At 39.2% G+C, this 288,358-nt stretch overlaps 2 protein-coding genes and 2 long non-coding RNA genes across 7 annotated transcripts; 2 read left to right on the top strand and 2 right to left on the bottom strand.

Moving 5' to 3' along the window:
- The first annotated feature begins 95,207 nt into the window (after positions 1-95,207).
- On the top strand, positions 95,208-255,359 carry Spats2l (spermatogenesis associated serine rich 2 like). Of its 3 annotated transcripts, none has more exons than XM_048345014.1 (13): positions 95,208-95,349; positions 115,531-115,580; positions 174,509-174,569; positions 195,931-196,039; positions 199,061-199,110; positions 201,487-201,733; positions 219,259-219,459; positions 220,765-220,900; positions 240,560-240,618; positions 246,994-247,103; positions 249,604-249,706; positions 252,449-252,672; positions 254,474-255,359. In XM_048345014.1, the coding sequence occupies exons 3-13, from the start codon at positions 174,531-174,533 to the stop codon at positions 254,867-254,869; spliced, it is 1,674 nt and encodes a 557-aa protein (XP_048200971.1). In that variant the 5' UTR covers positions 95,208-95,349; positions 115,531-115,580; positions 174,509-174,530; the 3' UTR covers positions 254,870-255,359. The 3 variants fall into 3 exon arrangements, with proteins under 3 accessions (XP_048200971.1, XP_048200970.1, XP_048200972.1); XM_048345013.1 differs by lacking the exon at positions 95,208-95,349 and adding an exon at positions 95,559-95,687; XM_048345015.1 differs by lacking the exons at positions 95,208-95,349; positions 115,531-115,580 and adding an exon at positions 161,952-161,974.
- On the top strand, positions 233,767-234,904 carry LOC125350423. Its single transcript, XR_007210741.1, has 2 exons — positions 233,767-234,311; positions 234,524-234,904. It is a non-coding gene; the product is annotated as an uncharacterized LOC125350423 (long non-coding RNA).
- Positions 248,004-264,535, bottom strand: LOC125350424. Its single transcript, XR_007210742.1, has 3 exons — positions 264,254-264,535; positions 261,453-261,462; positions 248,004-248,034 (listed from the first exon to the last, which is right to left on the bottom strand). It is a non-coding gene; the product is annotated as an uncharacterized LOC125350424 (long non-coding RNA).
- Positions 264,536-267,200: 2,665 nt separating this feature from the next.
- Kctd18 (potassium channel tetramerization domain containing 18) lies at positions 267,201-285,904 on the bottom strand. Of its 2 annotated transcripts, none has more exons than XM_048345012.1 (7): positions 285,625-285,904; positions 282,968-283,182; positions 281,089-281,300; positions 277,524-277,717; positions 276,498-276,592; positions 271,736-271,838; positions 267,201-268,914 (listed from the first exon to the last, which is right to left on the bottom strand). In XM_048345012.1, exons 2-7 carry the CDS (start codon positions 283,125-283,127, stop codon positions 268,449-268,451), a joined length of 1,230 nt encoding a protein of 409 aa, XP_048200969.1. In that variant the 5' UTR covers positions 283,128-283,182; positions 285,625-285,904; the 3' UTR covers positions 267,201-268,448. The 2 variants fall into 2 exon arrangements, with proteins under 2 accessions (XP_048200969.1, XP_048200968.1); XM_048345011.1 differs by having other exon boundaries at positions 285,666-285,903.
- Positions 285,905-288,358: the final 2,454 nt, after the last annotated feature.

Below are 288,358 nucleotides of genomic sequence, written 5' to 3'. Positions count from 1 at the left end.
ACCACATTTTCCTGATCCATTCGTCTACTAAGGGGCATCTGGGTTGGTTCCATATTTTAGCTATGACAAATTGTCCTGCGATGAACATTGTTGTGTGGTGGCTTTAGCGTATTCTTGTTTGTGGTCTTTTGGGTAGATGCCCAAAAGTGGGGCTGCTGGGTCATAGGGGAGCTCTATGTTTAGACTTCTGAGGAACCTCCATATAGCTTTCCAGAGTGGCTGAACCAGTTTACTTTCCCACCAACAATGAAGTAGGGTTCCCTTTTGGCCACATCCCCTCCAACATTTATTATTGTTAGTTTTCTTGATAAAGGACATTCTTACTGGGGTGAGATGGAATCTCAATGTTGTTTTGATTCACATTTCTTTTATGGCTAGTGATGTAGAGCACTTTTTCATATGTCTCTTGGCCATTCTCATTTCCTCATCAGAGAAGTCTCTTTTTAAGTCTTTAGCCCACTTGTTGAGGTGGCTGTTGGTTCTTTGCGGTTTTGTTCTGGAGGAATTTATTTTTTTTAGTTCTCCATATATTTTAGATATGAGGCCTTTGTCCATTGTACGGCCGGTAAAGATCTTTTCCCAATCTGTGGGCTTTCTGTTTATCTTGCGAGCTATGTCCTTTGCCCTGCAGAAGCTCTGCAGTTTGATGCAGTCCCATTTGTACATCCTTTCCTTGATTTGTAGCATTTCTGGGTCTTTGTTAAAGGAAGTTTCATCCTGTGCCAAGGAGCCCAAGTGTTTCTCCTACTCCTTCTTTTAGTGTTTTCAGGGTGTCTGTTTTGATTTCGAGGTTTTGATCCGTTTGGAATTGATTTTGGTGTAGGGTGATATATAAGGATCTAGTTTTAGTTTGTTGCAGGTGTTGAACCAGTTTTGCCATTTGTTAAAGAGGCTATCTTTCTTCCATCCTATATTTTTAGCTCCTTTAGCAAAGATTAAGTAGGCATAGTTCTGTGGGTTCATTTCTGGGTCTTCAATTCCGTTCCATTCATTGGTCTTCAGGCCTGTTCCGGTGCCAATACCAAGCTGTTTTTATTACTATAACTTTATAATACAGCTTAAAGTTTGGTATTGTAATTCCTCCAGCACTGTTCTTTCTGCTTAGGATTGTTTTTGCTATTCTAGGTCTTCTATTGTTCTATATGAATTTCTGGATTGCTTCCTCTATTTCATTAAAAAATGGTGTTGGGATCTTAATGGGTATTGCATTGAATTTGTAGATAGCCTTTGGCAAGATTGCCATTTTGACAATGTTAATCCTCTCAATCCAGGAGGACTTGGAAAAAATTATACTAAGTGAAGTGAGCCAGACCCAAAGAAACATGGACTCTATGGTCTCCCTCATAGGGAATAATGAGCGCAGGTTCAGGCTAGTCACAGCAGAGGATCACAAGAGCCTAATAGCTATGCCCTGATGAATGCATAAGATGATGCTAAGTGAAATGAACTACATGTTATGGAAATGACTGTTATATCACTGTTGTAATTACTTTCAACATGCCATGTAAACTGTAGCTTCTATTGTTGATGATCCTCTTGTATCCTCTTCCTGTGGTTGTACCCACACTATCACTGTATCTCATCTGAGTACACTGGATACTGTACATACTTGAATTAGATCTAGGGAAGTGAAAGGGAATATCAAATTTGAGAGACAAAAGATAAAAAGACAAACAACTCCAAAAGCAATACTTGCAAAACCATTTGGTGTAAACCAACTGGGGGGAAAGGGAGAGGGAGAATGAGGGAGGAGGTAGCAAACAGTACAAGAAATGTACCCAAGGCCTAACATATGAAACTGTAACTTCTCCATACAACACTTTGACAATAAAAAAGTAAAAAGAAGAAGAAGAAGAACAAGAACAAGAAGAAGAAGGAGGAGGAGGTGGTGGAGGAGGAGGAGGAGGAGGAGGAGGAGGAGGAGGAGGAGGAGGAGGAGGAGGAGGAGGAGGAGGAGGAGGAGGAGGAGGAGGAGGAAGAACTGAAGGCTAAATAGAGCTGAGATCTGATGGCTGGCACTCTGGCTTTAAAGCTCATGTTTGTAATCACATGATGAGGATGATCTATCATCATCCTTTGTTCCTTATCTTTCTTTTCTATTCTTGACTTCTCAATGGGAAAAAACAAGAGAGCCAGACTTGCTGTGTTATGAGATGTACACAAGCAGGTACCGCCAAGAGATAGGAAGCAGAATTGGGGAGTTTTCAACTTCATCTTTCTTTGTTGTGAAATATTTAGGTCAAACAAGACTTGGTGTTCTAACCCAGAAGGGCTGGGAAATACTAGCATATATCCCACTCTCAACTGCACCCAGCACTACCACTAGCACCCTAGGGAGACTCCAGGAGAGTGAGCAAGGATCTCTGCTCACCCAGCTTTCTCCTGTGCCCTGGACATCCTGGGTCCCTGCTAAAGCCTGACTCCTCCACTTCCAGTGTAAAATTCCCTGGGCTCATGTGGAAACAAGAGGTTTTTTTATTGTTGTTTTTAATCTTTTTTCCTGTTTTTGTTTTCTTTTCCTTTTGTTCTGTGTTTTTTTTTAAAATGTCTTTGCAAGTATAAGGGGAGGCACAGAAGTGGAGGGACAAAGGGTGAGCAAAAGCAGCAGTGGTAACTCACTGGACACATGATGAAAATGAACTATACAACTTGTGGATGGGGATGGGAGGGAAAATGGAGAAAGCAAGGGAAGGGGGGACATTGTTCAAAATGAAATCTACTCTTTACCTGACTTAGGTAACTGCAACATCTCTGCACATCACCTTTATAAATAAAAAATTTTAAATAAATTAAATTTTTTTAAATAAAATGCCCAAGCTCCATAGGAACTCTCAGCTATTCAACCAGCCATCTACCCTCTCAGTGGACAGAATTTTCCTCAAGTCACACAAAGTTATGAAGAGTGAAGTCATAAAGGTGAAAAAGAGTGGAGAATTTAAATTTCCAGCTGATGATGACCATAGGATTTGGTTGTATTTACAGAAGAATGAGATTCAACTGTGGCAGAGCAATTTCTGGGACAATCTAGACTATAATTCACTCCCAAATTAAAAGAGTTTTGGAATGGGTGTGTTTTCATTCAGTGTCTTTAAGATAAGTGGAACCTTGGAGGGCTTTTTAAACACATACATTTCACATAAATGTAGCATTCTCCATGAAGTGTGGTCTTTTTGAAATCCTTCTTCGAAAGGCTCCAGCTGTATAGAAATATCGCATTAGTGACAAAAACAAAGCAGGGTTTTTTTTTTCCCTGCTTTCCCTGCTTTGTTTGATCTAACAACGGAGGACTCATCCCATGCTGGTGTTGGCTGCCTGTGTTCACAATGGATTGTGTGAATTGGGCATTTTCCTACCATTCTTTAAACATCTTCCCACCCCACTCTCAGCAGGCATCCAGGTGTTGTGATTTCTTTCCAAAGTCACAAAATATAGTATAAGTTGAACATCTGGCTCATAAAAGCCCTTTTGAAGAAAGCAAAGCATAATGTCCCTCTGGTCAGGGAAAGATCATAGGAGAAAGCTATGTGGGAGTATCCCTACCAGATATTGCTCAGGGCTCATGGTTCATTTCCAACTAGAAAGTTATCATCCTTCCCACACAATTAACTAAGTGGCATTGTAATTACAGAGCATTCATAAACCAAGACTCCACCTCGAAAAAATGAGGAGTAGAGGGAGAGGGGCAAACATCCCGGGGCCCAACCTGCAGTCCTGAGTGATGTAACGAATATTTCCTGCCAACTGCAAAGCTGATTTTCTGGGAAGCTGGGTCAAAGAAAAAAAAAAAGCAGTAACCATCTAAAAGATGAAAGTACTTATGGTAAAAATATAAAGCTCAGAAATGAAGTCACCTACATGGAAGAACAATGATACAAATCTGCATTTGATAAGCTGTATAGGAATCATTGAACGTGAGTTTCTGCTAGTTATTTCCCACTTCAATGAATTTTTCAGTCCTCCATGTGTCAGCCACGTGCAAGGCCCTCTGAGAGTAGGAGTCTTGTCTATCTTTATCAACAGTGGATCAAGTGCTTGATACAAGACTCCACACCAATTGGACCTTAAATAATTTGCTGCATACTTTAAAAACCTAGCTATTCAGCACAAACCGTTCTACAAAATTGTTGCCCAAACCACTTACATGAAATATATATTACTAAAATTTGATCCTTAAATAGATAGTTTGTTAAATGTATTTTTCCCCTGGGCTTTTGTCCCATGTTTTAATAGATAAAGCCAATTTACCTCCTGGATCTTCTGTTACAGCAGGGAAAAAAAAATAAAGATCTTTTCTCTTAGGCAAGGCCTCTAGAAGGACATATCACCTCGCGAATTATTAAATAAGCCTCTGCCCTCTTGAGTTCAAATCCTGAACACCCACTTTCGCTAGAAAAGAAAAACTATTGTTTCAAGAATTAAAAGGTCAAAATACAAACCTGGGCAACTATTGCCTAATAAACCTCTAGGATGGGTAACAAACATGGAACAAGGACAGAGCCTGTGTGAAATTCAATAGTCTCTGCCACCAGAACAAGTTAGTCTCAGAGGACAATTATCAAGCAACCAATGCTTGCCTCTCTGTTACTTAGCCCAATCAAGAACAAAGGCACCTCTAGCCTGCCATCCATCCAGCCTCTGCAGTGGCTTAGCACGACCTTGGACTTTGCCGTGTGGAACTGGCAGAGAGACTAAATCAGCAGGTGCCTCTTAATCTCCTTCAGCAACTTTACTAGTCACAATGAAGCACAGATTTCCAGGTTCTTGCTTTCCAGTTTTCTTCCTTCCTTCCTTTCTTCAGTCCTTCCTTCCATTTTCCTTCCTTCCCCTGTCTTTCTTCCTTCCTGTCCTATCTCCCTCCTTTCCTCTCTCCCCCTCCCTTCCTGTTTAATAGTTCAAGCGCTAAAATAACACATTTAAACAATAACTTTATTTTTTAAAATAGGAAAAAAGTTAACTTGAGAAGCATTTAACAAAGGTACTATGAACAATAGTAGGAAGAGCACAAAAGATAGCATTGTTCTAGTACCAGAGGATAGAATCCCAGTCAGGCAGAGGCAAGGATAGTAGGATAGGGTAGGCTGAGTGGGAAGGCTGCCCCACAGGAGCTAAGGCCAGCCATTAGCTTTCAGGGAGCCAGTAGAATAAATGAATAATTATTTCCTTCCTCTAATCTCCTTCGCTGCCCTAATTGAGCTGGATGTCAGAGAGCAAAGGAACCTGGCAAAATGTTCAGCTTAGGTCTAACTCCTGAGGCACAGAACAGAGCAGAAACTTTAGAGAGGATATTTGCAGGGAAGAATGGAACACACACGTCAAACATGGTACTGCCTGCTGGGTCCTTGAATCTGATTTCTAGTCTTAATGACATGATTAAAATTGTATTCCTCATTCAATTGGATTTAAGGATTTTTTTCTTTTGTCTTCAGACTGTAGGGTCTATTTTAGTTTCATAGACCTTGATTGCCTGGTTTCCAAAGTTATAAACCAAAATAACCATTGAGGAAACCAGCCTGATACTTACTTGTGGGGATGCTGGCTGTATACGTAGAGGGTCGGTCCCCGATTGACCCTCCCCTCCTCCCGCCCTGGGACCGTGTGGCCCGAAGCCACTCCTTCCCCTTCCGGGTCAGGAACTAGAAGAAGTAGTTCTGGCTCGGCCGCCTCCTGTCTCGATCTCAGGTCCACGTGGATGCCTTCAAGATGGCGCCCCCTGTGCCCAGGGGCGGTCCTATTGGGATGTGACATCAGCCTGTGGGGGGAGTCCCAGGATGCCACTCTAGTCGAGACAGCCCGGCTCAGCCAATTAGCAAAGTCCTTCCCTTCCCACCTTCCCGCCTTCCCGCCTTCGTCACCTTAATAAAATCCTTCCCTCCGCCCCCTGGGCGTTGAGTTCAGTTCCAACCTCAGACTGTCTCCCTGGAGTTTCTTCTTTCTGCGCCTGTGGCCGACACCACACGTGAGAAGGGGCAGTGGGGGAGATTTGGGTAGCTCACTCTCCTTGGCTAATGCGGTCCCCGAGAGTATGCCTTTGCCTTCTGCTGGCGGAATACAGGGCCGAGTGCTCTCTCATAGTTTTTGGGGTTCAGGCATTTTCCCCGGGAGATAGGGGAGAAGGGGGCCCAGAGCCCCCACCCCCCCCCAACACTTACTATCAGGCAGTTAGTGATGGGTATTCAAAAGTTCACTGTTAGGAATTTCAATATCTAGGATTTATTTTAATACACAGACACACATATGCATACTTTCTTGGAGCTTATACTAACAGAATAAGACTAAAATCTGTCAGTTGGGAGCCAGACTAAAATGCTACTTCAATGAAAGTTAACCACATAATCAATTCTGTGCTCAAATTCATCTGGAGTGGTTTATACTTTTTTATGTAACAGAGCTTGAAGTTGGAGTGATACCTGGAATTCTCTTGGAAACCATAAAGAACATTTTGTTTACATTGGCCTCCTCTCTTTCTTGCCCTGATAATATAGCTTGTGTAGAAAAATCTATTCTCTGCCCCCTGCCGCATGAGCTGTCACATCATATGACCATAATAAAATTCCTCCTTGGGTTGGGTTTCCTGTGAGAATCATCAGCTAATGGTATCCAGGCAAAGAAGCCTAAGGACTTCGGAGTTTTGTTTTGGTTTTGATTTGGGTTTGGTTTGGTTTGGTTCTGGGCTTTTTGTTTTGTTTCCTTTTGCCTTTGGTACCTGTCCAGGGTCTTGCACTCTAGACCCAGGAGCTGTCCCTGAGCTTTGTTGCTAGCATTCTACCACTGGAGCTACAGCTCCACTTTGGCGTGTGTGTGTGTGTGTGTGTGTGTGTGTGTGTGTGTGTGTGTGTGTATTGGAGATAAGAGTCTCATGGACTTTTCTGCCCACAGTGGTTTTTTTTTTTTTTGTTTTGTTTTTTTTTGCCAGTCCTGGGCCTTGGACTCAGGGCCTGAGCACTGTCCCTGGCTTCTTCCCGCTCAAGGCTAGCACTCTGCCACCTGAGCCACAGCGCCACTTCTGGCCGTTTTCTGTATATGTGGTGCTGGGGAATCGAACCTAGGGCCTCGTGTATCCGAGGCAGGCGCTCTTGCCACTAGGCTATATCCCCAGCCCTGCCCACAGTGGTTTTGAACAACAATCCTCAGATCTCAGGCTCCTGAGTAGCTGGGATTACATCAAATCTCAAATAATTTATTCTTTAAATACACTATTTATTTGAGTAAGTCCTCAAACATCATGTTTCTCCAGCTAGGTCTTTTGGATCTTGATGCCATATTTTCTAAATGGAAAGACAATCACAGTAGATCAAGCTGCCTCATGTGACATGTCCAGCATGCCACACTGGAGCAGCCAACACAACCACTGAAGGAGGCCAGCGGAAGCCTTCAGATGAGTGATAGAAAGGCGTGAACACACTTGAAGAGCTGACATTTGACACTATCTCTTAGTTTGTTCCACATATCTCTATGTTCAAGCCAGAGTAGCTAGAAGGTAATTTGAAAATTATCTAGCCCACAATAATACAATCAACAGTGAATTGAGGGCTCTTTAACAGATAATGTATTGTCTACTGCAGACTCAAGTTACATTGTACTTTAAATTAAAGCTATTTTAGACATCTCTATGTTTCATCAGGTATACCTCTGTGACAATTATTCTAAATTTGTCCTATGATTGCAACTTGTTCTTACTGCAACTTGTTCATCTTCTTTGATATCTATTCCTGTTCCACAAGTCATCCAATCAAATTGGTCTAAAGCAATAAAATACTGACTGCCTTAATTCTCAAGCTTTTTCTCCCCTTTTGCCTACTTATTTTCTCTCTGTTAAGTAGTCAGATATTAAGACTTTTTTGTTGCTGTTCTTTAGATTCTACAAGTGCAATGAAATTTTTTAAAACTGTAACTCTGGCACTTAGGAAAGGAAATCAAGGCAGGAAGATCTTGGGTTCAGACCACCTGGGCTACATAGTGATATCATCTCAAAAAGTAAAGCAAAATATGAGAATGTGTGTGAGAGAGAGGGAAAGGGAGAAGAGATAAGAGCTAAGAAGAAGGAAAGAAATAGAGAGGAGGAAAAGCTAATTGCTAAAAAGAAGAGGAGGAGAGGGAAGGAAGGTAGAGGAAATAAACCTTTTGGAGGGCATCTAACAGAAATCCTTTGGTCTAGATTAAATAACCAGCCTTAGAGATTCCACACAGAGGGTATTAGCCTCATCTTCCTCTCTCCCTCTACTTGCCTTAAATTTCATTTTATGTGATTATCAGGTTTGTGTTCTTGAGCAAATTTATTAGCCTCTCTTAACCTCGAATTCTTTTCTTTTTCTTTTCAATTTGGGAAGATGATAAAAGCTCTATTTCATTGTGCAGCTATAATGATAAATAAAAATGTAAATCCCTCTGGATGTCACCTACAATACTTATTAAATAAACATTAGCTCTCTGGCATCCTCCTCCCTCCCTTCCCCACTTCATTGAGCTTCTCCACGCAGGTGAAAGCGGCTCCTACAAACAGATAGGGAAGCATGGAATTTTGCCCTTCACAAGGAACATGAAGGTGACACACACTCCTGTCTGCCAAACTGGAGCACTGGTTTTATCAGCTTGTCTGTTCTTCACAGATACAGAACTCGTTTTTAAAATAAGGTTATGAATTCTCTTATATAACTAATTATTAGAAAACTTATTTCTCATTTTGAATGAAATCTAAATTCAGAAAAGTTCTGTCCATCGGCTGTGTATCCAATGTCAAACTCTGCTATATTATGGAAATCCATCTTGGTTTAGAATAAGATATCAGGCTTAGGAAAAATTGCCTAGCTAGAAAATGAGTGCAAAAATATTTGCCCAACCTCCTTTGAAAGGCTCTCTGACCCTCTCTAGCTACTCTGGGCTCCTTCCACACTTGCACACATGCCAGTACCTTGAGGTCTTTTAGCATGTTTCATTTGAAAGTCCCCAAGGAGAAGGAAATCTTTTATAATAAGAACTATTGAAGATAAATACCTTAAGATAAAAACCAGTAACATTGCAAGGCAAGGGGTATGCCGACAATGGTTGGTGTGGAAAGGGATAAAGAGGAAAGGGCACCAATATTTTTAAGAATTATGTCCAACTGAGAGTGTGGTTGATTCAGGAAAAGTTTGTTGTTCAGCTATGGAGTTTAAATGAGATGCACTAAACAGCATGAAGGTTTTGAAGATTTTGAAGCCAGGAAGAAGGCATACTAAAAGTGGGATTTAAGAAGAAGAATCCTACAATCTATGTTCCTTTGTATCTGGCTCACTTCACTTAGTATAATTTTCTTCAAGGCTTTCCATTTCCTTATGAATGGGGCAATGGCATTCTTTCTGATAGAATCATAGAACTCCAGACCCAAAGAAACATAAACTCTTATAGTTTCCCTCATTGGTAATAATTAGTATATGTCTAGGATAGTCCTAGCAGATGATGACAATAGCTCAATAGCTATGTACATATAAACACATAAGGTGATGCTAAACAAAATGAACTCCAAGTTATGGAAATAAGTGGTTTATAATTGTTGTTATTTGCAACATAGTATGCAAACTTACGCCTTTTTCTTTTGTTTTTCTTCCCTGTGGTTTTACCCTTGTTGTCACTGTATTTGATTTTGGTACCCTGGGTATGTATGGTATATAGGTTTATCTGAACTAGGGAAGGGGAACATCAAAATGGCGAGACACAAGGGTAAAAGGCAAACCAATGCAACAGCAATACTTACAAGACAATATGCTGTAAACTAATTGCACAACTCGGGGGGGGGGGTTGGGGAGGAGGGAAGGTAGGAGAAAAATGAGGGAGGAGGTAACAAGTTTGACAAGAAATGCACTCACTGCCTTATATATTTAACTGTAACCCCTCTATACATCACCTTGACAATATTAATTAATTAATTAATCGATTAATTAAAATGGGGGAAAAAGAACAATCAACCTAATGATTGAGAAAGCTAGAGTTAGAAATGCCAAAAGTATATGGTGTGATGATGCCTGTGTGAGCTGATAAAGGCCAGTGCTAGGATGGTGAGCAAGGGTTAAATAGGTAAATATGTACAAGACACAGTTTCAGGGAGCTCTTACAGGAACTTCCTAGAGATGGAAAAAGACCAAGAGGAAGCAGAAAAGACAAATCTGAGGTTTCACATTCAAATGTCTTTGAGTAGAGCTTGAACTTGGGAGGGTAAGAGATTCCTGAGGAGTCCAGACCAGAGAGAGTCACATTAGAGTTCCCTGGGTGGGAAAGGTTGGAGCAGCCATGCAAAGCAGCACAGACACACCAAGGCAGCAGATCCAGCTTTGTTCTTGGGCTACCACTGATTTGGTTTACCTTCCTATATTTGTATTCTTTAAGTCATAGTAATTTTTCTGTCTCTCGATTACTAAAGACTTATACCATTTATGACTCTATATGATATCACAGTTTACCTATGTCCACTTCATCTTATAAGTTATTAGAAAGTGCAGAGCCTGTCTAACTGTTCTTTATATACTTTAAAGAGCTTGCATATAGTATTAAAATCTTAAATGGGCTAAAATAGTTGGCTAGACATAGGAGCCTACATTAGCCACATGTATGATGAGATCTTATGCTAAAAATGCAAGCAGGATGGCATTGTAAAATTAGTATTAGATCTGCCTTTCTACTCTAGGCATACATTGCTGAGAAATAACATATGCAAAGGATATTTAAATGACCTAGCCCATAAACAAAACAAAGTACTTTCCTGTATGAAAGTAAAGCACTCAGGCTGGGTGCCAGTGGCTCATGCCTGTAATCCTAGCTACTCAGAAGGCTGAAATCTGAGGATCATGGTTCAAAGCTAGTCTGAGCAGGAAAGTCAGTGAGACTCTTATCTCCAATTAACCATCAAAAAGTTGGAAGTGGAGCTATGGCATGATAGAGTACTAGCTTTGAGAAAAGAACTCAGCAACAGTGCCCAAGCCCTGAGTTCAAACTCCACGACTGGCACAAAATAAAATACTACTAGTGATAATAAAGAAGCATTCACTCAAAGCAGTGGGGAAGAAGCTGTAGGCCCATGGAGTTCCAGGCACACAAGCAGGCAGAGGGAATTAGAGGTCCATTCCTGAACTCCATTGGAGTTACAAGTACCCCACACTGAAAAAGGAGAATGAGCTAGGGCTCCTTTACATATTACCTAACAAAACACCCCAAAACTTAGTGATATAGAGCAACAATAACTATTATGCTCTCAGATTCTATGGGTTAAGAATTTATAAAAAGAAAGAGGTGGCTCTGATCTGTTCTACAAGGCCTAGGATCTGGGATGACTGCAGTGGCCAGAAATGACTTGGAAGGCTGCTGAGCAGAACAACTGAAACTAGAGGATCTATCTCCCAGGTGGCTGCTTCACTCACAGGTCTGAAGCCCAGGCTGGAATGGCTGAAGCCAGTCTCAACTGTAACTGTAAAAATCCTTGCCAGAAACAAAGGACAATGGAAGAAAATGAGAAATGTGTGTAGAGGTCTTGCCCTTCTTATCTGCAGAGAATATATTCTAAGGCCTGAGCTGGATGACTGAACCCATAGATGATACTGACCTAGTTCCCTATTTGAATGTGAAATTGCAAAATTATTTCTTAGGTGACTGGGCTATTTGGTTAGGAAAGAGTTACAGAAAGCCAAACACATAATATTTGGCCTGAAACAGAAAAGATTGTCTGCTGCAAACACAAGGATATTCTGACTATTCTGTCTTCATAATTCATCCTTATGCCCATTTTGAAACTGATCTAGATATGTGTGCAAAGAAAAGTAGACAAGAGGAGATTACTAGGAAAGAAATGGAGAGAGAAAAAAAAACCTCTGTTCACTCTTATTTGTGGGCTTTGGGTTTAAATCTTAACCACATAAACGAATGCTTGTTTGGGAGACAAGCCTGACTGTTTCCTGAGTCAGCAAATGAAGTGACTAGGATACAGATCAAGGTGACTTTGTGGAGAGGACTAGGCCTAAAAGGAGTATCTCACTGGCTTGCTCCTCCCTCCCTCCCTCCCTTTCTCTCTCTCTCTCTCTCTCTCTCTCTCTCTCTCTCTCTCTCTCTCTCTCTATTAAAAAAATTAAACTTTTATCAGAACATTCCAGAGGTTCTTTTTTGTTTCTTTGTCCTAAGGGAAATAAAATGGACTATCATAGAAAGAAAATATTATCCAAATTTTGCTAGCAAATATTAGGAAAGCGTTCAGTCATGGCAAGGAAAAGCTGCCAGATGGCCTGGAAGTAAATGATGGTGAGGGTGGGGGTTGGGAAGCAAGACAAACACACTCTTCTTCACTTTCACCATGTGAGTGAAACCAAGGCCAGAAAGAACATTGCCTTTTAACCAAGAAAAGGTTTGATACTTTAAGTGAATTTCACACTCTTATTTTCACTGTGTCTTACTCTAAAAAGAATACTGGTTTGGAATTGCAAGGTGCATGCCTATGACAAAGCATATAGAAATCATCCAATTATCATTTTTTTCTAGATGGATTTTTTGTTGATGCATGGATGGCTGTATTAATATGCATTAACAGTAAACAGATGAGATGTTTTGAAATAGCTGCTTAATTAAGGAAAATAGGATTTCTGGATGCAAGGCCATGGGCCATGAAGGGGCTGGACAGGATATTTTCCAAAGGCACTCAGCCTGAAATGAGTATCTTGCCGGTATGCTGCACTGCATTCAACATTCATCTGCATGGTTTTTCTATGGAATCAATTTAGAATCATTACCTGTGATTTTGAAATACTGTATAGAGGTTATTAGTAAAGAAGAAAACTCTCTCTTTCTCTTATATTCCTTGTGGTTACTTACTAAATGTTTTGCTTCCCACGTATATTCTGAATTTTTCTGCTTCTCTGCATCATCCATCCACCTCTTTGATGTTCTCATCCAAGTCCTCACCCACTGCCTCTCTCATGACACTGAAAATAGTGGCTCCCCAAATGGTTTCTCTTTCTTTTCCTCTGCCCTCCCCCTCCTTCTGTCTGTCCTCTATACCACAGCAAGAGTACTAGCTCTAAAAGAAGTCTTGTCCTATGATTCCCTTCTTTCACTCACTGTTTGTTTGGAAGGTTTATTAAAGTAGGTAGCCAATAAAGGAGAAGACCGTGGGGTATTCGGGTAGTAAGAGAAGTTTATTCCCAAACTGCTAGTCTGTGGCCAAGATGATGCCTGGCTGGAGAGAAGGGCTGTGAACCACGGAAGGGACATGGCTTATCTAGGGAAGGGACAAGAGGTATGGCCAGGTGGATTGGATTTGACCTCAGAGAAGAGGGAGGTAGCTGCCTCCAGGTGTGCTAGTTACCTAGGGAATGCAGGTTACCTAGACTGGGCGGTGCATCTGCATGAAGCCCTCCTGGGGGTGGACCTTACAGTGTTGCCCTTATAATCCTTTCTCCAGCCAAGATCCCAACTCCCTGCCATGAACTATAGACTCCATTCTTCCCATGTCCCATTCTCCCACTACTCCTGCCATGGCAGGTCTCTAGCTTCAATCCAGTTTATGATATGCCCCTATGCAAAAGTCAAGGAAATATCTGAGGAAATGTCACCCCCTTTCTTCTATTTTCTCCTCCCCCCACAAAAAAATAGCATTTGTAACTACTTCCTCTAATTCTTCTGGATTTTGTCCATGCATTTCTAAATATTGTATTCTCTGTGTGTGGCATGCAGGTCCTGAGGCTTGAATTTGAGGCCGTGGCACTGTCCTTGGGCTATTTTACTCAAGGCTAGCACTCTTTCACTTGAGGCATGGCTCTACTTCTAACAGATTTTTTGGCAGTTAACTGGAGAGAAGAGTTCATAGACCTTCCTACCTGGCTTAGCTTTAAACCACAATTTTCAGATCTCAGTCTCTTGAGTAGCTCAGATTACAGGCATGAGGTACTGGTGCCCAGAAAATACTATTTATATTTTGTTTTGTGATGTTCAGTTAAATGCCTACTGTGGAAATTAGGACTTTGTTCTCTTACATCTATTGTGTGCCATCCCATATAGTGATCATTATGATTAGATCAATACACTGTGTCTACATTATTTTGACTATGTCAACACTTCACAGTGAGTCCTATATTACCAATGTTATTCTTTCTTTCCTGAATAACTATTATTTTCTCTAGAGTTAATCATTTATGTGTTTTTTCCCTCATTGAGTTGAGTTTTAATGGGAAATCACTAAGTCAACCCTAAACACTCCCTCAGGTATATAAACATCTTTTCTGTTTCAAATAATTAAATGCCAATTCTTTTGGAAATCTCACTTGACTAGACCCCGCCATACGATGACAGTTGTTGTCTTCTATCATCATTGTAGCAGAATTTTAGAAGAAAGTCAAGTAGGTCAACATGGCCCATAGCCATCTTCCTCCTGACTTCCACCTTTGTTCCAGATTCTTCTTGTGATGCCTTAGTGTCTTCACACAGGCTCTCACTCCCATTTTGCCTATTTTTGTCTCATTTTTTAGATCTGAGCTGAAAGGTTAGGTTTCCCTAGCACCCTGCACATTGTCCTATTTTTCCATAATGTCCTCTATTCTTCCTTGGAAACATGTACCCCTAGTGTTATTTAGTGTACTAATAATTCAAAACACCTATTTTGGGGTGTTTTACCCTTCAATAGCTTTCCTCTAATCAAACACATCCATTTACTCAGGAATAAGCAGTACTAAGTGAAATAAGCCAGACCCAAAGAAATATAGGTTGCATGGTTTCCCTCATTTGTAATAATTAGAATGTGCCTACAAATCTACAAATAAATCCAATGAAGAGTAAAAGACAAATAATTAACCCTGTACATGATTAATTAAATAGCAGTCTAAACATTCAAACAGTAGAACAAAGGAGGATATTCTTAGGAGAGGATTGCAAGGGTTCAATAGCTATGTAAATACGATCACATAAAATGATGCTTAGCAAAATGAACGTCAATAAATGGAAGCAAGAGGTTTTTATTGTACTGTTTTCAGTTCTTCTATTTTTCCTCTTCTTTCCTTTTTTCTCTGGTTTATTTCCTTTTTCTTCTGTATTTGCTTTCTGTACCCTTTGTTTTGTATATAAGTCTATCTGATTTGGAGAGGAGAAGGGGAAGCACAGGAACAGTAGAACAAAGGGTGAACCAGCTCAGCAGTGAAACCCACTAGACACTATGTTGAAAATTAACTATACAACTTGGGGGAGAGGGAAGTCAGGACGGAAGACCAGGGAGGAAATGAGGGAGGGGATGACACTGTTCAAAAGGAAATGTACTCATTATGTGATGTATGTAACTGTAACCCCTCTGTATATCACCTTTACAATAAAAAATCTGTAACAAAAGGAATAGGCAGGATTTTTATAGCAATTACAACAAGAGGAAAAAACAGTGAACTCTTTTGACTTCAAGTAGAAGATTGTGAGAATATAAAGATGAAAAGCAGAGATGATGCTCTTAACTGAAAGGCTGTCCTGAGGACCAGGTTAAGAAGAAAATTGTACTCAGCATCAGCAAACTGTCCAGTACCATGCTCAACCAGCTCCAAGGAGCCCTTAAAGACACCAGAAACACCACAAGTGTAGCAATGAAAATATTCAATAATCTAATGCTAATAATCACTCGTATATAAAATTTAAAACTTCAAACATATTCCATTTGTTGTATAAATTGTCTATTAAGTATGGAGTAAACTAGAATTTTAGGAATAAGCTTATAAACAAACTGGAGTTTGAACTTAGGGCCTTGTTAAGCAGGCACTCTTCCACTTGAGCCACAGCCCTGCAATAACAACCTTTTCTCTTTTTCTTTCCTTTGCACTGGTCCTGGGGTTTCAACTTGGGGCCTGAGTGCTGTTCCTGAGCTTCTTATTGCTCAAGGCTAGTGCTCTACAACTTGAGCCACAGCTCCACTTCTGGCTTTTTTTAAGTAGCTTTGTTGGAGATAAGAGTCTCACAAACTCTCCTGCCTTGGCTGGCTTCAAACTGCAATCCTCGGGTATTAGCCTCCTGAGTATCTAGGATGACAAGCATGAGCCATCGACGCCTGACCACAATGACAATTAAAGATTTTTTTTTAATGCTGATGAGTAAATTTCCCATATTCTTTTCACTGATTTTTTAAAATGCTGGTTTTAAAAAGCACCTGGCTTGGGAAGGCCATTTTTTAGGTGTATTTCACAAAGGGCCACAAGCAGGACTGAACACCTGTTGCCCACAGTGAAAACCAGCACAGTGACATCTCATTTGTTGACTTGTATTTTCTCCTTGATCATTCTTCCTAGTCACTCACTCCTGTTTTTTAGGCAAGTACTCTGCCACTCGAGCCATGCTCTTGGCCTTTTACTCCTTTCCTCTCAGGTCACCTTCTACATATACTAACTTCACTCAAAGTCCTCATGTCAGACTCTTCTTGATGAGAAGAACCAAAATAATTTGCTCTCTAAATTATGGTCTCCATCTGAGTCGTGTTTTGATATTAGAAACTGCATGCAACACTTTCCCCCAGCAATGGCAGTTGTTAGGTGACTGGGAATCCTGTGATATGACTGTGATTGTTCATTCAGCTGCCACCACCTTGGTTTAGTTTTGGCTACTGCTGTTCAGACCTCTACATGACTCCTGTCATCCTCTCTCATGTTTTCTAAGACAGACAAGCCAGAGGCAGAAGGAAGTACAAGTACCAAAGAAAGAGAGAATGTTAGGTATGAAAAGGCCAGTTAGGATAGATGGCCAGAGAGGGAGAACAAGAAGAGAGAGAAGAAGACACAAATAACAACATTGACAACTAGGGCAAAGCTCATCTCCTCACATGGCCGGAGCCAGGTGGAGCCTATGCTGATACCAGTTCTCCATAGTCAGCTCAGGTGGCTGGGAGAAAGACTAGACACAGAGTAAAGAAGGAGTGTCTCCACTCAGAGGTCAGGTACAGAGAACTCAAGGTGACAGAAAGGACTTGGATTGCCACTTGCTGGGGTACATGGTTTCCCAATCATTTAAAAGGTTCAAGGCAAACCTGATCAGGAATGGCTGCCCCCATCCAAAGGAAAAAGAACCAAAACCCGAGTTACAGAACACACAGAGAAGATGACTCACAACGCCTAGTCTGTGCCACAATCATCTGGAGCCTCTCCAACTTCCCCCTTGGTCTGGATATGGGTTTTTCCCATGGGAAAAGGTTAGCTAAGTCTTGGAGACATGCAGAATCAGTCCTCCTCATTTCTTTCGTTTGAAACTAATGTTAATTATCTGGTCACCTGGTTCCATTTTCACACTTGTAATTTGAGGCTTATGACTGTATTTTTTAGAGTTCCCACCATCTACTGACTTTAGAAACTGGAGGAATTTCCAATGCCTGAAGTGCATAACCTAACGTCCACAGAAACTTTCACAGATCTGTAATCCAAATTCCCAAACCAGAAAAATCTGTGTCCCAATGCCTGATATTTCTGCTTTAAAACCACAATGTGCTGGAATTTCACTCAATTTTAATTTGATCATATACTGAAATTGATCTTCATGTTATTTCCCAACTGGTCTAAAAGTATTTCCATAGTTAAAAAAGGAGTACAACTATATCAACACACCTGTGGAATATCAATCTTGCCTACAGACTTTTATTGCCATTCAGGATAGGCTTACCAACCACAACTGCCTGTACAGGCCTAGGCATAATCCAGCGGATTGCCTGTTTGTTCCTAAGATTTTGTCAAGCTCCATCCCAGCTCAACACTCTACTTCCTTTCTCACATCCCTCCAGAAATAGAGACCTAGGCCTCCTTTCAGGTTGCTACTTCTGAGCAACAAGTTATTCTCAAATTCTGAGCTTACAACAAACATTTGTTTTTATTTCTATACTTCATAGTTGACTTCTCATCTGGGTGGTTCTCATTCATGGGATAGTATGGAGAAATACAGTATGGTGAAAATCAGATAGGTAACTGATTTATCTCAGAGGGCTTCCAAGAGGCCAGGTGTAAACTTTCTCCTGACCTGTGTAGAAGCCACCCAGAGTAACCCTTGCCACAACTCTTGGTTACAGGCAAGTTATATGTTAGCCAGACTTAAAGTGCAGGATTGGTTACAACTGCCTGAATCCTGGCAAGTGCAATTTAAAGGAGGTCATCTCTGGAGAGTACTGACCTCAGACCTCGCAATTCAAAAACAGGTATTAAGGAGAAACATAATTTGAGTAAGGCTCCCATATAGTACACCTTTTTATTTACTTATGTGACTGAGACTTGAGTTCGGCAAACTGTTTTGTAAGGGGCTAGACAATAAGTGTTTAAGACTCTGTACACAGCCAGGGCCAGAACATTTACTCTACCCAGTCATTGCAATGTTAAGTCACCAGAAAATATATGCAAATGAATGGAACTGACTAAACAAAATAAAACTTTTTCTTTTTCTTTTTTTTTTTTTTTTTTGGCCAGTCCTGGGGCTTGGACTCAGGGCCTGAGCACTGTCCCTGGCTTCTTTCTGCTCAAGGCTAGCACTCTGCCACTTGAGCCACAGCGCCCCTTCTGGCCATTTTCTGTATATGTGGTGCTGGGAAATTGAACCCAGGGCCTCATGTATACTAGGCAAGCACTCTTGCCACTAGGCCATATCCCCAGTCCAAAATAAAACTTTTTATGAACGCTGACATTTGAATTTTTTACAACTTTAATGTTTCACAAAGGGTAATTCTCCTTTTGAATATATATACATATATGCATATATAAATGTATATATATACATATATACATACACATATGTGTGTATAAACACATACACACACATTTTTTCCAACTGTTTCTAAATGTAGAAACCATTCTTAATTCTTAGGCAGAACAAAATCAGGCCATAGGCCAAATCTGACCCATTGGCTATAGTCTGCCAAACCCTCATCTGGATTAACTTCCCTAAAGACAGGAACTGTGTCTGCCTTAACCCACTCTATGTATTCAGTACATCACATCAGTGCTCAATAAATATTTGTTGAATGAATGGTTGGTTTATAAACAAATTATAAAACCCTGAAGTAAGAATTTCTCTGAAAACCCTTTAGCATTCAGTTCAACATCTATCCCTTCTACTTAAAACCTAGGTCCAAAATTACACTTGCAGTTTTATTGACATTTTTCTGGAAATATAGCAGTATCAGTACAACCAAGTCTCACTTACCCATGCTAAATGTGCCCAGAGTACCTTGAATAATCTGAAACTTCAATACAAAAAAAATGATGGAGGTTTATTGCTTTCTCAGCTTCTCAGAAAGATGCAAGCACAGGTCATGAATCAGTAATATCATAACTCCTCAGCTACATATTACTATTAAACTGTTAGCAATGTAATACCATGGAATTGCAGAAATGCCAAAAAAAAAAAAAATGTCCTGGAGACTCTTGGTCCAACCTCCTCATTTCCCAGCCATTCTACTGGAAATCCCTGCTTTGAGGCCCAAACCACAAGACATAATGCCAAACCAGTGGTCTTTCATTTTTGTGTTCCAGCCAGCTCCTCCCCCTGACTTCCTTGTTTCTATTAATGACACCAGCAATACCTAATCTTTGAGACTCAAGACTGGAATTTCCTTTTCCCTCTACTCCCTCCTTGCCCTACCTCCTCATGGCTAAAGGAACAATTTATATTCCATTAATTCTTGTCTAGACTCTAGACTAACAGTCTTCAACCATCTGCCCTCAGATTCTCCTGTCTCCAACAAACCCAGCCTATGGCTCCAATGCCAGAAGTAAACTTTGAAGTGGCAATTATTAGAGCCATGAGGCTGTTGCATAGCAATCTTCCTAAAGTATTATTCTGATCATGTCACTTGCCTGCTTCAAGACCTCTTTGGTTTGCAGCTGCCAACTCAATTACACAACCCCCTTGGTCTTGTATTCAAAGGATTCTTATTTCTGAGCCTCATTTCTTCTGCAGGGCCTGCATTTTTGCCAAAGTGAATGTAGAAGAGACTACTTGCTTCCCAATATTTATTGTTCCCTTCTTCCTTAGAAATAGCACTTTGGGCTTTTATATGGGCACACAGCTACTGTATTCCCAAGCTTGCCTTGCTGCTACTCACAGCCATTTGGTGAGCATATCTGCAATGTAAAATGTAAAAGATGGATAAGGTTCTGATTACTTTCCAGCATCTTTCTAAACAATTGTGGAAGCTTGGCTGTGTTCCTGTTCCTCAGCTCTATGAGATACCTTTGATTTTTACTACAAAAGTCTCCTCTTCTCTCCTCTCCTCTTTGCCTCTCCTCCCCTCTCTTCACCTTTCCTTTCCTTTCCTCCTCCTCTTTTTTTTTCTTATTTCTGCTCTCTCTGCTTTCTTTTTTCTTTTGTGAGATAGTCTTGCTATGTATCCCAGGTTGACTATAATCCTCCCACTTCAGCATGCTGAGATTACAAGTATGCATCACCATACCAACACGAAACTGGTAATGTCCTTTTGTTCTTTCTTTCCAACAGTAGGATTTGAACTCATAGCCTTGGCCTCTCTAGGCTGGACACTTGAGCCATGTCCTCAGACCTTTTTGCTTTAGTGATTTTTCAAACAAGATCTCACATCTATGTGAACCTAGACCACAACTTCGAGGCATGTGACACCAATCTTGCAAACTTCTGTTCAGACTGGCCTCAAACTGTGATCCTCCCAATGTCCACCTCCTGAGTAGCTAGGATTGCAGGCATAAGCCACTGTACCTAACAAGTGTCCACTTTAACTTATGGCAGTTCTATGTGACCTTTGTTCCTTGAAACTACAAGATTGTGTGTGTGTGTGTGTGTGTGTGTGTGTGTGTGAGAGAGAGAGAGAGAGAGAGAGAGAGAGAGAGAGAGAGAGAGATCAATAAATAAGCACAACTCTCTTGCTGGAGGTTCATAGCTTATTTAGTGGCAGAGGAAAGAAGCCCCTCCATTACATCTATTTTGTGGGAAAATTCTGTGGGCTCAGTTTCTCATGTTCTTTCACTTTTTCCTTTTCCACAAAGTGTCCTCTGTTTTGGTCTCCTGTGACATTTGGTATCTGTGGCACTCATATGCCATTCACCATTTATTGTCTTATTTGGTAACAGTTTTCATGAATGCCTGGCATACACACTTTTATGGAGTATGGTCCTATCTTACTCATCTGGAGATCAAAGCACGATGAATTCACCCACAGGTGTGAGTCTCACTATTGGCACTGCAGCATATTATAGATGTTTTTCTTATCCTAATCAGCTTAATTTCATTTAATCTTTATCATGATGGAAGTTATTTATAGCCTGAAGTCCAGAGATGGAAACAAAGTGTCACATTCTCTTTAGCATTGAAAAATCCTGATCTCTAGAATAATGGAAATAACCTTTGTCTCTTTTTATTGATAGTTCAATGGCAATGTGCATATGATCACATACGATGATCCTAAGCAAAATGAACTACAAGACTTGGAAATAAGTGGTTTGTCTTTGCTGTTACTCTCCATGTACCATACGAAATTAAGCCATTTCCTTTTGTCTTTCTTCCCCATGGTTTTACCCCTAATATCACTGTAACTGACTTTGGTACCCTGGGTATTGTATGTACACTTATTGGAACTAGGGGAGGGGAAGGGGTGTGGGGCACACCTGGAAGTCAACTAGCTGGCCCCGCCTGTTTCTCAGTCTTGGGGCCACGTGAGGCTAAGATGGCGGCACCTAACAACAACAGGCATCTGCTACAAGTGTCTTTGGTTATAACCCGGAGGCAGTTCTGTGGGCTGTGATGGCCTGGCTCTTCCACCCTTGATGGACAGCTCATGCCACCCCTTCCTGCTGATCTTAGACCTGATTGGCTCCTGTACCTTATATTAGTGGCACGTACTTCCCCAATAAACAAGATCTTGCACTGACTTGACTCCCAGGCTGTCTGATTGTCCTCCGGTGAGGGAGGGCTGGGTGCGGGTGGCCTGCCTACCCCTTTTCTTTCTTGGTGGCTCGTCTGGGTCAGGGCAAGCCTTCCCTGTCTCTCCTGCGGGTTGGGGGAGCATGGGAGTGGGGGTGGGGGGCTAAAAACCCCAACAAATAGCGCCCAAACAGGGACAACGAGGAAGATGTTCACCAAAGTGAAATTCGTCGAGCCAAGCCAATCGGATTCTGAGACAAGGGTATCCTCGAAAAGATGGGGCAATCTCACACTAAGCTTTAGACGACAGGGAAATGAACAAAGAAGACTGTTTAAAGAAGAAGAGGAGAGAGGAGGGTGTGAAGCAGAGTGGGGTGGAACCAGACAGACTGGAGGAGCCCAGCTGCCTGGAGGAGTGGTGCACCGGAGCCAGTGGGAAAACAAGCAGATGCGGGAGGAGGACCAGGAGGAGGCCGCCAAGAGGAGAAGCAGCAGCCAGAAGGGCAAGAGGAAAGGGGGCCAGCCAGGCCAGGGAGCAAGCACAAGGGAGTTTGCGCACCTCAAGGGCATCCGCCCCTGGAACAAGAGCAGCCTGGTGTGGGATGTGGCCTCCCACGCGCTGGCATCAGGTGAGCGGTGAGTGGCGGCGCCACTGGGGACCAGCGCGTCCACAAGGGAGTGCATGGTGCAGAACGGCGCTGCAGGCACTGGCACGGGACAACTGTGGGGCCCCGGTGGGAGCCCATGGCAAGGAAATGGCGGCCCCGAGAACGCCAAGGACACGACCTGCTGCTGGGCACTGAGGAGCTCCATCAAGGACAGCTGCCCCGCGCAGTAATAGGACTCCCTCTTGAGTGTCAATCTCCCCCCACCCCCTTTGGCTCCTGTGCCTTACTTATATTAGTGGCACGTACTTCCCCAATAAACGAGATCTTGCACTGACTTGACTCCCAGGCCGTCTGATTGTCCTCCGGTGAGGGAGGGCTGGGTGCAGGTGGCCTGCCTACCCTTTTCCTTTCTTGGCTCGTCTGGGTTGGGGTGTGCCTTCCCTGTCTCTCCTGCAGGTCGGGGGAATGCGGGCGGCTAAAAACCCCAACAAATGGGAACATCAGAATGGAGAGACAAAGGGTAAAAGACGAACCAATGCAATAATACTTACAAGACAATATGCTGTAAACCAACTGTACATCTCAGGGGAGGGTGGCAAGGGAACTGGGGAAGGAGGAAGGTGGGAGAAAAACAAAGGAGGAGGTAACAAGTTTGATAAGAAATATACTCACTGCCTTGCATATGTGACTATAGCCCCTCTGTACATTACTTTGACAATAAAAAGTTTAAAAATAAAAAAAAAATTTAAAGAAGGGAAAACCAGAAGTGAGAATGTTGAAAAAAATCACAAGTGTATAACATTGGGCTTTAATAAGAAATCCTCTCTCTTCATTCAGTTGTGCTATGGAACACATAGTCATTCTTATGTTTCTGGGTTCAGCAGACAGTTGGAAACCCACACAGGATGCCAAAACTACCTGACCTACATTTGCAGCTAGACAGCGTTTGCTCAAATGAAATCCAGGATTCTACTTGAAACTTCTTAGGGAGTATTATGTATTCTGGATAATGGGATAGTGGGTGCTCCCAGGTATCTAAAACCATATTTTTCTGCCTTTCCTCTCTAAAACGAAAAGCAAACAAGCAGAAAGCCTTACGCACCAGCTTTCTTCAGGTATAACGTATTATCTGAGGAAAATATTCTTGAAAACGTTTTTTTGAAAGTTTAACATACTATATTGCTTCATCTTTCAAACTAAGGTAAAATCTGAAATTAACATAAGCTTCCTGCATTTTGGTTTACATTTTCTTCTTGTTCGCACGAATGTGAACAAAACAAAGCTACATCATTGACATTGCAGTCAGATTCCTTTTCTCCTCATGAAAATGGCCTGTGTGTATCTTTTCAGGAGTAAAAACAAATGTTTAAAGGGAAATTCCACAGTCCTGTGGGATGCTCTAAGCCTTTTCACAGCTAGCAACTAACTCTTAAAGTGGATATCAAGTTCTTTCTGATGATGTGAGACCCAAGCAAGTAGGTTTCATTTACTGAGGCTGGATTGGGGAGGGATTTCACTTAGAAGGGTCAGATTATGTAGCTCCTTCATTAACAGACAGAATGAATGCAATCAAAGTCTAAAGTAGTCACTTGTCCTTGAAGCCTTTGTTGTTGATTCTCAACTCACTGAAAACTTTTATTACCCCTAAATCTCCAGGAGAAATTAACAAGCTGTTTCCACATTTCCAAGAGCATCATTTCTGCCCAACTATCTTCTTTATTATCCCTTTGCCCCTCCCTCATCCAACTAATCTGCTCATCTCTTTAAGGAAGTCTTCACCAACCAACCAAAATTAAGTATTCTTCTCCCAGAACCACTCATAGCCCTGCTGTTATCAACAGCACTTGCACATCACCTTACTGAATGATCCGTTCCCTTTCCTAGTGGGTCCTTCTTCCCCAGCACTCTCTCCATCTGAGGTTCAGCCCTTCCCACCTGCTTAGTCATCTTTGCATCCTCAGCACCTGGCCTAGTTAAAGTCTGATGGGTTTGCAGAATAAAAGTGAGTTCATTACTTCAGTACATCAACCATGTGCTTTCTCGCCTATGTCTCCCTGGTTCTTTGTGCTATAAACATGTGAAAGTAGCTAAAAACAAAACAAACAAAAAAAAACTACCCATACTAAAGGATTTCAGCAGTTTGAATAAATAAGAACCCATTGGTTTCCAGTGGTATGAATAAATAAATAATTAGACAAATGGAAGAAAATGAGAGGCCTTTCCTTACACTATGAAGTCAATAAATGTAGGAGATAGGATGAATTTTTAAACTTAATAGTTCGTAGCCAACACCATAGTAATTGATTTAAACAAGAATCATGCATAGATTCTCTAACTATGGGCTGAAAATTTGAGAAGAAACAGGGCAGTTACAGCTCAAAAATACCTCCCCATAAAGTTATTAATTTCAAGATAAAATGTTGGATGAATCTAGCAAGAGCCATCTTGCCCAACTGACCACAATGTGCCTCCTGATTTGGTGTAATAAGAAAGACACAACATCAATCCTATAGTTTTATTGCTATTAACACATTACCAGAATCTAATAATGGCAAAACATCAAATTAACCAAATCTAGGGACTTCTGCAAAATAATGACCTATTCTCTTTAAACTACTAGTATTTCATAAAGCATGAAGAAAGATGGGCTGTAGTATAAAGAAGCCCAAAGAGTCATGGCCACCAAATGCAATGTGTGGCCTGAAATATTCTTATGCAATATAGAACATTATTTGGTACAATTCATGAAATCTCAATATTACCAGTGCTAACTTCCTGGTATGGGTTATTGTGCTATAGTTATGTGAAAGCATATCTGGTATTTCAGGAAATCTACTGGAGTATGAGGCAAAAAGCAGAAGTATGTCAGTGACTTGCATACTCCCAAACCATTCAGAAAAAAAAATGTGTGTTGAGAAAAAAACAGAAATAAAGCAGATGTAGAAAGAGTGATAAAATATAGGTATAAAGGAGTCTTTAACTTTTCCTATCTGGGTGGGAAGCAGGAAATATTTCTCCCTACTTTAAACTTGTTATACCAAAATAAATCCTTGCTAAAACATTTTTTAAGAACACACAGATATAGAAATTGTTAGCACTGGGCTGGGGATATGGCCTAGTGGCAAGAGTGCCTGCCTCGGATACACGAGGCCCTAGGTTCGATTCCCCAGCACCACATATACAGAAAACCGCCAGAAGCGGTGCTGTGGCTCAAGCGGCAGAGTGCTAGCTTTGAGCGAGAAGAAGCCAGGGACAGTGCTCAGGCCCTGAGTCCAAGGCCCAGGACTGGCAAAAAAAAAAAAAAAAAAAAAAAAAAAAAAAAAAAAAAAAAAAAAAAAAGAAATTGTTAGCACTATTGGACATTTTCTGAACTTTAAAATTCTGCCAAAAAATAAAAAAAATAAAGGAAAAGGAAAAAAATCCCAACAAACCATTCAAACCTGCATTGCTTCCTAATCTGCTAGCCAAGGCTCTTAAGCAGCTGTCTGGCAACCTCTCTACACTCATTTACTCTCACCCACTGTGATTCATTACCTTATCTATCCATTACCCAACTATAATCTGGATTTAATCTCCAATAATCTCAGTGCTGCCAAACCAAAAATATTTCTCCATCCTCTTCTACTTTTTCCAGAATTTGACCCTCTTATTTTGATTTCTGAACCTCAGCTCCTGAAACTCACACAAAATTATTGACCCTTTCCTTCTCCTAACTTTTCAGTTGCCCTCCCATTATTCTCTACAGTTTCTCCTTTACTATTAAGTGTGATCGTTGTGCATAGCTGTTTCCATGCCCTTTTTTCTAAGACTGCTCTTGTCTCCAGTGAACAAACTTCAACCTGTCCATCAAATGTCATCTTACATATCACCTCCTTTGAAAAGTCTTCTTAGAATATCCTGTCTAATTTTGACAATACTTACACCCTGTGATTCTTCTCCAAAGCACTCAGGATCACATAACAGCATTGTCAATTTACTTATCTGGCTTCCTATTGGAAAAAAAAAAGCCTAATGGGCAGAGTGGGTGACTTACTTGTCTTAGCATTCCCCATACTTAGCATAGTCCTGGCACAAACTTGAGATCAATGTATACTTGATGCATAATTGGTTGAGAAAAATAACATGTTAAAACTGAAAAGAGAATCAGATTTCTTATTCTGAGATCTTAAAGAACAAAATTTTACTCTAAAGCAGGATGCTATAGCTAAGAGAAGGCATTCATTTTGTTTTTGTTTAGTGTCAAGTAGGCATATTTCGTTGTTATAGCTATTTAGTCCACTTGGACTACAATACCATTTGTGGAACTGCTGTCTGGCTTCTGCTATAACAGACCTAAATGAAAGTAAAAGCCTTCCATGCAGACTTCCCTGATTCTCAGGTTTTCTCATGCCTAATGCACATTATACTGCTCTTTATACTCTAGTTTCCTACTGGTTTCCATTTGGTGAAGAAAATGAAGTTTGGCTTAGGACATCAAATTTCTTCATTTACCTTACAGCAGCTTCAAAACGATGCTAAAGTAATGGATTTGTTCTCTGAAAAGAAATGTCATCAAATTGTTGGCACAAAATGAAACTCCAGAAGAGTCTCACATGAGAGAAATGCTTTTTGTCCCCATAAACATTCATTGCAGAGGTTATTGATGCTACCATCTCTCAACTATGTACATGTATGTTTAAAATATGTGGCTTAAATCTAAAACATGAAGTTGAAGTAAAAAATGATTCTTTTAGCCTCTGACACAATTCATATCAATGTAATCTTTTAGATTACTGAATTCAGTGTTGCTAACTTTCTTTAACACCAAAAAAAAAAAGATTACATTTTCTTTCTGAATTATTATAAGAAAAGGCATGTGCATGGTAAAATTTTACTGGGCTGGAATTAGTATCTTTCTTGGCTCTTGCTTCCTGTGACCTTTAGGAAAACATGTGTTCAACTGAATGTGGTTTTATGGGATTTGGACTCAGACAATAAACTATGGCCCTACATAAGAATTTCAGCAAACTGGGAGGAAAGAGAATTGCTAAGAATTTGGGGATTTTTCTCAAAGACACCTTTTTGTACACAACCAAAAGTTAAACTCAAGTATTGCTTTTATATAATCCTCTGCACACTCAGATTCAATAATTAGGATGATGGTGGTTGAAAGTACTCACATATATCCAGATGTAGAAGTGTAGGAGAACAACCTTTCTTGTGTCAGAGTATAAAAAGGAGAAAAGGTGACCAATGTGAGAGACTAAGCATTGGAAAACAAACTTTCCAAATGGGAGTACAAAAGAGACAGAGACACGGAGAGAGACTGAGACAGAAAAACAGCAAGGGTAGGCCCTCAGTTTAAATTCCAGTACCACTAAATAAATAAGAACAACAGAAACAGAAACTATCTTTGTGTCTTCAATATGGCAAAGTTTCTTCAATGGGACACAAAAACAGTTCTCACCATATTTTAATGCATAATTTAGTTTTTTCTTATTTATTGTCAAAGAGAGGTACAGAGGGGTTACAGTTTCATAAGTAAGGCAAGTATACTTCTTATCCAACTTGTTACCTCCTCCCTCATTTTTCCCATCTCCTCATTTTCCTCCCGCCCCCACCCCTCATGAGTTGTATGGTTAGTTTACACCAAATGGTTTTGTAAGTATTGCTGTCGCAATGGTTTGTCTTTTGATCCTTTGTCTCTCAATTTTGGTATTTCCTTTCCCTTCCCTAGTTCCAGTACACATATATACAATATCCAGGGTACTAAGATCAGATATAATGATAGTAGGGGTAAGATTGCAGGAAGGGAATACAAGAGAAAATTTTAAAAAATTTAAAAAAAATTAAAAAGGGTATGGTTTCACATGACATATTGACAATAACTACAATAATGATATAGCACTTGTTTCCATAACTTTATTTTGCTTAGCATCGTATTATGTGTTCATGTGGGAATAGCTATTGAGCTATTGTGATCTTCTGCTAGGACTATCCCAGACATGTACTAATTATTCCCTATTAGGGAAACCATAGAGTCCATGTTTCTTTGGGTCTGGCTCACTTCACTTAATATGATTTTTTCCAAGTCCTTCCATTTCCTTGTGAGTGGGCAGTGTCATTCTTTCTGATAGGGGCATAGAATTCCATTGTGTATATGTACCACATTTTCCTGATCCATTCATCTACTGAGGGGAACTGGGTTGGTTCCGTATTTTAACAATGACAAATTGTATTGCCATGAGCATAGTTGTGTTGGTGGCTTTAGTGTGGTCTTGCTTGTAATCTTTTGGGTAGATGCCCAAAAGTGGGGCTGCTGGGTCGTAAGGGAGCTATGTCTAAGGAAATTAATGCATAATTTAGACTACTTCAAAATTTAGAACTTTTGCTTATAGGAAGATACTATTCATAAAAATATACTCTCACAAAGTTGAAGACGATATTAACACAAAAAATTTGACTATAGGTCATACATTTTTACCTTTTTTATTTTACTATTATTGTAGAGTTGATAAACAGAAGGGTTACAGTTACATGAATCAGATAATGACTACAGTTCTATTTGAACCATGTCTCCCCTTCCCTTGCTCTTTCCCTCCTGTCCCCACCCACATGATGTACAGTTCATTTTCTATATACTTTCCAGTAACTACTACTATGTATTTGTTCACCCTTGTTCCACCTTTTCTGTGCCCCCTTACCCTCTCAAAGACAAATGAACAAGAGAAAAGGTAAACAAAAGCAGGTTGTTGTTTTTTATTATTATTATTGTCACACTGAATTACAGGGAGGTTACAGTTTCATACCTTAGGCATTAGATACATTTCTTGTACTGTTTTTTACCTCATCCCTCATTCTCCTGCCCCCCTCCCTCTTTCCCTTCCCCCCCACCCCATGAGTAGTTCAGTTCATTTACACCAAACAGTTTTGCAGGTATTGCTTTTGTAGTTGTTTGTCTTTTTTTTTAAACCCTGTGTCTCTCGAATTGTGAAATGAACTCCATGTTATGGAAACGATTGTTATATCACAGTTGTAACTACTTTCAACATGCCATGTGTAACTGTAGCTTCAATTAATGATGATCTTCTTGTATCACCCTCCTGTAGTTGTACCTACACTATCTCTGTATCTTATCTGAGTATATTGGAAACCGTGTATACTGGTGTTAGAACTAGGAAATTGAAAGGGAATACAAAAGCAGTTTTTAAAAGTCTCATTTCATTTTCTTAGAGTTCATTTCATAAAATATTATTTCATATGATCATATGCACATAGTTATTGAGCCTTTGTGATCTGCTCCTATGTGTGTCCTCATTTGGCCTCAATGTGTGAATGTCTCGAGACCCATATAATTTATCATGTCCCAGTGTGAGTGTGTGTGTGTGTGTGTGTGTGTGTGTGTGTGTTCAGTGTGTTTACTTGTAGACTTTATAGGCACATTTAATTTATAGGCACATTCTAGGTACCATAAATGAGGGAAACCATGAAACCTATGTTTCTTTAGATCTAACTTACTTCACTTAATATAATTTTTCCAGGTCTTTCCATTTCCTTATGAATGGTACAATATCATTCTTTCTGATGGATGAGTAGAATTCATGTATATATCACATTTCTTGGTCCAATCATCTACTGAGGGGCATCTGGGTTAATATCTTGGTTATGGTAAACAATGTTGCAATGACTATGACTGTGCTGGTGGTTTTAGTGCAGACTGGTTTGTGGTCAATTGGATAAATGCTCAGGAGTGGGATTGCTGGGTCATGGGGAAGCTGGATAGTACAACAATACAGTAGACTTCCCCTTAGTCATAGCACTGCCAGCATCTGTTATTGTTGGTTTTCTTGATCATGGCCATTCTAATTGAGGTGAGATGGAATCTCTATGTTGTTTTGATTTGTATTTCTTTTTTGCCAAAGGTGTTAAACATTTCTTCATGTGTCAATTGGCCACTTTTACTTCTTCCTCTGGGAAGCCTCTCTAAGTCATAAGCCCATTTATTGATTGAGTTGTTGAGTTTTGAGGGTTTATTTGGGGTGCATAACCAAATCTTGAAAGATCTCAAGTAATTCTTCATCCTCAATTTCCTAGAGCAGAATATAACGATGCCAAGATACTAAGCCTCTCTCCCAAAAATCCTATTTTAGTCATCCATTAGACATCTGTAGATGCAAGTGAAGAGTCAGTATTTTCAGAAGACGTGCTCTCAAGTTTTTGTAACTTGAGCAACTGTTACAGTAGCCCACATATCAAAGATGTTAGCATACAGCAAAGCCAGTGGGAATTTGATCATGTATACCCAATTGTGTGACCTCCAGAATTGCTGATTTTATGTCAACTGTAAGAAAGTGGTGTGATTTTACTCTGACAGATTGTCTGACATCTGTATTGATTCTGGGGGTTCACTGAAGGCCTTGTGTAAGTGGACTTTTTATTCTGGAATAATTTCTCCTTGCCTTTTTTCACTCCTTAATCTTGAAAGACTTGGAATCTATTAAAGGTCATTTATGTGGCTATCTCAAACCCCACTCTTCTTAGCTGGTCAAATCACAAGGACTTAGTCCTTGGGTAAATATTCTGGCCTTATGGCCTAATCTGAGTGTCTATGACAAAACTGTTGAAAAAAATATCAAGATGGGGACAGAAGAAAATATACACGGTGCTTTTAATGGAAAACAAGTTAAAAGCTCAGAGTTTATGTATCTGTGGTAGTTCTTGTAGCCATTGGGAAATTGTGGACAACTTTTCCTTGTCCTATACTCACAGATCCCAAACTTTCCAAAAGTTCCAGTGTGCCATTTTGAGAATCTAACCAAGAAGTACATGAATACTTTCTCCGGGAAATGTCAGCATTCAGTTCTCTAGCTTTCCTCTAGTTCACAGTTTTGTACCCTGTGAATGGCATGGAGAAATACATTCTAGTATAATAGGAGAGGAATAATTGGGCACTGGTCACTCATGCTTGTAATCCTAGTTATTCTGAGAGCTGCAGATTGTGGTTCATAGCCAGGCAGAGTCTGTGAGATCCTTATTTCCAATCAACCACACAAAGCTGGGAGAGAGCTTGGCTCAAGTGGTAGAGAACTAGCCTTGAGCACAAAAGCTCAGGGACAGCACTTAAGCTCAGAGCTGAAGCCCCAGGAATAACCAAAATAAAGAGAGAGAGAGAGAGAGAGAGAGAGAGAGAGAGAGAGAGAGAGAGAGAGAGAGAGAGAGGAAGAGGACTACCTTTTCTCTGCATCTCACCTTTATCTTATTTTTATTTAAAATCCAAAACGTTGACATTTTACCACCCTAGGCATGGTTGGTTGACTAAAAAAGGATCAAGGTCCAAAAGAAAAAAAATGCAATGAAGCCCAGAATGGGAGAGGAACACTTTGATTATTAAATTAAGATACTATCCCAGTGATATGTGCTCAGAAAACTTGCAACCTGTAAGATGAGGCCCACATTTCACTGATAAATGTAAGAAAATCTTTCAGATCTGTCTTGTATACATGTATGTAAGGAATTTGCTGCAGTCCAAACAGAAAGGATGGTAATTCTCCATGAGGAAAGATGCCGAATAAAAAATGGAGGGAAGGAGGGGGTATCTGTATATACATGTACATGCACATATATATAATACATATATACATATATATATAATCTGAAGGCTTTGTCCTAGATGAGCTTAGCTTTGAAAGACACATACTGAAATCCTCAATTATAATTATTGTCTTTGAATTTCTAGTGGGTTTTGCTTTATTCATTTTCTGCATTGTTTGGTGCTTATGGGCTTATAAAATATTACAGCTTCTTCATGCATTATATATCTTTTATACATTCCCTTGTTTGCTTCATTGTCTTGATTATCACTTTTAAACTTACTTTTCATCTTGTCTAAATTTAGTACTGTCCTTCTGTTTTCTTTCTTTTCCTTCTTTCCTTCCTTCCTTTCTTCCTTCCTTCCTTCCTTCCTTTGTTTCCCTTCTCCCCCTCACTGTAATACTCTCTCTCTCTCTCTCTCTCTCTCTCTCTCTCTCTCTCAATCAGCATATAACTAGGGTTTGATTTGGTCCCAACAGAATAGTTTCTGTCTTCAAATGGGAGAATTCCATTTGCTTCTTACTGCAATCACTGATAGATTTTTTTACTCCTTTAATCTTATTTTTATATCATGATTTTCACAATTTGACCAAATTCTTTTTCATTTCATTCCATTTTCTCCTTGAGAGTTCACAGTAGTTTTGTTTTCTGCTAAATTGTTGCCTATTTTTCCTACTTCCCAGCATTACTCTCCTTGTTGAGAAGAAACTGTTCACCAATGTGATACACTATTTCTCCATGAATAGATCTTCTGTTTTTTTGCTACTTCAGTACAATGTGACCTTTACAATACCTTAACCACTTTATTATGACCACTCATCCCTAGATCATAGGCTTTAATTACAAGTTTGTTACTTTAAATCTTGGACCATTATTTTATTCATCCGAGGTGTGTCACTAAAAAGTTTTAAACTTGAGATTTAAATGGTCAACGTTTTATTGAATAAAACACTGTAAGCTTCAGCAGAAAAATATAGATGGGAGTGAGTTATATCTCATAAATTCATATTTGCAGATCATCATATGCTGAGTAGGTACTTATAATAAATGAGTTGATACAAGCATGGATGAGTTATATGCAAACATACATATATCATTTCTAGTGACAAGCACATTATAATATAAAATATTATTGTGTTAGACACTTTCCATCACTGTGACAAAACACCTGAGAAAATAAACTCAAAGGAGAAAATATCTATTTTGGCTCATAGTTCCAGAGTTTCAGCATGGTCAATTGGCTGTCTAGTTTCTAGGCCATGGTGAGACAGAATAGCATGTCTGAGAGAACATAGTGAAGCAAAGGTACTTACTTTGGGACAGTCAGGAAGCCAAGAGACAGGCAGAGAGAAGGAGTAACCCTGAAAGGGCCTTTAGGTAACACCCTTGGTCACCTATTCTAAGTTCTACCTCTGAATAAATTCATTAAGCCATGAGTTCAATGGATTAATCCCTTGGTGAGGTCAGAATCCTCATTATCCAATCACCTCTCCACAATGATAACCTTGGATGCTGCTGCCTTGAGGACCAAATATTCAACACACAAACCTCAGAAAGACTTTTCAGATCAGAACCGTAGCAGTTATATATTATACTATGGTAAAAATAATTCAAATGACTAACACATTTATATATTTTGTTCCTTGCAAATGTTTCTTCATAAACCTCAAAGAAGTAGCAGACCAACTTAGAAACAACTGGTAGAAGTTCAAGTGATGCTGAGTCCCTGAGCTGGTGACAAGGGAAGAGTCATTGATTTTCTGATCCTTATCTCTTGCTTTTAGACTGCAATCAGTTTAACTGTAGCAAAGAGAAATTAGAGTAGCCAGAGTTTAAAAGAAATACTTCTTCTAGAAGTCTGGGAAAACCAAGGGGACTTAAAATGAAATATCTAATTCTACTTCTACTTTCTGTGGGTTTTGCCTTGTTTTTATGGGAAAATATATTTAAGGAAAACATGTCATGTATTTTCTTCATAAAAGTGCTGCATTCCTTAGCATATTATAACCCTTAAATTTAATGTCACAGCATCTAGAGATAATTCTATCATGACAACTCTTAACAATAGTAATAATATCTAAAGTGCATTGGGTGGCTATCATGCCCAACATCTAAGTGATTTATGTAGATAATGTGAAATTATATAAAAATTCTCAAAACAAAAGTATCACAATTCAAGCAAATTGAAAATACGCTGTGCCTAATCTTTTGTTATTGGAATCCAGCCTAATACAATAATTCAGAATATAGAAAATGCTACCTACATGTTTATGACATTTACTGCAAATATTAAACCATAGGGAGTTACTTAAGCAAAACATAGTAGAGTCACTTGATGAACAACTAGTTGTAAATGTAATGATCTCATGACTCATGCTTTCTGCTATTATTTTTTCAGTGCCTAACTGCCCTTTTACAATGTAATATATTGTCTGTTTTATTCACTACTATACATATGTCTATACATAATTGGTATTCAATTTACGATTGTTAAATTATTAAGTAAGCCCTACAGAAATAGGAGCACTGCTTGAAACCAAGTATTAAATGACAGAAAGATGGTCATAGTGGTGAGCTTGCAGCTATATAACATATGTCTATGAAAAAGAATAAAGTAGGATATTTAGAATGATAAAGTCCCTGTGCTGATGTGGTTGTGAAGTTTACTCCTTGCTATTTTTACAATAAGAAAATTTTAACCAAAGTTTGAATTAAGACTTTTCCAATCTATAGTTTAGGGTTCAAAACAGTAAGTGTTCACAAGGACACTCTCATGAAGGTTTTAAACTATCCGTATATATCTTCTAAGCCTTTTTTTCTACCTCCAGTCTGTCTATACGTAAGAAAAGGTAAGGGGTGAGAAATGCAGCAGAGATATGTTGGCCTGCTCTGCTTATCCCCGGCACCTCCCCAGCAAGAGCTACCTCAGGAAGACCTGTCAGAGGACTTGACATAGTTCTATGAAGTTTAATGGACACAGACAAGACTCTCAAACAAATTCAAGCAAAACTATGAGCAGAGAAAGCACCAGTGCAAGTTGTTTACACTTACAACATTTTTTTTTTTTGAGAAAGGAGCCTGGCCCAGCGCCTCGTCATTTATTCCCCCTGTGCCTCAGTTTCCCCCACCCTGAAAGTAAAGTCATGCAATGCACAGAGAGAGAAAGCACCAAAGAAGACAACATGTTATTCTGGACTTCTGTCTCCTCACAATTGAAAAGAGTAACGACCGTCACCACGTGCCAGGGAGTTTTTTCTGTTGTTGTTGCTGTTTTTTTGGTACTGGTCCTGGAACTTGAACTTAGGGCCTGGGTGCCGTCCTTGAGCTTTTCCACTCAAGGCTGGCACTCTACCACTTGAGCCACGGCTCCACTTGTGGCTTTTTGCTGGTTAAATGGAGGTGAGAGTCTCGCGGACTTTCCCGGCTTTCAAACGCCATCCTCAGACCTCAGCCTCCTGAGTAGCTGGGCTTACAGGCGTGAGCACTGGCGCCCGGCGGTGCCGGGATGCTTCAGTGCTCACTGAAAACAGCTCTCCGTGCATTGTAGGATGGTCTTAAAGCCCGAGAGGGGGCGGCTCTGTATCTCCATTCCTCTGGTAGGGAAACCGAGGCACGGAGAGGTGAAGGAATGTGCTCAGGATCATAGCAAAGGCTATGAAGAGCACAAAACCCAGAGTTCAAATCCCAGTACCTGACCTCCAAGATCCCACCCTCCCCCGCACCGGGCCCCGCAGCCCCTCCCTCGGCGATTCCCTCTCTGTAAAATGGGTACAATGAGAACCTGCCTGGACTTCAGCCATGAACTGAGCAGCGCCGGGGCCCGGTGGGCGTAGTCGCTCCCTCACCTCCCTCCTCCCCCGGGGTCACGACCCGAAAAACCGGGCCCAGTGTGGCCCCGGGGGCGGGGGCCTAGGGCAATGACTCAGGTAATAAATCGTCCCAGGGCCCAAAGGCGGCCTCAGTTTCCCCTTGTGTGGGACAGTCCGGCGACGCCGGCGAGGCCCCCCCACCCGGCCCCGCACACAGTAGGAACTCGGGCACACAGTGGGAACTCGGGCGCTGGAGTGCCGACCCCTCTCCCCCGCCGCTGTCCCTCTGGACCCCAAGGTGAGCGTCCGCGGCACTGTCCTTCCCCGGTGGCCGCTGAGGCCCGGACCGCAGTCCCCCGGCTCCACCGCCCCAGGCCGAGCCCTGCCGGCCGCCCCAACCCCCACCCCCGGCGCGCACTCACCGGCTACCCGGGCCGTCCTGAGGCTACTTACAACATTTTTTTCAAGGCAAATATTCCTACACTTCACATGTGGACATCATAATAGTCAGCCAGGTACAATGTACTCTAGTGGGTTGGGTATGAGTGTCTACCAGAATTCGAACTTCCCTGCCATTGTGATGCACAGCTCCATGTGAGCTAGCTGGCACAGAGCTAAAACATGAGTGACCACAGAAGAAGAATGGAAGAATAGAAGAGAGTTAGGTCACCAAACAACATAAGAACCCACAGGAATGCCCCCTAGAAGACCATGACTGAGGCCACAGGGCAGGAAACAAACAAAAAGAGGGAAATGGACCCTTTGTCTCCTTTTCCCTTGCAAGTATTCAAGCACAAGTCATGTGAAACAATTGAGACCAGGGACAAATTGTGAGAGATGAAAACTTTAGGACTTTTTTTTGTGGTCTTTTTGTTGTGACTTGAGTTCCAGACAGGCTCTGACTATATATTCCAATAAGGACACTAGTTCACAATGTAGTGAAGGCTGGCCTGAAATTCACAATGCACTTGCCTCTGTCTTCCTAGTGTTTAAATCACAGGTGTAATATAAAATAAACACACCTAGTTTGATACTGGAAATTTTTATTTAGATTAAGCTGGACTTTTTAATATCTGAAAATCATAATGTTTGTTAATACATGAAAGTAGCTGAAGAAAAATGATGAGACTTGCCTCTTCTATTTTGTCTTTTTTTGTCAGTCATAGGGCTTGAACTCAGGATCTGGGCACTGTCCCTGAGCTTTTTTTTTCAATCAAGGCTAGCACTCTCTCACTTTGAGCCACAATGCCACTTCCTGTTGCCTGGTGGTTAATTGGAGATTAGTCTCTTGAAGTTTCCTTCCCTATCTGGCTTTGAATCTTGATCCTCAGATCTCGGCTTCCTGAGTAGTTAGGATTACAGGAGTTAACCAATGGCACCCAGCTTGAGATTTGCCTTTGATAATATTGTCCAGTGATAGATGAAAGACAGAGCAGTTTTGAAATATTGTAATGTGAGAAAGCACAATTATTTCTCAACACCCCTCAACAGACCCTACCTCATTCATTAAACTGGTTCTCCTGAGAAAATTTTACATGTATGTGCATGTGTGTCTACATATATACACACAAGTACATATATACTTCATGTGAAATTATATTTCTTAAAGACAAATACAAAAAACAGGCAACTCTATCATAAAGAATGTAAGGAAAATGTCTATGACGATTACTGATGTAAAATGTTGGTAAGGAAATGGAAGGAATAAAGGAAGAACTCCAGTTATCAAGTATTTATTAGTCCCCTTTGTTAATACTGCTTACCTCCCCAGAACAATTCCACCATCTCATATGAAGTCTAAGTCCTGGGACTGCCTCACTCTCAGTTTTTGCTTGGGTTTAGCCAATCAGAAGCATTAGTAATAGATCAATAGGAAGGAGAAGAGAGATGGTGGAATATTTACACCCTGTTCCTCCTGTCCCATGCTAGGCCAAGTGTTGAGCATTCCTTTAGGTTCCTCTAAGTTCCTTTATATACTCAGATTTTCTCACATGTTTCCTCTTTAATGGATGTAGTTTACAGTGGACTAGATTCTTCTTTAGGATTAAGAGTAACAGCAGCTTCCTGCTTACTGCTGAATGCTCACCGGGGCCTATTGGTTCTCTTTCTCTGTTCATACCTCTCTGAAGAGAACCTTTGTTAAGCTCTTTCCTCTTGAATGGAGCTTCTGGTTATTTCTCAGAGTATAAATAAAATAGTAGCATTCTCAAGAGCATTTGCTATTATTCAAGGGGAAGAGGCAAGAATGCAAAGAATTTACTTGGGATCAATGATAAACAAGTTTACAGATGTGCCCAGCATATTAGGTATTATGGAGGGACAGCAAAGGTATGAAATTCCAGTTAATAAAATGGTGGGCTTGTAATCCAATGTTTACTAAGTGATCCTCATAGCAGAATAACACCTACTCTATTCATTCCAGTTGTTCCATAGTATTGCTATGGGAAGTAAGGAAGATAATGTGCATGAGAGTACTGGGTATTGGCTTTAACTGTTCCAAGCAAAAATAAAGGTTAATATTAGAGGACAACATTCAAATATGGTTGACACATTATCCACAGGAAAATACCCCCCTGGTGAACTTCTGTCTGGGAGAGTACAGACGAAGAAAAAAGGATAGGTGTAGGAAATATTACCAAGAGGCTCTACAATCCCTGCCTTGACAGACACCCACCTGTTCAGATCCTCTCTCCTAATTTCTATAACCAACCAGGCTCTGCCATTGCTTTGCCTTTGCCATCTTCTTTCCAACAGATTCCTTTCCTCCATTGCCTACCACTTCTAGACACCAAACAAGCCAGAATATAGAAATCTAGCTGATGTAGCCACCACATGTCTGCATTTGGCAGAACATAGGAAATCACTTCATCACTTTACAGACTGGTTCAGATGCAGAGAGCTTCACAAGGCCTCCTCCTTGCCAAGGCTGTCTAACTGCCATATACTGTGCTGTTCTCAAATTGAAACTCCATGGCCCCATTCCATGATCAGGAATGCAGAGAAAGGATTAGCAAACAGCCTCTAAGCATTCACTTCCTCGTATTGCATGCTTATTAATGACACTGTTAAAACTACTTGGAAAGTTTTAAATGCTGTAGTTTCAAGGGTGGTTGGGCATATTAATTTTCCATTGCAATAAACTTGATTGGTTCTATTATATTCTTCAATATTTGGGAATCAATACACATCAGCAAGGAGTTTGCTAACTTTTGCTCTGCCCTTTAATTTTCAATCCATGTGGATTTTAAGGGAGAAATTTAATATATTGATTTGGGATTTGTTTCCAAGAAAAAACCAGCTTCCCTTGAGCAGCAGCTTTTAATAAATGAGCCACTACTAAGGGTATAAATCTCTGCTACATAGGTGGTGGCATGACCTTAAGCAATCATTTTCTGCAAAGTGTGAAGAAGGTGCTGATGTGTGAGGAGAAAGCAAAATGCTTCCAGAATGACTGTACTAAGTATGTACACTTACATAATAAGGAAAAGAATAGAAAAAGTGACAAGCAAGGAAAGCTGTTCAGCCCTAACCATCACTATCCAATTGTTTGTTTGTTTGTTTTTGTGATAGTCCTTTCTCTTCTAATAACTCACCAAGATCTCCAATTTTTATGAAACAAGCAGGAACGGGTAAAACCTTTAGTAAGTTATTTGGGAAAGATGTCCTTATTGTGTGCCAATTCTTTAAAAGAAAATGACTTAATTATTCTATAAATACATATCTAGCACCACCAAAATAATATTCAAAAGCATAAACAAAGTACATATAGCAAATTAATAAAGTGCAATAAATGTTAGTTTTTTATGAAAGTGGTCAGTCTGTTGATAATTTCCCAACCAAAGTCCCACAGCAAAGACAAACATTCATGAACAAGAAAGATATGATCTGTACTCTTAAGTTCATTCTTGTCTAGTTGGGAAATTAAAAACATACACACAAGAGAAAAACCAAGCAAGATAGTACCACTGTGGAAAGTCTATGAATGATGGTTTTGACTTTTTTAAAAAACTGGGAGTATAATTTTTATAGGATTGAGTGGCATGTAAGTTGGCATTTGCTTTCTCTCTTCAAAATATCCTGCCTTTTCAAGGAAAAGAGAAAGGAAAGGAAATAAAAGGTAGAGGAGGACCCAGAAATGGAAATGAAGTCAATAGACTAGGATAGGATAGGATAGGATAGGATAAGATAGGATAGGATAGGATAGGATAGCATAGGATAGCATAGGATAGCATAGGACAGCATAGAATAGCATAGCATAAGATGGCATAGGATGGCATAGGATGGAATAGAGTAGAATAGAAATAAACTCTCAAATTTTTTGCTCGTTTTTTTAACAGTACTGAAGTTTGGACTCAGGCCTTGTGCTTGCTTGGCTTGCTTGCTAAGCTGATGCTTTAGCACTTGAGCCACACCGTCATCTTGGGTTTTTGCTGATTATTTTGGAGATGGTTGTCTCAGACTTTTCTGAATTTCTTGCTTTGAGCCATGATCTTATAGATCTCAGCCACCTGAACTGCTAGGATTATATGAGCCAATAGTAATGGTCTTAGTTTAAGATATTTGAACCTCTTAAGAAAGCTGCACCTTGGGCTGCACCTCTAGTTACTATTCAGAGTAGGATGCAATCTATTGGACTATGGGAGGGACAGAAGAACAAGATGATCGTTCCTAGTGAAGAAACTGAATGACAGTTCTGAGATAACAGAATGACAAATTTTTCTTAAAAATGATCTTACCAATTCCTTCCTAGAATTAGCCACTGGATTTATTTATTCCTTATGAAGGAAGAGTACTGGTTAAGGGGAAAGAAAATTAGACTTCGAAGTACAACCCCAAAGCCTGATTGCTTTTTCTGTTTCTTTGCAAGCATGATGTTTTTGCGTAATTTAATTGGCTCATTTCTCATTTTTTGTCATCTCTTTCTTGTTTCCTAGCCGAGGGGCAAACCACCATACTTTATGCCATTATTTTAACCTCTATCAAAGGCCTTATTATGCATACTTTGTCACAAGTAATATCAAAATCCATAATCCTCACCTTCAACTGAGTTAAATATAATTGAACTTAAAACAACCAATTACATCCTCAATTCAGCTGGTTCTCGAGGTGAAGAATGCAATTTCCCTGAAGAAAAGGGGAATATCTTCACTCCATAAAATATTTTAAGGGAATTTTATAATTGTTCATACTCCTGTTAAGGAAAACCTCAGTGTCTCTCCAAGCTCAGGAGAACCTTAGGTCCAAAAACACACCCTAGCAGTGCTAGGAAGCCCTCCTCCCTCCGAATCCCCTTAGGAAAACCTCCCACCCAAGTTTTGATGCTACCTTTACTTCTTTACCACTTTCGTATGAAGATTTTCATTGACATAGTCATAGCATGGGGGTGGGAGGCCATTGTAACATTTCATACATGAATGTAACATAGCTCCTTCTTCCAGTCTCCATCAACCTCAGAATGGTTTACTCCATGGTTTTGTTCCTTTAACATCTTGCATCTCCTTCTTAGCTTCTTTCTGGTTGTAAATGGATTTTTGGTCCCCGTTGTTGCATTTTCTACCTTGCAAATTCATTAAGGTAGGAATTTTGAAGTTTCTTTTTATATTTATGTTATTGCTCACATGGTTTTTAGCCTGTATAGCAGTATATAATTATTTATAATCATCCAGTCCACTTATTACATCCCTTAGGGTTCTTTTAGGTTCATAATCTTTGAGAGGGTCAAATATATTTTGTTTTCCTTTGCCCAAAAGTTAACAAATAGACTGTGTTTTCTGTTCACATTGACAAGAAAATATGAAGCCTTTTAACAGGAAAACGCTAATGTTGGCCTTTTTTTCCCCTGTCACAATCCAGCATCTATAAAACTATTTTCCTGTTATCATTACAATGGATTTGTGATGTGTCCTGCTACAAACTTGCATATGATATAAACCTTTTCCTAGCCAGGAATTTCCCTGTGCTGGAAGAGTTACATTATGTACATGCATGACAAGGAGTTTCTTATCTGCACACAGTGGATGGTTTCAGAGTTGTTGGATTTTCCATCATTTAATTACTTATTCTTTAAGATAATTTTAACATATATTTGTTTTGGAAGTAGTTATTTCTTTTGAATTAACTCCAGAAGAAGTCTTTTAATGAATGCCCAGCCCTTGTGAACCCACTGTCTCCAAATGGGAACCGTGCAGATATGGGAGTCATTAAATGAAAGAAGGAGTTTCTATCTCCTTAACATTTGGAAGAAACTTTCACACACACACACACACACACACACACACACACACACACACACACGGCAAGTGACTTTTTCTTTTCTTTTTTCAGGATACTTCATCAGTTGGGCTAATCTAAAAACAGAGCAGAACATTTTGTTTTTACACGTGTTGGGCTGATCACCAAACTAGATTAGCTCTGCAATAAAAGGTGTTTTTTTCTTTAAGAACCAATTTAAGAGAAATGTCCCAGTTATATTTTTTAATTGTAAAAAGAGCTTTTTTTTTTTGCACACACACACAAAAGCCATCCTTTTCAGCCTTCAGATCTGTGGCAGTTGACTGAGTTAGTTTCAATTCCAGGTATTAACTTTTCAGGTATGCCCTGGATTGTGCAACCAAGAATGGGTCCTCAGGCTATTTTGGTTCCTCAAGCTGGGCCCTGAGATGAAGTAGGATTGTGCCAGGCTCTATGCTCTCCTCTCTCTGCTGTACTAAGGCAGCCTCTCAATGTAGCAATTCGTTGCAGACAGCTTTTCTCTTTGCTTGAGACACCACTGTGTCCAAAAATAACCAGACATGCAGGTTTGGATCTAGGAAACATTTTAGCTCATAGATTTATTTAATCATGGAAACACTGCTCCAAATTTTTCTACAGAGACCTCTGCTTTGGAAATGGTTTTATTTATACATAGCTACAAAAATACCATTTTGAAATAATTACATGAGGCCCCATATTTTATCTTTGGTTGTGACTTCTGGAAAAGTTCTTTCAACGGATAATACAGAAAACTTTTCTGTTTTCTTTAGCAATCACGTCTAGAAGAGTAAACAAGACTACAAAAATGTTAAAAAACAAAAAGGTAAAACCAAGCCTGTTCATCTGTTTATAATTTGATGCTGCCTCGATAAAAACATTTTTCCCCTGAGAAAAGAATCTGGGCTCTTTTATAATTATCCTATTTTTAATCAGAAAAAATAATTTTAGGTATTTTTATTACATTTAATACTCAGCAGTGTTGTGTCTATTGTCATTATGCTGCTGGAAATAATCCTTACAATTCCAAGGGAGCTCTGGCTTCCCTGGAAAACCTCACAAAATGTTTAACTCTCATTAAACATTTTTAAAAATTAAAATCAGGCACCCGTGGATCTTGCCTACCATCCTACCTATTCAGGAAGCTGATATCTGATAATCACAGTTCAAAGTCAGCCCAGCAAGAAAAGTCCCTCCAATTATGCAACACAAAGATGAACATGTGGCTCAAGTGGTAGATTGCTACCTATGAGCAAAATAGCTAAAGGAAAACACCTAAGCCCCGCATTCAAGCACACACACATACACATACACTACTTTCCTTAAATCAGAAGAACATGAAATACTCCCTTGTTCATTTTCTAATACCACCTTAACTGATGCAAACATCAAGTCTTCTGCAGCTCCCTACATGAATTGGCGTAGACAGTAGAGCTTTGGGAACAAAGCCAGAAGTGGAAATGCTCATTTACTACTGTTTTGTGATGTTCTAGGCTAGTGCTAGAAATATGGCCACAAACAAGACCCAAGCCCTTCCCAAGAGGACAAGTAGATCTGGACTTGAAAGTCATGGGATTGAAGCAGTCGCTTGTCTGTTCCTGGTATAAACTTCAAGTTACTTCATTTTACCAAGTCTTATTTTCTTGTCTATAAGAGAAGGCAATTAATTATTACATTTACCCCACCAAGATTGTTGGTAGAATCAAAGTTATGCATATTATATTTAAAAGCACTTTGTAAACTATGAATGACCAGAGAAACATATATATATATATAATTTAATAAAAGGAAATAATGGAAGTTATTTTTACAATTAAACCTACTATGATTTCCTCTAGCTGTGGATATTTTCCTGATTGCTATTAAGGTTTTCCTTTCCATCCTGCTGGAAGTTTTGGTCTAGATTCTCATCAAAAAGTAGAGCTACTAAGCAGACACTGTAATCCTAGATATGCATGACATTGAGATCTGAGGATTACAGTTTAAAACCACTCTGGGAAGGAAAGCTGTGGAACTCTTATGTCCAATTAACCACCAAAAAGAGACAGAAGTAGAGATGTAGTTCAAGTAATAGAGGACCAGCCTTGGAAACAAAAGCTAAGAGACAGCACATAGCCCCTGCATTCAAGCCCCAGTACACACACACACACACACACACACACACACACACACACACGGATACTGAACCCATGTTCCATTACTTCTTTAACATTCAAGGCAGGCATACAGGAGCCCTAAAGGTAATGCAACATCTCCTGGTTGCTGGCCACACACTGTTCTTCCTGTCCTGCCCTCTTTCAGGCTGTTATGTCTCTGGATTAGTAACACCAAGACAAGCAGACCCTCCACCATGTGTAATGACTCAAATACAAAAGAAGTGTACTCTTTTCTCATGAGCTAGACAAAATAGATGTTCCTGGAGAACAGAGGCTTTTAAAGCATTGAAGCATTTGAAGCATTGGGTTCATCCCTTTTCTTGCTCCACCATCTTCAATACAGAGCCTGTAAGTTCATAATCAAAGAGCCACCAGGAAGGAAAAGAGTGGGGGAAAAAACCACTCTTTTTAAAAAATTTTTCAATTTTATTGTCAAGGTGACATACAGAGGTGTTACAGTTACATACTTAAGGTAGTGAGTAGATTTCTTGTCAAACATGTTACCCCCGCCCTCATTTTCTCCTGCTTTCCCTCCCCCTCAACCCTCTCCAAGTTATACAGTTAATTTCCAACATATTGTCTTATGAGTATCACTGTTGCAATGGTTCTCCCTTTGCCCTTTGTCTCACTATTTTGATGTTCCACTTCCCTTCCCTAATTCAGATAAACATATATACAATATCCAGGGTACCAAAATCAAACCCCCTCACTTAGAAATGATAAGGGCTGTGTTTTCTCTCATGTGTAGAAGTTAGATCTAAATTATAAACATCCATGAAGACACATGGGTCATCTGCATATTTGCGTGAGCATAATGTCTGAAGTATGGTATTTACAAGGGAGGGTTACAATGGTGTAACTTCTTTAAACAACTTATAGTTTAATAAAATGAATATCAGGAAGCTGAAGCATATATTGTCAGGAAGGGAGAGGTTAAAAGAGGGGGTGGTACACTAATGGAGAGAGGAAGGGTGGATAAATGAATCATGAATCATAATATCCTATGTACATATGTGGAAATAAAACCAGGTAACTTGAGGGGATGTGTGGGGTTGAGGGAGATGGGAGAGAAGGGGTGTCATTGGCCAAGATGCATTATACTCATAAGTTGAGTTGAAACCCTTTTATACAACTTCTTGAAGATAATTTTTTAACTGTAAGCGATATATAGCATTCCTGATTATACTACATTGGCAAGAGTTCATCACCTTGGCCTGTCTTACCTGTAAGAGAAGCTAGGAATTATAGTCCCTGGGTGCACAGTCCGGAACCAGAATTGGTTTACAGTCTCTGACATAGGATCACTTACACAAAAGCCTAAAGGATGTCCAAGCTGGAGGGTGGCCAGGAAAACTCCAACCTCAGCATTGCTCCAGCTGTTTGCACTGTGACCTACAGAAAGAAAGACATTTTACACAATAAGCTAATAAAGCGCACATGTAGGTGTCTGAAACAAAGAATACATGAAGTGGTCATTTTTTTTCTGAGATGTATGCATGAGGCACTGCTTTCTGGTTATTAATCCTGTGCCCTTTAAAAAAAAAAACAAAACAGCACTAAGTGAATGAATGAATGAAATCTTGCCCTTTCAAAACCCTTTTAAATATACAGGTTTACCAAACTTTAAAATGGTATCTGTGTGTCTTTCTTTTCTTGAAATGGTACTTTCAAGGGATAGTCCTTTGGAGCTTATTAGTCAAGAGCAGTACTTGCACACTGAGGGTCTCATCCTTGTCATCTTGATTTTGAACACAGAATAATCATTAAGAAGAAAAACCATTTCTGAGATGAATGTACCTTATTTAAATTCAGTTTTATTTTTATTTTTCTTACATTCCCAGCAAGGCTTATGATCTCTTGCCAAAGTTTTTGATGAACAAGATTGTGTGGAAAAAATATGCTTTTCTTGAGCACAAATTATGCATTTTCCTAAAAGAATTGTACTGCACAAGGTAATTAATATTATAAATAGTGTCGGTTTATACGAGGAAGCTTCTAGGTATGTCTTCCAGCTGGCAAAGTGAGGGCTCACTTGGCTAAGAAATCCACCCATTAGCCACAGAGAGTTATTATGGGATAAGGCAACATTGTAACAGGAGGTTGGGGGAATTGTTCTAGAAGGAGCAAGTCCCACTGTCTCCCGAGGTTGCTAAGGATTGGCTCATGATCCTGGAATTTTACTTCATTTCTGCTAGCATCTATGAGATATCAAGGAGAAAATGGGTGAATAAAGTTGGAAACATCTGAGGCTTCCGACTCCAAGAGGATCTGATTCCAAATCATAACTCTTCCCCTTTACTAGCTACATGACTCTGGACAATAAATACTTAGCCCTTCAAATCTCCAACAAATTCATCCCTACAGCTCAAGTGGCCACATTATTGGGGTTTATGAGAATTAAATTAGCTAATGTATGTAAAGTACCTGAGAAAATGTCTGTCTTCTCTATTGGACATCTACAACAACTATTGTGATTTTAATATAATTTTAGAGCTCCAAAAGAAAAATCAGAAATAACTAATGGAGGTTATTATGAGACTACTTTGTAAACCACATGAGCAGGTATCTTTGGGCTAGAGAAGCATTATTATATTTATAAAAGTTATGCATATTTAGAAGGGACTTTGTGCGTTGAATTTGGTCTGCTATTACAAGTTTTGTTAAGTATAACTGTGCTTTTTTATTAAATTTTTTTCTTTATTGTCAAAGTGAGGTACAGAAGGGTTACAGATTCATATGTAAGGCAGTGAGTACATTTCTTGTTCAATTTGTTACCTCTTCCCTCATTTCCCCCCTCCCCCTCCCCCTTTCCTCTCCTCCCAAGAGTTGTGCAGTTGGTTTACACCAAATGGTTTTGTAAGTATTGCTTTTGTAATGGTTTGTCTTTTTGTCCTTTGTCTCTCGATTTTGATATTCCCTTTCCCTTCCCCAGTTCTAATACCCATATAAACAGTACCCAGGGTTCTCAGATGAGATACCGTGGTAGTGGGAGTACAACCACAGGAAGGGAATACAAGAGAAACAAAAGTAAACAAAACAATCAAACAAACAGATAAGAAAAAAATTAAAAGGTACGGTTTCACATGGCATATTGAAAATAATTACAATAGTGGTATAACTCTTGTTTCCGTAACATGGAACTTGGCATCATCTTATGTGAGCATATCTTGGAAGGAGTCTCCTGTGGCAAGATATCAAAGCAGAGCCACATTTATTTAGGGAAACATCTGTCTAATCGGGCTGATGGGGCAGGTACATCCCCATTCAGGGGAGCTGGCTTCTCCAGGCTGCACTTTAGTGACTGTTTGTTGATCTGAAATCCTGACAAGAAACCTCCTCTGGGCTTTTCTGGATATTATCACCTTAGACCTCAACAGGTTCACAGTTCCTGGTTTAGTGATTTGGTACAGTAGGAAGGAAAATCTCTACATTGTAGAAGGATCCGTAGAACTAGACAGTGCTAAGTAGTTTTGTACTATTCTAGTTTATCTTCTAGATGATCTTGAAAGGCAGAGAATGAAGATAATCATCTAGATCATTTCACAACCTACTTTCTGTAGGTTTCTGATTCTTTTTCTAGGTTCTTTTTCTTGACTCTGAGGTCCATTAAATCTTACCAAATCAAGAACTTGTGAACTTCAAAAATTGTTTTTTATTGAAATGCATTACTTCTTTTGAGAGAAGATTTAATCTATTATGTACCTGAATTAAAACATGATCTTTCCTGCCTTTAGGAGCACTTTCTGTATTACTCTAAGGAGAAAAATAATAGCAACTCAAGATTGGTTAGTAAATTTCAATTTCTACATCATATCACACTAGATTTCCCCCATGAAAATACTTAATTTCAAAAGCAATTTCACAGGAGATGCTAGCCTGCTCAACAATACATTACGAGACAGCTTTGTTATGCTGACTATTTGTATCCCAGTACCAAAAACTTAGGCCTGGTACCCTCTTGGTTCTGAATATAAGAACAATTTATTAAATTGATCTTAGAGGATTGTATTAAACCAATAATATTTAAATCGCATTTCTTATTATTTGTATTTCTATGGAATCAAAATAAATACTATTTCTCTTTAGTATAAAACTGTTAGAAGGATTTTATTGGTTATCACAGATTTTTCAAGAGTCGATAGCATAAAATTGAGCAGAATAATCAGACATATTCCTTTATGCAAATTAATCTTCTTAAAAGTTCCAAGTAAAAAAACTAAAAACTATTTTGATCAACAGAAACTATTCATTCCTCTGCTCCAGGAGCTGCTCCAACGAGCAGAATTTTCCTGTTTGCAATTTCAGCTGGCAGATGAGAAACGCATGAAGCTTTATCCAAATGGAAAACCCAGTCATTCTTGGTAAAGTGAAGGGAAAAAAAAATACTGTCAGCTCTAAGAATTTGTCACTAGGGAGAATATTAAGCTGATGTAACTTCCTTCCTTCAATAAGAACAAGACACAAGGCATAACTAACTTCTAATTTTCACATTTAACTGGATTTTATCCTTATTAAGCTTTCTCATCATTTTTCAGTTGTCCTGCAAGATAGTTCTCTCTTCCTCTCTGTCTCCCTGTCTGGCTCTGGCTCTGGCTCTCTCTCTCTGTGTCTCTCTGTCTGTCTCTGTCTGTCTCTCTGTCTCTGTCTCTGTCTCTGTCTCTCTCTCTCATATGGGAGTTTCTGGATACATTAGGAAGTACAGGAGCTAAGGAGGTTTTTTTTTTTTTTTTCCCTCCTAGGACCAGCCTGTCCAGTCGGCCCTGATGGTAGAAAATTAAGGCAAGAATGGCTCTGGGACATTCCTTCTGGGTCAGCTATTGCCCCTCACCCCCTGCCTTGAATTGCATGGGAAAATGCACATTGTTGATGACTGGGGAGGCCCTCCTGGGAGGAAAACTAGTGTTTACACAATTAGAGCTAGATTCCAAACTCCTCATTGTTTTGGTTGTCTGTTTTGTTTTAAGTCTCAGAGAGAATGGTTAGGAAGTACATTGGAACCCTAACAAAGATAAAAAGGGCATTGGTTAATATGTGGTTATCAGACTTTAGGGTTTCATGGGCCAGAATATATTTAATTTTTTTATTTACTTTAAAACATTGGAGAACAGTTCTCAAAAGACAGTTCTCAACATTTGTGTTACTAGGTATGGCACTAAAAAATACAAAGTCTTATTATTTGTTATCATCATGTCTTATAAAGGAACAATGCATGAATACCAAAAATGGAGAAAAAATCCTATTCTTAGGATAGGGAACTATTCTTCCAAGAAATTATGGGGTGGGGGAAACTGGAAGATGCTATCAGGAACTTCCCAGATCTCAGATTTCTCTCCTTCGTTCCCAGTGACTGTTCCTCAGCTTGTTTGCTACACTTCTAGGTTTCCATCAGCATCTTTCTTCAGGGGACAGACTTGAAGCTTCAAGAATTACTTTTTATGTTTAACTGGCACACAGCTTTCTCCATAGGGTGCCAGCCTCTGAGGAGAAACAAAACACATTGGTCAGGTAAGACTGAGATTTCCCCTGAATTCAGATCCTTGTTTAGTTTCCCACCCTTCCTATCCCAGTCCCCTATTTCTGGAACACATTCTTTAATAACACACTTGCTTATAAATCATTCTCTCAGGGTCCATTTCTGGGGCTCTCCATAGAAAATATCTATTTGTCTCCCCAAATAAGTATCAGCCTGTTCATGGGCTATGAGAGGCATCAAGATTCCAGGACAGGCTTCACTACCAACCAGATGTTTAACACTGGCTGAGTCACAGAACCCTCAGCCATGGCACATGACAGTGTGGCTGGCCAAGAGGATATGGGTTAGGGTCCTTCAGGACAATTCCACAAATAAAGCTAACAAACAAACAACAACAAAAAAAAAACAGTTTCTTTTCATCTCCTAGCGTGTTATTCCAAGCCACTTCCATTGCATTCAGAGGCTAACATGAAATTCCAACCTATTTAATGTAATTGCATCCACTAATTTAAATACTACCTTTGAATAAATCACTGTTTTTCAGGCAAATACTGTTCTGCGGGTTTTCTTAACTCCTTTCCAATAGGATATCCTGCAGAATTGAGAAAGGGGGTTGTTAACCTCTAATGAAGAGAAAGAAGAGCCTTAGAGCTGCTTGAGGCCTCAGACCTGTCTCCTTGCTCCCTCCTGCCTGATCCCTGCTCAGGCTGCCTGGCCTCTGCTGGCACTGAATGCTGAATCTTGGGCTTCCGAGCGGGCAGGTGGATTCTTGATTTGATCAAAAGAGATCTCATTCCCCTGTTGTTTGGACACCCCAAGACTCTCCCTGCATGTTTAGTTGTGACTTCCTTTGGATGCTCACCCTGGATTGCGCTCTTTACTCCTTTCCCTATATCACCATTCCTCTCCTCTCATGACTCCTTTCAGCAAGTTTCTCCTGCCCAGTCCTTGTAATACCACACCAAAGCAGAGACAAGGGCACAACCTGTCTGTGTCATCACCTGGGCCATCCTTCTGAAGTTCCAAGGGTAAATGTCCAGGACAACTTATCCAAACTGTGTCACCTCTCCTGAATTTACTCTGACCAAAGGTCAAAATTTAGAGTTCATGCTTCTCTGACCTCCATCAATTTATTCTCTCCACAATCCACTAATGACCAACAGGATAAACTTTCTCTTTCTTTAATCAGAGCTCACTAACCCTTGCTACACCTGGAGCTCCTGTAGACAGCTGTACAGACTATGGTCTACACCAGAATATCCAAATATTATGGTCTGTAGGATTTGAAATCCAGCCTATCCTCTGATCACCTTACCATGAGCTCTGGCACCAACAATGTCTAAGAGCAAGAAGAATATTTTGCTAATTCTCACAGAGGTACTGTAAAAAACTAGCAACAGCCCTGGCCATATCCACTTTCTTCTGAGTACATTCACCTCCCCTTCCCCCTAGAGCTACAATGGCTGGAAAAAGACACAATTTAAAAGGGAAAGGAATCATACACACATTGCCTAATATTTTCAACAGATGATCCACATCCCAACCACTGAACCCTCAGAGACCTATGAGCTTTGGATGGTCAGCGAATCCACAAGTGAAACAACAAGTTCCCATTGTGCTTTTGTCAGTAATTTAGCACTGATTAAAATAGGAGGAGGGAGGCTAAGAGACAGAAGGCTTAGAGAAGGAAAACCAAAATAGCATCTAGGAATCCATGCTACAAAACTGTAGCTCATGCTACAGCTGTGTACCCAGCGCTTTGCTGTGTGGCCCCTGCTCTGTGAGGCCTTCTTACACCTGGGGAAGACTATCACTTTAATTCTACTTCTCAGTGGAACACAGACCTGCCATTTAGTCTGTCCTTTAGTCCCCACATCTCAGAAGAGAGAAATTTTATTTATTCATTGTTTATGAGATGAGCATCTGAGCCATTATGACTGGACCTCTTCTCTATTTCACCTCAGACCTATTCTTTATGTTTCCAGATCATGCATTTGAATGCCACCCTCATTCAACCTGTTGATTGCCCAATGGTAATTTGTGCCATTTGGAGCAATCAGTTCACTAGGAGATGACTCTGTAATCAGTATAATGGTTCAAAAATCTTACAGACCAAGTGAAGGTCATGACTTGCTTTTGAAAAAGGTGCAGGTCTAGAGACAAAGGAATTGACAGATGACTTGTGTTTGGTAGATCTGGCTCAATATCTATTTCTTCCTATAATTACATCTACAATTCTATGTTAAACCCATAAATATTACAGATTGTTTCTGATGAGTTAAGGGAGAGAGAGAATAAAGAATAAAACATTTTGCTATTAAAGATGATAAAAAATTATATTTATGGCCCTTCTCAGGGTATGTTTGTGGATTTTTTTTCTTTTTCTTTATCAGAATAGATGCACTATGGGAAAATAATGCAGTACATAAATTTTAGTTACATTAGCATAAAAATGAAAAGTAATCACAGGAAATGATTACAGTATAAGTATGCTTATAAATTCAATGTTTTTCTGTGTAAAAGATGCAATGCATGATTTCTAGAAGAAAAGTGGGAAGACTTTTCATATTTAAAATGGACTCTCTTTCAATATAAAAAAGGACAAAAGTAGCCAAGATGCTTAATGTGAGTTAACACAATGATAATTAGTCTGAGCAATTCTTTCTAATGCTCTGGAGCACTCACTATCGTTTAACAGACATGTCAATTACCATGGGTTATAAAATGAGAATGGTAATATTCGTACTTGCCCTGCTCATCCCACATTATAGGTCTGATAGATTTTTTTTTTAAGTGCCTACAGTATGAACACAAGGAATGTTCTCTCAACATCATCTACATGTAGGATGAAGGGTTAGAATGTCTTGGATTAGCACCCACCCAAGGGAGTGTGGAAGGAGCCAGACACAGCCTCAGGACATGCCAGATAACTTCCAAGGGGCAATCTAAGACCCCTATACTGAACAAGGTGAGAGAAATATACCCAGAAGTATCAGGACAACAGCTCACACACACGTCCTACCTATCCTATCTAACCTGCAAGGCTCCCTTTGCATAAGACAAGGAAAGAAAATAAGATTTCATCTTGAGGAATGGTTCTATTTTTGTTCTGTAACTTCTTCTCACCCTTACTTTACAAATAACCTTCTATTAGCCGAGGCTCCCTCCAGATTCTTCAAGGGAGACCTGGGTAAATGGAAAGGAGAAAAACAAGACCAGATTGGTGATAGGAAGTGGGGAAGAGGACTGAAGAGCAGGAGTATAGGGGCTTACAGGAAAGATCTGATAGGAAGGTGAAGAGCATAAAATGGAAGGGGAAGATGTGGATCCCAAGGTAGAGAAGTCGAAGTAGTCATGAAAACCAGAAGGCAGATAAGCTCCTCGAGGTTTCCATAGGCTCTGAACTGGATTGTAAAGTTAAACTGTTCAATAACCGGTCTTTCAAAAGCAGAAAGTTACAAATGGCTCTGGGATACCTTTGGATGCTACACTGTGTTTCTCGGGATGATGTTACCTAGCAACACTGGCCTTGTGGTGCTGTGGTGTTTATCCATGTCTCTAGCCATCTTTATTTTTACGGTACTGGATTTGAACTCAGAACTTCCTCTGTACTAAGCAAGTATACTACCACTTGAGCCATACCGCCAACCTTTTCTGCTTTTAGTTCTTTTAAAGGTAGAGTCTCGTGTTTCTGCCAGACTACAATCCTCTTCTACCTCCCACATAACAGATGTGTGACAACATGTCTGGTTTATTTTTGAGATAGGATCTTTCTTTTCTCCTTCCTTCCTTCCTTCCTTCCTTCCTTCTCCCTCTCTTTCTTCCTTTTCTTCCTTCTTCCTCTTTCTTTCTATTCTTTGTTTCCTCAACCAGTCTCTAACCAAACCTCCTATCTTTGCCTCTCAAGTAGGTAGGATTATAAATGTGAACCACAATCCTCACTGTCTAGCCAGACTCTTGATAATGTCCACATTGAATTACAACATCTCACCAACAAAACATGAATGATTAATCTGGTGAGATTTCAGTAATTAGTTCTATCAAAAGTGCCTCAAAATGCCTGCAATAGTAACTAAACTCTCTTTAGATTGCCATATTGATGTAGAAGGTAAAATACTGTCTTTTACTTGAATGTGCTTCCAGAATACACTACATAATCCAGTCTGGTAGAAATTAATGTGTGAGTCATGAGTCTTACTATTTATTTCCAGGTACAACCACCACAGATATGTGTGTTTTTTTTAACTTTAGCTAAGTCATCCTTTATAACTCTCCCAAGAATGTAGTAAGGGAATAAATCAGCTTATCCTTTGTATCAATTGTGCCATATCAAACATTTCAACAAAATGAGCAATATTATCACAAGACTGGAGTATTAGTCAGGGTTCTGAGCACCCTATACATCTGTCAAGTTGACATTAAAAAAGTAACACCGTAATAGCCATATTTACAAAACCATAAACAAAAAACTATTTTTATCCTATGTAACATAGTAGGAGATGTATCTCAGCCTGTTAGCCTGAGATTCCGTAAGGAATTGATCTTTTGTGTCACAGCATGCCTTATTTGGTGGCATTCTCCTCACAGACCTTCTACTTCTCGTGATGTCTACCTTTCAAGGCCAGTCTGCCCAAAAGTTGAACAGACCTGATGGCAAGTGTGGAGATGTGGGAGCAGGAATGATGCTGAGCAGAAGCTTGGTGGGGGCAGGGAGGCTGTGAGAGAATACCTCCTGTCCATCTGAACTCCCCAGTCTTCCTGGCTCCACATCAAGCATTTAAGAACAGGGTGACTTTGGAGAGTATACAGCTAAAGGCACTGCCAGGCATCTCACAGAAGAAACAGAGAGGACTCTTGGCTGGCTGTCAAGCATCAGCTTCAGTTTCTCAGCATTTTGTTTTTCAACCCAAATATATTTCAGTTTAAAACTATACCTGAGCTGTGCACCAGTGGCTCAAGTCTGGAATTCTAGCTATTCAAAAGGCTAACAGCAGGAAGACTGCAGTTTCAAGCCTGCCAGGGCAGAAAAATCTCTAAGTAGCCAGCAAAGAGCAGGGCTGAAGGAGTGATTCAAGTGGTAGAGCACCAGCCTAGCAAATAAGCCAAGTGAGTGTGAGGTCCTGAGTGTAAGTCTGGATTCCACCAGAACAAACAAGTCAAATGCCACCCCCCCCACACACACACCAGGGAGCACACCCCATTACTCTTACCCATTACAGCTTAGCAATGTGCTGGCAGAGGAATAATTAGTATCATTCTGCAATAATAGCTTCTTGTACTGACTTATGAATAACTTGCTACTCCCTCCCTATCCCAAATATTCGCTTCTCCAGGGCCTATCTACATGACAGTAAGTAAATATGAGAGGAAAGAATTAACTGCTTTACATAGGAATATGCATTAATTTCTTTTTATGGAAACCAGTTTGACAAACTGATAGTTCTGCCTCTGTTCTTTGGTGGCTAAGGGTTCTTAGTTGATTAATTCTCATAACAAACAAGACTTTGGCATGCTAATTTGTTGCCTAGACTTCACACTAAAACTAATTTATCTTTCTTCTCCCCCTACCCTGTTCCTACCTCCCCACTTAGCATATACCTGTATATCTGGCACAATTGTCTAGGTTCTCATCTTTTTTTTTGCTATGTTGTACACTCCTTGATCTTTGCATGATTCATCTTTATACCTGGCACAGTATCTAGTACAGAGCTTTGCCTTTGGTAAGCACTATGAAACTATAAATAACATAATGAGGATGTCTACTTGATTGGCAAATAGCTCCTGAGTATTCTATAAAGACCCTAGCACTGTGCTGTCTCCATGAAGAGACATGGTTCCACCAATGAGTGGCATTTGCACCACATGGATGAACCTGAGATCACTGTGCTAAGTAAAATAAGCCAGACACAAGAAGAAAAGGGCTGCACAATCTCATGTATAATCAGAATCTTTCTTTTTTCCATTTATTTTAACTAATTGTATAAAGAGGTAGAGTTGTTATTATAAAAGACAAATGGATAGAAATGGTGTTACTGTGAGTGGGGAAGGAAAAAATGAGAACAGGTCAAAGTGTACCAATGTGCAGTGAGATAGTATGAATAGGTATAAATCAATCTACAGCTGTAGTGTACAACATGAAGGCTACAGTTAATAACAGTGTATCCTGCATTAAAATTTGTCTGAGTGATTTTAAGTGACTATGGAAGGTGAAGGATATAAAAATTATATGCTGTCTTGAACTTGCTTCAAAATAATCAAGAGGCAAGAGAATAAAGTGCAAAAGGAAATAAAGTGGACATGCATTGGAAATTGTTGAAGGGTAATTAGTACTAAGAGGATAATTATACCATTCTTCCCTTTTGAACATACTTGAAATTTTTCATATTTAAAGGTAAGATATACATATATAAATAGATGTCACAATTAGCCTTCAATAAATCTCAGTTACTATTATTAAAATGATGCTCAATTTATGTGTGTGAACATCAGTGGAAGACAAGTATAATCTCACATATTTGGCTTAATACATCCTTCTCTCTTGTCTTTTACTTCAAAATTAAAGGTTATCACCTCTATGATTATGGCTGAAGTCTGTGGAACTCTCTTGCTACAGAACTAAATCTTACTAAAGACATACTCTGAGACATGACTAGTTGCACAAGAGAGAAAGGGTAGTTTGGGAAACCTTTCCATCCAAAAGCTCACCTGAAGCCAGACAAGAGCTGAGGCTGCTAGAAAGGGCACCGTTTTCTGGAGCTGGACAGTGGTGTGGCCCACTGTGACAAGAGCAAAGGTAACCTCAGGTTTCTTGTGTTGAGATCTTCAGGGAGACTGATCTTAGGCAGAGGGAAATCCCTTGGTCACCAGCAGAAGCAAATCACATCTAAGAAATCTCAAATTTTCAATGTGGCTATCATTAAGTAAGTTCAAACAGCTCAACACTAGAAATCAACAAACTCACAGGAATACAAGCTCTGAGAGACAGCAAAATCTACATGAGCCAAAATCAAACAATAAAATAAAGCAAAAACAGAAATGTTGACCCTTTGAACCTAGATATTGGAACTGTCAGAGAAAGAATGTAGAACAGTCATGTAGAAAACAAATGAAATTACAACGGATTCAATCACAAATACAACCAAATCAGCGTAAGACTATGGAGAAATAAATAGCTTCAATTTTTTAACTGAAATCTTTGAAAATGAAAACTAAAATTTTGAAATGCAAACCTTAAGATGCACAGCATCAAGTGGATCCTCTGAAGAAAGAACAGTGAACTAGAAAAGATCTATAAAATGAAATGAGGAAAATGGTAACGTGAACTAACAAGGAAAAGATAAAAGAGATAATTAGGATAGGAAGAGAAGAAGTACTATCAATCTTATCCATATCCCAGGAAAATGAGCCCCAAATGAAAGGCAAAGATAATATTTTAAAAGATAATGGGATGTCAAATTTTCCAGAGTTAATGGAAATTACATAGCCCCAGATTACCAAGAAACTCATGCCACCAGAGTGACATGCATGTCACAGGTTGGGCTGTCTGGAAGGTAAATGTGAAGTGGAAAATTCATTAGACATCAGCATCCATGGGAGCACAAAGGAGAGATTCAACAGTGATGCATGCATAGAGCCAATGTCCATGCCATAGGGCACTGGAACATCTACAGCCTGGCAGAGTTGTCCTGTGGTGGACCTAGTCTTTAGACCTAATAAAGATTACTCTTCAGGGGTTGGTGGCGTGGCACAGTTAGTCAAGTGCTAGCCAATGAGCAAAAGGGGCAGGTACCATGTTTGAGTTCCAGTCATGAACCACTCCCCCCCCCAAAAATGGTGTATCCCCCCAGGATTGGCTTCCTCTTGGACCAAATGGTTCTCTGCTATTATGACTACCAGAACCTGAGACCATCTGCTGATACCACTCCTGCTACAAAGAGCCATACCTTGAAGTGGAATCTCAACAGAAGCCTCCCTCTGTACTCTCTACACTCTACCCTTTGCAATTTCTTCGTATGTGCTTTCAGCACTTCAAGGATTACACATGCCTGTTTTTCTGAGGAAATGTGGGAGAGTTGGTAAGACAAACTACTCTGCCACTGCTGCTGGAAGTAGGCAAACAACTAATACCATTGTCTCCAGCTTCCACTATCGATTTTTTAACTATCAGTTCTGCTGGCTAACATTCATGAGGGGCCTGAGCCCCTAATCACTATGCTCTTCCCCAGGCTGGGATTCTTGAAGTTATGTTTTGCCCATGGAAATCATCAGAGCAGTATCAAAAAGAGCCCTAAGTGGATCACTTGTGTAATACAAGTCTCTATGATCTCAATGAATAACAGAAGTCCTTTCTCTGCTGTAGTTTTGGAAGACATCCCCAGAAATAGTCTTGACTACAGGAATCCAAATGTTTGAGTCATGTGTCAGGCCCCTAGATCTTCACAGAGTTTATCTCCCACTTTTGGAACACATGTTTCTTAATTCAAGTTTTCAGTCACATCTTGCTCATCCAATCTGAATCATCTCTTCCAATAAGTACCATAACACTGATGTAGTGAGTCAGTGAGATGTTCTGTGGGACATCCAGATGGTCCAGGTCTCTGCAGACTATGCCAGAGGGTATGAAAGGACATAGCCCAGGGCCAAAATGTCACCATCCATTCCATATGAAGGTCAACTGCTTCTGATGCTCATCTTTTATCGAAATGAAAAGAACACCCTCCCCCCCCCCACCCCCCCACATCAGTAGCTGCACATGCTGAATGTGTGGCCATGCTAATCTGTTGCAGTAAAGTTGCCTGAGCAGTGCAGGAGCTGCAATCATAGCTACTGTTGTCTGGGTTAGTAGGAGCCTGCAGTCAGCCTTGACAGAGAGCCCAAACTGGTACTTCAGTTAAGATGTGATAAGGAGCTCCCTACCAGACCCCTACCCCTGGTCCTGGGTTGAAAAACTATGAACCAACTTGTTTTTGAAAATAAAGTTTTATCAGAAGCCAGCCATGGCCTGTGATTGATTTTTGCTGCAAATGTAGTTATAACAGAAACCACTTAAACCTACAAAGCCTAAACTGTTCACCACCTGGTCTTTTACAGAAAATGTTTGCATTAGCTCCTTAAAGGTGACATGAATCTCCACTATCAACCCCCATACACACCTCCAGAATAAATATTGTTCTTCATGTCCTATCTTAACTGGGGAAGGAGGAGCAAAAGAATCACCATGAGCATTGTTCTAACTTGCAACCACTGTACATTCTGGGACTAAAAAAAAAAAAAAAAATAGAGTGGCCATGGATCAAGAGAATTCACAGGCCCAGGGAGCTGCAGTAAGGTGACTTTGTTCAACACTTTACATTATTCCCTGGCCCTAGTGTGTTCCATGCTCATAGGCCATGATGATACCCTCCATCCAACAATTGTCCATGTATTTTGGCATTGCCCTTTTCCCATGGGTACAGTTACCTGAGTAAATGGCCACAGGTCCCTCTGGGGAAGCTCTGGGGAGATAATTACCACACACCTGCATTGTGGTGTTGCTGGCTTTTTGCTCCTGGGAATTTGCCCTCCTCTTCAATTTCTGGAATATAGGTTTGAAAGCTGGCAGAGATTTAGGACCCCCAAAAAAGCAGGGAACATTTCATTAAGACAACTGTTAGTCATTATCTCTGAATTTTTCTTCTATGGTGGGAGCTGACTTGTCAGCTGAGCATTTATTTTGCATATAGAATGCCATGTTCTATTAGCCACCTCTATAAGTCTCTGTGGGACAGGATCCCTAGGCTGTCACTCCAACTCAGCCACTCTACAATAACTGTGTCTACCTGGCTCCGTTGTGTCAGGTGCTAACATCTCCATGTCTCCGGGAAAAAAAACCTTTGGCTGCACTGGTCTCCCCTTTTCTGCCAGAACCTTAGAGGAGACCATCACTGACATGCCATTGATATATCACAGCAGTTACTAATAGCATGAGTTCTCATAAGTCATCAAGCAAACTTTACCATACATTTTAATTGCCACCTTTACTGTCTGCTAAGGCAATTTGGACATTTCAACTTCATGTGGACCATCACATTTCTACTTTTCTAGGACCCATTCCAATAGCAAGTTCATAGTATCTTCTGAGGACTCTACCATGGTATTATATCTTCTATCTTGGGAGAGTAATCTCAGATCAATAAATTCTCCTTCCTTGATTCAGTGTTCCCAGGATGGAGCTTCCTCAGAACTCTATGCCCCTCAAAGTGGCAGTTTCTTTAGAGTTTAGTGCCTCTCTTCTCCATCAGTTCTCTAAGTTTTTTCCCAGTGGGTTAATGCCAGGACTTAACCCTAATTATAGGTTTGGTAGTCAAAAGGGAAAATAACAGTAGGTGTTGTGGTGGCACCTATTGCTGCATTAGGAAGAGATCTCTAAACTGCCTTAAGCATGGAAAATGTGCTAATTCTTTTTTCTGTTTGTCGTGTGTGTGTGTGTGTGTGTGTGTGTGTGTGTGTGTGTGTGTGTGTTTGTTTTTGTACTGGGATGGAACCCAAGACGTTGCACTTGCTAGGCAAGCGCTTTGCCACTGAGCTACATCCCAGCCCAATGTGCTAATTCTTTTTTTTTTTTTTTTTTTTTTTTTTTTGGCCAGTCGTGGGCCTTGGACTCAGGGCCTGAGCACTGTCCCTGGCTTCTTCCCGCTCAAGGCTAGCACTCTGCCACTTGAGCCACAGCGCCGCTTCTGGCCGTTTTCTGTATATGTAGTGCTGGGGAATCGAACTTAGGGCCTCGTGTATCCGAGGCAGGCACTCTTGCCACTAGGCTATATCCCCAGCCCAATGTGCTAATTCTTAATTCTGCAATTACAAAGAGTTCAGGAATAGTCTGGGCATTCAAATGTTTAGCGTGATCTTCCCAGGTGTCCTATTCCAAAAGCATGGCTCCCAGTTTTTTCTCCCAAATAGTTATAGTAGAATTGTCTTGGTTATATTTTAACTTTCTCTGGTGTTTGGTTCCTTGGTTACATCCTGGGGCTGGGCCTGACCTCCAGCTTTCAGAGTTACTAGGGAAAACCCCTGGGTTTCATACCTAGTTTCTCAGTTATTTATGAATCACTTCCAGCTTTTTATTGGCTTCTTCTAGGTCATCAGCAGTGCTTAGCAGTAAACCTGCAGTCTGTTGCCCGTAGAGGATCAAACCAGCTAGTGTCCAACTCCCCATCATTCACCATCCCAATGCAGCTCTAGGAGGTCAAGCACTGGACTGACTGCCACTTGTGCTAGGTGCTGAACATACCTCTCCCTCCACCATGATGGGCACTCTATTGCCAGCAGGGAGGTAGGAGCCAGATTTAAACTCCATTTTGTCATTCATTTGCTCAGATTATTCCCAGAACCAACTGAGTCAGATTGAGTTGCTTACCCCTTTGGGGAAAACGGAGTTATATAAGATCACAATTAGGTTTATGGAAAAATCATGGATAATTTTCCAGTTCTTTCATGGATGCTTATTATGTTACCTGATAATTTACATATTTTAAATATACCCTTTTAGAAGTAAAAGCTCAAGGTATTTTTAGTTTGCTAATTCTTTAAATGACATAATAACTTATGCTACTATAATTAGAAAATTGCCAAAAATAAAAGCATTGATCACAACTAAAATTTTCATTTTAAATGAAAATTCCAAATGCCTTAAACAAATCTGGTGCTTCCTGTTGTTGTGGGTGAGGATATATGTTAGTATGTGGAATTAATTCAGATTAGTAGTATAATGTTATCTTCCTCACTTTTTATTGTACTCTTCTTGTTTATTGATTTTGAGTGGAAATTGCCTCAATTCTCTTTTAATAAGTATAGTCTGATTTAGCTTTCAACTAATTAATGTTTTAAATTTCAATTTTTGAGATATAAATAGAGATTGACAAGTCTCTAGAATAAATCCCAACCTTTTAGTATCCCAAGATTGCATTTTCAAGGTAATAAGGTAGCTCTTCCTACATTCCTACATCAAGCTCTGATAAACTGTTGGTTTGGGTCTTGCTTCATTAGGTTTCAACTTGCTATAAATTTTGCTGCAAATTAATGTAATGATTCTCAATTCTTTGTTTGATTGAATCCTTAATATTGATTTGAGATTACATGGACCAATGTTATTAACTAAGATCTTGGAAAAAATATTTTGTTTTGTAAGCAAAAGAATAAATGATCACACTTTGTAATATATATATATGTGTGTGTGTGTATTACATATTCTTATTTTATATCCTGGATATAATATTATTATCTAATAAGATGAATGGTAGAGGATAATATAGAAAGAACAGAGAAGCCAAGCCACTGAGAAACCACAATCCAGATAAGAAACAATATGCGTTAGAATCAGACCATGATAATGATATTGGTGAGAAAGGACTGAACTAAGAATCTTTTTAATATACCCTAGAGAAGGCCTTGTTACTAATTAGATATATAGGTAAAGGACAAGAGCTAATTAAAAGTAATTCCAGTTCCTAGCCAGGTTGACTGAGTAGAAATAATGACAGCAGCAGTTTCATAGTCAAGGATACATGGATAAAGATCAAGTTTTAACAAGCTGGACATCGAATTTCAAGGATTATCAAACACGAGCAATTGCCAAATAAACATTACAATTTATAATAAATGTTGTAATTTTTCATTGTTGTTCTATTAAAATCAAGGCCTCCTGCTCTCACTTAGCTTTTTCAGAAACAAATCAAAGCTGGTATTCTATCACTTGAGCCACACCTCTACTTCTAGCTTTTTGCTGGTTAATTGGAGTTAAGAGTCTCCTGGATTTTTATGCCTGGGCCAACTTTGAACTGTCAGATTTCAGTCTCACACATGAGTAGTTACGATTATAGACATGAGTCATCAGTGCTTGACTTGTAATTTTTAAAAGATATTCTATTAAACTTCTTGCCTACTGTTATCTCATTCATTCATTTCTTCTTTCTACAGAGGTAACCAGAGAGGAGAATTGTCTTTCAGACCTGTGGGAAGGAAAAAAAGAGAGTCTGAGCTAGATGATGCTTCACACATCCTATAACCATGCGAAAATCCATGGAGTCCTAACATGGAATGGAACCCCCCCCCCCCTGTTCTTTCAGATTCCACTCTTTATAAAACCCTAGCACACACACACACAAAAAAAAATTTCAAACTATAGCAGTTCCACTGTTTGTTGGATTGGTTGGTGATATTGGCAGTTTAACCAGAGCCTTTCATGTGGTAGGCAAGCATTGTACCACTGAGCTATACCCCTGCTCCACAAGTCCAATTCTTTGTACGTTTGTAACATATAGTTCATAAAGAATTATATACTGACAGCCACACAAGGCATAATTTCCAGTTGACAAACCCAGAAATAATCAATGTAACAAGAGGCCTAGTGAATATCAATATACTGCAATAAGCCAAGTGGTTCTTTTATAAAGGGGATATATAAGGCATTAATAACAGGCCCACCTTGGACTTTAAGTTTTAGTTGAGCTTAGCTGACATTGAAATAGATTTGCACTGGGGTAAATGTAAAACCTCCTCAAATAGAATGCTACTTAATTCAATATACACCCTTGGAAGTGGGGTGTGGGATAATTGTCTCTTCTACATGCTATCACTTCTACATGCTATCAAATATAAAAGTATGGACTTTTACTAAGTTATCTCTGAAATTTTCACCTTCTAGTGAAGTTTGTAAATGTTTCTTTGATCTTAACTCAAATGTCACCAACTGGTGAGACCCCTAAAAAGTATTCTCTCCTGCAGGAGAGACGGAGCCTCAGGCCGAAGCACCGTGGTTTCCTGGAGTTCATTTATGACAAAAATGAAGCCCGGAAATACTTCTGCAAGTGAGCAGAGCATGGCAGTGTTGGGGCTTCAGCTTCAGGGCATCGAGCCAGGGGACTGGCAAGTTGCCCAAATGATGTGAAGCCCTGGAAGGTGTGTGGAATTTTGGGGGAGGTGGGGGGAAGGAAAGAAAATTGGCTGTAAGAGAAAATGACAAACTGTTGTTAAAACAATAACTTCTGCTTTCCTTTTAAAGATGATAACCAAATACTAGCATACATTGAAGATCTATTAATTGTGCCTATATTAATTGTGTACCATTTTAATATCATCAATATGATAACCATTCCGTTTTCAGCATGTATATTGTGAAACTTACAGAACATAAATGAAAGCATCCCATGAATTTTTTTTTTTTTAAAAAGTATTCTCTCCTCTGGGGTTTGTTTCTGGGGCTCTAACTTTAGAGTGATTGGGTCTCACTTTGGAAGCCACCCTTCAGGTTTGTTGTTGTTTTCTTATGATGCCATCAGATGGCAATTTTTACAAAGACATAATTGTCAAACCTGTGAGATTGTGTCCTGGGTATGAAAATTTACCAGAACATCTTCTTCACTTTTGTAATGAACAAAACACAGCTACATTCTTGTGGGCACATTGTAAGTAAATGATCTTTGTCTTCTGAGCTCTTGACTTTGCCATTCAACTCCTTACTACTTTAGGTACTTCTTTCATTTCCTGGTATACCTATCAAAATTTATCTCTGCCAGGCTGGAAATATGGCCTAGTGGTAAAGTGCTCACCTCGTATACATGAAGCCCTGGGTTTGATTCCTCAGCACCACATATACAGAAGAAGCCAGAAGTGGCACTGTGGCTCAAGTGGCAGAGTGCTAGCCTTGAGCCAAAAGAAGCCAGGACCAGTGCTCAGGCCCTGAGTTCAAGCCCCAGGATTGGCATCAAAAACAAAAACAAACAAACAAAAAATCTACCTCTGCTCCTTTAACAATAACAACAATCAATTCTGTACCAACTTTCCCAAGTGTTAGCTTGGTTATTATAAATAACTCAATGATATTAGTAAGCTAATTATTCATATTACTCTCTCACTGCAGATAATAATACTGCCAGATGAAACTGAGGATCTAAGAGAGTAAATGATTTGCCTGAATGTATTAGTTAAGGACCTCCACAAAAAAAATCATTAGAGAGAGAGAGAAAGAGAGAGATGAAAGAAGTGAGAAGAATAAAGACACAGGAGAAAAGAAGGAAGACAAGAGAAAGGTAGATGGAAAGGAAGGAAGGAAAGAAGGAAAGAGGGAAGGAAGGAAGGGAGGGAAGGAGGGAGGGAGGGAAGAAGGAAGGAAGGAAGGAAGGGAGGGAAGGAGGGAGGGAGGGAGGGAGGAAGGAAGGAAGGAAGGAAGGAAGGAAGGAAGGAAGGAAGGAAGGAAGGAAGGAAGGAAGGAAGGAAAGAAGGGAAGGAAGGAAATCAAGGCTTGAGAAATACAGGAGCCGATGTAAATACTAGTCCAAAGACAAGAGAAGACCAATTCTAGCTCAAAGGAGAAGTCATGAAGCATCTTTTATTTTAAGACCTCGGCAGATTTGAGTGTGCCCATTCACTCTGCAGAAAACAACTTACTTTACTTACTACATTAATTCAAATACTAATCTTATCTACAATGCCTTTAGTAGACATATCTAGAAATAACATTTTATCTGAGCAGCCTACAGCTAATCAAATGGGCATATAAAATTTACCATCATACTAAAGTAATCCACTGATGATATTTCAACCAGGCATAACTTTAAAACCTCAGTGGTTATACTATACAGTCATCTATTCCCTAGATTCTTTCAAAGTCTTCAGCTAAAGAGAATCCTTTTTGAAATGATGAAATTTCTAGTGTGGAATATTATGGAAATACTAGACTTTTTTAGAGGATGTAGATTCCTTAGTTACTGGAGCTACCAATCCCCCAAGAGGACATGTTGGCCTACTTGACTCAATTCAATAGACAATACGTTTAGCTCTGTATGTGCTAGTGCCTGCATTGGCTCTGTATTACAGCAGAAATAAATGTAAATGAAAGCAAATCCTGACGCACAGAAAACTCAATTAGTCTTCCAAACATAACTGAATAGCATCATTTGGTTTAACGATGGCAGTAACAATCTGAGATTTCTTAAGTGTAAGTTAGTATATGATGGCCTAATATATGTAACTATAACCCCTCTGTACTTCACCTTGACAAGAAAGAAAGGAAGGGAGGGAAGGAGGGAGGGAGGGAAGGAGGGAGGGAGAGACAGAAAGAAAGAAAGAAAGAAAGAAAGAAAGAAAGAAAGAAAGAAAGAAAGAAAGAAAGAAAGAAAGAAAGAAAGAAAGAAAGAAAGAAAGAGAAAAGAGAAGAAAAGAAAGAAAGAGAAAGAAATCCATTGAAAATACAAGTTAGGTTGAGTTTCTGTTGCTCTGGAATCAAGAGTCCTGACATGAAAAATCTGTTAGCCTTAAACTTTGCTGGGCATCAGTTAGTGGAGGTGAATTATTAAATCTCTGAGGGCAACAAGCACAAATTAGAGGGCTTGGCTCAGATCCCCTACCCTTGCTTTGCTGTGCCCCATTAAAACAGCACTCTTGGCTATGAGTTCCTTGTTTCCCAGGACTCTTCCGGAAGGATTTGGAGCAATCTCTGCCACTCACTGTAAGAATCAAGAAAGTCGCTGAGAGTAGCATCTGTGGAATCCTAAGTATCCCAGCCTGGCTTCACCTCCCTATTAGCAATTTAAGCAGTTTTGCCATCCGATCTTGGGACTTGACCCTTTTTCTTTGCTCTGTCTCTCGGCAAATGCTGAGCAATGAACTGAGATCACTGATCTAAGGTTCCACCTCCTAGGTTTTAAAGCAGTATTTTAGCTCATTCTTCTTGGTGGCACAGACTTCCAATTCGAAATAATCTGGAAATAAGTGTTTTTGTGGGCTCTCACTATTGTTAAATCAGTAAGTCATTAATCAACTTCAATTACTTGGCACAATGTCTGGGAGCTATCGTCATGGCTGATAGGTGTTTGTTTTATGGTCTTCAGATCTGAAATTTGGCTACTTGCATGCATAAAGTGGATAGGTTTGGGTTTTGCAAGCTCTGATGACTTACCACTAAAAATAAACATGTGCTCAGGAGACAACTACTATGTAAACATGCTCAGGAAGATTTTTCAGCATCTGCATAGAGAAATTGCCATCCTATACCCAGGGAAGCTGAGGGCACAGCACACAAAGAATGCTTTATCTTTCGGGGAAGCCAGCATCTGCTGAGCATGAAGGAAAGGCAGGACAAAGAGTTGGTTCTCTGGTTCAGGCAGAGAAAGGAAATGTGATTCCTTGCTCTGTTTTAAGCAGTTGCACATTTACTGCTCCCGAAGTGTGTGACATAGTGGAGCTAGTCTTTCATTAGAAACTTAACTCTACTCCTCAGCATTGACCTTGGGTTACAAAATACGTATTGACACTCAGAAACATTCAATATGTCTTGTGCTCACAGTCATGTCTAGCTGTCTAGCTTAGTGCTCAGGAGGTGCTTAAAATATAGCATTTCTCATCTATCTTCCATTAGTCAGAACCACATGGCAGGTAAATCAGAACCCAAATATCAGAGTCTCTCCTTAAGATGATTTTAAATTGAAAGCCCTCTCACTTAAGAATGCATTTAAAAACATACCAACTTACAACTCAAATCCCCCTTGAAACTTTTATTATGCAGGAAAAAAAAAAAACGCAGGACACCATTTTGCTCCTCTGGAATCTGCAAAGCAAGGGCTAGAAGAGTTGTTTCATGAGGCAGGAAGTTGAATCCATTTAACTTAGAATTGGGTTGGGGGATTATCTGTAGTTCTCAAATATTCAACAAATTGTATTCATTATTACCGTGGGTACATAGGAGAGAAGAGACTGCTGTGTTGTAAATTTGCTATCAATCACGGTAACAGGAAAGCTTCCAGAATCATCTGTTGGTGGGTTTAGAGGTGTTAAAGGTGGATTTTTGCATTGGATCAACACACCCATCATGATGGTTGCCCTGAGTGAGCTGAGAGAGGTGTGAAAATGCCTTTGAGGAAGCAGAGGGCTGAGGAATGAGTCCAGCCAGGCAGAAATGCCTGCTACTTGAGACCTGCATCCAGGCTTGGTTGCAAGGCTGAAAGCCTAAGCCCTCCCTCCAAAATAGATACATATTACTATATAGACCAGCCCACACCCACATTGAGCCTCCTTCCTCCCCAGCCTACCTGCTCTTTATGTTATTTTACTTCTCCAGTGGAAGAACTAGTGAAATGACAGTGTTCTAGCACCAAACTTGGTATCTCCACAGGCACCTTTTCAAATGTAGGCAGATGCTTTAGTTCCATTTCTTTTTTTTCTGCATTTGTTTATGGCTTGTGATTTTATATAATTACACATAACATTATCAAAAGAGGAGTGAGTTTTTCACAGTTCCTAATTATCTAGGATAGGATTCTTGCTTTCAGCATTAACTGCATGATAGTCAACAATTCTGGCTGCCAGCTAATAATTTCTTTCCAGTCTTATCCCCTCAAATCTGAATTTATGAAGACCATTATTCTAGCACTCAGTAAGCCTCCTATGGGCAACTAAATGTCAGATGCTAAGAATTTTAGAAACAGCTCTGTGACTGATTAACTCCATAGACTTGAGCAAGTCCTAGGCTCCAGGATCCTTATGATGGTCAGTATGGTGTGTTAAGTTGCCCAGGCCCTAATGCTCAGATATGTGACCAAACATTATTCTAGATGATATTGTGAGAGTGATTTTTAGATTAATGGGCTTTAAGTAGATTTCCTTCCATAATGTAGGTGTCCTCATCTAATCAGTTGATAGCTTGAAAAGACCAAAAAGACTGATTTTTTTTTCCAATGAAGAATTAATTCTGCAGCAGACCATGGGCCTTCAAACTGGAACAACATCAGCGCACTAATCTATCTCCACTGTCACACACTGTGGGTTTTAGACATGCCAGATTCCATAATTCTGAAAATGAATTCATTAAACCCAACATATTCTCTCTCTCTCTCTCTGGCTCTCTCTCTCTCTCTCTCTCTCTCTCTCTCTCTCTCTCTCTCTCTCTCTCTCTCTCTCTCTCTCTCCCCCCCTCCTCTTTTTCTCTTAATGTCAGATTCCCTGTGTCATTTACCCAGGTCAGGTCTTGGTAGGTCCTGATTCATCTCTCACAAGTCCCTATTCTCCCAACAGTATACTCAGTTTTCCCAGATGACCTCTCTGGTATTCGTGCACATTTTGCCTCCTAAGACCAGCTACAACATAGTGACTTTCTTATTCACCCAATTTTTGTTTTGTTCACTCTTCCAACAAGGCTTTACAGGAAATTTATCAGGTGCCAGGTGAAGAAGATACCACTCCTCTATCTAAAAATGTACACTAATGACTCTTAAAGTTCCAAAAGAAATAACATGTAAATAGTCTCCCATCCTTAAAATCAGGAATCCAGAATTATATTTTAGTCTTCTAGCTTTTCTTTTGAATCATATTTTTGCTCAGTCATATATACCCTATGAATATTTTCACACCACAAGTTAACCACCTTTCAACTTCACTCAAGTATAATTTCTTACAAAGAAGTCATTTTTTCCTTATGCATATAAATAACAGCTTTGTTTATTCTATCTAAGCCCCTTTAGCTAGAGAGAGATTATCAGCAATGGGTAGAAGGCTAGTAGAATTGATGGGTCAGTGGCTCATCTATTTACCTGAACCTCTGACCCCCATGGATGGGAAATTCAGCCTCATCATTCAAACAATTCAGCTAATGGACCAACTTTACATATTGGCATTTTTCTCCCTTCCAAGGTATGTAATAAATGCTGAATGCCAAACATTGAATGCAAAATACATCTTCTTGCTATCTTATTCGGTTCTTTTGTTGCTACTTCCGTTGTGTCCACTGGGACTCCACACTGTACCTCATCTCTCTCCTCACCCCCATTCCCCTCACACTCCTGCCTCCAGTGTAGAAGCTGCCAGATTCTATCAGTCAGATCTGAGCTCTTGGTCCACATTGTTCCATTTTAGCTTACTCCTGAACTCTGACAAGAAACTAGGCCAACTTTTTAAAAAATTTGTATATTGAAAGTAAATTATTTGAATTTCTGGAAAATTTTTTGATATTTTGTACCATATGAAAGTCTTTAAGGCTAGGGTGTGAGTATAGCTCAAGTGGCAGAGTACTTGCTTAACAAGTACAAGGTCCCTGGTCTAACCCCCAATACCACAAAAAAAATGTCAGTCTCCAACGTTATTAGTCTGTAATATTATTATTCTTCAGACAATGGTGAACAATCTATGATTGTACATGCACTCTCCCAATTGCCACTGCTTGAGCTTCAGGCAAAACCTCAGTGAAGATCTAACACAATCTGAATTTCGTAGCTGATAAAAACTTGCCCAGAACCAACTACAAACTATCACATAGGAAATATGTTATGCTAATGCCCTACTGAGAGAGGTAATCCTTGGCATGCCAACATAATTCCAAATTCAGCATCTTGGTGCTGAAAGACATAATGTGGTTCCAGTTTTCTTCACCAGGAGAACCTACCTTTACCTTGTACCTAACCTTAAACATGGATGCTCCTCCTCCTCCTCCTTCCTCCTGTTTCTCCTCCTCCCTCCTCCTCCTCCTCCTTTTCTTCTTCCTTCTTCCTGCCTCCTCCTCCTCCTTCTTTGATTTGAACAAGTCACTTAATCCAGCTGAGTCTTACTTAGACGATATAGAGATCAAACTGGATTGATCTAAATTCTTATGGCCTCATTGAAGATCCCAGCCTAAATGATTAAATGGTAAAGAAAAGACAGCATTGGTGCCTTTGGCTGCATAATGAACCATAGAATGCTCTTAATGGTCCAGTGACTTTCATTTAGTCATTTAGTAGGATATAATCTTTTGAGTTTCTTGTCCTGAATAGTGGGTAACTATACTGTCCATCTGGTACCTCTTCCTGTGGGTTTGGGTACCTCATTTTTTGCACTGGAGTATGGAATTGTTGAGACTTCTAATTTCAAGTTGTGGGTACAGGAATAAAATAGGCCTTGCATTTTTCACCTTAGAAATGATATTGATAATTCTACAGTTCTTTTGGGTCAAAAATGTATTCACAACACCTAAAATCCCAACAATGTCACTAATATGTAACAGCTGCTCTGTGTATGAATAACTTTGATTTTAACTTTAGGCATATACAGTTGCATCACTGTTGCCTTTGACATAAGAATCTTAAATTTTTAAGTGTAGAAATTTTTAACTGTAAGAAAGAATATTCAGAATTCTAGGACTCCAGAATTAGTCAATTAAGCATATACTTTTAAATCCCTATTAATTATCTAAAAATAGTTAAAGTGCTTTCATTTTAAATATGAATTCCATTTGACTTGATCATCTGTCATCTTAGCTCCTACTTTTCTTCTGAATTGAATACTCTGCCTGAATTTTTAATGCCTAAAAATAGATGTTATAGTAACATGCACACAGCTATGATGCTTACTGTTAATGTGTGGCATTTTGTAATACTTTAGACATTTAAAAACGTTTTGTCTTCACATAGGTCTAATTGTCCCTGGAGCCTGGAATTTCAATTTTATTTTTGTAGAATATATACTTGGTAGTTTAAGAGAAGTCCCAGATAAATATGTGACAAGAAATTTAATAAGACTTAAATTTATTACAGGACAGGGCAAAGGAAAGAAACTAACATGTTGTGTGTGTGTGTGTGTGTGTGTGTGTGTGTGTTGTGTGCTGTGACAGTTGTGTGGCTAATACTACTTTCATACATATTCTGTTATTGATAAAAAGTATATAACAAACAATGGAAAATATAAATAATCTTTGAGTATTTTAGAATAGTGTAATGATTTTACTGAACTCTTGTAGCACTTTTCCTGTGCCTACTTTAGGTTCAGATTAATAATCAGTGTTTATTTGAATACCCAGCAGATATCACCTCTAGAGTGTAATTAAAATGAACCCTCCTGGGCTTACCTTAATAACTAAAAATGTTTTCAGCATTTTGACCCTTCCATTTCTTCTGTTCTGTCATGTTGATATAGCAAAAACACTCCACCTTATACAGTCTTTTCTTTTTCAACTTATTTTTCTAGGAAATCTGAGAAAAGATTTGCATTAGGTGTGATATGTTTTTCATTGGGTGTTGCAAAAATTGATTTCACTTGTATTTAATAGACTTCATTGACAATTGACATAAAGTAAGACATTTTTAGTTACTTCTAATTCAAGTTTTGAATTGTTAATGAATTTGTAGAAGAAATAGCAATTTAAAAAATAATAGCACTTTAAGAAGACTCACTTATGCCTTTAATGTGTACTGAAATTGGCCAAGCATGTTAAAATAGAAACCACTGCAGAGGCAAAAGATCCTTTATCCTACTAGGCGAGTCACTAAAATTTTCTTCCCATCTATCCTGTGTCAAAAGAGAACAAAGAATAGGAGTAGGGGGAGATCTATTTGCAGAAGAGATAGGATAAAAGATTTTCTCCAATTATGCATAAATAGAAAAACATGGGTGAAAACATTTTGGATAGTTGCCACATACTGTCTCAATTTGCTAAGTTGAAATTTCATATGACTTATAAGTCATATTATTAATAATATTTATTACCATTTAGGAACAAAGAACCATTGCATCAGTGTCTCATTTGATAGACACAAGAGCCCAGTAAGTTCTGTGTTAGTTATTGTACCTCTTCATAGGTTATGTTGCTGGTAGAAATGGGCCAAGTAAGAATGTTCTTTATAAATGGTGTTGAAACCTCTGCCACCCCCTTTTCCAATAAACCTCATTGGAAGTACCAGAGGTATGTGATTGTTATTTTTTTACTTAAAAATTAATTGTAAAGGGGATGCACAGAGGGGTTATAGTTACATAAGCCAGGTAATAAGTGCATTTACTTTTGAACAGTGTCACTCCATCCCTCATTCTTTTCCAATTTTTCCCCTCTAGACTTACCTCACAACCCCCCAAGTTATATAGTTCATTTCCAACATAGTGTCTACTGAGCATACCTGCTAAATTGGTTCATCCTTTATCCTACAAAACAAGACAAACAAATGGTACAGAAATCAAATATAGTCACAAGAAGAAATAAAAAAAAACAGGAAAGAAAAAATGCAAAAAAGAATCTCTTGCTTTTATTTCTTGGAGTTCATTTTAATAAGCATCATTTTATATGGTCATATTCACATAGCTATTGAGCCCTTGTGATGATCCTCTACTAAGAATATCCTCCTTTGTTCTCACTGTGTAAATGTTTAGATTTCTGTGTAATTAACCATGTCCAGGTATAATTATTTGTCTTTTCCTACTCATTGGGCTTACATGTAGATTTATAGGCACAGATTGCATCAAACTGGAGAGTTTCTGCATAGCAAAAGACATAACTAGCAAGAAAGCCCACAGAATGGGAGAAGATCTTTACTAGCTATGCATCAGACAAGGGCTTAATATCTAAAATATACTCAGAACTCTAAAAATTAAACCTCCCCAAAACAAATCCTCAAAGAAACAACAACCCAATTAATAAGTGGGCTAAAGACTTAAAGAGAGTCTTCTCCAAAGAAGAAATGATAATGGCCTCACATGGCATGTTGAAAATAGTTACAACAATGATATATCACTTGTTTCCATAACATGGAGTTCATTTTGCTTAACATCATCTTATGTGTTCATATGGGCATAGCTATGGGGCTACTGTGGTCTTCTGCTATGACTCACCTAAACGTGTACTAATTATTCCCTATGAAGGAAACCATACAGTCCATGTTTCTTTGTATCTGGATCGCTTCACTTAGGATGATTTTTTTTCAAGCTCTTCCATTCCCTTACAAATAGGTCAGTGTCATTCTTTCTGATAGAGACATAGAATTCCATTGCATATATGTACCATATTTTCCTGATCTACTTACTCATCTACTGAGGGGCATCTGAGTTGGTTCCATATTTTAGCAATGATAAGTTATGCTGCGATGAACATAGCTGTGCTAGTGGATTACCAAAATTGAGAGACAAAGGAAACAAAAACCAAATGATTCCAAAAGCAATACTTACAAAACCATTTGGTGTAAACCAACTGTGCAAGTCATGAGAGGAAGAGGGAAATGAGGAGGGGGAAGCGGTAGAAAATGAGGGAGGAGGTAAAAAGTTGAATAAGAAATGTACTCAGTGCCTTACATATGAATCTGTAACCACTCTGTACTACACTTTGACAATAAAGAAAATAGTTTTTAAAAAAAAAGAAATTTACTCACTGCCTTACATATGAAACTGTAACCCCTCTGTACTTCACATTGACAATAAAGAAAATAGAGGTTTTTAAAGAATGCCCAATAGATACATGAAGAGATGTTCAACATCTCTGGCCATAAATGAAATGCAACTCAAAACAACATAGATATTCCACCTCACCCCAGTTAGACTGTCCATTATCAAGAAAACTAACAACAAATGCTGGCAAGGATATGGCCAAAAGGAAAGCTACTACACTACTGGTGAGTATGTAGACTGTTCAACCACTCTGGAAAGCAATATGGAGGTTCCTCAAAAAAGACTTAAACATTGAACTTAACTGTGAACCAGCATCCCACTTCTGGGCATCTATCCACAACCAGGCCACACTAAAGCCACCAGTACAACCATGTTCATTGCAGCATTGTTTAACCATAGCTAAAATATGGAATCAACCCAGATGCCTCTCAGTGGATGAATGGATCAAGAAAATGTGTTATATATACACAATAGAATTGTATGCTTCCATCAGAAAGAATGGCATTGCCCCATTAGTAAGGAAATGGAAAGACTTGTTAAAAGTATTCTAAGTGAAGTAAGCCAGACCCTAAGAAACATAGGCTGCATGGTTTTCCTCATTTGTAATAACTAGAATGTACATGATTGTTTACTATTGTTAGAATCCCACCTACATTCAGATTCTATTAGTTTAGCCAAACTCAAGAAAACATCCGAATTATAGACATAGACACTTTAAACTTGAACTTTATAAGAATTACCCCCCAGAACTTACTAAAATACAGATTTTCAAGCCCAAACTCCAAAGACACTGGCTTGGTAGATCTGGTGGGACCCAAAATTTACTTACCAAGTTTTCAGATAATGTTTCTGCTGTTGATCTATGATCTACTCTTTGAACAATACAATTATTGGCTTCTAGTTTTATGTGATATCTAATAAAGCCATAGACTTGTAGAGCCAAAGGGAGCTAGCCAGCATGTCAGTAATGATGGCTTTACTGCTAGCAAAGCCACTGGGATGATTATGAGCTGTGTAACTTCAGAGGGCTCAATTTATGTAGTCTATAACAACCTGTACAACTGCCCACTGCATCCTTGGGTGTTCTAAGAGTAAGAGTGAGAGGAAGAACAGACAAAGATGAAAAAAAATCAGTATTGTTTGGATCATTGGGTTCTGGTGGTTTCCCAGATGGAGGAAGATTCTTGCCTTTCTGGTCAGGCTGATTTGAAGTAAGAATGTTTTCCTAAATCTGAGATCAACTAGGATTTAAGGAGGCTTGATACTCACACAGAACTATTTAGGTTCCAGGGGCAAAGTTGAGGAAGAGAGCATCTGTCTTATCTCTGTACAAACTCTCATTGATTTTTGTTTTTGTTTTTGTTTTACCATTTTCAACTTTTATTGTACATCTCATTGATTTTTGATGGCATAGACTCCTGACAATGTTAAGTGGTTCCAAGATACAATCAAGTCAAAATATTAGCAACAGATACTATGCAATGAATCCTCTAAGTGGCTGGCAAATAATAAGTTCTTTTACAAAGGTGGTGTCAGAAGAACTGAGCCATTGTGAGTTGCCACCTGGGGACATTCAGAGGGGGAGACAGGGGTTTCAGGGAGACTTTGAAGGGGATGGAGCTGAGATCTGGGCACCGTGCTATTCTTATGTTTAAGGGCTGAAGACTTCTGAAGATATCCAAATGAAAGAAATATAAAATGCCATAACAGGGCTGAGAATATGGCCTAGTGGCAAGAGTGCTTGCCTCATATACATGAAGCCCTGGGTTCGATTCCTCAGCACCACATATATGGAAAAGGCCAGAGGTGGCGCTGTGGCTCAAGTGGCAGAGTGCTAGCCTGGAGCAAAAAAAAAAGCCAGGGACAGTGCACAGGCTCTGAGTCCAAACCCCAGGACTGGACAAAAAAATAAATAAAATAAAATAAAATGCCAGAACACACTTTTGTGATAGTAATAAGTTTTCTATTTTTACTGTTAGTCACACACTATGAGTTATTCCCTTTTTTCTGATTGATCTCTGCTGTTCATAAACTGACACTTCCATCCATTCACACTATAGCCCTTCATTGGGCCAGGACATCTGATCCAAACACGTAACTGTAATTATGAAAACATTATGTGAGTGGGTTTTTCTAAGCTTTCAACCACTGAGTTGTAGACAACATTGCCATCATATGTCAGCATTCTTTCCATGGATCACAGGATGGGAAACGCACCTCACTGAAAACAGTGGGAAGAAAAGGTCTGTCCTTACCCACCTTAGATCCTTCCCCAAGGAAGGAGTGGCATGTCTAGGTGCCCAATATGAGGAAAGCAACAGAATTGTTCTTAGCTTAGTTCTTAGGGATTCACCTCTGCTAAGACAGGGCTTGTTTCTCTTGGAAGAGAATCTCATAGTGATCACTGGGGGATAATCTGGTTTGTAGACATTTGTATGCTATTTCAAGCCACAATTTTCCCTCGTTATCCCAAGAGTAAACAGATAGCACAAAAATTAGGCTACTTTGAGGAGGATTTACAAAAGGACTTTTTACAAAGAATGGATAATAGTGCAAGAAAAGCCAAGAGAATAGTACCAGGACAGAATTTACAATAGTGGATGACAGGGAGAGATGACTAGAATCCAGGAGGAGAATATCATATAAGAAAGGTCATCTGGGCAGGGGTTAGAAGCTTTAGATGTAAAGCAGTGTCCTTTGGTTAAGGAACTCAGCCAATGTGAGGCAACACCCTAGGAAGAAAGTGAGGAGGTAAATATCCAGATGGTCACTCATGTCTATTCCTTTATCTTCCACCAGAGCTCCCTACTATCTGAAGGCCAAGGTCAAGAGCCTGTTGCCATAGCTCTGCAATATACCAGGTGGACCTCCATACTGTTCTGTGCATTGTCTTGTGAGCCTACTCAATGGCTTCTGAGAGTGCCTGCAACTCTATCTTGATAGATTTCTCAAGACAGTAGAATCTATTTGATCTCCACACAAAGCAGCTGAAAGTTCCAGGTAAGTAATGAGTTCTGAGAACCCCACTCAACCGGTGACTGATAGGAGTTAAGAGATAAACACTCCAGCCACTTGCCCTTTGGACATAATTTCAAGGGGCATTCATTCTACACTGTCTTCTCGAATTCAGTGGTAGAGTCAAGCACCCATATGATTGCCCACAGTGGCAGCACTTGATATCACATTCTTTATTGGGCTTCCTTTTCATCCCTGTCCTACTTCCTTATTTCCCTACCTGCATGACTGTTATATACTAAAAAGATTATTTTGCTTGGGTCCTTGACTCAAAGTATGTTCTAGAGACACTTAAATGATGATAGTTGGACCTATAGGACAAAATAATCAACTGTCTATAACAGTTTAAGGGTATTGTTTAGAAATGTAGGCCAGAATAGCCAAAACACAGTGATTCTGTCTGGAGATACAGGAGATTTGAAACAGGGCAAAGGAAACAGGTGGAAACAGAATGGGTAGTGTTTCTTAAAACTTTGTAATATAATTTGAAAAATTTAATGTCAATAAAAGATAAATTAAAGTAAGTTTTTAATTTATTTGACAAATAGGAAAAGAAAGGGAGTAAAGGCAAAGTAGAAACACACAGTCTGATCAAGCTGGAGGAAGAAAGAAATTTTGTTGGGAGAAATGTCATCGTTGTGGCAGACTGGAAAGATATGAAAAGAAAAATGAGACACCAGAAAGCAAATTTAATTTACCCAGTATGGAAAGAGGCATGAAACTGTGTCTAGGTACTTATAAATATGGGAATATAATCACAGGGCTCAAAATGCAAAATGGAATGACTCAAGAGCTCAGAAAGCAAACAGAAAAGGCATCACTTGAGACAGTTCAGACTCAGGAAGTAGTGAATAGCATTGTAATAAAGCAGTAAATTAGATGCCCAGAAAGTTACAAAAATAAAGTTCACCTTGAAGAATGAATGAAAGAAAACTTGGGAGGTTTTGAATGGAAATGATAGAAATAATCAACATGGAATATGCAGACACTCTTAGGTAACCTTTATTTTTATTTTTTTTATTTTTTTAGTTTTTTGCCAGTCCTGGGCCTTGGACTCAGGGCCTGAGTGCTGTCCCTGGCTTCCTTTTGCTCAAGGCTAGCACTCTGCCACTTGACCCACAGCGCCACTTCTGGTCGTTTTCTATATATGTGGTACTGGGAATCGAACCCAGGGCTTCATGTATATGAGGCAAGCACTCTTGCCACTAGGCCATATTCCCAGCTTAGGTAACCTTTATGATGAACTTGTGCAAGAACACAGGTATTGCTGGTCCTATGAGAGAACATTCTCTATAAATCCATAGAATCCAAAGGATCTGCATCTGGGAATAGTGGTATTTACTCCTACTAGACCATAGAGAACAACTAGCAACTCTAGGAAAAATATACTAACACAAAAAAATCAAGACATAGACAGTGAATAAAAACAGCCCAACTTAGGAAGGAAAGATGACAAGCGGTTCATTTTCCACTTTTTATGGCTTTAGCCCATAGCTGACCCTAGCACCAGTCAGAGCAGTTAGAACTCTGATATAAAACCCAAAGTTATTCTTCCCTAAAGAACCAGAAAATACAATATGGGGAAATCTAGCTGTAAGAATATGGGAAAAAGTATTACCCTAAAAATCATTTAGAGGAATGGAGTTCCAAATAACTCTACAAGTCTCTCCCTGACTCTGGAGAAGTAAAAGGACTGAACTGAAATTTGAAATGTCACCCAAGAAGTTTCAAGTTTTGAGTCTAACCAGGCTAATTACTTGACCAACACGCCCCTGCCCTTCCTTCCCCCTCAAAAAAGAGAAAGAGAGAAAAGATTTTATACTCTTCAGGGGAATGTAATGCATCCAGTCTCTACAATACAGTCCATGTCTATGACACAATTTTAAATAGCCAACATATAAAACAGCATATAAAACTGATATTATAATTCATTCTGAAGAGAAACCTCAATATAGTACAAACCTAAAATGATTCAGATATTAAAATTAGTAGACAAGAATTTTAAGGCAATGATTAAATGATTAAACCAATGAAGTAGAAAAATAAATCTTGTTTGAAAAACCCAGAAACACAGAAAGAATCAGATACAAACTCTAAAACCCAAAAGGGAAATAAAAACATCCACTTGGTGGAGCATAGTAAACAAAGGAAATTTTGAAAATAGATCAACAGAAATTATTGAATCCAAACAATAGACAATCAAAGACATGAAAAAAGCATGGAAATTCAGACATGACAAATAATATTATCAAAATGTCTTATATAACTCAAGTTTCAGAAGAATAGTAAAGAGAATAAGAATGAAAAAAATATATATGAAGAAGTCATGGGCAAAACGTCTCCAAATTTGGTGAAACATTGTAGTCAATAGAGTAAAGAAGCTCATCAAAACTCAAGCATCAGTAGAGGGAAAATCATGCCTGGCAAGTTGTTAGAGTTCTAAAAGTAAAAATACTTTAAAAATCTTAACAGCAAGTTCCTTCAATTGAAACCAGAAGACAAGAAAAGAATGTGTTTAAAGTGCTGAGAAAGTTGTATGTGCAGAGAAAATACCCTACAAGAATGAAAATGAAATAAAGGCATTTGAAAATTTAAATACATACTTAATATATAATGTATAATTATATATAAATGATATAATTATGTATCATGATTATATAGTACAAATTACATATGTTAATTATAATATATATATGAAAGACTAAATGTAGTGGCACATGTGGCACATACCTATATTCCTAGCTACTTGGAAGGTATAGGTAAGAGGATTTTGTCCAAGGCCAATCTCAAGCAAAAATGCAAAACCCTATGCCAAAAATAAGCCTTAAAAGGACTGGGGCTTGGCTCAACTGGTAGAACACCTGCCTACAACCATGAGACTTTAAAAATCAAATCCCAATACTGTGAAATAAATAAATCAAACAAGAAGATTCACCATCAGAAGACTTATACAAAATATAAAGAACATTCTTCAGACTAGGAAGAGAATAATGTTAGATAAAATCTTTGACCCTCAAGAAGAAATAAAAAGCATTAGAAATAGCAGTGTTGGATAATTACAAAAATTTCTTTTTTCTTCCACCTTTAGAAATGTATAACATTTAAACCTACAGAGAAATGGAGTGAATACAGCAACTGTAGTATAAAGGGAAGATAGTATAAATAAACCCCTACTGCACAGTTTCTACATTTACATAACAGGTAAGTAATAACTCCAAGGGGTCATTAAATGTTAAGGGAAGAAACTGTAATTCCTAGAGCAATTAGAAAAATCTATGATGCAAGGTATAGTTGAACAGCCAAATAACAGATTGAAATGGAATTTTAAAACATATTGGTTGGATTAGTCTCAAAGAAAGCACAAAATGTGGAAATAGAGGAACAAATCAACAGAATAGTTCAACAGAAATAGATACTAAAATGGTAGGCACAAATCCAACAAAGTCAATTAAAGAAATACAAAAGAGGAAGGAGCCCCTTTAACAAAAGATTTTGGAATACCTCGGTATCTCCTTTACTTCTAGTTCATATACCATATAACGATTCACAATGGACAATTTTAAACATAAAAATTTAAAATAATATTTTTAGAAGCAAATACAATAGTTTCAAAGCTTGGCATAGACAATATTTTGTTAAACAGTACATAAAAACAAATAACTGATTGGGGGAAGACAATAAATTAGATTCTACCAAAAAGAAAGGGCCCCTTTAAGACTATAATCAAGATATAGGGGAACTGTAAAAAAATACCAACGCAGAACTGGTTAACAGCAGAGGGCAAGGATAGGTTAGCAGAACTTATGAGTCAAGAGTAGAAGCTATGGAGCAGTGAATCACCTCTGTCAAGGAACACAAGTCTAAGGCAATTCTGTGGAAAAGGAGCCAGGACAGCAAGTAGCCACCATCTCTCACTAGGAATGCATCTTGGCTGAATCCAACAAAAAGTCAAGGGCAAGGCCTTGTTGATTTGGGAACCTCACACATCACCATCACATGCATGCTTCAATACACGTCGTATTTGTTAAAATCATCTTTTAGGGCTGGGAAGGTGGCTTAGAAATAGAATGCTTGTCTAGCATGCATGAAGTCCTGGGTTCTATTCCTCAGTACCACATCAACAGAAAAAAAAAAAAAGCTAGTAGTCCTGTAGCTCAAGCAAAAGAGAAGCTCAGGGACAGTGTCCAAGCTCTGAGTTCAAGCCCCAGTACTGACAAAAAACAAAAGCAATCATCTTTTACTATTTGTAGTGTGTAACTCCTAAGAATGGCCAATTGGAATATAGAGATTCAAAATTCCTTATAGACATACAGTCACGTACTGCCAACTCTCTGCTTCCCTTCATTATCTCACACAACCCCATCCTGGTGTAGGGACTCCAGAAAGTGGACACCTTATGTGTTGTGTAGATCAGACTCCTTCCGAGAAGGCTCTTGGGTGGCTTCTGTAGCTACAACCAACTACTAAAGACTTCTTCGTTCCTCATCAACAGGCAATTTAACAACTGAGCTTCTTAGTCTAGCCAGTGACTACTAAATCAGAGAGAGATGATTTTGTGTTTGCCAATGATGCTTGAGGGAGATTGTCTGGAGCAAATGTTTTGCCCTGGAATTGTTGCCCACACCAAAGTTTGAATTTGGAATAGAGTTGAAGACAGGTAACTGGTGTCATTGGAAAAGAGATGCTAAATTACCCACATAGTAGAGCATTAAAATTAGATATTAGTTTCTGAGGAGATTTGAAAAACAGATTTACTAAAGCTGAATTGATTTTTTATTTTTTTTTGCCAGTCCTGGAGCTTGGACTCTGGGCCTGAGCACTGTCCCTGGCTTCTTTTTGCTCAAGGCTAGCACTGTACCTCTTGAGCCACAGCACTACTTCTGGCTTTTTCTATATATGTGGTGCTGAGGAAGGCAAACACTCTACCACTAGGCCATATCCACAGCCCCCCTGAATTGATTCTTAAATCAATTCTTTCTATGTCTCTGTCTCTGCCTCTGTCTCTTTCTGTCTGTCTGTCTGTCCTGTCTCTTTGGTGAAACCTGCTGAGTCTTCCTGATCTATTCAAATCAACTCAAGAAGACCAGAACAGAGCTCAGTGCCTGATCATACCTCTCTTTCAGTTAATTGACAAGCACAAAATAAAAAGTTAACTCATGGCCTTCCACAATTGAATGGTCTTGAAGTGTTCAGGAAGTTTAATCCAACAATTTAATAATACGATACATGGCTTACCTCATTGTCTAGCCCTTTACATATGCAGATTCAGGAGCCAGGAGTATAGTAGTTTGTTATTGTTACATAACTAAAGATGCTGGGTGCTCTTTCATGAAACTACATCGATTCTAAAAAATAAAAATAAGACAGAAAAAGGAGATAACAATGAATGGTTAGCAGCAATGCAAAGATCTATACATTTCTAGCCTAAATAGCTATCCAAAGATATACTACTTCAAGCATTGATTTATCCAGGCCTGACATTCTACTACTAGAAAGTTCTTTGGTTACACTTTGATCATCTACTAATATGCCAATTCCCTGTTAAGAAGATACATTCAACCTGACACTAATGACACAATAATCCTAGCTACTTGAGAGGCATAGATTTGAGGATTGAGATTTGCAGACAGCCCAGGAAGACAAATCCACAAAACTCTTATCCCCAAATAGCAATGTATACCATACTCAAAACTGTACTCAAAATGGATCATAACCTAAATTTAAAATCTAAAATTATAAAGTATCTGGAAAAAAGCATGAATGAAAATAGTTGTGACCTTTAGTCAGTGAAAGATTTCTTAAATATAATATCAAAAGCACAGTCCTCAAGAAAAACACCGAAGATGAAGAGTGAAAGCTATGTGTGGTGGCATACGCATGTAATCTCAGCACTTGGGTGGCAGACACAAAAGAGTCAAGAGTTCAAGGCCAACCTGGGCTATCTGATCAGATCTCATCGAAGAAAAGGGGGGCGAGGAGGGGAGCAGGAAGAGGCACACCACTTCAGAGAAGAAGCCAGACACTAAGACAGTAATATTCTTATCTTGTAGAAGAGGCAGAGAGAACACAGAAGGATATTTGAACCATTCCTTCTCAAAGAAAACATCACAGCATATAGGAACAATGAAAACAATGCTGCTGTGTGTCTAGATTTCTGTCACTCAAAGGAGCACAATTACAGTCACCAGATTTTGATCAGTCTTTGTGGCAGTCATCATGCCCTTATTCTTTGTCTCCTCATTTGTGCCACCACAGTGTGGTCCACTTCTATCAACCACCTCCACTTGCTCTCTTTCTTTTCTACATTACCTTGAAGCATCCAGTAAAGCTTATCTTGTTACAGTGATGAGTTAGAGGGCCAGATCAGGGATAGCCTATTAACATCTGAACGCAGGTTGGTTTCCAAGATAGAACGACTCTGAGAGGTCTCCGGACTCAACTTCTCCATGTTCCCTGGGCTTCTGATTCACTCTAGCACAATGGCCTACTTTATTTTCTACCCTGGGTTGGACCTTTTCTACTCACAGCTGCGCATTGCCTCCCTGCAGTGAGAAACCTTGGGATTTGGACTTAAGTAGCTTTCTTCTAGACAACTAGATTTTGAGGAGGTGGCTACTCTTTTGTCTGATATTTTAGTCCTACTAATGCAACATCTTCCTCTTTCCCCACCTTGAACTAAAGTTCTGAGAACAAATTCCTTGTCTCTGCTTAGTATTTCTTAGTGTCCGATTTCTTAGCTGGTCATCTCAGACAGGAATTTAAATTGACTGTTTATAATTGAAGTAGAGAATATCTGACTTTTTATCTTATCTGTAAAAATTTTCTCTCATGTAAAAGCATGTCCACAGTTAGTTTAGAACTGCTATGGTAGCTCTTAGTGGTCAGAGACTAAATATCCTTATTTCTGGAACACAGTCCTTCCCACTGTTTCCTATTCTCAAGTTGGTCTCATGGCCCAAATTGTCTGTTGAAGCCCAAGCCATTTTAGTCTTCTGAGGAAAAAGCAGGACAAATAGGAAAGGAAGTAGAAAGGAAAACACAAAGCAGCTGTTTTTTCTTCACAAAACTTTCTCAAAAGATTTTTCCTTTTTCTTGTCTATGAATGAGTCACATGGCCAAACCTTGCTACAAATACCAAATGAAATCAAGGCTCTCAGTAAGAGGGAAAGAGTAGGGTTTGCAACCAGCAGTCTCTGACATAATCACTCAGCTTGGAAATTTGTCTCTGTTTATATCCTCTCTCTTTTCCTTTACTAGCATCGTCCTATTGATATCTGTGACCTTAATGTGGGCTGCTGGGTTTCTCTACGGCTGACAATGGCTGACTATGCCTCCAGTCCCAAAACATGTCTGTTTCTAGAGTTTCTACAGCTCAGCTGCATCACTATGTATATGCAAATGACCTGCTTACTTCTTAATGGCTGTCTATGCAGTTGGAAGGAGGCTTGGAGTGCTGAATTCCTGGTAACCTGTCTTCTTCAGTATTGCCGGAGATGTGTGTCATTCCTGTGCGGAGGCAAGGATGAGCAAATTGCACAAGATGTAAATGTAGGAAAGGAGCAATGACAATCATTGGATTAGACAAAAGCACATCTGATCTGGGGCAAGCAGATCTTTAATCAACTGGAATTATGGCATGTTCTTTCTTCCACATCCTTTGTCTAGTAAGCCATTGATTCTAGAATGTGCCCCTGAATTGAAGACTTGCATTCCTTGCTTAGCAACTGCATTGCTGCCTTCAAAAACTTCTCCTTGCCATCTTAGGAATTATATTTTCCTGACTTTCTCCCTCACCTGGCTTTATCAGACAGCACTATCCGAACATCTTCTGAGACTGTGGACAAACAAGTTTGTTTCCTGGGATTTGCTGGGGCAAGCTTATGTTGGTTCAGGCAAGACAACTGTTAAATTTTTTTAAATTAATATAAAAATGCAGTTTGTCAAACTGTTGGTAGCTTGAAAATGGTCAAAGTACAAGTATGTACACCACGAGAATAGACAACCACAGGGCTTCCTTTTTTTTCTGAACACTGTGGTTTGCCAGGACACCATTTTTCTCTCTACAAATACCTCCTCTACACACACACACACACACACACACACACACACACACACACACACACACGAGAATTCTCACCCAGACCCTCATCTCTTCCATCTACCTAACCCTCCAGCTGCAGATAACCCTTCCATGCTCTGCTATATCCAGTGATTTAACATTTTGCCTTCTACATTCAAATGTCTACTTGTAATATTTGATCATAGAATGCATATTTTGAAAATGCATTCTGTACATTAGAAATACTTTCCCAACATTGTCCCATTTGTAAGGAAATGGAAGGACTTGGAAAAAGTTATACTAAGTGAAGTGAGCCAGACCCAAAGAAACATGGACTCTATGGTCTCCCTTATTGGGAAGAATTAGTACAGGTTTAGGAAAGTCATAACAGAGCATCACAAGGACCAATAGCTATACCCTTATGAACACATAAGATGATGCTAAGTGAAATGAACTCCATGTTATGGAAACAATTGTTATATCACAGTTGTAACTACTTTCAACATCCCATATGTATATGTAGTTTCTATTATTGATGATGTTCTTGTATCACCTTCCTGTGGTTGTACCTACACTATCTCTGTAATCTTATCTGAGTATATTGGAAACCGTGCATACTGGTATTGGATGCAGGAAATTGAAAGGGAATACCAAATTTGAGAGACACAGGGTAAAAAAAGACAAACAACTGCAAAAGCAATACTTGCAAAACTGTTTGGTGTAAGTGAACTGAACACCTCCGGGTCGGGGGGGGGGGGAAGGGAAGGGGGGAGGAGGGAGAGGGGTATGAGGGACAAGGTAACAAACAGTACAAGAAATGTATCCAATGCCTAACGTATGAAACTGTAACCTCTCTGTACATCAGTTTGATAATAAAAATTTGAAAAAAAAAAAGAAATACTTTCCCTAAACTATTGACAACACTACCTGAGAACTGTTAAAGTAGTCTGTCTTTCTGCCTGTCAATATTTATCTTCAAAACACACACACAAAAATCATATGGCATAATCATTCAGGGGTGGGGGGAGCCTAACTATGTAAAATGGTTTCATTATAGGGAACTCATCTGTCAGCATCAGAGCTGACTCATCACAGAATATTAACTTCTGTGATGTTAATATTGGAGGAAAGGGACCAATTAATTATCACAGGTATTTCAGAAAGCCTGGTACAAACTGTGCAAAGAGAAAACTGCATGAGCCAACCAAACTACCCAATTGCTTTACTCTCAGCAGGAAGTATATCAGTTCAAAGCACACCATTACCTCACATTGATTGGAAGTTGTGTTGTATATCTCTCTGATTAATGACAATGAAAAATGAAGAACTTATTACTTATCATGGAAGCCATTTTAGTAAATAAAACCTGGAATTTAGTAAATAAGACACATGGAAGGAAAAATAGTTTAAAATTTTTTTAAGGATGAAGAAAGTGCGAGATATACCAGGCTTGCCGAATTTTTTTTTATTATTGGCTAGACACAGAGAGAAGCTGCTAATATAATACCGATTGGAAACATACATTGTGGAAACAGACTGAGTTTATGCAGAACATTGTCACTTATTGGTTCCAGAATTTGGGACAGGATACTTAATCCCTACATGTCTTAATTTTCTCATCTGTAAAATGGAAATCAAAGCACTTCCCTCTCATGATTACTTGGGAAGCTAAGTGAAACTGCAGTGGCACATCCACTGTTTAGGATGGTGGCTGACATGTAACATATCATTAATAAACATTTGCTCTCATTTCCATTATTGATGATAGACACCCATTCTCATTAATGGTACCTCCAGGATCTATACCTCTGAGTCTATAGATCAATGTTTGTTTCCAGGGATTTTGCTGAAGCAGGCTCCTATTGACTTGAGAGAGACAATTGGTTTTAAAAAATAATATAAAATACAATGATGGTTGGTAGCTTGAAATTGAGCATGGGACTATTTATATTGTAGAATTTTACACACATGGTGGCTACTGCTCATCCCAGACCCCTAGCATACCTCCAATGAGACAGAAACCACGCCACGTACTTCCCCAACATGAAACCTTTCAATTGATTTCAGGAGATTTCATTTCAATGAAAGATGTAAAACCACAGCTGCTATTAAAATATAAGCAGACTTGATATTTCATATTCTATTGGGAAATCCTTCCTTCATGGTCAACTGAAGCCTTGCATGCTGTAGCATAAACTGTCTTTGTTCTGTCTTCAGCAGAGTCTGAAAAGCTCTCAGCTTTCCTGTTGCTTCCCCTAGAAGAGTTTTAGTAAGCTGCCTTTCTAACTTAGCTTTAGCATTTAAAAACATACAGCTCCTGTGGGCCTTCCTCATGAATCCCATTTATTAGCTATTGGATAATCTTCACAGAAGTTCCACTTTCTCCAGTAATTTTTAAATTGGACCTTAAATCTAAAGTTCATTATTAATGTAAGTAGGACACCGTATCCTTTGGCTGAACTTGTTTCATTTATGAAAAAGCTGAATAAAAGGATCCTTTCCCCCTGTGTTGGATTTTCTTATCCCACCTTCTTATATAAAACCTGTTGTCAATAATGTATTGCACTATGCAGGGTAAGAGTTTTTCAGTTCTCAATTTTGTGTATCATTCTATTTCACAGAAGTGAACTAGACTCAGCTGTGACACAGTCAGAGAAATCAATGGCAGTATGAACTGGTGTTCTTTAAAAAAAAAAATAAGGTTGTGTCTCTGTTAGTCATTCACTCACTCATTTATTCACCTTTGTGTGGACCAGGCACTGTGCTAAATACCAGGAACAAATGACACAGTCCTGCTCATATGAGTGCACACATCTCATAATGGAGGAACAAGTACAATTATGTAAGCTAGAACAATACACAGGAGTCAATGGGACTATGGGTGAGATGCAGCAATAATACTCTGGAATGTGTGAATAGTGAGGTCTGACAAAAAGTCCTAGATAAATAACCAGGTGCAGCGTTTCATGCCTGGTATCTTAGATACTCAAGAGCCTAGATCAGGAGGATCACAGCTGAGGTCAGCAAAAGTTCATAAGAGCCCATCTCATGAGAGGTGGCATATGCCTGTCAACCTAGATACACAGAAAGTATAGAGAGGAGGACAGCAGTCCAACACAGGTAAACAATGTGAACCCCTCTGAGAAAAATGATGAAAGCAATAAGGGCAGGGGAAATGACTTAAGCAGTAGAGTGTCTGCTTAGCAAGCACAAAGCCCCAGTACCAGGGGTGAGAGGGAGGGGCAGGAGGAGAGGAGTCCTAGGTAATCAGTCAGATGCTCTGGATTGAACTCCATTTTAACTTAATTATTATGCCATCTGTTGTGGGTTAAACTGTCCTTCCAAAAATGGTCTTTTAGAATCCCGATGTCCAGTGCTTTAGCATATGACCTTATTTGGAGATAAGGGCTTTACAATGAGGTCATTACACAGGGGCTGTAATGCACTATGACTAGTGTCTGTAGGAGAAGAACTTTGGACTCAGAGAGACATGCCTTGAGGGAAGACAATATCAAGTGGCCATCTCTGGCCAAGGGAAGCAATGGGAACAGATCCTTCCACCACAGGCACAGTGGGAAGCAGCTGCCAACACCAGGAAATAGCACATCTCAGTTGTTTAGGCCACCACCCTCCCCCACCAGCCACCTCCCTCCCCCACCCGCCACCTCCCTCAGTCTAGGCAAGGCCCCGTCCCACTTTGGGGAAGATTTGATCAAAAGCACACAGAGCACAAGCAACTAGAAATGTGCTTTGTTTTCAGGCTGCGACCCAATGGATCTAAAGAATTCTTTTCTTTAAATAGAGAGCGTGTATCTACAACACAGCTCCTCCATCCTCCCTACTGCGGCATCTAAGAATCACACTAGTAGTTCTCTGTATAAGGTAAATTATGTGCAATAATGAGAATTTAGTCGATAGTTGCCATTAATAGATAAAACACTGCATTAAGTAATAAACGAACATGGTATTGCTTAGCCCCAATGCCCAATGAACATAGGATAAAGTGTTCTATCTCACTAGTAATCCCATTTGCCATAAAAGCTGCCTAGGTAAACAAAAGAGGGTAAATGCACATCACAGAGGAACACATGCCTCTTGAATGAATGATAGTTTATTAGCTTATAATTTCCACCAGGCTTCCATTTGTCTTCCTGTGGACACAGCCAAGGTAGACTGAGCCTAGAATTATCTGCATGGAATGTATAGTGACCTATAACCTTTAAAAACCAAACCCCATCTTCAGGGGCTGGGGATATGGCCTAGTGGCAAGAGTGCCTGCCTCATATACATGAGGCCCTGGGTTCGATTCCCCAGCACCACATATACAGAAAATGGCCAGTAGTGGCGCTGTGGCTCAAGTGGCAGAGTGCTAGCCTTGAGCAAAAAGAAGCCAGGGACAGTGCTCAGGCCCTGAGTCCAAGCCCCAGGACTGGCAAAAAAACAAAAAAAAACAAAAACCCCATCTTCAATTAGTTATGTGTCCATTTCAGGAAGGGCTTCTGAGGAGAAAGCATCCTTAACCTAACACAAGTCTGGAGCAGGGAAAAGATAATCTAACAAGTTCAGCCAAAGTACATTGTTTGGGTTTTGTTTTGTTTTGTTTCCAGAATGTTTTTCCCCTGAGGCCAGCAAGGTTATGCTTTCTTCTTCTTATCCCATTTATTCATTTTTTTCCCCCCTGGAAGATTTCCAAGCAGAACTTTGGTTCCAGGTCATAACTCGGTCTGCTGTACTGGAACACCAGAGGAATGACTCATTGCTTCGGATTTGCCTCAGCAAGTCTTCAACCGTCTTTGTTCCTGTGCCCCACTGGCCCTCAAAATCCCCACCCCTATTCCAGTCTTGGCCCCTGTCCATCATGGACTTTCCTTTCATTCTGCCTCACTTTCCGTCTTTTCACTTCAAAGTAAATGTATAGAGTATCATGCAAAAATGATATATGAGAAGGGGTAAAGAAGTGTACATGGTTAAAAGTGGAAGTTCCTCACTTTTCAGCCTCACCCTAAGGGACAGCAGTGTCACAGTGTAGGTGTCTTTCTTCAAGGTAGATTTCCGCCCTTCCTCCCTGCTGTATGGAATGTTCTGACTTGCGCTTGTCACTCAAAAATATACCACAGAGACTCCTCTATGCCAGTACATAAACAGCTCCCTTGATTTTTAAACAGTTGTTCATTATTCCACAGTGTGTATGTAATCAATGTAGTTAACCATTCTATGCCTACATGTTGAGGCGTGATCCAAACTTCTTGCTTTTTACAAATAATGCTAGAACACACATCCATGTTGATGTGTTTTTGTACACTTACTATTCCTGTAGGAGAGAGAACTTGTAGTAGAAGCTGTAGTTAAAGGTTATGCACATTTTTAATATTTATAAGTACTGAAAATTGCTTTCCAAAATTGTTTATTAATTCATACTCCAGTCAATTAAAATATGAAAGTCCTTACTTCCCATACACACAAACATTTTATATTAAAACTATTTTTTCAAACTGACACATAAAGACAAGTATAGTGGTACATGCCTGTAATCCCAGCACTCAGGAGGCTAAGATAAAAGAATTGTGAATTTGAGATCAGACTGGTCTACATAACTAGACTCTGTTTCAAACCAAACAAAGAAACAATCCTTTCTGTCTTCCTTCCTCCCTTGCATTTTTTCTTTTCTTTATTTCATGCTGATGTTTGCACTCAAAACCTCACTCTACTACTCAAGCATGCCCACAATCTTTTTGTTTTTAGCATATAGGATCTCAAGCTTTTGTACAGTTGGCCTCAGATCCTGTTGTTTCTACCTTCACTTCCTGCGTATCAGGGATGACAGTACCACCATGTCTCTTTCTCTTTATTCATTTTCTTATTCTACTATCTCTCTTTGTCATGTGGATTTCTAGGAGCTATTTGTTAGTATGCACGTCAACCCTTTCCTTCTGTATATGTATGTTACATATGTCTTCTACTAGATAACATTAGTTCGAACAGCTCTCATTGTGCACGATGTTAAATTTTCGACATCACATCTGTCTTATCTTTTCTGTTATAGTTTCTGAGATTTTTCCAATTAGTGTTATAAAGATAACCTATATTATGAAATCATCTCTTACTATTTCTTTAAGTATTTTACAGTTTAGATTATTAATCCACTTAGAATGTCTTGTGAAATATGGAGTGAGATAGTATATTTGTTATGCACCTTTCATCAGACAGCAATTTATTGTGGATGTTTAGCAAGTAGACATCTTGGAGTACCTCAGAGACACAGGTTCCTTCCACCCTCCAGGTAAGGGGTAAGTAAATATTATCATGGCCTCCATCAACCTTCGGCTTGCTTCTTGTAAGTTAGTATTGTGGAAACAGCTAGGCCTTTTTGTTTACTGTGTCTGTGGCTAATTTCCCGTAAGACAGCAGAGTTAAGTACTTGTGACAGAGATCATATGATGCACAAAGTCTAAAATATTTACTACTATCTAGTCCTTTATAAAGAGAAAGTTTGCTGACACCTGCTCTGAAGTCTCAGGTTCCTCAGTTTCTGCATAGGGGAGATAGACTGTGTAGGAGGTTATCTCTGGGTGGGTGAGACCTGGAAACAGAATATAAAACCTCCATGTATGTTCCATTGGTCACAATGCAGTCCCCATGGGTTCCTTCACCCAACAACATGAGAAGCTAGAGGGCATGGGAATTGGTTACATGTCCAGAAGGGTAGGGAGTGATTAGTCACTTTGTGCCATCCTCCAGTTATTAATTTATTTCTCTCTCCCTATTTTTAATCATAATAGCTTTCATTATAGTGCAGAAAAGAACAAACAATCCTCAAATTACAGTGGTATAGAAGAAATATTGTTTGTTGTTCATACTACATGCTCACTAAGGACAGCAGGAGTGATGCTACTCAGTGTTCTTATCCAGTCTAATGTAATTTGTCTTTGTAGAAAGAAAAGAAATGTAGTGATCTGAGCCTCAGCTCCCAGCTTTTGCCCAGGAGTGATATTTATTACTTCTATCCATTCTTCATTGGCTGAAGGAAGTTGTAGAGCTATATTCCAGGTGGGTGGAGAAATGTAATCCCCCTCTTACACTTGGAGAAATGTAATCATCCTCTTACACTTGGAAGGAGCCAAAGCTAGGATATCTGTGTACAACCCTAAGGAACACACACACACACACACACACACACACACACACACAATACACCCATCCCCTCCCTAGGAGATAAGCTAGATTCTATCCAGTGACTGCACCCAGCCAAAGTCCAAAATCCCTAGACAGTCCTTGCTCTCTTTCAGGTCTGAATGTTGCACAATGAGGTGGAGCTTAGCAACTAAATCACTTTTTTCATACTACTTACTCAGTTATCAAAATTCAAATAGATACTGCACAACTGATTGTGGCCTAAAGCTGGTTTCTAGGCACTGAGTTACTTCTATGACCCTGCTCTGAAAAGGCCATTCCTAAAGAATAAGGAATCCAGCACAACTGAGGGTTAGGAGTAGGGAATATGGGATTTTGCTACAATCAATACTGTAGAAGTCAGCTTTATTGACTTTCTTGCTTATAATGAAGCACATTAGGTGAAAGGTGTCAATGACAGTATGGAAGAAAGAAATAGGTATAGATTTAAAATATCCACATGGCAATATTAGGAAAGAAAAGCTAATATTCTGTTCTCACTCCCCTCTATGGTTCTTGCTCTTATGATTCTTGATTGTTTGCTTCACTAGGCCTTCCCTTTTTAAAATTTGGTTTAGAAAATAGTAAAATGAGATTCATGGATTATAACCATAGAGAATAATTTTAAACAATAGTCATATTAGGGTTCATTAGTTTTTTCAATAAGTAACATCTAGATCATACTTTCCATGTAATTTTAAACCATTTTAATATATCTTTTTCATATGCAATTTCCTTGGGTCTTTGTATCTCCATATAATAATAGGAATGTATTTCATATGTTTTCCAAAAGCTTTATGCTCCACTCATCAAAATACTGCTTCATTAGTCATGCTCAGTATAGGCTTTTAATTATACTTCAGTGAGCATTTTAAAATCATCTCTTCCAGAATGGTGTGGTTTTTTTCAGAGAAATTTAATTTGAACAGTGAAACATCTAGACTTAAATCAGAACTGTCCATAAAAGTTTTAAAAATCTGATTTTTTTGCTAAGCTCTTAGCTAACTCCTAAGAGATACTATGATTGTCTTCAGTTACTTAATGCTTGTCTTTTCGTGGGCTTGCAAGAGACTTAGTTTTAGTCTAGTTCCTGGTATAGTGAGTGCTACTCCATGTCTATTCTCAACTTTTCATCAGGTTAGTCCTTTAACATCTTTGCTTTCAATACACATAGCAGCGGTTATTATAGCTACTTATAGCTACAGCCCACAGTTAGCAAATGGCAGGTATACACTTTGGAATGCCCTTTCATTCCCTCCGGTCATATTTAGTTCATGAAAGTATTTTCCTGTCAGACTTCACTAAGCAAGTTAGATATGCAGTTCTGGGAAGACCATGAAGTGTAGAAGGGAGAAATGAAGACTGCAGTATTATTTCAAAGCCATTCCTAGTAATTTAGTATTTATTTTGAAATAACCATCTACTTACATTTCAGTTACATCTTAATGATCACTGAGATTAAGTATGATTTATCTGTATTAATAAAATCAATAAAACTGTTTTTGTCTAGTGTGAAATTCAAATTACGGAGGAATGACCACCCCACCAACTTAAATGAAGACCTTAAATGTGCATCAAATCCTAAATCATATTGTTCCAAGTTGCTTATTTCATGTAAGCCTAGTGAAGGATGGTATGGTGTCTGTCATTTAAAGGTAGCAGGATTTCTAGAAGCAAGCTGTTGTCATTTTCAGCAAGGGTGGGCCTGGCTGTCTGAGTTCAGGTTCTTCTTCCATCACCCATTAACTAAAATATTAATATGGTTGTTTAACTTCCTGAGTCTCTATTTTTTTTATTTGTGAAAAAGGACAAGCTGGTACTGGTGGCTTGTGCCTGTAATCCTGTGCTGAGGAGGCTGAGATCTGAGGATCTCAGGTCAAAGCCAGCCCACGCAGAAAAGTCTGTGAGACTCTTATCTCCATTTAACTAGCAAAAAGCCAGAAATGGAAGTATGACTCGTGGCAGATCTTTAGTCTTGGGAAAAAAGTGAACAAACACACACACACATCACATCACATTGCCTCCCTGATGGAGCTGTTTGAGTAAATCAGCTCACGCTTACAGAACGCATGCAAATCCTTGTCAAACAAATTTGTGATCCACAATCCAGTAGACTCTATAACAACCCAGCGTGACTATAATGTATGGAGAACAACCACTACGGGGCAGTTAACAAAATAAGTGCTTTGTCAACAAGGAATGATATGTGAGCAGATCTGAACTGGACCTGAAAGGCAACACTTTATTTCAAATTATGAATTCCTGAAGTGAGATGATGGATGGTCCTGGTTGTACATGCGATGGCCCATTACAGTCCGGGAGCTTGAGAGGCACGAACCGACTCCGGGTTTGGTATTTGTAAGGAGCTTTGGCACCGGGGAAGCTGCTGAGACACACAGCTCCTGGTCCTGAGAAAAAGCCAGGCTTGGAAGTCACCCTTTCAGAAACAAACTGGGGAGCTGCGTGCAATTCACCCCGCTGCCTCTGGAAGAGGTGTGTTATCTAAAGTGCTTCCCTCATGAATAATGATTGAGAAACTGCCTTTTACTCTCCCAGCTACCACGCTCCCAAGGCAGAAAACCCCGGGCCGATGCCCGCAGTGTGCAACTGGAACTCGATTCACGCCCGGCTTCCCGCGCGCGGCCCCGCGACCCTCTGCGAAGGCAAAGCGGTCAGAACACGCTGGGACACCCGGAGCTCCCAGGTCGGGTCGAACCCACACCCTGGTCCCCCCAGGGCCTGATTTCTTGGAGGGGTGGGGGAGCATTTCAAAAGAAGCGATCCTTGTTTACATTTTTGAGCTTGGCTCCTTCCCCCAACGCGTTACTACCCTTCTAGGACCAGCAACATCTTGTATCTGCAGACGGTGCTGGAGGAAAGCAAAGTTCTTTTTTCCTGGGTAGGAAAAGAGGATTCTCTTCGCTACTCCGCGCGGTTTGGATCAAAATCTTGGGGTGGGGTGGGGAGGGGTTGGGGGGACCCACACGAAACAAGAGGAGTTTTCAGTGGGGTGGAGGTTTGGGGCGGGGGGGGGGGGCGGGAGGAGGAGGTTGGTGTGGGGCAAGCCAGCAAAGTGCGGAAGCTGCCAGGGGATCCTTCTAGAAAGTAGGGTGGGAAAGGAGCTAGGGAGGGCGTGTGGAGGGGGACGGGATCTGTGTCAGAACGTGCGTGTGAGCGGATACAAAACCCGGGAGAGGCGCGAGCAGCGCTGTGTGTGCGAGCGGGAGCGAGGGGCGCGGGCTGGCTCGGGTGTGTACGCCTGGTGAGTGACACCGCGGGGCGGGCGGGCCGGCGGGCGGGTGGGGGCGGCCTGCGCGGGGCCGGAGAGCCGCGGCGGGGAGCGCGCCGAGCCGGACTCGGGGCACTGAAGGTATCCAGCCCGAGGTGGGGGTGGGGGGGGGTGCCGAGCCGGCTGTGGCCTCCGCCGCGAGCGCCCGCAGCGCGGGGCGAGCTCGGGACGGGCGCGCGGCCCAGCAGCGGCTCCCTCCCGGCCCGCCCTCCGCGCCGCAGGGGCCGCCACCGCCGCTCCGCCTTCCCCGCGACCGCGCCCCCGGCCCCCAACCCCGGCCCGGGACCAGAGCGGCCGCGCTCGACACCGAGGTAAGCTAAGGTCCCCTCGGCCGCTGTCCCGGACCCACTCCACGCCCGCCGGGCCGGGGCGGGACGCGGGGTACGGCGGGGCCTGTGCGGCCGGGATGGAGGCTCGGCCCGGCCCCGCCGCCCGTTCCCTAGCCCCGACGCCCAGCCCCCCACGCCGCTGGCTTCCCGGGGCTCTGGGTGTGGCCCGCGCTCCGCGCCGACCGGACGCGGCGGTCGCCGTCCTTCCTTTCTCCCGGCCCCGCGCGGCTGAGCGGGAGGAGGCGCGGGCTTGGCGTCCATCCGCGCGCCCCGGGGCCAGCGTGCGGCCACCGCGCTCGACGTGTGGACCCGCCCGCCCGGGATCGGGATGGCCCGCGGCTGCGGTGTCCGCTCTGCCCTGCTCCGCGCGGGCGCCCCCTGGCTCTGCAGAGCGGCACTGGACCCTCCCCTCCCGCCGCACGCCACCCTCCGGCCGAACTGCGGAGCCGCCCGCCGCAGTCCTCGGGTTGTGGCCGGGCCGGGGGGTGGGGAGGGGGGCTGTGCGGGCTGGCCGCGGGTTCCACTTTGGAAGCTGATGCCGGCCCCGCGGTCCTCCGTGCCGGGTCCCCGGTGCGGGGTCCTCGGGCGTTCGCGTCGGCGCGTTGAGGACCGGCCCGGGGACGGCTGTGGACATTGGACGCCCTGGGGGCGCGGGACGAAGCGGGCCTGGGGGTTGGGGGGGTGGGGGACCCCGGGTTCGGAGAGCCGGAGACCCCGGGCGTGTTTCCAGATGCAGCCACAACTTGACTTTTGCGCTCTGCTCTCTCTCTCTCTCTCTCTGGTTCTCTGCCGCGGGCAGTGCGTTCTGCAGACATGGGGGTGAAGAACTCAGACTTCCCCTCGGACTGGGGTGCGATGGGAGCCTCCCATCCTATGGAGGCTCCGGCATTCCTTGTGAATGCTCGTGAACCGGACGAGCCCGTGGGCCCCCAGCAGTCCTGGCTTTAGCTGATGCCAAGATTTTTGGAGACCTGACACTTTCATTAAAGATTCTTTCTGCACAGTGTAGTGCTTTTGAGTGTGCTACAGCCTCTGCAGCCTGAGAACTAGTGAAAACCCTTGAACTTCAAACACAGTTTCTTTCCTTAACATAAAATGTTGGGGCTGTAATAAAAATTTTCTAGTCAGCCTCCTCGCAAGCACATAGACTTAAAAAAAAAAAAGACTGGAATTTTAGAGCCTATGCATGCGGAGAAAGGGGTTTATGTTGCATATGCGTGGGTCCTGTGACCTGACTTTATAACATGGTTTTGTCTTAAAGGAACAGTTCATCGCTGCTCTGATTTTGTTTTCTAGAGATTAAGCAGATGTGTAGTATGGCAGGGAAAAAGGAAAGGAATGGAAGCCAGAAATAGGAAAGATTATTCCAGTAGTAAAACCAATTATTTGGAAAGATACCCTTCAAATAAAGTTGCCTTCTGATAAAATGTTCTATAGGCCTTATGAAATTGCTGCTTAATAAGAAGGCAGTGTGTTGTGTAGAGGGAAGCCGTCTTATCAAGAAACTACTGCTTGAAAATGTCAATATCTAATGTTTGTTGGGTCCTTAATAGGGAAAAATCAACTTTGGGAATGATTTTCTATTTGGATGAGGCAAGTAATGCTGAAGTCCTTGATTAAAGCTTTGGAATAAGCTCAAGCTAGCTTAAAACCTTTTATGTGGAGCAGCAGAATAGAAAATAATGTCAAATTCCATATCTGTGTCATTTTAAACACAGCACACACATGCACGCATGCAAGCACACACACACACACACACCCCACATTTGATACTAGCTCCAGTAGATAATTTGCATGAAAACTTCAGTCACTTCAATGCATAGAACATTTAAGAGGTTAGTAAAAATCTGCATATCTGGGAAAGCAGTGTAATCACTGGCAAAAAAATATTAAAGGATTTCCTAAGAATCAATATAGTTAATGTGCTCATTTGGGCAGGCAAGGTGATCCAATCAATACTTACTTTGTATTCATTTTGTTTGGGGGGGAACCCCCTGAAGAAAGTATTCAATTAAGTTTCTGGGCTTCCACTAATTTTCAGCCTACCATTGTGGAGAGGTGTGTCTGCCTGCCTGTGAAGCTGCCGCACCACATCAACAATGGCCAGGGAAACTAAGTACTTAGACCACATCTTGGCAGCCTTTGAAGCACTGCCAGTCTGAAGCCCCTTCTAGGTCACACATAGCCATTCGCACAGCATGGAAATGGTAATACTTTCCACTGGAAGTTAAGGTTTAGAAATGTCTCATTTCTAGTTCTTTTTACCAGTTTCTCAGTCTACAACCAGTAAAATTGTGCTATTATTAAAATTAAGTATTCATTCATGGATCTATGATAAAGGGGCATAGATAGGTGTTCTTGGTTTGATTACCTTTCCCAATTTCAATTAGAAAGCTTACGAAGTGAGTCAAGGACAAGAACTTTTGGTTACAGTTTTGATGAGGCTGCTACCACCTGTCTCACCATATGACAAGAGTAGAGTGTGTTTTGTGTGCCTCGAACAGGTGCTGCTTAGTTACTGTTACGTGCATGCTGTTTTGTGCTGCTTCCTCTCTTCTGTGGTGCTTTCACTGTTACTTGACTGTAATCATAGAATGTAATAGCTAATGTAATTTCTGTACATAGGGAAGTAGTCTTTATAAACATGACCTAGGACATGAAGGCAGATATATCATATGGACAGTTTCAAGTTATTGGTTCCATGTATTGATCTCTGAATAGTTGTGCACAATTCACCTAATCAGTTCATTCTATGGCTGTTTACCTTAAAGTGTAACCACACAATTAAAATAGGATTGTCATTATACAAGCAGTTAAAAACCCAGTAAACATAATCATAGGAGGAAAAACCTTTTTTCTTCTTCCCTTTTTTGAAATAGTCGGCTACAAAGGTGTTATTTCCTTGACACATCAAAATGGCTAATTTAGAGTTGTGATGCTTGTTATGTAATAGGCCATATGTTGAATTTCTACAGAAGTTTATTTTTTCCTTGATGGCTGTTGTAATAGATAGGATCCCCTAAGTATTATAGCTGAGGAAAAAAATAACCTGTGAAGATAAATCTTTGCTATGTCTATACAATTCCCATTGTTTTTGTTTAGTAACTGGCACTTTCGTTTTTTAATGAAAAACTTCTTAAATGTTACCTGTTCTTGCCTCATATAGACCTTTAGCTATAGTACTGTTATAGTCTCCTTTCCCATGCATCCAGTTGCTTGATAGATTTTGCATGTTCTCAGGCCAAAGGCTACTGATCTGATAACATACTTTGCATGTTCTCTGCTAAACTTCATCCTTTGATGATGGAAAGACTTTTCCATTTCTAAATGTTTTAAATTTTCTCTGGATCAACCAGACTAGAGGTATAGGAACTGCTTGACTTACTTTCCCTCTGGGGACTATATCAAGTCCTCTAAAGTCTTCCTTTGGTAGGGTTTTCCATCTCCTCCCCACTTGCCCACGTTTCCTTTTCCATCTTCCCTCTCCCTTGGAGCCCAGGCATAGCCATCCGTTTGCTGATGATCATTATAGTCCTCTACATCCTGGTCTCTCTGTAATTGAGTTTCTCCTCTGTGTGCATTTCCACCACACCAGTCTCCCTAAAACACTTCTGCTCCAATCTCCAGAGATGTCTCACCAAAATGGCTAATCTGGTTCTAAAGCTAGTTCTGTTTCCTATACAGATAATCCCTGACAAAGGATGGTCTGACTTAGAATTTTTCAACTTTATAATGTTACCAAAGTGATACACATTCAGTAGAAACTATGCTTTGGGTTTTCCTCTTTTTCTTGCTAGTGGTTTGTGATGTGATTGTAGTCTTATTGTGATGTTGGACAATCCAGCTCCCAGTCAGCCATGAGTCCCAGAGAGGAAACAATGGAAATTCTACAGTGTTTTTAGGATGGAGTCAACATGACCTGAGAGATTACACACTCCTTATGAAACAGGCTTTGCGTTTGATTATTTTGCCCAGCTTCAGGCTGATGTATGTGTTTTGAAAACAGTTAAGGAAGTCAGGCTAAGCTATGAAGTTTGGGTTAGCCTGAAATATACTTTTGATTTAACAATATTTTCATCTTACAGTGTATTTATTGAAGCCCCACAATACATTGGAGAGTACCTGTAGTTAAATACTTTTCATGGTTCTGCCCAGCCTTCTTGCTGTTGGCAAGAAGTCCAGCCTCTTAACCTGGTTTTAATGTACTTAATAATGCTCAAATTTAACTTAGAAATTTTATTTTCTACTTTCTAACATCAACCTTTTGTTCCTAGTAGTTGGATGTCAGTCACTGCCCTTCTAAGATGACATACCCATATTCCCCTCTGCCCTTTTGTTTATACTCTTTCTAGTAGAATGTCTTATCCTTTGTTTTCTCTGACCTAATGACATTGTTCAAAGTCAGGCCCTGATCATGTTACTCTCCCTAGTTTACTTCAGCCCAGTTTGTCTGCATCCTCATTTACACTGTTGAGTTCTTCCTTTTTGCTCTCCTAACTGGATTGCAAGCTCCTTGAAGCCCCTGATGTACCTTCTCTTCTCTCTTTGAACCATCTTCTGGGGCCCTTGGCTATAACATGCTTGATGAGTATAGTGACAGAATAAATAAACTAGAATGTGATTTGTTTGTAAATGATGGGCTTTGATACTCTTCCCATGCTGTTCACCAGTGCATTTTGAGAGCCTAGCTCACAGCCTGACACTGGATCATGACCTCAATAAATATTTGTTAACATCAGAATTAATGTTGACATTGGAAAAAGGGGGCCTGCATTTGAAGGAGGCATTTGTCACAGGGATTTTCTCCCTTTTCCTTCTGTGGTTCTAATCAACCTCTCCATTCATTAGCCGCAAGGATTCTGAGGACTAGGCATTTCTGAGTTGGGATAATGATGAAGTCTGGCAGTTGTGAGTTAGAGTTAAGAAGGCTGTAGTTATTTTAAGATGAAGTGATGGGTCCCTGTAGTGAGCAAAAAAGAGAAGGCTCTGGCTTTATATATAAAACAATTAGTCTCAAGTTATCAGTTACATACAGGTTTGGTTCATCAGCATTAAAATTCCAGAATATATTAGTGCTGCCTAACCTTTTCACTTAAAAACCTTAAATTGAAAAGCAAAATCACCCATCTGAGGGTAAAAGGTGATGATATAGGGAAGTTTGCCACTTCTCTTATGTTGTATACAGGGCAAAATTTAATTCTTCAGACCCAGTAGTAAGACTTTTTGGTACAAGGTACAGTCTCTGCTGAAGATAATCTAGTGGGAGAAATAACATAAGCATTTCTGAAACAAAAGTCTACAAGAGTTCATAAGGGAAATCCTCCTTCTGTTTATGGAGGTGAGATATGGAAACCTTCCTGAAATGACAGTTAACTTGAGATGGATTTGGGTAAAATTTCAATAGCTATTTTTGGACTATCAAAATGGGGGAAGAATACCTGGGTGATGTGGGATTCAAAGACCTGAAATTTTGGATTTTTGTTTTTTACATCAGTTGTCTATTGCACTACTGCTATTTCTAGGCTGAAACCCAGCAAGAGTTTTCTTGGCTTTGGTGGTCTGCAGTGTTCAGTAATGGGACTTAGTGGATATAAAGATACCCATAACAATTATGTGTGATGCCAAGTGCTGAGCTGACCATGACAAAAAGCACAAAATAAATCTTGTAAGCACTATAACCAGTGTTTTCCTAGATAGCACTCAGCTTGCTTAGAATACTAAAAAAGGCCTCCTCTACTGTGGAATGCCACTGAAGACGGACACTGTCACAGTAGCTTAAGAAATGACAAGCCCACACCAGATTGTGGTCATAAGCAGTCAGTCCTCTGTGGGCACTAAATATCTGCCTCAGTAAATGAGTAAACACATCATTAGTTCCCACCCTGTTAGAATCCTTGATGGATTCTCTGGAAGTACTTCCATGGACATTTTATTTTATTTTATAATTTTTTAAATTCTTTTTTTGTCTTTATTGTCAAAGTGAAGTCCATGGACATTTTAGTAAGACAGATTTTCAGTGTAAGAGAAGTTGACTGTTCATAGATCAAGGTACAAACATCTAATGGCCATTTGGATTTTTAAGGTCCCTTGCTGTCAGCAGGCCTCATTTAATTATTCTTAAGAATCAAGATGCTAAATTGTGGCAACCAACCAACTTGATGTTAGTGTCAGACCTAGAGATTTGAGGCAAATTGGAAACATATCATCATCATCATCATCATCATCATCATCATCATCATCTACTGATGACCTCATTTAAACCTCACAGTGAGTGACCTGGCAATAAAGATGATATATGTCCCTTACTGAAGCTCAAGGGAGATACAGAACTTGATTACTGAGTCTGAGAAGTTGATAAGTGGCAGATGACTATCTTGCCTCCAAGCATCTGTTTTTTTCTAATACCACTCTGTGAGCAAAAGCACAGTAACAGTGAAAATATATACGTATTGTGCATAGACACTGACCAAAAAGGCTACTAGCTATCAACAACCATTGTGACTCTACAGGAGCTTAGCATTGCCTGACGTGAAATTTGTGTGCGAGAGGCTTATTATGTAGCAAGCCCACAGATGCAGAGCTCTGGAAAGCTAGTGAAAACAATGATCTACAATACTGAGGGACAGTTATATTACCTTAACAACTCTAATTAAGGAAAAATAGTTTTGCTATGGCAATGGTCTATCTTCCTTACAAATGTTGAGATCTTTCCCCATTCCCTTTCTTTTCCTCAGTGTCATGTGAGACTTCCCTTTCTGGATGCCAATCCTTGGCCTTTTCAAAGATCTTGCTTTATTATCTCTCTTCTTCAAGGACTCAACCAACCTTTCCATCTAGTGCATAAACATATATGTCTTTCTCAACATTTATAAAATTAGAAAACTAGACAAAATCTATTGGCTCCTCTCTTGGTCTGATATGCTTAATCCTATTCCTCGTCTCAGAAGGCAGCTCCTTGAAGGACAGGTCCTCATGCATTTCCTGTACCTCTTCTTTTCCTACAAGTCTCTATCTTCCTGCCAACTTTTTTAAGCCACCAAATCTGTTGTCCAAGATTCGCTTCTATTTTTTTCCCCTGGCTTTGCAGGTATCAATCACTCTCCTGTGTTTTCTAAGTCATCTTTGTCTCCTGAATTTTTGTCTTTTACTTAACTACTCTGCCTCAGATCACTTTTGTAGGTTCCTTTCCTCCTCTCAAAACTCAGCCTCCCCAAAGGCCACCCTTCTGCTCACTCTTTACGAGACAGCACATCTGTGGTTTGCTTCTGTTGTCACACGTTTCCCACTGGTTCTTACATCTACATGTCTTATGAGGAATGCTTCTCTGGTATCTGTCTCAGATACCTTCAACTTGGTGGTTCAAACTCTACTTTTCCAACTTTAGCATACAGGATTCCTTTAGGTTTTCTATCTCAGTTAATGTAAAATCTAAAGTTTGCTCTAGATTTTCTCTCTTCTTCGCTTGTATATTTTCTTGACCACTGAGCCCTTAAGAGCTTTTCTTTTTGAACTCTGGAGTTCTTTCTTTTCTTGTACTTTGGTTCAGGCCCTCATTCCTTCTCTTGTTGGGTTTTTATGGCAGCTTGTAACTGGTCTCTCTCCCCTCTGTCTGGCCTGCCTCCAATCCTTTACCCACACTGCTGCCTTTCTAAAAGACAAATCCTGATCATGACTGTGCTTCTTAAAGTTCTTCAGCATAGCCACTGTCTCTGAAGGATGAAGATTAAGCCCCCTTGACCTGGTACAACAGCTCCTTTGTGATCTGGGCCCTCCCTTCAGGTGTGTATCAAAGTAGCCTGTCACAATCTGGGGCCCTACTGCCTAGCCAAGATCACAGCATATTCACTGTAAATTAGAAGAGAGATTATGGAACTGTGCTCTCTGTACTGTAGCCACTGATACACACAGTTGTTGACCTATGGCTAGGTCAAATCAGAGTTGTTATTGTAAGTTAGAAGACTGTGGGGAAAAGAAAATGTTAAACATCTCATCAGTATATTTTAATTTTGATTACATGTTGAAATAATAATGCTTTAGATATAATAGGTCAAATAAAATACACTATTAAAATTAATTTCATGGTGTTTCAAATGGCTACAGGAAAATTTAAAATCACCTGTGTGGCTCACATTAGAATTCTGCTGGGCAGCATTGTTACAGGACATCTTTGCATGGCCAGGCATTGTGTACTATACACAGCAAGCCCATGAGTCTCTGGAATGATGAAGTCAGCCCTAGACTAAGGAGAAGCAGCAGTTGTTCAGTCTCTCAAATACAAAGGTACATAGTGCTTTGAGTAAGATTTAGAATCAGAGAGACAAATTCTGAACACTACAGCCAGGAGCCATCCATAAGATGTGCACAGTGTGGAAAGCACCATTAAAGGACATCTGTCTCTGCAGTCACCCTTAGGAGTAGGGAGCCCGAGTTCTTATAGTGTGGCAGAGGGAAGATTTGAGATGTAAAGGAAGTGGAAGGGAAGGGAAAGTAGAATCACATTCCTTATTTCTGGAAGACTTCTGCTTGAGGTCATAGGTGAGATGCTGAAGTTCAGGTCTCTGAGAGCCCCATCCTACCATTGATGCTGCCAAGTAGGTTAAGTCCCAGCCCCTCACTGTTGAGCTCTAGGATCCTGAGCAAGTTAATGAGTCAGTTTTGAGTCAATAATAGTACAGCATACAGTCATTGTGCATCAAACAAAAACTCTATGACAAAAATACTGGTGGTAAGGACTCTATAGAAGTTAGTTAAACCTTAAGACACTGAAAGTAGCCATCTATAGTGAAAGAGTATGTGAGATATCAGAAAGACTATTGTGCTAAATGCTGGTATATCCCCATTTCCAAGAAATGTCAACAAAGGAAATCTATAGAGATGGAAAGCAGATTAGTGATGCCTGGGGTTGGGAGTGAAGACAGAGACCCACTCAAAAGAGATATGGGGGGGGGGGTGAAGGGGATGGAAATGGTCTGTAATTGGATTGCAGTAATGGCTATACTGTGTTATGAGTGTACTAAGTCTCTGAATTATAAACTTCAAACAAATGAATTTCATGGTACGCAAGTGATACCTCAATAAAGCTGTTATCCCCTTCCTACCCCCACTGTTCCTTCTGTGGGGGCTGGGTCTCTAGTACAAATTCTCTCTTCTCTTCCCCTTCACTAGAAAAAATATTAAGAAGATTAGATTCCAGGGAAATCTGAAACTGGTAAACAGTGACTCAGCCCCAGCCTGCAGTGTGACTGTTTAGCACAAAGAGGAGCTTCCTCCCTCCTTGATTTCAGCTTGAGCAGTGGTTCTAGTTTGATTTACATAGTAAGCATTGTATAAGACTTTGTTAAAAGAAAATATTCATACTCCTTTGTTTTTCTCATACTCCTTTTTAAAATTTAATTTTATTGTCAAGGTTGTAATCCTTTTAAAACTCAGGGCTTCATATTCTTGCTTGGAGCTCTGTCACATCCACCTGTGTGACTCATAGGCATAACAGCCTTGTTCTTGGGTATCTAAGTTTTCATTTTATATGCTGGCTTCTGCTTTGTCTCCCATATTTATTCATTTCTGGATTTAAATTCTTTGTGTGGGAACCCCAGATCATCTTGTGTAAAAGCTCAATTTCTTCAAGCCTACTTGGGACAGCAGTGTTGGCTCTGAGCTGCAGACTATAGGGCTGAATCACTGTCACTCTCCTGCGATTCCGTCAGTACTAATATCTACTACCATGTTAATAGATTTTTTTAAAAAATGGAATAGAATGATTTGCCTGCATACTGGTCCCAATAGTCTCTTTTGGTTACTATAGCAAAAGTACCTCTGACAAGTTAAAAGTTTACCTAGCTCACGATTTAGGAGTTTAGAATAGCACTGGCTCCAGTGAAGGCTCCTTGACAGATGGCAGAAGTACATGTGTGAAGAAGAGGTCAGATCTCAAAACATGAAGCTAGAGAAAGAAGTTGGATGACAGAACTCCTTCCCAGGGTACGCCCGCCCCACAGTGTCCAAAGGACTTCTCAGGAGGCCTCATACCCTACCATTGCCACAGTAAGGAACATGAACCTTTGGGGACAGTACCTAAGCTATACTGCTTTTCCAGGCTATTTTCTGGATGTCATGTGTACTGTATGTGCAGCTTAGAAGGAGAAAGAAGAGGATATAGTGCTTATTTTCATTATTAAAAAAATTCTTTGTCTCCATAAGGAGGCTGGTCTTAGTGAATGAGAAAGGTAACTGCCTTTATGGTTTGATTTCAGAATCTATCCTATTGAAAAGGGTGCTTCAAATATCAATAGTTTCTTTCTTGCTTGTTCTCTAATAGGCAGAAAGCTCTCCTTTCAAAAACTGTTCTCTTTCCTCAGAAAATATGATTTGAAGAAAAAAGATGAGCTTTGTCACTTGAAAGACCTGCTTTTGACTCCAGTAATTGGCTGGCTGTATGAACTTAAGTTGTTCAGTCTTCTTGAACCTTAGGTTTTTTTGTCCTATGCTGAGGTGAAATTAATGAAACTTGCTGGGTTCTTTATTGTTGTTGTTGTTATGATTTTGTTACAACGAAATAAGGTAAAATATAAAGTGCTAGCACCAGGGCCTTAAATGCAAGTGTTATGGAAGGGGTACCTTAAACTTACTAAGTGATTCTCCTTAGGTTGAATAGTTTTGTAGATCCTCTTCTGAGACTAATAAAGAAGAGAATAAGAAATCCAGACTGGGAGCCCAGAGCCTAACCTTTCCATGGTAGAAAGGACCAAGAAGATGAGCCTTCACCTTTTGCTTAAGTACAGCCCTGCCTAATTGTTTGCATTTGTGAAAATACTCATCTGGGATTTAGGTACAGCATAAAGCCATGAGGTGAAAGGTCTGTTTACATCCTGGAACAGGATAATATAACAATAAGCAAAGTAGGTTTTTTGAATTTCTGAATACTCAGGTGCACTGCTGCCAAAATAAACTTTTGTTTCTATTCTTTGCTGATAAATTGCAAGTAAAAGAATTCACTAAAATACTCTGAAAAGGAAGATTCATATACAAATGAGACACCAGGGACAGATTTTTTTTTTTAACATTCACTTTGTTGGAGCCAATCTTTCCTCAACTGTGGGTGTTTGGGAAATTCTTTTGTTGAAGCCTTTGTTGCTACAAGAAGGGAAAAGCTTTAGTACACTAAATAAAGATGATTTTGATTAGAGGCAATATTGTTCTCAGTGTGGGCTGACTTTTCATGCATTACAGTGATTGCCTGCCAGCATCTAAAGAGGAAATCCTTACTGAAGTGCTGTAAGGAGCAGTGAAATCGTCTAATCTGACATGCTGCCACTTCTGATGGACAAGTCTTTATTACAGGAATGTGGGCAGACCTGTACTCATTAAAGGAAAAAGTAGAAGATGTTATCGGCTAAGATTGCTAATGACCTGTCCTAGCAGGTCTTAGTCCTTTCTTCTTTATATTCCCTGTGAAATCTGAGTGGCAGACTGTATTCAGTACACACACCCTGCTTCTGCCTTTCTCAGCTCTTGACACAATTGATCAGCTCTGTGTACCATGGCCCCCATAAAGTGCCATCTCAAACTTGGGAGCACTCAAGGAGAAAATATAAATCTGCTGCCTCAAAGACTAAAAATAAAAGTCTTTTAAAATGTTATTTAGTACTGGCTTGTGGCATTAAATATGTAAACTCATTTATTGTTCTGATAGTTCCTGAGCAAGAACTGTTTTGGTTGCTGTGGATATCAACTAAGGTTTCCGTGGCAACGCTAATTTATACTTTCCAAACTTTTGTAGAATATCATCTTCTGGATTGCATTTAAATGTACAGTTCTTTTTTTTTCATTTATTAAGGTGAGACATGCTCAGCTATTACTTATATAAATGTACTAGGAAAGAACTTCATGAAAGTTACTAAGAAGGACTTACAAACACAGACTGTGTGCATAGCAGAGGGATAGTGGACACTGTGGTCTAATGTCCCACCAAATGCAGGAACTCTTTCCACAGTATCTTAGTTGCCATTTGAACTCAGCCAGGTCAAAGGAGTTTGCAGTTTAATGATGTCGAGTTAGCCTAATGACAGTTATCTGCAGTGCTCTTAAGCCTCTTTAGATTTGATCTACACACAGAACAAAATTTCTAAACCTTCTTCATTCTCATGCACTGAAATCCGACTCTTCCCCCCTCCCCCCAGCTTCCCTATTGACTTCCACTCGCCCTTTACCATACCAGGGAGCAAATGGGTGCATTCACATAAAATATTTGATTACAGCTGTCTCTTAGTGGAAGTAAGTTTTCTTTCAGGGTTATGTGGTCTCATTATTTTTCACTCTGCTAATACTCCTCCGGGATATAACACACTGTCTACTCCCTCTTAAAATACAGCATTTTGAACTTGAAGACCCTGGGCCCAAGACCACCCTGAACAGTAGAAAACACAAGGAAGGCTTTTCTTGGCTCCTTTGATATCTGCTTTGATTCATTAGTCAAATATCATAATGTCCCCCATTATAAATCAAAGGCACCACATTAGTTATATTCTAATTTTATATACAAAGTCAAATAAAACTTTCTTTCTTTCTTTTTTTTTTTTTTTGGCCAGTCCTGGGCCTTGGACTCAGGGCCTGAGCACCGTCCCTGGCTTCTTCCTGCTCAAGGCTATCATTCTGCCACCTGAGCCACAGCGCCCCTTCTGGCCGTTTTCCATATATGTGGTGCTGGGGAATCAAACCTTCCTGTGTAGGAGGCAAGCACTCTTGCCACTAGGCCATATTCCCAGCCCCAAAACTTTCTTTCTTAATACCTTCTAGAGAGCTAGGTCTCCCTCATTTTTTGCCTTAGCTAGAGGACTTCACATTTACTCGTTAACTTATTTTTCACTATTATCAAGACACTTTTGAGATCTAACTTTTTAAATTCAGTGTGGTTGTGATAAGTGTTTTGTGTGGTTGTAAGAGTGCATGTATATGTGTTTATGCGTGTGTGCATGGGTGTGTATGTTAAGCTAGCCTCACAGTAGACACAGGGAGTTCTTTCTGAAGAATTAGTATGGCATAGTCATGAATAGCTTTTCTTTTTGCTCTTGGAGTGACAGGGGAAAAATCTCTAGAGGTTTTGGGTTTTTGTTTTTTTTTTTTAACATTTACTAATGTACTAGGTTATATACTAGGTTTTTTTTGGGGGGGGGGAACTGCATTGAGATTTGAACACACTTGCTAAGCAGAGTAGGCAGAAGTACTTTGTTATTTAAAACCCCATTACCCCAGGCCTTTTTTTGCTTTATTTATTTACTTTTTCAGATGTGGTCTTATGACCAGCTATAGACTCTGATTCTCTAACTTAGGGCCTTCCTTGTTGCTGGTATCACAGGCACATGGCTTGTTGGTTATGGTAGGATCTCACTAATTTTTAGCTTGAGATGGCATTGAACCACCATTACAGCTGTGAGCCAGTGTCCAACATTATATACTAAATTCTTCATAATAATTTTCTCATGTAAACCCCTTTGAGCTAACTCTGTTGCCCCATTTTTCTGATGAAAAGTCTCTGAGGGCAGATAAATACTTTGCCCAAGGTCACAGAGATAATAGTGGTTAGGGATGGTATTCAGTCAGCTGTGTGATTTCAAAGCTTAAGCCTTTCCATTCTGGCATGCATTCATGCTTATCTTTTCGAGGTTGGCAGAATGAATAGTTATCATTGTGCTTTCTACAAAATGTCACTTGGTGCCACGTAAAAGATAGGACACTTGGCTAGAACTCCTGGCTTACTCAATATAGTTTCTCTTGTGTGCGTATGTCCTTATATGCTTTGGAACCAAGTCTCATTAAAAGAAGGCCTTAACTGAAGGAAATGAAGCATTGATATGATTACTTGCTGAAAGGAAACCTCAGGCAAAACAAAACATCTCTTTTAGTCAGTAATACAAAAACTCTTCTTTGTTCTCATTGTATGGGTTAGGCTTTTGCTGTGTGGACTTAGCTCCCTAGAAATCATAGTATTTCATATCAATCAGTTTAGGAATTAAGCCTTGAGAACACTCAAATTGGTACTATCAAAAGAAACTGTACACTTCTGTACTTGTGTGTTAGGTATTGAAAAGGAAAAGAACCCAAATCTTTTGGCTTTAGCCATAAAATGATATACTAGGATAGACTATAATCATTGCTATAGGATTAAGTACAGATAGAAGGGAGAAATAATGTGTGCTGGGACAAACCCCAAAAGAACTATTTGGTGAACTGACAAGTTGTCTTCAAAAACTCAGTCTTTCGGAACATTTATCTAGGCAGCTCTTAAATCTGACTTTACGGCATAGAGTGTGGCAGCCAATTTTGTAGGAAAACTGCATAATTAATATGAAGAAGTACAGGTATTGCCAGTCAGTACCTCACACAGCTTCATAGAACAAAGGGACAATTGAAGTCATCTTTTAATCCTGACTTGTCATTTTGTAAGTTTCAGTCCCTAGTAAAAATGATTTTTAAAACCTTAGCAGTAATATTTCATATGGAAGAGGTGCTTTGTTACAGAGTTTATATCCAATTAATGTTTAGTCAGGAAAGCTATCTTTGATTTTTGAGTTCTTAAATTAGTGTAGCCCTTGAATTTGAACATTTTTATCTTAGAAATGGTCTGTTTTCCTTAAGTCACTTCATTCTTGCAAAAGAGGAACAGTATCTTCAAAGCCTAATAGAAAGGTGTTCAGTCTTGAGAGAATATCACCACCAATGTGGACTGTTGCTAATATTCTCTCTCATGGGGGTACAGGTGGGAAGGTCCCAACAAGTCACAGTTTGTTTCTTTCTACAACCTGTGTGTAGGTAGAACTGGACCCAGTTAGCTAATGGAATCTGCAGATTAGATCGAGGACATTGACCTGTCACTCTCTAGGTGTCTAACTAGGAAGCCTGAGGCTTCCTCAGCCTCCACTGACAATGATACTACCCTAGTGTGAGATCACTTAGAGAATCAAATATACTGAGAAAATCATTTCATTAAATCAAAAGTTCTTTAATGATTTGTTTCTTGGTTATTAATGAATTACTCTAGGTCAACTATCTTGAGGAAGGGCCTATTTATCATTTCAAGTATTTTTAAATGAAAAATGGGTATGTTAGGCAATTAAAAAAAAAAAACACTATATCACTCCTGTAGTTAACCTCATCAGACTTCACTGTCTCTTTGCTTATACTTTCAATAATAATGGGACAGGCTCTTTCTCTGCCCTGTATAACCCTTTGTACTTCACTTGCAGTCTCTCTAGACTTGAATGCTTAGGTCTATGGCATAGTCCTCTGAGAGTGGAAGCAGGATGGGCTTCAGAAGGTCGTCCCTTTGAACACAATAAACACTTCTGTAAAAGTAGGCATTTGGATCTATTTTAGCTTTCAATAAAAAAATTCAAAGAAAATGATAGATATCCTTGTGAAGTTATAGAAAATTGTAGTAGACTGCTTAAGTCTAGATTAGAGAATGAGAAGTTAATAACTTTGACATTGAGTGATGTTTATTCAGGTTTTTCTGATACCTTTCATGGGTTCTACCTTTGGCCTTGGTTAGGGAGGTAAGGGCCCAAAAACTATACTTTTTCCCCCTTTCTCAGCAACTGTGGGGTAACCTCCCTGGTTTTTATGCCTAACAGACTTCTGTGGTGCTTAGATCTATTTTGAAGTCCTTTAGGAGGATAGGATTTGTTCATCGGCTACTCGTAGTTCATTGGACTATACCAGAGGATACTTGGGAAGGTGTTTAAGGCAATTAATGATGATATGTCTCTATGGAGTTCCCCAGGGGTGGGAGAGAGTGAGTCAAGTGCAACATGTTTCAGATGAGAGCCTCTGTGACCACTTAGCAGTAAGAAGCTGACTCAAGGCTCCCTGAGCAGGCTACAGTAATGTCTAGATCTGCTTGTTATTCTCATTTTTAAATCAGTTTCTTAATGTTATTTCTCCTTCTACACAGAAAACTGTTGTGAATTTCCTTCCTTTGCTCTAGCACGAAGTAGTTACTGCACTCGTTCTTTTTCAGCTAATTTCTGAATGTCTGTTCTCTAGTAGGCACAGCAAAAGTAACAAGGGGAATTCAGATGTTGAAAAGGAGGAAGTAAGAACTAGGCATATCTTAGGTAGAAAGCAAGATGTGCCTCTGGAGCTGAAAAAAGGGAGAGGTTAAGTTTGTAATGATTTCCTTTTTCTGCTGTACTTTCTACAATAAATGTACTACATAAAAATCTATACCAATATTCATTTATGTGGCAAATCCCATTATAATGAAAATCCTTTTTTTTATCTGCAATGCAGGCACATAGTCATAGTACACTATTGCATTGCAGCAGAGGATTTTGGACATTCCCTTGGAATGAGCTGAAAGGGAATTTGACCTATATATCAAGCTTTTCATGGTTTTGATATTTTTCATTTTCACATGTCAACAAATACCTGACTTGATAATAAAGCCAGTTAAATCAATATTTCTTGCTGTAGTCAAGGTAGAACAACACATATCCAAGGGCACATATCCCCAACAGCTATATTTTGTTGAATACATATAGTTTATCATGCGCCTAACTGACTAGACTACTTTCTGATACATAGGATAAAGACATTAACTTTCTACCATTAAAAAGAAGCTAGGGGATCTCTCATCTTGTTCCTTATTCTTCATTTAAGCAATCTCACAATTTATATTGCTCACCTGCATGCTAAGGAATGACATTGTGCAGAAAGTCTTGATTATGGTTGCTGTGGTTTCTTTATCTTTCATGGATCTGTCTTAATCTTCTTCCCAACTAGACAATTTCTGGTCAGGTGTAGGTGGCCCCAAAGGTCCTGGATGATAGAAATATGGTACTTGTAATGGAAAGGAGAATGGAGTACTGAAAAGATTGTTCCTAAGTTCTCTTTTTCTCAATATTTTAAATCATTGAATTATTTCTGAAAGTTACCTGTTACAGACTCACAGTATTTCTACAAACAAAAGTCCTGAAGAAACCATTTCTAAATATCAGCAAGTTGATATACTGTTAGTTATGAGAAGGCCTAATTTATTTTCCATGAGCTTAAGGTCTGCATGTTATTCTCATTTTCCAGATACAGAAATGCGAGACTTTAAGCTGCTGAGTAACTTTTTTTTTTTTTTTTGGCCAGTCCTGGGCCTTGGACTCAGGGCCTGAGCACTGTCCCTGGCTTCTTCCCGCTCAAGGCTAGCACTCCGCCACTTGAGCCACAGCGCTGCTTCTGGCCGTTTTTCTGTATATGTGGTGCTGGGGAATCGAACCTAGGGCCTCGTGTATCCGAGGCAGGCACTCTTGCCACTAGGCTATCTCCCCAGCCCCCTGAGTAACTTTTTAAAGAGCATCAAAATAGAGAAAGGTGACAGACCAGGATTTAAATCTAAATTTGTTAGTTCTAAAGTTTTCACTTTCTGCTATGCTATTTTTTCTATGCTATATCAAGATATTGAAGAAAAAAATCTAATCGTTAAATAATTCATATTCATTAAATATACAATTTAGAAAGCAAACTATACAGTAGGGAAAATACCTATAATTTTTCACATCAGAGATAATTACTACTAAATTATCTTTTTTTTGTCTAGGCTGAAGAAAGTTGTAATTTATGTTATGTGTGTATATCATATGTGTATATTGCATATGTCCCAAATGAGTACCATAGCTCATACAGTTATCTCTGAAGTTTATTCATGTACCCCAGCAGTGTTATCATTACATATTACCTTTTTGCAGTCCTTTTCAGAGACAGTTTGGCATCAAATTCTCTATAGACTTTCATGTTCAGGCTACTTTAGTAGAAGTAAACCAAAGATAGTGTATCCATTATCTGCATATCTGTCAAAATAGTACACTGCTATATGCATGACCATTTTGCACCTCAGATCATATACTGCATTTCTTGTATTATCCTGTAAAGAACACTACTCTTCTCTCTAATAATCCTAAACATACTGTGCTGCCTTCAAATCTAATAGAGAATGGAATTTACCAAAACACTGTCTTCCTATGTCAAATATTGATGGATATTTTGGAGTATGTTTAAAAGCCTTTATTAAAAATGAAATCTATAAATGTTTAATATCTTATTTGACAACTCATTTATTACATTGTCAACACAACAAGGTTTGCCTTTTGTGGTGCATGAGGAAAATCAGAAAATTGCTTTTGTCAAAAGTTGGAAAAGCATATTTTGAAATCAATTCCTTTTTAATGGAAATATTACACTCCCTGAATTATTTCCCTCCAAGGAATTTTTATGGAAGCAAATGTGTATAAGTGTGATGAACTGGTCTTTAAAGTCGGTAGTGTCTTATATAGCAGTAAATGTTTCCCAAAGAAGGAAGCTTGCATCACACACACACACACACACACACACACACACACACACACACACACAGAAAGACTTATCAAAATGGTCAACAAAGCCAAATTCTTTTCTCTTCAGTTTGCAACATGCAGCACTATCATTTTTAGAAAGATAACCTGACTTCTAATCCAGTCATCTAACTGGTTGACCAGTTTCTACCTTATTTTCACAGATATTCTTATCCAACCAGTCAGTATACCCTGGTGTACTCCCATACCCCATGGGGTCTTGCCTGGAGCTCTACTAGGATTCTGCAGGGCCATTCCCAGGTATAAGATGGAGCCATGGGAATTTGTCCACCTGTCCTCTGAGCTACATGTCCCCCTTGTTTTTCGATTGCCAGGATTTCTTATGATAAAAATTCATCATGCTTACAGAGCTAATTATGAAATGTAGGATGTATCTCGTGTTTGGCACTATCCAGACACTGTTCATGTTTGTTAGGTAAATAAAGGGTGGGAGAAATTGAATTGTTGAGAGGAAAAGTTAATCGAACTGAAAGAAAATCAAAGTTGTAGAACAAATCTTGGGGTTTCTAAGCCAGTAGGTCAATTCTCATTTAAATATGAAACTTAGAGATGAAATGGAGAAGCTTATTTCCTGAGGCTATTGTATTCTTTTGAGGACCTTCCTCATTGCTGGTCCATGAAGGTCAACTCAGACTGTAACATTTTTGACCAGAACCCTTGGCCAGAAGAACACAGAGCACTCAACAGAGCTTTAAAGACTTAGAGATTCAGTGTAGGTGATGGCTGAGTGCATGTGTGAGTGAGTGGTTGTTCTGATTTATGACCTTGGCACATGGCTAAGCCTAAGTGGTTACTGGCTAAGTGGTGAGTTCTATAAGATTGTAAGTTTCTTGTAGACTTTCTCTGGGAGAGGAGAAAATGTGGTGGTAGTGGTGGTGATGATGATGATAGAGGCCAGCAGTTAGGCAGATAGGTAGATATTAGTCCAGGCTGAAGGTACTGGTTTTCACCACTGGAATTTCAGTCCCACTAGATCCCTGTAGTTTCATCAATTAATCAGATTATTTGACCTCTCTGTGTCATGTTTACTGATCCCTGCCAAATGCCAGTAATGCCAGTGTGGCCCTGGGAACCTTGAAGGAATTAGCCTCAGAAAGACAGTGCCCTAGAGCAATGTCAGACACTGTGAACTAGCAATGGACATTAGTTTTTGTGTTGTTATTAAAATAACACTGTTTTTATGAGGTGTGTTGGAAGCCTTGCACACATATCAACAACTTTGTGAGGCACTTTTGCTATCCCCTATCATTGAATAAATGGAGTCACGGGATGTTACTCTACCTCCCCAGGGTCAGATAGCTATTAAGTGAGTAAGGATCAGCTCCCTTCCACCTAGGCTCTAGAGCCTATGCTTAGGTGTGGGTATGATAGGAAATGGATGATGTGGTTGCCGAAGAGATCTTCCTGACTTTCCAAATTTCTATTCTTCCTAGGACATCTCATAACCGAAGCTGCTTTTAGGAACATCTCCGTGGATTTCTAGGTAAGTTGAGATTGTCCTTCCCTTCTCCATGATCTGCCTCCTACCATGGTTTGTCTTCTCCTGCAGCTTGCATGGAGTTTCCTCTCACCTCCCTTAGCCTTGGGTGGTCTCAGCTGCCTTTCAGGGTCTCAGCAAGAAAGTTCTTCTAGTGTGTGATCTTAGGGACTCATGAGGGAACCTTGAAGGGCAGTGGGTCTGAGCCACTCCTACCCCACCAACATCCTCTTTCCCACCTATATCCACATTTTTGTGGCTATCGGTTTGTAGCTATGTGCATGTAAAATACTTTTGAGTACCGCAAAAAGCAAATAAAACAAAAAGAATCTTAAAAGCAAGCCTTTTTAAAGATAATCCTGAGATTTCAAGAAGCCTGGCCAAGAGTAGCAGGCTCTGGAGCCCAGTTACCTGGTTTTCCTTTCTTACAGTGATAGCCGTTTTGCCCTTGTCCCTGTTGTGGGAGAGTGTGCCACAATGATACTGGAAGTCTGACTTAACTGTTTCACAGCATGGAGCAAGAACAGGAGGACACAGGCCTCAGAGCCAGCCTGGCTTTGCCTTCAGCTTCTTCTGCTTAATAATTATGTGGTCTTCACACTCCACTTCATTTCCTCGAGGCTCAGTTTCCTCCTCTCTGATATGTTTGAATAATTGATAGTAGAATTGTTAGGGTATCTCAAAGGAAACTTACAAGATTATATCCAATAAAATTGTCACAATTACTGTTACCAATTATTGTCATTCAGGCAGGTTTGTCAAAAGTCTTTATTTCAGGTTCATGTAATCTTTGAAATATATTTCCCCTTGTAGTCTATTATATTAATTTGTGAAAAGATCATCTTTGGTCTAGATCCTGTCAAATAATCATAAATTCCAAATTGAAGTAGTAGAAATTAATGAGACCTTCGTGCCTCCTGGATATTTCCATTAATGTTTAAACTTGATTCTTTTTCCATAAACCTGAAACTTTAGTAGTAAGATGGCTGTAACATTTTTAGATGAACCATTAACATTGGTGGGTGCTGGTTGTATTCCATGTGGTAGAAGAGAATATTTAACTTTCTTCTATCTGAGTCACCATAAAAACACTTTTGAGTTGTTGAGACTAATTATGGAAACAACTGGTCAATTTTTCTATCTCTGTGTCTCTATACACATCCATATGTGCGTGCGTGTGCATGTGTGTGTGTATGTGTGTGTGCAGAGTTGAAATGTTCTTTTGGCTAGGTAACTGAAGAATAACTATGTAAATTCTGGCAGTCTTCTCCCCTTTACCAAAAGCAAGGACATAGTCAATTCCTTGGAACATACACCAAATAATCAGAAACTCTGATTATTCTGCTGGAAGGCAACTGCTTAATGGAAGGATGTACCAATTGCAAACAATTCTGATCATATTTTTGTCAGGAGACCGAGATGCCTCCAGCTATCTGTCACTAATCATGTTAGAGGTAGAAAGTGAAAATGCTTTGGCCTGCAAAAGATTACTCTAATCACATGTTGGAACACAACTTTTACTGGCTGCTTACTTCAGAATGGTGACATTAGAAGTCCCTTCTGTGACTGGTCTCACCAGTTGGTAGTAGTTGAAAACATATGCCACATGAGCACACTTAAGGAATTTTCTAATTACAGCTCAAAGGCTTTGCTTTTATCTTTTTATGCTTGTACTGATTGAAATGATTTCTCCCTTTGCATACTCCTATTGCCAGCAGTTACACACACACACACACACACACACACACACACACACACACACACAAAGGAAGATGGTAAATGAAATTCACAATAACTGAAGAGATGTCCGAATTCAATTAGGAAGAGGCCTGTCCCATGTGGACACACAGCTATATAAATCCATTTTAATTGTGAGCTGTGATACTTATCTAGTCATGTTTATTTTGGAAGCAAGTGCCAAAGCTGGATTTAGACCAGAACTTCACATCTTTGAGCCCTAATGACTAATTTGGGTACTCACCGAATCCCTTAATTCATTTCTTAATTAGTTTTCCCAGAATTAGAGAGTTGCTTGGTTACACTCGTTTTCACAAATTTCTCATAAATCAAAGCAAATGTACATAGTTTTTTCCCCATATGGTTCGGATATTTTGCCCTCATCTTAAGGAACTATTCTTCTAATCAAAATAACAATCACAATGTCAATAACAACACAAATACCACTTAATATTTTCCGAGAGTATGGTAAACAAACAGTCTGAAGTTCCAGGGGGACATGGTTTTGAATTATGGTTCAACTCCTCATAGCTGTGAGACTTACTAAGTTACTTTCCCTCTCTGTGCCTTGGATTCATTTTGTAAAATCAGAAGAATGATAGTAGGGTTCTGACCAAGTTGGATTGAGGGTTAAACAGGTTGGTATATATAGCATGTAGTATATGTGAGTCAGTATCAGTAATGTGAGTCACTTATCAGTAATGGATGTTAGTTATTGTCCATTAGCAGTGAGACAGTGGTAGACGGATAGGTTCTAGTGGCACAAGAGTGCTATCTAAGTGTGTCCCATTCCTGCATTCCATGTGGAGAACAGTCTTGAAAGTGATGAGAACATTTGAGACTCCAAATTTGGAATGAACTCTTACTATTTGTACTTGTTGTGCTCTTCAGCATTTTTTGTTGCAGTCTTGACAAGTGTTAACTTGAGACTTTTTAATGAAAAATTGCTTCATAATTTAAAAGAACGTTTTATTCTTTCAGTATTCATAATATTGGCCCTTACTAAAGGAAAAATATGATTGTAGTATATAAAAATGTGTGTATGCATGTGAAGGAGTGGGGGAGAGACTTAGATAATCAGCTTCGAAGAATGTATTGGAAATTTTCAAAAGAAAATTTTGGAAGAGTAGGATGCATTGATGTCCTCGTGCAGTGAATGTATAGGAGTTAGTTTACAAAAAGGTAAATCTATAACGTAATGACATTTTTTTCATGGCTGCCTAAGAATTAGTTAATATTAAAATTGATTCCCAAGAAATACGTTAGAATTACTTTCCCTTAGGCTTTTAAAAATGACTTTTAACTATTCGTGCATAGGGACCAGGTTATGTGTGTGGATATATACATTCATATGTATGTATGTATGCATGCGTGCATGCATTCATGTATATCTACCCATTTTAGACAGATGTGCATTCAGAGATAGGTATAAAGTATGATCATAATACTATACATCAATGGAAAAATTATCTATAGCTGTGCACACAAAACGGATATACGGATACAATACTGAAAAGAGATAAAGAAAATAATACATAGAGATCTTATTATATCTACATACATAAATATAAATGTGGGCAAAACTAACTTTTATTGCTAAGGTATGCATACATTAAGTGACCAAGCATAAAAAATATCAAAAAGTACTACATGAAGAATGAGATATTAGCATATTGTTTTCCTCTAAGAGAGAGAAGGGAAAAGATCTGATGTATTATTTTGGTGCCAGTACTGGGACTTGATCTCTAGGTCTTGGGCTGTTGCTTTCCTTTTTCTCCTCAAGGCTGGTACAACTACTTGAGCCACACCTTCAGTTCTGGCTTTTTGCTGTTAGGTTAGGAGTTTCTGGGATTTATCATCCACTGGTTAGTTTCTAAGTATGATCCTTAGAACTCAGTATCCTGACTTGCTAGGTTGGAGGCCTGAGTGTCTTGAACTAGCTAAAAATTCAAGAAACCTTCACAAATTAGCAGAATCTTCAAAAGATTATATGAAAAAATCTCATCAATTGAAGATAATTTTAGTACTGTAAGGACAAGAGTAGGAAAGCTTTCTACAAACTCTTTGTCAGGCACATACGTGACAGTGATCATCTGATTCAGTCACATCTGGTCACTGACATCTAAACTATATGGATGATGATGGACATATGGATTTCTATCTGCAGTGATTACTTGTGAAACTCATCCTGTGTGTATTCATCTTGAGATATAGTGACTAGCAAGTATTATGTTGATTCTGTCATTCCCTTTTCCTGGTTTTGTTATATTCTATTATGTGTTGAAACACAAACCTATGTATAGAGATTATAAACAAGATATGAAGCATATATTAGGGGTGCATGTTCAAAACATAGTAAAAATATCTTGGAACCATGCAGTTCAAAGATTATCATACTAATAATTAATGTGTGTACAAAGATGGTATCCATTTCAAAAGGAGGGAGATCTCAATCTTAATTTCTTTTTATTGGTAAATATCAATACTAAGGCATTAGTTTATGTTTTACTGTTTAAAATGTCTTCCTTAAAATGTCCTTCTTAAAATGGCTTGAGGTAGAAGGGATACACACACACACACACACACACACACACACACACACACACAATATTTTTCTGTTTTATTTATATTCCATAAAAATCACTTTAACTAGGGATTCTGTATGGAAAGAAAAAAGAAAAAGAAATCTCTGAATATCATCAAGCAGCTTTTCCCAAGGCAAGAGTAATCAAGAAGGTCAGGGTGATACATGTATTGTGGTTTATAATGGAAGAGACTCTTGACCAGCAATCAGTGGGACTGCGTGTTCCAAGCTGGTTCTGCCACTTGATTCAATGGCACATAGACAAAACCTTATCTGAGCTTCCCTCCCTCCCTCCCTCCATTCTTCCCTCTCTCCCTTGCTCCCTCCCTCCCCTGCTTTCTTTTCTTCTTTCTTTCTTTTTCTCTTCTCCTCCTTTCTTTCTTTAGCTTACATTAGTTATACAGGGGGAAAGACTTCATTTTTACATTTCCATACACGTTTTCCATGTATTCCAGGCAATCTTATACCTTCTATCCCATTGTCTTATTTCTTTCCTGGAGATGATATAAACATTTCTCTAGGCTTTACAGGAGTCAGTGATATGCCAGCATCTTTAAAGTGCTGAGTTCCATATGAATATAAGGAATTACGATGATCCTATTTTTCACATTTCTCTTTTCTTTTCTTCCCCCCCATTCCTGGGCCTTGGACTCGGGGCCTGAGCACTGTCCCTGGCTTCTTTTTGCTCAAGGCTAGCTAGCACCCTGCCACTTGAGCCACGGCGCCACTTCTGGCCGTTTTCTGTATATGTGGTGCTGAGGAATTGAATCCAGGGCTTCATGTATACAAGGCAAGCACTCTTGCCACTAGGCCATATCCCCAGCCCACATTTCTCTTTTCTTGATGTAACTTTTTATGATGTCCTTAATGCATAAGGTTCTTTTCATTGGAAACGGTAGAAAATGATCATCTAATTTGAACTAAAAGGCAGTTATTTGTAGATTTTCTTTAATTGGAAGGATCCTGGGATATCTTAGAATTGAAGGACAGCGACATGTAAGCTCAATGGATTTCAACATAGGATTTTACAGCTCTTTTCTTTAATAAGATATTGCTTAATGTGAGAAGTAATGAATTACTTCCTCTGAGGTTCAAGGTCTTCAAGTTTGAAGCTCCTGGAGAGAATTTAATTGGTCCTACATAGGTTGATTGGCAGTGTTTTGGCAGCCTTGGTTGATAGGATATGCTCAGATAAGGAGGACATGATTCTTGGAAGCATCTCTCTCTCTCTCTCTCTCTCTCTCTCTCTCTCTCTCTCTCTCTCTCTCTCTATATATATATATATATATATATATATATATATATATATGCTTATGCGCTTCTACCTGCAACTGGTATTGATGTTCCAGTAGTTGTGAAGGACTCAGTTTTCTTTAAGAAGATAATGAATAGCAAAGAAATATAAACATACAGAAGTATGCTACAAATAAATGTGGACATCACCTGTTTGAGCCTAAGTTTCTCATAGTTTTTTGGAATGTGGAAACTTGACTTGAACCTACTCTTCCCTAGTTTCTAGAAAGTTCTTTGTTAGCTCCCTCTGGGCTTCTTAGGCTGCTTCCATAAAATTTGGCTTTACTTCTACATTTAAACTACTGATTTGCCTCTTTTGAGAGAGAACGCATTAACCCAATTTAAGTATTCTTAATGCTGACATTCTCTTTACCAATAGCCTGCCTTGCCCTAGAATTTATTCCAAAGGAAAGAAAGAGGTACACAGTCTGCATATATCAAGTGAGGGCTCATATCATTAAAATGTCTTAAGTTTTTCATTGTCCTGTGAACTTATTAAAGCCTAGTTGAGTAATTCACTTATTCCTCACCAGCCATTTCTAACCCTTCCTTATACTGCATGGGTATCCAATACATAGCATATGTTCTACCAGGCCTCAAGAAAGTAATCACTTGTAAGAGGTAACAAACAGTACAAGAAATGTATCCAATGCCTAATGTATGAAACTGTAACCTCTCTGTGATTCAGTTTGATAATAAAAATATATATATTAAAAAATGAAACTGTAACCTCTGTGTATGTCAGTTTGACAATAAAAATTTTTTTAAAAAGAAAGTAATCACTTGTAATGTTTCAAGAATAGAAATGATGAAAGCATTTATATGTCTAAAAAAATCCATGAATAGTCTCCAAAATAAGTTAAATGTTGCTTTCTAATATTGTCCTAAACAGTAAGTGTCTTAATTGCCTCCTTAGAGTATTCATAAGCTACAAGGAATGCTAAAATTCTTTATGAAGGATTTGCATGCATGCACATGCACATGTATACACACACACACACACACACACACACACACACACATACACTGACCAAACTTTCTTTTTTCTTTTTAAAAATTTATTGTCAGAGTGATGTACAGTTACATATGTAAGGTAGTGAGTACATTTCTTGTCAAATTTGTTACCTCCTCCCTCATTTTTCTCCCACCTTTCCTCCTCCCCAATCCCCCCCACAAGTTGTACAATTAGTTTATAACATATTGTCTTGGAAGTATTGCTGTTGCATTGGTTAGCCTTTTAGCCTTTGTCACTCTTTGCAAAAGGTTTGCCATAGCTTCCTGAGAAAGGAAAGACAGTGATGTTTTGTCTTTGGTGCAAAATCTTCATGGAAATAGGAATTTAGGAGCTAATACATTCCAAGTGCTGTACTATCATCTTGATACCCTAATTCTATCCTTCTGGGTTTTTTTTTCTTTTGTTTTGTTTTTTTGTTGGTTGTGGGGCTTGAACTATGGGCCTAGGAGCTGTCCCTGAGCTCTTCAGCTCTAGGCTAGCACTCTACCACTTGAGCCATAGCACCACTTCCCTATCCTTCTAATTCTTTTTTTTTTCTACTTTTTTTTGTCTGTCCTTTGCACAGAATTGGCTTTTCCCTTGTCTTCCAATTGTCATCCTGGAAGTCTTATCTTCCAGCTCTCCTCAGGTTTGATCTATTTCTTTTTTTTTCTTTTTTAATGTCAAAGTGATGTACAGAGAGGTTACAGTTTCATACATGATCAAACTTTCTTTCACATTTCCTTTCTGTAAAAAGAAATTTCTTTTCTTAGAGAAAGCATACCACTGAGGAAACAAATATAGTAATAACAATCATTATTTTACACAGCTTCCATTTTCCAAAGTGCAGAGTTGTAATCTGTAGTTCATTCTTTTTAGCCATCTCTCAATACATTATCTACCCAGTGCCTCACACTAGTTACAAGAATGATTAATTATTTGTCAAATTTTAAGTGCTAACCCATGAAATGTTAAACTTCTATTGGCAGCTATTATACACAGGTTTGCAGGTGGTCTGGCTAATACTATGAAAGACCAGCATTTGCAATAAATTGTAACTTTTCAGAAATGTAATGGAAAGAATTTTGCATCCTGGGTCTTCTAAGCATTGGTATTTGGAATGCACTTACATGGGAAATTAAAATAAAGGGATAAAACATCTCAGGCTTTAAGTCTTGAACTTTGGGCCAGCCCTTGTGAAGAGCAAAAGCATCTTGGTAGCTTTATTCTCCTAACACTGAGATTTCTTGGCTATGAGCACTGACAGATTGCCAACTAAAGGCCTAATTACATTCCTTGTTACTGAGGAGAAAAAAAAAATCTCAAAGGACTTTTCCTCTTGTTTTCATAGGGGTACCTGAGCATTGACGTTTTGGGGAATAACAACATTGTTTTTAAGACTTGAGAAACTTTCTGAAAATAGAGCTTTGGAAGGCAATTAAGAGGAATGTGTGGCTAACCTGAACTGGTAAAGATTTGGGGGATGGTGAAGAGAAGAGATGTAGCTTTGTCTTCTCCTTGCCATCTGAGGTCTCTTTTCTCCTTCTTTCACTGTGGTTTGCCCAAAGATTAAGCAGGATAGAACATGACATTCAGTTAGCTCAACTGTATTATCAACTCCCAGTTCTGTGCCCACTTTCTGGTATAGCAGAGACATGCCATTAGTATTTGTTGAGTGAGTGAATGAATAATGAATGAATGAGTATATTCAAATTTATCATCTGTGATCCATGTCCTAGATATTAGCTCTGGGCCAGATCTACCTTGAATAAGATTAATTTTGGAATTAGTAGCCAACTACAGTGGATTGAATTCTTCCAATACATGGATTTTATATCCTAGTGATGGAGCCACCCAGAGAATCAATACAGTATTTACATGTAGTGATGAGAGCCAGAAAAAAAAAAACTTAAGCAAAGTGAATGCTATGACAGAGAAACTTAGAACAGTCTGAAAACCTAATGGTAGAGAAAGAATGTATGCAGCATTTCAGGAGGCTTAATTTATTCTGGAAGTTAACATATCTAATGAAAAGATTCATTTTGGTAGGCCTTTCCTTTTTCTTTTTCTTTGCAAATATTAGTTGTAGAAGGGGGATTTCATTGTGACATATCTATGCATTGTCACACTTTTTTCTTAATGCAGATAGGTTTGCACAATTCTTACCCTTCCAACAGTATCAGTATTTACTTTGTAGAATTGCTCTCAGCCTCTCAGTTGGTTAGTGCCCAGTGCCAAGGCCAAGGCCAAGGGGTAGTTCTTAGCTTTATTTCTGTTCTTCTCTAAGCCACAGCCTGTTTTTCAAAGCCAGACAACTGTCCTCTACAATGTATACCGCAAGTCATATAGAAAACCAGGTGACTAAATGTGGGTAGCACAGCACAAATTTATCATCCAGGCTGAAAGAAAGAACCTCAAAGTGAACACCCTGCTGACTGTGGGTCAGAGTATCTCAAGGACAGAACATCTAATAAAACTTGAGTACAAAGTACACTTTACCCTCCAAGCATACTAAACCAGAAAACTATTCCTTAGGGTTTACAATTTTCTTTTTCCTAAATTAAAAAATACTAATATGAACCATTGACTTTCCACAATACATGTTATTATCATATATACGGCAAAGAGTAAATAAAACACTTGCCTAATGAAATAACAGTTCATTTTAACTTAACAAGCTGGAAGTAATTTTAGCTTTATGTTTTTCTTTTTTTCCCCCATGCTTCTTTATGGAAATAGGCCACAATCATTTTTATTCTACCATTCTTCATAACCTTATAAGCAAGCTTCCTGCTTATGCTTTTAGGAGCCATTTTTAAAGATCCTTAAGGGATATCTTTTTAGTACTTTCCTTTTAAAAGTAATTATTCATCTATACTACCCCCTTAGAATGTTTGAGGGTTTGGAAACACAGAAACTTCTTAATGAGATATGGTTAATGGTATGTGCAGGGTACCACAATGTTTACATCTGATTTAGTTAACATAAATTATATTTAATTAGTCATTCCAGAAAAGTCATTTTAGAATAGATTTAGTATAAAGCCTTTTCTGTAGAGTAGTCATAGATAAGAGCCTATGGGTAATATTTATAGAATTAAAAAAAAATGTTTGTAGTAACAAAGCCAGTACTTAAGAGATGTTAAGAAATAATCTGGTGCTAGGGATATCGTTCAGAAGTAGAATGTTTGTTGAGCATGAACAAGGCACTGGATTCCATCTTTAGCACTAAAAAAAGTAATATGAAGCACATGTCTTATCAGTTCATGCAAAACATCCACGCAGGATAGATACTCTCTTTTACAAGTATTCTTTTTAAACTTTAAAATCTTGTACCAATGCAGAGTAATCATATTGTTATCTTTTACATTTGTGGCCTGTAGAATTTTGGGCTAAATGACAGCTTTTTGTTTTGAGGAGGGAATGTGTTCATGTTTAGAGTGAATACTTCTTTTGTCACCTCAGTCAGAGGGTATTCGGAGTTCACACTGCATTTGACTTTTGAACTGTGCAGACCACCCTGGGGACTCCACATGGTGCTTCCCAGGGTGCTTCAGCGGGAGGTTTTGTTTCTAGGAAGTACAGTCAACCATGTCGCATCTGAGGCCCACAGATGCTGACGAGCCTCACTGAGGCCTTCTCTCCAAAAGGTCATGTGCATTCCCAAAGGTCTGCACAATCACCAGTGGCTAACCTTATGTGGCTCTCTGCTCTGGTTCCCTGACAGTCAGTGTTTCAGCACTTTGGTTTTCCTTGGGGTCTGGTACTTGTTTTATAAATCACCTGTACTTTTTCCTCAGCCAGTCTTATTTCTTGATGGATCTGTCTCTGCTTCTTTGTCCTCCAACACCAAGTTCTCAACACTTTGCTTTTTAAAAAAATCCCTTCTGCTACAAAACAAACAAAGTATGTCCTGGTGATGTTCCCCTGTGGATTTCCTTCTTGTATCCTTTCTTCCTGGGTGAAATTACTCTTTCCTGCAGTACTGCAGAGGTCAGCTGCATTCTTGCTGTGTGCTCATCTCAGAAGGCTCACATGGAGTGGGGGCGGCAGGAGGCACAGCCCTTCCTCCTTGGAGTGCTCCTCCAGAGAAGTGTGCCATTGTCCCTGCCCTGGACCCTACCATAGGAAACACACTCCCTCACAATCACCATAGGTTGCACAAATACTACTTCCATTTAGCCTGACCTTTCATTGTGCTTAAAAATGACGGAAAGTTACTTACGTCCTATACAGTGTTTTTCTGGAAACAAACATAAATGTGGTTCTTTTAAGAAACCACACTTGTACTTTTGCCCTTGCTTTTCCCTTTTGAGTTGTCCTATACAATTCAGGTTTTATCGTGTACTTTCCTTTTGTGAGAAACAAATGATTTACTGATAAAATTGTGGATTATAGAAGCAATGTGATCATTACAGGTAAAGGCTTTGGGAATGGAGTCTTGCTAACTGCTTTGATGCATTCATCCAATTAATGCTCAGAAAGACCTATGAGGTGGTAATATTAACATTTGTTCACGTTTCATAGATGTAGACACAAAAGCTTGATAAAGTTGCATGACTTTCCCAGACTTATCTAACTTGAACAGAACTCTATAAAGGACTCAGGTCCTTGCCATAACCTGTAGAAGCCTCTGTTTCCTCATTTCTGAAATGGGAGATGTAGTTCCACTCTTACTAAATTATGAGGATCAAAACAAATAATAGTTTGAGAGAGCTCAATGATATAAATAAATGTTGATAAGGGTATTTTCTATTCGGTAAATCTTGCTATTACATTTTCTTTTTTGCTGCTTGGATGTGCTACTAATTCAGATGAGGAAATTTTGAAAAACTCAGGTTCCACAATGATAATGATCCTTCCTTCTGAAGCAGTGGCATTTGGAAGCATGTAAAGCATAAGAAAATCCTAGTATAACATTTCAAACATCAAATAAGTTCAGCATCATCGTTCCCCTTTAACTCTAGACCCCATTTGTCCAGCTCTTAATGCCCCCTTTTTCCCCTAAGTCAAGAAGAATAGATTTTCTTGCAAGTACCTGTTCACTACATATGAACTTGTCACAAACTGAAAGACTTCTATCTGTTATATAGCATCTGGGACCATGTCCCTACTGCCAGCCTAGGACCTCAAAAATAGCAAACAGACAATGGCTAGGCCAATGGAAAATAATCCCAAAGGTGGGAACTTTTAAAGCACATAGACTTAAAGAAGGGGGGGGGGGGAGGAAGGGAAGGAGGGAGGGGAAAGGAAGGAAGGAAGGAAGGAAGGAACTTGCTGCAAAATGTGAGGCAGCAGACTAGAGCAAGCACTGACTGCAGAAAGATGGGATAGATGGTGGTAGAAGAATTGTAGAGAGGTCACTGAGGGCCACAAACCTCACAGGAGACTGCTTGTTTCTTGGTTCACAGGAGAGCAAGCAGCTTTCCTCCTCTCTGGTTCTGGGCCTGCCTTTTCTGCATGGGCCGCTCATGTCTAGCTTCAGTTCTCGTCATGCTCTCACAGTCATGATGTCTGTCTGAGCTCTCTTATCATCCTTTGGGGAGACTAAATAGCCTAGAGGCCTGGCTCTGTGTGGCTCTTTAGGACTACTAGAAATTGAACTCTCTCTCTCTCTCTTTTTTTTTTTTTTTTTTTTTGCCAGTCCTGGGGCTTGGACTTAGGGCCTGAGCACTGTCCCTGGCTTCTTCTTGCTCAAGGCTAGCACTCTGCCACTTGAGCCACAGCGCCACTTCTGGCCATTTTCTGTATATGTGGTGCTGGGGAATCGAACCCAGGGCCTCATGTATATGAAGCAGGCACTCTTGCCACTAGGCCATATCCCCAGCCCCTCTTTTTTTTTTTTTTTTTTTTTTTAATGAGACTGCTATGATCTGTTCAGGGCTACCCTGTTTGGTGGGTCTTTAGGTGGGATTTGTGATCATAATGGATTTTTTTTCCTCTTTTCCTTTCTGGATTAAAAACAATATCCCTGCCATTTCGTCTCTAAATATAGCAAGCATTTATCATAGAAGAATGTCCTTATGTTAGGAAAGAAATTGGCAGTCTCAGTGATGTGAAAATGTCCAATTTAGAAAACATGTTTTAAAAGAAAAGCTGCTATAAGTCCTTCTTGGAATGAGGTGGAATATAAATGAACAAATAAAAAATTTAAAGTAAATGTGTTGTCTGATAACACATTTCACTGTTATCTTTCTAGTCTTACAGGTACTTATTGATGTTGCCTAAATTGCAGATGTTGTTTCTATTCATTTGTTGAAATGTCAGGCTACAAATTGATGCTGGCATCTAATAGGAAGCATAACTTAGATGAAGATTTTTCAGTTGATGAATGTAATCCAGGCACTCCAACAATGTTGCTAGGATGTCTTTAAGAATATTGGTGAGTGTATAAGAAAAGTACTTAGTACAGAATAAGGAAATTGCATCAAGCCCCAAAGATAGGGCCAAACTTCAGTGTATCAGTACTGCCCCTTATCTGTTGGGGCTACACCGCAAGCTCCTAAAAACCTTGGATAATACAAAACCCTATACATACTACTTATTTAGTTCTTCTTTCCTCTTCTTTTCTTTTTGTTTTATGGTACATCTGTTTCTTTGATGACTGGTGACTAATGTTCAGGTAGCATTTACAGTATTCGTACACTGGACAAAGGGGTGATTAGTATCTTGGACCAGTGGAGCAAGATGGCACAATCTTTGACTGCACTGTTCAGAACCACAGTGACATGGAATTTAAAACATAGGCATTATTGGAATTTTTCAATTTAATACTATTGGAATGTAATTAACTGTAGGTAACAAAAACTGGAGGTAATGAGAGACTACTGAGTCCGTTGTAATGATTGCCTGGGAACATATAAATAGAGTATCTGGTATGACATCACCTAATTGATTAAGGTGGCTGTAGTTAAACTCATCAGAATTATAAATAGAAGCACATCTATCACATTTGACCACCCCAAGTCTGCCTTGTATAATTTCTCTGCATTCAGAGCTGAACTGCTCAGCACTTGACTTGAATGCAACTCAAGTAAATTAAGTCATATGACTCACTTTCTAGAGGACAGTTTGGCAATATGTTTTTATCCATTCCTTTAAAGTAAGTTTATTACTTTGTCACAAGTATTATTTCTATGAATTCATACCAGGGAAGCAATTTAGGAATATGTAAAAAGGTTTTAGCCACGATGATGTTCACTGCATCAGTTTATAATATGGCAAATAGGAAATTGTTTAAACTACAAAAACACAGTTAAATATTTTACACATATTAAGTGACTAAAAGTGCAAAAACAAATATGCACAGTACAGTCACATTTTTTAATATATTCTTGTTAATATGTTGTTAGGAATGACCTAGAATTTCAATTAAAGAGTTTAAAGTGGTTCTCTGGGTGATAAGGTTGTGGAAATTTATAGTGTTCTTTTGCTGTGTCCTTTAATCTTCCTGTTCTGAGCATGGATTGCTTTCTTAATAAGGAAGACAGAAACAACAAGACTACTTTTAATTGAAAGGGAAAGTATGTGAGCCAAACCATATGAAAGCACCTAAGTCTGGGAAACTTGACATGATCATTTTTAGCTGAATTCATTCGTAGTATATTTTAGCTGACATATGACTTTAGAAACTGTAATAGTTCTTTAGTACACTTCGATTAGCCGAGTTTTTGAAGTTTCTTCTAAATCTTCCCTAGGGTTCCTTCTCACTCCCAAATACCAGGTCTACATTTCTGAGATCTACCCAGAGAAACTGCTGATTGGGAGACTGCATTCCTCATATTTGCAAGCTGCCAAGCGATGAAATATATTCCTAAGAAGAACTCACTGTATTATTTGTAGTACACTCTAATACCCTTGATCTTCTGCTCCTTTGAAAAGAGACATTCAAAAGACCTAGCCTTCCATCATCTGTTGATTATCCTAGCTTTTTACCTTTTTTTTTTTTTTTTTTGAGAGTTTACAGTCAAGGTTACAGAGCCAAAACTACTCATTGTTTCAGGGGAACTTCCACTGTTGTCGAGAAGTTGGTTGAAACAGACCATGACAAAGAAGTCACTCCCATCAGAAAATAAAATCCCTACCAGCTGTAAACCCTGGCAATTTGTCAGCCTCTTCCTTCTGTACCAAGGAAATCTCTGCCTGCTTACCCTTGGACCTGATTTAGTTCAGACAGTCAAGATACTGTGTATTTTTCCTCATTAATCACACTGGGCAGATGGCATAGTACGATGGCAACCTGTTTCTCCTACCTCTAAACATAGGATTTTTTAGAATGACTTCACAATAAATGTAGAAACAAATAAATTACACATGGTTAGTCTGATGCCTGCATTCTCTAATGCCTGAATGGACATTAGTGGAAGGAGACATGCTCAACAGGTTAGGGAGTCATTATTATAATCCATTCCTGTGGAATACAGGAGGGGTATCCCAGCTTTTTATAGGCTCAGATTTTCCTCCCCCATCAGGGAGAGGGTTGACTTTGGAAGTTGATGTTTATAAACTTTGTTACATCTGTAACTCAAAGCTGAGGTCAGCACATCTATTAACAACTCATTCCTGTAACCCTCATCCACTTCCACTTACCTCTCTGTTGGCCCAATAAACCATTATTTTCATGTTGTCTTTCTTTTCTCATGCCACACTATGTAATTTCAGAGAGAATCTCATTTTCTCATTCTTTGTACTCTCCCATGTATGATATATTTTTGCGACTACTTACAAAAAATTCCTAAAAGCAGCTACTTCCATTATTCTCCAATTTTAAAAGCTATCTCCTGGGCATTGAATGTCAATTTTGAGATTTCTACATTTGTTATCATTTCTAACCTAACCGGTAGAAATCTAAGGTATAATTTGAAACAGAAAGATTCTTGCCTGGAGCCAATGGGCCCATAAATAGGTAGTATGATTTATTTCTATGATTTGAGAGAAAACGAGGGTTTAAAACATTTTAGCAACAGTTTATTCAGTGTTTAAATTGAATATGCAGAATTGGGCTGCATAAGTGCTTGCAGATCCTATATTTTTAATTGTAAGTATAATATTTTAATTGAGTAATAACTTCAGATGAAGCTACTGTAAAGTAATACAGGGTAGTGAGGGATCAAAGATTTTTACAAATCAAATGCTTATGTGTTTTAGCTTGCTTTCTTTTTTTTTTTTTTTTTTTTTTTTGCCAGTCCTGGGCCTTGGACTCAGGGCCTGAGCACTGTCCCTGGCTTCTTCCCGCTCAAGGCTAGCACTCTGCCGCTTGAGCCACAGCACCGCTTCTGGCGGTTTTCTGTATATGTGGTGCTGGGGAATCGAACCTAGGGCCTCGTGTATCCGAGGCAGGCACTCTTGCCACTAGGCCATATCCCCAGCCCTTAGCTTGCTTTCTTAATGTATGGACTGGAAAAATATGCCATGCCTCCTTTTCACATGCTGAATATCTGCACAGAAACCCATTTCATACAAGTAACTGATTGCCTAACCAGTTGCTCTTCTTTCCTTATTGTTAGTAGAATGTACTTGATTTTAGTCAATGGAGTAATGCACCCTACCAAAACACTGCATTTCCTTGGTGGCCAATATGGAAGTCATTGTGTGAGGTTTTCAGCTTTTAATAGGACTTGATTGGGCTTTGTTCCTCTTGACTTTTTGTTGACTTCTTTCTGAGTTCCACATGGTCACAAGACGACCAGGGCAACTTGAATCTTATGTACTTCAAACCCAACAGGGGAGAAAAAGTCTAGTTTCCCTAGGAAGTTCAAACCCTAGAGGTGCTTATGAGGCTTATTGTCCATTTGAGGCTGTGTTGAGCTCAAAACAGACACATGGAATAATGTACTGATAGATCAGATAAACCACCCCAGGGCCCAAATTGGAGGTAGCTGCACTGGAACTCTCATAAAAGTAGAGTATCTGTGGCTAGCAAAAATGGGATGGATGGGTACTGTCAAGCCACAAATATCCACCCCATCATGTTTTCCAATTTGTTCTCTGAGTCATTATAGTATCTAGCAACATAGTAAACTGATCACTTGGTTTGCAAAGTTACATAAAGAGTGGTTTTGTTATTGGATTCATTTATAGTCAATGAAACTGATCACTCAAAGCCACCCATTAATCCAGATTAGACATTAAAATGTATTTCTTTTAGTTTTCTAGAATGCCTTATGGCAAGCTATATATTGTCTCTTCTCCATTATCCTAGATAGGGCCCCTCTCAAAGGACTGAATCAAAAGTTAACAGAAATAAAACCAAACTTTTTAAGCCTACTTCAATTCTATTTTCCAATATATAGCTTGCTGATATAGCAGAGGACATTGTTTCTTAGCATAAAGTTGCATAACAAGTTAGAGCTAAATAAAGTTTAAAACAAGTTGTAATAAACTCTGAAAAAGGACTGCTGTATAGTGGTAATGTCAGCAGGCTGCCTATTATATAACCATAATACCAAAGTTCTGAGCTTAGATGGAGAAGTTGCAAGGCAATGACAAAAAAATGTTGTCTTCTTTTGGTATGAGTGAACATGTAAAAGTGATATTGGAGAGATTGGCTACAGATGCATATTGGGACCTGGTAAACAACAAGAAAGATGATTATAGCCATGGTTCTGAAAATGTTCAGATGGTTTTCAATTAGCTTTGGGCAAGGCATTTGCTTGCAAAAGCCAGTATTGATTTTGCAGAATGCCTCTTAGCTTTTCAGCTGAGGGGCCAATTATGTTGGTTCTTTGAAGAAGCCACAAGGAACATCCTTGGAGAACAAACTGGGAAAAATATTCCTTCATTGACCAAAGCCTAGCTATCTGGGCCAAGGACAGTAAGGGCTGGGTAGAGACAGACCATTGCCTCTACAGTGAGCATAGCCTCAGTCAGACACTGGTACTGCCATGTGTAAATTCTTGGAGGCTCAATCATCCTCATTGGTAAAATGGGGGCATGTACTTCCTGTCAAATAGATCAGTGCTTCTGATCTATCCTGAATGTTCAATGTATGTCAGCCAGTGTCATTTCAGAGCTGACCGCTGAAAAAGAAGAGTGTTGGTGTTTTTTCCTTTGATCTTTCCTGCTGAGTTTTGAGTTTTGTTAAGAAGGAGAAAAAAAGAAATAACTGAGTGGGACATTGAGTTTTAATTAGCCTCAGTTCTAACAATGTTTTTACTTTGTTGTGTGGAAAAATGGCGAGTCAGCACTGGCATGTCATCTGTGCATTTAGCTACACTGGGATCTTATCCTAATCTTTGGGTGCATTTTGGTTTATAGTGGCTTCTTTAGAAGACTGGTGTCATTGCATCATATCCAAGAATGGTATTCACTTACTCCGTGATAAGAACTTGAAGAAATCATCAAAGGCTCAGGCTTACATGTAGTACCACATGAGGGGCTGCTGATATTCTGTCAGCCATTTTATACCTACCTGGAGGAGGATCACATCTCAAAGTATCAGGACCCTACGACAGTAACCGTTTAGTTTGAAAGTGAGGAAATCAAGCCCTGTAAAGGGAAAGTGACTCTGTTCCAAAAGAAACGTACTCAATACTTGACTTATATAATTGCAACTCCTCTGTACATCTCACCTTTACAATAAAAACTTAAAAGGAGGGCTGGGGAGATGGCCTAGTGGCAAGAGTGCTTGCCTCGTATACATGAGGCCCTGGGTTCGATTCCCCAGCACCACATGTACACAAAATGGCCAGAAGGGCGCTGTGGCTCAAGTGGCAGAATGCTAGCCTTGAGCAAGAAGAAGCCAGGGACAGTGCTCAGGCCCTGAGTCCAAGCCCCAGGACTGGCCAAAAAAAAAAAAAAAAAAAAAAAAAAACCTTAAAAGGAAAAAAAGAATCATTGACCTATAGACAGGAGCGCTAAGCCCTATTTTCCCATGCACAGGTAATGCAAATCGTGACTATAACCACTAGCTTGTGACTTGTTCTCAGAAGCTCTCCTTCTGGATTCTGTCAGTCCTGTGTCTAGAAGAAGCCGCTTTCCACTCTCCAAAATGTCAACCTCTCTCCGTCTTCCAACAGTGGCCATTCGGCATGGCAGTAATGAAGTCTACATCTCCTTAAAAGTAGCTACTCCCTGCTCTAAACTGTGAATGGGAGCACGGGAGGCCCTGCTGTTCATGTCCAGACTTCCTTTTAAAGCTCCTTGTTTTCAAGGCGCCTCACAGGGTGTGTGAGTCCTCCAGTCTCTTGGGTTTAGGTTTTCTGGAGAAAGTCTCTCAAGTAGGGAGTGATGGACAAGTTGTGTGGCTGGCTGCTCTGAGTGGGGGAAAATCTTACACTGAGCTTTCCTGGGGTTGTGGAGGGAATCTGTGGTGATGTTCTCCTTTGCATACTAATCTGCAGACCCTTGAATTTCAGCTGCCTCTGCTGAATCAAGCTATAATTCCTTTGTGCTTCTCATCTTTTAGAATGTTTGGATCAGCTATTTTTGTCCCTTGGCTTATACCTTTATTATTCCTTTTTTACCATCCCCTTTATTATTTTGTTCTTACCATACTTTTGGAAGGAAGCAGAGATCATCAATGTGACCTCACCATGATCATAACCATTTTTAGAGTAGATTGTCTAAAATTTCACTTTTCTTAATACAGGCCTCTCATGTAACTGACCATGGTTTGTGGTTCTCTTTTGTTTTTTGGCCAGTCCTGGAGCTTGAACTCAGGGCCTGAGCACTGTCCCTGGCTTCTTTTTGCTCAAGGCTAGCACTCTACCACATGAGCCACAGCTCCACTTCTGGCTTTTTCTATACATGTGGTGCTGAGGAATTGAACCCAGGGCTTCATTTATACCAGGCAAGCACTCTGCCACTAGGCCACAGTCCTAGCCCTGTGGCTCTCTTTTGATTGCTTGTTTCTTTGTTTTGAATATTGAGGATCCTGACCTTCAGTAATACAGAGCCGGTAAAGGAAATCTCAATTCTCATGTGTGAGGAGTTACCATGCATGAAGATCACACCATATGTTCAGTCACTGCCAGGAAGCTTCTGAAAACAAATCTTCTCAGGTTTAGTGTTATCACCAAAAATTAACCTCACAGCATGGTTCACAATCATGTTTATGAAAGTGTTTTGAAAACGATGTGCACCGCTATGCAATCCATGGGTGGGAATCAGTGTGAAGGCTGAGGGAGAGGCAGATTGGTATATTTCCCACTGTAGCTTTGGCTTGTGGGAAGGACGAGCCAAACATCTCTGTCAGTGTTTGTGTCGTGAGGTGCTCTAACCAGCAACAGAAGGCTGTCCTCCAAGTGTTTTCTTACCGGAAGTGCAGCAGAATAAATGCTTGTTAGATGAATAAACTGAATGTATTGAAAGAACATTCTGTGACTATAGCAACATGTTTGTAGTAAAACCATCAGAAGTCAAGACATTTGTCCAAATCTAGGAAAGTAAAATTCAATGAATGGCACTTCTTTTATTTTGCTAAGGATTAAAGTCTTCCATGGAAAATACAAACATATAACCTTGTCAGTGACTTTTCTCCCACACCTGATATATTTTTGTTAATACTACATTATTCTTGGAGTTCTGACATGCATAATTTTACCAAAGGGATTCATCTAATACAGTACTCAGAACTGATGGCTGATTTACAGAGCCTTAAACTATGAAGGATGAGGCAGTAAAATTTTTTATTCCTTCCTCTGCCCCCCCCCAAGTAGTGAGGTATTATTATGGATTGAGTTTTTATTTCAATACAACTACAGTTGTAAAGCATAGCTAACAATAATGTATATAGCGATAATGTAGACTAGCATAGGTGGTTCTATGTGGGCTCTTTATTGAGAAGTATGGGTTCTAGAAATGTCTAAGGGGTTTGATTTCCTGCCCCTTGTCATAGTTCTCTGAGATGGTAGAAAAACCATTTACTATTTCAGCTCTATCATATTGATGTAGTATAGCATTGTTCAATTAATTGTTCCTTTTAATGGATCCTGAACATGTCACTGTATATCTTTTCCAGTGTACTTGGCTATCTTTTTGGCTTCAGTAGTTTCCCATTTCAACATTCATCTGTTTTGGGCTTAGGTGTTTGAAGAAAGAACCAGAGGATGATGGGATTTTGTGTCCCATCTCTTGCTTTTCTTAAGTGTCTAATGACATGACAGCACTTCTTTGGTTTAGGAGAAGAGTGCTTGCTGTTTTTGTATTTTGAGTTTGTGTGTGTGTGTGTGTGTGTGTGTGTGTGTGTGTGTGTGTGTGTGTATCACAGAAAAAACCTTACCTTTAAAGACCTAAAGTGAGCTCTATAAAATATAAGATGTTTTAGTTCTGAGGCGACTATATAACCAGAAGAAATTAACAACAACACCAAAAAAGTCACTGTTTTTTTGTCTTTTAAACATTATCCCAGATAACTGGTTTAACTGGTTTTTCCCACTCTATTGATTAGTTGCTCTGGCTTTGTGCAGAGGCTGCTCAGAGTCCACAGAGTCCATTTTTTTCTAAACCCTTGGCTTTAAAATAGCTGGATTTAATGGCAGGGGGCCTTAGCCTCTGTTTCTGAAGGCTTTTTTCCTTCCATTTTCTCGGAGAGGAAAGTATTCTTAATTTCTCCCTTTCCTTTTGATTATAGGAAAAATCAGGTACAGAGTAACTCAGTGCCCTTACACCTGAATTCAGAGTTTGGCTTCTCAAACAATTGCTCTCTTGTTCCTTAGCCTCTTGGGCCTGAGAAGCAGAGAAGGTGAAAGGGTAATGAATTCCTCTAGGTGGTGATAAGACCTACATTCTAAAAGGATTAACAGCACAAAACCCTGCATGTATGAGGGGGAAAAAAATGAGAAAGTAGGGAGGGGGAACACCCACATTGACTCACAAGCACAGCCACCTTGGCAACTTTTTCAGGTGTTCTCAAAGCCACATCCAATTTCAGCTACCAACAGACTAAGCTGCTCTGACAAGACCATCTGCATGCTGTGAATGACATGAGCATTCTTAGCCTGGGAGCATTGTTACTGTGCTGAGGTAGGTGCCCTTGGAGTGTCCTCCTTGCTGCCACAGAATCACAGCTGGCCTTTGTCAACTACCTCCTTTGATCAATGAGCAAAAAAAAAAAAATGCCCAATACCTGGATTTCAGACTTTGCTACCTAGGGGAGCAAAGAAGAGATGGAAGAGCCCTTGTACTCTGTTAACCACATCTGGGAACAGTTCTGGAAATGGAAACTTGGCTTCATTTAAGCGTTCCTAAACCAGCATGTTCACTGCACTGAAATTTGGAGTCTTCATTGTGCAACTCAAGAGAAGGTCGCTTGTCTGTGTTTTGACTGATTTATTTGGTGAAATTTAAAGGCAGTTTCATTACTGTCTGCAAATCAAGGGCCAGAATAAAACCACACGTATCTGCCTAGCCATCCTGCTGCCTGCTATGAAAAGGAACCCTGATTTTCAATTTTTTTTTTTTAAATGAAGTCACCAGCACCAACAGAAAACTAGAAGAGCAAATGGGTATGGTCCTGGAGAATTTTACCCCTGCTGACCCTTTTCCATCTGACCACAATAGGTGTCATATCCCACATTTTCAAACACTAAATCTAATTGTCCTTATCTTGTCTTGCCATAGCCCTCTTTCTAAAAGAAATCTGGCTTGCTTTACCTTATCCCTCAAAAGAGGAGGGGGCAGAAGAAATCTGAAGGTATTTGCCATTCAGACCCATTGTCCTTGAGAAACACATAATCATAATTAACTCATATTGAACAGTAACTTTTTACAAGTACTGTACTATAGTACAACATAGAAAAATGTATTAAATCCTAGCTTCTTGGGAAGTAGAAGTGAAAGGGTATGTCCCTGCCATCCCAGGGGACCATGCAGGGATAATCACAGACAGAAGAAGGTTCATAAGGAGGTTTACTAGTGGGGCCATAGTTCCCACGGGAGAGGGAGCTACATGGCATCTGCACCTTATCCAGGTGGCAGCCTCTCTCTCCCCCCCTCTCTCTGTAAAGGGGAAGTAGGTAGGTAGTGAGTAGGAGTAGCTCATTAGGTATGGGTGGATCTGGGGGCTAGTGGGAGCTGCTGAGGACCTGAGGCTAAGGAAATGCTAAAAAGAAGGATCACAGCCAAAGGTCAAATAAGGCAGGAAGACCCAAGAAGACATGGCATACTTATGCCACATAATAAACTTCCTTTCTCTGTCCTTCATCACATCTCTTCATTTGGTATACAGGTAGGAGTCAGTGGCCAGGCCCAACATTGTAGAACTCCTGGGAGATTTAGACTTTCAGTCTAAAACTGGTTTCACCATTATGTGAAACTACAGCTTTCACACAGAAAACAACCAAATAAATATAAAAATAGGCCTTCAGTAAAAATACCCACACCATGTTTGGTGTCTTATATCTATTGGAAATATATGTTCTTGATGTCAGTGAAGGTTTAATGAGGTTAAACGTGTGCTGAGGTGAGTTTGTATTGAGAAGAAGCACTTCAGGGAGGCACTTTGGAGCAAACATAAGCTTAGTTAACTATGTGTAATTATTTACCAGTGTTTGTAATTTCAGCACTCTGAACCATTCCTTCAGACCCTATCCTTTAACTCAAAGAGAGAAGATGTATTCACTAAGAGAAAGAATTTTGGTTCTTAGTAGAAGCACATGAAGTAACTTTTGGATGTGAACTAACTTTGCCTTTAGCCTATTTTCCTGAATGTAGAACCATAGATCTTGTGCTATATGCCCTACTACAGGAGAAGAGAATCAAAGTGTTTTACATACATGTAATATATGAAAATAGCATAATGAAACCCACCAAATACTGTTTGAAAAAGGGAAAGGATGTAGAGGAATTAAGGGAATATAATAGAGGGGTAAACATTCAGAGTACACTGTGCATCTTTGGAATGAAACTCCCTTGTATTATTAATGTTTGCTAATAAGATAGGGGGAACAGTACTGTTGAAGAGCATTAAAAAAAAATGAAAGAGTGAATAAATGAAAGAAGGCACTTACCCACTCCCTTGCTTGATTCTGAAGCCTTGACCAGTATGTGAGGGTGATAATAATCACCAAAAATTCTTGCTATTGTCCTTACTACACATTTGGGGGACAATTTATAGAAAATGCACATAGTTTCTAACTGTCTGTAGAGGTAGTGTAAAGTGCTGAGATACACAAGAAAATATTTTTCAATTCAAGAGAAAATAGCTGTGAGTGTGTTAGTCGTTTTCTGTGACTTGAACAAACCAGATTTTAGCAACAAAGGCAGTACCTTTGCCGTCTTACTGGGGTTTGTTTCATGGCTAAACATGACATTTAGGAAATGTCAACTGTGAATAGCTTTTTTAAAAAAATGTGGTAAAGTATGGTTGGCTATACTTACAATCCCTGACTTACAAGAACTGGACAAACAAGTTTCCAGTGGACATAAAAGGGGCCCTTCCTCCACCTCTGCCTTTTCAGGCATCCCTTTCATTCTTGCCCTTTGCCCTTCTACTCTCCGCTCTGGCAGCCCCTCACTTCACCGCCCAAGCCCCTTCAGCCCCGCAGTGGAAACTTCCTGTGGAAAATGTGGCCCTTTGGAAACATTGCCTTGTAGAGTAAAGAAGCAGCTTTCTGAAGTATGCAAAGAAGATAAAGCCGGTGGTTCTACCCCAGAATTAGCACCTAGGCAGACCAAATGAGGCCCCAACTGTTGTTTCTAATTTGAGATGATTCAGCTTCATTTACTTTGATTCATTTGTACTTATGTGTATTCTTAAAATCCCAGTGTCTGAGAGAGATAAGGAAAACATCTCCCGTCATTGAAATGTTCACTTGAGAATGTTGAAAGGGGGTGACACCGATCAAGATATGTTGTATTAATAAACTGTTTTGCAGCTCTTTTGTACAACTATTTCAAGATAATTTTTAAAATAAAAAAATTAAATGCTCACTTGAATGGAGTTGAGCTACACACACACACACACACACACACACACACACACACACACACCACACATACCCCTCCCACATGTTCAGTGATTTCTGCTTCACTGTTTACAAAAGGTTTCCACACATACATTTGGTCTTCACAAATGGCTAAGTATTTTAACTGCTGAAATCAGGGTTAAAAATTACGAATTTAAATTCTGACTTTGGAGTTTCTCCTTCATTCTGTGTTTGGTTATATGTTCCATTGTAGCTTTTTAAATAGGAGTACAAACACATTTGTGGTTATTTGCAAACAGAATATAATTTAGAGGCTTTCAGACCATCTCCAACTTCAGTATCCTACTATTTTATAAGATCCTTATACCTAGAAGGTGAAAATGAGATGATTGAGTTTCATCAGAAAATGGGCAAGTTGTTTCCTTACATCCAATTCTCTACATATTAGGCCTAATGTATATACTTATAGAGTATACTGAAAACATGAATGTTAACACTTTTACAACTTGACTAAGAAATACCTACTTACTAGTTGATTAAAGAATTAATAAAGTTAAAGAACTACATTCTTATTTATAGACCTAAGCTCAATAACTTTTAGTCTATGCATGTATATGTTTGTGTGTATTTGTGTATGTGTGTACCTGTGGTTTTGAATGACTTAGGCCACTTTTGGTAATGTTTGTAAATATGAGGCTTATTGGAATTCATTCCAGAAAAGCAAGCATATTAAATATTTTCATGGATAACCTCTCTAATGAAGGCCTAAACAACACAATTCTGAAGCGTATGGACATTCATAAAAGCATATTACGAGGTCTATTTTTGTTGGTAGTAACAATGGCTGTCCACAGATTGTCTCACTGGCAATGAGCATGCAACAAGAACATCACAGGAGATAAGGAAGTGCTATTTTCTCAGATAGAAACTCTCGCATTTTACAGAAAGCCAGAAGTAAAAATGGTTCCAAGAGGAAAAGTGTGTGTTAAGAATTATGTGTTTATCTTAAGAGGGGGAAAAATGAGTTACCACAAACATTGCTTTCTTTCCTTCAAAAGTATAGAAACTGTTTCCTTTCTCTAACTCCATGATGTCATGCTTCAAATAAGACATAGTGAAGGAAATGGAATTATGCAAATGAGTGATAAATTTGTTGTCAGCTGATTTAATCGGAAGTGAAACTAAAGATGGCTTGGTAAATTGTTTATAAAGCCTCAAGAATCAAGGAATTCTTGTTTTCTTAGGGTATTGGTAAATTTTAGAATTGAGACTATAGAATCATCTTCCAGACTTCACAGATACTGTATACTGTTCATTTCAGCTTTATTTTGAGTACAGGCTTTTGTTTTTCGATATGTGTTTCCCCTTCTAACCTGCCCTTCTGGAGAGGTTAAATATATTCTTAATGGTCTTTTCATTGGCAAAGCTAGGAGGATTATGCTCTGGGTTCTTCTGCAGTCTTTAGCATAGTTGGCTAAGTCGGCTACTGAGAAAGAAATAAAGCCCAAACCACAGTATCATTAAATGGCTCCTCCCTCCAACACCTATCTGAACATTGGCAGAAGTTTAGATGCTTAGACTCTCATTCTGCCTGTCATTTTCTTTGGAGATAAGTATATAATTACAAAGAACCCTGATTTCTGCCTTTTGGAAAACCTGGAATGGAGAGGAAGCAAGTGTAGAACTAACAGGGCTTTAAAAAACATTATTATTATTTTTAAATACCTCTTTTCTTAGTTTAAACAAGGTTTGAAAAGTCAACCAAGATCAAGTTACTCTTTCTGTACTCTAATACACCTTGGCTAAATACTATCGCACAGATTGCACTTTACATAATGAGAACAGAGACACTATATTCTCATTCCATATGAAGTGACAAGTACAGTGACTTGGTTTAGATAATTCACATCCAGGTAGATGATAAGAATGTTACCCATGAGCTAGCAGTGGGTTGTGAAGTCTCTGTAGTTAATTTTAGAGCATTGGCATATGTATAGGAGCAGTACCTGTCTCACAGTGCACTGGAGACATTATCTTTGAGAGATGACAAGGATAATCAGTTTGACTTCGTAGCTGAAGGCATCCAAGCACACACAGTTGCTTAACCACTGAGACAAGGAAACTGCCCTGATGTCAAGCAGCTAATGTTCTGTCACTTGCCAAACATTCTTTCTGCAGTCATGTTCTGGAATTTTCATGAACCAACTAGATGAATAAACGGTGTGGTCTGGGTTCAATAATATCTTCCTGAAGGGAAAGAAGTGAAGATAGCCAGAATGCCAGATGGCAGCTATATTTTCTGCAGAACACTATTGGAAAAGTGAGTTTGTGTAATTTTTGGTCATTCCTCATGGTTTTGGAGAACATTTTTAAAATAAATCGAGTAATCTAGCACACTGTCTTCAAAAATAAGCTAAGCCATGATGGTGCTGAGACAGGTGGATCATGAGTTCCAGGTTAGCCTGGACCCTATCTCAAAAAACAAAAACAGAATAGAGGGGGAAGAAAAGAAAAAGGGTAGTGGGGCAGGAAGGGAGGGAGGGAAAAGAGAAAGAGAAGGAAAACACTCTGTGTAGATTAATTCACATCACATAACCTGTGTATGGAATTGTAGCTCCCTAATGGAAATGCTTGGATTTCTTCCACCTTTGTTGTGACCTACACTTCAAATCTCATCTTTTTATTGTTGTTGTTTACTTGACTGAATTATCAAAGAGCTCTCCTAACTAAAACCACTATGGATTTTACAGATCGTAAAAATCTGGCTTAAAAGGTACATAAAACATTTTTCTGGTTTTTATCTTGTGGCTTATTAGGTCGTTTGCTTGCAACTGGTAAATGTCTGTTGTGTATGTACAAAGGCAGAGTACAATTTCTCCTTTTTTAAAAAAAATCAGTATATGCTAAATTACAAGGGGATCATCACAAATCTTCATCCATACATATAAAGTATTTAATTGTCCTCATCCCCTCTATTTTTCTTCCTTCTCTCCCATCCTTCTCTTTTCTTTTTTCCTTCCACCTCCCACATGGTCTATCTTTTACGTTAATTGCCTTGGTTGCTTGTTTTATCTCCATCTGCCTTCTACAAATGAAAAAATATATGATAGATACTTGTTTTGGTGTGATTGGCTTATTACACTTATATGATGATCTCCAGTTCCATTCATTTTCCAACACATAACCTAGTTTCATTCTTACTGAGTAAAGCACCATTATTTATATGTAATCACATTTTCTTTAATCATCTGTTGATGTGCACCCAGGCAGATTTCCTAATTTGTCTGTTGCAAATAGTGCTGACTTTGATTCTTTTGAGTATATGTATACCCAGAAGTGGCAAGGCTGGATAGTATTAGAGTTCTATTTTTAATTTTTTAAAGAACCTCTGTACTGCTTTCCATGATGTGGAAATGTAAATTATAATCTTCCTATCAGCAGTTCCCTGCATCCTCACCATCATTTGTTATTAATTATTTTCTTGGTGAAAGCATTCTAACTGGCTTATCCCCTTAGCCTCTAATGGATGACAATGGTGAGCATTTTTTCATGTACATTGACAATTTTCACTTCATTTTAAAAGTGTGTGTTCAGCTAATTTGCCCATTTATAATGGATTGTTGTTTTCATGTTTAATTTTTTGAGTTCTTATATATTCTGGATACCAATCCCTGGCAGATAAATATCAGCAAAGGTTCGGGGGCCTACTCCTTTTTGTAGGGTGTCTCTTTACTCTGTTCATTGTTTCTTTTGTTGCAGACACCATTTCTAATTCACATCTTTCAGTAAACCTAGCAGTACTTTAGGCTTTAAAGATTTAGTCTGTCTTCCACCTTTAAGATTTTTTTTTCTTTGAGGCTATAAAGCTAACCCCAAACTTTTAAATAGAAGCAAAAAAAAATTTAATGCGTACTTGGGTTATTTACCAGAGTAAATTAGGAAATCTAAGAAATCCAATAAAGTAATCCTTTATCCAGACACTGTGTCATCTCTGTGAATATTCAGTTCCATCTCTTTTTTCATATTTTTCTGTTTATGAATATCTCCACCATTACTTTATCATTCTGGTCAGACTCTACTAGTCTCCTTGTAGGTTCCTGAGCCATTCCATTCTAGCAAAATACTTTTCCATCCAGTACCCATTTTACTTCAGTCTAAGCTCCATCACACATGACATCATGATTTTGTTTACATCTTAAAAATTCCCAGTGCTTCTATATATGATTCTACAGTAGATCAAACCCAGACTTCTGTGCTTCAATTTTGTAGTGCAAAGTATTCTCCTACTTTCTCTTTTTACTCTCTCCTCCAATAACTGGTTATGTTTTTTTTCCTATTCTGCAATATGTTCATTCTCAAGTCAATGTGATGAAAGCAAACCTCTCAAATTTCTGTGATAAGTCCATTCTTGGAATAAGGTGCTCCAAGATATGTCTGGCTTGGAACAACACCCTTCCCTTTTTCATTCTAGCTCTGTAAATCCTACCCATTCAGCAGCTCTTGGCTCACTCACTCCCTTCTCCTTGCATTTCAATTCAACTCACACTGAGCATCTGTCATGAAATTGAAATTCACTTTACAGACCATAGCCAGGAGCTCAGGGCCATGAACAGGCTCCTACTACACTGAACCCGCCTGGAGTAATCCAGACTTTCCTTTTGACTATGTGCAGACTAGAAGCCTCTGGCACAGTGTGCCCAAAAGATGACACTTTTCCTATCTTCTCAAATCCATGAGTATTTCTATAAAGAACATGGTATATTAATATAGAAGTACATACTTGACATTTACAAATAAATAACCTGTGTTCAGTGGCCTGTTGTTTCTGTGGGTTCTGAATCTGGATTTACCTGCTTAGAAAAACCATCACAAACATACATCAGCCTTACTCTCTGGTCATCATTCCTCAATAGCATAACAGTTATTTGCACTGTTTTAAGTAAAACAAGTGATCTAGAGAGGATTTAATGCATATAGATTATATGCAAATACTGCAACATTTTATATGGATTTTGGTCTAAGGAGAAGGTTCTCGAACCAGTACCCCACTGATTCTGAAGAACAACTCTGTATGTGTGTCTCTGTGTTTATGTGTATTTGTGTGTGCCTACCTGCCTATGTATATTTAATTTTTTAAAAATGACATAGCTCAGTGGCTCATGCCTGTGATACTAGCTACTCAGGAGGCTGAGATCTGAGGATCACAGTTCAAACCCAGCCAGGCAGGAAAGTCCATGAGACTCTTATCTCCAATTAACCACCAGAAAACCAGAAGTAGCGCTGTGGCTCAAGTGGTAGAGCACTAGCCTTGAGCTGAAGCACTCATGGAAAGTGCCCAGGCCCAGAGTTCAAGCCCTCTGACAGACAAAAAAAAAAAAAAAAAAAAAAAAAGATATGGCTGTTAACCATACTGAAGGATATGCAACCCCTTTCCTAGATCTGCCCTCTGATACACACACCTAACCACATATACACTGTTCCTACCATTAAACTTTGCAGACTGGCACACTGTAGAATGCAAGATATATGGTTGTATGAAGGAAAAAAGCAAAGAGAAACAAAAGCTTGTTTCTAGTTGCTTGTAAGCACAAACTTCAGTGTGTCTTTGAGAGTGAGAACAAGAGGCAGACCAGAGGAGAAGGGCAGGCAAAGGGGAGGGAAGGTGAAGACATTGAAGCATATTTAGGCCAAGAAGCCCAAGTCCCTGGGTCAAGGACTTCCTTGAAGTTTTCTGCCTTCTTGCTTGCCCTCAGAAGGCAGAACTCTAACATTTTAGAAATTTTAAATATTGCCTATTTTAAATTATCCACAGAGAAAGACTCAGTAACTGAATCGAGTAGCCATAAGCTTGGGGAACTATTTTCTCCAAGATAGGAAGACTTATTTTTGCTTTCATTTTAAGTGATTTCCTTTCCATTATGGGCCTGATAGTGATCTGAAATTGACTGCTAGATGTGTGACTGAACAAGCCAGTCCCAGCACACATCTGTTTCTATGCATTTAGCTCTGCATTGCCTCTGATTTTCCACATCTCACTTCAATTGTAGAAACTAAAAAACAGAAGTACTTGATGCTTCATATTGTATCTATCCCAAACACTTAGCTTCTGAACAGTATAATGTTAATTTACAGTCAGTTCTTTACCTGCCATCCTAATTTCATCAAGGTGATAGGACATTTCTACACATATTTTGAGGGAATTGAAAACTTAATCCTGCTGGAAATTCACTGAAGTAGGTGTGGGAAGATAGAAATATTAGGATATTCATTTGGCAGCTTGAAAATATAAAAGTCAACTGGGCACCCGTGGCTCACACCTGTAATCTTAGCCACTCAGGAGGCTAAGATCTGATGACTGAGATTCATTGCCAACTCCCACAGGAAAGTCTATTGAAGCTCTTATCTCCAGTTAACCACCACAAAGTCAGAAGTGGAACAGTGGCTCAAGGGTAGAGCACCAGCCTTGAATGAAAAGCTAAGGGACAGTACCCAGGCCCTGAGTTCAAGGCCCCATACTGGCACAACAAAACAGTCTCTTTCTCTATTACATTAAGAATCTAAGCATGCAGAGCAATGAGGGAAGCTCCCCAGCAGTAGAGATCAGACTTCTTGTCCTATCATTGTGCTGACCTCACTTTATGAGTTCCATTCAAAGTTGTGTTCCTATCACTGGCAAGAAGAAAAGAAAAAGAAGTAGATGCACCCCTTCCTTTTAGAGGTACAGCCATCCTACTATTCACTTCCATTCATGATCCAACAGCCAGAACTTAGCTATATGGATATTCCCAATTGCATTTGTCAACGGGAAACTGTGACTTTGAGCTAAGTGACTATGATCCTGGGTAGAGAGGAAGAATGGATATTGGGGACATCCGTTTACTGTGCCTCCAGCTTTAGAGAGCCAGGCTAAGGTGCATGTTTTGACCCTAAGTTCAGCAATGGGACTAATAATAAGCACAGTAGAAAATGCCTCAGGATGTGAACTAGTAGAAGAAAATCTTGCTCTGTTGGAGAAGTGTGACATTACAACCACATGCATCTCAGGACTCCAGTCCTACAATAAGATAAAGCTCCCTCGCTTTAAAAAAAAAAGAAAAAAGAGTACATTTCCTAGGGATACCTTTTGCTAATATTGTTTATAATAAATCTTCCAAGTGCAGTTTTCAGACTTGGTAGATTTAATATAAAACCATGGTCATCCTGTTGCATCGTCACTGTGACTTTAGGCCACAGAAACCTTGTTGTTCCTCAACACAGATCCTTCTGTTAGTTTAACTTATTGCTACATTTCTAAGAAAGGGGAAATAGTGTAGGTCTAAGTCCTGTGACAATAAAATGAAACCCAGGTGCTGATGGCTCAGGCCTGTAATCTTAGCTACTCAAGAGGCTGAAGTCTGAGGATCGCGGTTCAAAGCCAGCCTGGGCAAGAAAATCCGTGAGACTGTTACCTACAATAAACTACTCAAAAAACCTGGAAATGGAACTGTGGCTCAAGTGGGAGTGTGCTACCCTTCAGCACAAAGAAGCTCAGGGACAGTGCCCAGGCCCAGAGTTCAAGCCCCATTACCACCTTCCCCCCAAAAAGTGAAACTGTTTCATGCTAATGAATGAAAATTGTTCTTGTATTAGAACTAGGGAAGGGAAAGGGAATATCAAAAAGGAGAGACAACAGGTAAAAAGACAAACGACTCCAAAAGCAATACTTACAAAACCATTTGGTGTAAACCAACTGAACAACCCATGGGGGGAGAGGGAAAGAGGGAGGGGGAAATGAGAGAGGAGGTAACAAATTGTATGAAACTGTAACCCCTCTGTACATCACTTTGACAATAAATAATTATTCAGGAAAAAATAAAATAAAAAATTGAACTACTATTTTCCCCTCCCCATTGTAAAATCTCCAGCCCTTTAAGAAGGTCTGCTCTAGAAAAATAGCCATAAAAAGACACTGCTGATTACAGTGCTATACATACTCCACCTGGGACTTGAATTTGTTTACACGATTAGGCAAGCACTTTTTCCTGTTAGTGTCTACATTCATCTTTTTCATTTACAACCCTGGTTTTCATCTCAACCTGACAAGACCAAGCTGGTTTTTGACAGTCACACTGATTTTTATCTATTTAAACTGCTAGAAGCAAAATCTGATTTTGCTTTTTGCTTTCCTTACTGGGAAAAGTAATAAAAACCAAGATGGAATTAGATCAAGGACATCCATTATGTTAGCCAGAAACAAAAAGCAAATATATAGTTCTACCTGAGTATTGGATTTATTTAAGTGTACAGGGGATGTAAAAAAATTACATTTAAAATATGTCTCTCAGATGGCATTTATTTGATACAAATACTAACATTTCAACAATCATAGAAATAATGTAATAGCATCAACTTGCACTGGTTCGGTGGTTATGCACCAGTGTCTGCACTTCAAGCTTAAAGTCCTAGTCAGTCCACTGGAATTCCATGACTGACATCCAACAGAGAAAAGGAATCAGGAAGATTTAGTGGAGGGAAACAGTAATACTTACTTCAATATCATTATTCATGTCCAGACATACCATACATTCTGAACAAGAGTGATATTTTTGATAATTGGTTCATAGAATCTGAAAAAAGATCAGTTATTTTGGCTGCATCAGAGAGGGGTATGACTTCAAGAGAATGGTTAGAGAGGGGGGATATTGTGGGCTTTGAAGATGGAGGAGAGAGAAGGACATGAGCTAAGAATCATGTTTGCACAGCTTTGCTTCAGGAAAGCAAGTGAGCAGATCCTCTTCTAGAGCTTTCAGGAACAATGTATGTTGAGCTGTCATCCTGAGAACTCAAAGGTAATAAATTTGTGTTGTTTTCCACTAAACCTGTGCTTATTTGTTGGTGCAGTGCTAGGAAATAATTTTCTTCTTGCTTAATGAGAATTTTCTCTCCTGTTTAATGAGAACCTCAGATTGGTGCATGTCACCATGAACACTGAGTAGAATAACTTAGAGAAATCTTAGCATGGAAACAACGGTGATGTGCTGCGGCTTCTCAGTATTCAGACAGGCAAAATCTGCATCTTGCCTGTGCTTATCCTATGTGTAAGGCTGCAGATAGACTGCTCTCTTTGATTATATTTGAGACCACAGTCATGTTTCACGCTGGCTTTTGTCCCTTTAAGAGGCTTTGCAGACCTTCCCTCAGATGCATCATGATTTTATATTTCAATTCTCAGAAGAAATTGTTATTTTCTTTGTTGCCAAGTCATTGCAAGTTCCTTCTAGTGTCCTCTATGTACTACCAACTTATGTGTCCTTCCCCAAATCAGTTTTCCTTTCATTCTCTTCTACCCCAGCTGGGATACTTCCTGGAGACTTGTTGACATGTGTGGCAAGGTTAGGAAGGGAAATTTCCATTAGAGAAGAAAGGACCAACTGCCAAGCACCCAAGAAAGGAAGTGCAAGTCCCACGTAAGACTCCCCTTGCAGACTGGTGCTTTTCTAGTCAGCACCTGACTAGCTGGGAAGAATAAACCTTGGTGAATTGTTTGCTTTTTTTAAACTTTTTCTTTTTTCAACCTTTTAACTGTTGAAAAAATTTCCTGTCTTGTTTAATGACTAAGAAAATCTCTCTGAAAAGGAAAATCTTCATAATTGAACTTCCATTGTTGTCTTGCTTCTGGTCCATTAAGTTATTTGGGCAGAGCCTGGTGTCAATGAAGTGAAAGTCACAGGATTCTTTGTTGAGTCAGCTGAAAGTCATACAGCTTTCTTATGTCCCAGAAAGAAAAGAATCACAGAATTGTGTTCTATTACTCAACTGCTGTTACCATAATGAGTTGATACATTGCCTTTTAATCCTCACAACATCACTATGAAATAGAAAAACAGACATTATTATCACCATGTACAGCCAAGGAAGCAGAGGCTTATTATGGAGGATGTAGCTGAACAGATCTGCCTGGAACACAGTATAATTGCCGCCTAGGGCTGGAGCTCTCTGATCACCCATGTGGTCCTCTCATTTGAGTCCATTTTTCAAAGCCTGTCTTTGGGTCTTCTGCATTTATAGTTTGGAATCATTATGAACTTAGATTATCATCTTCGAATTGTCTTTGTTTCTAAAGGTTATATCCTTCCCCTTTTCATGTATCCCCATTACACCCTCATCTACCTCAGGACCCAATTTAGATCTAACAGCCACCTGAAAGCTTTTCTTGACTTATTACTCTTGGTTATTTACCCTTCTTCATTCAGAGTGCCCAGTAAAGCATTGAACTTCCCCCATGATGGTTTATAGTGGATTTTGTTCGATATACTTGTTTGGTAACTCTTAACAGAATCAAAATTTCTGAAGGCCAGTATCCATAGTCATCTTGTCTGCCTGCGTGCCTTCTTCCTTCTTCATTCCTCCCTCTTTCCCTCTCTTCTTCCTTCCCTTCTTCCCTTCTCCTTCCACTTCTCCCTTTCTTCCTTGGCTTTTACTCCAGGTTGGCCTGGAACTCATGACTCTTGCCTCAGCCTTAAAAAGCACTTGGGATTACAGACGTGTTCCACCATACCTAGCCAAGAGTTCATATTTCATTCACCATTCTTCACTTTCCTTTTGACACAAGTTTATCTGCGTAGAAGATACTCAATAGCACTTTTCTTGGATAAATAAATAAAGATGACCTATGCTAAAGTCCTAGCCCTGTTACTTTCTCATTTTGTAAATTTTAACATATTTCTTACACCCTCACAGCCTCAGTTTTCTTGTTTCTAAAAAGAAACGGTGTTGTTTTTTTTTTCTTTCAGTGACAGGAAATTCTTTTCAAATGTGTCAAATATGAACATACTGGGATTCTAATGCAACTTATGAGCCATCCAGGAATTATAATTAGCAATGGTGAATTGGAGACACCACCATGAGCTTCATTTCTTAAACATGAATTAATCCTCTCATTACATCAACTTACATACATTAATGGTCAAAATATTTATTCCTATTTTTGTGTTGATGATTCTGTTCTCAATTCTGGAGTTTATTTCCTACAGGATACTCTTCATTTGGATTTATTGGCCTATCTAAACGAAGACTTTAGAGACTGAACAAATAATAAATTTTACTCCTGTTCTCTCCTTTATTCTTATGTGCATCTGTTTTTACCATATAGTTAATGAGACCATTTGCTGTACTAAGAATTTTAAGGGAAGATAATTAAATGAACTATTACATGAGAACAAAGTACCAAATAAAAAGAAATCTGAAAATATCACTTATTGCTCATGAACTTGAGTTGGTAACAGACACAACACTTGTATTAACTGGATGGAATATTTGATAAGGTAATAAAAGGAAGCAAGCTTACTACTAGCAATCCAGCAATAAAGGAATAAATTTAATTTCTAAGTTATTGTAATATCTCACACATGATATCCAAGTTAACTGTAAGGATAAACAATCCATGTCAAACTACAAGATTGGATTTGAGACTTAGACATTTTGAAAGTTACCACCTTCTATATTTCTAAAATGTATGACCATTGGGTGCTGGTGGCTCACACCTGTAATCCTAGCTACTCAGGATGCTGAGATCTGAGGATCATGGCTCAAAGCCAGCCAGAGCAGAAAAGTTCATGAGACTCTTATCTTCAATAAACTACTGGAATTGGTGCTATGGATCAAGTGGTAGAATACTAGCCTGGAACAAAAGAAGCTCAGGGACAGTGCCCAGGCCCTGGGTTCAAGCCCTAGAACTGGCAAAAATAAATAAAATAAAATAAACTTATCACTCTAGGGATCAAAATCCTACTATGTCTTAGGTATTCCTTTCTAGTAAGTACATCTAGATACATATAGTTTATACTAAATCCAAGTGGTAATTTTACTAAAAATTAACTTTTATAGTGACTATGACTAAAGACTCAAAAAAGTCATTTTTTAACTTTTTAAAATCTTATTGCAAGGTTGTTTTTGTTATTGTTATTATTTGAGGGATTGTTTTGTTTTGCTTTTTGAGATACTAACTCAACTAGACTGGATTCCTGGGCTCAAGTGATCCTCATGAATAACTGAGACTTGAAGTGTGAGCCACCTTCCAGCTACTTTACCTCAGTCTTAATATTTTGAAATGGTACTCCCTGACAGAATAAAACATAAGTATTCCAAGTAAACTCACTATGAATAAATTTCTGTCTATATTTAGTCGAATTTTTTGGTGTGTGTGTGTGTGTGTGTTGTTGTTGTTGTTGTTGTTGTTTTGCCCAGTGCAGAATTTCTTTTATCCTTGGATAAAAATTGAGTTCAGGCTAGTTAATAGTCTACATTGGTAGCCTACCAATACATTGGTATTTCTTCCCTCTCTCTTTCCATTACTTCCATGACTTGTTGCTTATTTGGCATTTGATGATGATCTCTGACCTTCTGAGTCAGCAAAGCCCACTTCCAGGTCAGGTGCCCATGACCTTGTGTGGCCAGAGTTCAGTGTGTTAGCAGCACACCAGGAAAACAGCAGAGACAAATGGATTTGTTGTTTCTCTGTAGACAGGTTATAGTCTGAGCTCCTGCAACAGCCAATAAAAATGATTTGATGACTCAAGCACTTGGTACAGACACCTGAATGAAAATCTATACTTTTCAAGGGTATAAAAATATCTTTACTTCATGCTGAAGATAAGTTGTAGTGGTTCATTTTGGGGAGCAGCTTTTGGATGTGATTAAAGATTACTGAAATTACTCTTTTAAAAGTAACTTAAAGAAATGAAGAAAGTAACGCTCATGTTTACATGTTCCTCATATTGAGAGTGAATTCTAATTTTAATATAATGTTGGGATTTGGGTATGTAAATTAAAATTTAAATCATTAAAATTTACTAACCACATTGGTGATCAATTGAATAGCATAATAAATCTGGGATGTAATTTATAAATAACATAGTAATATATCTGTTAGTTCTAATTTTTAAATTAGTTGGATATTTTTTAATAGAATTGTTTAAGAAAACCAAAATTTATAATGGAAAGATTGAGAAATCTGGCTTGAATTCATCTATCCTAAAGACAAGTTGGTGAGTGGCAGGTGTGTAAGACTGGAAGCAGAAAGGAGTTTTTCCATTGGCATTGTGTGGCGTGTGTTCATTTGAAGCGGGAATCCAGCCCTAGCTTCTATGGAGGCTGAGATGTGAGGATCTTAAAACACACTGAAGTGGAAAGGAAAAATAAGAAAACACCAGGTCCACAATAGTTCTTTGCACTGAGCAGAAGCATTTGCAACTTCATCCACTGAGTCACATCTACCACTGGTATAATTGACTTGTAAGGTAGCATCCAGCACTAACAGGGGCATCACATGGGCAATAAGTCAGAGTGATGAGAGCTTAAGTTATGTGGACATCTGCTAGAAGTTGTGTTCATGTTTAAATGAAAACAGGGACTCAGATACCAATTTGCCTGACTGGCATTTTCATCCCTAGGAAAGTCAAGGAAATGAAGGATCTAATTGTAACCAAGAAGATTTTGGTTGGTGAAACAGAAGTAGAAAGAAACTTTATCCATTGATTCAATAAATATGTATTGAAAAAGAAGTTAGTGGTCATTTTAGCTTTAATTTTCTGTGTGTGATAGCTGAAAGGTTATGTCCCAGCCATCCCAGGGGACCATGCGGAGATAGTCACGGACAGGAGAAGAAGGTTCATAAGGAGGTTTATTAGTGTTTATTAGTGGGGCCATATCTCCCACGGGAGAGGGAGCAACATGGTGTTTGCACCTTATCCAGGTGGCAGCTTCTCTCTCTGGGGCTAAAGGGGAAGTAGGTAGGTCTTAATAGTGAGTAGGCATGGCCCATTAGGTATGGGTGGGTCTGGGGGGCTAATGGGAGGAGCTGAGGACCTGAGGCAGGGGAAATGCTAACAGTAACCAAGGAGCAGACATAGAGGTGGGTATACTACATTCGGCTTCTGGGGGGATATTCCAAGTAGTTCAGAGAAATAAGAGAAGCTGACTAAAGGAATGAGAAACCTAATCCCTAAATTCAGATTAGGGCCCTTCCTGCATCCCTCCCAAAGCTCCTGGAGCTCATATATCAGGTATTGTGCCTGACTGTAATTGCTGGTGCTCTCATCTCTGTTTACCAGGAAACTCTGAGCTTCAACGGAGTATTGCACCTATCCTGTGTGTCTTGAGTCACAGTGCATCTGACAACATCAGCCACATAGCTGATTCCCAGGAAGATACATACATTTATAATAATGAATCTCCTCAGTAAGCAGTAATAAAACTTCAATAACAATGAGAATTTTTTTCAACTTGCCAGGAGTGCACACATTTTCATGCACATGCACACACACATACACACATGGACTCTCAGGCTAGTATTCCAGAGTCCTTTGAATGATTGGATTTAGTGGCATGAACATTCTTATAAATGAGGAAAAGAGGTGTCTGTGGCTGCAAAGGGCACTCTCAAATTAACTCCAAATGTAAAAGTTCATTTAAAGAAGAATACAAGGGAGGCACATAAGCAAAAACAAATACCAGAGAGAGAAAATACCATTAGAATAATGCTAGAAAGCCTAGAGCCTAGGGTAAGCTTTAGTATGTAAAACAACAAAAGAGATTTAAAAAGATGGCAAGAAACAGTCATACCAAAAATAAAAGGGGGCTGGGAATATGGCCTAGTGGTAGAGTGCTAGTCTGGTATAAATGAAGCCCTGGGTTCAATTCCTTTGCACCACATATATAGAAAAAGCCGGAAGTGGTGCTGTGGCTCAAGTGGTAGAGTACTAGCCTTGAGCAAAAAATAAAAATAAAGAGGCCAAGGACAGTGCTCCGGCCCTGAGTTCAAGTCCCAGGACTGGCCAAAAACCAGAAAATAAAGTTGGCAAAATAGGCCAGATATACAAAACTAGAATATGGGTGATGTTGAGTCTGTCCTAGACACCTTAATAATGAAATCATTATACTATCAAGACCAGAAAACTTTCTATCATGTTTTTATTATAGGATTTTGTTTTACCCTTATGGAAAAATGAATATGAGAGAGACAAGACCTCTGATAAGGAAAATAGAGTATTTACCTCTTCTTAATCTTGCCTTTTAACCAAGGATACCAATTTCCTACCTAGGAAGGGCAGAGCAAAGTAAGAAGTGACTAGGGTCCCGACAGCATCATATGAGGTTGGTCCTTAATCTCCCATCATGTACCAGGTCTCCTGGTCCAGATGGTTTTCTCAGACATCACATACCTGCAACTTTTCCACTGCAGTCATCTTGGGGGTAGATTTCAAAGTGCTCAAAGCCTGGGACATGATGAAAAGGGAGAGCACAAAATCCCAGTGGAATTCTTGAATATATCATGAGGAAACAGAACACTAAGTACAAGAAGTGCCAATCATTAGAAACCAAGAAGTTGAGGTTCAGACCTGAAGATGCTTTCTGTGGAAGCTGGATTGACCTACAAGCCAATCAGGCATGACAGTCTATTTGACAAAAGGGTTTGTACCTCTTGGTGACAGTTTCTTTAGATTTTGCTTCAAACAGTAGGCTATAAAACTATGTCTAGTCCTTGAGATGTGTCTGGCCCTGTCTGCAGGCTGCCTCTTTTTCATAACCATCTTAGGTTACTTGGCCACAGACAGCTCAAAGGAAATCACTGCTTTTTGAGAGTGTACTTGCAATATGCGTGCTGAGCCTGACTTGATTTCAGTTTTCACTTGAAGCTTTCACACAACACATATCTTACGAGTAAGTTCTAGTGCTTCCCATGCCTCGTGGGAAGCTCAGGGTGAAGACTGAGGAAAGATGTCTAAAGATCTTGCTTTCCCTTCTGTAGTTCTGGGGTCACAGAGCCCTCACTCAGAGGTCCCTGTCATCCTGCGTGGGCCAGTCAGTCCCCTCTTCATCATCTTCATTGTGTGGCCAATCTGCATATATCCAAATATATTTTGTGGCAAGAGATTACTGCCCAGGATACTGTTCTTGCTCTTTGAAGACACCAGATGTAGATGGAGATAGAAAGTTAAGGAAACAGTGAGAAAGAATTTAAAATGATTTGGGAAAGAGTATTTCCCAGTGATTTTGTCCTCATTGAGAAGCAGGGGAAGCAAAATACAAAACTGAGAAGATATTGCTCTTCCCATTGATACTTTTCCTTGCCTCTTGGCTTTTTCTTTTTAATCAAGTCCTCTTTGCATTTATGATCTTAGTTCTTGTGAATACTAAGACACTTCAATTGTAATGACCCTTCTAGATGATTTTTAAATCAGTCCCTTTTTATGCACATTGAGTCAAAACGGTAGTACTTGACTTTCATCAGAATGAATGCCAGTTTCAGAGTAACTAGACTTGCATTTAACCTGATCTGGAACTCTTGCCTTCGCATAGAAACCTTCATTTGCTGTCTAGAAGACAGAGACAATGATCCTGTCTTGCAGGTCTATTGTGAGGACTTCATGAAATAGATATAGATACTCAGTGTAGTCCTCGCAGGTGACTTCATTTGGTTTGTTTACTGCTGTATCCCCAGCACCGAGGACAGTGTTCAGAAGAGAGCCAGGTGCTCAGTTGAATAGTGCATAAGTGATTGTCATCCGTAGATCAGAGCTATTGTAAAGGCATGACACAGCTGTCAGACATGCAAAGTTTCTGCAAAGCAAGGAGCTGATTATTCCAAGTTCTGAAGAAGAATCATTTGCCATAGCTAACTTCATCTATTCCCACTATGCAGTGTGGCTTCAGGATCTTAACAGACACCAGTAAACCTGTGACCGTTATGTGTCTTTATAGTATTTCCTTAGTTTCGTCCCCATATTCTCCCGGAGATGCCTGAGAATGGTCTCATCCTATCTAGCCATGTGTTGTTTGAAATGAAAAATGAACCCAAGTTAAGTCTTGCTGGTAGTCATTCAGAAATAAATACCTAAATGTATTTTCAAAGACATTGTTTGAGAGAAGTATTTAGTGAAATCTAAACCTCTTCTCAGTATCTGATCATCTCTTTGTTGAGACTGAGTTTTGTAAATTATATACTATTATTAGCTGTTTCGTCATCTTCTAGAAGAAAGTAAAGCCAAATGAAAATTTTTATTTATTTCTTTGTTTGTGACAGTGTCTCACTATGTATCCCAGGATGACCTTGAACTCACTAAGTCTGCCTTTAGACTTGAGATCCTGTTGCCGCTCATCCTTCCAAGTGCTGGGATTTTCAGGGCATGCCACCACACACATCCTAAATAAAATCTTAAGTATAACCTATAGGTTACTTTCCTGGGGTTAAGTAATGCTCATCCATATAGTTTTTATTTGTCTTAGACCCTTTTGAAATCATTTAAAGTGTGTGTGTGTGTTGCCAAACTAAGAACAAAAAGGCAAGTTGGATCAAATTGAAATAATTTTTAAAATGTCATTTCCAATTCAGCATTCCATGAGGTTCTGGATTTACAACCAACCTGATAGGGATAGGAGAGAGAATAAGTGGGGTGGTAATGAGAAGGAGGTTCTCCTGTTTGCTAAAAGAAAAAACAAAGTAAGGGAGTTACCTCTTTCTTCCAGGACAAGTGTGTAATTGAAGCCACACCACCTAACACCTCCTGCTAGCTGCCTTTTGATGTCATCTAATTGCTTACTACCTGCTAATCTCTTCTCCCTGCAAGAGCCAATCTTAAAACTACACTGCATTACAAATTAACTAAACACATCCCATCTAATAGAAACATAATAAATATCTGATAAATATTTGCTAGCTGACTTCTAGGCCCAAAGTAGTTAGGCTTCCCTGTTGCTTCACAAGCAACTCTTTATTATTTTTTTTCTAGAGAGGTTTCACTTCTAAACTTCCTTTCACCTAAAATGTCATTTCCATTATTGCCAATACTGTAAGCAGAAAGAGAACCTTTTCTTCCAAACCCTCTCTGACTGAACCCACTGAAACGAAACCATCTCAACCCTTCCAGAAGTTGTAGTTATGTTAAAATGATTCAGTGACTGTTCTGCTGCATTCCTGTTTCTCCTGGTCTGATACTGCCACAATATATACTCTCCCCTCAAGAGTAGCTTCAATAGTGTCAAGATTTTGAGAAGCAAAGAACATGTTTCACAACCAAGCAATAAAATGGTTAGCATTAGTTACAAATACAAAAACCCAAACCCAGACAAACTTGATTGCTTGTCTCCGTAAAGTGACCCAAAATGGTTACAAATAGAATCAGGGCTCTGAGAGATAGATCTACTTCATCAAACAGGTGGTCAAAATCTAATATATTTACACCTCAAAATTGCTTTAAGGTAGATTGAATGACTAGCAGCAAAATCTTCCAATGGGAAATAATACATGGTATCATATTTAGTTGAGAGGCCTGTGCAATATTTGAGCTACTATACAAAAACAGTTTTGATTCATTCAATCTTTAGAAAAATGATTTGAAAGAGACTAAACTACATATTGCTAAGGCTTGTAGACATATCATAAGCATCTGGTACTTCCTGAATTTCCCCCAATGTGAGTTGAGCCACAGGGCAGTCTAGAGCCCAGTAAAATTAGAGAATCTGGTATATGCTTTTAGGTCTTTTGTGCAGTAAATTAAAGGCATAAGAAAGGCCTTCAAAAAAGGTTTTCAAAGAGTTTACAAAGTACAACAGATTTCAACTTCCACAAAATTACCTATCTGTACTGGAGTTATCTGGTTGTGTAGTGGTGAGATTGGTGGTCCAATTTTTTTTCCCATTGGGCAAAATAAACCTTTTCCCCTTAGGTATCTATAAAATAGGTACATTTCATCTTTTTTATTTGGACAGAAGTGTAGGCTTTGGTGGCTGGGTTACCCTGGGTACAAGTCTTGGTATTAAGAAGAAAGAAAATCAGTGGAGGATGTTAGAAAATCTCAGGGCTCAGTGTCTTAGGGAGGGCAGGAGAAGGGGCTACACCTTGTCCATCCCTGAGCATTGCAGAGGCAAGGCTAGAGCAGCATTTCACAGTACCCCTTCTAATGTGGCATGTAACAAGATAACCTAGGACAGAGTATTAAAAACTGGGAAATAAATTACTGAAGCTCCATTGCTCACAGGAAAGGAATAAAATGAGAGAATGTGTATTCTCTTTCCACAGGTCTTTATTGAACACTTAGCTTGCTACAGACATTGTACTTACTCAGTACTTTGAAAGCAGAAAGAAGAATGGAATTTTTCATCAGAAAGCCTTTTTAAGAGGAAGAGATTGTTTTTGTCATTCAGTTATATCTGTCGTATATTTGGAGCATTTTCAAAAGTACCTATTACCCCATTACAGCATATCAGGTGATAGGTGTCTGCTTATGTGCTGATGCTCGGGCTAGAACTCAGACCTCTGTTGGGGTTCTGGACACCCCCTTTCTCCCCCCACGGGGAGAATGGTAACCACAAACTCTATGAAAGAGCACTCAGCCTGGCCCTCCGCCAGCGGAAGGCCAAAGGCGTGCTCACATGGGCAAACGCTAAGTTGAGGACGGGTTGCTGAAGCTTCCCCTCCCCCCAGCCCCCCCACATGTTACCGAGGGCGGAGGCGAAATGGAAGGCATCAGGGACACGCTGCGGTGGTGGAATGCGTCTCAAAGACTTTAATATGGAAGGGCACTTATATAGAGGTAATGGCGGGAAAGAAAGGGGGCTGGCCAAAGGGTCAGTCATAGGCTAGGGGTCACGTTCATTAAGTGACATCACGAAACTTCCCTTTGTGGGCGGGACAACCCCATCATGGTGGCACGCACGTGTTCACCTCCCAAGGGGTGGAGGCCAGAAGGTGGGAGGGACTTCTATTGTCCCAAGGCTGGTGGAAGGGCAGTCTTTCCCAGGCCATAATGATCCCCAACAGACCTCAAGCTCTCACTTAGCTTTTCTAATGATGGCTGGTACTCAGCCACTCGAGCCATACCTCTAGTTTGCATTTTGTTAGTTAATTGGAGATGAGGGTTTTACGGACTATCTGTCCAGCCTGGTTTCAAACCTCAGACCTGAGATTTCAGCCTCCTGAATAGCTAGGATTACAGGCATGAGCCACTGACTCCTGGCTCTATTTTTATAATTAGAAATAGAAAGAAAGTTTGTTTAGATAGTTTATATGACATCTGAAATTCAGAGCATATCAAAAATTTTCAAGATGAACTACTGTATTCAAATGAATTTCATTGATACTAAATCATATTAATTTTTATATCTACCATAACACATTTACCTAAAATTAGAATGTATGGAAAGTTTAGTAATTTTTAATTTTTTCCTGCTTAGCTCTAAGATGGTACTTGAACATTGCTCTCCCTGTATGATCACTGTTTATTGTCTTTGAAAAATAAATACCTTAGCCATGAACTTGGATACAGAAGCCCTGACCACATCTTGGTTTCCTCAAGGCAGGCCCACAGCCCAGCATAGTCCATAGTGAAGAGGGATTGCAGTAATAGCTTTGTTCCTGCTTGCACTGGAGTTTGAAGGACATGGAGAACAAATGAGCCTGTGGTCATAGAAAGAGCCCATGCTTTCATATCCCCTTTACCATGCCTAAGGGGCCTCCCACATCATTTATAGCCTCAGTGAAGGATAGGGAGTGGAACCACATGAAAGTAATTTGTGATCAGGTCAGCCAGGTTTCAATGGCCAGTTCCATCACTGGCGCACTATACAATCGTGACCTTATAAGCCTCAGAGTCTCACCTGTAAAATAAGGGCAGGGGAAAACTTCTGCATAGGGTATGGAGAATCCATTCTATCCTTTTATAGCACTTTTATAGTGCTTACTTTATGCTGGGCACTCTTACAATCACTTCACAAATACAATTCAATTGCACCACCACCCTACAAGGTAGCTACTGTTACTATCCACAAGTTACTGTTGAGGAAGTGAAGACATAGGGAAGTAACGTGCTCAGATTCTCAAACTCATAAGAACAGAAGTCTTGTAAAGTATCTTTATTATTTTTAGCATAAGAATCTGCATATCAGAAATGGGGATTTCTCTCTCTCTCTGATGGTGATAGAGATCTTTCCATACAGACTTTTCTGAAAGGTACTGCTTTGGGACCAAGTAAGGCCAGATCCAAAAGATAAAGAGTCCAAGAACCTGTAGGACATAATAGTTTTCCAAAAAAAAAGTCAGCAAGCTGGCAACATATATAGAAGTAACTCATCTGGAGGTAGATCAGATCTCACAGGCAAGAAGTCCTCTCAACTCAGACTCAACACCACTCCAGGATCCTCTTGTAAGCTTTTCACTGAAGACTGAAAGAACCTCACTGAGGCAGCTTTTCTCCTCTGGGTGGGAGAGTGACCCCCTAATAGACCGATATACCCCTTATGGTCTATATGTCTTTGTTGAGTACAGAATTAGCTAACAGATGCTTTCAGTTGGGTCTAGAATCAGGAACAGGCTTTAGAGCTGAATCACTTCAGGAAGCAGTGCCAGAAATGTTTGCTAATTGATTATTATGTCAGTACTAGTGTCACTGGAAGATGAGAAGCCCTTAGCAGACAACCATACCCAGAAATTGACCTTTGGAATGATGGCTGCAGTCCCAGCCTAGACTGTCTTGCAGCCTCTACAGCAGTCAGTGTAAAGGTTACAAGTTCAGTTTTAACAGCTTTGCCTTCCCCGGGGTAAGAAGATCGAAGAACTGGACATTCACTAATGAAAGCCTGAAGGCAAAAACACTGAGAAGTTCAAAAATAAAAACAAAACAGAAAACCATCAGGAAATGAGGTACTCTGAGTCTCAGGTGGGTGCTGCCACCAGTGCCTTGCTGATTACTCAGCCACACCTAAGATCCTGCCACAACCCAGCTTCTGGCCCCACCTGCGTCACTAATGCAAAGTACTTGTTGGTCACTGGAAGAGCAAGGTGATAAAGGTGGCTAGTTGGAGAAACAGAGTGCATCCGGCTGTGGAGAAAGCCAGTAGCCGGGGACCATGCACTGGGGTCCCTGATCTGGACTACCAGGAAACCTTACAAAGTGAGTGAGGGGTTGTGATGCTGGGGAGTTTCGGAAAAGTAGAGATGGGTGGGGGGCAGAGACATGGCGGTGGGCATCACTGGTGAGTTAGCTCCTGTTGGATACCCAGGCTATGCCTTAGCCCCCTGGTATTTCCCTCCTGTATGTCCTGAGTAGTATTCATATACTGCTTTATTCAGATTTATTCAGTGACATTTCAAGGAAGTAGGAAGAACCTGACTTTCTGAGCTACTTTGAGAAAAATCATTAAATGTTTATTAAGAGAATTCTGACTTCATGAATAAGTACTGTTGTGACTTCGTTGGACTAGAGAGGTTTTGAAACTGGAACATGCTCTGAATAGATAATGGGTGTTTATTCAGTGACAACCAAGCCTGCCTCCCAGAGTTAACCATAAACATATAAGTTTTGTTTGCAAGGCCTATTTGGGAATTTCTTTACCAATGTAGAGTTATCAGGATGATCCCCAATCATATTTTCCTTGGTGATGACTATAAAAAGGATACTGTAAAAAAAGGTTTTAAAAAAGCATCCAGCCCCATACCCTTTAAGAGCCAGCCTGCCTTTAACCTTTCATGTGCTCAGTCTCAGAGATATACTCTCCACCTGTGCAGACCACATCCCAGTGCTGTTCTGCCAAGAACCTTGAACCAGGTCAGTTCCAACTCTCATTTTCTCCTCACCTCGTCATCTGATTTCCTTCCTTCCTCCCTTTTTTGAGACCATACTGCCGCCATCATGTATCTGTATGCTTCTTAGGAACAAGAGCTCTGAAGCCAGGAGATCCAAGTTCAGATCTTTGCTCAGTCACTTAATAGCTGTGGAACTTGAATTGCTTACCTCTCCATACTTTTTTGTTATAAAAGGACAATGATGAGAATAAAAGTGCATACTCTATAGGGCTATTGAGAGAATAAAGTGAGTTAATACAGAGAAACACAGAGTAGTACTTTATGGGGGAGGGAAAAGTGGGAGGAAACAAAGGAGGAGGTAACACTGAGAAGAAATGTACTCATTACTTTACTTATGTACATCACTCTTACAACAAAATAAAATACTAGTAAAAAAAAGAAAAGCACTTTAAAAAGTATGAGTTTAGTTAAGGATTAGCTTTAACTGCTAGCAGCATTCTCTACCATGCATGGTACATTGTCAGTAATAAATGAATGCTGGTCAAATAATATGGAGAAATGTTGCCCATTTGTAGGAATTTACCCATAGCCAGTTGAAAAGATGGGAAAGATGGGGCTGGGAATATGGCCTAGTGGCAAGAGTGCTTGCCTCGTATACATGAAGCCCTGGATTCAATTCCTCAGCACCACATATATAGTAAAAGCCAGAAGTGGTGCTTTGGCTCAAGTAGTAGTAGAGTGCTAGCCTTGAGCAGAAAGAAGCCAGGGACAGTGCTCAGCCTCTGAGTCCAAGCCCCAGGACTGGCAAAAAAAAAAAAAAAAAGAAAGAAAAAAGATGAGAAATAAAAGATGGGAAAGAAAGAAAGGAAGGCAAGAAAGAAAAGAAAGAAAGAAAGGAAGGAAGGAAGGAAGGAAGGAAGGAAGGAAGGAAGGAAGGAAGGAAGGGAGAGAGAGAGGAAGGAGGGAAGGAAGGAAGGAAGGAAGGAAGGAAGGAAGGAAGGAAGGAAGGAAGGAAGGAAGGAAGGAAAAAAGAAAAGAGAGCATGGAATTTTTTCTCCAGCATTTGGGGAATGGTGGTCATGGGTTTTGGTGCTCTGGGGTATAAGGAACTATGTAAAAATCGATTGTCTAAATCTCCCTGCAGCTTGGTATTTTCTCCGCAGGCAGTGGGGTTAGTGGAAGCAAGCCAGTATGATCTTCAAGGAGACAGCCTATTATTGCATGCTTGGAGAGGGCGGAATTTATTCTTCTGAGCCTCTTTTCTGCTTCTCAGCTTCACTGGCCACTTCACCTTTCTGAGGCATCTCTGAGCATGGGCATATTTTAAAGACTTGAGCTTACATCATCGTGTCTTAAAAGAACTGAGTATAATTGAATTGCTGATACAAGTGGGTACTTGTACCAGGCCCAGGTCACCCGCATCTCTATGGAAACACATGTTTGCTTTAAAACCTAGCAATCAAAAGTGGATCTTTATAGGAGCCACTGTCAGGTCACTTTTAGAAAAAGGCATTTATTTATATTCTCCAGTCGTCAGAGACCTATGAAATCAAATAATTTCAAATTAAATAGAAAATCCATGCCATAGATGAATGCTAATGGAGCTCGCCATGCGTGCCCCCTCCCACTTCCCCATGCTTGCACTGTCTGAGATCTGCTGCGTTTTATTTTCGCTGTCCTTTGCTCTTTTGCTCCCATTTGCATTCTGCTGCAGTGGGGAAGTGGTTTGGCACTTTATGCAAAAATGGTTAATCTTCATGCATAAGCATTTGTCAGTACTAAAATGGAAAATTCAAAGCTGGACCTGCCATGGAGTGTGCTTTGTCCTGCCTGCCATCTCTGTATGTACAGCATTCACAATGCAAGGGCCCTGCCGCCCACATAACACCCAGCCCTTGAGTGAAGATGTTCTCCCTTAAAGGTCTAAACTTTGTATCAGCACATCTTGCCCCAGATCCACTCAAATGATATTCTAAGTGATTGGAAGCTTTTATCTGTCCCTGAAAGCAGGCCTTTTCAAATAAGTATTGACTGTTAATGACCTGTTTAAATAAAACATTCAATTTTCTTCCCCCCCCCACCAAAGAACTTAGTAGGCAGTGACATTTCTGAACCAAAGGCTAACCCCTGCTTTTCAAAAGAGCCTGAGCCAAAGCTTTTAAATGTGAACATTTTCTTCCGACATTTGCCCTTAAAATGCTGTTCAGTGCTTACGGAGGGTTGAGTACATTGGAGAATCTTTGAATAAAAATGCAACCTTGAGATTTATTTTCTCCAATTTAAAAACGGCTAAGTGTCTCCATAAGAAATTCAAAGTTCAGATACTATTCTCATTCATTGCTTTTGTGTCCTTATACCTAATTTATTAAAACACCTTTTCTCTAAGGAACAAGATGCCACACAAGAGCTTTTATTAAACTTAAATTTTTATTAAAATTAAAATATAGCTACACTGTAAAAAGTCTTAGCTTTTATGAAAAACAATGTCGAAAGAAATTTTTCCTATGGGAATTAAACCACAGGGGAAAAAGCAAAAGATCTAAAGTATTTGGAATATTAGGGACCTCAGTAATTACAAGGCCATGGTTGAGGAAAAAGGAAGAGGGCACCTAAACACGAGAAAAGATTCAGCAACTGAAAAATTCAGCAACAGAAAACCTCTTCACCACTAAATTTAGACAATTGTAAGATTTTTTTTTTGGTAGGGAGTAGTGGAATTTGAACTCAGGGCCTTATACTTGTTCAGCTGGCATTCTACCACTCAAGCTATGTCTCCAGCTCGACCTTTTTTTGCTGGCTGTTTTGGAGATAAAGTCTACAAGACTTTTCTGCCTCAGCTAGGATTTCAGGCGTGCACCAACTGCACCCAGCACAATCTCAGTCTTTTAGAAAGATAACTATTTTCCTCTTCAGCTGGCATGCAAGTACCCCAAAAGTGCCCAGGGCACTAGAAGATTGTCTGTTAACTAGCTTAAACGTCATCTATATAGAGAAATACCCTAGTACCTCAGAAACAGCATCCATACTTTCAAAAAAAATTTACTTTAAGGTGAATGTTTAGCTTCCTGTACTGTGGGACAGCTAAGTGTTCCCATCAACTCCCAGTCTTTTACAGACTTTAATACCCAAGACCTATGGAGGACATCAGGTCATTCACTCCTACCTCTTACTCCCACAGCGAGAGACTTAGAGTCCATAGTTCAGACAGTAGCCCATCAGGATAAAAGCTGCCAGTACAGAGAGGTGTCAGCTTCTCAACTTTCCCTGTCAAACCCTATGCCCATTCTCCTTCCCTATTTTCTCAGAGCACTGGGTCTTTGAGGGGCTAATAACTGGTGGCAGTAGGAGTCTGCAGTAAATCAGTCTGTGATCTTGCACCTTGACCTATGCCCTAAACTAAATAAGGATGCAGATGTCTCTTAAGTCCATGCTCTAGGAGACAGTTGGACGCCATTTCGGCTGAGAGGCTTCTTGCTGCTTTTCAAATCATGTCACCTTATTGGCTTCCTATATACACTTCCCCTGGGAGGCAGCCATGAGAAAATATCTCAGAGTCTATGTGATCAGTGCCACTGTCAAGTTACACCAAAGCCAGGTACAAACACATTTCAATTAATTTGTAATGAAAAAACGTTTTTAGGACACACTCCCCACCCCACCCCCCGCACCAAAGCAGCATCACAGCACCTAGCAAACACCCAACTAAACACATCCCTTCACATTCTCACCCCAAAGCAGGCAACAAAAGTGCAACAACCATCTCTTTGTAATAAGTGCCTGCCTGTCCATTCCTGAGAAAGGCTAAACCTGAGAAAGATTTGCTGTGTAGTTCATATGCCCCACCCATGCACATCACATGCTGGCCTAGTGGGCTAAAAGGGCAGGTAGGACCCTCAGAGGAGACATATTTCTTTGTTGAGTGAGTTCTTCCTTCAGTTCATAGGCCATTAGCCTCATGATGTATTTATGATGTCTTGAGGAATTATTAGCACAATGACCATGGGCTTCAGTCACTCTTCATGGGTTTGGGTCCTGGCTCTGCTACTTCCTGTGGGACCTAACATGACAAAATGTTTTTGTGCCTCACTTGTAACCAGCATAGAAAGAGGATTATCATAATTTCTACTTCATAATGTTGTGAGGGTTGAATGCAAAATGTGTAGAGACCAGAGTATCTGTCACATTGTATGTTCTCCATAAACATGCTAATGATAATTAATAATATATCAGTAAAAGTATAGTTAATGATATCATTTATAGGTAAATGACCTCCCACTTATCCACCCAGGCTTCTGTAAGAATGTGTTTGTTGTGTGTAGGAGGTAGAATCATAGAGAATACTTCTATATGATTTAGCCAGTGGGCATTCAGCTACACTGCACCCACCTCTAGAGCTCCTGATTCTCTTTTCCTAGTGAGAGGCAAGTTGTTTGCATTTTTAACAAGTTCCCAGGCAATGCTGAGGCTGTTTTTCTAGGAACCTACTTCAAGAATCACTACTCCAAGGCAGCCCTTTCCAACAGAAATGTAGTATGATCCACACATGCAAATTGTTAATTTTCTAGCACTTGCATTTTAGAAAGTAAAAAGAATCACATGAAATTAATATCTCATTTGTTTCACCTAATCTATCAACTACCATGGTTTCAACACATAATCAGTGTAAAAAGATTAATGACACAGTTTGATTTCTTTTTGTTTTATGTATGTACTCTACAAAATCTAGAGGATATTTTACCATCCAGCACAGCCCACTCCATGCTGGTTTTATAGGAAAAGTGACCTGGAGAGTTGCTGGTGCCAATCACAACCTTTTTCTCTCCCCAATTGACATTGGGGTCCAGAAAGCTCTTCTTTTCAAAGTTCCTCAGTTGGTTCTGATGGTAGCCAGAAAGTCAAATGGACCCCCATCTTGTACCAACCAGGTCATTTCCCTACTCTTAAGTCATAAATTCTGACAGTCTTCATTTTTCTTCCCCTTTGAGCGTACATTACAGTAAAGTATTTAATACAAGCCAAATATACAGTAGGGTTTTTAAAAATATTTTTATATATCATGGGGCATACTGCCTCAAAAAATGATTTAAAAAATTCATTATTTTGAAATTCCTCTTCCATCTTCCCTATGGCTTCCTAAATCCAAATTAAACAGTGATGTAATAACTGAGAACAAGAAAGTGAACCTGAGCTATTGTGGTTTCCAGAAGCAAAAGTGAAACCTTATTAGCTCCCGCTTCCACAGGAGGGAAAACTGAGAGGAAAAATCACAAAGTGCATTGTTCTAACTTTCCAAGTTTAGTAGGATTTAAGGAGAAAGGTAAATATGTCTTTTTGTACTTGGGAGTTTGATAATTGATCAAATTGTCATACATGTAAATTTCATTAATTGTACCAATTAGAAGTGCTGAAAAAAATTTACATGTTAGAATCTCATAGTCATGTTTATCTTTATTTATAAGCTAATAAATTGGGGCTGGGGATATGGCCTAGTGGCAAGAGTGCCTGCCTCGTATACAAGAGGCCCTGGGTTCGATTCCCCAGCACCACATATACAGAAAATGGCCAGAAGTGGCGCTGTGGCTCAAGTGGCAGTGCTAGCCTTGAGCAAAAAAGAAGCCAGGGACAATGCTCAGGCCCTGAGTCCAAGCCCCAAGACTGGCCAAAAAAAAAAAAAAAAAAGCTAATAAATCTTGCCACTGGCATTAATGCATAGTAAAAAACTTCTTTGTTCAGTGAGTAGTTTACTTTGATGTAACCTGGTACCTGAGATGATTGGTGGTAGCTGTGTTGTGTTTTATTAATTTTACCTGGGAGAAGTGTAGAAATGATATATTAAAATGATGACTTTTTTCTTGATGATTGATATAGTTGCCTAGCAAGTTTTAACAATTCTCTTGATCTTTGTTTTTCTCTAGGATATATGTAAAATATGATATTTGCATATATTTGTATGCTACTTCTGAAATCTGAATTATAATCTTAAAGAAACAAATCATAGTACATAAGTTTTTTTAAAATGTTGTGCTTATTTGGGGGATATCTTGTTTTCAGACTGATTAGTAGATTGACATGGAACATATATCCATAGATTTGAATATAGTGGTGTCACTTAACAATGTGGACACATCCTAAGAAATATGACATTGGGTAAATTCATACTTGTGTATACATCATAATGTATATGTACACACACCCCATGTCTGCAGCCTGTCATTGACCAAAATTTGTATGCAATTCATGACTATAATTAGGTCTTAGTAATTGATTTGTTCCAATAATAGACTCAAGTGATAATAAGGATTAGAAACTAGGCTCTTTCTCAAAATGTCAGAGATCCCTGTACCTTTCTTGTATACTGAAAACTCTTGTCATCAGTTTAGTTAAGGAATGAGCACTGAGCCAGTCATGGTAGCTCATGCCTGAAATACCAGCTGTGCAGGAGGCAGACATAGGAAGATTGAAATTAAAGGCCAGTCCAAGCAAAAATGTTAGGGAGAACCTTTTCCCAAAACCAAGTGGTCTATACTTGTAATTCTAACTAAGGAGGGTATACTTGCAATCCAGTGCCAGCCCTGTGCAAAGCAAGAACCTATCAAAAAATAAGCAAAGTAAAAATGGTTTGAGGGGATGGCTCAAATGGTAGAGCACTTGCCTAACAAGCACAAGTTCATGAGCCTTAGCACAGAACAACTCCCCCCCCCCCAAAAAAAAGAAATGCCTACTGAATCATGTCTGGCATCAACACATATTAACAGACTTGATGAGTAATCTGAGGGAAATATGAAACTGTTGTCCCCAAACATCTGTCACTCACTGTGGGACCTAAAGATGACATCACTAAAGGTTCCTCAGGCTAAGCTCCATGTCTACAGCTTGGAGGGCTGGGGTTTCATGTTGCTGAATCCAGGACTTGACATGTAGAATCTGGTGTAGCTGTGCTTCCTGGAGGAGAAGTTCTTTAACTGTCTAAACAGTCGATAGAAATGGAGTTTACTGGCCAGACCCAGTTCATAGTAGAGCCCAGATTCCCCAATACATAGTGGCATGGCACTGCATTTTCATAGGGGCCAGGAAGGAGTCTGCTCTGAAACGTAATAAGCAGCTGAGGCCATGTGGGTATGAGGTGGGCTGAGGGGCCCGTGCCAGTCAGAAGATGCACACGCTGAACAAGTGCAGGCACACTGCTTCATGCACCCCCTCTGGTGCACTCTCCCTGGCATTTGTCTTATCAGCAGAACCCAACTTCACACCTAACCACTTACATTCCTAATTCTTTAGAAGAAAGCAAGTTTCTCAGCTGTTTAGATAATAGCTCTTCAACTAGTTTCCTTAACTGGAGCCACAGCCAGTTTCCCAACACTCTGTTGTACTCTGGCCAGGATTTGGAAAAGGTGTCAGAATCCACGTGGAGAGAAGAGCCCTGCAGGCAGCCTTCCATGCGGAAAAGAATGGAACATAAAATGGACAAAGAAAAGTTCCCTACAATTATTTTTATCTTTGCTTCTGAGAAACTCATATTAACTTGTCTATCCTTGTATCTGACACCACACACACACACACACACACACACACACACACACACACACACACACACACACACTGTGGTTAATCTTATTGGCATTGGTACTAAAAAAGAGTCTTCCTTTGAGTTAAGGCTTTCAGGTCAAAGAGAAAGAGAATTGTCAAGAGGTGTTTGCATGCACGCGTGCACACGCATTTTATCTTATGAATAAATAAATGTAGCTTACCACCCTGTGCTGCCACTTCCCCAGACCTCAGAAATGTCTGCACAGTAGACTGCCTCTCTGATTCCTCTGTGGATTGTAACACTTCAGCTTTGAAAGTGCTGCATTCCCAAATTCTAGACATCAAAGCCCAAATGCAAACGTGGAGAAAAACTTTTTCTACCAGTTTTCACACATCTGTAATGGCCAAATTGGATGTGTTGATAAAATTCAGCTGGTACAGTACAGCTGGTGGGCTTTTGTGGCCCACAGGCCCATCCTAACAAATAGTGCGAAAACCATTTGCCACTGTGTAATTCTTTTCTCTTCTTTTTTTTGAGGGGGGAGGAAGTGTGATTTTTAAAATTTTTATTTTATTTTCAAGATGATGTATAGAAGGGTTACAGTTATATACGTAAGGCAGTGAGTACTTTGTTTTTTTTGTTTTTTGTTTTTTTTTGGTCCTGGGGCTTGAACTTAGTGCTTGGGCGCTGTCCCTGAGCCTCTTTGTGCTCAAGGTTAATGCTCTACCATTTGAGTCGTAGCACACTTCTGCCTTTTTCTGAGTAATTTACTGGAGATAAGCGTCTCACAGACTTTCCTGCTCTGGTAGGTCTCAACTATGATTCTCAAATCTCAGCCTCCTAAGTAGCTAGGATTTACAGCGCCTGGCTTGGTTTTGATTTTTTTTTTTTTTTTTTTTTTTTTTTTTTGCCAGTCCTGGGCCTTGGACTCAGGGCCTGAGCACTGTCCCTGGCTTCTTTTTGCTCAAGGCTAGCACTCTGCCACTTGAGCCACAGCACCACTTCTGGCCGTTTTCTATATATGTGGTGCTGGGGAATCGAACCGAGAGCTTCATGTGTAGGAGGCAAGCACTCTTGCCACTAGGCCATATTCCCAGCCCCTGGTTTTGATTTTTGAGACAGGGTCTTACTATGTGGTCCAGGTTGCCCTTGAACTCACAATCCTCCTATGTCAACCTCTCAAGTGTTGAGATTATAGGTCACACCTAACTCTGTCACTGCTCAATTCTTATAGCTCCATAGGGAGCCCTCCCTTCCCCTATCCATATATTAGTCATACTAAAAAATCAATGTATATATGATATACGTTCATATAATGCTGGAACTTTCATTTGGATAAGGAAATCTACCCTCCAGATGTCTGCAGATATGATTCTAGGCATCTTGAAGGCATTGTGATAAGGTTTTACTTCTTACCCATAGATTTTGAGCAGAAATTCCCAATCATTTGTTCCTATGTCGACATTTCTGTCCATTATTAGAGATAATCAGAAAATAAATGTATCTTTTACTAGTTACTTTTAGGGGCCCAGAGTAAATGAGAATAAAATTCAGATATTATTTGCTAGCTAGTATATTTACTTTCTTCTATATGCCAAATCTTCTAAGTGGCAGAAAAGTGAAGTGTTTTCAATGGGCTGGCACTGTTTGGTTGTGTGCCCAAACCTGTGTCCGTGGCAGTACTATTTAGAAACTTCTGAGAATAAAATCTTGTTGTCTATGTGGTTTCCGATTTAAGGATAGTGGGAGCAATAGTACAGTTTGATGTTATCAAGGTTTTATCCTAAAATCAGCAAAAAAATCAGCTTATGAATCTAAATCTATCTTTAAGGCCTAGGTTTAACAGAAAAGAATTGGAAAGTCAGGTGTGGTGGTGATGTATATCTGTAATATCAGCACTCACAGGCAAAAGTAGGAAGTTTCAAGTTTGAGGCCAGACAGCTTGGGCTACATAGTTCAAGCCCATACTGGATGGTATAGAAATATGCCTCAAAACGTTGTGATTATGGGCTGGGGATATGGCCTAGTGGCAAGAGAGCTTGCCTCGTATACATGAGGCCCTGGGTTTGATTCCCCAGCACCACATATACAGAAAAAAAACCGGCCAGAAGTGGTGCTGTGGCTCAAGCGGCAGAGTGCTACCCTTGAGCAAAAAGGAAGCCAGGGACAGTGCTCAGGCCCCGAATCCAAGGCCCAGGACTGGCCAAAAACAAAACAAAACAAAACAAACAAACAAAAAAAAAAACGTTGTGATTCTATCCTGGCTTGTCTCAAAACAAAACAAAATAGTGGGAAGAAATAGAGAATTTATTTAAATGGTTCCTAACCTGTATCATCTTTAGAGAAAAAGAAACTGTATTATAGTAGTAGTAGAAAGAATGCAAGAATGTATTTCAGTAGTATTTGATTGACAAAAAGCATTTAACATGCAAATGGAGAATATATTGATGATATCTTGGCCAGACTGGCTGTCAATTTCTGAACTAATTTGTTCACACATATATGTCATGCATTTAATTTTCATCTCAAGAAGACTGGAACTGTTGGGTGAAGATGTGGCTCGCCTCTATAATCCTAGCTACTAATCTGAGATCTGGAGGATCATGGTTCAGTGCTAGCCCAGACAGAAATATTCATGCATTTCCATCTCTAATTAACCAGCAGAAAGCCAGGCTGGAGATGTGGCTCAAGTAGTAGAGCAGTAGCTGTGAACAAGCAAGCTGAACAAACAAACATAAGTCTCTGAGTTCAAGTGACAGTATCATTGAAAATAAAAGACTAAACTATTAAAGACATAAGATATGTTTTCTATAATAATGGTGAAGGAATTTGACCAGATGAGAGAAAGAAAAAGAAAACTACTATGGCTTGATGTTAGGTCTATATATCTCAGAATAAGGCCATCTCATAATACTTGACCTTTGGCAGATTACCGAAGAATTATTGGCAGTAATAAGTGTTAATTGAAATTGGAGATCATGAATTTATGCTTTTTAAAATTACAGGGTGACTGGTGCAGCTGGCTCACACCTATAATTCTAGCTTTATAGGGGGCTGAGACTTGAGGATCATGGTTTAAAGCCAGCCTGGGCAAGAAAGTCTGTGAGATTCTTACCTCCAATTACACACCAAAAAAGCCAGAAGTAGAGTTGTGGCTCAAGTGGTAGAGTGTTAGCCTTGAGCAAAAAAGCTCAGCAGCAGTTCCCAGGCCCCGAGTTCAAGCTCCAAGACCATTACACACACAAAAAAGTACAGGATGGCACCTACGTGTTGGTCCAGAGAGTTGTTCAAAACATGCTGGCTAGTGCAAAATCTGGGAGTGAGGATACATGCCTGTGGACCCAGCTAATTGGAAAAGAGAGGCAGGAGAATCACAGTCCAAGGGTGGCCCTAGCAAAGTTAGTTCAAGACTAACCACAAAACAAAAAAACAAAAGGATAAGGGGCCTGGGGATGTGGCTTAAGTAGTCAAGAATTTGAGTTGCAAGCATGGTCCCTGAGTTCAGTCCCAGTCTCAAGTCCTAGAAGCATCCACTGCTAATGGTTCATGCCCATTGATCCTAGCTAAGATCTGAGAATCACAGTTCAAAGCCAGCTCAAGCAGAAAAATCCAAAACTCTTATCTCCAATTAACTAGCAAAAAGCCTGAAGTGGGACTGTGGCTCAAATGGCAGAGTACCAGGCTTGAACAAAAAAGCTAAGGGACAGTGCCCTGCCCCCTGACTTTAAGCCCCAATACAAGCACAAGAAAGAATTACTGAGATAGAGGAGAATGGAAAGTAAGACAAGCAAGTGGCAGTGTTAGCTAGAAGAGTCAGAAAGTAAATGAGCTGAGATGAAAAGAATGGGAGCTGAAGTGACAGAATTCTAAAAGTAAAATAAGAGAACAGTGTTTCTCATGCTTACACCCAAACCATTTGTGCTGTTTTCCCCTGAGGTGCTTGATATAGTTAAATCCATTCGGGAAATAACATAGTGTGGTTACCTGGGGGCTGGTAGACGTTGGGATGATGAAGATTGCCATGAAAATGCTTAGTTAAAACAAGCAGTTTTCCTCCTCCCACTGTGTTTGACCGCCTTCCTCTTTTACGTGATAAGAAGAAATCCTTTGGGTATATTCCCATTTGTCTTTGTCAATTTTCCATGTGAATACAGTAGGAATACAAGATATTTTTAATTTTTTTCCCAGGGATCTCATAACATGCTTTGCATATAACTAAGTCAAATGCTTCACTTGAAAATACTTTTTGTATTATAAAGTAGTATTCATGATTATAACTGAATGAAATTATTTACCGTGTTGGAAAGAGAACACAATAATAATACACTGAGCAATGAATTTTGAAACCTAAATCATTTTGTCCTCTTTTTCCAGGGTTTGTTCTACTAGAAGCAAGATGGCTGAACTCAATACTCATGTGAATGTCAAGGAAAAGGTAAGATCAAGTTATATATGCTAGCCACAAAACAACTCCAACCTGGGTAACACACACTCTAGCTGGTGCTGGTTAAAAACTCAGTTACAGTGGACAAAGGAAAAATGGTTTAGTCAGATACACAGTAAGTTTGTCTCACTGGTAATCTACTGAACATAATCCTAAATTGCATTTACCATCTGTATGTGAATTATTACATTTGTTTTCTCATATACTCTTGATCACAACCTCATGAGGTCAATACTATTTTTGTTCCATTGTATAGAGATGGAAATTAAGAAACAAAGAAGTGAAGTGATTTTGCTGAGCCTGTATAACAAATAGAGAACAGAAATGGGATATCAACTCAGACAGTGGCCCTTATAAGCCATCTCACCGGGTTGCATGTGACAGCTGGGGATTATATTTACCTCTCCAGAAATGGTCTCATCTAGAGAGTCAGTGCTTCACCTACTGGGCCACTTTTCCTTGAGAGTTCTCAACACAGAAAATCTTCCCTCCTACCACGTGGCCCTTCATGTTTTAGAATAAAGGCCTGAAGGTTAAAAAGAAAGAAAGAAAGAAAATCTTCCCTTCTCATTTGTTGGAGACTGATCAGGTCCCTTTTTGGTTCGGGAAGCTTCTTCTACTTAGGGTCAGCACCCCTCTCTTGCTGATAGGCTACTTTATTCTGTTTTATCTTAGCCATGACCTTGGAGATGGTCTGTCTAACTCAGCATTCTCCTGGCATCATAGAAATCAAGACCCTAGAAATGCTTTACCCGTGGTCACTCAGCTGAACATTAGAGCCTGGCCAGGAGCCTAGGTTAGCCCATATTCATGCCACCTCCCTGAGGACCACCCATGGCCTCCACTGACTGCCAACCACTTAATGGTGAGAGTTTGTCTCTCATCTCTTTGTATCTACACTGTACCAAAAATACAGAGCCAAAGATGAGAGAAGTAATACTTACAGAGTACTTGTTACATTTTCTTTCACCGCTGCACAGATATGTGCAACTCAGATCTCTTCTGGATGCCAGCAGTTTGGCAGTGAACATATAGCTGAGGTTCCTGTTCCTACAAAGCTCACGTTTAGGGCAAAGAAGCAGAAAATAAAACCCCCAAACACATATATGAGCACAGTCATTTCCAACAGTGATGACTGGGAGAAAAACATGGTTGGTGACTGTGATGGGAAGAGGGGTGGCTACTTGATTTTATAGAGAAGCAGTCTCATAGCAGGTGATATTCAAGATGAGATCACAGGTGATGAGAAAAGAAAAAAAAAAACCATGAAAATATCTGAGGGCAGGGAACTCCAGAAAGAGAGAAAAGCAAACATGATACTTAAGATGGACAAGGCTGTCTGTATTTGAGGAACAAGTGGCCAGTGTCATGGGGGTGGGGGTGGGGGCAGAGGGCAGTTGATGAGAGCTGAGGTTGGAGAGTACTACTTCACCCAGGCCCACTGCTCTTCAAGGGACCATGGGGAGGATCAACAGCTTTGTATTAGAATGGGAACAAATACATTCTTATCTTACAAATGTACATTTTTAAACAGTCATGACTGACATCTAATGGAACTCTAGCATTTCCTTCAGTCATGAATGTGAGCAAAGAAGAAAAATAAACCCACTAGTATTAGTAGTAGTAGTAGTGAGCTCTGTGACTTTGACAAACTAGAACCCATGAGTGTTTTCATCTCCAGTTACATTTGATATGGGCATTCTGATGTATTACTGGTTTACTTCTTCAAAATTACTGTAATTCTAAAACCTGATGCTGTATTGTGTGATGGGATGTGTTAATAGAGAAGCACGTATCTTATGTAGCATAAATTTGTTTTCCATTAATATCAAATTATATTTCAGTAGGTGGTTTTCTTTATAATTATATGCATTTTATGTCATGAATTTTAACACATTATTCTAAGAAGGTCCCCAAGACTTTCACCAGACCACTGAAGGAGTCTGTGTATCAATAGGTTTAAACCATGAAGGGGCTACAAAGAGCTCTATTTCCAGGGCAAAAGCAAGCTGTTGTAAGCAGAATAACATAGACCAAGGTATTTTTAAGATATTTATCCTAGCTTTATCTATCAGTGATTCTACTATATGTAAATCTTCAGTTACTTTGTTTCATGAGCACACTGAGGCTTGAGGTTTAACTTAACTTGTTCCAAAATCAGACTGGACAATGTGCAGAACCAGGGATTTGGACTCAGTGGTACCCAATACCAAAGTCTATGCCCTTCCCACTCACTGTACACCTGCTTCTCAGAGTTTGCCCCACAGATGCTCCTGGACATGATACAGACTTCTTATCTCAAGGCTTTGAGGACATCATCCAAACCCACTTCCAGTTTGGGGGGAGGCGTATGTGTGGTCTTAAAAACGGATGCAAATACTTTCACTGTGTTCCATAATGCATTTCATGTATTCATTTTAGTGTAAACTACTTTTTAGCTTATTGATCATTGAGTAAAACAACAACTGACAGATGTACCCCTTTGCTATCATGGCTCCGTCTCCCTGATTCATAGTCATACATCCAAGTGAGAAGCTAGGTTGAGTACCACGGGGCAGACCAGAGCCTGGGCCCTTTCCACTTACTGTCTGTTGATGGATAGATTGAACAGCTTCTCGTGGTGGGCTGTGAGAAGGAAAGCACTTAATAAAAAATTAGACTTTTAGCAATTGTTCCTTGAGAAGTACAGCTAGTGGACAGACATATATGGTAAGCTGAATAGTCAACATTAGAATATCTTATTGAATACAGAGGTGGCATGGAACTAGTAAGAGGAGATAAGTGGATCTTTCAGCACACAGATGACAGTGAATTGGTGTGAAGGTTCTATGCCTTGCCTTAGCTACCAGTGCTCACCATGAGCACTGCCAGTTATCTAGGTGAAGATCAACAGTAGAGGTGGGTATGGTGTCACACAGGAAGCTGAATTAGGAGGATATTGAATTCAACTTCACCTTGGGCTACATAGTGAGACCTTATCTTAAAAAAAAAAATAATAGAGTAACAGTAGATGTTTTAGTCTTGAACTTTAGTAACTTACCAAAATGTTGTCAGTATTTTTGGTATTTTGAGGAAGGATGATGGGGTTTCTTTTGGTAAATATTGTGAATCTGGTTGACAATGAAAGTAGAACTCCCTAACTCAATTAATGAGTTCTATCTTCCCATGTCAAATAGTTAATAGGTTTCTGAACTCAATAAAGAGAACCATAATAGGCAGCTGAAAATTCTGATCATTTATAATTCTGAATTGATTTATTTTTACTATACTTTCTTTAGTTATTAGCTTTTATGGCCTTTTTATGATTAGTTTGTCTCTCAATCTGTCACGCAAAGCAGTGACATTTCAGTTCTGAAAATTAAGAATAATAACAACTGTTATGTCTTAAATTAAAAGCTCTTGGAGATTAGAAAACAGATCTATATAGTCTTTTGGATTTGGTAACTAATTGAGTGCCATGGGAACTTAAATAATACAAATCTTATGGATGAAAACTAGGAATGATGATATGTGCCTATGATCCCAATATTTGGGATTTTGAGACAGGAAGACTGAATTCAAAGCCTGTCTAGGCTCTGTAGAGAATTTGAGGCCAGTCTGGGCTACAGAGAGAGGCCCTGTCTTCAAACAAATAAACACTGAAGATAAATGAGTCCTTCATTTATCTCTAGTAGATCCTTGATCAGGTGGATTGAATAGGAGTGGGTGCTATCGTGTGGAAGCAATTTTTGTCCACGATGAAACCTTTAGCCTAAAGGGAGAGCTAATGAAGTTTAATGCTCAAGACAAATGAAACTTACAATAGATACTGTGAGTTTTAGTTGAAAAGACCTGTATATTGCTGGATCACAAGTATAAGGATGTAAACTGGATTGGAATTAATGCTCCTTCTCTTAGGTCACACACACACACACACACACACACACACACACACACACACACATCTCCATTACTGGACCTTTATCTTCTTTTACACTGTCAACTGCTGCCAGCTCTCCACACATCTTCAGTCCCATTATCCTGACCATGAGCATGTTTCCCTTGGTGCCATTGCAACAGTGCTTTCTGTGTAAGATGTCCTCTTCAGAGATCTGATTCCACCCAATGTTCCTTTCAGGAACCTGCTCAGACCCCTTTTTCCTTCTGCCCTGCCCAAATTACTTTCCCTTCCTCTGCTCTTTCTTAACATTCCCTGTGGCTTTCTGCATGTTACAGAACAGCTGTTATTCCCTGTCATATAAAATTGTTAGTTGTCTATCTCCCAGTGTAAGACTGGGTGTTTCTTGAGGGTAGAGACTGGGTCTTATTTTATCCTTGGGTTTAACTCATAGTTGACTTCACAGTTAAGAATGAGAGAAAAGAATAGATCGTGGATGAACTAACACTCCTACTTAAATATTTAAGTTCTTTAGAGACTGAATTTCCCATTCATGATATTCTGTACAATCTCATCTTCTTGAAAAGGGAAATGCAGGTTAATGGAAATTTCACCTCATTTTACTACTCTCTTTTCTATTAAAGCATGTTTTAAATTGCTTCTAAAAACAGGAACTTAGGTTGGTGACCTAAGTTCTGCAGAAAAGTAGCATCTTTGTGAGAAAATTATCAAACATAAGTGGTCTCAGGTCAGTTTCACAATAACAAATGAAATTGTTAGGTGAGTAACCCAGTCAGATTTTGCTGCACCAGAATATTATTTTATTAATAAATCCCCAAATGTTACTTTATTAAGGGAGTTATCATAACAAAAATTTAGGGCTAGAATTATTAAGTTTAGGAAATAATTCACTTTTTACTGCTTTTTCTCTAAATGAGGTAGCTTTTTAAAAAAAAAGAAATTAAACAGAAACTCATAAATGAATTAGTCAATAGCAACTATGAGATTATTTTTCACTTGAAACACTTGGGTACCAAGCTAAATAGATTTACAGATTTTTAAATGTGATTGTCAACAAAATAGGAAAGGGTTATTAGAAATAGTATAGACAAAATAGAATGTTTAACAGATGTTTTTCATGCATTATTGTGAATCAGTTTAAATTGGATTCAATGCAGCAATGAAGTTTGGTGTTGGAAAATAAAAGGCATCCTTTAAAAAATTAAGACAAATAAAACTTATTAGCTGTCCATCTGTGGGGGGAATCTCATAACAGTGATGATTGAACCCTAAGCCACAGTAGGGTACCCCATTCCCTGGGAGAATGGTTCCCTTGAGGTAAGGTTATAGAAAGCACATGTTCTTTGGACACAGAAACGGGCTATTAGGTCCCAATTACTAGTTGAGCAACTTGAGCACTTAACTTTTCTGGTCCTCAGTTTCCTTGTCAGTAGATTGGACATGATTACAAAACCAACCTCACAGAATCATTAAATCCCATACTAAGTTTGGAAATGCTATTTGAGCTCTTAACAGTATCAGCTATAAAGGATCTGGGAGAGCCCATCTGGTTATTTTATCATTACAGAGTGGGAAAAGGAGCTCTAGCTAACATTTTGTTTGGAGCCAAGATTGGGGAAGAGAAGGAAAGCTCAAATGATAGAACATGAAAGTGGACTTAACTTTTTCAAGCTTATATAGCTATTGCTGAACCTCACAAAAAATAATTGCTCCTATATAATATGATGATATGGAAATTAGGAGTAGCTCCATCTATACTACCCTTGCTGAGCTGTGCTGCTTATTGTAAGTGGCCTTTAGAGTTACAGAGGTAAATTGCATTCTAAACAGTAGTTGTTTAGAATCATTAAAATGAAGCATGGTTGGAAGAACCACCCTTGACTATGCTGGTTGTTATCTGCATTTCTGTACTTCACAAGAATGAGGATGTTCATGTTTGTGGCCAGGAGCCTGTCTACAATGGGGGGTGGGAGGAGGCAGCAGATGCTTGGTTATTTTATAATACACATATCCTATTTTATTATTTTTCGTGTCACTGTGATTTGTGGTTTACAAAGTATTAAAATATCATTCAGATCTTTATATGGAGTAGAATACAGTCAGAAAAACCCAAGTGTTTGATTATAGAAATTTTAGTAGGATCAGAGAGAGTGCAAAATAAACTTGTTAGTGTGTGCCTTTGAAATATTAACTTCATTTAGTAGAGAACTCTTGTCATGAGATTTAGGGTGAATTTTGCTGATATACAGTTGTTATAAAAGACCAAACCATGGCAAGCTTGGGGGAAAAAAGATACCTTCATAATTTTTCAGGAGTAGTTCAGCTCATTTAGTCCAACCTTGGATTCAAATTGCAAAAACACCAGCTACTCAGCCTTCAGATTTCACTGTGGACCAGTTCTTGTCATTTTCTCACAGGAAAGGGTCATTACATTACCCTTTCAAAGAAAGGAGAAACATTGACAATAGTTATTGCTTAAAAATGCTTATGTACAGAACTGCTATTATTGTTGCTTGGCAACTAGAAGAGATTTGACAAGGAGTCTAAAGGAACTGAATGAATAAATGGAAATGTCAGCTTCAGTTACAGGGGATAAGAAGAAATTTACAAGTGCAGGATTAGCATTACATTGCGTTTCCAAACCATATGATTGGAATGCACAGTTTTTCTGTCCTGCTTTTTCTCCCCCTAGACTTTCCTCTCCCCATTTGTCATCATATATAGTCCCTCTTGCACCATGGCTGAGACATATACAGAAGATAGATGGTTAATGCTAAAGAATACAAGAACATGTCACAAATGAAATCCTTTTGAGGTAGGAAAAAGTAACCTCTAGTGGCAGTCCCTTGGAATTAATAGATACTTTACAAACATTCTAGTTATTTCTCACAATGATCTTTTATATTAAATTATCCAGTTTTACAGATAAATAACAGTGCTTCAGCAATGGTTTGTTTTCTCCTGACCTTGTACGCTGAGAATCTGTCACACAGAGTATGTAGGCAGACAGATAGGCAGATCGACTCAGTGCTTAAATATGCTTGTATTATTCGTGCACGTGCATGCTGGTCCTAGGGCTTGAACTCAGGGCCTAAAAGCTGTCTCTGAGCTTTTTTGCTCAAGGCCTATGTTCCACCATTGATCCACAGCTCTGCATTTGTATTTTTAAGTTGGAGATAAGAGGCTCATGGACTTTCCTGCCCAGCCTGGTTTTGAACTGTGACCCTCAGATCTCAGCCTCCTGAGTAGGATTATAGGTGTGAGCCACCAAACTCTAGATGCCTATATTATTATTAAAAACTACTTTGCCTGTATGTGCCATTTCCTCACAACTGACCAGTCATTCGTTTTCCAATTGTTAGAGGAATAACAAAAGTACAGAGAAAACAAGATGTGCTCAATCAGTTGACAAGAGATATAAACCAGTTTACCTTTTGTTTAAAATTTCCCAAGCCTACAAAATTAAACGTGGTATGTGTGTGAACACATAAATTCCTCTCAAAGAAGGGGGTTCCTGCTTTCCATGCACAGCACAGTGAAAATATCCAACGTTAATAGCATTTAGAGATTAGGTTAACTTCCTTATTTTGGTATTAACTAGAAGGTAATTAACTTTCCAATTCTAGTATTGATTAAAGGGGAATAATGTCTTATATATCTTTATAGTACTCTTTATCTAAAAGGTTCTGTGAATGAACAACATATACACAAAGAATAGATATCAATAATTACCATTTTCCCCCAAATGGAGACTTTAAATTCCAAATAAAGAAAGATTTACTGAATATCTTGTTAGAAACAGAAGATAATAAAAAGTGTCTTGCTTTTTTACTGTAATTAAAATACCAAAAATGAAATATATTGTGAAAATAACATTCCTTTTTTTTTAAATCTTCAGCACTGAGGCTATTCAACAGAGATAGTAAGCAGACAGAATATTTATCCAAGTCCTAATAGACCTGGGGGGGGGGTTGCTTCTCCTAAAACTATGTACAAGTGTAACTGGTAACAGAAAATAGGAAGAAGAATCAAAAACAACTATAGAGAAATGCAGACATCTACTGCATATATGCTAGGTAGCAAAACATGGCATCAATTATCTCAATGTAGATTAGATAGACAGCTACCAATAGGAGTGTGTGTGTGTGTGTGTGTGTGTGTATCTTAAATCCTACAAGTTTCAAATAGAAGATGGAAAGTCTGATATGGAAAACTGATAATTGATTGTGGACTTAATTAAAAGACTGAAGATACTTTAATTTTATCATTACTCTAGAAAGACAGAAAGTCCATTTGAGTATCTCTTGCTGTACAAATCAACCTATCCAGTTTATTTCTAAGAATTAAAAAGTTATAGTTAAAATAAACTATCAGTTTTCATTTAGTGTTTCAACAATTGATAATTAGTTTGCTTTTTGTCTTGACAAAGTATAGACACAGAATATATGAAAGTGGCTTATTACTTTTGTTATCTTTAAACAGTTAAGGCTGCAAAGATGTAGTCCCAAAAATGAGTATAATAATCTCCCCTGAGGAAATGGAGTCTGTGACCCTCCCCTTTTAACTAGGAAGCTCTCATAGCTGGCTGGCAATGATAGTAGTGAGCAAGTAGCTTCCCCAAACTGATTATTCTGTGTTTTCCTCATTAATTGGGATATTGCTTAGAGCTCTTAGCGCATGGAAACAGCCTGACCATGCTATGAGGAAGGCCAGACTCTCCCATCAAGAGATCATGTGGAACAATGAGAGTCCATGAAGAGGGAGAACTGCCCAGCCAGCCTCCAACTGTCCTAGCACTTCTCCCCACCATCTACCTTGTTAAAATAAGTGCAGACTTAGCCAAAACCTCTTGATTTCCTGGCCCACAAAATGGTGAAAACAACTTCACTGTTGTTCTAGGCCACAAAGATGGGGGCTGTTTTATACAAAAGAAGATAACTGGAATACTATCCACAAGAGAGGGAATACCCTCTCGAATGGTTTTGCTATTTAAAATGTTATAGTGTTCTAAACTACAGAGATAACTTTAAAATTAGGATATTGTATAAATAATGGACAGCTATGGAAGACCAGTGGTAACCAATAGATTAGTTGAGAGGGGAGCAGTTATACCTAAGAACTGTCTTGTACCATCTTTTCTTTTTCTTGCCCAGTCGCTCTTAGCAGTCTGTGGTTGCCATTTTATCTCTTACATATGGCTGTCAGATTGGATTGTCCAGGAAGCCCTTGTGTGGAAATATTTTTAAAGTCCATCAGTTGACAGCCTGGTTTAAAGCTCACTGTTAGATCCTGACAGTGTCTGAATCTCTGGCTCAGTTCTTTCTTAGGGCTCTGGATTTACAGATTCAACTACTTTCTAGATGTATGGATATGGGTGTCTCCCAGGCCTTGCGAAGAGTAAGGCTAGGTTCCCCCTCAAGCACAGTGCTCTGTTTCCATTGTAAATCCTTTCTCAGGAAACTACCCCACTAGCCACATAGAACCTCAAACCAAAAATCTGGCAGCCATCCATTCACAATATTTCATCTGCCTCATTCCTTTCATCTAGTTAACCACAAATCAATTGCTTCCTCTCAAATAATTATGAGTGTTTCTCTCGCTGCCCCATCTTGGTCCATTTTCTCTCTGACTGGCACCCATCAGATCTCCAACTCATTCATAACAAAGCCAGAATGACCTTCTTAAATGCACAAATATATCCCTTCCCTGAGTTAAAAAAAAAAAAAAGCATGGCTTGCAGGGCATTAACTACTTTGATTGCTTCTTCTGAAATCTCCTTCCTTTTAACACATGATGCTCCAACCACCCTGGACCAGCTTTCCCATGTTATTCAGTCCTCTCCATTTATACTTGTATCATGCACTCTGTCTAGAATACTTAATGCTGCTCAGCTTTGATCCTCAGTTTAGATTACTTTTAGTCCTCAGGACTCCCAGGATTTTAGATTCAGTAGGATTAGTCCCCCTTACAAATGGCAAAGCATCATTACTTCTTTTATCACAGCCTACAAACATCTATCTTCCTGCACTATTCCAAAGAAGATCAGGAAGAGGACTTGTCACTTATAATGGTCCTGCTTCAGAGACTGTTCATCATGATGGACTCAAGTGACAAAACAAAGGAACATGAATGGAAAGATCAATATCAATTCTAGGGGAAGTTCTTGTGGTGATTCTCCATCCTCTGTACTTGGCTGTGGCCTATTAAATTTCAAATCAACTACTTAGCTCCGTCCTATATAAAACTGAAGCAGCACATGTTCTTCAGTATAGAAGATACCAGCAAATTTTGAAAAATACAAAATTGGAAAAAAGAGCTAATGCATTCCCCCATTTCTAGATGCAAGTTTTCGAATGATGACCATCAACTGGATTGATAAATCAGAACTTAAATACTGAAATTTTACCAAAGTGAATGTAGAAATACTAACTTTGTGTTAGTCATTGCCCAAGTACAGAACAGGGTTCACTTGTCATGGAAACAATCTAAGGAGAGTTAATAAGCAAGTCATTAACGTGGCTCCTTAAAGTACTAGTGGTATTTTGAACAACTCTAATGGACAAAAGGGGCCCCACCAAAACAAGCCTTGGTCCAATAGTCTAATCCAGAGCAGTATGCTTCATTTACCGAACTGCATTTTAACAGAAACACTTGACCTGAAAAACTTGACCTGATGTAAACTTTTGAAATCATGGCTTATGAAAAATTGCTGAAGGCATGTTTACACCATAAAGATGAAAGTCTAGGGTGTTGCAAATCGTCACAAGCACCTTGTCGTGCTGCAGCCAGGAGCAAGGCCTGGAGCAAAGCAAAGATGGAGACCAGACCATGGAACTGGTTTCGGGGTACCAGGGGACCTGCTGCCTCACTCCAGCAACAGATGAAGAGGGTCTCATGAACAAAGCATTTATTCATTATCAAACAGAGTACCTGCAGAAAACAAGGTAGCCATCTTTTTTCTTTTTATTTTTTGCCAGTCCTGGGGCTTGAAATCAGGGCCTAAGAACTGTTCCTGGCTTCTTTTTGCTCAAGGCTAGCACTCTGCCACTTGAGCCACAGAGCCACTTCTGGCCTTTTGTATATATGTGGTGCTGGGGAATCGAACCCAGGGCTTCATGTTTATGAGGCAAGCACTCTTGTGACTAGGCCATATTCCCAGCCCCCAACGTAGCCATCTTTAAGAGATAAGGGCACCACAGTGGGGGGAACAATCCTAGAATCTGTGACTTCCTGAAAACAGGATGTGAAGATTAGCAGTAAACAGACAATTTGAATAAGCTACCTGCAAGCTCCAAGGTCAAGTGAAGATCAGGATTATCCGAGGGCTGAAACTGCGGCCTTTGTAATGCTACACGCAATAGGTATTGTCAGGGCTGCCCTCAGCCTTCCAAGGGAGGGACAGAGAATGGCGTTCCATTTCCTAAGGCTGACCAAATGGCTCTGCATTTATGGGTTCCCAAACTAGGAACTGCTTTAGTTCGTTAATAAGCTAAAGACTGGTGTATAGAAAAGAGATCATGTTCTTATACACCAGAAAGCAACTTGAGGATTGGCAGGGTCTACCATCCCTTCTCTGGTCTAGCCATGTCCTTCTTACCATGAGACTCTCTCATTCTTTTTAACCATCTCTTTTTGTTCTTAGTAGCCTCTTTCATCTCTGCTTCTTCCTAGCTTCCCACCCAACCCCTTTCTAGATGTCAGATATATTTATCAGTTACCTTAGTAAACAAACACTGACCTTACCTCTGAGCCCTAAGACCTACCAGTGTGTTTTTTACAGTTTGTAACCTTGGGGCATTCCTTTTCTCTGCTCCTGCTTGTTAAGAATTGCAGGGATAAGCCATGCATACCAACTGGCTCCATGACAAATCTGTGCTGCTCAGCATTAGTGGACCTTCAGGCCTATTCAACGTTTGTTCACTCATCGCAGCCAATTTCTATCTCAGTCCCATCAGAGAAGCTCTAAAGCTTCCTACATTTTTTAAGCCCCAAAGCAAACTTTAACACACTCACTCATAGGAATGGTTTCCATAAATTTTCCTTTTCACAATCTCAAAATTGTATTATGTCTTTCCATTCTCCTATCTTCTTTTTCTTGCTGAGAGAGAGGAAGGAGAATCACTCCTCCCTCCTAAACTTTGCTTTGCCACATGGATTGGATACCATTTTCCCTTTTTTCCTCAGGGAGCCTTGTTTCATAATTTATCTCCTTTCTCTCTCCTCTCTCCAAATTCTTTTCTCACTGCTGGTGACTTCCCTCCATCACCGAACATGCTCAAGCACTTTGGAGAGATAAATTGTCTAGTGATTGTTTTAAGATGGATCAGAGAGCAAGGAAACCAAGCCAGAAAATCCAATTAGGAGGCTGTTCCCAGCTTCTGGGTGAAAGATAAAGGAAACTGTCTAGAGTAGTGAAAGAAAGAATAGAGAACAGGTGTGCTACAGAGAGGATTTTTTTTTTTATTATCAGACCGACTCCAGTTAGTTGTTATTTGACTTTGCGTTATTTTCCTTACTATTTGGAGCAAAGAGTGTGTCAGACTCACTTCACTTTCCCTCATAAAGTCTAGCTTGAATGAGTGAATAGCTACAATTCTCTCCCAAAATATCTGGTGGGGAATTTTTTCATGTGGAAAGTAGGCTAATTTTTAAAGAGTGTGGGGCAAGCATGATGGGACATAACCCATAATCCCAGGTACTTATAAGGCAGGAACCAAAAGGATCAGGATTTGAGGTCAACCTAGGCAAAAAGCTAGCAATAGACCATCTCAAGCAACAAGTTGGGCTTAGTGGTGCATAACTGAAATCTTAACTATGCAGAAGGGCTAGGAAGATTGCAGTTCAGAGCTAGCCTAGCCCAGATGCCCCTCAGTAGATGAATGGATCAAGAAAATGTGGTATATATACACAATGGAATTCTATGCTTCCATAAGAAAGAATGGCATTGCCCCATTTGTAAGGAAATAAAAAAAAAAAACTTAGAAAAAAGCATACTAAGTGAAGTGAGCCAGACCCAAATAAATATAGACTCTATGGTTCTCCTCATTGGTAAGAATTAGCATATGTCTAGGATAGTCCTAGCAGAAAATCACAATAGTTCAATAGCTATATGTATATGATCACATGATATGATGCTAAGTGAAATGAACTCCAAGATAGGGAAACAAGAGGTTTTTCATTATTGTTGTTATTTTTAATGTACTATGTGAATTTTTTTCTTTTGATATTCTTTTCTATGGTTTATCCCCTGTTGTTACTGTATTTTATTTTGGTACCCTTGTTATGGTATATATGTTTATCTGAATTAGGAAAGGGAAGGGGGACATTAAAATGGTTAGACAAAGGACAGAGGGTGAACCAATGAAACAGTGATACTCACAAGACAATATGTTGGAAATTAATTGTACAACTTAATGGGGGGGAATGCAGAATCTCGGTGATTTCATTGTAATCCCTGAGTCTGAATCTCCATGTTAGTTAGGTCCCCAAGTGATGCTCATGAACAAGCTGGGGAAGCCACAACTAGACTATCTCTAAGACATACCTTTACTTTAAGCTTCCTGTGATTCTATGAAATCTGCAGAGTTTGTTTCTCCCCATCTTCAGATTATGTTCTTTGAAATACTGGTGTTGTGCCCCCACCTGAAGTTAATTTTGATTCTTACCCCTGATGACAAAGTAGACTATAACAGTAACTCATGTATACTTTAGGCTGGAAGGAAGTAGATGTTTGAAAAGGCACATACATTGTGGAATTGACCAGTGTGCAAAGGTAATGCCTGAAGAGCATTTTCTTCCCAAAGAAGATTCCTAGGAGAACTACCTTCATCAATGTATAGATAATGTTAATGCCCAGCAAGTAAAGCACAAGCATATGCAGATGGGCTGTTTCTAAGGCATCTCTGAATGGTTCAACATTTGAAAAATGTGACCAAAGCTGATTATAAAACTCCTTTCAAAGATGCAAGAATGAAAAATCCATAAATAACTGTGGTTCTTGTTAGTGGGAAAAGGTTGTTGATTGCTGTCCTTATTTTGGGTAGGAAGAGGCTCAAGCTTACCTCCAAGATTGCAAGCTAAGGCTGGAACCAGCCATATGCTATGCCCAGAATGTAGGAGGCTTTCCATATATTTTGGACACTTAACTCTTCTAAGCTTTTTAAATACTGTTCAATTATAGAGATTTTTATGCTAAATTATGCTGAAAATTATGCTAGATTCATTGAAAATGGATTAAAAACCTGAAACATTTCAATAACCAATTTACTAGATTTCTTGCTTCTTTTCACCCATGCAGTCATTCAGCCATTTGGCAGACATATATAAATCTGTCTACTGAATGGTAGCCATTGTTTGACACCCCGCAGTTTTAAAGACTTGTCCCTTGTCACTCAGGAGTGAGTGGGGATGCTCACATAAATAAATAATAATTATGAGAACATGAATTCTTTAAGAGATGTTTGAGCAAGACTCATGGCTTCCCTTTTCCTGATCTCTCATTCACACTGTGACTGGATTTAATCTTTAAAATCTTCCCTTATTCCTCATTGCCAGCTGGATGTCAATGTTATCCATATTTCTAGCCCTATCTGCTAATAGTTCCTTCAAGCACTTTTTATTTGCTTTAGAAAATACAACTCTCTCAACTTAGTAGAAATTTTAAAAAGAGGCAGTTAGACAGATATGGCAAGGTATCAAGTGACTTTAAGAAGTTAAGGAAGAAGCAAGCAAAGCAGCTGTAAGCCCCTGTTCATTCTCACTCTGGCTTCTTTGTGTAGAATAGTTGAGATTCCTGAGGCACAGAGTATGTTTGGTCTACTTTTGCCTTCCTGACCATTGTGGCTCAGTGTTAGTATACTCGGATTGCTTCCTGTATAATGTGAAGTACAATTATAGACCATTTCTGGCTTATCAATTTTTCAACTTTAAAATGCTATGAAAACAGTATCGCTGTAACTATTTTGATTGTTTTTTCATTTTCAGCACAGTATTCAAAAATTACTTGCTTTGTTGATATAAAATAGGCTTTGTATTGATTTAATTTCTCCAACTATAGATTAATATAAATGGTCTGAACACATTTAAAATAATAGGCTAGCTGGCATTATGATGTTTTGTAAATTAAGTGTATTAAATACACTTTTGACTTATAATATTTTTAACTTTGTATAGATTTGTTGGGATGTAAAACTATTGTAAGTCAAGGTGCATCTGTGTGCTTTTTTTTTGCCCGTCCTGGGGCTTGGGCCTGAGCACTGTCGCTGGCTTCTTTTTGCTCAAGACTAGCACTCTACCACTTGAGCCACAGCACCAATTCTGGCCTTTTCTGTTTATGTGGAACTGAGGAGTTGTACCCAGGGATTCATGCATGCTAGGCAACCACTCTACCACTAAGCCACATTCCCAGCCCCTGTGTACTAATTCTTAGTATATGTTTTTACATCTGTTTCCCTCTCTAGGTTTGGTAGTGATTATGTCTCTTATTACTGCTATACCCAGCTAAAAATTCAATGCCTGAACATTTAGTAAATATTTAAAGAATAAGAGAGAGAAAAAGTATATATGTGTAAAATGGACTTCCTTATGGTACCAATAGCTTATAGGGGAGGAGAGCTTAGGGAATGTCTTGGGTCTGTTGTCCTTCAGGTGACACTGTGAAGGAAGGACATTCTCCAAGAAGGAGCCAGAGCAACGTTCTTAGCTATATATTCTTACAATTTTAGAGCATACCTTCTTCAATTAATAGCTCGCTTTAAATGTTGCCACTTTTTTCTGTTTAAAATTTATTGAGTAGCTAATATATGTCAAATTCTATGTCAACCACTTTGCATGCATCATCTCTCCCCATTTTCTACAGACTCTCTGGCAAGTACTGTCCTTATTTTACAGCTGGGAAACCAAGTTTCAAAGATCTAAGTAGTTCACCCAAGGTCACAGAGCTAGCATGTATCAGAGCCAAGATTAGAACATGGGCTTGTTTAATTCTAATGCTCTTTTCATGACATTTGGCTCTCCCCTCTAGAAAATATTCTCCACTCCTTGGGCAAACTTAATTGCTCCCTTCTCTGTAGTAGCGCAGTACCTTGTTCATAAAGACAGTGCAGCACTTATTACATCCTTTTATTACAGACATTTCTGACTCTACTGCGAGGCTGTGACTCCTTAGGGCAGAACTATACCTGGCTCTTTTCTGTGTCCTCAGTGCCAGTCACTTACTGAGGACTCAGCCAGTCAGTATCTGTCTTCTAAGCTGACCTTTGACATGATCGATAGCCAGTTACTGTGCTTTTATTTCCCCCTAAAATACCCTAATTTCCTGATTACACAGAAGCAAAATAATAAGAATTTTTAAATCTCATAATCTTTCAATCTCTTACTGAAATATAAATAACCTATTTGTGTTTTCTATACCTGTATGATGCTTACATCATAGTCAGCTGACACCCCCATCCCTGTGACTATGAATGAGAGATGCAGCCTGATGGGGTGGTTCCCCCATGTTGATGGAGTGTCTCTTTGACATCAAGTAGCCTGCTGTAGCTACAGTCAGCATTTTCTCACTGTTACTCAATGTCTACTGAGTGCATCAGACTAGTCATGCTGGGATGGGCCTGCTGACTATATACAGAGAGGATATAGGATTCTGTCTTCATGTTGCCTGACACCTAGGCAATGTATGTACACAAATCCTTAGGATATAAAGGACAGACATCTACTGATAAAGGGCTGTATATGTAGAGGCAGAGACATTCTGGCAGGAAAGACCTGGGAAGGACTTCAGGGAGTACACAGTGCCTCAGCTGGAATGGAAAACCTGGGCAGGGGTCAAAGGAAAAGCCTAGATAGAGGTGGGGCTAAGAAGTTGAAAACACTTGTAGGGGATGGGGTAGGTTAAGAAGGACATTTAGTAAAGCAGGTCAGAGCCCAACTGTTAATGGAGAGATGTTACCACATAATTAAATTCTTAAGAAAGAGGTAAAATGATCATGATCGAGTCCTCTGTATTCACATTGTCCACATGCATGGGTTTAGTAAACTGTGGTTCAAAAGTATTCAGGAGGGCTGTGAATATGGCCTAGTGGCAAGAGTGCTTGCCTCGTATACATGAAGCCCTGTGTTCAATTCCTCAGCACCACTTATATAGAAAAAGCCGGAAGTGGCCTTGTGGCTCAAGCGGCAGAGTGCTAGCCTTGAGCAAAAAGAAGCCAGGCACAGTGTTCATGCCCTGAGTTCAAGCCCCAGAACTGGCAACAAAGACAAAAACAAACAACAAAAGTATTCAGGAAAAAGATTGCACCTATATTGAACATGTGCATAACTTATTTCTTAGATAACAGGTTATAACAACTGTTTATACTTTTCTTGATATTGTAAGTAATCTAGAAATGATTTGGGATATATAGGGGATGTGCATAGGTTTTTGGCAAATACTGTGCCATTTTCTGTATGATTCTTGAGCATTGATAGATGAGTCTATTTGAGGGCCTTAGAACCAGTCTTCCACAGTACAAAGGCAATTTTGTACTTTATAGTTGAAGTAGGGAATTTTTATCAAAAAGCCCCTTGTTTTGTGTCCGTCTGAAAATGATGGGTCTTTTCTGGCCTCACAACTGAGTAGGTGGCTTGAAACCTTTGGTGAGAATCACTTTTGAAATTCAGACACAGTTTAAGTGACTCATCAGTAAGCAAGGAAAAATATCTATAAACAGTCATCACAAAAGGCCCAGGAAATGCACAGAAGGAATGAAGGAGGAAACCTGTTAACAGTTGTTAAGCTAGGCAGCTCGGGTACAGGGGAACTGAAACCAGACAGTGTCCATGAAAGTTTCACCAAAGGCTGCTCAGTTAGAATAGATAGGAGCAATGCCCGGTGGGGGAAGCTGAGGCAGAATGGACCAGAGCCAGATTAAAAACTCCAGAATGAAAATGCTCAGAAGATAGCCGCAAAACAACCTGCTATTTTTAAAGAGCAAATTCAATGTACCAAACCTGACTCAAAAATTAGTAGAAACAAAACGAAGGAACGTAATCTTGGGAAAGTAAAGAGTTGGTAAATTGACCCAGTAATCGACGATTCTGATTGTCCTTCAGCAGTCTGAGTGGCTGCCTGTGGGCACCTGTGGACCACTCTAGTTTTGATATGAAGAGCCAATAGACTGCAGCAGCTTTCAGCAGGGGACTTAGATGTGAAGTTGCAGCAGCCACTATACCAGCCTGGGCTCAGGCCAGGATGGTTTGGCTGTGTGAATCAGCATTAGAAACAGCCTCTGGAAAACAGCCACTGTGGGCATGAGTTTTATGAGTTGTCTGTATGCAGACTACAATTAGTCACACATTAATTGATCTATTCCTCCTAGATCTCTGGTTCTCAGGAACTGCATTTTCCAATGCAGAAACAGCTGTGAGCACAAACTCACCGTATTACTGGTTTGGCCATCCACACCCTGTATTTAGTACTACTTCATAATGCAGTCTCTCTCAGCTTTAAATGTTTAAACCCTTATGGTCCTGCTCAATTCTAGGTTGACACAAAGAGCTTCCGGCATGCTTATTTGCACTTATCAGCCCATGCAATCACTCCAACCTTCTCAAAGTAACTTTCCATCGGAAAAGAAATGGAGTGAATTTATAAATAACAAGGTTGGAAGACAGTAGTGTTGTCTCCACAGTAGCAAAGCTCGTGGTCAAAGCAGAAATATAGTTTAGCCCCCCAAATTTGCTAATATATAATGTTATTGTAGAGTATCCAAGAATTGACAGAAGCTAATTTGTTTTTCCTTCTCTTTCCTAATTTCTGTAAAATTTGACATACCTGTCTTAATTATCATCCTCTGGGAATTGTGTCCAAGTTTGATATTAGATTGTGTATCAGAACTTGGTTATTGACCATTTCCAGAGTAAGGACACAAAAGATGACAAAGATAGAACACATTTTCAGCACCTGGGCGCCAAGGGTTGTGTGGTTTTTGTTTCTGTTTAAAGAATAGGAAGAGTAGTGTAAGCATCTTAAAAAGGAAGTTTCTCTCCAAGCAGTTTTTATTTTGTTTCTGCCTTACGGTAGTAAAATATTATTTGTTTTACAGGAGAGGGACAAGAAGCAGGGAGAACAATTATTTTTATGATTATTCCATTTTACTGATTTTTACTGTTGACACAGCTGTATATGTGGGTTGAAAACATTGCCCTAATGTAACAATAATACCATCAATGTAATTAATAACTAAGTTGTATTTATAAGTGCATGCTTGATATTATAATAATGATAGTAATTATTAGAAAATTACATATGAGTCAAACTACAGTGCCTGGAATTGCTAGGACTTTATTTAGAAGTTATTAGGAGGGTAACATATAATTTATATATATATATGTATATATCAAATACACTAGTAACTGTGAGGAAAATTATTATTCAACTGTTAATGACCTTTCTAGGCTAGATGCAAGATTTTTAGTTTTGCATTAATTTTTCCCCCATTTTGGTTTCTCTTAAATTATTTGAAAAAGGAGAATGAAAAAGCAAACCTTTCTTTCTAACTAATATAAAGAATGAAGGAGAAAGGGCCAGGCAGCAAAGGGATAGTTGAAGGTTGCTCACAAAGGCCTGTACTATTTGCACAGCCTTGTAGCATCTGATCTGATTCCTGCCTTTGTCCTTCTTCCTCTGTACTTTAAAAACCTTATCCTGTACCTCCCTCCGTCTTCACCTCCAGCTACTCCTTTCTTACTATGCCTCTTCTCACCAGATTCCTTCTTCTCAAAATGCTTCCCCCTACCTATCTCTTCTCACTTATCCTCCACATCAGAGAATAGCTATAAAGTCATTTCAGTTAATAAAGATATAGTAATTGTGTCAATCAATCAATGTATATATTTCTCTCAAGTTTCTGTGTTCTGACAAGTTCCATGCCTTATAATACAACAGATGTTTAAAAAGTACTCACTGGCTAGACCTGGTCATACATACAGGTAATCCTAGCACTTAGAAAGTTGAGACAGGATTATATGTTCAAGGACATGCTGAACTCCACAAACAAACCCTGTCTGAATGAATAAGTAATATTCACTGACTTGGGTTGTGTTAAGAGGGAATAGTGAACAAGCAAGAAAAAAACCTAGGTTTTTAAAGAGTTACTTTTTTTTAATGGACACTAAAAAATAAAATCCCAATAGCCATAAAATGGGAAAATATCAAGGGATTTTTGAGTCACATATATACAAATTACTGTTGCATTGGAGTCCTCAGTAAAACTTCAACATTTAGCATTTAGAAATGTCAGGATTTGGAACCAACTTTCTAATCAATAATTGTGTCAGCACCTCCGTAAGTCATGTGCTCATAGCTTGTGCTGTTTTCTTATTATAACCTAAATATTCTTAGATACAGGTCTATATGGAATAGACTGCCTATTTCATAACATAATTAAGAAATGGGCTGTACTGTTCAGTTAAATGTTATGGCTAATAGTGTCACATTATATATACCATGTGGCTTTAATCCAAATTGCATGACTGTGATTATAACAAACTGCATTTACCCTAAAACTTACTGGTCACAATGAAACCATAGAAAGATTGCACAGTGTTTTAATAGTCACTTAACCTCTGCACCAGGCAGTACTCTAATGGTTGTTAATATAGAAATCCTTTTGGTAGAAAATGGAATGATCTTGTTTCTTCTACAATAGAGCATTCTGTAATAATCATAAGAAAAAGACCAATTAATTCAGATAAGCAACAAGAAAGAACTACATGCTGTTGATTAAAATGCATATAAGGTCCTTAAAGATTGAGTATAATAAGCTTGCATCTACCGAAATCCTTAACTCCTACACAATCCTCAGCTCCTTGCTTTTTACTATTCTTGAAGGTTGATTTTTGGAAAAGTGAGAACATTTTTTTTGTATTTCAGAAAAAAAAACTGTAACCCCTCTGTACATCACCCTTACAATAAAATTTAAACAAAATAAAAAAACACTACTTCAAAAAAACAGCAATCCATATTGTCCTATCTTGATAAACATTAATGGAGTGTGACTGTTACCACTGTGTGACTGAAGCATGAAGCTATTTCTGTAAGTTTTCTAAAGATACCCCCTGAGCCAGTAGAAAGGAGGCTGGAGACAGAAAAAGATCCTGTGTCCTCACTAAAAGCATATCTTGTATGCATTTCACCCTGGGGGGAGGGCAGATTCCACACTGGAGTTGGCTTTTCACCCATGTTCCTACGTGCCTAACAAGGTGCTCTCTGTACAAGCGTGTCCACAAATACAGTGAGTATCATGGTGATTACTAAGATGAATGTTCACTGGTCTGAAATGCCTGGAGTATGCTTGCTGGTAAGAAGATAGATTAGTTGGCTTTTCTAGACCTTTCTAGCCAGCGGGGTGATTCCTAGTTGTAAAATTATTTGAAGTGTTGATTTTTCTTTTACCTTTTTTTTTCTTTTCATAGATCTATGCAGTTAGATCCGTTGTTCCCAACAAAAGCAATAATGAAATTGTCCTGGTGCTACAACAGTTTGATTTTAATGTGGATAGAGCTGTGCAAGCCTTCGTGGATGGTGAGTATACATAACTCCTGAAGATGAAAATATTGGAACTAAATATACCATATGTTCTACATTATTGTCCTTAATGCACTGAATATTAGTTTCTACATTTTACTTCCCCTAAAAATGTACTCGGAGCCAGGTGCCGGTGGCTCATGCCTGTAATCCTAGCTACTCATGAGGCTGAGATCTAAGGATCTCGGTTCAAAGCCAGCCTGGGCAGGAAAATCTGTGAGACTCTTATCTCCGATTAACCACCAGAAAACCAAAAGAGGTGGTGTGACTCAGCAGTAGAGCTCTATCCTTGAGCTGAAAAGCTCAGGGACAGCACACAGGCCCAGAGTTCAAGCCCCACAACCAACAGAAACAAAAAAAAGAGTACTGTTTTAAAAATACATAGACATACTCAATAAGAATAGAATTTAGAAATTATAATTCCTTCATTAATGAAGTAAGTCCAGTTTTCTGTTAGATGTATCTTATACATGGAGGACAATTAAGTTGGTTGCTACACTGGAATACCTTCTCACCTCTTCCACCAGCATAATTCTGCTTAGCATTGTGACTAAAATTGTTGAACTGAATGTTTAGTCTAAATAGACTAGTTTATTCTTCAATGTCCTTAGTTTAGGATTTTTAGACTACTTAAGTAATCAGATATCAAGTCATCTTAACTGCCTGTAAAGCATTTTACTTTGTAAAATTTTGTTTGTTGTTTCCAACAGTCCATCACCAGGGATATTATAGACTCTAAAGTCACAGGAATATGTTTATCCTATATGCTTGCAGTGTTAAGCTTACTTTTTGTTTTGTAAATTATGGAGAAATATTCTTCCCATAAACAAACAAAACACATTTTGGTTTTAAACAAAGATTTCTTGCCTCTCCTTAGAAATGTCTTCTTTTTCTGCTATTTGTTTCTGTTTTGTAAATAGTGGACTGTTAGACATTATCTGACAAATAAGATAAGAGAAGATCCACCCTCCACCCGTCAGCACATTTTTCAGTTGTACCCTATTCATATTTATTTGACGTTGTGATTTTGTTACAAATAGAATAACTTCCTTGAGTTTCTACAAGTATAATTACATTTCAGGGCAAGATCCTGGAACCAAGCAACATATTCACATTCTGATATTGGCATTCTAGGTATAGGGTCCTAATTAGATGAAATGATTATCACTCAAAAAAGACCTGCAGGCAAATCTCCCACATGTAACTTTTCTCACTGTGTTCTCCTGTGAGAGTAAAAAAATATTTACTAGGACTCATTTATGAGGTATATTGAAGACACTTCATTCTGAATTGCTTAAAAAGCTTGAGTGTAACTCAAATGTAATAATGTTTTACAATCCTCCATAAATATGAAAGTTTCTTCTTCAGAAATACTATATAAATATACTGTCCAGGTTGCAGATAGAATGTATGCCAAATTACAAAAATTAGAAGACTAAGTGAATATAGCCATTGCAGAAGCAATAAGCAATTCATGCTCTCCTAATGAAAATGAATGGTATTTAACTAAAACTAAGAATGGCTCTAATGGTCAACTCTGGAGTGACTTAGTAAGAAATCTCATGAAAGTGATTCCCTTTAGTTCTTCCACAGGAAAATGCTAGGAAACATTAGTTCTCTGGGAAAATTAAGAGAAGGACCAACCCAGTCATTAGGAGTCTGAATTACAGCTTATTCTTAGGTACAGTCTTATTATTTCAACTGTATGCAACTCAAACAAGTCTAACAGGGGGCACTGAATTGGAAACTTTGAAGAGATAGGAATAAATTAGCCTGTCTAAACATTAGCAATGTAGCTCTCTGCTTATCTGTCGGTGACAGCAGACTCAATAATCGGGACCCTACTAATTTGGAGTTTGTTGAAAAAACTAACCTGAAGTTTATGTTTGTTTAGCCAGCACTTTGTAGAGTGTTATTACTCTAATGGGATCTTTTAAGAATGCTTCTGATTGCTACAAGAATACATTTTAAGAGCCACTGTCTTTAATAAGTATCTGTTTATATAAAAACAACTGATACCTCTAACTTTCTATGGAAATTACCCCAGCACTGTTGGAATAGATGAAGTCTGTTGGACTATGTGAGAACATTGATTGTGGCTGACCAATGATGAAACATGTCTTTTAAAATGTTTCCTAGAAAAATGAGGAAGGAGATAACAAGTTTGACAAGAAATGTACTCACTAGCTTACATATGTAACTAACTCCTCTGTATATCACCCTAACAATAAAATTTTTAAAAATGTTTTCTAAGTGGTGCTATGGCTCAAGTGGTAGAGCCTTACACTGAAGAGCTCAGGGATAGCTCCCAGGCCCAGAGTTCAAGCCACATGACCAACAAAAAGTAAAAATAAAAAAAATTCTAATTTCATTGGATCAGATTTCTCCTTCAGGTCCATGCATAACCTGGGACCCAGTGGACATTTAATGAGTCCTATTGGTTCATTTTGGATGCCTTGTAAAGACCACAGAGCATCCATCTCCATGGTCAAGAGAGAGAAACCAACATCACAGGCTCTGGTGTCCTTACTCTCTTGCAAGCCTAGGAACATGAAGAGCAAGAGCAGGAAAAAAAAAAAAAAGAGAGAAGCAATGACCACACAGAAAGCTATGAGTCCCATGGTTAATAATGTTAAGAATCACATATTTGGTGTCAAAGATTTTAGGTAGTTTTATTCGTTGATTGAATAGAACCGTTTTAATTCTATGCCAATGAAGCTCAGAAAATTCTCATGGTGTAGTTCTTTTCCCCTAAGACAATATAGTCATAAAATAAAAGCAATCTTCATGTGTCAGAGCTTAATATTTTGATAAAATCATGTTTGTGCTGTGAATTAAATGAAAATCTGGGAAATAAGGAATGAATAGGCATTTTTATTAAGGCAGAATGTATCAACACAATGAAAAAGTCTCCCCCCCCAAAAAAAATTGCTACCAAGATGAAAAGAGATGTATTGTAGTGTTTGTGTGTTATTTTATTTTATGGATATTTATTGAAGAGTATTTATCTTTATCTAGGCAGTGCAATTCAAGTTCTAAAAGAATGGAATATGACAGGAAAAAAGAAGGTAAGATTAATGTTGATTGTAAATTAATAACATATTCAATAAAACCTTCATAGCTGTTACCATTTTTACAAAGCTGCCAATTTCATACTTCTTTCCAGTTCATTAATATGTAACACCCATAGAGCTTTCAAATTCATGTCTTTCTTAAATTACCAGCTACGTTCATTCCTAATACTCTTATTTTCTCTTCAGTGTTTTTAACCACCAGGTAAGTTGAAGAAGTGCCCGAGTTGTGTTTCTCTGTAAGTATTAAGAGGAGCTCAGCCTGAGAATTCTAAACATTCAAGACATTACCTTGCCCAAATATATCCCATAGTACAACAGGAAAAAAATTAAGGAGTATTTTAAAGATAACTTGAAAAGCTCTGAATATCTTTTCACTTTTTTTTCAACTGAAGTAATCTGTCCAAGGCTGTTTTGAGATACTTTTTTGCTGAACTCTAAAGTCGAGCTTTAATAAAAGAAGAAGAAAATGCTTTAAAAGCAAAAGTGAGCATGGGATCTTCTTGAACACTGTCATGGTGCTCCCTGGGAGCGCAGAGAAAGAGATTTTACTCTGTTCCCAATAAATTACACTGTCTGATTTCTCCTCTAGTCATAAAGAGGTCTTGACTCCAGAGCAATACATAGTAAGCCTGTACACTCACTAGCAAATTCTGCTGTTCTTTTCAGCCACTGACCTGCCCATCTCCACAGTAACCCAGCAAAGCCCTGTGGTGTGGTTCTTCCAGAATGTAAGATACTGGCCCACACTTTCCCCATTGAAGAGGAAGATCACAGGCCAGTAGAGCAGATTAAAAAACAAAACAAAACAAAAAAACCCTAAAAAAAAAAAACAGTATTACTTTCATACAACCCCAAGATTACTGAACTCACTGGAATCTTCCTTTGCTCTTTTTCCTTCTCCTAGTATCACATGGAATAGGAAGAATTAGGGGATTTTTCTTTTCCACATTGTATGCTACCATCTCTGTCAATCTCTGCTTATCTTTAAATCATAGCTTCCCAGGTTTCTGCATGAGATGAGGATGATTTGCAAGTGATTGAAAGGCAGTATTTATCTTTACATGGAAATTGTTCAGATGTGTGCTTTGGGTTTTAATTTTCTCTGATGTGAAAAATAAAGGAGTCATTGGCAGCTGGAGACCCAAGTATCTACTCAACCTCTCTCTTAGAGGCTGAGGAGGGCAATGATTCCCTACCTGCATGTAGGTGCTTGAAAACCAGAAGCCACTAGGTGCCCCTTTTTCCTGCACCTAAGGATATGTATCACTTACCAGGAGGACCCTTAGCAAGGCATGATTGAGGGCTCAAAGGAAAAGAAACTGAGCAGAGAGTAGAGGGAAAACAAGGAAATGATTTCTTTCCCTTTCTTTCCTAGGGAAGAAGTACAAAGCCAAGCTGCCATTTAGCTGATACTCACAGATTCCGTAGGTAGTCAGGTGTCTGTTGATTGGCTAGGGTCAGCAGTTATGAACGTTGAATACCAAGTCGATACAAAACCAAAGTCAGTATGACATACTTAGGAGCAACATGTTCTTCATTTCCTACATAGTGTTATATGTTTACTACCAAGATGTTTGAGGAAAGAGATAAAATGCAGGCATAGTTTGAAAATGGGGTCTAAAGTTTCTGTTGTAGAAACCATAGGGTTGTGCTATTTCAAAGTGAATAAAAGGAAGTCTTGTATTGCTGTTCAACTAGTAGCCCAGAGGTTCAGAAATCCAGCTGCATGAATGCCCCATATCCAGGATCAGTTTGGCACTCCCTATAGCTATTGTCTGCTTCAGCTTAAGGGTTGGGGCTGATTGTGGGTACTGTAGATGCCTGGGGACTTTAGGGATAAGGGAGCAATTCCAGCAACGTTCTGCTTGGTTAGCGCTTGTGTGAGATATCCAACTTGGACTTTAAGAGCCTTCTTGCCCTGTCCTCCTTTTGCCTGCCTACTTTTGATCCTCAGATGATGAAAACTCCACGCCCACCTGGCCACCATCACCGGTAACCGCTTTAAGAGTTGGAGCTATTTCTGAATCCTGAATCTAAGTTCTTTCAGGGCTGTTAACATTCACAAGATGTGACTGTATTATCATTCATACTTTGGTCTCAAGTTGCTCATTGTCTTTGCTATTGAAGCCATTTCTGGTGTTCTTCCTTTTAAAGGAATCTTTTCGTTTCCTTCTGAGGTGAAAGTTTGGGCAGTGTACCATATAAAGAAAATATCTAAGTTAATTTGAGTGCTTAATAAAGATGTAAAGATGTTATTAAAAGAGCCAGGAACAACAACAATAACAACAAAAATCTTTATTTTCAGATTCACCTTCTGTTCAAGGGCGTGAGCTGAGCAGCATTATTCTCTCATTTGTTTCTCTTTTGCAGAACAATAAAAGGAAAAGGAGCAAATCCAAGCAGCATCAGAACAACAAAGATGCTAAAGAAAAGGGGGAAAGGCCTGAGACAGGGCCCCTGCAGCAGCAGGCACCCCAGATGCAGAATGGCCATGTCAATGGCTGTGAGAAGGACAGTTCATCCACGGACTCTGCCAATGAAAAACCAGGCCTTGCCCCTCGTGAGAGAAAGATCTCCATACTGGAGGAACCAACAAAGGCATTTCGTGGTGTCACAGGTCAGTCAGTCCTTAGGCAAGCATGGGAGGAAGGCAGCACAGATAGAGCTCACTGGGCCGTGGTTGTTGCTGGTGATACTGTGGAAGTGAAAGGTGGCTCTGATTTGCTAACATTGGGCTGTGGATCTACAGTGCAACAGGGCCAAGGAGAAGTATTCGGTCTAGCCTAGCACCTAAGTCACAGGATTCTTTTTCCCCCTAAAAAGCCCCTCTAGTTGTAGTCCATGTCAGAATCTTCAGGCAAATGGGAAACACTAGTTTAGAGAGATTCATCATAGATACCTTTGCTGGGTTTTGCCTGAAATAAAGGAAAGGTAATTGGTAACAGAAGGAAATATTATTAAATGTTTTCTTCTAGAAAGGGTAGGCCAAATTATTTTAACTCCTGCTGATTTTTATATAACGTAATAGAACATCCAGGGTGTTAGAATCTGGAATGTTAATTATTTGTGCTATAAGCCATACATTAATTAATCTATAGAAAGTAGCTTCTTAATTTATCTTTTGACCTTGGGTATATCATTTGTTAGTGTCCCTTTCCTTTCCGTGAAATGACAAAGCTCTTGCTATACTAGAATGCCACTGATGGTAAATTATAAGCAACTGTTTATTTGGCCCATGGTTCTAGAGGCTAGGAAATCCAGGATTAGAGGAGAAATGGGGAATGAATGGAAGGAGGAAAGAGACCACACTCTCCCCTCCATTTATAAATCATATGCCTATGAAGTAGCAAAAACACCCCAGAGATACCAACTTCAACCCGGTTGTGAGGGTGGCACCCTAGGATCTAACCACCTCTTAAAGGTCTCACTTCTCAAAATTACACTGGGGATTAAGTTTCTAGCACATGTATTTTGGAAGTCACATCCAAACCATAGCACACACTGTGCAGGAATCAGAGAGATCCATGGTTTTCAGTTCTGTGTGACCCACTGCGCCATTTTTATAACATCGTAAATTAAACTTTACATAAAATATAACCAACCCTGAAATAGACTTTAAATAAAAACATATGAACTTCAGGAATGACTAAAATAGAAGTCCTTATAAAGTGACCAAATGGTCATACCCACTTGTAAGGAACTTCTAAGCCCTTAAAAGAAGTTAGACAGTTCTTAACTGGATAGTATGAACACTGTTTCTTTATATTTGATGGGTGAAGAAAAATCAATAAGTATATTTGTATGTGTGGGTACTGGGAACAACTGTCACAAATGTGGAATGATATAGGGTGTAGGGGCCAGCTTTAACACAAGAATTGCTATGGGGCTGCTATGGGGCTCACTTGGTGAGAAACTGTTAATGAAGTGATAGACGTTATCATCCCTTAATTTACACAGAAGGTGAATCTGACTATATCTTGGAAATCCATAATGAAACTTTCTAGGCTCATATATTTTTAGTAATCATAATTGTCCAGGTAGACATGAGAAAGTTCAAGAAAACAGTATAATATTTTGTTGTGCAAGATATTCCTATGATTGTAACTCATCAAATCCCTCCCCCCCCCACACACACACAAAATTTTTTAATTCATTTTGTACTATGCCTACAATTTTTAGAATGTCTTGATTTATTGTCAGGGCAAGAAAAAAAGAAATTAAGTAATCGAGCGGCAGATACCCAACTTTACTTGTTATTGCTTGCGCATGAATTACTTTCAAAATCGAATTATTCAAGTTGCCATTTTGATATCAATCATAAACTAAAAGCCTGGCTCATAAATTTGTTTATTTCATTATAATTTATGCCTTCTTCCCTAAAGCAATTTCAGTGGCTCTATCAAGTAGATGACATTGGAGTTCACCTCACAGTGGAAAGCTACCATGAAAGCTAAATGCTGGCTCAGGGAGTTTTTATGTGAGGGGCAAACCCAAACATGATACTTTCTAGGAAGAATTCTTTTTTTAAATTTAAATTTTATTGCTATTATTAAGGCATTGTACAGAGGGGTTAGACCATTTCATAAGTCAGGTAATGAGTACATTTCCTTTTTTGGACAAGGTCACTCCTACTTTTACTTTCCCCTAGTTTCCCTTTCCCATCCCTGCCATAGTGTATACTGAATAGCATGATTTCTGTTGTTCGTCCTTCAGCCCTCCCTTTCTGAACCTCCTTTTACTCCCCCAAAAGAAAAGAGCAAAAAAAGCAAAAACAAGCACCACCACCACCAATAATAATAATAATACCACCCCCAAAAAATGCATGTTTCAATTTCTTAGACTTTGTTTCAATAAAATTTAAATGTTCAGAGAAGTTATACCTTTGGGTTCCTACTCTTAGAGTACTCTCCTCCTTTAGTTTGACTGTGTATGAATGCCTAGAGTCCTGTGTAAGTTATCATGTCCAGTTATATTTTAGATCTAGCCTCCACATATGAGAGAATATATGTGCCATTTGTGTCTCTGAGCTTGGCTTACCTCACTTAGCATGATTTGCTTTAGGTCCATCCATTTCCCTGCAAATGACATAATTTTATTCTTTCTAATGGATTCATAAAATTCCATTATGTATATGTCCCACATTTTATTGATCCACTCATCTATAGTAGAGTATCTAAGCTGTTTCCGAAACTTGGCTTTTGTGAATAGTGCAGCATTGAACATGGATGTGCAAGTGTCTTTACCATATCCTGACTCATAATGCTCTGGGTAGATGCCCAGAAGTGGTATGGCTGTGTCATAGGGAAGTTCTATGTTTAGTTTTTTGAGTAACCTCCAAACCTCCTTCCAGAGTGGTCATACTACTTTACATTCCCATCAACAGTGCAGTAGGGTTCCTTTTTCCTAACATTTCTGCCAGCTTTTGTTGTTGTTCAAATTCTTGGTATCAGCCAAGCTTACTGGGGTGAGATGGGATCTCAAACTTGTTTTGATTTATATTTAGGAAGACTTTTTGATTGCCCAAAGAACAACCCAATATCCCTTTGGTTTTGTAAGTTTAACACAAAGCGATTATTTGTTAATGTCCTCAGTTCGTTACAAATCTTCATGTTGAAGAATAAAAGATGGTAATGGAAGGTTATTAGGTATGTTTGGAAAAGGAAGAGAAGTCCCCGAGTTGATCATTAACCTTATTTTCAGCCCACATGTAATGATCATAAACTTAAAAATGAGTTTATAAGTAATTTATGTTGTACTACCAAAAGATAATAAAGGTTCATCGGGAAGTTAATGTCAGAACTGTGAAATGACTTTTTAAATGCTCGTTCAATCTATCAAGAAATTTTGAAACCCTAATAGACAAGTCATAGATGAGTATTAGGGCCAAGAAACTGCCTCCTATGTTGAGTAGAAGGATGGAAGTGGGGAATATAAGCAACATCCTAAATCTTGTCTCTTCACCTTGGAACTGAAGACGCAGTGCCTTACAGGTTAGGAATCCAAGGGACAGTTATTCCTTCTCTTCCTATTCCTATTCCTCTTTGTATTTGTCTTTTTAAATTTTTATTCATTTCTTTATTGTCAAAGTGATGTACAGAGAGATTGCAGTTCTTCATCTTCATAATTAACATCATCTTTTTCTTCCTTGTTATCTTCATTTTTATGTTGGTCCCGGGGCTTGAACTCAGGGTCTACCTGCTGTCCCTGAGCTTTTCTACTCAACACTAGCCCTCTACCGTTTGAGCCACAGCTCAACTTCTGGCTTTTTTAGTTAATTGGAGATAAGAGTCTCATGGACTTTCCTGACAGGCAGGCTTTGAACCACAATCCTCAGATCTTAGCCTCCTGAGTAGCTAGGATTACAGGTGTGAGCCACTAGCCCCAGCAGGATAACTCTCCTTCTTAATTCTCTGTGGTTGGCAAAATCCTGACTTAGGTCCATGCACACAATGAGGAGTTACTACTAAAATCATGAGCTCTCTAATTCCTTATATATAATTGAAAAATTAGAAAAAATAGTAACAAGGCTATATACTGATATTCTATACTTGAGTCGATTTGCAATATGACCCTGAAAAAAATCTCCAGGCTACTAATTTTGGAGTATTTATCAAGCTCTCCAGTAATGAAACTGGCTCCCTACAGCCTGCCCTGAATTGCCCCACTGGGCAGGAGGGTGTGGGCACTTGCGATGCGTACTTTATCTTTTTATAACACCTTGACATTCAGGATCTCTCTTTTTAAATGTCTTAAGCAGAATCATTATTCTGGTAGGGGAAAAGTTAGCTTTAAGATGTATGCAGGTGGCTCAGGGGTGTTAGTGTGACTTCCTACATGAAAAATAACCACCCAAACTACCATCATTTTGGGCTGTATATATAGCACTGTCAAGTGGGACAATGCTGTATGTCAGCATACATCTTAGAAGTTCCCGAGTATGTTTTAAGCCTGAAAGCAGTTCTTTTTTCTATATTTCAGAATTTTAATAACAGTTTCAATTAGTTCTTTTATATAATGCAATCAAAACCATCTTGTTTTTTTTTTAAAAAAAAATTGTATTGTTGTCAAATACTATGTCAGGCAAGTAGATCAAGACTTTATTCTTAACCAAAATGTAGAGCCAGAGATAATACATTTTCCCTAAGGCTCCCATCTAGCTGTGCCTAACACATCTTAGAGTCCAATTTTCCCAATTATTCCTTCTGTTCTATGTTTCATGAAGCTCATCGTGCTAAAAATGTATAGGTGCTTGTCTCCATTTAAACCAGAATAGGAATCAGATTTTCTATTGTCTCCCACTGGACCTAGTTCCCACTGAATGGAAAAGGAACAGAATCATAAGCTACCAACAGCTTTCCTAAGATAAACTATCAACACCTCTGGCCAGCCCCAGCAGCTAGCCTTTATATCCTCACAACTTTAAGGCATGCTGGGAAGCCAGGTCTTTCCCAATTCCCTGTTTCAAATAAAGGCTCTTTGCTGTGTTTCCTGACCTCTACAAACTGGACCTCACAGTCCTCCCTTTATTAGAGATCATGAATAGTCCGACCACTTGCCCTTTATAAGACACAGAAATGCTCATTTTCACTATGAAGTAAACCAAACAGAGAGGAGAGGGTACTATTATTTTAGAATATTGGTTGCTTTTTCTCATTGATGCTTTCTGCAGCAACAAAAATGAAAACACCCCTCCACTGCGTAGGCTCTTATTTTTAGCTTGAGATTACCACGGGATTTCCAAATATGTTTCCAAGTAGATGCAATTGGCTAGAGGAGCACCACGATAATCTCCCCCGCTTCTCTGAGTCTCATATTGAACCAATGATCAGTAGACACAAAGCAGCTAGCCTAAGAACTTTTAAACAGTAAAAACAACTTTTATATATTCTAGGATTTTAGCAGGACCAGCTCTCCACTGGGCACCATATAATGGGACCAACAGTGAGGTTGTTTAACAGGAGACATGTTTGGCTTTGAGTCTTAGTAGATAGGCACTTAGTAGGTATACAACTCTGTCTCATTTTTCTCATCTGCAAAACAGAAACCATGACTGTTTTTGCAAGATTTGGGTGGGTAGTAAAGGTGGTACATAAAGTAACTAGCATAGCATCTGGCACATAATAAACCTTCACGTCACTGATTCTCCCTCTGAGAAAATTTTTTTAAGCATCTAATCCATGTCAGGTATTCTTCCACCTGCAAGGAGTAAGATGATAAAGGTTTGTTATTGTTGTTGTTGTTGAGAAAAGCAGTAGATAATAAGCCAGAATGCAGCTAAGCTGCCAGGATAATTATAGACGATGATAAATATGAAAGAAGCATGTAGGAATACATGAAGGAGGCATGAGCAGTGACGTCAAGTGAGGCTATCTGTGACATAAGCATCTGGCAAGGGTACACGTAAGCTTGGATAGCCAGGCACTTCAGTTATGACAGCCACAACACCCAACATTTCATTTCAACATTATCAGCACCTAGGCAGAACCCTTATCATTAAAATCATTGGATTTGCTGAGGTGTTTCTTTTTAAGTAAAGATGTTCTTTATTAACATAAATATATAGCTGACATTAAGTACTGTTATATGAGCATACATCTTTAGGTTGTTTTAAAGCTTATGTTCATTTTGTTTACTCCGCTTGAATTATTATTTTAGCCTCTAAATTCTTGGCCTTAATTCTCATTTATAGATGTGTGTTGATTAGCCTCAATCTCTGCTTTAAGTAGCACTGTGTCTCAACTATGCAGATCGTTTTGGGAGAGTCCTTTTCCTTTTCAACTGCTCAGGACTCTGCTTCCTTTGTCCAAGTATGATAAAGGAGAAACAGACTGAGATACACATGGGAGGTAGTCACCAGAAGATTTGACCACATAGCAACTCTCAGGGGCTTCTTTGTAAAGCCCGCAAGCCACTTCCTTCTTTCTCTCATTCACAACCACTTTTACAACTGTCTAGCAAAGACTGCTCATTATGAATTCTGTGACTGCCAATTTCCATTCACACCTTATAATGGCATTCTGAAATGTTAACTTCAGTTACAAATGGGCTTAATTAAAATAGAATAACCATCCATACAAATATCAAAAGGCGTTCAACAAATGAGGTTTTTCTTTGTTGTGATTGGTTTTTTTTACTTTATTTATTGTCAAAGTGATGTACAGAGGGCTTACAGTTTCATATGTAAGGCAGTGAGTTTTTTTGTTGTTTTTTTGTTGTTGTTGTTTACCAGTCCTGGGCTTTGGACTCAGGGCCTGAGCACTGTCCCTGACTTCTTTAAGTTCAAGGCTAGCACTGTGCCACTTGAGCCACAGTGCCACTTCTGGCCGTTTTCTATATATGTGGTGCTGGGGAATTGAACCCAGGCTTCATGTATATGAGGCAAGCACTCTTGCCCCTAGGCCATATTCCCAGCCCATTGTGATTGTTTTTAATGTACTTTTTCTTTCTTTCTTTTTTTTCCTATGGGTATATTCCCTCTTATTGTATTTGATTTTGGTACCTCGGGTATTGTATATACGTTTATCTGAGTTAGAAAAGGGAAGTGACACAAAAAAATGGTGAGACAAAGGACAACAGGTAAACCAGTCCAATAGCGATATTCACAAGGCAATATGTTGGAAATGAATTGTACATCTTGGGAAGGGTAGGGAAAGGGGGGAGAGTATGGAAGAAAAATGAGGGAGGGGGTAACAAGTTTGACAAGAAATGTACTCACAAAAAAAAAAAAAAAAAAAAAAAAAAAAAGAAATGTACTCACTACCATACATATATAACTGTAACCCCTCTGTATATCACTTTGACAATAAAATTAAATTTTAAAAAGACGTTTGATTTTTTAGCCAGCACCAGTTAGGGTACTTTCTTTGTTAACATATTTGTATGTGCCCTTGACAGCTTAATCCATTGTTACTATCTATAACCTTTTAATATAAAATACATATAAAGGCATTAAATAATATGAGATGTTGCAAGACAGTATAAACAAAACTGTAAGATTTATTTCCATTCACAATGTCACTAACTTTAATGCCCTTGGGGTTGCTCAAGTTTCATAGGATTTGGGGAAAAATAATAAAATCTATCTGTATATGATAAATTATGAAAAGGCAGAAATAACATTATATCTGAGTGATCCTATCTGTCTGACTCTCTGTTCCAAAATTATTTGTTTCTGTGGATGACTGTTAATTGTCCTGTCATGCAGAGATGGGAGAATAATGAAACCTGCAAGTCAAAGTGAACAGTAAATGTAGAGTTTTCTTGGGGGTTCATCGCTAGACTATTGTTCTGTACCGTCCATCTAAGAGAGTTTGTTTATTGACTGTCACTATATATTCACTTTCCTCTCACTCAGCAACCTTGTTTGTCTTGTCTTATAGACTCTCTCCAAAGAAAGTACTCCCACTAAGTCAGGTTTACCTAAGCCTCTGTGTGATTGAATCTAGCTGATTTTTCCCTTCAGCGCTATGCAACATTGTTGACCTCTCTGTCATTAACCACACTGTCTTTCTCTTTGATTTTCTGTGATGTGACACCCTTCTAATTTTCTTCCACCTTCACTGCTTTTTCTGTGTTTCCTTTAAGGATCATTTTTCTTCTCTTCATCAAGGTTTGGTTGATCCAAAGCCCCTTAGATCATTTGAACCCTACCCTAGCTTTATATTACATGGCTCACAAACTCATCTTCCCAGCTCAGGATACTCTCCAAACTTCAGATTCTTGTGTGACATTTTTACTTTAACATTTCAAAGTACTTCAGCAGCATGTTTAAAACTAACTCATGATCCCCCATCCAGTCTTGGTTCTCATTCTGAATTTTTTAAAATCCAGTTGTACCAGCCAGAAATCCAGGCATCAATCAAGGCATCACTCTCACCCCCCATTTCCACTCCACCACCACAAAGTCTGCTGAGTTTCATTTCCATGTATTCCTAGCATCTATCTTACTTCTACCTTCCTGTCAAAAGCTACCACCTCCTCTTTCCTATCCTGCAAAGTAGTCCACATTCATCTTTTCCCCTATAGCTCCTTCTGACTCCTATCATTGATTCAAAACACAAATATGAGCTCCTAAAATAAAAGGCAAAGACCCCTATCCTGTAGATCCAGCATAGTCTGTCCCTATATCCAGCTCTGCCCTCACTTTAAGCTGCTATTGTTGCTTTCTAGAGTGTAAGTATGGACTTTGTATTACTGGACTTTAAAGTTACTTTTGTCCTAATTAAGGAAATTTGGAATATTCAGTGGTTTAAGAAAAAAAAAATCTTTCTTTCCAGAAAAAAGTTTAAGAAAAAAATCTTCCTTTCACTATTAAATTCTAGTTCAGAATTATTTCAACATACAAATAAATCAACTTTTTATAAGAATCATTATTAAATAGCATGTAAACTCTGTGTGTGTGTGTGTGTGTGTGTGTGTGTGTGTGTGTGTGTGTGTGTGTGTGTGTTTCTGGAGTTTGAACTCAGGCTTGAGTGCTGTCCCTGAGTTTTTTACAGTATGTATATTACCTCATATAATTAAATGTTTTTGAAGAACATGAGTTTATTGGTGATAGATATTCATCACCTATTTCCTTTGTTTCTTTTAATTATTTTCAAACTATTGTCTGTGTAGATTGATTTGTTTACTTTATAAACAATACTGTAATAGACATCTTCCATATATAAATGTCTATGAACAACTATGATTATTTATAAACAACTATAATTTTTATCTTGTCTCATATTCTTTTTTTTTTTTTGGCCAGTCCTGGGCCTTGGACTCAGGGCCTGAGCACTGTCCCTGGCTTCTTCCCACTCAAGGCTAGCACTCTGCCACTTGAGCCACAGCGCCGCTTCTGGCCGTTTTCTGTATATGTGGTGCTGGGGAATCGAACCTAGGGCCTCGTGTATCCAAGGCAGGCACTCTTGCCACTAGGCTATATCCCCAGCCCCTTGTCTCATATTCTTAGAAGTAGAATTATTGGTTTAAAGAGTAGAAATGTTTTTTTGTAGTGTGGGGACCAAACTTAGGCCCTAGTATACACTAAAGCAAGTGCTCCACCACAGGCCATACCCTCAGCCCTGAACACTTTTTTTTTTTTTTTTTTTTTTTTTTTTGGCCAGTCCTGGGGCTTGGACTCAGGGCCTGAGCACTGTCCCTGGCTTCTTTTTGCTCAAGGCTAGCACTCTGCCACTTGAGCCACAGCGCCACTTCTGGCCATTTTCTGTATATGTGGTGCTGGGGAAATCGAACCCAGGGCCTCATGTATATGAGGCAGGCACTCTTGCCACTAGGCCATATCCCCAGCCCCCTGAACACTTTTTTAAGTTCATAAAATACTGCTTTCCAGAAAAATTAATCTGATTGTTTTAATTGTAAAAATGATTAATAAGGAGATGGATCATTTTACATTTCTTCTAAGTATTTAGGAACAGTAAGACTGATTACTTAATAACTATCAATTAAATTATTATCAGTTATTATAGCCACTACCATATTAGTGTGTTCATGTAGGTACTTTTTATTTTTTTTTTTTTTGCCAGTCCTGGGCCTTGGACTCAGGGCCTGAGCACTGTCCCTGGCTTCTTCCCACTCAAGGCTAGCACTCTGCCACTTGAGCCACAGCGCCGCTTCTGGCCGTTTTCTGTATATGTGGTGCTGGGGAATCGAACCTAGGGCCTTGTGTATCCGAGGCAGGCACTCTTGCCGCTAGGCTATATCCCCAGCCCGTCATGTAGGTACTTTTTAGACAACGATAACATATTTGTAAATAACAGACATTAGAAATTGTATCAAATCTATGTTTTGTTTCTTTTTTTATTACCCCTAAGTAGTTGTACAAAGGAGTTGCCATTCAGGAAAGGACTTTATGAATACAGTACATCTAGATCAGTGTCACCCCTTTCATCATTCCCCACCCCCCATTTTGCTTTGTTTATCAGTTGTTACAGCTAGAACTATTTGATGACACTTAGCCATCATAAGATGATATGCATTTGAAATCACATGTGTGCAGGAGACCATGAAATCATCTATTTAAAAAGCAGAGATTGACAGATTGAACTTAAAGAAAAAGCAACTCAATGTAATTATTGTGATTATTCTGAGAGATATTCTGAAACATAAAGATAGAAACCAATCAAATTTAAAGCATAAAAGTTGGTACTTTCCAGAGAGTTAAGCATAAAAATTCAATATAGTTATATTAACAAGAAAAAGTTCAGTACCAGAAACACTGAAGCGTCACTTTATAACAACAAATAAGTCAATTTATCAAGAGAAGTGATCATTGTCCATTTATATGCACTCAGTAAAATAGCTTCAAAAATACGTGAAATAGCAGCTGGTAGAAAAAGACATATGGAAGCTAGATGTAGATTTTAATACTAGTTTTTTTTAGTACTTGATAAAATGAATAGATTCAACATCAACTAACAATATAGATTTGTTCACTACTACTACCAGCTAGCTTGACTTAATTTATATTTATGGGATCCTACACCAGCCAAACTGACTTAACTAACAGTTGTGAGTTTGAGACTAGCCTGAGCAACAAAGAGATCCTGTCCAAAAAAAGAAAAATCTTTAGAACTTTACCAACAAAATTAAAAATAAAACTATCAGATCTAATAAGGAAATGAACTATATCTCTGGATACAAGATCAGTGTATAAAGTATCTATTAAATTCTGTACTCTGAATTTGCACATTGAAAATTTTAAATTTTATAATCAGAATAAGTCTAAAATGTCCAGAAATAAATTTGACAGAGATGCATAAGACTTAAAACTGTAAAACAATGCTAAGAGAAATTGTTAAAAACTTAAAATTGTGCAGTATATCATGATCAAGGATCAAAGGATTCAGTGTTAATAATATACTAGTTTTTTCAAATTAGTTTATTTTTTCAACATAAATCCAACCAAAATCAGGTCAGAATCTTGACTGAAATAGACAAACCAATTTTTAAATTTCTATTGAAATGCAAAAAGGACCTAAGATAACTAAACAGTCTTGAAAAAAGCAGTATAGTACTCAAAGACATGTGTTGCTCCTATTATGACTCCTGAATAACATAAATAGATATGTTGAGTTGAAACACTTTTGTACAACTACTTAAAGATAATTAGAAAAATGTTTAAAGACTTTCTGCTTAGTGAGCAAGCTGGTATGGCAGTGGGATGTGGGATGAATAACTAGATTATTGTAATAGAATAAAGTCCCAAAATTGATACATACATATAATCAATTAATTTTCAACAAAGGTGTCAAGACAATTTAGTTGGGAAAGGTCACCTTGGATTTTTAACACTAATTAGTTTATATTCATTTTTCACATTTTACATACTAATTGTAAGAGCAGAGAGAGAGGAATCACTTGTCCTATATATAAGCCAAAGCTAGCACAAGATGAGCATTTCATATAATGTGTATATTGAGTCTACTTGATTCAGAAATAAAATTATTCCCAATAATTTATATACTACCTATAGCAGGATCTAAAGAGTAGTTTTAGCGAAAAGAAGGCTCAGGTAATATTTAAATTCAAAAGTCACATGAACTTCTAGGAGTAATTGTCAGATACATTGACAAGTATTACATAGATATAGATAGATAGATAATATAAAATTTTTATTCATTGTGAGCAGATTGGATCTTTCTAGAGGTAATTCTTCTTTCCAAGATATGGCTAATTTGGTTCAAATATTTTATGAATATTAAAGACAGTTGGAGACTTTTGTCTCCTTTTTTAATATAATTTCATTGTTATTATTAAAGTGTATAGAGAGGTTACCATTTCATAAGTCAGGTCATGAGTACATTTTTTTTGACAATGTCATGCCTTCCTTCACTTCCCCCAGTTTCCCCTTCCTATCCTTGCCTACACGTTGCATAGTTCATTTTCCACATACTGTATACTGCATACCAAGACTGTATTTGTTTACCCTTCCTCTCTCTTTCAAGAGCCCCTTTTTGCCTTCCAGAAAAAGACAAAAAACTAAAAGCAAAAACAAAAACAAAAAAACCCATTTTCATTTCCTGGAATTTGTTCCAATAAATAGTATTTAAAATGCTCAGATGAATTATGCCTTTGGGTTCCTCCCCTAAGAGTATTTTCCTCCTTTAGTCTATGTGTGAATGCCTAGAGTCCAGTGTAAGTTATCGTGTCCAGTTATATTTTAGATCTAGCTTCCACATATGAGAGAAAATATGTGCCATTTGTGTCTCTGAGCTTGGCTTACCTCACTTAGCATGATTTGTTTTAGGTCTTATCCATTTCCCTGCAAATGATATACTTTTATTCTTTCTAATGGATTCATAAAATTCCATTTTGTACATGTACCACATTTTATTGACCCACTCATCTATTGTAGAGTATCTAGGCTCTTTCAGCAACTTGGCTTTTGTGAATAGTGTAGCAGTGATGGATATGCAAGTATCTTTACCGTATCCTGATTTGTGACATTCTGGGTAGATGCCCAAGAGTGATAGAGCTGTAACATAGGGAAGTTCTGTGTTTAGTTTTTTTAATAACTTCCAAACCTCCTTTCAAAGTGGTTGTACTAGTTTACATTCCCACCAAAATAGCATTTGTTGTTGTTGGAATTGTTGATGTTAACCAATCTAACTGGTGTGAGATGGAATCTCACAGTTAGAAATTATTTTCAAACTGGACCCTTTTCAACTGGAAGTGCCCTAGAAATACAAAGTACTAAAATAATACTGATTCCTTTATGCATGCATTCACTCATTGAATATATATCTTGTATCCACTAGGTTCTAGCACATGATAAACAAGTTATACATTATTGTTTCTATTTTCAAAGGTGGGTATGCAGAGGGTATTTAAGGCTCAATTAAGTATTTTCACATCTTAAAATCTAAGTTAGTAGTAATTATAAATTGTACCACCCATCTCATATCTCTTAATGACTTATATTCATGGTTGACAATAGAAATTCAGCCCAAGCTACACATATAGTTTATATTTTCTAGTAACCTTATTAGAAACATATACATATAGGGTAGGAAAACTATACCAACTTACCCAGGAAAAGAAAGAAAAGTGTGTTCCAGTTTCCCAAGCTTAGTCCACTTAACCCTGTATGGAGCGGGTCAGTGGCAGTCTGTCACCTTCACCAGCACTCCTGCTCAAGAGTTGCATGATAAAAATTTGAAAAAATGAACATGGTGGAAATCCTGAACTACTAGGGTTCTAGACTCCACTTAAAATATCTGTAACTGCCAGATTCTCCTGTTGCAACTTTTCTTGGACAGTGACTCCTTTTGATTGTTTTCAACCAGAGATGTTTCCTCCTACTCCTCTTTCACCTGCCAAGTTCAAGAAATTGACTGGACATTCTTTCCACATGGCCTATAGGGTGGCCATTTTGAATGTCATTGCAGCCGCTCTTATTGAGGCTTGGTATCTCCCATAAACCCACACTGTTGTGAGCAGAAGTCGTGACTGTTCAGTAATAACAAAAAATATGATCACTGGGCATTGAGAAGACTAAGAAACCATTAAGTGTTCAGATACATGTCATCATCCTCATAATGGAGAACCTTTAAAAGCATTATTCTAGAGTCTAGGCATTGAGGATATTGGAGGGTTGTTTCATGTACTTTGTTTAAAGTAGAAGATATTTTTACCCTGTCATTTTACTTTGGTGTGTGTAGTTACTATCAGTTATAGAGAACATTTTAATGATAATCGAACTTGGAAACTTAAATACAAGATGTATACCATATACATACTACCTTTTTTGCTAAGAAATTCTGATGTTGCCATTTAATCAAGATAATGATATTTCTTAGTTATAATAACATTTTGAAAACAAATAATGCCTACTGTAACATTTTATAGAAGCTACTTTTGCAAATCAGGATGGCTTTGGATGCTCATATAATCAGTAGAAGTGCATTTAGGTTTCACATAGGCTATAATTCTTTATGTATTTTTCACATTTTCCTGCTATCAGTTGAATTTACATTTTTAACATGATTATACCTAGACAACTGTAATCGTTATTTCTTACATTTCTTACAGTTGGTGCAAACTTGCCATTTTTACTAGGTATTTTGTCCTTTTTTTTTCAAATTTTTATTATCAAACTGATATACAGAGAGGTTACAGTTTCATACGTTGGGCATTGGATACATTTCTTGTACTGTTTGTTTCCTTGTCCCTCATGCCCCCTCCCTCCCCCTATTTTGTCCTTTTATAAAACACAAAAGCACACTGACCAAAGTTTAAAATTAAGTAAATTTACTTTTTGACAAAAAATAAAAATTACTGAAAAGGTAAATTATAGTCATTTAAATATTGAGAAATTTTAGGCTGCTACCTATTCTCTTCCACATATTTTAATATTTGATGTACTTATGGTTACTTCCATAAAGGATTTTGTTTTAATAAATGAAATTTTGTATTTAGAAAAAGTAGTGAAGATAAGTTGGCTAATATATTTTATTTAGCATACCTATAATATTATCATTTCAACATATAACTGATATTTTTATTTGTTTTTATAGGACTGGGGATTGAACCCAGTCCTTGCACATGCTAGCAAGCCCTCTGCTACTGAGCTATACCCCTAGTTCCAGTGTTTTCAAAATTATTAAAGAAACTATAAATTTTTTCTCTTGCACTAAGCCTTCAAATTTCAGCATATTTTTTCCAACTTACAAAACATCTCAATCTAGACAAGCCACATTTCAGATATTCAATACCACATGCAGATACTACCTTATTAGTCAGTGCAGTCTTGTGTGAATCAACTGCCCCTCATCTGCAGGCTGTAGACCTTCACAAGCCTACTCTAGCTAGATAAAGGACTCACCAGTCCAATTTACTGCTTCTAGGGGAAAACTCCCTTTATTCCACTGCTGAAGTTCAGGATTTGTGGTCAAGGTGATCATGATTCTGTTATAGCTGTATAACTCTCCACCAGTTTTCATCTGAAAGTATCCCAGAGCTTTACTATATTTAAAGGCAGCCCCGTACAGCCAATGTACAAATGTATCAAAGCAGTCTTGGAGAATTTTAAATCTTCCCAGTGTTCCATGACCCCACCAATGTTTTTCAGAACCCTACAAAAACACTGCTGCTCAAATTTCTCAGTAAATGTATGTTTTATGAATGATGGAATGAACCAAGAGCACTCCTACCAGTTCTCTGATACACAAACAAAATATCCTTAGCTCTAGGTTAATGAGCCTGTGCTCATTAGCATGCTTGTCTTCTGTTTAAAATTCATATGCCTCCTCACAGAATAATTTTTGTTCCTCTATCTAAGGTCATTACTTCCATTAGGCTATAACACTCCTTGTTTTTTCAAGAATATGATTATTACACAGTGAACAAAGAGCAGTTTCAGATTCTCAGTTTATAATATCTCATTGAGACTGGATCTCAACTGTGACATAGAAGGGGGATGTGCTGGAACCAACTTGGGCTTTGTCAGACACTGACAGGTGCATCATCAGGTGGGTGCTGCCCACCACTACCGCACAGTCTCCTGGGAGGCAGGATGCTGGCCTACTGCTAAGTGGGAATCTCTGGAGGTGGTCTTTTGGAATTTGCACATGGAAAAACACCAAAGGAGAGTCAGTTCACACCGCGCAGTTCAACAGCCACTGGCCTACAGTGGGGTTCTGCATGATACAGCTACAGAGAAAATTGCATACTACCATTTATTGGATAAGATGCTGTTTCCAGTATTTCCTCTTCAGTTCCTTTGTTGGATTCTGTATTGTAATAGCCCTTTAAGTAAATTTTCATCATCCAGCCCATGAAAACTGTGTTGAGGCTTTTTGGTTATGAATGACAGATTTGACTAGAGTCAAATTATATTTATCATAAGTGAGATAATGTCTGAAAACCCAGATCATATTCTTTGGCACTGTCATGTTTGTGACAATGTCAGAAAAGGTGTTCTTTGTTCCTTTTAAAAAAATATTTCTATGAAATTATTTTAAGTGTACTTTAGGTCCATCACAATTCTACAGAAAGCTATTGAGCCAAATAGAAGTATAGGGCTTCCAAAAATGAATCTGATCAGTGTCTGCCTCTAGGAGGTCACAGGCCTCTGCAAGGCAGAGGCCTCCTGCAAACAGAAGCCTTGTGTTAACACAGAATGCATGGGGTTTTTCAGAGGCACCATGGGAGCAGAAAGAGGCAGAGTAGGATGACTGTATGAAACGGCACTGGGCTTCAAGGAGATGCCTGTGCTCTGTAAATGTGAGCCAGAGTCTGCCAGAGAACTGAAGACATGCCTCCAAGGACATTTGGAAGCTCCGAACTTGGGACTTCCAGACCCAAACTGTGTGTTTTTTTTTCCACTAGAGCCGGATTTCTCCAAGAACCTAGCCTTCAAAACTAGCTTCCCTTTTTTTATACCCAAAGCTCTCCATTAGTAAGATCTTAAGGGTGATACATTTCCTTTTCAAGCCTTTCTCTGCTGTTTAATTCACTCCAGCAATAACTACATAGGAACCTACCTTTAAAAGATGCCAAAAGCAATGTGCTACTAATTTATGGCCACATCTATTAAAGCTCTAGAGAGGATCTAACTCCCTGGATTTTAAATATAGTTGAGATATTATGATGGTGTTTCCTGATTTAATTCCTCCATAAATTAGATGAAACTGTTATAGTACCTGTTGTCACTTCATTCTTGCCCTATCTCCAATCACTCTTCTACCTTCATTAATTCAGAATAAAATACCACATGACATTAATGTAGCACTTGGAGATAGAAGAGCTACATTTTTATGGCTTCAATATGAAATCATACTTAAAGATGCCTAAGTCTTTACTGGAATGGTGTGGGGGTGGTGAAGAAAACTCATGCCCATCTCCTGTGAGCATCTCAGTAACCTTGCTGGATTGTTATAAGCAAGGAAACCAAGGCTCAGAGCTATTAAGTGAATTTCCTTGGCTAACTCTGCAGGCAATTACACAGCCAGGGCTTCTTACTCAAAACACAAGATTCTTTCTAGCACAACCTGTGATCTTCTGGGGATTCCTGATTGTTGTGCAATGAAAGGCATTCTTCTATATGTAAACAAAGCCAGCAATCTTGGCTTCTTCCAACACTTTTATTCTCAGTGTTTTTAGTTTATCCCTTCACAGTGGTTGTTTGGCCTTCTCTTACAGAAGGCAACAGACTACTGCAACAGAAAATCTCATTAGATGGGAACCCCAAGCCCATTCATGGAACATCAGAGAGGTCAGATGGCCTGCAGTGGTCAGCTGAGCAGCTTTGCAACGCAAGCAAGCCTAAAGCAAAAACATCTCCTGTGAAGTCCAGTGCGGCTCACCTTGAAATAAAGCCAGATGAGTTGGCAAAAAAAAGAGGTAAAGTGTTTCTTTTACACAAATGTTCCAACACATTTTACACATGCAGGAGAATGCCAGAGTGTAAGAACTTTCCCAAAGATGATGTGTAATTTGAGGAGAGTTTCACAGGAAATTGTATTTCTTTCTGTGACCCAGATTGATTAAAAGGCAGATGTGATTTCTCCCATGTTAATGAAGAGTCTTGAGTATGCAGATGGAATTGCATCCCCTCCTGTGCCCTTTGTGGCTGTTGTCTTTTTAAACAGGGATAAAAATGCACCACCCTTAATTGCATATAAAGCAAGTGTTAATGCAGCTCACATGCATGATATGACTTCTTCAGAAATGGTCTTTCCCATGTCAATTCACTCTTACATCAGAAATTTCAGATACTCTCACTCTAAAAGAAGGTATTATATTTGATACACTGGATTTTAATTGTGTTAGCTTTGACATTGATAACTAGCCTTAGAAAATAAAAGAACTAGACCAGGCATCAGTGGATCATACTTGTGATCTTAGCTACTTGGGAAGCTGAGGTGGAGAAAATCATGGTTCAAGGCCAATCCAGGCATACACTCAAGACTCCTTCCCAACCACTAGCTGGGTGTGGAGGTGCACTTCTATAACTCCGCCACTTTTGAGGTTGTGGTCAGGACAGCAGCAGTGCCAGGCAAGCCCAGGCAAAGCCAAGATTTCCTTGGTATGGTTTGATCTATTAACTCCATTTTCATGAGTGGCATTTCTTCTAAGAACCCTACTCCTGTTGGGTTAAGTACAGTCTGCCTATTTTCCATGCACCCGGTAGACCCGGGTAACAATTTCAGGAAGTCAGAAGAGATGGGCACTCAGAGAGCCACTTTAAATGCTGCTGCTTTAATTACAGGCCTGGCTCAGGCCTGGCAGATGAAAGCCAGTATACCTGGCACCCATACTCTGTCTTCTCTCTGGCTCATTTGCACCTCTCTCAATCACAGTGTCATTTTCCTCTTCCAAAAGCCCTGCTGGCTTTTAGCTCCACACAGCAGTGTTTACAGAGATTGCCAACAGCCCACATGGTCTTTAGATTCTAAGACACCACAGTTTATGATAGAACAGAATGATCAGGGCCTCTTTCTGAAGAGCAGAGGAGACAAGTGTACCCCAGATAGCCTAGCCGAAAAACTTATTGGAGAAGTCATGGCAGTCTGAAAAGCAGAGTGAACCTCCCACTTTACAGAACTTTTCCTTTTCCTTTAAAACCCAAAAAGAAATCTATTTTATTTTGGTTGTTTTGCTGTTTAGCTCATAAGCTAAAGTTAATCTTTTTTTACTCAATTTTAGGCCCAAATATTGAGAAATCGGTGAAGGATCTGCAACGCTGCACCGTTTCTCTGACTAGATATCGCGTCATGATCAAGGAAGAGGTGGACAGCTCTGTGAAGAAGATTAAAGCCGCCTTTGCTGAATTACACAACTGGTGAGTAATTCACCCAAGGAACTATAAATTCACAGTGCTTGAGCTGTTCCTATAGTATGTAAAAGCATCAGATGGAAAACGTTGTTTAATACGTGAACATCACACAACAACTCTAGCAGTTTTATTTTTTAAGCTTTGCAGGCAAAAGCATATATCTTGGGAATAAAAAAGAAGAGAAAATATTTGAATAAGAAATCTGATAGACATAATTCATTGGGGGTTAAAGTTGACCCCAAAGCATGAGGAGAATATAGAATAAATAAAGAACAAGACTTCAATAATTTTTTTTTTTTTTTTTTGGCCAGTCCTGGGCCTTGGACTCAGGGCCTGAGCACTGTCCCTGGCTTCTTTTGGCTCAAGGCTAGCACTCTGCCACTTGAGCCACAGCGCCGCTTCTGGCCGTTTTCTGTATATGTGGTGCTGGGGAATCGAACCTAGGGCCTCGTGTATCCAAGGCAGGCACTCTTGCCACTAGGCTATATCCCCAGCCCTCAATAAATATTTTTGACAAATCCCTGGAAGGTAAATAACAGGAAGGCTTCTAAAAAAGCAAAATTTTTTCAACATTACTATTATAACATAAGAAAAACTCCTTAGCCAAAAGTAGCATCTTATGTAAGCTTAGTGGTAGAATCGTACTGTTGTTTATCTTTAGGATGAAAATTAAGAAATAGTGTATGCTGTGGTTTGACTCTGCCCTTCCCTACAACCTTGATGGAAGACATTTCTTTGAGCCCTAAACATCTGCTTAAGTCCACAGTTGAAATGAAATACTAGTATAGGTTGTTATTATCAGTACAAGAATATTCTCCATGTACTGGTAGGACTCTTTGTATTTTAAGTGACAGAAACTGAAGTTACACTAAAGACATAAGAGAATCAACTGGGTAGTATACATGAAAATTCTAGATTTCTTCACACAAATTTCGTTTTAAACCTAAATTATATTACTCAGTCTCTTCTTCCTCCACCACTTAAATTATCTCCTTTAATTTTCCAGTTCTGGTTTTTGTTGTTTGTTGTTTTTGTATGGAGCTTGTGTGTGTGTGTGTGTGTGTGTGTGTGTGTGTGTGTGTGTGTGTGTGTGTGTATGTGTGTGTGTGTGTGTGTGTGTGTGTGTGCATGTATGTATGCTGGCACTTGTTGGGCTTTTTTTTTCCCTCATAGCTCATGCTCTACCACCTTTCCAATTCCAGTGTCTTGTCTGGGTAATTGGAAATAGACTTTTCTCATACTGTTCTGCCTTGTTTGGCTTCAAACCTTGACTTTCAGATCTCAACCTCCTGAGTAACTAGAATTACAGCATGTGACAGCAAAGATAATGTCATTGCCTGCTCCAGACTGACAAAACCCCTAGCCTCTGAGATCTGAAAGAATTCATTTCTGCTAGTTCAAGCAAAAAAATCTTATTAGCTGGTTTGGGTCACATATCTGTCCTTTAGCCATTAATCACTAAGGACAGTCTTCCCATTAGACAGGCCAGAGTCATGTGCTTTTCACGGTATTGGCAGGGAGTGGGCCTCCTACTTGGACCTCATGGACCAACAGTTGGAGAGCCACAGGTCTCCAGAGGAAAATCAAGGAATTCACATCAAAACAAAGAAGAAAATATAGGAAAAAAGTGCATATCTACAATTCCCATGCTCATGTGACCTGTTCCCCATATCCCTTTGCCCTCTATATTAGAATTTTATCTCATCTTCTTCATTTTTTTCCTGATTTCCAAGTCCTCACTTTAAAACTGATGTGCCTTTTTTCAGAAACTATGGAGCTGTGTAAAACTAAGGATTAAGCTTCACACTAAATGCATCTAAAATTCTTTAATTTTAAACCATCTGCTCCATATAAGATCCTAAGGTTGTGGATAGGTCTTGGAAATACCATGAAACATCTCTTTCGGTCACATGACCTCAGAGGTGAAGGATCCTTTTCCTCCACCCAGCCATGGCACCAGGATCTCACCGGAACTCTTCCCTTAAGATTGAGTGATAGCTTCATTCAAAGCCCTTCCAAGAACACATTTGAGTACTTAGAGAATGGAAAGATGCTATACTAATAAAGACTTCTATTATTATTATCATCATCATCATTTTATACTTACTTGGCTTTTCCAATCTAGCCTTAAAGTAAGTTGCCCTTGCTTATATCTTTCTTCCACACCTGTTCTCTAAAGCCAGGGTCAGTGGAGTTTATCTAGAAAGACTAGATGGTAAATATTTTACATATCATAAGCTCACAGCCTCTATGCAACTGCTCAGCTCTACCATTGTGGCTGCCAAAAACAATGAAGAAATGCAATATCACCTAGACATCTTGAAGGTGGCATTTTGCCAATCCCTATTTGGGGACATTTGACAGAGGCACAGAGAGAGGCATGTTCTGTCCTAGCCATTTGCATGGCATTTTGAGAGAGGGCTTCCTCTGGAGCTCCTGTATGATACCTTCCTGTAAGTGACTCGCATGCCCTTACTGACCAGGCATAGCACTGACCTCAAATTGCCTCTCTGTCGTGCAGCTGATCTGAGTACTTTTAATTTTATTTCACTCTACTTCTTAGTCAAATGAATAGCACATGGGTCACGAGACATCTTGAGATTTACAACAGATTCTTGGAGTGTTTTACTCCGCAAGAGCCAAAAGTATGGGGCCAGGAAAGTCGACACCGGAGGATGCTGTGCTTTCTCTGCTGTGTCCCAGTGTACAGGGATGGGGCAGATTACTTCTGAAGGAGCTCCACCCATCAGCATCGCTCTCCACAGCCACCTGTGTGACCAGGGGCCACTGCTCCACACTGAAGGAGAAGAGATCTCGATTAGCAGTTCTCTATGTGCAGTCACTGTGCAAGGAGTGAACACCAGCACTCATTTGCTGAGCTAACCCATGATAAAAATGCTCCACAATAATTGCGTAAGTGTTAACTTAAAAATAAAACCAAAGTACTTTTTTTTTAACCTCAACCATTTTGCATTTCTGCCAAATGGAAAACTTCGCCTCTGTTCCAAATAAGCCTACAGTCCAGCCAACGTAGTGATGGACTTGGACAAAACCTCCCACTTGTTTCCTAAGGAGGAAATTTTAGGAATGGAAGCACTTAAAAAATAACAGGTTGCAGAATTGAAGAAGGCAGCTTAGAAGTTTTTGGAAAAGAAGCTTTCACATTGACAGTAAAATCCCTCCACTGTAGGCCTTAGAGAGAACTGAACATGTAACACCTCCCATTTAAATACACAGCTTCAGATCATATCACTGGGGGAGTTTAGACACAGAAGGACGGCTGATTCTGAGACAGAGGTTGATTCATGTGGCCACATTGGAATGGGTGTCCTTCCTCTCTTCGCTTTGGGGCCGCCTAGTTCTCCTACCTCCCAAATAGTTAAGAGGCATTGTCTGTCATTTAAAAACAGCTAAAAACTTACAGTCAGGAAAGAAATATGAAATATTCACTCTGCTACCAGAGTTCCAGCTTGAGGACATGAGCCCTTGCTGGGCTAAAGTACACACACACACACACACACACACACACACACACACACACACACTCACACACGGCTAGTATTCACAGGAATGGTGACTTCAAGAAGCCAGGAAAGGGGCTGGGGATATGGCCTAGTGGCAAGAGTGCCTGCCTCGGATACACGAGGCCCTAGGTTCGATTCCCCAGCACCACATATACAGAAAACGGCCAGAAGCGGTGCTGTGGCTCAAGCGGCAGAGTGCTAGCCTTGAGCGGGAAGAAGCCAGGGACAGTGCTCAGGCCCTGAGTCCAAGGCCCAGGACTGGCAAAAAAAAAAAAAGAAGCCAGGAAAAAGCAGCTGTTGGCACATTCTCATTACCAACTGAGCACACGCCAGGACAAGTGTAAGCCGACCATTCATCCTTCCCCTGTGAAGGATTCTTCTTCAGTGTAGTTATTGAAGTAAGCTATTAAGTAGCTAAAATATAAAATCCACGTTGGCATCTAACCAGGACATAGTTACATAGGGCTGACTAACCATGACAGAGAGCATTCTCATTTTCTCCCCCCAGAAGGGACTGGGGATTTAAGAGGTTAACAGAGATGCCACAATGCTCTCACAATATGTCTGAATGGAAAATAACTTTGGCAACAAGAGCATGAAAAGCCACATTAGAAACTAACGTGAAACAGCTGGTTTCTTTTCTGTGTGATTGGCCTCCTACCACAACTGGGAAATATTCATTCTTTGGAATCATAGCTGCCAGAGTTAATTGCTTTCTGTGCAAAGTAGTCTAGCTTCTCATCACAAATCAGTGTATGTCTGTCCGTGTTGATCGTGAAGGCTGGATGCGAGCAATAAAACATTAAATTTAAAAAAACACTGAGGAAAGATAATAATACTTGATATATCTGCCATATGCTAGGATAGAAAATAATCCCAAACAGAGCTGTAAAAATTGTGTTAGGTGCAATTGTCAACTTACCATCTAACAGCACTCTTAAGGAAAATGGAAGTCAGTCATGAGCCATCAGGGTAGAGGCTGTGGTAGGAGTGGGGTGGAGGTAATGCAGGTCATGGGGAATAGAAGGACAATCTTTTAAAGCTGCTTTCAAATAAGAAAGGGAAATCAGTTAAAATACAAATTTTGCTGAAAGAAGCCAAAAAACATTCCTATACTTTGTGTTTATTTTTCCTGAAGCAGTGCCCAGTCTAGTCTAGGAGGAGTTCAGATGTAGGTCAAGAGTTTCCATTCCCTCCATCCCCATCCCTTGCTCTCTTCCTCTTTCTCTGCCACTTTTCCCTTCATCTTTACTCCTTTCCATCCTTCCTTCCTCGTGTGTGTGTGTGTGTGTGTGTGTGTGTGTGTGTGTGTGTGTGTGTGGTCCTCCTGCCACCCTTACAGGGTAGAGCTGGTCATGGTACTATTGCATTCGAGACAGGAATTTATAAGATGTCCCTGTATCCTTTTTTCTTCTTTTTAACCATTGAAATTCATTAGTATTATATGGAGATGAAGTATCCTTTCACCAGAAGTAACATATTTGCATACTAGCAAATGCTTTGTTGAGACTCTATCTCCTAGCCAAAAGAATAAGATTATTATCTTCTTGGAGTTATTCTTAGCTGAAGGAATAACTATTTTTTAGATAGCAAATCCATACACGCATTAATAGAGTCATCGCCAGAATGGCTTCACACATACCAGATAGCACCTCTGTATCATTTTAAATATTACAGGTTGTTTTTTTCTGGGACATAAGTTTGAGAAGGCCACCCAAATAGGAGAAAAATGGGATTGTTGTGTCTCAGAACTATCTAGGTGACAGTCAATGCTATTTCTCAATTTGCTGTTCCTTGAATGGCCAAATAGTATAAAATGATTTGAAAATATGTCCTTGGAGTTGCTGCAATTTAAATCCAGAGAAAATCATTTCCTTCACTTTTGGAGGCTTATCATCCAGCATAATTCTTGTCTTGTCTGGTGGAGAATGTTTGTTCAATACAGTTATTGAAGAAAACCATTAAGCAGCAAAATTTATAAAATCCAAGTTGGCATTTAACAGGGACACAGTTACACAGGGATGGCTATATCATAGAACATTCTCATTTTCCCAGCAGGGACTGGAGATTTAGGAGGACGACAGAGATAACATCTCTACCCCAATACACACTCCTTCAGTTGCTTTTGTGTGAAGCTTGCCTTCCCAGTCCATGCTGCAGCTCTGCGTCTTTGGGTTGCTTGTTTGTTTTCTCTGTGAATAACTTCACGTTGACTGAATGATGATACCTGTAAATCAATATTTAGTTCTTTCCATACCAAAGTGTAAGTGGGTAAGCTGTCATTTAAAACTCAGGGCTCTGAGTCCTTCCATGCCAAAGTGCTAGCCCCAGAGATATGGATTTCTGTAGCAAAGGAATGTGTTTTTTTTTTAATTCTAAGTAACTCTTGTACCTCTGTTGTTGAAACCCAGTGGTTGACCAGACCTGGTGACACACATGTAAAATCTCAGCACTCAGGAGGCTAAGGCAAGAGGTTCATAAATTCAAGGCCAGTCTGAGGTACATGTAAAATTTCCCTCTCAAACAAACCAACAAAAAGTCATGAAGATCACTGAAGTCCTGAAAAGTGAATCAAGTCTAAATTTAAAGTAGTGCTTCTCAACAGGGTGATTTGGTCCTCTAAGAGACAGTCTGACAATATTTTTAGTTGGTATAATGGTAAAGAGGAAGTGTGACTGCCTATAGTAGGTTGAAACTGGGGTACTGCAAACTAGACTAGAATGCACAGGATAGCCACTCCCCCACCACCTCTTCTTTCCTGTGCTCTCATAATAAGAAACTTTGGCCCAAGAGATCAGCAGTGCTCACAATTCCCCTGGCAGAGTGCATGGTCGCTGTAGCTGCCATAGCCCTTGAGGGAAGGACGTACTTTCCCTTCACATTCTTTGCAGATGCTCTCCCTGAGCATCTGCCCTCTTGTTTAACCACTAACCAATTGCTTACACACTCAAAACACACACCTTCATGCCTTCTCTTTTCAATCAGTGCAGCAGGAAAATACTTTTTTCACATTGCTTGAAACATAAACCTTCTAGCTACACGATTTAAAGGTCAAATTACATTTTTGCCTCCTTCAGATCAGAAAAAAAAAACAATTATACTGTAGTATAGAAAATTGAGGGCTTTGCATTTGTCGGTTTTTCATTATAGAATTCAACTCAGTCCTTAGAAGAAAATGGAAAAATTAAGAACTGAAGGCTGTAGCTAATGACAGGCAGTCACTACCTGAGTCTTTTTCTCATTTTGCAATAAAACCAGATGTCACAGTGGGGACCAAGATTAGGAGGAAGATCTGAGGCATGTAAAGATAAATACAGTGGGGAACTGTTCTATTAAGCATCTGTTTGGGGTTATAATTCTTTTCTGGCTTCGGCCAGGCAGCAATATTACTTAGTATGCTTGAGCATCCATGGCATATGTCCAGTCACTCTAATGCCAACAACATATTCAGGTGTGCCAGGCCTTGTGCTGTTTAAGCTGAAGGAAGCAGAAGGTCTTTTGCCCAGCTGATGATGCAGTGGTGCTTAAATAAATACTTCTTTCCCATTCAATTACCCTCTGTTAATTGAGAACATCATTAGAGTTATGGAGATACATAGACTTACTAGGAAAGACACATCTTAGATGGAAAATGTCCCAGAAGTAGCTCTGTGTAACAAGTGGATGTTGCTTTTGAATTCAGTTGCATGAAGGATGTTGATATAGTACGGAGAATAGAGATCTCATTGTAAAGCCAATGTGGCCAAAAACTAGTGAACATTCCTAGTGTGCAAAGTACAATCAAAACATATGGGCGGTGGAGTTGTACAGATATAAATGATAGTTTTTTTGTGTGTGTGCCATTCGACCAGGTGTAGTTATAATGGGATTGCTAGCCGGAGGACGTGAGGAGCCTTTCAGTCACTTGCCATCATTCAATGATGATGGCACAGTGCCTTCAGTCCGCTATTTAATTATCAGGAATGTGTTAAAAAAAATTTCTAGGTTTTTGCAGCTCTTCTACTACACATATAATGAAGAATTTAGTTTTTGGAGAGTTGTTTTGTGGGTTTTTTATTGCTTTTGGCTAAATCAAAAGTCTGGATTGTGTTTTTAATATTTTTCCTTAAAAAATTTAATAATATACCACCTCACCCCAGTTAGAATGGCCTATACTCTGAACTCAGGCAACAAAAAATGCTGGAGGGGGTGCGGGGAAAGAGGAACCCTTCTCCATTGTTGGTGGGAGTGCAAATTAGTACAACCACTTTGGAGAACAGTATGGAGGTTTCTCAAAAAGCTCAATATAGACCTACCCTATGACCCAGCCATACTACTCCTAGGCATCTATCCTAAACAGCAAACCCCAAGATATCAAAAAGACATTTGTACTTCCATGTTTATCGCGGCACAATTCACAATAGCCAAAATATGGAAACCACCCAGATGCCTCTCCACAGACGAATGGATCCAAAAAATATGGTACTTATACACAATGGAATACTACATAGCGATTAGGAATGGTGAAATACTGTTATTCGCAGGGAAATGGTCAGAACTTGAACAAATAATGTTGAGCGAGACAAACCTAGAACACAGAAAACAAAGGGGCATGATCTCCCTGATATATGACTGTTAACAAAGGGAGATGGAGAGACAGTAGAGACCAAGTCTGTGAAACCAAAAACTGCTTGTCAAATAGTATACCCCCCAGGATTGGGGCAGCGACCCAACAGTATGTAACTAAAACCAAACAATTACTCAACATATAAAGGTCAAAAATTGACCTCTCAGTGGAATACAATAGCTCAAAAGCTATGTATGTACGTTCATATAAGACTACTGTCGACATATGGTCTAATATCGACATTACATTTAAAGCCCTAGCCGAACTTTCTTGGGCGTGGCCACGTGCCTACTATATATGTTCTTGATACATTGTATATTGTATATATGTCTACCTGACCTAGAGAAGGGATAGAAAAACAGGGCGTAAGATATCACAAGAAATGTACACACTGCCCTACTATGTAACTGTACCCTTTTTGCACAACACCTTGTCAAAAAATTTGTGTTCAATTAATAAATAAATTTTTTAAAAAAGGAAAAAAAAATTAATAATAGGTCTCTGTTCCTTCTGCTCTGGAAGTGAATAATATAATCTATCCATTGATCAAAACCTGTGCAAACAAGACCTTCTGACAAATCCCTTTCTTTCTTATCAAATTTTTTTTCTAAGTGACCACCTGCTTATGGGCTGAACAACACTCTATACAAAGGAAATTAAACTGTTTTTTCTCCCCAGCCCAATATTCTATATTATATGAGAATATTAAAAGAGCACAGTGTGGGGATGAGCACACACTTGCAAAAATGTGAAGAGACCATAATATAAGAGACTAATAAATGTATTTATGCCTCAGGAGAGCCATATGGAAGGTTTGTGTTACTGTCTAGCTGACAAATCGCACAATATGACTCCTTTTCCTCAATCTGCACAAGTCCAATAAACAGAAATAAGCTCTTAGAGTCATTCTGAAACTGTGAAAAAGGGCAAACACCTTATATAATGGAGAAATTCAAGGTTCCTGCGACTTTGTGACTAAGGCAAGTCCCCATGGTAGCAGTGTATTTCCCATCTTGCCTCATTTGTGAATATGTGTCATTCTAAATAGGAGTAGCTTACTTTCTGGAAGTGAAATCTTCTCTTTTACTATTTTCTTTCCTCCCTGAGGTTTTTCTCTGCAGTAGATGTTTCCCCAGGGCCACTTTGAGGACTGAATGAATCAGTTGATGTGAAGGAAGAGCGGGTTGATAAATACAAAAGGTACTGAACTGGCCTTTTCAGTTTAGGTACAGTTCCCAGGAAAGCAGCATAAGTAGCAGATCATGTTAACAGCCTTCCTGAGCTTCAGGTGGGGATTGCCACTATACTTTTTGCCAGCCACATACTTCCATAGGAAGTCTGCTATGCTTACACTGAAGGCTCCCTTATGGACTAATAGACATAAGAACTGTGACAAGAAGTTGATGCTGAATTGTGAAGTCCAACACACACACACACACACACACACACACACACACACACACACACACACACGATCTCGAGATCTTTTCAGCAAATAAAGGCTACCAATCTGCTAGCTGGGTAACATGATCTGAAAATGCCAGGTGCCGTAGCTAATGCCTGTAATCCTAGCTACTTAGGAGGCTGAGATCTGAAGATCACCATTCAAAACTAGCCCAGGCAGGAAACTCCATGACTCTTATCTCCAATGAACCACCAAAAAACCAGAAGTGGAGCTGTGGCTCAAAGTGGTAGAGTGCTAGCTTTGAGGAAAAGAGCTCAGGGACAGCACTCAGGCCCCAAGTTCAAGCCCCATGATTTAAAAAACAAAAAACAAAAACCTGTTAGTTTTCACTGGAGAGTAGAAATATAAGAAGAAATTAAGAAAATTGTTCTATCTACACATTTCAATAGGGTACTAGAGTATGTTCATTTTAAAGATTTATAATATACTCCATTTTCACTGGGAAAATAAGATCAATTTGTTCTTCTTTATTAACATAAATATCAAATACTTCATATTATTTCAGAGAGCTATTCTAGATAACAATTTCAGAAAGGTCTTGGAGCTATTTATGCTTATTAGACTGGTATAAACTATGACTAAGAACCATTTAGACACTGTCAGCTAAAACAGCAATCAATCATGTAGTAAGGCTACACAAGAATAGAGTACAATACAAATCTTTATATGTATGTATTATTCTTTCAGTGGCTATTTTTAAGAAAAAATCATATTTCCAATGTTTACTAACCACTTAGTTGGAAAGTAAGGAATATAGATTTATAATTGTTTTTCGGTCTCATCTCTACAAAATCTACATCTGAAGCTGGCTCAGTTTTGTAACTTCTACTCAGCTACAAAGCATGCCATCATTTCCTGTGAGTTTTGTGAAAATTCATATACAAAGTAATGCACTTCTCAGATCATTTTAGACAAACCCTAACCTAGCTTTCCCCCATGGATGTTTAATCAATGTAGTTTCTTTTTCTTTTCAAGATAGCATATCACAGGATTGTTGTCCTCTACCCCAAGACAGGGGGAAAGTTATCCTTCTCCAACTTTCTGTATGTTTAGCATGCAATTGATCTTAGTTCCACAATGTGCATATTTCATCACAGTTTTGCTTTTCATTCCTGGGAGAAAGAGAGAAGGCAAATGGACCTCTTATTCTGAATGACCACAGTTGCTACCAAGACAGTTCTTTCATGTCCTGTCTCACCATACCGTTCTCATTATATTCCTCTTTTCTCCTCCCTCTGTTCAGTAAGTATATAGATATATAGGTAGAGTTCCCAAACATCTCTGTATGTGTCTGTGTGTGTACCTGTGCACAAGTGCATCTGCCCCCACTTTGGATTCTGTGAATGTGGGCCATAGAATTTTGTGGAGCCTTGGAATATGTATTGAGTGAATTTCATGAGTTTGCATGAAAGTGATCTACACACCCCTAGTGTATGTACTGAAAAATACAAAAGGATGAAGACAGTCTCTTTCCTTAAAAAGTGTATCTAGGCACAGGTGGCTCACACCTGTAACCCCTAGCTACTCAGGAGGCTGAGATCTTAGGATCCTGGTTTGAAGTCAGCACAGGCAGGAAATTCTAAGAGAATCATACCTCCAATTAAATGCACACGTGCATATACACACACAAACACCTGCCTCTCCTCCCCACTCCCCCCCCCAAAAAAAAAACCAGAATTGGAGCTGTAGCTAAGTGGTAGAGCACTAGCCTTGAGCAAAAATGCCCAGGTACAATGCCCAGGCCCTGAGTTCTATCCCTCAGACCTGCACAGAAAAAGAAAAAAGTTCAAGGTCTAGGGGATAAACAGAAATAAGCTATGTAGTGCAGTATGACAAATACAGTAATAGAGGTCTGGTCTAGGGGATGGGAAGGAGGAAATCAGTCCTGGCTAGCTAGTTGTCATAGAAGTGGCATTTGAGCTGGATCTTGAAGGATGACTAGAGATTTGCCAGATGCAAAAGGGAAACAGAAAATTCCCTACATGTGGGATCAGAAGCATGAAGAAGGACTGCCCATAATATGCTCTGGGAGGAATCAATCCCTTAGGTCTTACACCATCAATAAATAAATTTTGAGCACATGCTTCTCAAATCAGAAAAATACATAAATAAATTATACATGTGAATTAATATTAATCTGTATACTAAAGATTAGAAAAGTCTACATTTTAGTTTAATATTTTATTTATGTCCCTACTTTGGGAGTCACTGGCTAGAGAGAGGTGTTACTGAGTTAGTGGGAGCATGTGAGACTAGGGCAGACAGGTGTGCATATTCATTCTTCCCCTCCCCTTTTCACTCAAGAGCCCGTCAGGAGGCCAGAGGCAGGAGAAGCTGGGCCTGGCTGCCTTGGGTTGGGTGTGGGCCAGGATTTCTAGTTCTTCTTGTAGTATATCAATCTCTTACAGTTTCTGTACCCAAATTATCAATGTTCAGCCATAATAGCTTCTGCAAATATTAATACCTCTTCCCCATGTTTTTTACAAAAGTGTTCTTGGAAAGAAATATAACAGATGAGTTGTTAACCCTAATTTTGGTATGAAGAGAAGGATTTTTGTCTTACTTTTTTCTTTCTTTTATCCTACTTTTTATATTTTCCATTTCTAAAGAATAAGCATGTAAAATGAAGTAAACATGTAAAAGAGAATGCTCATTCCATTCCATAAATCAAACCCTTAATTTGCTTTCTTCTTCCATAGATATTACTATAAATGGAGGTGGGAGGCAGTTACTAGATTCTGTTTTATTGGAACTGAAATAAAGATAAACTATGTTCTCTGACTTATAACCTCCATACAAAGAGATCAAACTATAAGAAATAATTAACACAAAAAAGAAATAATTAACAAAGCTATGAAATGTTATTAAATAGTCCTATGTTAATCTTATATGAAAGTATATGTGGAATAAGGAATATAGATTTTTTTTCCAGTTGAACATTTGATATTGGGGAAATTGAATACTTAAAGGAATTTTCAGCTCTGTCACTTGAGAAATTCCAACAAGGAAAAGAAGTCCCTAAGGGTTAACTGTCATTTCTTTTTTCTTTTTTTTGGCCAGTCCTGGAGCTTAGACTCAGGGCCTGAGCACTGTCCTTGGCTTCTTTTTGCTCAAAGCTAGCACTCTGCCACTTGAGCCACAGTGCCACTTCTGGTCATTTTATGTATATGTGGTGCTGGAGAATCGAACCCAGGGCTTCATGTATATGAGGCAAGCACTCTTGCCACTAGGCCATATCCCCAGCCCCTAACTCTGTCATTTCTGAGGAACTCAGGAATTGTAGAAGTCTTGGGAGTTAATCCTTACATTAAATCTGCATTTATCTCATTTCCAAAATGTACTTCATATAGTATGATGAAATATTCATTAACTGTGGCTTTAGATTATTGTATGATTCGAATATAAAATATGCAGGTTAAGAGATATAAATGCATTTTATTACCTTTGACCAAAAAAAAAAAATAGAAATCTGATGAGCTCATCTGATTGATAAGCTGAGTGTGGTTGCTGATAATCAGAAGGATATTTACTTTGCTTTGTATATTGAGCATGGTTCATGTTTAGAAACACTGCTTCTTTATTTCCATGACTGTCATCTTTAGTGGGCAATTTTTCAAATGATTGTGTCACAACCCTAGTCTACATACTGTAGACCTAAGTTGGTTTTGTGTCTTTACTCAAGATTGCTATAGAATTCAAGAAATCTTTAGAACTATCTGTCATTACTGCTACATTGGGCGGGGGTAATCCATTGTGTTTTTCCAATAATAAATAGAATTCAGATTGTTATAAAACCATAAATGCAAATATGGAGATTCAAAGGTAACAGATTGGGGCTGGGAATATGGCCTAGTGGTAAAGTGCTCGCCTCATATACATGAAGCCCTGGTTTCGATTACTCAGGACCACATATATAGAAAAAGCCAGAAGTGGCGCTGTGGCTCAAGTGGTAGAGTTCTAGCCTTGAGCAAAAAGAAGCCAGAAACAGTGCTCAGGCCCTGAGTTCAAGCCCCAGGACTGGCAAACAAACAAAGGTAACAGATCCAGGAGCCCTACCAATGTAACAAAAGGCAAATAAACATAGCCAGCTACTTGACAATGAGGTCAATAATGATGATGATTTCAAGGTTAAATCAGGACTGGTAAGAATGGAGAGTAGGAGAGTTATTTCTCTACAGGAGTAAATTTCAGAGGACAGAATCATTTGTTGAAGAGAAGGAAAAGGAGTGAGTGTTAACACATCCAGCATAAAGAGGGGACAAAATGAAGGGCTTCCTCTTATCAATGGAGAAAGGAACTGGAAACGCATAGCATTTAAGAGCAGAACATAGACTCCATTTACACTTAAGAGTTGTTAGTCCTCTGACCCTGGGAATACAGAACTACATGCAGTCTTGCTGTACCTGTGGCTATCAGGCCAAAAAAGAGGTTTTGTTGACAGCTAAAATAACTGAAAAACAGGTGAGCTGAACCCTCCCCTCCCCCATCCCTGGCCCCCAAAATGGCTGGGATAGTGAGGAGGTTGGACTGAAAATGGAACCCATAGGGTCAACACATTATGGCTTAACTGTATCAAGGGTATTTTTCTGCTCTTGGGCAGTACTGGCCCTCTTCCTTCAGCACCAGCTGACAAAGGGAAGTGGCCTATCTGGCAGCCACTGGGCCCTGCTACACTGCAAAGGACCCTAAGTGACATCATAGTTCTTTCTTCTATGCAATAATGAGGAGCAGGGCCCAGAGTGAAGGAAGTGTTCTTACATGATGGCTCTTTCCTCTTTACTGAAAGAAATGGAAAGTTTTAATTGGAAGCCTTGTTTTGGGGCTTATCATTCATTTGTGTGCTTTGTGCTATCCCGAAGAGGCCAGAAAGACTAAAACATTCCATCCGCATCCCTTAGATTTCTAGATTCATTAGAAGTGCCAATTTCTCTTGGAATACAGGTTCTTCTACAGCCTGCTCATCCTGCCAGGCCCTACTCTAGATTCTCTGTCCTTTCTGGTGCCCCAGCCTGCTCTGTCTGGTTGGCGGCGGGTGATGAGCTAAGAAGGCTCCAGCAACAGAAGCACTTTATCCACAAGAAGGAACTGAAGCAAAATTGTCTGGGATCAGATGGTTCCCTGCAGTTTCTTTCACTGCATTCTTCCCTGGGCAAATGCATCACAGGTGGGATGTGGCCTAATATTAACTCTTGAACCCCCAACTCTGACAGTTATTGCAGATGGATTTTTCTTTCATTCCCTTTGAAATTCTGCTTTTATCACTCAGTATCTACCAACAAGTTCTTGTCAGAAGGTCCTGCAGCTGCCTGCCAATCACAGACTCTATTTATGAAGAACACTAAACCTCCAGGCTCCTTATAGAAGCATTTTGTCACTCAGCATCTTATTCTCCAGTTTTAAAGATAGGTCTTTCACAGAAAAGAAAATCATAAATCTATTCTTACTAAAGGGCTTTCTGATTCCATTATTATTATTATTATTAGAAACACTATCACTATCATTATTATCAGTCCCCTAAAAAGAAATCAAGGTAGTGGAAACTTCTTTTTATAAAATGACACTTTATCTTTGTGATTAACTATATAATAAACCATAAAGTCTTTGCCGTAGTAATCTCCTCCTTACATCTTATTGCTTTGATAATAAAAGCTTTTTTATGGCAACAAAATAAAATTTTACTATCTAAGCAGTTTAGATAAAAGAAGATGTGGTTTGGGAAGGATAAAGGGCAGGACTGAAACATATGAGGTTAGAATGGTTTTATGTGCTGTCTCTTTATGTAGAGCAGGCTTAATGCAGCATAAGTCCAAGCCAATTAAAAAGTTCTGTATTTCTGTCAAGTACAGAGGATCATTATTGAAAAACAAAAACTGTCAATACTTAAAAACCTCAGATTAATGGGGAAAGCACACATTTCAACAACTAAGCAAGCTATCCTAATTTGCAAACAGAATCACCAACAACCTATTTTGTGTGCTTGGTGAATATCATTATACTTTTATTCATAAGTTTGTGTAGTAAATGATTAGATTCTGTCCATGACCAACAGCACAGAGATTTGTGCATAGATGTGATTAATTATGCAAGCACTATGGTGTACCAGTTAAGAAGTTTCATCACTGTTATGCCATAGAAAAATGAATGTGCTGCCTTCTCTAACATTCAGCACTATTAAGTAATTTTTGTTGAGCAGCCCATAATAAGATCTTAAAAGTTGAACAGTAGGTTTTAAAAAGTCAGCTTTCTGAGGCAAGATAGATTAAGCAAAGATTTGAAGGAAGAGTTAATTAGATGGACAGAGAAGATTCAGGAGGAGATTGACTTCAAGGAATAGTGAAGGGCACAGGTCAAGGTCAAGGCCCTGTTCAAGGAGAGAAAATAGCTCACACTGCCTGGGGTGTCCTGCAGTTTAAATGAGATCATTCTTATAGGGCACCAGCAAGCTACCTCATGTGCCTAGGGGCCGTCAGCACTCAGTGCTTGTTTGCTCAACTTTCATTTTGAACCATTGCAGGCTGATACCTCTCTCTACAGAGGTACCTAGAAAGTAAGTGTGACCTTTCTGCTACCCCAGTTAGAACACTGGTTTGTGACACTGATTTCTCAGTGACTCATCAACTCTGATGTCCTTCCTCTCCAGATGTCTCCCTCCCCCCCCCCATCTGATCATTCCAAGCCATGGTTCTGCCAGGCACCCCTGATCCATATTCAGCTTGCAGAGTTGTTCTTCATCAAGCAGCACTTCCATATGTGTGTCTGTCCTGGGACCTCAAAGAAGATTCAGTAGGGTTTGCAAATGTCACTAATGATATTATTGGAGAATCTGGGAGTGACACCCAGGCTCTGTGGCCATTTGGAAGGTTTCAGACAAGGTCTTTCAGCCTTCCCCCTTCTCTTAATCTGGGGCTCAGCCTATGTGCTGGCGCCTCACTGTCTGACAGCTGGCTGTCAATGCAGGCTAGCCTGCACTTCTTCACCTGCCACATCCATTTCCCTTCCTCCAACTCTACTGCTCTGAAAGCAAAACTCAAAAAATGCAGATCCAAAGTAGCAAGATTCTTCAAGGAGTGTCAGGTTTATCTGCCTCAGGCTCCGCCCTGAGCTTGCATTGCTTCTGTCCACCAGTTCTTAGCTGGGTCCTGATTCGGCACATCCTTGCCTTGTCTTTGTGCACTTGAATTTTGAAAGCAATTATACACCACAGCGCTTGAATTAGTAAGATGCCTAAGGATGATCTTCCTTTGTTCAAATACCCAGAGGAATGGAAGCATGGTTGATGCCAACTTCACAGGCTTTTCACATCCCCAGTGTGTGTGTTAAGCAGATTAACAGTTTATTGTGTAAACCTTCATCCCTCCTGTTGCTAGCCCAGAAGATCTGAGCTAACACATTGTAGGACTATCTGGGTTTGGTTAATACGTGTTTGACCTGGAGATATGTGTTATACCCAAATGTCCATCTTGTAAACTCTCTGGGCACAGGATTGTATTAGCAAATTTAATGAATAAAACCTTATAGCTGGTAAAGGAAATAGCAAAAGCCTCTTCCCACACATTCTCCCTTCCCAATAGACACATAGCCTGCAGAATTCCCAGCCCCCGGGGTCTGCACTTAGGTAATGTGGAGCAGGTGGCTTTGTGGACTTTCCCTTTGCAGTCATCTTCTCCATTATCCACTGGACAGCTGGGGACAGAGCAATCTTGTGTCACATGAAAGTTTTCTTCTTAGCACCTCTCAAAATTATCGTGCATCTCTCGAAACCTGAGGACTCTATTTAGAAGCCTTGGAGCTCTAACTTTTAATCTCACCCTTTGCTTCCCTCACATCCCTTTTTCTCTGCTTCCCGAGCCAGTCCTACATACAGGTCCTCTCACACTCCTCCCAAATCACATGGAAAGCAAGGTCGGCTCCATAAGGATGGAAAAACTACTGCTTTTCCTCCTAAATAGTTGGTAAAGGGAAGTTGCTCTTCAGAGAAGGATTCCAACAAATAACTGAAGAAGTTGGAAGAACCTGATTGTTTCCATTTTGTAAACCTTGCTAATGCAGACAGTGCTCATCAGTGGCTGCTAATATCATACCAAAGAGGCAAATTCGTTATAATTATTATATGAAGAAATTTGAGTCTCAGATTTATTTTTTTTTTCGAGGATGTATGCCTAGTGATATGATTCTGTCAGCACACACAGAAAGTCAACACATTATCCTCTCTGAGTCAGGTACTGGTGGCTTACATCTATAATCTTAGCTCCTTAGGACATTGAGATCAGAAAGATTGCAGTTCCAGTCCCACCTGGACAGAAGAGCTGTCAGATTCCAGTCTCAACAGGAGAAAGATGGACACAAGGGTACATGCTGGTCATCCTAGCAACTGCAGAAAGCCTGAAATAGCAAAACTGTGGTCCAGACGCATGCCTGGACAAGAAGCAGGACTCTTATCTTTAAGTTAAGCAGTATAAAACAGGACTGGAGGCAGGAACTGAGACCCTGTCATTAAAATAACCAGCAAAAAGCAGGGCTAGAAGTGTGGCTTAGTAGAGCAAGGCTCTGAGTTCAAATCCCAGTACCACCAAAATAAACATTTCTAATCTGAAGAAAATAACCTTGAATTCCATCAAATTTCAATATTTACAACAAATTTATAGGGAATATAAAGAAAATGGACCCCAAAAATGCCATGGAGATGTAATTAGCAAAATTCACTTTAGATAGCTCTTCAGAACTATCCTGCTTCCTTCAAGTAAGTTGCAGAAGAGATGAGAAAACAAAGAGGGGACTGCTAGATTAAAACACATTTAAACTGGACACATTTGGCTCATGCCAAGTTTCTTAGGAGGCTAAGATCCGAGGATCAAGGTTTGAAACAGCCTGAACCAACAGTTATCACCAATTAACCAACAAAAAGCCAGAACTGAAAATGTGGCTCAAGCAGTTGAGTGCTAGCCAAAAAAAGCAAAAAACACAAGGCACTGAGTTCCGCTACTGGTAAATATGTGCATTCATATACACATGTACACATTGAAGAGTGAACCAACTAATTATAACATGCAAGACCTATTTTGATCCTGGTTTAAACAAACAGTTAAGACTCATAAGAGTTGGAGAAATGGGAATGCCAAGTAGATGTTTGACAATATTAAATTACTGTTTTTAAGTGATACAGTAGTAAGATGGTTATGGTCCCCAAAGCCTTAAGTTTTAGAGATGCATTTTGAAATATTCGGGGTCCAAATAAAAGAAAAATAGCATCTGACACCTATGTTTATTAGACACAGAAAGCTAGGATGAAATCTAGAATGAATTTTTATTGTTATTATAAAGGTGATATACAGAAGGGCTACAGTTACATAGATCAGATAATGAGTACATTTCTTTTGGGATAATGTCACCAGAAGGAATTTTTAATGAGTTGTAACTTCTGAGAAGGGTACTAGGAGATTAGGGAATAGGTTGAGAAACAAACTTAGACAGATAATTACTTTTATGTAGAAGTAATTAATTAATTAATTCGCAAAGGGTTAAACAATATAATAAGAGAACTGTAATGGAATAAAGTTCATTAGAACTTGGACATGCTTATTTGGAAGAATGAGAAAGGTATGAGTTCTTTTATGGCATGTGCAGATAGGTTGCCTTGGATTTGTCAAAGCATAGTCCCAGGACCATCTACATCAGAACGAGGCCCAGCTCATTCCCTCCCCGCCAGGATCAGGGCCAGTAGAGCACACAGGTTACTGCCCTCAATGATCTAAGTGCCAGCTTTTCAAATACTTACATTGTTTTGGAACTTTGAAATTACTCAAGGGCAAAAATACACCCAAAATTTAAATCCACAGCAGCACAATTTTGAAAGTCTGAAAGGCTCTTTCTTTTTTGACAATGATTTAATTAGCAGATGACACTGTGTAACCCTTGGGAATATGCATTCCACATTGCCTCAGTTTTTGGAGAGAGATAGAAATATTTAGGATAATTTTGCATTTTGTTTAATGAAAATCACTTTTAATCCTTAAACTGATTTAAGTTTATTTTTGATTAAGCATATTCTTTTGGCTTTTGTTTTTCCCTAGCATCATTGACAAAGAAGTTTCACTGATGGCAGAAATGGACAAAGTTAAAGAAGAAGCAAGTAAGTTGACTTGTGGTTACCAGATGAGGTACCTCCCAAGCAGACGCAATCCACAGGTCAGAGGGACAAAGATACTAGATTATGGGAAGTGTTCACATTTTCTCTGAAATACTAGTACATGAGCTGTGTAACCTTGCACAAGCCACTTGGAAATCTCAACTATAATCTAATTTACTGCCCAGTTGATTGAAAATGACAATACATTTAGTGTTAAATCGTAAGATACTCCTTTTAAGCCTTTATGATTTAGTAATTTTCTATATAATATAATCATTTTCACTTACTCTTTTTTAGGTTCCTGTTTGACTCTGTTTCTTAAATTCTCCTCCATATACTGAACTACATATAATTTTAAAATATCTGTCTTTTCTGAAGCACTTCAAGTGCTTGCCACACACATACAAATCTAACAGACAAAAAATTCCTAAGCTTTTAAGCAACTTCTGCAAGATTAATAATTCAAATGTAGAGATGTCTAAATGAAGTTTTCTTAAAACATCTCAATTCTGTTTACAAACTTCGTCAAATATGCCAACACCTGCCAACTTAAAACCACAAGAGAAAATCAGTTCCACGTTTTAAATTGAAATCATAAGTTAGATTGCTTAATAGACCAAATTCCCTATTTAAATAATGAATACACACACATTATCCCTGTAATTGCAAAACTTTTCCTAAACACAAAATCTTGGCATTCTGAGTTTGTTTTCTTTTCTTTGTGCTTCTCTCTAAACCTTTCCACTGGGGTAAAGTACCAGAGTAGATTTACATCTTAGACTGGCAGAGGTTCATGGGTTAGAAATTTCAGCAGAAATAATTCCACTCAGCCAGATTCTACATTAAGCCACAAGTGGATACTCTGAGCCTTCTGTATTGAATTTAGTCTACTATGTGAATGTGATCCTTGATTCCATATTTTCCAGCTAGGATTTAGTTTTATAATCATTGTTTCCTGGTTGTTCTGAATTCTTCAACCTTACCCATATTTCCTCTCATGAATTAGCTAAATGGAAGTCTACACTCAACCAGGTTTCAATTAAATTCCTTTTCTTTCGACTGAAATGTCTTTCTCTTCACAGGGATGAAAGATCAGACCAGATTTTTCTTGTATTTTTCTTCTCTGGATCTTGGCCATAATTCACTGTCATTTTATTTTTTTCGAAAATAGCCATCATTCTCTTTTATCGCACAATTCTCTAAATAATTTTAAACATTTTAGATTTGAAATATATTAGTGAAACTAATATAATCCAAGATGAACATCCCTGAGTGTGAAACTATTTTCTTCTTTGAAGTCCATTGATTTCCTCAGTAAAAATGTATTATACCCATGAGTTGGTTTCCTGCTTCCTAGGTACAGCTTATTTCTAAAAGTTGTAACTAGAGACCAACACAGACACAGATGGGTCTCCAGACCAACATGGAAAGATAATAAAAGACCTATTTTCACATACTCATTCTTCATTTTTGAGAAATGTTAGGTTCTAAGATGTGTGGAGTTTGGAACATCCCTGTCATTAATACACAATCAATACACATTCACCGTGTGCTTCCTTGCACAGTGAGCACTGTGAGAGCACTATACACTGTAGAGAAAGCAGGAAGTCACTAAGCCTTCAGCAAGCTGAAACTGCCGGAATGGCTGGCAGGGTTCACCTAACTTCAGTACCTATTCTCTGCCGCAGGTCTTAGAGCCAGGGGCAAGTCAGATGGCATGTTCTTGGGCATAGAACTGGTTCCAAGTCCAGCTTTCACCTACTTACTGACTGTGACCTTGAACTACTTTACTCATTTCTCAGATTATATAGTTCTTTGTCAGACAAGAGGGGGAAAGAATAACATCCGTCTCAAATAGTTATTGTAAAGATATAATGAGGAACTAGAAGCCAGGCCCTTGACACAGTGCATGACACAGTATGTGTACACAAAGAGAAAAGCTCTTATGAGTAAATAGGATAGTTCAACATCAAATATTATAGTATAAATGAAGGTCCAAGAGATTATGCTGCATCTCTAAGGTACCATACTTGTGTCAACAGGTATGTGTCTCCAGAAAATCATGCATCCCATTAAGTACAGAACTTAACCTGCCACCATCTTGAACTTGCTTATCTATGATCCCAAAAGTATTTTTCTTATAGATGAAATAAATCATATTTACATATGGCATAAACCATATTTCCGCAAGTATAACGTAAACTCCTGTCTCCCACATGGCACCTAAGACAAGACTGAGCAGACCATACGTATTTCATAAATATTTAAGTGAATTATGGTAGTCAATTTCATGTCAGTAGACCATGAAATCCAATATTAGAGAACACTAATGTGATTATTAAGAGGAAATATGCTCTGAATGAATATATTCATTTTATTAATAATATTTACAATTCACATTTTGAATAGAGTAAACTAAATACTTCATAAATGTTACTCTGTGTGGTTGCATGGCAACCCTACATGGTTAGTTCAAGGATTCCATTTTACAAATGAAGAAAGTGTGTTGTGGTGACTTCATCTATCTCCCTGGAGAACTGGTCCTGAACAGGCAGATTGTTGCTAAATATTTAGGAAGAAAACACTACTTTGCAGGAACACAGATATAATATGAAGTACAATGTTCAATTCTTAAGTTTTAAGGAACCAAAAAGATTTCAAAGAAGGAGCACTTTTGCTCCACCTCCTCCTGGCTTCCACCTTCCAGAGTACACCTTCAGCTGACAAGTTTTAGTAAAGAAGCCCAAAGATTTTCCATGGTTCACATAATATGAACCAAAGTTCCAATGTGCTAAAAAAAAAAAATTGAAGGCATTTATAGCTCCTGTTGAGAAAATGGATATTAGCATGCCAGATACTGTTTATAAAAGTGCATAAATAATATGAAGTCTTATGTGCAGTGAAAACCTAAGCTTTATGGTACTATCTCACTCTACAGATTTCTGAAAGAACAGTGCTTTCAACATACTTATTATTCTATTTTAAATTACAGGATGAATGAATTTTAAGATCTGATCTGGGGGTTTTTGTTTTGTTTTGCTTTTGCTTTTTATTTCTGTTATTGATGTTTTTGAGGTGAAATGTTTGCCCCTAAAGAATACTGGCTTTAGATCTCAACTTTTAAGGCTTTTTTTTTCATAATGAAATGCTTTGAAATGTTAATGAGACTATATGTAAAATGCATCCCAACACTTGCTGATGCAAAGCATTCATTTTCATGCACATTTGGTTGAGTTTAAAACTGAATTTATTGGTGAACTTGCACCTGCATTCCCATTTTAGGGCCCATTTATATCTATTTCTACAGAATCTTCAGTTTGGTTGTGAATGCCCAAGTTCTACATAATCAAAAAGAACAATGACCCCTAATTGTCACCAATCCCACAAATGATCCATTAAGAAAAGTCAGATCTGCTTAGCTGTGCAGTCACTCGGGGTCTACTGACCCCTTTTCTAACTGCTTGTCAAGTCTGGGTCTTCTGAAATTATTTTTTACCCTGCTTTGCAAGATGAAAGTATCTCATTTCCTATTTTTACTCAGAACCATTTTCTCATGCAACAGCCTATAGCCCATCCATCTGTTGAATTATAATGGCAAACAAACCAAAGGATCCAAAGTATGGGTACTGGTTTTCCTTAAGTAGCCCCTGAAGTCGAGAAACTTCAGTCCTTCTATAGATATTGCTTTCAAGTAATGGATTCATTCAGTCTCTAAATCCTTCACTCAGTGAACATCTGGCACTAAGTTGCCATGAACATAAAGAAGCACATGGTTCAGTCTGTTTTGTAGTTCCATGACTGAGATCCATACAAGCAAGTAACATGAATGTATGGAGCAGGACAAGTGGGTATGGTGGCACACTGGGCCATATGCTATATCTAGAATGAACAAGGGCTCATCGGCTGTCATAAGTCTTCAACACATAGGAATGCTCATATTTTAAGAGACACCAGAAATCAACCTTTCAAATGGCATTCTCTAATTTTTAAGTATAGGCACCCAACCTGTTAAAAAATAATGTGTGGACCAAACAAAACATACATTCTCTGGGCCAAAAATGATAACCAGATATATCACTCAATAATACATGATGGACATTCCAGTGACAATTCCTTTCACTCATACCATCTAAGCAAGTTTTTCACTAGCTTTTCTATATTCAGAAAGGCCACTAGGCATATGCCAGTCTGCCCAGCTGCATGGTAAAAATTGGGGAGGAGGCAGGAGAAGCCCCAGGTAAATAGTCAAAACATGACTAGTGTAGTTTGGCAGATGCATAGGCTTTATGAGTTATACCTTAATTATTTAATTGACTTCTCAACATTATTATCATAAAAAGAGAATGCCGCCCTGTGTCTGCAAAGTGACATATGGTTTACAAGGAATCCTAGGCTTTGAGTCTGTATTTCTTTTTTTATTTTTGAAGTGTTCATTAACATTCTATATATTAAGAACCATTAAAATCAGAAATCATATTGGAAAAAATCAGGAAAATCACAACATTGAGGCCAGCATGTGGAACATAGCAAGACTATCTCAAAAACAAACAACAACAAAACACCCTTATATTGTCTGACTATATACATGTACTGTAAATCTGGTCTCACAGAATTTGAGTTCAACATACATATTATCTTAGATGAGTTACAATTTTCTTAGGCTCAAAATGATTATCCGAAAGGAATGAAGGAAATTCACATATAATGAATTAGAGAGCTATATGTCAATCCATTAAATGATCAAATGTGATCTGGGATATAGCTCAGTGACAAAGCACTTGCCTAGCAAGTACAATACCCAGTACTAAAAAAAATGAAATAAAACAACAGTTTTAAAAAAGACAAAATTTGCATTTAAGCCTTACCCTGTGTGTTTGTACCTATTGGTTCTGTGCTTTATAATCTTTTGGGAAATATACACAAGTTAACTTCTGGGCTACTGCATCTATCTGAACCTTTAGTTCATCTGCAGAGCTGAGAGACTCCCTGGTGTCTTTTGTGTATGTGCAGGTGCTAAAGAGTGCACACAAATCCAGTTCAAGCTGGCTTGGCTCGCCCTTGAAATTTTTCCACTGGGGACACTTATAACAAAGGCACAAGACACTCTGGTCTGGAACTTCTCTCTATTTGCAGAATAGAAATATATTTGCAGAGCATCAAAAGCAGAGACATTTAAAAGCTCACAAAAGCTAATAAGTAAAAGTTTAAATCATATTTCAATAGCAAGGCTAGTTGCTCTAAGTGAATATGTCTTAAAATTAGAAGGTCTGCTGCTCCTAGAATTTAATGGTATAGTACATGCATATGAATCAATGTTTCTTAATAGACTTTTTATCTTTACAGTGTCATTCAGTAGAATTTTGTGTGCAAGTATGCCAGTACTGGTGCTTGAATTCAGGGTCTTGTACTTTCACTCCGCTTTCTTTTTTTTTTTTTTTGCCAGTCCTGGGGCTTGGACTCAGGGCCTGAGCACTGTCCCTGGCTTCTTCCCGCTCAAGGCTAGCACTCTGCCACTTGAGCCACAGCGCCGCTTCTGGCCGTTTTCTGTATATGTGGTGCTGGGGAATCGAACCTAGGGCCTCGTGTATCCGAGGCAGGCACTCTTGCCACTAGGCTATATCCCCAGCCCCTCACTCCGCTTTCTTGCTCATAGCTGACACTACCATTGAGTCACACCTCCAATCTGGCTTTTTGATGGTTAATTGGGGGAAGAGTCTTACAGATTTTTCTGCCCTGAGCTGACTTTGAACTGTGGTCCTCTAGTTGTCAGCGTCCTGAGCAGGTAGGATTATGAGAGTGAGCCCCACAGCTGCCTGGATTTAATAGGATTTTTTTTTTCTTTTTTTTTTTTTTGCCAGTCCTGGGGCTTGGACTCAGGGCCTGAGCACTGTCCCTGGCTTCTTTTGGCTCAAGGCTAGTACTCTGCCACTTGAGCCACAGCGCTACTTCTGGCCATTTTCTATATATGTGGTGCTGGGGAATCAAACTGAGGGCTTCATGTATACAAGGCAAGCACTCTTGCCACTAGACCATATTCCCAGCCTCTTTAATAGGATTTTGATAGGTCTTTTTTTCAGACATAGTTTTTTTGAAGAACTTACACAGAACTTTGAGCAAGTGAAGTACATGCCAGTAGAGAAAATAAAGAAGTGTAGGTGCACAGTAAATCAGAAGGGTCTGCATTTTGATTAGGGGCAGTTGGATAAAAACACAAAGAATTGGATTTTTTGAATGGACATCAAAGTAACCCACTTCAGTGACCAACTCAGAAAATAAGTCATGGTCCAACAAAGCAAAGAAAGAACAGATTCCAAGAAATTCGGACATGTAATTATGTTTAACTCTGGCCCTAATGTATCACTCTTTCTTATCTGGCAGTGGAAATTCTGACTGCTCGTCAGAAGAAAGCAGAAGAACTAAAGAGACTTACTGACCTAGCCAGTCAGATGGCAGAGATGCAGCTGGCCGAACTCAGGGCCGAAATTAAGGTCAGTTCTGAAAAAACCCAGCCTCAACCCCAAGCAAGAGATCTGATCCCCATGATGTTTATTTTCTACCCCCAGATTGCTGCTCCATGAGGATCCAAAACCATATACCCAGCTCTTTTTCATGAGGTTAAATATAGAATGGAAAATACAGTAAAGAAACACCCAGTCTCTATATTTAAGGACACTATAGTTTGAATGGATATATTGTTACAAAGGAAAGAGCTAGGCTATTTTCTTAATCATTTGAGATTGACCCAAATAAAGTGTACTCAATTATGATTCATAGCTGGCATAGAGGATATGATTTATATGTATTTTATAAATACACACCCATGTAAGCACATTCTAAGTAGAAACTTAATATTAACAGTAAAGATTATAAAGCATGCAGTCTATGGAGACTTCTTTTCTTAATCATTTTCTGTGTTAATTGTCCTTTTTTTGTTAGGATCACTACCCATTAATGTGTATTTATGAGATTAATTCTGCTGCTCTAAGCAACAGAAACTGACATTGGTTCACCTCAAGAAGAAGAAGAATCTGATATAATGTTGATTGCAGGTCACCAAAGCACTCTGCAGACTTGGGCCAGGGGAACTCGTAGTGTGGGAAGCAGTCATTCCCAGCTCTCAGGGCCCCGTGGGAATGAGTGACCTTCAAAACTCATTAGCACTTGTGCCACCCATCTGATTCAAATCCCTAATAAGCAGCTCTAACTGTCCTCCATTTGGGTCCTACCAACCATTTGCCCAAGAGAGGATGAGGCACCTTGATTTACAAACCCTTCAAAACTGTAAATCTTCTAAACAGGATTGAGGTACAGTTGCCAGAAGGGGAAATGGTTATCAAGAAGGCAAGAATGAATATCGCTATTTTCACCCTTTCTAGTACACACACACACACACACACACACACACACACACACACACACCTGTGCATGTGCATATCCATACACACATACACATGCACTTCAGCTTCTTACACACTTCTAAAAAACTAGAATACTTTTTAAGACAGAGTTGTGTCTAGTCTTAGAAGAATTATCTGCCCCATTCTGATATAAAACTAGTTTGGAACATGGTAGAAAATGGAAAGTGACTCTTCAGTTCTCTCCATCATTGCTTAGGCATGAGTGAGAGCTCATGAGGGGAAAAGGGTAGGTACCTAGAGCTATGAAGGCGTTTCCCTTCTCACCAACTCTATTCTTGCCTTTGTCTCCCATCCAGCCAGTTGCAATGGCCTCTTAACTAGTCTTTCTGCCTCCAATGTCCCTCTCCAGCCTCAAATTCACCCTAATTTCAGAGATATTACCCAAAGAAGATCTAATCTCCTCCAGTGTGATCCATCAGAATACAATCCATGACTAGACTCCAAAATATATTGCAGCTTCCATTTCCCCAGCAAATACCTCAGCCCGCTAGAACATCAAGTGATGAGTATGAATTACAGCTTTCTAGTATGTTAAAGTCAGTTCCTCCTGTGGGTTTAATTTCTGCCCATCAAATTCCCACTCATCATAAAATGGTTAATAGCACAGGCTCTGGAATGAAACAGTCCAGCTCCAAAATGTTATACTTCTGTGGCTTGGATAAATTATATATTATCTTACATTCTTATATCATCTATCCCCCTACCTGTAAAATAAAGGCAATAACAGTAGTCACTTTGAAATAATGTGATTGCATGAAAATGTGAAAATTGGGTGAGTGTCTGGTAAATGTTCAAGAACCTTTTTCCATGTTCCAACTCAACCCTTTTCAATGTTCGTTCTTATATAAGTCTTTTCCTATTCCCCTCAGTCAGAAATTACTTCTTCCTTTTTCATATTCCTAATGCACCATGCACATTTCCACCTTGTATTTAATGGTATCTCTCCCTTGCCATGTGGTAAACTGCCTTGTAAATTCAAAAAGGGACTGAGTCATAGTTATTTCTGTATTTCACACTCTGTCATCTACATATAGATCTTAATTTTAAATTGAATTTTAAATGAATTGAAAATTAATCTTTTCTACCTTCCTATAACAGCACTTGAAATCTCACCATTAATAATGTCTTCTACACACTGAAAATTTTATTTGGACTTCAGATTTCCTGTTCCAATAGGGATGGGTGTCTATGAAGGATGACCTGTTTTTCTCTTCAACATTAATAGCTTACCAGACCCTTGGCCAAACTAAGCAACCCCTGTTAAAATGCAACAAAAAATTCTCTATCAAGGGGTGCTAGGGTTAGTTTCCTAGGTTAAATAGAGTTTCCTTTGTCACAGTTTGGTTTACGTCTAGGCAAAGGCAAAACAAGACCCATTGGTGTTCTAAAAAACAAGGTGATCACGGTTAGGCAGTTTAGAACCAAAAGTGGCTTTCGGGGACTTCACCGGGGTCCCTCACAGAGCTGGCACCCCCCCTCTGGGCACTGGAAGAGCAGAATGAATGAATGTGCAGTTGTCACGAACATTTCGATGATTGTGGGGCTTCTGCTTTACTTCTCTTTCCTCCAGCACTTTGTCAGTGAGCGTAAATATGATGAAGAACTTGGGAAGGCTGCCCGATTCTCCTGTGACATCGAACAGCTGAAGGCCCAAATCATGCTCTGCGGAGAAAGTGAGTTTTGCATACTTGCTAAATAATTCTATGTGAGGAGGCTCGCTGCTATTTGGAGTTGATATCAGAAATGTCAGGTATGCAGTCCCCCGGGGGACTACAGAGAAGTCTAAAGAGATTTAATGATCTAAGGTCATGACACAAGTCACTAGAAATGTCAAGATTTGAACTTAGACTCTTCAAATGCCACTGCCCATGAGTAAATCCCTGGGATTTATTAAGCGGAACAGACCAGGTCAACTGGTTCATACCTTCTGCAAACTCTTCCTAAGCACTGCCAGATAAACTGCTCCTCTGATTTCAAAAAGGCCCAGTTCTACAGAGACTGTTCCAAGTGAGTGAGTTTTCCTCATCAGTCGGAACAATCAGCTATTGTGCTGGGCCCAGCTGGCCTGTGTTGTGCTTCATAGTGCCCTGAGCTCCCTGCCCTTACCCTGGACTCCCCATGCTGAGTGAAGCCTGCAGATAATGAAAGACTTCACGTCAGTCATTAGCTTTAGTCTTGTTCCCTATTAAGTTTTAATTAGAGAATGTAATGTGCAACAAAATTGGCTGTGATTTTCCCCCCTACTGTAGCCCACCCACAAGGGCTAGATGTAATGTAGCTTTGAGGAGACCACAAGAAGGCAAGAAGGACCACTGAGGATCAGAAATATACTCAGATGGAAAATTGAGACTTGATGGCATTTTTCTTCAAAGTAGAATTTTTTCCTCCAATTATAAGAACTATAAGTTTGAACTACACATTACCAATCCATATTAAATAGAACATGGACACCACAGCCTTTATACTTTTTAGTCCACCTATTGTAATACAGTGAACTATGCTAGGCTACATACATGCATAATATGATTTATTTGATCACTTTGTAATAGATGGTACACATTTTCCATATCAATATATTTAACTGATAATTATGATATATATTTTATTATGTGTTATGTTTCAGTCGTTCTTTTAAATATAAATGATGTAACCAGTTCTTTGTAGCTTTTGTTTCTACTTTTTCACCACCAAAATAGCAATGTTATAAGCAATCTTGTTTACACACCTTTGGCCACTACCTAATTTTTTGACTGGTTTTTGCGGGGTAGTGGTGGTGATGGTACTAGGATTTGAACTCAGTGCCTCATGCTTACAAGGTAAGCACTCTCTCACTTGAGCCACACTCTAGCCCTTGACTACATTTCTTTTAAATGATTAATTTTCCTTATTTGCTCCCTTCCATTTAAAGAATCTGTTCGCTGTCTCTATCCCCTAGTGTTTGCTCCATCTCTAAAAAGTGAATAGTGTTGGTTCACAGTTGGGAGTTCTGCCTGTCTTAGTTCCCATTTCGGCCAGATCACAAGCAAAATGCTGATGCTGAGTCCTCAGATGGGGTGGGAGGTGTTACCCACACGTGATTTCCTCCAAGTGCCATCTAGTGGGTGAAACTGTCCCTTACTAAATGACACATAATCCATATGAAAGAGCCTCCGCCTCATATATCTGAAACTGGGTTCCTTCCTTCTTGGCTTTGTGAAGACACATTGAGTGCCTACAGCTACTGAATCTGAAGTAGTGGTCTCTGATTTACAGGAAATAATGGCCCCATGCAACCAAATGTGGTGAACCCAAGAACCACCCAAATCCCCTGATTGTGTTTGGACAGCCCCAAATTGCCATTACACCATCCCTACAAAAGGAAAGGACTAGAGATGTGTCGCTGTCCTTTCCACTCCTAATGTGCTATGATCCCTACTAGCCTCTCCTAATCCTCTCACAGAATCCTGGGATTAAGTGTGATCCAACAAAGGGAACAGAGAAAATTGCTTTTAAAATTTGGTGACAATTTTTAAGATTCAGAGAAAGGTCTTACTGTCCAGTCTGACAGTCAAATCCTGGTAAGCTGTGAGAGTAAAGTCGAGGTTTTATCCTTGAATTGATTCCTTTGCCCCTCTTTCAGCATAATCACATAGAAATCATCCCGTTAGAAACTACCACTTTCAAAACCAGCAGGCAATAATAAACAGCAATAATAAATGCTGCACAGACCTGCCTGAGCCCATGCTTGGCAGGGGTCTGCTGATCAACCTGCCTTCCCTATAGCATTGGAAATGGTACACATCATGTTTGCAGTGGGTCTGCAGAAAATGGAGCTAATAAAAGGCTAGATAATATAGCTCAGTCTAACGGAATATAAAAGATTCATTAGGGTCTGTCAGGCCCCTGGTCCTACAGTCAGAGATATATAAGACCTAGTGACAAAATTCCCAACACACGACGTTGTCCTACCTCCATGTCCTCAGAACACTAGGGCTCTGGCAGCCCAAATGTCTGTGCACCTCTTGATCTTTCCAGGCTGCTGCATTTGCAACTGGTCTAGGGATGTGGCAGGAACAGTTTGGTAATGAGGAATCTAAGAGGCAAAATGCGTTTGCAGTCAGTGTCTGAGAGGGAAACTCAAGGTTTCATTATCGCACTTCCCTTGGTGGCTCTTGAAGTAAAGACTAATATTTAAGTTGATCAGATATGTGTTATTTCTACAAATGTCTCCCAGCATGGATGCTGTGGCTGTAATCTCTGTTCAGTGATTCACACAGGAGAAATTTGGTGGTCTCTAAGCACTATGGTGTCCTTTCACATGACATCTTTAAAAAGAAACAAAAAAAAGAATGTTTGTGTGGAGTACCTGCTAATTTCTTCATCTCCTAGCACTTCCTAGTGGGGTAGCCTTTACCACCAAGCCTTTCCTGTTGCAGTCACACATCCAAAGAACAACTATTCCTCAAGAACTCCCTGCAGCAACCTGCTGCCTCTGCTGACTGCTCACGCGGCAACCTCTGGCAAACAGAATAACTTTGCCCGGAAATCAACCATTCACAACAAGACCTCGGAGGGGAAAGCTGCAAACCCAAAAATGATGAACAGTCTTCACAACACTGCTGATCTTTCTTCTCACCAGGCCATGCCAACTAATAAGCAGGTAAGCCGCCCCGGGGAGCGAGGTGAGGGTCTCCTGGTGCTGCCTTTGGGGTCCTGTGTGTCATGCCAGGAAAGACAACAGCAATTGCTAACTGTAGGAAGCTCACTACAGCCCCAGCAGCACTGGTCTCCTGGGACTTCCCTGGTCTATCCAGTGTACACTTCATAGACATTTCCCATGTGGAGGACGAGGCCGCTTGATAGCATGAGCAGCTGTGTTCTTTGTTGCCACCATCCTAGGTCCCTATTATCAACTCACATTGGCTGAGATCCACACAAACACACAGGCACAAGATTCATCGCTGGGCCACTGAACCTATTAGAGAGAAAACCTAGTATTTGCTTTCATTTTTAAGATAATTCAATTCCCACTTTTGTTTCATGTTATTAGTAAGAGGCCAAGAATTAATGCCAACTACAAGGATTTCAGTAAAGGAAATACATTTCAAAATGACTTTATTTGTTCTTATCTACCATGGCCTCTAAAAGTTTTCAAAGGTCAATTTTTCATCTCTTCCTAATTCTCCATTTTTCTTTGAGAACTGCGTCTTCCCCTATGGTTGCAGAATGAATTTTAAAAATGGCATTTGATTATATAGGAGTGGGCATGCTACTTTTATGATCACTGACACTCTCTTTCCAATATTTCAAAGTGCTGATTTTCTAATGGATACCCTTATTGTCTTCATCTTTTAAGAGTTCCCATTAATGACACTGACAGGCATTTCTCTGATCCTGAATGTCTTAATGGGCTTTAAAATAGCACTTTGATAAGGAGCATTCTATACATTTGTAGCAAAATCTATTTTGTTGGCTGGTTACACTGCTTTTGTTCTTAGCCAATGCTAATACTAAGTCTGAATTTTAATCTAAGAATTTACCTTTCTCACTTTCTTTTAAAAAATTGATATTAAAACATGAAAAATGCCATTATGTCAATATTTTTCATCCAGTGTCTTAGTCTTTTAGGTGGTGGCCTCATTTAAGTTGAAATATCCTTATATATCACATATATAAAATATCCTTATATATACTTACAAAAATATCCTTATACATAAGATACAATTATACATCCTTAAGAACACTATAGGGCTGGGGATATAGCCTAGTGGCAAGAGTGCCTGCCTCGGATACACGAGGCCCTAGGTTCGATTCCCCAGCACCACATATGCAGAAAACGGCCAGAAGTGGCGCTGTGGCTCAAGTGGCGGAGTGCTAGCCTTGAGCAGGAAGAAGCCAGGGACAGTGCTCAGGCCCGGAGTCCAAGGCCCAGGACTGGCCAAAAAAAAAAAAAAAAGAACACTATAGACCCAAACAAAAAAGGGCCCTAGTACTCAGAGTAACTCCTCCTGGTCTTTTCCCAGCATCTTCCTTGACAAGTGAGGGGTCAGTGAAATCAAGGAGACATGACCTTCCAGAAATTGCGCCCTCCTGGAATTCTATTCTCACATGGCCCTGAGCTGCTCTGTTTGGGCACTTTTCTGGAGATACATATATACATGTTTGTTTCTGGTAGAGAACCACCATTACTCTGCTATTGTATACCTTTCATTTGTTACAATTTTTCATTTGTTTTCACTTGGTCTATTTTTATCTGTATTATGTTTCTTAACCTCTCTTCCAGGATTAGTAATTTTCTTATATTTTCATTTGCAAGACTGTTGTGCTAAGATTAAGGGTCAGATCAACCTGACCTTGCTTTGTGTTGCCATATTCTCCTGAGAATGGAGGCTGTAGCTTCCATTTCCCTAATGCTTATTGATGGTTTGCTGATATCTGACTTTTTTTTCTTTTTTTGGCAGAATGGACCTTCTAGCCAAAGACGAAGATTTAATCCACAGTATCATAACAACAGGCTAAATGGTCCTGCCAAGTCTCAGGGCAATGGTAATGAAGCTGATTCAATGGTGAAAGGCAACAATCGGCATGAACACAGAAGACAGCCGCACAATGGCTTCCGTCCCAAAAATAAAGGTGGCACCAAAAATCAAGAGGCCCCCTTGGGGACCAAACCCCCTGAGGCCCCAGTGTACTCTGAAAAGCCCCGGCGAAGGCAGCATGCTGGAGATAACTCCGAGGCCAGGCCTTTCCGGGGTAATGTCAGTAGGGTTTCACAGTGCAATCTCTGCCCCACGAGAATAGAAGTCTCCACAGATGCCACAGTTCTCTCTGTCCCAGCTGTAACATTGGTGGCCTGAGCTAGGAGAGAAGAGCAGTTTTTGCTCAGTTCTGGTTCCCTGCCCGAGGTGCTGACCCAATTCGCTGCCAAATAGAGAGTCAATCAGAATATATAAACCCTGTATGGTTGTGTCATCCTCTCTTAATCATTTTTACTAATTCAAATACTCAACTCTAGCTTGCTTCGTAAATTTCATGGCTTTGCTTGATCTGTTGATGCTTTTCCTCAAGACTTGCAGCATTGTAGCCAGGCAGTATTTACTCATTTGTTAGGAAAATCAAGATGTGACTGAAGATCAGAGCTCAGTTAGCAACCTATGTTGTAGCCGTGATGTCAATCCATTGATTGTCTTTAGAGTTAATGTGGAAGAATATTCTTCATGATCAGACAAACATGATCTTCTGAAGACACATGTGCTTTTGTAAAAATTAACATCTGGTGTTTTTCTGAAATATATATATATACATATATTGCTTTATTTGAAACAAATTAAAATATGCTGCATTTGATACTTGGCTTGTTTCTTTTGTTGATGCCTTCTTTATTATTTTTTCAGTAGCACTTTTGAGAAAACTATAAGCTTCCTTGCAAAGCTCTGCACAATACTGTTTCTCTTGGAATAAGTATCATTTCAGAAAATAAAACTTTTTTTAAGATACATTACAGATAGGTAATACATACTGTAGTCATCTTAGACATTATGTGGTGGTTGGCAACCTTGGTTTTGAGTAACATGACCCTCAACTCCGGCTAGCTTAAACAATAAAGAACACTTATTGGTTCAATGACTGAGAAATCCATTATCAAAATACCTGCTGGGTCCTATTTGATCAGGGCTACAGATCCTTTCTCTTATCTAAACTATTATCTAAACTATTTCTTTCTCCTTTGGCTGGTAATATATTCAGAATGGTGGCAAACAGCTCCCTCCCTAGACTCTTAACTTCATGCTGTCCAGAAAAAAAAGAAGCTTTCCTGGTAGCCTGTAATGAAGCAAGTGTCTTTCTCAGAAATCCCAACAAAGATCTTACACACCATGGCTTGTAGGCCTGATTGCAGCCCCATAGAAAGGAAGTACTAATTAGCATAGCCTAACCAGAGCCCACCTCTAGTGCCCAAGATGGGCCAGCTCCTCAGGTAGGAGCCACAGAGGGTCATCTGGAGAAAGGTTACAGTTAGGGAGGAAGAACATACAGGGTGGCCCACATACCAGAGCCCCTCAGTCCCCTGTGTTTGGCATCAAAGCTTCCATGGCCACAACATGTTTCCTGCACATTTGTCAGCCAGCTACTTTCAAATGCAAATGCTGCTTTTCAGTTTTATGTTAAGACTTTTTCCTGGCAACCCAGGTTCACTTTTTTTTTTTTTTTTCCTACAGAGCAGCCCTGAGTAGTTGAGCCTCCAGGCCATGCAAGCATCGAGTTTTTTTTTCCTATGCCAAGTACAGGAGGATGTTTGCTCTCTCTGTAGCGCCTTCTGAGGTCTCTAGGTGTACCCAGAGATTTAACAGGAATTCAAAATGTCAAGTCACATTCCAGGAAGGAAGGAAGAGGTGCTCGTTCAAATAAGAAAGATGAATGCTCAGAACGGCAGTCTCTGTTTACCCCATCTGAAGCCCTAAATTTATATTTTACAAGTCAAGAGGAATTTACACAACTTTTGCGTAGCAAGATTTTGTTCAGCCCCTGAAAAAAATGTCAATTGAAACGTGACAGCTTTAAAAGATAAGACAGATCACTCTTGTAACAGGAAGGGAAATGAACTTGCCAGGTCAAGAATGTACCTGACTAACCACACTCTTAACCTTGGCTGGCTGCCTCAGGTTACTCTAGAGTTAAGGAAACTCACATTCCCTAACCACACAGCAAAGGCTCCTTGCTCACAGAAAAGAAAACAAACACTGGAAAGAGACAAAAGAATGCTAAAAGTATTCAGATCTCTACCTTTTTTGCCTTACATTTTTGCCTTAACATGTAAGTATGTGAGAATTTGGTACCTTGTATTTTTGACTAATTTCAATATTTAGTTCCTATGTCAGGCCCATTTCGCTGAGCTTCATCAGTTCTTTGTCTATGATTAAACCATTTTGTTTGATCCTAGAGGTCTATCTGGGACATATTCTGACATTCTTTTAAAATGCTCTAAACTCCTTTTGAAAATCCAAGAGTTATGAACACTCTAATCTCCCTACATAAGGTAAAAAGGTCAACAGAATGATCTTTCTGTATGTAACATTTCTCTTGTAGAGGTCAGAACAGTGTAATACTCAAAAAGATTATATAACTTCAAGGGGCTGGGGATATAGCCTAGTGGCAAGAGTGCCTGCCTCGGATACATGAGGCCCTAGGTTCGATTCCCCAGCACCACATATACAGAAAACGGCCAGAAGCGGCGCCGTGGCTCAAGTGGCAGAGTGCTAGCCTTGAGCGGGAAGAAGCCAGGGACAGTGCTCAGGCCCTGAGTCCAAGGCCCAGGACTGGCCAAAAAAAAAAATAAAGATTATATAACTTCAAAGCTCAACTACCCCGTACCACATAGATCTTAGACCATCAAGACTCATTTGTGAAACCCAGGCTCCCTGTTGTATTCCCAGATAGACAAATCTGCATTTCATTTGAGAATCTCTGTATCCTATCTTATACTCAAAGTGTTTAAAGCAGCAAAGTACAGGAATTTAAACAGTAAATCACTACCAAATTTACCCCAGTGAAGGCTATATCATAGTTTGGGAAAACAAGCCATATTACAAACCCAGCCTTTTTGTTTTTTAATCATTTTATTTTGGCTTTTTCTTTTGGGGGGGGAGGGGCAGTCCTGGGGCTTGAACTCAGGGCCTGAGCACTGTCCCTGGCTTCTTTTTGGTCAAGGCTAGCACTCTACCACTTGAGCCACAGCACCAGTTCTGGCTTTTTCTGTTTATGTGGTACTGAGAAATCAAATCTTCATGTATGTTAGGCAAGCACTCTACCACTAAGCCACATTCCCAACTCCAATTTAAAGCTCAGCTCAAGAACAATGAAATTCTGCTGGCCTCAGAGAAAGAGATTCTAATTAAGCATTCTTAGATAAGTGTCATCAAACAAGGTTAATGGGAAAGTTGGCCAGAGTATCAAAGAGCTTAGATTTGAACTGAAGTCTTAATCATAAAAATACATGATCAAGAGCCTATATATTTCTTAAACTAGGTCAGTCTGATAAAGAATTAGGAGCCTGATCTCCAATTACCTAGAAAAGATACCTGAATTCTATACTACCTTCAACAAAGAGCTTCTTCCTTCCTTTGTACAGTCTGCACTGCTACCTGTGTAGAGCTCCCTCTTGTGCCTACCAACAGTAAAAAACTTTGTCCAGAGATGGTGTATGAAATTATCAATTCACACTGCTTTTTAGCCAAGTTTGCTTCAGAGGCCATGCCTAAAATCCAGACACAGTAGAGGTAGGACTCCAGATGTCCCCAGATAGCAAAAATGCAGCAGCAAAAGTGAGCCATTTGCCCCAAATTTACAAAGCAAACTATAAAAGCAAAAGGATAACAATTACTGTTCACGTAACTGGCTAATACATTTCTCCAACATGTTCCTGAAAGAACTGAGCCAACTTAATTGCTCTTATTTTAAAGGGGAAAAAATTAAGGAGTTGTAAGTCCCATAATTACCATTACTTAGCTAAGAATTTGAAGCACAGTTTTAATACTATTTTTGTAAGTCATTACAAGGATTTTTTCCCCATCCTTTTGCTTCTTGTAACAAGCCTTTGTAACTAAGAGGGTTTCTTTTTCTTTTTTGGGCTATTGATAGTTTTAAGGAATCAGTTCCCCATCCATGGAGGCAGATCAGCCAAAAGCAGTGCTTAATCTCATTATAGCAGCCCTGCAGGCAAAGGCATGCTGAGCTAGATCTAGTTATTCTATCTGAGAAATACACAATGTTGCTCTCATCACAGAAGCTTCTTACAAGTTTTTTTTTTCTTCAGGATTAATTTTCAGAAGCCTTTGTCTGAACTCCACTTCATCCCAGAGCTCAGAAGAGCTCCTGGGGCTACAGCTAGATTCAAGTTTCACAAGAGAAATTGCCACACACCACTTTCGTAGAAGAGTACAGTTCTAAAGCAAATTTGTTTATTTGTCTGGAAAAGTATGAAGATTTAGATTTCTGACCAAAAAAATAAAAATAAACAACCATTTAAGAACCATGACTATGATAACTACCACATGACTTTAAAAACTAAAAAAAAAAAAAGTGTCAAAAGCTTGAGATGCTAAAGTTTGAGTGAATTCCATCAACACATAACAAGCCAAACAATAAACTGCCCTCTGCCAATACTGACACAATTTTAAGAACTCAATTCTGATTCAAAGGGAGAGAAAGATGCCAGTGAGTGCTCAACTCAACACTTCTAGAAAATTCTGAAATCTAAAATGGCCTGGCAAAAGAATCTTATAAAAGTTTTTGAGAAGATAGGAAGAAATAATAGAGCAACTTAAGCCCTGACCCTTTGGCAATCTTCCCGGATTCAAATCCAGACCCCACCTTCAACTAGCTGTCTAAACCTAGGCAACTCTGTAAACATTGAATTGCCTTGGCTTCTTTGTGAGTTAAATGGGAAGAAGCACATAATCACATCAACCATGCAGCTATTTTAAGGGCTAAGTTAATATTTGTAAAGTACTTGGAATAATGCCTGGCACTTTATATGGGTTCCAGAAAGGAGATAGCCAGAGTGATATGATGAGGAAGCTTTATAAATTCATTTAGGAATATATACATATATAATATTTAGTAATGGTATTGGATAGTAAAAGGTAAGAACTCTAAAGAAATATAAGAATAGCAGACAGAGGGGCTGGGAATATGGCCTAGTGGCAAGAGTGCTTGACTTGTATACATGAAGCCCTGGGTCCCCAGCACCACATATGTAGAAATCGGCCAGAAGTGGCACTGTGGCTCAAGTGGCAGAGTGCTAGCACTGAGCAAAGAGAAGCCAGGGACAGTGCTCAGGCCCTGAGTCCAAGGCCCAGGACTGGCAAATTTAAAAAAAAAAAGAATAGCAGACAGAATAGTCACAACTAGGGGTGAAGTAGAGTATCCAAGGAGAGACCAAAAGAAGAGCTTTCCCTCCCCCCACTCCCATCCCTCAAAACAGACTTTTGAACCTTCACCCCGAGGATTGGCTGTGACCCCTCAGACCATTGCTGTGCTTGTAGGCCAAAGCTGGCTAGCCAGAAGTCACTCTTGGTTCCCTGAAGAGTACCAGGTAGCGCCCCTAATAGATTCTAGCCTGTCTACCAGGAGTCTTCTTGTTGGAATAACATGGAACTCACTGGAATCTAGCCACAACACTGACAAAAATGGCCAAGAAGCAACTCACAGGGGACGGCTTTCTTAGGGAGCCAGCAGAGGTTGCCACCAAACTGGAAGCTGTGTAGCTTGAAGCAGTGCTTCCTGGGAGATGAGAGTCATTAGGTCCCACACCAAACCAAGCCTGGCTGGAACACAAGAATACAGGAATGCACATAACCTCAGAAAAACAACAACAAAACAAACAAACAAAAAAACCCTCTTTCCTCCTGTAGCTTCCTTCCAGTATAAAGCTTAACAAATCTCATCACTTAGCAAGAGAGGTGTTGAAGGGTATGGTTCCAGTATCACAAGTAGCTCAATCAAGATTGGACTTATGACTAAAAGGAAAAAGTTGATAACATTCCCTTAGCAATTCGAATACTTGATAAATACATGATAAATATGATGTGATAGACCCAGAAGATATATAGAAAACTTTTTAAGGACCATCTGGCTCATCTTTGTGTGAGATTAACAAGATCCTTTAAGAGCAAGCTTTGCCTAGGAGGCAGGGGTCTGGACTCTCAAGTAAGAGGACATGGAGGTAAATCCTGGCTTCCCCACATGCCAGGAGCCCAGAAGCTTACCAAACACCTCTGTGATTCGGTTTCCCCCCGCTGTGAAATGGAGACAAAACTACACTATAGTTGAGTAGAGTAAATAAAGGAACATATAAAATGCAGAACAGTAACAGCTGAGTTTTCTAATAGCTGAGAAAAGCCAACAAAATTTGGTTTCTACAAAAACCAGAAATAATTGGGAGCTAAGAAGATAGACGTCCCTCCTCACTGGCAGGCCCGAAACATTGCTTGTTTATTGTTATGCCAAGTCGCGAAACGACCACCAAGAAGACCACCGAGACTCAGACATTCCGAAATGCAAAAGCAAAGCAAGGCTTTATTCAAGCGGGCTGCAGCCCGGGCCTGGTCCTACCCACTGACACAGCGGAGGTTAGGAGGAAGCCTCGAGCTGCAACTGCACAGAGCTTATAAAGGCAAAAAACAAAGTTACAGCAATCAGGTGTTCAAGCAAGACAAAAAACAAAGTTACAGCAATCAGGTGTTCAAGCAAGACAAAAAACAAAGTTACAGCAATCAGGTGTTCAAGCAAGCAAGATTAGGACACAGGTACAAATCTGATTGGCTCAGGGCTGGAGGCATTCTGGGGGCTGTTAGAGTTAAGCATTCCCAGGCTGTTAGAGTTCTTGACCGCCTGGGCCCTAATAAGCTTGCCCTGGGTTTGCTCATAGTTTAAACAGACAACAAAACGGGGGCTGCCTGAAAATGGGGTTTACTTTAACTCTTCATTCCCCCCTTCATTTATATGATTCTCTTTCTCAGGGGATTCTCAAGGATCCATTCCTGCCTGTGATTGCCAGCTCTGCAGTTCTTTTACTCATCTAAACTCCTGTCTAATTAGAAGAGCCAATTCTTTGATCCAGTTAATTCACCCAATTAAAACAATGGTTCTCACCTTGGGATAATTCATTCCCTCCCCCCCATCCACAGGAGTCATCTAGAAGTCTTGAGATAGTCAATGGTTCTCACCATTCACAGGTGCTGAACAGGAATACTGGTAAACACCCTGAAGGGTAGAATATAATCCCAAAGATAAAAGAATTATCTGACTCAAATGTCAACAGTGCCACTGTGGAGAAACCATTATCTAGAGGTTTAAGCACACAGTGGACATTAATCCCCCAATACTATAGTACTGAGAGGCAAGGCTCAATGAAAAGTATTTAGTGTATGAGGACCCCACATCTATGAATAGTTAATGCTGGTTAGAAGAAAGCTTGAGGGGGCTGGGGATATAGCCTAGTGGCAAGAGTGCCTGCCTCGGATACACGAGGCCCTAGGTTCGATTCCCCAGCACCACATATACAGAAAACGGCCAGAAGCGGCGCTGTGGCTCAAGTGGCAGAGTGCTAGCCTTGAGCGGGAAGTGCTCAGGCCCTGAGTCCAAGGCCCAGGACTGGCCAAAAAAAAAAAAAAAAAAAAAAGAAAGCTTGAGGCTTCGACTTCAGTCTTTCTCACTCTTCTGCTTCTACCACTGGCTGACCCAGCAAGGCCTGCACTAGATATGGGGGCCCTCCATCTTGGGCTTCCCAGCTTCCAGAACTAAAAGACAAATCTGTTGTTTATAAATCATCAAGTCTCATAGGTATTCTGTAGTAGAAAAAAAAAATAAGACTAAGATAAGAAAGTACTAGGGATCTGAAGAAAAGAAACAGAGATGGCCATAGGCAAGCTTGCACATGGTAGCTAGATTCCTTCACCTATACTCAGGTCTTAACTGGTCCCAACCCATGTGTTTGACCTATACCTGGGGCCTAAATGTACAATCTCTGACATTCTTAGTTACTAATCTCAGCTACCTTCTCAGCTCTTCCAAATGAAGAAATAAGGGATGGGGACTGGGAATGTGGCTTAGTGGTGGAGTGCTTGCCTAGCATGCACAAAGCCCTGGGTTTGATTCCTCAACACCACATAAACAGAAAAAGCTGGAAGTGGTGCTGTGACTCAAGAGGTAGAGTGCTAGCCTTGAGCAAAATGAAGCCAGAGACAGTGCTCAGGCCCTGAGTTCAAGCCCCAGGACAAGGGAGGGAGGGAGGGAGGGAGGGAGGGAGGGAGGAAGAAAGAGGGAAGGAAGGAAGGAAGGAAGGAAGGAAGGAAGGAAGGAAGGAAGGAAGGAAGGAAGGAAGGAAGGAAGGAAGGAAGAAAAGGAAGGAGGGATGAATTTCTGAACTGCCATTCAAGTAAGTCAAGAAACAGTGACAGAAGGAAGCATATTTTCCTTGTTTAACTTTCACAAATGTATTATCTTTCTGTTTGGTGATACACTCTTTGCTTCTTAAAACAAGTTTTTCTTCTAAGCCCAGGCCCCCAAGTCATACCTGGAACTTAGCAGAATTTTACTAAGGTAATGAGGGCTTTGGGGTAAGAGAAGAAAAAGCCTAAGAACCAACATTATAAAATGAACGGCTGTTAAATAAACAAGTAGAGCAGAGTACTAACTGGCAGTTACTGTAAAATTCTATTTGTCTTAGCCACAGCCTCCATCAGAAACAGTCTAGCTAGCAAATATGAATGCATGGGCTGTCTGAGGCAACACACATGTGAACAAAGAAAAATTAGGTTATGTGTAACAATGTAAGCCATGTGTATTTCATGAGGCTGACAGGACTGTGAGTGGAAATGGCCCCTTTGAGACTGCACCACCAACCAACTTCCGTTAATATGCAATTCTGGAAACAGCTGGAAACCAACTATTTTTTTTCATGCTAGCTATTCATGATGTTTCTTTTCTTGGCTGAACTATATGCTTGAGATCCTGAATACTAACTGCAGTCCTCAACAAAGAATCTCTCATCTAGTATTCACTGACTGGGGAAATGGCAACTTGTTGACAATTTTCAAGGGAAAGTTTCAGAATATAGGAAAATAACAGTATTTTCCTTAATTGAAACATTCCTAGCAAACTTATGAGTACACATATGCAAATCATTTGGAAATATTTTTTATTTGCTTTAGTGTCTCTTTCTTTTTGTTTTTGTTTTTTTCATTTCCTCAAGTTCATACTTTCCACTGGGTATCTGGCCAACATCAGACCAAATAATTGAAGGAATGAAAAGGAAATGAAGGTGAAAAGCAATCCTTCATAAAAACAAGTAGGATACTTATAAAAATGACAGCATTCTTTCCTTTACAGGACAATTTACTACCACAGGCCTTCATACACATTCAAAATCCAAAGTAAATGCAAGTCAAATCGGATTCCTATGTATGAGCTGGACAATGGTGGTTCATGCCTGTGACCCTAGCTATTGGGAGCCAGAGATCTGAGGAGCAAAGCTACCTGGGTCAGAAAAGGCCACGAGACTCATCTCCAGTTGACCACCGAAGAGCTAGAAGTGGAGTTGTGGCTCAAGTTGTAGAATACTGGCCTGGAGTACAGAAGCTCAGGGACAGTGCCCAGGGCCCTAGATTCAAGCCCCAGTTCCAGTACACACACACACACACACACACACACACACACACACACACACACACACACACACACACGTTTCCTATGAGCAAGTTCTCAGGAAAAGCTAAATAGGCTTTTAAGTTAATGCTTTCATTAAAAATATCAAAGTATAACTCTGGAAAGCAGTAGAGGTTCCTCAAAAGATTAAAGGTAGAGCTTCCCTATGACCCAGAAATCCCACTCCCAGGCATTTACCCAAATGACCGCCAACCAGCCCACACTAATGTCACCAACACAACCATGTGCAGCATTATTTACCATAGCTAAGATATAGAACCAACCCAGATGCCCCTTAGTGGATAAATGGATCAAGAAAATGTGGTATATACATACAATGGAATTCTATCCTTCCATCAGAAAGAATGGCATTGCCTCATTCATAAGGAAATGGAAAGACATTAAAAAAAAAAAAAAACTAAAAGTAAGCCAGACCCAAAGAAAGGCTGTATGGTTACTCTCATTTGTAATAACTAGCATATGTCTATAAATCTACAAGTTAATCCACTGGATAGTAAAAGACAAATAATTACACTTGGACATGATTAATTAAACAGCACTCCAAGTATCACAAAGTGAGAACAAAGGAGGATATTCTTAGGAGAGCATCCCAATGGCTCAGTAGCTATGTACATATGATCATATAAAATGATGCTTATTGAAATGAACTTCAAGAAATGGGAGCAAGAAGTTTCTATTATTGTACTGTTCACAGATATTTCTTCTTTCTTTTTTCCCCCTTTGATCCATTCCCTGTTGTCACTGTTTTTTTTATTTCTGTACCCTTTGTCTTGTATGTAAGTTTATCTGATTTGCAGAAGGGAAAGGGAATCACAAAAACAGTGAGACAAAGGGTGAACCACAGTGGGATTCAGTAGATACCCACTAGACAGTATGTTGGAAATGAACTTCACAATTTAGAGGGACAGGAGGTGGGGGTGAGTGGGAGAAAATGAGGAGGGATAACATGGTTCAGAAAGAAATGTACTCATTACCTGACTTATGTGACTGTAATCCCTCTGCACATTACCTTTACAATAAAACTTAAATTTAAAAAATACATGAAAAATTTTAATAATGTTGAGGGTTAAAAAAATTTTAAGTCAAAGTATAGCTGAGTAAGAGCCAAATTTAACCATAAGCAGAAATGAGCCAAGTATTTCAGTACTAGCACTTACTAAGGAAGCAATAGAACTCAGGCTGTGAAGAAAGAGAAATTGCATCAGCAAAGATGATGCCCTAGAGTAAGGAGGGGAGGTCCTGTTGTTGCTTTCCTCTCAACAACAATCAGAAAATACTTCCCTGGGATCTAGTGATGAATGTCTCTAAATTACTTTAAATAACTTTATAAGTTATAAAATGGTGATGGTCATTATTAATAGTAATTATGGTTATTAATAGCTGTTCTCCTGATAGTAGAAATTCTGCAAGACCAGAAATCAATCTGTGTACCCCTTAAAGTTTACTACCAGAAAAATGGTCTAAACTAATTCTGAGCCTGGAGTTGCCCTCAATTGTGCAAAAATTTATTAAAGGCTTTCTATGTATCAGTCCCTACAGGTACAGAAGAAACAGTTTCTGGCTAGAAGACAGACACATAATGCAATGCTTTAATATATTCTTGCTCAAAAACTTCCCAATATGAAGCACACTCATAGGTTTTTCTATTTACTTCCTCCCTCTAGCTTTTCCTTGAATCAGATTGATGTTGTGTCATTCTGCAGAAATTGGATCATGGGGCCAAAAATGAGAGTATACAATCGTTATTGTACAGCTCTAACTTTTCTGAGCTTCATTTTCTTGATATTTAAGAACCAAGCATGGCTTCTTTACAATGTGGTTCTAAAACCATATTCAAGTACTTTTATAAGTTGCAGCATAAGGCAATACAAGTAAAATAAATCCTTCAGTAGGATTAATTTTGTTGGCCTTAGGCTCTCCATGGCACAGTTAACCAGACTTAACCAGGACAAGCCAGTGTTCTTCACACATTCTCTGGTAGCACACAGATTTTTTTTATAATAGTACTTAAATATCCTACTTACCATTTGGTATTTCTATATGACTCCTGATCCAACTGCCTGCACTTACTTCTTCAATTGCTACTTTTCTTCTTTCTGTCCAGGAAGAACAATGGCTTGTAGCAATTACCTACCCTTTCATTTATACAGTCTGCTAAGATAAAGAGCACTTTAGGATTAAAAAAGCAAATTTAAGAAAATCTTACAGAAAATTGAATTAATTCTCAGTAAACTACACCCAAATAATTTAAGGAACTCAAGCATCCTGAATTTGACTTCAACTGATGATACACACGATATCAACCTGTTGCTTTTCTACCTTGCTGCACAATCTTCCAATGCCTTCTACAAAGCAGAATAATTACAAGGGCTAAGAGCACATTTCACTTCAACGACTTGATACAAACAAATGGAAACTATTGGCACAATCACCCATGGCATTTCCTTCCCAAAGAAATGTTTAGTGTGTATAAAATGTACATTATAGACTTTATTTGTACTAAATGTTCTTATATAAACCAGAAACTCAAAATGTTCTAGACCCATATAAGATTAATAATGTTCAGATTAGTTCTAAAAAGTCTCTATGATTTTTTATTTTAAGAATCTCTGGATTCTTTATAATACCATTTTTAAAAGATGACATCCTCCAGTGGATCTTTAATTAAATAAGTAACAGTTTCTGCCAAAATCACCTATTTAAAAAGGTACCAGAGGGCTGGGAATATGGCCTAGTGGCAAGAGTGGCCTTTTATATATGAAGCCCTGGGTTGGATTCCTCAGCACTGCATATATACAAAAAGGCCAGAAGTGGCGCTGCGGCTCAAGTGGTAGAGTGCTAGCCTTGACCAAAAAGAAGCCAGGGACAGTGCTCAGGCCCCGAGGCTAAGCCCCAGGACTGGCAAAAAAAAAAAGTTACTAGTAGGTGGACAGTTATCCAAACTGGTTTAATTATTTTCTACTTTATCTGGACAAGAGAGTAGTTTTGGAAGCAGAAATAGAAATCTTTTATCAACTTCCATATTACTAACAGGGTCCAAGATTTTTAAAAAGCACAAAGAAAATGTCACTTTTTATGGAAAAGCTTTTATTTGAAAAAAGTAACATTTTGAGTATAAACTTACTTTACTATTTCAAGGCAATGTAAGTACAATATTAAGCCCTACAGTAAAAATTCCCCTGCTTTATGAACTTTATGCTTTATACAGGCATAGTGCTCACTGAAAGTAGAAATATGCAATCCAATTATAAAACATAACTTGTAAGAGTAAACATACAACCTGAATAGCCATGAAAAAAATAGAGAATCAAAAATCTTTGCTTAAAAATATTGTTATACAGAAATTTTATGCACAAAAATCATATTGTAATAATCAAAATGACTTCAGTCACTTCTGAAGAACACATATTAACTTCAGTTAAAAAGTTACAGTTTTACATTCTCTTTTTCAAAGTATTTTTTAAAACCCTCACTATTCTAATTAAATGTGATATTTTAACAATCTCCAAAACCATGTTATAACCATGTTTTCTTGTGGTGTATATAAATAGATCAGCTAACAGAAAAGAGCCAAAAAAAAAAAAAAAGCCAATTCAAGAAAGAAAATGGCTCAATTAAGCAAGACTCAAAGTGCTATCTCTACTGCCTTTTTCCCTTCCTATCATTTCTTTCCATGTTGTCTTTTGAGACAAGGAGCAATCCTAGGTCCCTCACCTGATGCACTTTCTCTGGAACTTCTCCTAGCTGTGTGACACAGTAAGGCTGCCACTGACCCCACCTCCTCCATCTCACCAGATGGAAATGTCTTCTTCCCCCAGACTTCACACCTGTTCTTAGGCTGCAAGAAGTAGCATTACAAAAATCTATATTGTCTATATGATGTTTCTGCACTAAAGGGGACTTCTCCAGTAGTGACTGTGCTATCCTGCTTCATTGTCTCTATACCAATTAAGTTAAAGAAAGATTCAAAACTAGAAGTCACACTGCCCACAGACAAACAATCCTTTAAAAGTTAGGAAAAAGAGAAGTAAACACAACTCCAACAACAAAGTCACACAAATCACTCCATTCTGACGTCACACAAGTCACTTTTCTAGCAACAATTCTAAGTAGAAACATGTTTTCCCTCCTACTGCATAAAGGAAAGTCATGTATTAGTATCAAAGATGTTGGAAGCTCTGAAACAAATGGGAAACTTCAATTCCACCATTTTTATCCATCAGCTTGCTCTCTCCCATTTTCAGTCTGTCTACCTAATGTGTTAGGAGCTTCCAGAGAAGGCAGCTCTGGGGAGTCAGCCTGCATCCCTGCTGTGGGCATGGGCAGGGAAGGCATCATGGCACACAGTGGAGTCCTCTTCAGCTTTATCACTCGGTGGGATGTAGACTTCTTGTCAGAGAGTAGCACCTTTGCTGGCAAGGGGTGTGCAGCTCCATTCTCAGCACTCCTGGCACCATCACAAGCTGGAGAATGCTCAGATGCACTCATGGAGCACAGAGCTGCCTTTCTACAGCTATTGTTTTGAGAGGTCTGGACAGTATTGGCTGGAGCCACCCTGACTGAAGCAGAGTTCTTTACTTTAATTTGGGTGCTTGTGGAAGGGCCCAAAAACCTGACTGGCTTAGGACCAGCCTTATAGTTTGCACCTTCTTCCTCTTCAGCAAGGGTTATCAATCGCCTGGAAAATAAAGAAGCATGTCTTTGTTTTCAGCATTTTCACTTTTTACTAAAAATGTTTCCAAAGTATACCTTTGGTTTAACAAAAAGGCTTTCCTTAAAAATAAAAGTAAAGGGGCCTAGAGATAACCCAACAGGTCAATATGTAAAATAGCAAGTTTACAAAAGATTATTCGCAATTTGAATGCTAACTTCACCTTTTAAAATCACATATAGGGGCTGGGGGTATGGGCTAGTGGCAAGAGTGCTTGTCTTGTATACATGAGGCCCTGGGTTCAATTCCCCAGCACCACATATACAGAAAAAATGGCCAGAAGTGGCGCTGTGGCTCAAGTGGCAGAGTGCTAGCCTTGAGCAAAAAGAAGCCAGGGACAGTGCTCAGGCCGAGTCCAAGCCCCAGGACTGGCCAAAAAAAAAAAAAATAATAATAATAATAATAATAATAAAATAAAATCACATATAATGTTAACATCAACAAGACGTTAAAATCTGGAACATTCACTAAGAATTATATCACATATCACCCTGTTTGCAACAGTCCAAATGTGACCCAGAGGATCACAAGAATAGTCAAGGTAGATTTTCCTACAACTGCAGTGTCAACAACTTTCCTGAAGAAAAAGAAACAAGAGGGTTCAATGCCAAATTCATCTCAAAAACCACTGCATATGTTCCCAAATGGAGCTTTAAAATCCATCCTGACATATGAAACATTCTACAGTAAAGATGCCTATTTCATTTTGTTATATTGGCATTTTTCAGTCACACCATCACCTTTGACAGCCAGTAAAATTTACATGTGCTAGACACATTTTGTGGGAGACTGCTAGAATGGTCAAACTCAGGTGTGGGTGTAGGTAGATGATTTTCAATTTGAAAAGCCCTGGGCAAGCCTTCAAAGACTTCTGAATAGTTTACCATTCATTATAAACAACCTGAAAACAACATTTCTAAAAACTGCCTTAGAATTGCCAAAACCCTGCCAGTTTCTCCCACTGCTTCCACCAGCTCCCTATCATAAGGCCTACCTCACAAGCACATAGGTAAGGCAATTTTCTCCCAGCATAGAGAGGAACAACCAAATTGTCTCCAAACATTGTCAAATATCCTCTGGAGGGACAAAACCACCCCTAGTTCAGACCTACTGCTCTTTAGATAAACAATATTAGTCCATCAAAAGGCTTATCTCAAAGTGTCCTTGAAAAATGAGGTATGTTATGACAAGAGATGACCAACTCTTAAAAAAAAAACAACCCACAAGCTGTATTTCTGCAAAAGAGCCAGAGGCAAAACTTAAAAAGTAGTCTGAAATTCCTTAGTTATGAATCAAATTCTAAAATAAACAATCAAAAAGTCAGAATATCAAGTCCATGAATAAAACTTAGATACTAATAGAAATAAATATTAATTTAAATGTACTTTAAAAACAATGAAAAGAGACTGATATACAATGGATTTAATGCTAATAACTTCATGGAACATGAGAAAATATCAAATAAAAATTCTATTTATGGCAATATAAAAGAGAAAGGAATTCAGAATAACCCACAGAAAATTTCAAGTTTTAAATCTAAACAGATTCTTTTACTATTGTCAAATAAAGCCTGGAATTGCACTTCTGGGGGGTGGGGGTGGAAAAATGTCTACTACAATTCCAATGGTGTCCACTAGTATTTTTCTTTTTGTAGGAGACTAGGGGGAACACCAATAGCAGGGTTTGAACTCAGGGCATCTAACTTGCTCAGCAGATTCTCTACCATTTAAGCCATACCTCCAGCACAGCTTCTCAATGGTGTTTTTGGAGATGGGAGTCCCACAAACTTTTCTACCTGGGCTGCCTTCAAGCCATGATTCCTCAGATCTCAGCCTCTGAGTACATAGGATTACAGGTATGAGCCACCAGCACTATGCTAAAGTTCATAATTTTTTTTCCTCAGTAGTCTTAGGGATTTAATTCAAGGTCTCATAGTGCTAGACAAGCCACACCTCCAGCTTCTACCAGCATTTTCCATCACACTGGGCTAAGCTCATATCTGTGATCTTAGCTATATGGGAGGTGGAGACCACAAGATCATAGTTTAAGGCCAGCCCAGGCAAAAAATAAGTTCGTAAGATCCCATCTGAACTAATAAAAAGCACAGGTATGGTAGCACTAGCACACTGTTATCCCAGAAGGCATTAATGAGAGGCTTGCAGTCCAGGCTAGTCCTGGAGTAAAAACAAAACACTATTCAAAAAAATAACACAAAAGGACTCAGAGTGTGGTTCAAGTGGTAGAGAGTCTGCCTAGCAAGCACAAAGCCCTGATTTCAAACCCGAGTACCATAATATACACACATCCACACACTTCTACATCTCCAGTTTTAGGGAATTATTTTGACTTTGTACACTATTTTGGTCACTTTTATTTATCAAGATCTATATTTTTATGGTAAGGTGGACTAGGTGGTTAATAAACTTAATAAGGTCAAGGATTATTATTTCTCTTTTCTAAAGGCAATAAAAATATCAATTACAGGTTTTTGTTTGTTTGTTTTTGCCAGTCCTGGGGCTTTGGACACCAGCCTGAGCACTGTCCCTGGCTTCTTTTTGCTCAAGGCTAGCACTCTACCACTTGAGCCACAGAGCCACCTCTGGCCGTTTTCTGTATATGTGGTGCTAGGGAATTGAACCCAGGGCTTCGTGTATAAGAGGCAAGCACTCTTTGCCACTAGGCCATATCCCCAGCCCCAATTACAGGTTTTTTTAAAAAATTCAAAGTAACTCCTTCATACAACTACTTAAAGATAATAAAAGTATAATTTTTAAAAATCTCAAAGAACCTCTTTCGAATTGGGGCCATGTGACGCATGCTTCCAAGTAAAGGCTGTTCTTCCAAAGTCCAACATTCTATCAGCTCATGAGGAACGCGCCAGTAGCTAACACCTTGAAGATAAAAAGGCATCATTAAGAGAGCCCCATCTACCACAAGCAATGAGCTGTGTAAGAGGAGCCAGAAGTGGTATGAGGTTGTGCCTCTCACTTGATGAAGGGTGGGATGACAACACAAACAGAAAGAGCTCACCCAATGCTCCAGGACAGTAGAGTGGCACTGCTCATGACCTGGGTGTAGGCAAAGTGGACTACCCACCAGGGCCTCGCCACTGACTGTTAAGATAATCAACTCATGATATATGCCTAAGTGGCAGCTGAGGCACTGGCCAACACTACCTAGATCCGAATCCTACTCTCACTCACTGTTGTGACCCTGGGAATGGTATTTTCTGGACTGAAATGTTTATTTCCTCAGTGAGATACTGATGAAAACAGTATACACTGTTATCAGTGTATACAGTCGTGATAACTGAAGGGCTCACAACCAACTAAACACACAGAAAGTGTCAGGTGCATTGTAAATCAGCTATAGTGTTGGCAATAGCAGTAGCACTTGGCAGCCGTGATTATATCCCTTGCCCTGTACACTTAATGGGGTTACTAGAACTGGTCTGAAAACAGCACACCCTGAAAATAGGAGATACTATCACTCTATGAAAATGAGACTATGATCCCAGCCAAATTTTCAATCTTGAATATGATATTCAAAGAAAAAACTGTGTTCTTTTGAGTCTCTAAAACACTGTTACCAATAAAGAAGTCAGGTACAAAAACTCACATATTATATGATTCCATTTGAACGAAATATCCAAAGTAGTTAAATCCATTGACCAAAAGCAAGAATGATGGTAATGAAGGGATTAAGTAGAATGGGAAGTAATTGTTTATAGAGGGTACTAGGATTGCCTCTAGGGTAACAAAAATGTTTTGGAGCTACCCAGGTAAGGGTTACTTATCAATTGTCCAAATTGTAAAAGTAGTAAATGCCACTGATACATACATGTTTGCGTGACTTTCAATTCAACTTAAAAATTATATTATATATTTATTAAATATTTAATTATATATTATATAGTAGTTAATTCTATATCATATGCCTATATTATACATAAAAGTTAAGCTATATTATACATAATATATAAATCTATACTATATATAAAGTAGTTAATTCTATATTATGTGACTTTCAATTCAACTTAAAAATTATGTTTATTATATAATTATATATTTATATAATTATACATGTTATAAATATGTAATTATACATATTATAAATATAATAAATAATTATACTAATTAAATATTTGTTACATATAATTATATTTATTATACATAATTATATATTAATTAATTATATAACTCATTATATATACATGAAAAAGTATTCAAAGAATTATAGTAAATAAAAACTACTCAGCATTAAAAAATAATAATCTAATAACCTTCTAAGTTCCAGAATGGGCTTGGTGTCTTTTTACCATTAAAGGTCTGGCAGTAATTACAAAATTGGCTTCTTCAAATGCTATTTTAAGACTCATCCATGTTAATGTATATATCAGTGACCTTTTCATTGATGAATAGCATTTCCTTCTATGACTTATCATTGCCTTTTGTTTAAATAAGCCATTTTTCCTATTAATGTAATTAATTTACTATACAAAACTTGTAAAAGTAATTTAAAAGTGTAAAATCACACCTAATCTGAAAACTAGGACGCATGGCTCAAGATATATAGATTTATTTTATTCCAATCTTTTTTTTCTGTTCATGTGATATGCTTATAACTGAAAGAATTTTATAGTTAATTGTTTCCTGATTTTTATCATTGATTTTATCACAAACTATCCTATATAAAAAATTACATATAATTTAATAGTCCTGAATTCACAAGACTGTCTTGTTTCTGGAAATTTTACTTAAAAATCATAGTTAAATAATAGAAAACACATTAGTCAGCTATTTTTGAAAGTTAGTAAGAAGGAACAATTTTTTCCTTGAATTTTATTGGAATAGAAATCCTATGATGTGGTATGCTTTAAAGATAGTGCTGTGTAAGGACTTAGATATGTTTCATTGTCATAATCAAATAAATGATGCTGAAAATCAAAAAAAATTTAATAGTCCTATCATATTGGATTATATATATATACTGTAATATATAAATATATACCACATATTGATAAAATTGTAGATAATATATTCCAGAATAATTTTAATGTCTGTATTCCATCCTGTGACTGTACCAAAATGTATGTAGCTAAATTTATCAGGTTTTTCAATGGTTTATTTTGAACTTATAATGTATCTTCCTGTTAAGACATCAATTTTTTGATTAAACTTACTATATATGAAAGTTTATTTTTCCTCTCAAGTATATTTCTCAACTAATTATTAGGTAATCTTTCTTTTTCTATTGAAATTCATACTTTTTATCACATAGTATTATTATTTTTTATAACTTCATTAGGGTTTACTTTGTCTGCTCTATTCCTAAACCAGAACACACAGTTTCCACTAACACAGTTCTATAGCATGTTTTACTATCAAATACAGAAAGATTTATCCCCTTAATAACTTCTACTTCCCAACCTTTTCATTGCTACTTTCCTTGTTTATTCCTGCAGAAAGATGTATATATAATATGGATATGTAGATAGTCCATTGGACAAGGGGAAAGATGGCTAAATACATATTAGCCATTAGCATTTTTCTTCATTAGAAGACCAAAGCACATCTTGGCTTGTCCCATGAATGGGATTTCCCTTAGAATCGCTATATGATTTACCAGAACTAGCTTCTGATAATTCTGTAACTATACTCTACTGTTTTTGTCTATTAAATTCAACACCTAAAATACCACCAGTTTTGTTTTACATTTTGTAAAAAGACATATGCCCACATAAAACAGACGTCTACTCCCTTCCAATAGACTTTTCTTTTACTTTTGTTTCCTAGTTTAAGGATTTCAAAGCCTCCTTGGAAATTGTTAAATAACAATGATGCTCCATTATGTTTTTGAAAGAGCTAAAATCAATCAAATGCTTTATAAAAAGTGAATGATTGATCCTAGCCTTCATTTTGAGCTTCCAAAGTCAGTAGATAAAGAAGCCAGGCCAGGGCCCTCCCAAAGAATCCTGGGCATCCTGCCAGGAGAGAGACACAAAAGAAGACAGAGAGACCCCCTGGGACACTGTCCTCAACTTAAGCTAAATGTCTCAAAGTATACTAAATCACTAGTAATAAAGAGAATAGCATGTCTTTCATTATTAAATGCCACTCTGCTTGCTTGAAAATTGTAACAGGAAAAGAGGAAAAGTTAGAGACACAGTTGATAAAAACAAAAACAGAAGAGCTGGGACTAGCACCCACCTGAAGGAGGAATGGCAGATGTAATGTTTGTAAAGCCTCTTCCACTCCTTTCATTTATTCTCATGCAATCAGCACTGTGTCTCTACTAACTTTCAATGTCATTTTGAAATAAGGATATTGGATCTAACCAGTTCCATCTTGACCACATGGTGAATGATAGAGTATTGGGTTTAAGTGGAGCCATCTTGTCATCATGGTAGAGGCAGGTAATGAGCCAGGTAATGAGCATGTCTGAATTCCTAGAGGCAGGGGCAGGGACTTGGACCATAAGTTACTGGACCTGTCAGTCCTGTGCCTTGAACTCTGAGACACTAAGTTTTCTGTGACCCTGGCCCTGTTTTGGCCAGGATCAGCTCAGGTGCCATTATGCCATACCCTGTGTCTCATGTCACCTGGCTCTCCTCCAGTCACCACTTCAGTTCTCCCTTGGTTGATATGGTTTGTTGATATTGGTTTTCTGCTCTTTCTTTCCTCTCCTGCTCTAATGGCTCAGTTTTCTAACAGTATGAAGTGTATTCAAGGGGCTGCAGGTCTTTAAGACAGGAGTCCACCTGCAGATGCCCGCTTTCCAATAAAGACTCCCAATTCAAGCTCTCAAAATGTGGTTTCTCTGTTTGCTCATTATGGAGTTCCGGTACAACATTTTTAGGACTGTGATACAATTATCACAGGATGCAATCATGGAACTTATGGTGCTTTGTACAAAACAGACATTCCATATATACTTATTAATTAAAAAAAAATATATATATATGGCATAGAACAGGTCTCCCTCTGTGATCCTTAGTTAGTGGCATATCCTTTCTAAAACTTGGTTTTCTTGTCAAACAGAAATAGCAAATGGGTACACAGGGTTGTTTAGGCCTAAGTTATATCTAATGCAAGCCAGTTACCATAGTGGTAACATTATTATCATCATCAGCTCTCACTAAATAGTTTAAGGTAATTTTTCTAAGTGTGCATTTAATGATTTTATTTGAATTCTTTAGACAGATCTTCCAGCATTGTTTTCACTCCCTTCACTTTTTTATACATTATATGCTTAATTTAGGACAGTGCTAGGCACATAATAGATGCAAATAAGCTCGTCTTTAATTGAGTGGAAAAAGCATGCTTGATGCCATTGAATTATAAATTATTAGTAACATCTAGATATTTAGCAACTAGCAGACTGTAACGACATAAAAGTCAGCTGCCTCAGTGTCAGCTAGTGGAAATACCTTGACACACTAAAAACTAAGCTTTGTCAAAATATATATGTATATATATAATAGCATTTCTACTTTGTCTTATTAAGGAAAAGTCTATTTATTTCCATGAAATAAAATAAATGTACTGTACCTTTCCCTTCCCAAGCATCAAAGGCATCCATCATTTTCTTCAACTCTGCTACTGAATAATAGCTCCAAATGTACTGAACATTATTTCCCGCCTCTCTAGAAATATTACAAAAGAAAAGAAACTACCTAAGTGTGGATTTATACACATATAATCAACTTAACAGGCACTCTGTAAGTGTTTGGTAGTTAAAGGGAAATACATATATGTACATATATGTGTATATGCATAAGCATACAGACAATATGAATTTTAAGAATAACCATAGCCTACACTAATCTGCATTTGGTCTCTTTTTACTTAGTAAAGTATTAATTTCACAATATAAACATGAACCAACACATTTTTTCAAAGCAGATTTTTTAAAAATCAGCTAATAAAATTAGAATGCCAGGTTTTTACATATTTTATATATAAACTTCCTTATCTGTAAAAATGTCAGACACTGATGATACCTCTAAACATCTAAAACAAGCTTATATGGTCATTCAATCTCCCAAAGAATTAAACAATAAAAGCTTCCTAAATAAATTTACCAGTATAAATAAAATTACAGAGAGATTATAACTCTTAAGAATTTAATATGTTCAAGTCATAGAGTTCTAAAGCTGGAAGAAAAAGAGAAGACTGTCTTTATTCTTAGTAGAGAACCCAGGCACAACCTAGCCCTAGACATTAAGTGGGCCTGCTAACCCCTAAGCTAGTGCTTCCACCCCAGACTATGGTCTAAGGAGATACTGGGTATGTGGCTTTTCAGTTCTTTCTTTTTAAAGCCTTCCTCTCTTTTTAAAGGCTTCTACAGGGTCTCCAGTGCTCAGTCCCTGTTGAGAACCTCTGTCCTCACTCATAAAGATGGTCTGTAACATACAGCTCTGTGAAATGGTCTTGATTATCACCTGCTCCAAAGCAGCATATCTCCATAGCCGAGAGCCACTCTCTACTGGGCCTTGGTGATGTCTTTTCTATTCAATAACATCTCTAAGTAGACACTTGGACAATTTTGATAATTTTCATACTATTTGGACATACCTTTTAAAAATGCTTTTGCTGTAAATCCTTCCTCCCAGCTGCTTATCAATAGCATCTGTCCCATCCGTTTTGGTGGCATATACACCAATAATTCTACTCTCACAGCTCGCACCAGATGTGTTAAGATAGTGGAGAACCCAAACTGTTGGTTTATTGCAAACTAAGCCATATGAATCACAGAAGTCTGTTAAGGCCTAAAACAAAAAAGAAAGAAAGAAAGTATATATAATATATATGTATATATATAAAACATAAAATTTGGATTAAATTATGGAGCAAAATAAAGAATGAATGTGCTCTATTACTTTCATGTACATATGGTCGTAACAGAAAAAGGAGATTATAAATTTCAACCTATCTTTAAACACACATGTGATGAATTAATTGAAGGAAGGAGGGGAATAAGCACAGAAAAACAACACCCAAACCTTAACAACTTTTCACTTAGAGACTGCTTTTCTACACAAAACTTCTATTTTATCTTCTCTTTCAGTCTGCACATCACTTTTAATTTTATAATCTTCATATAATAACTACAATATTTTTTCATTCCCCTTTATTTTCTTTAAGTGTCTCATTTACCTTTATTTTCCCTTCTCTTTCTATTATCTCTATAGATGGTCTGTAGTTTAAACCCCAAATGGCAACCATGAGTTAATGAGATAAACATGTTCTTTTATAGTGATAGACATATGTGAACTCAATATACACTGAATGAACTCATTTGGCATTTATCTACCTTGTCATTCATTAATTCATTCATTTGAACATGTGCCAAGCACTGTCCATGATCTAAGAGATGTAAGGGTGACAAGAAGAGTCGGTTGATTAGCTAGTTTACAGCTAGTACACAAATCAAAAATCATTCAATAAACTTTCAGCACACCATGTAATACGATATGCCACCTGATGAGAAGACAAGGTGCTACAAGCCAGAGAGCGAGGGGCTTCACGTGGTGGAGTGGCAGGGCCTTGGCTGGAATAAATGGTATGATTGCTCTGAGGACCCTTAGGACAGGCATCTTAGTCTGTTTTGTCCACTGACATATACCATGTTTGTGCAACCGTGGCTGGCACAGAGAAGATGCCTAGTTGCTTACCAATTCAATAATCAGTCAGTAGTCAGTAGTCTTACACTGGCATGTAGCATTGGCATCTAATTCCTGTATTGGTTCTTAACTTCACTGTATGTCTGTATTTTCCAATTATACTGTAAACCGCGCGAGGGCAAGAACTGAATGTTAAATATCTTGATATCCTACATAGTTCTTGTACAGTGCCATACATGTCACAAATATTTAAAATAATTATGTGTTGGCTGATAGAAAAAGTGTGGGCTGCCCTTGTTCTTTTTCAATACAAACCAGCAGGAGAAGAATAGGATTCAGAAGATAGGTCTCCATAAACTACCACCAGGCTTTTGTAGCCCCATTCTGCAGATGTAGTAAACTTGATAGACTGCATTATTTGACAGTTAAATTAAAAGTAACTTTGGGAGCAGAGCCTATTCCAAAGGGGATCCAGCACTAAATTACCTTTTTTTTTTTGTCTGTACTCCTAATAACCAAACATCCACCAGTTTGTTTCCTACACACTGATGTCCAAATCAAAGAACTCAAACCAGTTAAAATACTCCCTAGGTAATTGTCAATAATGAAAACTGTCCATTTTCATTATTTTTTATTTCTTATATTTTATATACTATATATGATGTTATTTTATATTCTATTTATTGTTTCACAATTTTCTAGGGAATATCTTTCTTGAACGTTAATTAGTAGCAAATGTAAAGTTTATCCATAAGACAAAGATAGAAAACAAACCTTTTAAAGTCATGTAAAGATCTTTAAAATGTGATTTGAAATAGAAACACCTCTGAAATGGTGCTGTGGCTCAAGTGGTAGAGTGCTAGCCTTGAGCTGAGGAGCTCAGGGGCAGCATCCAGGCCCAGATTTCAATCCCTAGGACCAACACCACCACCACCAACAAAGCCTTTTTGGGAAATAGAAACACCTTAAAAAAGATTTACCAGTCTCAAAGAGAATTCATCAAACTAATGTTTTAACTTATTAACAAATTGCTACACATACTGAAGGAAGAGATTTTATTATTTACCATGACAGTTCCTTTAAAAAAAAAAATCGCTTTAGGGGCTGGGAAAATGGCCTAGTGGTAAAGTGCTTGCCTCATATACATAAAGCCCTGGGTTTGATTCCTCAGCACCACATATATAGAAAAAAACAAAAAAGCTGGAACTGGTGCTATGGCTCAAGTGGTAGAGTGCTAGCCTTGAGCAAAAAGAAGCCAGGGACAGTGCTCAGGCCCTGAGTTCAAGCCCCAGGACTGGCAAAAACAAACAAACAAAAAATCACTTTATAAACCAAAAATAATTAAAATTAATCCCTCATATACTATAAATTTCTTAATTTAAAAAGATCTTTAAGCAAATATAAGGTCATGAGTTCAATCCCTAGTAGAAAAAGAAAGAAAGGAAAAACTTCTAAAAGAGAATCGTTCTATTAAAAAGTCATCTAAGGCATTGGTATGTAGTACATGCCTATAATCCTAGATACTCAGGAGGCTAAGAGTTGAGGATTGTGGTTCAAAGCCAGCCTAAGTAGATAAATCCAAGAGACTCAGATCTCCACATAATCAGCAAAAACCTAGAAGTGGAGGTGTGGCTCAAGTGGTAGCATTCCAGCCTTGAACAAAAAAAAAAGCCAAGAGAGCACAATGCCCTGAGTCAAGCCAGTACCAGCACACAACAACAAACTCATACAAGCCAAGCACTAGTAACTCATGTTTATAATCCTAACTACTTAGGAGACTAAGGTCTTGGCTCACAGCCAGCCCAAGAAGAAAGTCTGAGAGACTCCATCTCCAATTACCAGCAGGAAAGCTGGACTGGAGACATGGCTCAAGTAATAGAGCAAGTTTCAGTGATGAGGTCACAAGTAAGCCAAGAAAGAGCATGAAGCTCTGAGTTAAAGGCACAGTACCAGCAAGGAGGAAAAATATGTCATAAAAAAAACAAAAACCCAACTACTTAGGAGGTAGGGTTGCAGGGGGAGCACAGCTCAAGGACAGCCCAGGCAAAAGTTTAAGGATCTCAACAATCAAGCCAGGCATTCTGTAATCCCAGCTACTTGGAAGTCATAGTGGTAAGATCATACCAGGCCAAGCAGGGCAAAAAGTTCAAGACACTACTCAAAAAATAATTCAATTTTTTTTTTAAAGTAGGGGACAGGGACATGGCTCAAGTGGGAGAGCACCTGCCCAATAGAGCAAGAGGCCCTAAGTTCAAATTCCAATACCACCAAAAAATTGTTAAGTCTTCAATGAGTTATATGAATTTGCTAAGTCTTTGAGCAATGCAATATACTTTCCTAGAATCAAATCTCAGCTTTATAACATGAGTAGGAGTAATTAAGAAACATATGTTTAAACACTGTAAAGACAGCCTCATGTTTGGTTTATGAGATAGCACAGGCTAGGCAAAACAGTATATATTGCTTTGTGTATAATAAATACAGTTCTTTTTTAAAACTTGAGAAAATGTCAAGACCTTTTTAAGTTCTATATTTGACCTTAAAGAATATGCCTCCATTTCATTGGCCAAGTGGTCAGATAAGTTGTATGGATAAGGTATGCCGAAGTAATCAGCTTCTTCCTGCAGGGCAACTCGAGTATGTTCATCTGTGGGAATGTGAACTTCTCCATGAAGATAATCCAAAAGGTATTTAAACAGATGCCCATCGCGATCAATAACACAAGCCCCTAGAAAACATTCAGTTCAAAGACAATGATCAATTACAACTACAAGAGTTTCTTTCTCCAAAGAAAATTAACATTTATTTTAGTAAAAGATGTTTAGTCACTCACACTGAGCTAAATTTTCCATATTTTGACTTATAATCAAGTAATACTCTAAAGGTGAATGTAAATGAGTTGCTTGGGAAAACTACTTGTATTTACAGAACACTGTGTGTAAGCCTAAATCCAAATATGTATCATCAGGAGCACCATATCTGGTTTATAGGGGTGTTCTATGTACACAGGGAATCAGTGAAGCTAAATCAAGCCAGAATTTTACTCATCCAGCCAAGCACTCTGCCATGGAACTGTATCTTCCTGAATAGAAGGCCCTCTTTCATGGCTTACACAAAGAAAGAGTGTGGCTTAGTGGTAGAGCTCAGTCGTCTCACTGACCATATAGGAAAACATATTCCAAGATCCACTTCAGATACAAACACTATATCCCACTATGGGCAACTGCAAAAGCTCACCACCCCTAGCATCAGGCTAGCTGGACAAGAACAGCATGAGCATGTGGCATGATCATCATATGACCAGTATTTGAAAGTCAACTATGTTACAAGCACTGAGCAGGTGTGCCCTTTGTCTGGAATGGTTGGGTAAATCACATAGAGTATGAGAATCTACACTTAAAACAGGAAGAAATACTGTGTTGGTACCACTTTATGATTTTAAAAAATGCCCTTTAGGTAATTTAGTAGAATTGAAACCAAAAAGCTTCTACATAAAGAATACTCAATCATTTTTCTCTTTCAATTACTGTAGATAAAAAAGGACTAAAGAGGTAAAAACTTAAGAGTAGAGAATAAATCTCCATCTCTGCTTCCTTTCATTATCAAGCCCTGAGTACCAGCTAGCAATTTTCCCACTCTTTTAACTGCCATCTAGCTGGCAAAATGACCTTCCCAAGCCCTGAGCAGGTGACAGCAGAGCAACCTCTCACCCTCAGCCCTCTTCTCTAACCCAGAACCACAGTGGGTCCTGGAGCTCAGGGATGGTCCAGAAACATAATGTAAAAAGCCATTCTTGGGCTGATAAAGATTCTTTACAAATAGCAGTAGGTTCAGTGGCTCCCACCATACTTGAAGCAGAAAGAACAGCACCAGGACTTAATCATACATTCTATAGTTTCATCCAAACCATCGTTTCTGGTCCTCTGCCTCCACTGCCATTCCTCAGCCGCACATGTCAGCACCCAGCAGGGATTACACAGGTATACCTGTGTGCAACACAACACTAATTCCACCATGATTGCTACCAGTCAGCAAGGTGTACAGCTGCTTTCTCCAGAGGAAAAATGCTTTTTTTTTTTTTAAACTTGAGAGACACTGAAAGACTTCAGCAGCCATTATGTCACATGAAAAGAATGACTTTCAAAATGTAGTTAATCCTGATAATTAGGTCACAGTTGGCCCTGACACCCTCCTCACTTTGTGCCAACTTTTAGCAACAGTATCATAGATTTTAGAAACCAGCATTTAATTTCCCTCCATACAGTCCTAATAAGATCAGTAATTAGTAGACTGATCTAATGCATTCCAGGGTAATTAGGACAATCAAAAGGAATTTCAAATAGATTCTATTATAATGAATATTCACCATCATGCTTCCAAACTTTAGACATTTACCTGATTCATCTGTTTTTAGAGGAAAACGACCACTGAACATAGAGGCCAGCATCGAGTCCTTAAAGCGGCACAGAGACTCACGCCGGGCTGTGAAAATGCAGCCCCCCACGTTGAGTCGAAGAACTTCTAGCACCTCTTCATCCACCTTGTGGTCAGCCATTGTGTCCTTGGGCACTCCAAATTTTGCCTCACACTTTGAGTAACCCCAAAACTTCCTGTCAAAGCAAAAGGAAACACCACTGACATTTGCCAATACATGGATGTAAAATAAATACATTTTAAAATTATCTCTAATGAGGTCTTCAGAGCCAGCCATGGTAAAAGGTGTCATATAATATGAATACAGTTTGAGATGTGCTAAGATGTTAGAAATTTTTGACTTGGGATTTGAATCAGATAATAAGCTACTAGCAAACAAAATATAGCTGCTGAAACAACTTTTTAAAGAATTCAACAAGGTTAACACTTGTTCGGTCACATATAGAGCAAAAGTACAGGATACATGTAATCTTTGGTATTCATGTCTTTGTAACTTTGTAATTGCAGAGATCAGTACACTGCAGAGCTGCTACATTTTATGACTCAGGACAAAACACTTAGGATCTTAGACAAATTATCTTCTTGTAGCAATGTTGGCTACATCAAGGGATTTTAAGAAGTCAGGTACTGGTGGTTCATGCCTGTAATACTAGCTACTCAGGAGGCTGAGATCTGAGAATCTCAGTTTTAGTTTCCTGGGCAAGAAAGTCCATTAGACTCAATTAACCACCAAAAAGTCAGAAGTGGAGCTGTGGATCAAGCAGTATCAGCCAGGGGGGGGGGGGGGGGGAGGGGGAAATCCTTAAGAGATAGTGCCTCCCTCTAGTGACACAAACACAAAAAGGACTATCAGAAAATAATTAGGGTAAGAAGAGAATGTAGATATCATGAATTAGAATCAGCCCTAAGCTGGCTACCCTCTCTTAAGAAAAAAGAAAAAGACAATGTAGCTCATGAGTAGGAGCCAGATTTGAGTTCAAAATCTACTTCTCCACAGTGCCAGTTACTAGTAATCCAATAAATAAATATAAATATATGTAAAATAATTTATGGCTCAGAGAGTAAACAAAATAAATGACAAATATTTAGTCCAACAAATTTTATCATAAGTTATATGCTGAGGAACTTAATGTTGACTTTGGAGATTTAAGAAAGCAAAAGAGCAAAATTTGTAACGATAGTTTTAAATCTTGTCACAATTCTAATACTAATAGCCAGACTGGTTTCGAACTGCAAATTTAACACCTCTAAGTGTTCCAACGTTTTCACACTAAAGTAGGGTGATGCTTTAAGAAAGTTTTAAATGTTTTAAGCGATTTCTTCATTCACATGTGACCCAAAGGTCACCACCGTGGTGTTCGTTTGGCACATGAAATAATACTGTGTTGAAAAAGGCACCCTACATAATCTATACGTTTCATAGCAACAAGCTTCAAATGGCTGCCAAAGGCTCAACTATATCCCTGTCAATTCACTTTTTATTCAACTGCCATCCTAGATGTGGCCGTGTTGAGCCTTTTACCAAAATAAGAAGAAAAAACAATGGGAACCAAAGGTCCGGCCCCGTTGAGATATGTCTCAGAGGCATGGGAGGGGCTGGTTCTCACTGTCCCTGAGTGCCCAGCTACTCTGTGATCCTGCCTCTGCTTCAAGGTCCTGGGCAAACCTTACTTCCCAAGCATCCCTCCTGAGTTCTAGTCCCTAGCACACGGCTTCGGGAATAATGCTCTGAACTTCTTCCTCATTTCATCCCACTGTTTTTCTGGGTGTTTTTAGCCCCACTTTTTGGTCTGTATGCTTGAGTAGGACAGGGCGGTGTCACTCGTACAATAACTCCACTCACAGAAGGCTTCCGTGAGACACCAGACAGCCATGACCCGGTTCACCGATCAGCCCTCTACAATGGGGACGGCTGTCCTACTGACAGATCAGGACACGGGTAAGGAAACAGCGGTGTGGATGCGGGGCGTCCTCCCCGGGCTGCCTGCTGTTAAGCGGTAGAGCCAGCCCCGCGGTGCCCCCACAGCGTCCGGTGCGGCCCTTCCACTGAGGCTGCAGCCTCGGGCCTGTCACTCACTAAGCAGCCATGCTCCTCAAGACTCGGTGGCTCCGTGATGTGGGTGTGTGGGGGGAGGGAGGGGGGAGGAACAGCACCCAAGGGGGCCCACAACTTCTCCCACCCCACTCAAGCGACCCCCAACTCCGGGCTGGACCTGCGGCGGCCCTCCCGGGGTGAGGGGCCCTCGGGGTCGGGGCGCGGTCCTGGGTCCCCTCTTATCAGAGCCCCCACCCCCACCCCGCGGGACGCCGACGTGCAGACTCCAGGCCCCGCGGCGTCCTTCGAGGAGTCGGTGCGGTGGGGCCCGCGGACCCCATTTTGGGTCACAGCGCGACTTCCCCGGGCGCGCTTCTCCTCAGAGCCGGGTCAAAGGGGAAAGGTGAGGAACCAGGCACACCGCCCGGGGCTCTCAGGGCCGGAGTCGAGGCGGGGGGTGCGGGGGGTGGGAAACCCCGATTCGGCTCCGACCCACACAGCCTGCAGCCCCGGCGACCGAGTCATCGGCGCCACCCAGGGTCTCCCTGAGGGCGCCCCGCCGACTCCTGGGCCTTCGGCCCACCTGGCGCCCAGCGGCTGCGCACCGACGACCGCCTGACTGACCTGCGACCCGCCGGGCCCTCAGCGCCGCCGCTGCCGGACGCCACGGGGCCAGACGCGGAAGAAGCGCCTCCTCCGCTGCTCGGCAACTCCGGAACAGAACCGCCCGACGGCGCCCCCGTGCGGCCTGGCCCTACCGGCGCGCTGCAGGAGGGAGAGGAAAAGAGGGAGGGAGAAGGAGCGCGCGCGGTCGGTCTCACCTCAGAACGGCCACGCCCCCTGCACGCCCCGCCCCTCTGACGCCAGGGCTCCGCCCCCGTCCTTATTTGACTTGAAGTTGAAAGTCATATTTTGGAATCTTTATTCTCATTTCTTGACTGGAGAGTAGGAAATGTTCCACTGAAATAGGTGAAAGTAAAAGAGAAGTATTTTTATTCTTGATCGAGCAAAGAAAACTGAGGTTAGAGCCAACATTCATTTTTGTACCTCTAACCCTGTGCTAAGTCCTTTGCAGAACTACTTAATTTCTTCTTCACAATAACCCCCAGTCTCCATTTCCAGCTGTACCTTACCTTGTACACCACACTGTATTGTTTTCAAGGCACTTCCCCAGAGTCCATGCTAATTGGTTCCTAGTTTCTCTGTTAGTGTCTCAGCAAGGGAGAAGGCAGTGAAAGGTAAGCCTGCCTCCCCACTCAGATATTAAACTGTCTTGGGAGACAGGGAAGGTGTGTCTGACATACAATTATTGAGCACTAGATTTGAGCCAGACCCTTTTCTTCATTACTTATAGGAGGCTGCCTATGTCTTCCTATGTCTCTCTCTTTATGGATGCTGGAGGTGAGATAGGAGACAGGATTACCCTTTTCTCTTCCTCTTTCAAAATGCCATCAGCCGGGGCTGGGCATATGGCCTAGTGGTAAAGTGCTCGCTTTGTATACATGAAGCCCTGCCTTTGATTCCTCAGCACCACATATATAGAAAAAACCAGAAGTGGTGCTGTGGCTCAAGTGGGAGAGTGCTAGCCTTGAGCAAAAAGAAGCCAGGGTCAGTGCTCAGGCCCTGAGTTCAAGCCCCAGGACTGGCAAAAACAAACCAACAAACAAAATGCCATCAGCCATAGGAAATGTGAACTTCACAAAAACATCAGTCATCTGCTTTAATGACAAAATGAAGATGAAAGAACATGAATAATTTTTGGTCTAGTGAACAATTACTAGTCTTATTTTATGGAGAAAAGACATTTGCTTTAAGGTTGAATGTAGAAGATTTTTCCCTATCCAATCTTTATAAGAACTGTTTAGACTCTTGTTATGATTTTATAGAAAAAATGCCATATTTAAAAATGTTTAGAACAAATAGCTACCTTCCCTTTCCCCCCTACCCCCACCCCGCCCGCTTTGGATGAGAAAGACGCAATGAGCCCATTTATTTAGGTTTATATGCATTTATCTAAATTTTGTTTCAGGAAGAATCTAATCTAATCACTCAGATTGTGACCCAGTTAGAAACCAGCGCTTTGCATTTCTTTGTGTGATTAACTGTATGCTAAGAGGCATGTCTTGTGCAGAGGTGAAAAAATAACAGCTGAAAGTTAGGCTCCAAAGAATTATTTCCTTTTCATTCAAATAGACCAAACTACAGGAGATAAAGAAATGTTGGTCCATTTTTAAATAAAACTTCTGTTCTTAGTTGTTTTTTTATTACACATACCAACAAATTTTCAATGTACACCTGGTTATTTTTAAGAAAACAAATGCTTTAAACAAAGTGATAGATAATAGTTCTGCCTAGCATTTCTAAGCTTATAAGTCACTTCCATTCTGCAAACTCATCTATGCTCACAAATCTGGTCCTTTTCCTCTTCATCCTCCCACAGAAAAAGAAGTGATTGTCAGCCCCTGTTGTAGCCCACCTGGTGGAGCTGAATTTAGGAGTCACCAGTGAACAATAATGGGAATCACAGGCACTCATTATGTTATACAAGTAGAGAATGTAGAGCAGCACCAAGAGGTAGAGGTAGCATCCTGCCAATCATCAGTGTAGATAGTGTTCATCAAGAAAGATGAAAAAATAGCAGAGACTATGAGAAGTAGGAGGAGACATGGGCTTCATTGAGGACAAGAGAGGAATTCATTTCAAGGAGGAAACAGACAATGTCATCCTATAAAGAAGAAAGACCTGAGCAAAAAACCCTGGGAACTGGAATTTGACAGGCACTCCTTTTGTAGTAGAAAGGATGGAGATGAGAAGGAATATTAACAGTAGTTTCATTGATCCAGGCTAGAGGGGGGGTTTGTGCTCTGCTTTTAGGCTGAGGAGGAATTGTAGAGAAGTGTGAATATCATAGAAAAGATAGTGGTTAGTGTGACATTCTGTGAAGCCAGAGCTGGAACATGGACTACATGGGGGACCATACATCTTCCTCGGAGGCAGGAAGAAAAGACTATGACCCAGATTGTAGGCAGAGATTAGTTTACAAATTGAAAGTGTTTATGAGACTAATTGGAAGGCTGGAATTGCCCCTCATGAAAAGATTTTTTTTTTAAATTAGCCAAACAGATTGTTCAAAACTCCCTTGCAGCCAGGACTCACAGCTTACAATTCAGGCTTGAGTCACACACCCAACCCAGATCTAGCAACAGGAACTGTTGAGAAACTGCAGCAAAGCTGCACTCACTTTGTCCAGAGGCAGCAGCAGTAGTGGTCCAGCAGAAGTATTTAGTGCCACTGTTGGCCATGTGACCTCGAGGGCA

The sequence above is a fragment of the Perognathus longimembris genome, chromosome 4 (genome assembly GCF_023159225.1).
Source record: "Perognathus longimembris pacificus isolate PPM17 chromosome 4, ASM2315922v1, whole genome shotgun sequence".
In the NCBI taxonomy this organism is placed as follows: Eukaryota; Metazoa; Chordata; class Mammalia; order Rodentia; family Heteromyidae; genus Perognathus; species Perognathus longimembris.
The sequence above is the reverse complement of the archived record's forward strand: the minus strand, read 5'-3'. Positions and strand labels throughout refer to the sequence as shown.

Coding starts and splice junctions, on each gene's coding strand:
- Spats2l (XM_048345014.1), top strand. CDS start 174,531: ATGGCTGAACTCAATACTCATGTGAATGTCAAGGAAAAG. Junction 196,040..199,060: donor TGTGCAAGCCTTCGTGGATG/GTGAGTATACAT, acceptor ATCTTTATCTAG/GCAGTGCAATTCAAGTTCTA. Junction 252,673..254,473: donor CCATGCCAACTAATAAGCAG/GTAAGCCGCCCC, acceptor TTTTTTTGGCAG/AATGGACCTTCTAGCCAAAG.
- Kctd18 (XM_048345012.1), bottom strand. CDS start 283,127: ATGGCTGACCACAAGGTGGATGAAGAGGTGCTAGAAGTTCTTCGACTC. Junction 277,718..281,088: donor CAAATATAGAACTTAAAAAG/GTCTTGACATTT, acceptor TTTTTGTTTTAG/GCCTTAACAGACTTCTGTGA. Junction 276,593..277,523: donor AGCAAAAGCATTTTTAAAAG/GTATGTCCAAAT, acceptor TAATATTTCTAG/AGAGGCGGGAAATAATGTTC.